The sequence below is a fragment of the Microtus pennsylvanicus genome, chromosome 7 (genome assembly GCF_037038515.1).
Source record: "Microtus pennsylvanicus isolate mMicPen1 chromosome 7, mMicPen1.hap1, whole genome shotgun sequence".
NCBI classification, from domain to species: domain Eukaryota; kingdom Metazoa; phylum Chordata; class Mammalia; order Rodentia; family Cricetidae; genus Microtus; species Microtus pennsylvanicus.
In genome coordinates this window covers 100,036,799-100,242,985 of record NC_134585.1, presented here as the reverse complement: position 1 = coordinate 100,242,985, position 206,187 = coordinate 100,036,799, and the positions used below count along the sequence as shown (strand labels likewise).

Genomic DNA, 206,187 nt, shown 5'->3' with positions numbered 1-206,187 from the left:
TGAACCCTGGTGAAAGCAGCAGAATCAGAAATTCAAGGGCAAATCTGAGACCAGCCTGGGATACATGAGACTGTCTTTAAAATGAGTGAGGGGGTAGATGTTTCAGGTCACCAAACTTTGGGGCTGTTTGTTTTGTTTCCGTGGCTGTAAGGAACTAATAGACAAGGTAAAGGAGAAAGTATACGGTCCAAGTGAATGTGTGCGTTACTGCAGCTTCTCTGGAAATTTCAAAATAAAAAGAGTAAATTTGATTGGATGTTTTATTCCTTCTATTTCCCTGCTGACAAGAAATGGAAACCAAACCAATGTCATGCATGGGACAGGAAACATCTTGACCTGATGAGTAATAATTTATTATACTTACTTTAAAAATAAAATTCAAAGAAAAATAAAAAATAAAAAAATAAAATTCATACATAGAAACCTTTGAGTCTTAACTGGAAGCTGTTGAGAGTGGGACAGACTTCCTAAGTAATTCCAGGATCTTACTTTGGATGGGCATGAAGGGCTGGGATTATTATTGTAAACTAGGTGTTGTTGTACACACCTGGGATTCTGGCAATTGTGATGGAGAGACAGATTGGTCCTGAGTTCAAGGCTGACCAATGTAACAAGGTAAAGCTAGCCATGGGCTACATGAGAGCCAATCCAAAAAAAGAAAAGTATTGTACAGTTACTCCAACTTTCATAACCTCTAAAAATCATACTTTAGCTATACTAAAGCTACTGGCCAGCTATTCAAAGCCATTTGAGTATCTACAACAGTGTCCATCAGCTTGTCTTAGCCTAGGGTTGAAGTATGTCTGTATGTTCCCAACACATAAAAATAATACAACTAGGGCAGTGGTGGTGCACACTTTGAATCCCAGCGCTCAGGAAGCAGAGGCAGGCAGATCTCTGAGTTTAAGGCCAGGTCTACAGAACAAGTTCCAGGACAGCTTGAACCGTTACACAGAGAAAAGAAATGCCACAACTAAAAAGACTAGAATGGGGGAGGAGGTGGGGGGTGCATGTGGAAGTGGTCACTGAATGGAAGCACACGGACAATTTGGTGAGAGTCAACGTGAACAAATCAAGTTTAGACCAGCAACAACAAAAGGAGCTCTGAAAGCAAAAGGAAGCATGGTGGGTGTTGAGGTGATCACTGAGAATGGACAAACCTCTGAAAAGCCTTACAGAACGGAGAACACGGTTGTGTAGGAAAAGAACCACAGTAAATATAGTGACACACATATGTTCGCCTTTCAGAAACAGAACTATAAACTGGGAGAAATTATTCCCCACAGAAGGTGCTGGGGAATGGAGTTGGACAGGCATGAGAGCTCAGCAGACTCCTCTGTGAACTATTTCTTTGCCTCACATATTTTAAACCTTTAAATCGGGTTAAATGGTTTGCATATTCAATAATAAAGGATTAAATTTACGAAACTGGATACAAAACTAGTGAACCTATTCTTATCACACTATTAACCTGAAGAGAAGACCTGACTTCCATTAGCTCCCCCCCCCCCACACACACAGGGTCTCATTGTAGACCTGGCTGGTTAGAACTAGTTCTAGGTCACACCAGAACTCACAAAGATCCTCCTGCCTCTATCTGAATCCTGAGATCAAAAGTGTGTGTTACCATGCCTGACCTTAACATTTACTTTTAAATACATCCTTTGAATATATATCTTTAGTTGACAGTGTTAGGATTCAGGCATTATGCTGGCCTGCCTGTCATCTGGCAGGATGTACCCTGCCTGTATCCTGGCCAACCCAGGGTCCTAGTTTGTATGCAGGTGCAAAGGTCCCTTTAAGAAACAAGCTTCGGCTGGGCGATGGTGGCGCACGCCTGGAGGCAGAGGCAGGTGGATCTCTGTGAGTTCGAGACCAGCCTGGTCTACAGAGCTAGTTCCAGGACAGGCTCCAAAGCCACAGGGAAACCCTGTCTCGAAAAACCAAAAAGAAAAAAGAAAAAAAGAAACAAGCTTCACCCACTCCTGGTGTCCGGCCACCCCCCCCCCCCACCTTTCCTCTGAAGGGGCAGGCAGGACTTTTCCTGCTTCTCTTTTCTCTTCCTTTCTACCATTGTCTCTACAGAGGCAGCTTTCTATCTGTCTGACTCTCTCTTTCTCTCTTCCCTTCCCGTTTTCTTTATCTCAATAAACTCCACACTCAAACTCTGTATGACATGTTTGTCTGTCTCTCACCCACATGGTCCTCACCCACCATGGGACCTGCCAAGGTCATTTTACAACAGACAGGCTACATTCTAATAATAAAAGTGCAAATACACTTTGAACTTCACAGAGAAGGTTTGTTATTGGAATACTGGTTTTGTAGCATTTAAACTCATAACAAGACATGAATATGTTAATATTAAGAGCCAAATTGTTTCATTTTAAGACGATAGTCAGATATAACTAAAAACAATGATTTAGCTGGGCGGTGGTGGAGCACACTTTTAATTCCAGCACTTGGAAGGGAGAGGCAGTTGGATCTCAGTGAGTTTGAGGCCAGCCAGGACTGTTACACTGAGAAACCCTGTCTCAGGAAAAAAGGAAAATATGATACTAAATTTTAGTACCTGTAATTCCAGCATTCAGGAGGCAGATGAAGAAGGAACACAAGTTTAAGGCCTACCTTAGTTGCTCAGAGAGCTCCAGGATACAATGTGTCTTTTCTAAAAATAAAGGCAAAAACCCCACCCATAAATTCAGTTGGAAACACTGATTGTAATGCATCATCTTAAAAAGATGAATTGAGCTGGGCGGTGGTGGCACACGCCTTTAATCCCAGCACTTGGGAGGCAGAGGCAGGCGGATCTCTGTGAGTTCGAGACCAGCCTGGTCTACAAGAGCTAGTTCCAGGACAGGCTCCAAAACCACAGAGAAACCCTGTCTCGAAAAACCAAAAAAAAAAAAAAAAAAAAAAAAAAAGATGAATTGGCCAGACGGTGGTGGCACATGCCTTTAATCCCAACACTAAGGAGGCAGAGGCAGGCACATCAGAATTAAAGGCCAGCCTGGTCTACAAAGCAAGTTCCAAACAGCCAGGACTGTTACATAGAGAAACTCTGTCTGTAAAAAACAAAAATAAACAAATAAAAAATAATTAAAAAAATAAACTAAAAACCAATTAATAAAAAGATGAACTGTAGCTGAATATGTGAGCTATGACTTTTGATCCCAGAACTCAGATACAGAGGTAGGTGTATCTCTGTGATTTCCAAGCCAACTTGGTCTACATAGCAAGTTCCAGTATAGCCAGGACTACATAGAGAGACCCAGTCTTTAAAAGAAACAAAAAAGTAAAATATTCTTGCCTAAGACATTAACCCTGAGCTAGTTTAGCCTATGACCTGGCTTCAAGCTAAAAAATAAAATAAAATATGAAAGAAACTAAGTCAATCAAAGGACATCCACACAGGAAGTATGAGAGTCTGAGAGTCTCCAAAAGTCCTGTCCTGGAGAAGGAGTAGACACTGGGGAACAGTGTTTTAGACTAAATAGCAAATACAAACTTCAACTGTATCCTTCAAAGCCAAAATCTGTAAAAAGCCATTTTTAAGGCACCTGGAACCATTGTGGTCTGAACTTGGTAAACTCTGAGTTTCCTTAAGTGTGATGAAGGAACTGAGGAGCAAGGAGAAGGCTATTTCGGGGGGATACACACAGAAACACTTAGGGGTATGTCCTGGCCGAGGCCAAGTTCTGAAAGCGGTTAGAAGTTACATTTGGGTGATATGTTAATCTTTCAACTTTTATTTCTGTTTCAAAATGAAAAGTTAGTTAAAACTTAATTTAAAAAGATGGGACTAGAGACCTGGCTCAGTGGTTAAAGGTACTTAGTTATTCCTGAGAAGACCCGAGTTTGGCTCCTTGCAGCCATATCTGCTTTTCTTTTTTTTTTTTTTTTCATTTTTTTTTCATTTTTTTTCATTTCAGCCATATCTGGTAGCCACTAGTAATCCGAACTTCATGGCATCCGACACACTCTTCTGGCCTCCACTGGTACCTCACATACAATTATGACTTTACATTATGTGTAGGTGTGTGTTTGCATGTGGCTACAAGAGCTGGTGGAAAACAGAGGCCTCAGATCCCCTGGGCTTCCTAATGTGAGTCCTCTGGAAGAGCAGTACATGTTCTTAACCACTGAGCTATCTCACCAGTCTAAGAAGAAATACTCTAGCACAGAAAGTAACATCTGAGTTTCAGTTACTGCTTTTCATGAGAACTTAGCAAAAATACCTTCATTCGTAAAATGCTGAGATTTTTATCCTTTCTTTGCTGTTAAAGTAGTCCATGTGTGGCTACATCAGAGTAGAAGTGGGGATGAATGTGGGTGTCACAACAGAAGCGATTACACTCAGGCAGAGAAGGTCCAAAGTAACAACTGAACCTCACTGGCAGCAAAGAAGTATTTATTTATTTATTTATTTTTGGTTTTTCAAGACAGCTTTTTTGTTGTTGTTGTTGTTGTATTGTTTTTGTTTCTGAAGACATGATTTCTCTGTAGCTTTGGAGCCTGTCCTGGAACTAGCTCTTGTAGACCAGGCTGGCCTGGACCTCACAGAGACCTGCCTGCCTCTGCCTCCCAAGTGCTGGGATTAAAGGCGTGTGCCACCACTGTCCAGCAACAAAGAAGTATTTTATTTCAAAGAAAATCCTTTGGGGCTGTGATCACTATGTAGTCAGAGAAATTCTAAGTACTCTGGCTAAAACAAAGAAAAGGAAACAGAATTACATGTGATACCAAGTTACCGGGAGATGAAGATGAGCAAGTCACTTCTGAAATATAAAAATAAGAAACTAATCCACAGATTAATCACACACAGGTAAAAAGGGAGAGCGGGGACTGGAGAAATGGTTCAGTGGTTAAGAGCACTAGCTGTTCTTCCTGTGGACCCCGGTTCAATTCCCAGCACCTATATGAGAGTCCGCAACCACCTGTAACTCCAGTTCCAGGGGATCCGATATCCTCACACCAATGTATGCTGAATAAAATAAATTAAAAAAACATAAGAAAAGAGAAGGGAAAGCGGAAATATAGGAAAATGCATATAGTTATTTATGAAAAGAATCTATTTCCCTTATCTATTAAACATAGGTAATAATGGATACAAAAAATTGACATGAGGAATTTATCATTTAAAAAGTCACTTAATAAAATACCAGTTTATACATTCCTTTGAATTTATAAAAATTTAAACATACAAATCACATTCCCAAACCGCAAAGAATCACTTTATGTAAATGAAGTACAGACATAGATCAATTTAGAGTCAAAATTATTTTAAAAAATATTGTTCCAAATCACAGCAAATTATGTTTTACAGGAAGAAAAAACAACAAACAGACATTTATAGACTGTTGTGAAAGTCTCAAACCTGAACCATAGTGCAGGTGTCACAAATCACTTAAACAAGTGCTATTCAGATACACTGATAGGATACTTAGTATCCGTTTGCTAAATAATGTATTTAAAGAGCAAATGTTGAAACAACCAAAAGGTAGAATTATAGTTATTCAATTTTTTTAAAAAAAATTCCAATTTCAAGTATGTATCTAAAGTTGTAAATTACAGAAATAGTCTCCAAAAAAGTCAGGTATTTATTTGGTAAAGCAAGGCACATAGGACCAGATTGTGGTAAAGGTGCATTTTCTTTGGCCCTATAACTACTTTAAATATCTTGGAGATTCTTGAGATGACTTTCAATATAATATAAACACTTTTTATAAATTCAATGTGAAGCTATATCTCTAGAAATTAAATATTTTTTACAATGAATGTTTAAATAGAATGAGTGATGCCAAAGCCATTCTTTAAAAACAAAAGAAAGCTCATATGGGACTAAGAGCACACACCTTAAATCCTCTCAGTTGGGAGGTAGAGGCAGACAGATCTTTGTGATTTCTAGGTCAGCCTAGTCTACATAGCAAGTTCCAGGTCAGCCAGGGCTACAGAGTAAGACCCTGCCACAAAAACAAAACAAACAAAACAAAACAAAACATCTCAGTTGAAAGACTGCATAAAGACATTTAAAGTCTACTAACTTGATTTGTAAGAATAGTCAGTGTTCAGTGCAGAATGTCAATTTTCTTTTGGAATTTCTTAATATATTCTGGTTTAAATATCAAACTGCCTTTTCTTTCTATGAAATTCTGTGGGATTCCATAGGAATTGAGGTAAACATTTAGGTTCTGCATTTTTAAACTATGTATTCTATTACAAAAGTAACTTACAACTGGAAAAGCATTCAGTAAAGAGCGCTATGCTGCACTCAAGGGCCTGCTGGTGCGTCAAGCTCTCTGCCTAACTTTAATGTGGGTCTCAGCTGGCACTCATTCTCCATAAATTCACACATTCCATATCAGTGAAAATAGCTGAGAAACAAGTACACCTTTAAAAGCATAAAATTTAAATAATCTGTTATTATAAAAGCATGACACAATCGCACTTTTGAATGTCATCAAAACAACCCACATTAAACAAAATTTCAGTATCAATATGTATGATACAATCTAGTCTACAAGCCATTTTTCCCTGTGTGATTATTTCCTTATAAAATTTTAAACTATATATTCAGCCCAATAACATTTTTAACTGACCAGAAAAGAACAATATAAATGATACCTAATAAAAATTTTCAGACACCTGAAATGTATTATTACTTTAACAACCTTGATACCCAGTAACTTATTTGTATTGTAGGGTTAAGACAGGGGTAGACTAGATCTAAGTAACCGTTAATTGTGAATCCACATTGTATTAGCACAGTTGCCCACTCAACACTTTAATGTGAACTGAACATGGATCTGTACTCATGAATTTTCTCTATTTGCAAGACCTAGGCTGCACTTAGTTGTAGGTCCTAGGACATAGCTTGAATGTTGTGGTATCTTACACCATGCTCAAAATGCAATTGTTCAATCTCTATAGGATGGTCACTGAAAAAACATAAACCTGGTATTACTCTGTTATTGCTGATGCAATGACTTTAAACACTCTGTAATTTCAAGTACTTTGAAAGTGAATGGAATTGGTCAGGCATGTACACTGTGGAGAGTACATCTGCACTAGCAAGATCAAACAGCCAGTCCAAGTTAGCCAAGGGTACCTTACAGTACTTAACAAAAGTACTTCTGAGTCAAACTCCATTTAACAAAATCTATTAGAACTACATAAAAAAATTGTCATCTCCTTATAGGTTTGTATCTATTAGAACAAACTTTTAGTATATATGTACAATATAAATGAAAAAATAAAGTAAAATACATTTTATATTCAATAGGTAATTCTGCATATAGTCAATAATTAAATAACTTATATTCCAAATATAGAATTATTATTTTCTCCCAGTTCATTTTACTATTTCTAATATATTCTCTCTTTTGAGTCATCTTATTAAATAACTCATAATTTGTATCCTCAACTCCAGTGTTAAAAAGAAACAAAATGTACTATTTTAGAGCAAACGGTTGCTCCTTCCCAGCAGCACTCATGGGGACAGAGTGAGGGAACTCAGAATCTTCCAAACACATGATCATGTTATTCCTAGGGATGGTGGGCTCTTAAGACATAAAAATTTCTAAATAGCCTTTGAACTTAAATTATAGTGCTACTTAAAATACTATAGCGAGGTGGGCAGGGTGACCCAGACCCTTAATCCCAGCACTTGGGAGACAGAGCTGCTGGTAGATCTCTGTGAGTCTGAGGCCAACCTGGTCTACATAATGAGACCCTGCCTTAAGTAACAACAACAACAGTAAAAATGACAGTAGGAGCCGGGCGGTGGTGGCGCACACCTTTAATCCCAGCACTCGGGAGGCAGAGGCAGGTGGATCTCTGTGAGTTCGAGACCAGCCTGGTCTACCAGAGCTAGTTCCAGGACAGGCTCGAGAGAAACCCTGTCTCGAAAAACAAAATACAAAAAAACAAAAAACAACAAAAAAAAATGACAGTAGGAAATGCCTGTAAGGAAGTCAGTTTGTTCTTGGTTCACTAATATGACTAATACTACTTTTTTGATTGTTGCTTCTGTCAATAGTGACAGAATGAAAGAAATTCCTACTGAAGAATAACAAGAAAATTCCCCATTTCAAAACTATATACAGTATATACTTCATAGTTCAGATTTCTCCACATGGGGATTGGGCAGTAATTGTTATTTTATTTTCAATTATTAAATGAGCATTTAATCCCTTTAAATTCATTAAAAATTTAACGGCAACACACACAAATTCAATTTAAGGTGATACTAAGAATTTCTCTTAAATATGGAAAAGAAATACAACTGGAAAATGATAGGTAAAACTTCATTAGTGTCAAAGTCACTGGCTACTCCAGCATATAAAGAACCAAACTGCATTCAGCTGTCTCAAAGCAATAAACGGTCTAAGATACAAAGGGAGAAATAGATTCTCTCTACACTAAATTTAAATATGAATCAAACCCAGACTACTACTTTATCAAGTTTTATGTAATTTAACAAATAACATTTAGCAATCATTTGCTTAGCAATCTTCTATGAATATAAAAATCCCAGATACATGAAAATGGTTTTAAATTATATTGTTTGTTCACAGCTTTATAGGCAGTTATAATTTTCTAACTTTGAATAGTCCATGTAATTTGATATATCTGTACAGAAAAAGTAAGATTAAAAACATGTGATAAGACTAAGTAGATCTACCTTGCAAACATTGGTTTTTGTATTTGTGTGCTCTTCCAAAGGCTGCACTGGACAGTTCTGCAGCAACCACAAGGGTGAAGTCGTTATGAGCTCAGACTTCAGGCCCCTCCCAGTATCCCTCTAACCCTACTCCCTGGACACACTTCCAAGTTTGGGTTTCCAGATGATGTACACATTTCATCCTGAAGCCTACACATTTTCAAATCATTTGAACAGTATGATCAGACTTAGCATGATGATATCTTCACAGAATCTGCTGAAGTCCTCTGTGCACGATTAATGTTGAGATTCCTAGGGCACCGTCGTGAAAAACCAGCTCAAGATAGTACATGATTATGCTTTAGTAGGATTTCCTGCAGGTTTGGGATCATAACCGTATAAGAAAGTAGCTGCTATTACAAGGATGGCTCCAAGGAAAAAGACACTATAAATAGGTTGAAGAAAAAGAAAAAGATCAAGTAAGATTAAAAGCAAATTAAGTTCTTTCTATATATGTAATATAAAAACAATTGCCATTTTGGAAAGAAATATATTTCAGTAACAGCAATAAATGTTGAGTACATTCTGTGTTCCAGGTGCTTGGCTAAGTACTTTGTACCTTTGGGGAAAGGGCTTTTAAAGGACTTGAAAAACTTGCCCAAAAGTCCCAAATATGTAGGAGGTAGGACGGAGTGCAGACGCAGGTTTTAAGCCTGCACTCTCATCCACTGCACTGAAAAGAGTGCAGTGCCTCACCTAATGTATATTCTGTATGGGATTCGTTCAGGAAGAAAACGCCCAGAGCTTAAAAAACAAAGAGTACAAGGAAAAGTTCATTCTTGTATACAAAACTTAGGTAAATTCAGTCCAGAATCCAAGGTAATAATAGCCAAAGCTCAGGACGAATATTTACAGGGTGTTTAACAAGAAGGAAATCAGAATCACGTTTTCCTCTTGATTCTATGTATGTAGAGATACAATCTACTTCATAGAAACTGGATATAACCCCCACTAGCAATCATAACTTGTTATATATACATTTTTTTAAGCTGCCAGAAGCATGGATTAGTTTTGGCTTTAAAATTTCTATTAATGGGGGGCAGGAGAGATGGCTCAGTGGTTAAGAGCACTGATTGCTCTTCCAGAGGACCAGGGTTCCATTCCCAGCACCCACAGGGCAGCTCACAATTGCTTATAACTTTAGTTCCAAGGGATCTGGAACTAAACATGTAGGCAAAAGATAATGTACATAAAATAAAAATAAAATAAAAAAGATTTCTATTAATGGTTCAAAGTCAAAAAAAGAAAAGAAAGAAAACCAAAAGGACAAGAGTCAGCATCGTTACCCTTCCTATAAAAACAGAAGCTTTCTTTTGCTCTATTTGTTAGAGTTTCACTATGTAGCCCAAGCTAGCCTCAAAGTTCCTATGTGCCAGGGTATTCCAACCAACAGCATCCTCCACACTCTTCCCATCCATTCTAGAAATGTGGCCCATGACTCCATGTATTTTTCCTTGACACCGTCATGGTAGACACTAGTCTCTCAGTCTATTCTCAGAACAATTTCCTTTCTGTTAACAAGTGTTTATTGACAATGCTTCGGGTCTACTGTCCAAGACTCCTCTAGAGTGAGCTACTCTAATGCTTATAGCATTGTGATTAATCACTACACTGTTTGAATATTTGTTACTCTTTGTTGTTTATAAATAGAAAACCTATCATAATATGATTATTTCAATGATTTGAGCCCCTTCTTTAATGAGTTGTATACATACTTCTGTTGACACTCCTAATTTGTCTTGTGTTTGGTTTTCTAGTCACTGTGACTTTCTTGAACATAACCACCTCATTCATATGTTTCTTTTTTCCAGAATCCAAAAGAGTGATTGCAGGCATAGAGTGGCCATTTATTAAACTTTTGGAAAATTATATAAATAATTAAACCTAAATGGAATCATGGTAATACTAACAACAAAATAAGACATACAGGAAAGAGTAAGAATAAAAAGAAAAAAAATAAATAGAAAAGAGTATTTACCTGGTTGGCACAAAATCTTGCAACCAAAAATAGGATATAATTGTTGACAATATTATGGATAAGGAGGTCGCAAATCCTTTTAAAATATTATCTGCATACTTAATGACAGCAGCTATTACAAGGCCTCCAAGTGCCTGTAAAAGTTTTAAGAGAATAATTTTTAAATGAACATAAAACTGCTTTTCACAACAATTTCATTTCTCGGGGAAGGTTTAAGGCTTGTTCTATAAATCTAATTATATCGTAGCAAATGATTCATATGAACATAAAAACAACAGACTCACAGTTTTGTTTCTTTTTTTAAAATTTTATTTATTATGTATTCAGTGTTCTGCCTGCATGTATCCCTGCAGGCCAGAAGAGGGCACCACATCTCATTACAGATGGCTGTGAGCACATGTGGTTGATGGGAACTGAACTCAGGACCTTTGGAAGAGCAGGCAAAGCCCTTAACCAATGAGCCCTCTCTCCAGCCCCCAGTTTTGTTTCATAGTCCTCAACGTAACCATCAAATAGAATTCGGTCGGTTACAGAAAGTCTATTTCCACCAAATTCAGTAGCTAAACACTCGCCTGGACAGCTGAAGGACAAGTGCGCACGAGGTTTACGTCTGCATAAAAACCCTTTTTACTATCTTTCCAGCAGTCTTCTCTTTGCCTTCTTAATTTTCTCTCCATTCTATTTTTGTTTGTTTTGTTTTTGTTTTTCGAGACAGGGTTTCTCTGTGAAACAGTCCTGGCTGTCCTGGAAATCAGTGTAGACCAGGCTGGCCTTGAACTCGACAGAGGTCCCCCTACCTCTGCTTCCTGAATATTGGAATTAAAGGCCTGCACCACCACTGCCCAGCTTCTCTCCCGTTCTAATCTACCTCTTATTGCTGTCAAGGTGTACAGTTTGGTTTGTTTTTTTGCAGTGCTGGAGACTGAACCCCCAACCTATCACATGGTAGGTAAATTCTCTACCACTGAGCTATCCCCATAGCATATAAAGAACCTTCTACCAAATCATTCTCAAATTCTAGATTGTGACCACCTACAAATGGGAGATGGGAGAAGCTGGAGAGATGGCTGGGTTAAGGGTGCTTGCTGTTCTTGAAGAAGATCTGGGTCTAGTTCCCAGCACCCATATCAGGCAGTTTACAACCATCTGTAACTCCAGTTCCAGAGGTTCTGACGCCTCTTCTGACCACTGCATGCATTACATGTACCTAATGGACAACATACACTCAGGTACACACAAGACATAAAATTAAACAAGTTTTTTTTAAAAAAAAACTTAATAAGTAACAGGTAGCTCAGTAGTAAAGTACTTGCCTAGAAGGTATGAGGGCACTGGGTTCAATACAAGCTACATACACACACACACACACATTGGTTTTTTTCGAGATAGGGCTTTTCTGTGTAACAGTCCTGGCTATTCTGGGACTTACTTGGTAAACCAGGCTGGCCTCAAACTCACAGAACTCCGCCTGCCTCTACCTCCCTAGTGCTGGGATTAAAGGCATGTGCCATCACTGCCTGGTGCTAAATATATATATTTTTTAAACTTAAAAAAAAACAACCTCTTATCCTTTAGTCCTCTTTTAAAGGGCAGGTTCCTCGTAACTGGATTAAAAACATCACATATAAGTTCTCTATGCTTACCATACCTCCACTTTCAATTTTCTCTAAATTTTTCTTCTGTATCATTTATTTCTTTTATAAAAATGAAAACACCCTTTTTACTTTTTTTTTTTTTTAGACTGGGTTTCTCTGTGTAGCCCTGGCTGTCTTGGAATTCTAGACAAGGCTGGACCTGAACTCACAGAGATCCACTTGCCTCTGCTTCCTGAGTGCTGTGATTAAAGGCATGTGCCACCTCCATCGCCCCATTTCCTACCTTTGAAACAGCACTACCCTTTGACCCTTCTCTACTTTCCAGGTCTAGAAAAGTAGGCATTGAGGAAAACAAGTTCTCCCTTCATTTTTATATTTTCCAGAATGTCAAGATGTACTTTGGGAGATGAAATTATTCAACTCCTAAACAAAGTCATATTCACACTGAAGATAGTTGGCAAAAACGTTCTAACATGTAAATACGAAATGAAGTTTATGAACTTTCACAATTATCTCAAGCAGCATCTTCCATCTTTAAAGGACTGACCACAGTTTTTCTATGGAATGATAATTGCAGCAGAAAAATTCAAAGTTATATTTACTCTTAGTTTTGACTATCCTGGAGTTTGCTATGTAGACCAGGCTGGCCTTGAACTCACAGATGTCTGCCTCCAGGGTGCTGGGATTAAAAGTGCCCACCACTATGCCACATAACTATTTAATTATTAAACTTAACATTTTCATGGAGCTTCAAAGATGACTCAGAGATTAAGAGCCCTGGTTGCTCTTCCAGAGGACATGTGTTTGGCTACCAGCACTCACTTCAGTGGCACACAACCATTTGAAACTCTAGTTCCAGGGGATCTGACACCTCTCTTCCCTACACTCCCTTTTAGTTGTTTAATTTACATTGATTCTTATTTTATTTTTTTAAAAAAGAAAACAAACTGTCTTTTCATTTTACATACCAATCCCAGTTCCCACTCCCTCTCCTCTTCTCATTCCTTCCACCTTCCCTCCTCCATCTACTTCTCAGAGAGGATAAGGCACAATGCTTTGGGGAAGGTTCAAGGCCCTCCTTACTACACCTAGGCTGAGCAAGGTATCCATCCAAACAGAATGGATTTTCAAAAAGCCAGTACAAGTAGTAGGAATAAATCCTGGTGCCACTGTCAGTGGCCCCACAGTCTTCCTCGGCCATGCAACTGTCACCCACATTTAGAGGGTCTAGTTTCTGACCGCTCTTTTAACTAGCATGGGCATAAAACACATTTGGTGAATATACATACATGTAGACAACACACTGATACACATAAAAGTAAATAAATCTAAAAGTGACAACAACAACACTAATATTTGCATTTCATGGCACTGAACTTAAATACCATGGAGTTTTATTCATGACCTCTTTTGAAAATCAGCTTCCATGAGGGCATTAAGAACAGTTATATTTTAACTTCTCTGAACAAAGCAGATATGATGAAAATAGGAAGGACCTTCCTTACCCCTTAAATACCAACACTAGTACCCACTTTAATTCTCTGTCCTGAAGCAATATTCAGTAGCATTAAATAAAAGACATATGCTTGCCAGGCATGGTGGCGCACCCCTTTAATCCCAGCACTTGGGAGGCAGAGGCAGGCAGATCTCTGTGAGTTCGAGGCTAGCCTGGTCTACAAGAGCTAGTTCCAGAACAGGCCCCAAAGCCACAGAGAAACCCTGTCTCGAAAAACAAAAAACAAAACAACAACAACAACAAAAGACATATGCTTTACCTGCAGAACAACAACTATCCACGTCAGTTGATTATATCCCTGGAAAAATCCATTCTTGGATACCAATTCTCCATCATAAATGTATACACCCATTAATCCAAATATACTTCCAAAGAAACCTAAAAGAAAGTAAAGCAAAGGTCATATGGCAGGTTTTCTGAAGAAATTTCTTCCTGTTGACAGTCCTGCTCCTCCCCCTGCTCCAGTTGGCAGGTTACTGGTTTGCATCCTAGGCTGACCTGAGGCTCAGCAGGCAGCATAAACTCTTGCTCCTTTTGCCTCAGTCTCCCAGGTACTGGGGTAAAACTTAAGTATTTCTTTTTGATGAAATTTGAATTTTCTTTTTATTTTTTCAAGACAGGGTTTCTCTGTGTAGCCCTGGCTGTCTTGAAACTAGCTCTCTAGACCAGGCTGCCCTCAAACTCTGAGATCTGCCTGCCTCTGCCTCCTAAGTGCTGGGATTAAAGGCATGCGCCACCACCACCTGGCAAATTTGAATACTTTAAAAATATTTCACTCAATCAGGCAGAGGCAGGCCTATCTCTTTGAGTTCGAGGCCAGCCTGGTCTAAAGAGCTAGTTCCAAGACAGCCAGGGCTACACAGAGAAACCCTGTCTTGAAAAAACAAAAGAAAAAAATTCAGTTGATTTATATATAAACAAAAAATATACATATTACTATATGATGACTACAAAACAAATACATAAGCAATGAGACATAAGACTATTTTAAAAAATAATTTAACAGCCTTACAGCATTAGATTGCTGATTCATTCAAATATTCGTAAAATGCCTGCTTTTAGCATTTCATTGTATCTTTTTTCTAAAATTTATTTACTATGTATATAGTATTCTGGGATATATGCCTACATTCCTATACAAGGCACCAAACCTCATTATAGACGGTTGTGAGCTACCATGTGGTTGCTGGGAATTGAACTCTGGACCTCTGGAAGAGCAGCCAGTGATCTTAACCTCTGAGCCATCTCCCCAGCCCCCATTTCATTGTATCTTGACTTTTCCCATTGCTATGACCACATTTTTATGAGACAATGCACAATGCATAATTATATATGTGAAAGCTCATACATAAGTTTTAATGAATGAAGCAATGAATACGAGTTATGAAAGAGGACATAAAGCTAAATGTTTTTCTAGCTCTAATTTTGTCATAGATTAATTTGTTTGTTTTATTTTGGTAGTGGGTAAGTGCATAACTACATAAAAATATACTTGAGAGCTGGAGAGATGGCTCAGTGCTTAAGAGCACTGGCTGCTCTTTCTGAGGACCTGGGTTCAATTCCCAGCACCCACATGGTGGCTCACAAACTGTCAGTAACTCCAGTTCTAGGGCTTCTGAACCCTCCCATAGACAGTCATGCAGGCAAACACCAATGAACACAAAATAAAAATAAATTATATATTTACATAATATACACTTGACAGTAAAAGTGTAAAATCCAATGTGAAGCACCACAGCTTCTGTTCCAAATACCTACTCTACTTTAACTGTGAGTTCACTGAGTTGCGTAGTCTTTGGCCTACTTTCCATGTGTGATGTTATTTGCAACTATTTTTTGAAATAATAAACTTTATTGTTAAGATATCCTTAAAATACAATACTTGTTACCTAATACTCCGGTCTAAAAACTGGTCAAAGCCAGCATCAGGTTCTGTACTTACTATTAAGTCTCACTGATAAAGAAAACTGGCTCAGTGAAATTCAGACCCTAAGATTTCTGGAGCACTGTTGGCCTATGGAAACCTACAAGGACCACATTTTACAGTACAGCTGTAGAAGAGGATACGGGTGATGGTTTTTACAAGCTCTAAACTTTTTTTTCTTGAGACAGGGTTTCTCTGTAGCTTTGGATCCTGTCCTGGAACTAGCTCTTGTAAACCAGGCTGGCTTCAAACTCACAGAGATTCGCCTACCACTGCCTTCCAAGTGCTGGAATTAAAGGCATGTGCCACCACCGCCCTGCAGCTCTAATCTTTTAATGTGTCTCATTTTGAGTATAAAATTAAGCATGGCATGTGACTTTAAAAGTATGCCCAAAGGCATTTTAAATTTTAATTTATAAAATTAAAATTTCACAAATACTAAACCAACAAAGTACTTGTTGGAGCTCAAAAGCCCCCCAAGATTCCACGTGTCAAAGAATTGTTTTTTTCTTTTTTTCTCCCTATTAGGTCATTGGAGGCATACCCATGAACAGGATTGTGGGTCCCTAGTCTCTTCCCCTCTATCTTTGTTTCTAGGCCACCATGAAATATATAGCTTATTCTGTCTTGCACATCCTGATATAATGTCCTGCCTTGCCACAGACCCAAAGTCAATGGACCAACAGCTGGAAGTCCCCAAATTTTAAGACAAAGCAAACTTTATCTCTTTATAAACTGACCTATCTTCGGTATTTGTTACGGTGACAGAAAGTTGTCTAACAGCATACAAGGATATGTATTACGTCAGTATATATAAATAGACGTACTACATTCTTATAGTGGCTATATAGTCTACTGTCTAATAATATTATCAGATATGTATGTAACACTTGTTCCAAATGCTTTATGGACACTAACACTACAAGTCTCTAAAGGAGACACTTGTAAGCTCATCTTATTGATGAAGAAACTTGCCCAGGCTCACACAAGAGAATGGACTCAATAGTTGTTGAATTCAGGCAGTGTGGCTCTGGATCTTCTTTTACTTCACATTTTCTATCTTCCAAAGCACAACCTCAACTATGCTATCTAACCAAAATGATTATTCATTCAACCAGTTTTTCTGTTTGTTTGTTACATTTGTAACCATTGCTAAAAGTAATTGCTTTGGCATCTATGTTTTTTTATATAGGATAAATTCTTATTCAAACATCTTAGAAGGCACAGGTAAGGTTTTTGTTTTCTACTTGTTGGCTGACATTTATTTGTCAGTCTTTCTTTATTGAAATATTACAGTTTCAAATTTTTATTTTATGATCCTGACTTACAAATATTCTTTCTAAACCCAGTTTGGCTTACCATTTTTTTCATGAGTGTTGTGCTATCATAGCAAAATAAAGAATAAGATATCAAAAAACACCCTAATGTAAATTCTGACATGTCTTTCATCAAACAATTCAACACACTTTAAGGCAACCCAGAGACCTTGACTACTTCTTTTCTTTTTGCAGATGTATATGACTACATATATAGTACGCATATATAAGATACTTACTCTAAATATATGAATTCTTGGATTTAACCCTCATAGCAACATATGAGGGAGGTATGAAAACTAAGAGCTACATTTTACAGACGAGAAAAATGAAGCACAAGAAGCTGAGTAACTTTCTGGAGGGCACATGGATAACTGCTGAACTCCAGATTTGAGCACTGTAACTTCAGAACCAAGGCTTTTAACCACTCTTTATGAAATGACAAATCAAACTGCTTGATATTTTCAAGCCTGTGAATTTGTCTTTTGGACAAGCAGAACAATTAAATTTTGCTTTAAAAGTATTTACATTTGGGCTGGAGAGGTGGCTCAGCAGTTAAGATCATTGCCGACTCTTCCAAAGGTCCTGAGTTCAGTTCCTAGCAACCACATTGTGGCTCACAACCATATGTAATGAGGTCTGCTGCCCTCTTCTGGCCTGCAGGCATACACACAGACAGAATATTGTACACATAATAAATAAATAAATATTTTTTTTTAAAGATTTTATTTATTTATTATGTATACAACAGTCTGCCTCCATGTATGTCTGCAGGCCAGACGAGGGTGCCAGATCTCATTACAGATGGTTGTGAGCCACCATGTGGTTGCTGGGAATTGAACTCAGGTCCTCTAGAAGGTCAGTGCTCTTAACCGCTGAGCCATCTCTCTTAACCGCTGAGCCATCTCTCCAGCCCATAAATATTTTTTTTTAAAAAAAAGAAAATTCAAGGTTTAGCCGGGCAGTGGTAGCGCACGTCTTTAATCCCATCACTTGGGAAGCAGAGACAGGCAGATCTCTGTGAGTTTGAGGCCAGCCTGCTCTACAAGAGCTAGTTCCAGGACAGGCTTCAAAGCTACAGAGAAATCCTGTCCCGAAAAACCAAATAAATAAATAAATAAATAAATAAAAATAAAAAAACTTACATTCAATGTTATCAGAGGAGAGATAGCTTTCTAAAATAGTCTAGAAATTGTGACAAAATTAAGTTTGGGGTTTTTATGACCATATTTACTTGAAAATGACTGGAATTATGTATGGACTTTACTCAAACTTGGAAGTGTTGACGTGAAATCCTAGGCTATTAAAAAGCACAACTTACTGTATAGGACTTAGAGAGGCCTATATATCTAAGATCAAGAGACATGGTATTTCTGTTAAGTTGGGTGTTTACTTCTCAAATGCCCAAACTTTGGGGTGACAAAGAAAAGAGACATACAATAGAACATTCTGATGTACAAATAAGCCACTCTTATATATACAATTTTATATGTAGCTATCCAAGATATAAACCAGGATAATATTAATGTCCAAATCCTTACTCAAGAATTTAATAACAGTATCATAAATAATTTAAGCATATGTTCAAAGGGAATTACTACAATAAAGGAAGTTTTTTGGTTTAGTTGATTGGGTTTTTTTTCTTCTTCTAAGTTATTTACCATCACTTAAGAAAAAGGTTACAGTAAAAAGTCAAAACATTACACCGAAATAAAACATCATGTGATGTCTTTAAAAGAGATGAAAATCATTTCATGTCCAACACCTTCCATTTTAGGAGTAAAATATGTAAGTTATTTGTAGTGTCTTCACAAAGGAAGAAGCAGTAAGGATAAACACACCAGGACTCCAAAACTGAGGGCAGGAGCAAGCTACACCCTGAGAATCAACCTACTTTTCCATATTACAAGGAAGCCATTGATTTCAAATACAATTCTCTAAGGGCAAGGCCATGACCAGTTTTTTGTAACAACAGCACCTTTGCATTCAGAGCCCATGCACTTAAAGACTTAGGGAAATCTACAAATGTAAGAACATAAATCTTTGTCCAGTTTCTTTTTAAGATAGGGTCTCCTTATGTAACCTGCTTGGTTTCAAACTCATGCTGATACTGCCTCAGCCTCCTGAGAGCTGGGATTAGAGGTGTGCAGCACCAAACATGACTGATGTAGTTATTTAGAAATACATATCAGAATAACACCAGTAGCCTAGACAATGAGATTGACAATTAATAAATGGGATCGTCTGAAACTAAAAAGCGTCTGTAAGGTAAAAGACACTGCCAGTAAAACAAAACGGTAGCCTACTGAATGAGGAAAGATCTTCACCAACCCCACATCAGACAGAGGGCTGATCTCCAAAATATATAAAGAACTCAAGAAACTAGATATTAAAATACCAAATGATCCAATTTAAAAAATGGGGTACAGATTTAAAGAGAATTCTCAATAAAGAATCTCAAATGGCCAAGAAAACAACTGTTCAGCATCCTTAACCATCAGGGAAATGCAAATCAAAACAAGTCTGAGATATCATCTTATACCTGTCAGAATGGTTAGGATCAAAACCACTAATGGCAGCCTATGTTGGAGAGGATGTGAAGCAAGAGGAACACTCTTTCAAAGCTGGTGGAAGTGCAAACTTGCACAGTCACTTTGGAAATCATTATAGCACTTTCTTAGAAAATTGAGACTCAATCTACCTCAAGATCCAGCTATACCAATCTTGGGTATATACCCAAAGGCTGCTCAATCATGCCACAAGGACACTTACTCAACTATATTCATAGCAGTATTATTTGTAATAGCCAGAACGTGGAAACAACCTAGACGCCACTCAACTAAAGAATGGATAAAAAAATGTGATACATTTACAAAATGGAGTATTACTCAGCTATACAAGACAATGACCTCATGAAATTTGTAGGCAAATGGATAGAACTATAAACAATCATACTGCATGAGATAACTCAGACCCAGAAGACAAACATGGTATGTATCCGCTCATACATGGATATTAAGTATAAAGTAAAGGATAGCCAGACTATTATTCATAGCTCCAGGGAGGATAAATAACAAGGAAGACCCAAAGAGGGAGGCATGGACTTCCCTGGGAATGGGAAATGGAAAAGATCTCTTGGGCAAACTAGGGGTAGCGTGGAGAAGGGGGGGTGTTGCAACACAAAAGATTGGGCTGGGCAGCTTGGGGGAGGGATGGAAAGAAAGATTAATGAAAGAAATGTCTTGATAGGGGGCCATTTCTGGGTTAGGGAGAAACCTGGTGCCAGGGAAACTCATAGGAATCCACAAGGATTATTACCTCAGCTTAGACCCCTAGCAATAGTGGAGAGGGTGCCTGAACTGGCCTTCTCCTGTAATCAGATTGATGATTACCCTAATTGTCAGCAGAGAACCTTCATCCAATAACTGATGTAAGCAGATGCAGAGATTCCCAGCCAAGCACTGGGCAGAGGTCCAGGAATCCTGTTGAAGCGAGGGAGGAGGGATTGTGAGAGTTGGAGGGATAAAGGGGGGTCAAGGTCATGATGGGAGAACCCACAGAGACAGCTGACCTGAGCTCCTGGGAGTTCATCAACTCTAGACCAACAGCTAGGGAGCCTGTATGGGACCTGGCCTCTGCATATGTATGACAGTTGTGTAGCTTGGTCTGTTTGTTGGGCTCCAAGCAGTGGGATCAGTACCTGTCCCTGGCATTTGAACTGGCTTTTGGGAAACTATTCCCCATGCTAGGGTGCCTCACCCAGCCTTGATGCAGGAGAGGATCTTGATCCTGCCTCAACTTGGTGTGCCATGCTTTGTTGATGCCCATGGGAGTCCTACCCTTTTCTGTATGGAGATGAGAAGTGGAGGGGGTGGGTAAATGGGGAGGGAGGGAAAGGAAGAGAGGAGGTAGGGAAAACTGTGGTCAGTATGAAAAATAAATGAATAATTAATCAATAATAAATACATATTAGAAAGCCTTGTTTGTTTGTTTGTTTTTCGAGACAGGATTTCTCTGTAGCTTTAGTGCCTGTCCTGGAACCAGCTCTTGTAGATCAGGATGGCCTCAAACTCACAGAGATCCATCAACCTCTACTTCCCAAGTGCTGGAATTAAAGGTGCACGCCACCACCGCCCAGTTTACATATTATTAGAAAGTCTTTAAAACTTACCAAGTTGAATGTTTCTTATCCATACTGATTGTTTTGTTTCTTTTAAGATTTTCTCAAAGTAAACTCCAGCAAAGCCACTTGAAAAACATGCTGTGAGAACTGCCATGAGGCCTACAAACTGCGAGCCCGTTGAAATTTCCTTAGAATTCACCTCTTGAGAATCCGAAGGCCACTGAATAAAAATAAAAACAACACTAAAGAGGGCAGTGACATTGCAGCCAAGATTGACAACCTGAGTCCAAGCTTCCCGATCTACATGGTGGATGGAGAGAACCAACTCTCACGAGTTGTCCCCTGACTTCCACAAGTACACCATGGTGCTGCACCAGCAAAAGCACTTACAATGGAAGAGGATAGCTAAATCAGGCACAGTAGAAAGAAAGCTTGGTAGGGAGGGAACCAAAAACTCCGCAAGGAAAATACAGTCCATCAGAAAATGAAAGACTGTAAAGTTACTACACCAGGCCTGGTACCCACATGATCTTGATGTTAATGACACGGTATATTAATTGACATCTTTTAACTACTGCTACCCATTCTCTGTGGGTACCTACTGTCTTTTTCAAACTAGCCCCTTTCTATTTTCATATCATTTTATAAATCTAGATTTTTCCTTCTCTCTCTTTTTTCTTTTTTGGATTTTCACGACTGAGTTTCTCTACATATCCTTGAGTGTCCTCAAACTCACTCTGTAGCCCACACTGGCCTCAAATTCAGGGATCCATCTGCTTCTGCCTCCCTAGTACCAGGGTTAAAGGTGTGCACCACCAGGCACAGCCCTTAATCTAGATTTTTTTCAAATTTAAAAATACATTATTTGAGTCTACCCTAATTTGTTTAATATAATAATCTCCAGTTCTACACTTTCCAATAAATGACACAATTTCCTTCTTTATGGATAAAATAAAACTCCAAAAAAGGTTTTTTTTTTCCTTTTCATCGTTACCAGAGACTTTTCAATGTTAAACAAATTTGGGAGAGGTGGGGGTGGGGGAGTATACTACATGGTCCAGGCTAGCTTTAACTCACAGCAATCCTGCCTCAGCTCCCAAGTGACGGGATTATAGGTATGGGTTACCACACAGGCTTAAACACCTTTTTAAAAATTGTTTATTTGAGGGGGAGGGGAAACAGGAGAAGGGGAAAGAGGGGGGACTGGGGTTGGTGTATAAATGAAAAGTAAATGTTTTTATTAAAAAAATGGAAAAAGTATTTATTTTCATTTTTATGTACATTGGCATTTTGCCAGCGTATGTGACTGTGTAATGTTTTTGGGTGCCCTGGAACTATAGTCACAGACAGTTATGAGCCACCATGTGGGTGTTGAGAATTGAACCCAGGTCCTATGGAAGAGCAGTCAGTGCTCTTAATCACTGAGCCATCTCTCCAGTCCCCTTAAAACCTTTTAACAATGAAAGATTCACTTCCCACTCAGTTATCCTTTACTGCAACAACATGACACTAATGGACTAATGCCTTGACTCTTGAGACCGTCTCCTTTCTCCCTGGCTCTCTCTATGTAACCACCCAGTATGCTTTCTATGAGGATAGAAACACTCTAGGTCTCTACTAATAGTGTAGCTGCTATCTCATGTGACTCCCAAGCACACATAAACACATACAAAATAAAAAAGGAATACAAAAGTTGGGAACAATGACTCCATGAAGAAAAAGAATAGGGAATCATTAGAAAGCTCTGAGAGTTAGGAAAACAGTATCAATAAAGACAGTAGATGCTAAAGGGATCAGAGGATCACCAATGATCTCAGATGTTCCACTGTTCTTATAAAACCTAAGCTTCTTTCTTTCATATGCTGGGTTTTTTGTTTGTTTTGCTTTGTTTTGTTTTTGAAACAGAGTTTCATTGTGTCAAGTCTTATTTTCTTGGATTTTTTCCTTCATTTTTCTTTTTCTCTCTCTTTTCAAACGTTCTGGTTCATACCTACAATCCCAGCACTCTCCCGGCTGAAAGAGAAGGTGGTGAGCTCAATGCTATATGGTGAGACCTTCTTGGGGTCGGGGGTGGGGGGTGGGGAAGGGGGGAGCTGGAGAGATAGCACAGCTGTTAAGAGCACTTGTTCCTTGGTTCCCAACATCCACATTTCAGCTCACAACTATTTGTAACTCCAGTTCCAGGGGATCGGACACATTCTTCTCACTTTCATGGCCTCCTGAATTCACACAGTATAAACTCATGCAGGCTTACACACATACATACAAAGTTAATAAAAAAATCTAAAAAAAAAAAAATCTAAAGTCTAAAAGATGGAGATCTATATCTTTAGAACTAGCTCAGCAGTTAAGAGTGTGTGCTGTGTAATAACAAGGACCACAGTTCAGGTCTATGCATCCCGGGCATACCTATAAACCCAGCTCAGAAGTAGGCAGAAATAGGAAAATCACTAGGGCTTGTTGGCTTCCACCCAACCCATGAAAAGGTTAGGGAGAGACTTTGCCTTAAAGCAACTGGCAGAAAGTGATAGAGGACACCCAATGCCCTCCTCTGGCCTATATACAAATATGTGTATACCCACAGACACATGCAAACAAATTTAAAAATAATAAAAATAAAAGCTAGGCATGGTGGCACATGCCTGTAATCTCAACACTCAGAAGGCAGTCAGCAGAGTTACCAGAGTTTGAGGACAGAGTCATCTGCAGAGGAAATTCCAGACCAGCCAGGGTTACAAAACACAACTATGTGTGTGTTTGTGTGGTGCTGAGGACCAAGGCGAGCCCCCGTCAGTAAAGCTATGCTGCAGCCCAACTGTTCAGTTCTTTACTATGAAAAATTCATTCGCACATTTATTTATTTATGCCACATACTCTCAATGCAGTATTTGCTTACAGGAAGCCATAAAAAAAAATCTGTCAGCATTTACTTGCTCAACAAGTAATAGAACCATATTCTTTTTTTTTTTTTTTTTTTTTTTGGTTTTTCGAGACAGGGTTTCTCTGTGGTTTTGGAGCCTGTCCTGGAACTAGCTCTTGTAGACCAGGCTGGTCTCGAACTCATAGAGATCCGCCTGCCTCTGCCTCCCGAGTGCTGGGATTAAAGGCGTGCGCCACCACTGCCCGGCTAATAGAACCATATTCTCTATGCAAAATACGCCAAGTTTTCAAGCTGTGATAGAAATGAAAAGCATACTTATCTTGAATAGTTACCTGCACAAAAGCAACTCCTGCCATCAGGATTACTAGGGAAAGCCACTGGTACACGCCTAATTTTTTACCAAGCATAGACACAGAAAATAACGCTGTTGTAAGTATTTTCAACTGATATGTAACCTAAAAGAGAAAACAGCAGTATTATTAATGCTTGCAGGGGTTTTTTGTTTGTTTTTAAAAAAGACTATTAGAAATGTATCTTAGATACCTGATAAGTGGCTGCATCTAGGTTTGACAGTGCCACATAGAGTAAATTATTCTGAAGAGTATATATCCCTGATGGAATAGCAAGCTTAAGGGTGTCCATGGGTTTATTGAGAATTTCATCATGCAGCACTCGATTCAGAGTTCTCACACTACACTCTAGAATACAAAATGGGGAAAATATCAGTAAAGTAGCTCTGAAGAAGTCATAAGCTCCTTCTTTATAGGCCTCCGTTTTTTATTTTAAAACCAGAAAATTGGGGACAGGAAATGGGCTCAGCAATCAAGAGAAAGTATTGCTCTCGCAGAGGACCAAAGTTTGAATCTGAGTACCAAGACTAGGTGGCTTAAAGATACCTGTAACTCCAGCTTCAAGAAGATCCATCCAGCACTTCTGACCTTTGGGAACACCTGCACTACGGCACAAAGACAAACACAGACAAACACATTCCTAAGCTCTAGTATAACAGGTATTGTTCCACCAGGTCCAGCTTTCCACAATGTTAGGGATGGAACTGAAGACTTCACTAATGCCAAGCAACTAAACTAGGAAGTATGACCTAAGCTGCTTCTCCAGCCCTGGAATTCACCTTGGTGTACTACAAACCTCGTCACGCTTCAGCTCACAAAGAGCTGGTTTCAGCACATCTAGCCACAATGCAACCATTCATGTTAAAGGTCTCCTGCGCTCCAGTGTTAATGCAGTAGGCACTTGTAATATCTAGACCTTAGCAAGAAAAGCTAACTTCCCTGCAGTCTTGCTATGCTGTCATGGTTTTCTTATTTTTTAAATTTTTTTTATTTATTATGTATACAGTGTTCTGTCTGCATATATGCCTACTCACCGTAAGAGGCCACCAGATCTCATTACAGATTGTTGTGAGCCACCATGTGGTTGCTGGGAATTGAACTCAGGATCTCAGGAAGAGCAGTCAGTGTTCTTAACCTCTGAGCCATCTCTCCAGCCCCTGTCATGGTTTTCTGCCTGCTGGTAGCTTCTTCATAGCCTGCTTTTATTGACTGCATCTTCTGAATCTGGCCTCTGAGTGCTGGGAAAGAGCCAGGGCTGTTTTACAGTCTTCTTATCCTCTAGTGTACATATTATCTAGTCTCATCCTTAGCTTTATAGGTATCTCCAACTTAATATGAATCCAAAAGAAATCATTTGATTTGTCTCCAAATCTATCTTCTCTGCATATTTTACTGTTATACCTACATGCACAGCAGTTTAATCTAAAAATCATTCTTAAAACTGTGTTTGCCCTCTTTCCTGACCTTCATATATATATATATGTGTATATATATATATATATATATATATATATATATATATATATATACATAAAACCAAGTCATGTTAAATGTTCAGCATTACTAGCAATTAGAGACGTGCAAGTCAAAACCACAATGAAACACCTCTTCATACCTACTAGAATGGCTATAAAGAAGGGTAGGCAGGGACTGGAGCACAACTCAGAGGACAGGCATTTGCCTGGTATACATGAGGCTGTAGGTTTGAACACACACACACACACACACACACACACACACACACACACACAGAAAGAGTATAATAGGAAGAAAGAAGTGGTGTAAAAATGAGAAGTTCATACAATGCCAGCAAAAAATATAAAATGGAGGCCGGCAAGATGAACCAGTAGGTAGGTAAGGGAGCTTGCTGCCAAGCTTGACAACCTGAGTTCAAGCTGCAGGATCCACATGATAGAAGGAGAGAATGAAGTCCTACATGTGGTAGTCCTCTGGCCTCCACACTTGCACAATGGCACAAACTCACACACACACCCTCACAATAAATAAAGAACGAAAAAATTAATAAAATAAAATAGAATGGTACAGATACTGTGGGAAAAGTTTAATAATTCCTTAAAAAGATTTTTAGGAAGATGACTCTACGGGTAATGGTACCTGCTACCAAACCTAATGACCTGCATTCAATCCCTGGGATAGTCAAACAAAACAGATTCCCACAAGTTGTCCTTTGACCTACATACAGATGCCATGGTACATGCACACCCACCACATACATACATGCAGTACATTTCTTTTAAAAGATAAATGAAGAACAACCAGATGACAATGACCCAGCAATTCTGCTTTGGGGAAGGGAGGGTAAATATCTATCCCCCCAAAATGAAAGCAGAAACTCCAGATACTTGTATAGCTATTGTAGCATTAACCACTGTCCATCCCAACACGGTTCATGGTAGCCAAAAGGTATAAATAACTAGTGTCTATCAACATATGACTAAGAAAACAAAATGTGGTATATTATACAATGAAATAGTATAAAAAACAAAAATCTGACACATAAGCTTTGAAAATATGCCAGTGAATTAAGCCAGAAAAAGGAGAACACCATTATATAATCTACTTTATATGACATATCTAGAATAGATAAATTCAGAAGCAGAAAAGATGAATGCAGAATTACTATTTAATAGTCATAGACTTTCTACTCAGCATACTGTGAAAGTTTTGGAAATAGTGATAGTCATACAACATTGTTAATATAAAATGCATTGTTGCAATGGGAAAATGTCACATACACATAGACATACACATGTGTATGCACACACATTATTGCAGCTTAAAAATTAAAGTCAGGTAACGCACACCTATTAATCTAACACACAGAAGACTAAGAATGATGATCAAGAAATTGAGGCCAGCTTAAATAACATAACAAGGCACTGTCTCAAAAAAGAAAAAAATTCACAATTGAATCCCCCAAAAACCTGCCTGCAAAAGGCTAAGTTGAGGCTGGAATGTACCCCGAAGTGAGAGCAAGTGCTGAGCACATGCTCAGGACATGCAAAGCCCAACATTCAACCTCTACCACCAAAGAATAATTAACTGTACGGTTCATAAGTTATATCCCAATGAAACTCCTTTAAATGTACCAAATGAGTGACTCATTGTTTGATTAGTCAATGGAACTAGAAAAAGTCTTTAGTAAAAAATTATTGTAGGCTCTCTATAATTCAAAGAATTAGAGAACTTACTTTTTTTCAATTTAATAAACTATGACTGCAGTTGGATTCATATTCATAGCATTAACTAGGCATGGATCGTATTTCAGACTGAACAGGATGGCTTTGGTGCCAGGAGGTGGTGGTACATGTCTTTAATTCCAGCACTCAGGAGGCAGATGCAGGCAGATCTCTGTGAGTTAGAAGCCAGCCTGGTCTACAGAGCAAGTTCCTGAACAGCTAGAGCTACACAGAAAAACTCTATCCCCCGCCAAAAAACAAAAAAACAAAAAAACCCCACACACAAAACAAAAATAAAAACAAAACCAAAACAAACAAAAAACACTAGAATAGCTTTAGTACCAACCAAGTAAAATTGGTACTATTTCAATTTGTGTGTGTGTGTGTGTGTGTGTGTGTGTGTGTGTGCATGCATGAGTTGATGTTGCCTGTCTTCCTCAGTGACTCTTTTCCTTATTTCAGACATGGTCTCTCACCGAACTCAAGCTTGTCAATAGGTTCTTCAGCTCTTTCTATCTCTGTCTCCCAGTGCTGAAACTGCAAGCTCACACAGCCACACCTAGCTACTTATGTGGGGGCTGAAGATCCAAACTCAGGTCCTCACAATCACATGGCAAGCATTTTACCAGCTAAGCCCTCTTCTTGGGCCATGTGTTAATATTTTTTTTAATATTGAGACGTTTAGAGAATTTAAATAATGTCTGGAGAAATTAAATAATGCAAGAGATCAAATGTGTAGTTACAAATATATTCACAAATATATAAAAATTAAACTAATAAATTAAAAGCAAAGAAAACACCCTAGATACCTACTACTGTCTTTGTAGACTAAAAATATGCAAGCCATTATCTTCAAAAGTTCAGCCACAACCACTGCTGTAGACGACAGGTAACGAGGACCCTCCTCTTTTAAAGTCCTAGAATAACGCATTGTTAGAACCAAACTGGTAGTCTGAAACACCAAAATTCCCAAGGAAAGATACTTTAGGTTGGCAGACATTGTTTTCTCTTCATTTGTCTGAAAAACAAAATAAACAGGGCAAGTTAATCAGTATTCTGTATTTAAAATACAGAAACTACTATCCAACAAGAGATGGTGGTTCCAAACAAGATGATAGAAGCCTCCTCTAATCACAACAAAAAGCCTGGACCAAAGACAAAGGCACCTCCCAGAAAACTCAGGCTGAAAAAATACGGCAAGAGATGAGGCAGTATTGAATTCTTGGAGATTTTGGTTACCTCTGTTTTCTACCAAGTGCTACAGTGCCATATAATTAGGAACTGCCAACAGTGTAGAACAACAAACAGCTGAGGAAAACTCTGTTTCTCTAATCAAACGACTAAAGACAGTCATCCTAAAAACTGTTACCATTCCAGGTAAATACTGTATGAATTGTAGGGGAAAGCCTTGTTAACTACCAGCACCTGAACCAATGAGAACCGAGGTGGTGACTCCTCCCTTTCCCACTAGAATCTGCAGAGACTATGAGTCTCCCTGTTGGCCATTCCTGCCACATACAAAGTGAGTATCAGCAAACAGAATTTCCACTCTTCCCCCAAGCTGCAATGAATAAAAAAGATTTAAGTAGGAGTCAGAGTTTCATAATATACAAGTGTTCAAGATACAACTCAAAATGAATATATTCATTATCAAAATCTTTAAAGGTCTGGCCTCTAGAGTTTCCTCTCAGGGTTCAAAAGAAAGACACTACAGAAAGTGAAAGGACTAAAATCTGGGGTTAAAAACAAACAAACTCCTCACAACACATTCTTTCCAGCCATGTCTCTGTATTGCTCTCTTCCTTGTTCTCCTCTATTCTAGTTCTTCTGTCCTGTCTATAATTTCTTAGCTCTAATTCTGTCTCAATTCTAATTCCAATTATCTGCTACATTCTTCTTTCTCTTCCTCCTCCTCCTTTCTTCTTCTTTTCTTCTTCTTATCTCTGCTAATTTCTGGGATGCTTCTGCTCCAACTCCTGCTCCAACTTGTGTTCTGTTCTTTTTATTCTTACCCAGTTATAAAGACCCACAAAATCTTGCAGGCATTGAGTAACCAGGCAGCCCTTGGTCCATTAGCACTTTTGTCAAATGTTAGCAAGCTCAAAAACCTTTTAGATCTGAAGTTCACAGCATTTACTCTAAGCAGCTGAAACAAAGAGGAGACCCAAGCCTTTAAATGATCAGATCTGGGGCTTGATGTCTATCAGAAGCACCAGTGGAGGTTTGTCTTTCTCCAGGCTGTGGGGAGATGGTTAATTATTTTTCCCAAGAATAAGACACAAGCAGCAAATCTCCTGAACGAAAGTCATCAATAAACTGGGTTAAGGTAAGTGTGAGGAGTTAGGAATCTTTTAATGCAAGGTTACTTTTATTATTTCTTATCTAGTTTCGTTGCTTTCTTATCTACAAATGAGGTAAAATCAGGGCACGCTTATTTTTTCTCTCTGAGCAGCTAAGAATTAACAGTTTGGGGCATTTGGTAATTCTATGTCTGATGGAGGAAGGTCATTGGCTAATAAAGAAACTGCCTTGGCCCATTTTATTGGTTAGAACATAGGTGGGTGGAGTAAACAGAACAGAATGCTGGGAGGAAGAGGAAGTGAGCTCAGATTCGACAGCTCTGCTCTCTGGAGCAGAAGCGAAGCCATACTCCCCTCTCCTGGGCAGACGCCATGAAGCAAGCCGCCAGGTCAGACATGCTGAATCTTTCCCGGTTAAGACCGGTGCTACACAGTTTATTAGAGATGGGTTGATCGGGATATCAGAATTAGCCAGTAAGGGCTGGAGCTAATGGGCCAAGCAGTGTTTAAAAGAATACAATTTGTGTGTTGTTATTTCTGGTGTAAAGCTAGCTGTGCAGGAGCCAGGCAGGACAAAAAGCAGGCCCGCAGCTCCTACAACATATGTCCTTGAATATCTGGAAATGTCTTAAATGGAATACTTTTGCCTGGACCATAAACACTGACCAAATGCCTGCCAATAAAGATAACTGCAGAAAGGCAGATCTCTAAATTTACACTGAAGAAAAGAACAGAGACCTGGTAGTGGGAAGCAGGTTTCTTGATTGTGTGACTGTTTTCACACATAGCTAGGGGATATAATCAGTATACCCCAAATGCATTGGAGAAATTGTGCCCAGTAAATGATCAAATAGTGCTTAACTGTGGGAGATAAATTCCAATTTGTAACAAAAGGAGTTAAGCTACAGTGAGAAACCTATAGCAAGAAACAGCCTCTTTATTCACAAGATGATAATTCCAACACGCATTGCATCTTGGCCTAACCTCCAGAGCCCTTGGCTTTGATGGGTAGACCTTGTGAAAGGAGGCTGATTAATTACTGAGTAATTCTGTGGCTCGTGGCAATTGTTCAAAAATCAAGACAAACCTTAACTTGGTTAAATGGCAACAATCAACAGATGACACAAAAAATAACCCAGATATTGGTGTCACTAGAATTTTAAGGAAGTTACCATAAAAATACAGCAACAAAATACTCAGGAGAACAGGCACTGCACCTTGCCTGAGTGGCACAATAGAGCCAGCCACAAAGTAGTGAGCATGGGAGAGATGTCCCCATTACTCATCTGTCGTGTGGCAGCTTATGGAGATGAGATGCCCTCATCATCACCTGAGGTAGGTGGGAAAGCTGGCCCTGAGGTCATAAGAATGTATGAGCTGTCCGTGTTCCCTACCAACTGCAACACTTGGGAAAGCAGGCCCTGCACCTCACCTGGACAACACAATAATCCTGTTGGTGGAGATGTGGTTGAGCCAGCCCCAAAGTTGCGAGAGCAACGCCTGAGGTAGGTAGGAGAGCTGACCCTTAGGTCATAAGAGCAGTTACTGGGTGGTGGTGGTGCATGCCTTTAATCTCAGCACTTGGGAGGCAGAGGCAGGCAGATTTCTGAGTTCAAGACCAGCCTGGTCTACAAGAGCTAGTTCCAGGACAGGCTCCAAAGCTACAGAGAAACCCTGTCTCGAAAAACCAAAAAATAAAATAAAGAGCAGGAGAACTGTCCCTGCCCCTCATCAACTGTAACACTCAGGAGAATGGCTCCTATGCCATGCTTAGGTAACACAGTAGAGCTGGCTCTGAAGGGGTAGGTGTGAGAACCAACCCTGAGGACGTGAAAGAGGGAGAACTGGCCCTACCCCTTGCTAATCACTGCAAGAGGTGAACTAGCCAGGGCAGTGCTGCAGAGCCCACCCTGGTGGTGAGGATAAGGGAGAGCTAATGGGCTGACCAACCCTGCAACTACCCAGAACCAGGGTTATAAATTGACCCACACCAACATCCGCCCATCTGAGATCTACTGGAGCATGTGAAGAGACCAGACCTGCAGACCCAAGGCTGCAGGATCTCCACAACACAGGGTAACAACAGGATAACCAAGAAGAGTTCCAGTAAGGACCCAGCATCGATAGTGTAGCAGAAACCAGAGGCTTCGAACCAGACCAATGACTCTTTGCAATGAACACTTGCAAGTAAAGATATATGGATAAAAGAGTTTACTGTGTGATTCATTGTGTCACACTTCAGCTTGCATGACAATATTCAATTTTCTTTTTCTTTATTTCTTTTTCCTCTTAGATATTAGTTTATTTTATTTTGGGAATAAGGTTGCAAGGGCAGAGGGTGGATATGAAGGGACAGGGAAATAAATGTGATGGAGATGAATAATGTGAAAGACACAAAGAATAAAAAATATAGTAACAAGAAATTATTAAACTTTTAAAAATAATATTAAAGTCATAAAGACAAAAAATAGAATAGCTTTCATGCACTTTTACCCAGGTTCCCTAATAACAACAGCCACGGTCCTTCTACTCCAATATGTCAACATTGCTCCAAGAGACTTTTACTAGTACTATCATTATTTCTTTTAAATATGATTTGGGTAACGCCAGGAATTGAACCTACACCTTCACACATATGGAGATTGCTATCTTTCTCTAAGCAACAATCCAGTCCCAATAGACTCACCTTAAATGTAAAACCAGAAATATGTTGAAAAGTAAAAGGACTAGGCCGTCATAGTCCTTTGATACCTAGAGTCCCAGCTATTTGAGAGACGAAGCTAGGGAGATCACTTAAGACCAGTCTGGGCAACTTAGTGAAGTCCAGTCTCACAAAAAAGGAAAAAGAAAGGGATTCGTTGAAGGGAAGAAAGAGGAGTAGGAAAGAGAGATGGGCAGGAAGGAAAAAGATACCAGGAGAAATCTATGACAAAAATGGACTTATATTAATATCAAGCAAAAGTTTACATAAAAATTATTCCTAGACTGGAAGAATATTTCATAGTAATAAAAGAGTGAAGTATTTACCTAAATTGTTCTATTATTAATAAAAATTTGGGAGTTAAACAATGGAGTACAAACCTGATAGATCAAGAAAGCAACAGAGGAACGACTAGCTGACTTTCTTTCTCCACCTTCCGAGATTGAAAAGGCTGCAAATCTCTCCAAATTTCCCCCTATCTCTTCCTGTGCCTCTCTATCTGGGCCAGCCAAAATCTCTAAGGCTAATTCTGGTTAGGTAGTTGTGGACTCCACCCTTGATTCAAGGTTTAACTTCATTAACTGTCTTGGAGCATCACTGTGCAATCAAACATCCCACAACAAAAGGGTCAATAGACCAACAAGTTATAGCCATTATAAAGGTATATGTACCCCATTATGGTAGCTTCAAAGACATAAAACAAAATGAACAGAAATAAAAAATAGATAAATCCAGTCATAACTAAAAATATTTAACTACTTTTCTAAAAAAAATGAGAAAAAAAATCAGTAAAGATCTAGAAGGCTTCAACAATTCTATAAACCACCATAACTACAGAACACATGGAGACAGTTCACTCAGATCTTCCAACAAACATAGGCATAGTTGTTGCCAGTGTTTTGCACCCAAGGTCTTCTTATACCTTTTGCCTCAGATTGATCTAAAGATATAATTCCAAATAAAATCCGCATAGCCTTCTGTGGTGAACCAAACAAGAATGGCACCCATAGGTTCATGTATTTAAATGTTTAATCAGCAGGGAGTAGCACTATTTAAGAAGGATTAGGAGGTGTGGCCTTGTTAGAGGAAGTGTCACTGGAGGAGGGCTTTGAGGTTTCAAAAGGCCAAGCCAGGCTCAGTGTCACCTGCCCCCCTCCATTAGCATGTGGCTCTCAACTACTCCAGCACCAGGCCTGCCCACAAGCTTCATGCTCCCTGCCATGATGATCATGAGCTAAACCTCTGAAACTGTAAGCAAGCCCTCCAATTAAATGCTTTCTCTTATAAGAGTTGTCTTGATCATAGTGTCTCTTCACAGCATAGAACAATGACTAAGATACCTTCTTCTTTACTAGAAACTAGAAAGCTGATTTCTTTCTTTTTTTCTTCTTTTCTTTTTTGGTAATACTTTTTAAGTTGTCAGTTTCAGGACCTGACTTTTTTGCTCGGGATTGTCTCAAAGTCTTGGATTCAAGTGACTCTCCTGCCTTAGCCTTTGAAGCAAATGGAGCCACAAGTCATATGCTGCCAAGATGCACATGCATATATGAAGGACTGGGCAATGAAAACAATTTGGAAAGAGCAAGTTGAGGGAGTTAAATAGAATCCTGAGCTTTCATACTTAATTAGAAAGCTACAGAAAAGTGCCATCATAAGACAGAAGTACAGAGCAATGGAGTACAGTCCAGAATGCTGGAATCAAAGGCATGAACAATCATGCCAGACAGAAACCTATTCTTCTTTGGGGTGGGGCTGGAGGAGTAGGAGGTTCGAGAGAGGGTTTCTCTGTTTAACAGTCCTGGCTATCCTGGAACTCTCTTTGTAGACCAGGCTGGCCTTGAACTCAGAGATCTGCCTGTCTCTGCCTTTAAAGGTGTGTGCCACCACTGCTCGGCTCAGAAACCTATCTTTAAAAAGATTAACATTTATTTTGCCTGCATATATGTATTGCACCACGTGTGTGCCTGGTGCCCATGAAGCTCAGAAAAGGGAGTGCAATCCCCAGCAACTGCAATTAGTTGGCTGTGAGCTATCATGTGAGTGCTGGGAACTGAACCCAGGTCTTTTGCAATAGTAATATTTTTGGACAACCGAGCTATCTTTCTAGCCCCTTAAAAATGCTGTCATTATTATTTTATGTGTATGGGTGTTTGCCTGCATGTGCGTCTGTATGCCATATTCGTGAAGTACCTACACCATCCAGAAGAAAGCAGTGGATCCTCTGGAACTGGAGTCACAAACTGTTGTAAGCTACTACATGGGTGCTTAGACTAGAACCCAGGTCCTCTCAAGAGCTGCCAGTGCTCTTAACCAATGAGCCATCTCTCCAGCTCTGAGAAAACTATTCTTGAAGGCAAAAGTGCTGTTTACAAAATTTGGCAATTGGGGCTGGAGAGATGGCTCAGAGGTTAAGAGCACTGACTGCTCTTCCAGAGGTCCTGAGTTCAATTCCCAGCAACCACATGGTGGTTCACAGCCATCTATAATGAGATCTGGTGTCCTCTTCTGGCATACAAGCATACATAGAAGGAATGCTGTATATATAATAAATAAATAAATCTTTAAAAAAAAATTTGGCAATTCAAACCCACTTCTAAATAAACTCCAAACATGAACAAATGCCACATTATAAGCATAAAATTTTAATAATGAAAAACATGTTTACCACTAAATATACATACATAAATCACTAGAGATATTATCATAAATATTTTATTTGAATTTCAGAGACAAAACTTAATATAATTCTTTGCTATACAAATGAATCACCTTGCAGGAACAAATACAGAGACTTCTTTATTAACCCCTCTGCCTCACTTCTGTAAATCCTTAATAGCAAAAAAAAAAAGTCCTAATTTGCAATGCAAAGATAGCATGATGTAGGTCATTCATACTTAAAAACAACATCTACTTTAACCTCCTCATGTTAAAAGTGAAAAATAAATAAATATGTATATTTATGTATATATACACCTATGTGTATCAATAATTATTTATATATTGGGCTTATATCCAGAATATATATTATGTAATTTATAAAGAGAATTGTCATAATGTAGAAAAAAAGACAAAAATCAATTTAAAAATTGTCAAAAGATATTTCACCAATAATAAAGACAAATGAACCAATAAAGAATAGATGTCTGGCTTCGCAGACATTAAAGAAATAAAAAGTAAAGCCACAATAAGCTATACTTATTAAACTGCCAACACTTGGGGAGTGGAAAGTAACTGGACAGCATTTTAGAAGTGGGTCATGCTTTATAAACTATCTAAGATGACTGGTTTTCATTTTAAAAATGAGTAAAATAGGCCGGGCGGTGGTGGCGCACGCCTTTAATCCCAGCACTTGGGAGGCAGAGGCAGGCAGATCTCTGTGAGTTCGAGACCAGCCTGGTCTACAAGAGCTAGTTCCAGGACAGGCTCCAAAACCACAGAGAAACCCTGACTCAAAAAAGAAAAAAAAATGAGTAAAATAATGAAGTATGAAAATTTGTTCATGGTCACATAATTAGATATTAGAGAAACCAGCTCATGTAATTAATAGCCTTCTTGGTTCATAGTACACACTACGGTAAAATGCTAGTGCACGATGGTGCTTTTCTCTCTACAAAGAAAGAAAGTTGCCAGCCACCACAGAAAATGTCTAAGAGTGATTTCAAATATGTTCAAAGAAGTCAGTTAGTACTTATTCTGTGCTACCAAGAATATTACTACACGGATTTTAACAACTATGTTCCCATTTATTAGCAAATGAAAATGTAAAAGGTTCAGTTTCTGGCCAGGCATGGTAGTACACATGCAAGTAATCCCAGCACTTGGGGGTAAGTGGCAGGAGATCACCACAAATTGAAGACCAGCTGGTTTGCATAGAGTTCCAGGCCACCCAGGGACACAGTTAAATACTGTCTCAATAAACAAAGAAGTTTCCAAGTCAGTATGTACTTTCATAATTTTACTTTTCCATTCCCAAACATCTGTGTACACACTCTCAAATGCAGGGCTTAGGCGTGTTTCAGTCTGTCCCTTTTAAACCACAGTGACGTGATGGAAATCATGTAGCTCCTACCTCTCAAATCCTTCCTGTCCTCTGGGCAGTAAATGTTTCTAGTTTGGTTAGGCTCTTTTAGAACTCCCCTTCGTTTTTGTTTGGACTGATCAAATTCAGGTCCTGACATACCAGGTCAGATCCAAGCCCTCATCAATAAATCTTGCACTTGCTTATCAATTGTCATATTTCATCTGAATAGCTGAGTACATTTAATATTTATAAAGTTGAGTTTATTACTTCTAAATCTCTTGAAGGAAAATATGCATTACTGGTCTAAATTCCATTCATTTAGATTCAATGAGTTCAGATGGTGGCTTGACCAGAACTTTCTTTTTGAACAGAATTTTCTTTTTGAACAAACATTTTGAACAAAAATTTATTGACATATTTCAAACTCAAAGAGATTCTCAGTAATTATTATTTAATAGTCTTCAGTGGGGGGAAATGGAAGCCTAGAGACACAGCTAAGTGGCACAAGCACTTGCCTAGCGTGTTTACATGAGGCCTTAGGTTTGATTCAGAGGAGTGAAAAAAAAAGAAAAAGAAAGAAAAAAAATCAATAGATTACATGCTTACACAATGTTGTCAAAAATGTAATAAACTCATGACATGGTAGCATATATCCCAGCATCCAGGAGGCTGAGGCAGGAAGATCAAATATAAGGACTGTCTAGGCTACACAGCAAGATGTTATTCCAAAAAAAAAAAACAAAACAAAACAAAACCCAACATACACTCTAAAAGACCAAGTATTAAAAATATGCTGAAATTTTCTTTCTATTGTAAAAACAAAAACTTGATTTTAGATTAGTACAATATAATAGTCTACTAAAAATCAGAACACAACAGATTACGCATGAAGACACAAGCGCGGTGAGTGGTACATGCCTACAACCTCAGCACTCCAGAATCTGAGGCAGGAGAATGGCTGCACAGTGAGCTGGAGGCCAGTATGGGCTGTAAAGAAAAACCATGCCTTATAACACACAAGCGCATGTATACATAGGGTTATGCAAATCTAAGTTCACATCAGCTACTAGCCCAAAACAACTACTGATGGAAAAGCAGACCTTTAAGGCTTTCCTAAATAAATGAACAGAAAAAGCAAAGACATTTGAAAATGTTAAGCTCAGTCACTATTTTTTTGTTCACCATCTTCCATGTAGATAAACCTGTATTGTGTACTAATGACAAAATTCATCACAGCTCATGAGTTATCTAACACTGGATTTATATCTCTTCTAGCTGACTCAAGAGTATAAATAGGAGTGAAATTTTGCAAATATAAGAGTTAGGAGCACTTGCTGCTATTGGAAAGGACTGTGGTTCCGTTTCCAACACTCACATGGCAGTTCACAATGCCAGTTTCAGAGGATCTGCTTCTCTCTTCGGCACCCTCAGACAGCAGGCACACACATGGTATACACACATACATGCAGGCAAACACTCATACATATTAAAATAGAAATATTTTAAGTATATATGGTATGCAAAAAAATACAAGTAATTCTGCTCTTGAAATACATAATAACTGGGGAAAATACAAAAAAAATGTTCTTATAAGAGAAGGAAATGAAGTAATTAATGATACTGAAATGATCAACTTTGATTCTATAACTGAAAAGTATGTTATTATAGCTCAATTTTAGGAGGGTTATTGCTGTTGTTTTATTATTATTTGCGTTTTTCGAGCCAGGGTTTCTGTGTAGCCCTGGTTGTCCTGGAACCTGATATATAGATCAGACTCAGGCTAGTCTCAAACTCAACCTGCCTCTGCCTCCCAAGTGCTGGGATTAAAACAGCACACCAACATGCCTTAATTTACTTTTTATTATTTTTAAGTATATGTATGTGTTTGTGAGTAGTGCAGGTACCCACAGAAGCCAGAGGCACCAGATTCCCCTGGGGCTGAAGTTACAGGTAAGGTTTGAACAACCTTTGTGGGTGCTCGGAATTGAACTCTGGTCCTCAGGAAAAACAGTCTATGCTCTTAAAGGCTAAGCCATCTCTCTATTCCCTGTTGTTTTCAGACAGGTCTCACCATATAGACTAGGCTGACCTCTAACTTGAAGCAATCCTCTGCTTCTGTTGGGATTACAGATGTACGTCCTGTGCTGATTTATGCTTAGATACATAAAAGGTCAATAACCCCCTTTTTTAAAGTAACATGGGGCTGATCGGTGGTAGTACTCTCCTTTAACCCCTTTGCTTTCCTGGTCTCCGCGGGAACGGTGGTTCTGTAAGTCTATTTCTCCATTAAAGCTGTATATATATTTTTACAATCTGTCTGCATTCGTTTACGCCGTTACACCAAACAAAACTTGGTTTTGCTATGCTGTATCCTGAACCTAAGTCCTTGCACATGCTAGTCAAGAATCTTCCACTAAGCCACATCCTCAGTAGACATTTTGGCCTACAAGTTCCTAGTATATTCTAAATTAAACAGCTTTTCACTGTTTCTCACTGCCCTTTCTTCCCCCAAGGTGTTCCGTGTCTGTTTAAACAAGACACTATCACTGGTGTGAGTTACAGGTCTGTCAATTTTTAACTTGTTCTTTCATAGACTACAGAGTTTTCATTATTATATTCAAGCAAAATTGCAATCAAATATTTCTTTAGCTATACAAATACAAAACCTATTTCATGCCAACTTACAGATAAAACTTATTCAGCATCCAGTGATACGGAAAACAATGTGGCCTAACAACAGAAGCTTTCCCCTTGCATTGTGTGGCCATGCATCAGTGAACTAACTCCACACGCTCCCTGTACTATCTCCTGCCCTGCACTATTCTGCATTGTCACTTTGCCCCTTGCTCATTCCCCCGCACTAAAGACAAGGGTTAAAGGAACCCTCCAAAGAACAGAACATAATGGAAAAGCCAGGTAGTACCAAGACACACCAACTACTATGAAAAATTCAAAACTAAGGAGACAAGAATTTAAAAACATAAACAAGTCTCAACCGTCCAGACTGGAATAAGCCATCAGATATGTAAGTCACACTTAGTATGGTCAGACACTGTCATTAGCACTGAGTACACAGTAAAAATCAAAACATTCTAAACTATGTTTCTGCATGGGCCTTATTCGTTACCAGGGAAGATACACCCAAACAATTCAAGATACAGGAGAAGGGAGGGAAGAAGAGAGAGAGGGAGAAAGGGGAAGAGAGGAAAGAAATGAAAACTATATATGAACTGCTACAGCAGGAAAAGGAAATATAGGGTAAAAATGAAAGAGAGAGAAGCTATGTCAACTTAGATAAGCTCCAAAGATCCCCCCAAAGCCTTTCTGTATGCAGTCGTGTTATAACCAGGTAAGAGGTAGGTGTGAATTAAGAGACTTTAACTGAAGACTGCCAAGGTTAATGTAGAGAGAATTAGGGAGATGGTTGGATGGGTAGTGTTTACCACTAAGCCTGACAACCTGAGTTCAACCCCTGGAACTTCACATCATGAAAAGGGAGAATCAGCTCCTGACAGCTGTCCTGACTTCCACATATGTGCCACACTAAATAAACACAAAACAAATAACTAATTTAAAGTTGTTTAACCTAGTACCAGCAGGTTCCAGTGTCTCCTCACTCTTCCTTGCTCTAGGTCAGCCCTTCTTCCCACTGGGCAGCAGTGGCCTCAGCCTCCATCAGACTCTAAGCCTCCTTGCAAAGGTGGCAGTGCTCCATAAATTTTTCACCAGCTTTAGTCATGTTCCTACTCTGATGGCAGGATTGCAGACATGTGACTTTCTAGAGTTCTTTGGAAACTCTGACTTGTCCAGCCTACACCTGTGTTACCATGGCCACTTAGCAGGTTTGAAATTCTCTTCTTCTTTCACCTATATTTTCCTTGTTACTATTCTAAATGTCCTACCCCATAACACTGAAGGATTCTCTTTTCCCAACCAAGCCCTAGCTGGTACAGTAATTGAGAACAAATGTGGCCTTAACTCTTCCTCAGAAGTACAAGAATCATAATGACAGGAATCTGGAATTACTTTTCCCATCTGACCAGGTTAACAGGAATGGAGATGCTGGTAGTTTGTCACGCAGAGGGAAAAGTTCGCTACATCTTCCATTACAGAAGCTGCATGATGAAGGTCTGGCTAACCAACCACTGTACTGGCAACAGGAGCACAAGAGCTTTCAGTGGTAGCTTCTAAGTAGCTACAAAACTTGGAGATAATAAAACTGGGCCCCAAATTCACAGCCCAAGAGCCAGACAGAATCAGAAAACTTCTACCACTGTCCTGGAACAAAACCATGCTTCATTTAGCAAACGTGGCATTTCTAAAAAGAAAATTCAGTCTGGTCCTATGGGAGGCTGAAATAAAGGCAGATTGAATTTAAAACCTTACAGATCTCAGGGTCCTATATTCTGCATACTTTTATAAACTCTGTATTTCAGTCATCCGAACTTTTACTAGGCTGACTACCCCCAATACCACATTCTGGTCTCTGGAACCTACATTTGTTTCATTACCGGGAGAAAGTTATGGAAAGAGTACCCTTTTTATGGTCAAATGCAAGTGAAATTAACACTCTTGAAGCTAGGATGATGGGTCAAGCCTATAATCCCAACAACTGGGAAGTGGTGCGGGGCATCAGGAAGAGTTCAAGGTCTTCTTTGCTATGGAGTGCATTTGAGACCAGTCTGGAATGCATGAGACCCTTGTCTCAAGAAACAAATCAAAAAAAAAATTAAGAAATTAGCAATATTAAGATAGGCCAAGTGTGTATACTTGTATCCCAGCATTTGGCAGACAGGCAAGAGATCACTTCAAGTTCAAGGCCAGCCTAGTCTATTTTCACTCTGGAAGACTTGTTTCAGGCCTCCCAGAGCTTCAGAGTGAGACCCATCAACTCCAAAAAAGTGGACATAAGAGAATAATACACAAGGATCTAGTACACAGCACAGTGAATAATATTGTTTCTTTTTTAAAAATGTTCAAAACTACCTTATTTTTAGCAGAGTAGCATCTTAAACATGTTTACAGGATTCTACTAGATATTCAATATTGTTACTCTTCCTTTTACGGTTAAGAGGCCGAGAGAAAAATAGACAACAAAATTGTTACATGGACAAAGACTGCTTCACTCTTTCCCTACAAGCCAAGGTCAGGAAAATGCAGCAGTTCAGTGTAAAGGGAGAACACAGGAGGAAATGGAAGGTTCTGCAAAGCCCAAGCCCTGCAACCAGCATGCCATTCAGCAATACCTTTACGTCTGGACCCAGGGATGGCGCTGCCCTACAGGACTGACATGAACTGCTACGCAAATGACTGCATGTTTTCCATGAGCTCACAAGTCAAAGATGGATTTCCCATCCAGTGGCCAGAGGCAATGGGATCGTTCTGTGGATGGCAGGCTACACACAGAAGCTTGTTCTTAGCTCTCTTCCCTGTTGCAGTAATGCAAAATTTTATTTTATTTTTTCAGATTAAAAAAAAAACAGTAAAAAATGCCTGGCAGTGGTGGCACAGAGCCTTTAATTCCAGCAGTGGCAGGGGGAATCTATGTGAGTTCGAGTCCAGCCTGGTCTACTGAGTGAGATCCAGAATAGTCAGGGATACACAGAGAAATCCTGTCTCAAAGAAAACAGACAAGTTAAGAGTTCTGTCCTGCAGCACTGCTCCCTCCTGCTTCCCCACTGCAGCGGCACCTGGTGACAGTTTACAGTTCTTTTTTTTTTTTTTTTTTTTTTTTTTTTGGTTTTTCGAGAAAGGGTTTCTCTGTGGTTTTGGAGCCTGTCCTGGAACTAGCTCTTGTAGACCAGGCTGGTCTCGAACTCACAGAGATCCGCCTGCCTCTGCCTCCCGAGTGCTGGGATTAAAGGCGTGCGCCACCTTCGCCCGGCCAGTTTACAGTTCTTAGCCTCTACGCTAACTGATGACTCGGGTAGTTCACCACCACTAGCTTACATGTGCCTGCTTCTCCCTCTCTGTGAGGGAGACAGAATGTCCAGATGGAGAACAGTAAAGGGGGCATGAACTTTAGATGCAGCAATGAAAGGGGTTTTTGTTTGTTTTTTTTAGTAAATTTTTATTTTATGTATGTGTATGTACTTGAATGTATGTCAGTGTACCATGTGAATGCAGGAGCCTGTGGAGGTCAGAAGAGGCATCAGGTCCCAGGTAACTCAACTTTCTGACAGTTTTGACCTGTCATGAGAGTGGTAAAAACCAAACCTGGATCCTCCACAAAAGCATCAAGTGCTCTAAACCACTGAGTCATCTCTCCAGGCAGTCTTTGTCAAAGTGCCATTGAGAGAGTCCCACAACTTACTGTGCTATCTAATGAAAGAGAAGACAGTCACGGACAATTGTTAGGGTGAGGATGAGTCCAGTCCCCAGATTTCCTGCCCATCCAGTATGTGTACATACTTCTGCCCTGCTATCAATTTAAAAAGTCTCCCGAGACAGAGAAATCAGTCTGGGGATCCATAGAAAACACAGTTCTCTGCTTATATTTTTTTTCTTTGAAAAATTTGCTGAAAATAACCCTCAAGGATAGCACCCCTCCAAATACACACAAATTATCACCAGTACAATGATGAGTATGTTAATTAAATCATTCCCTGATATACATAAAATCATTATGCTATATACCCTGTATAGACAATTTCTATTTGTTAATATAATTCAGTAAAAACAAAATGCATTTTTAAATGAAAAAAATAGTTGAAACAGTGATGCATGGCTATAATTTACTCAGTCGACGGAGGCAAGAAGTTTATAAGATCAAAGATAGACTACAGTGAGATCTTAGGCCAAGCAGACAATAAGAAGGAATAGGAGATTTGAAGGTGCTAGTCTTCAGAAATGGAATCCTGCAGACACAAGCCAAGGAATGCTGGCAGCCACCAGCAACTGAAGAGGCAAAGAATGCACACTTGCCTAGGGCCACTGGAGGGAGCAAAGTCCTGCCAACATTGACTGGATTTCAGGCCTCTGGGAAGGGAATGAACTCTTGTCTTAAATTACCAAACTGTGTGTTAATTTTTACAGCAGCCACAGAAAAATTCATGTAGGAATTTAAACCTGATATTTTTAAAAACCAATTAACTTTTCAATCAAATTAAGAAGAAAGTTCTTAATGTTAGGGAAGCTGGTAAGAATTAAGTTTGGGGAATGTGTGTGCGTGTGCATGCAGTATAATTTAGTGTTAAAATGTGTGCTTACCATGAATAAGGCTCTGGGTTTGATCCACGTCACAAAAATGCATATAGACATGCATACAGATGTACAGAAAACAAGTAAATTTCAGTACCTAAAAGGAACTGATCCAGCTAGGGTGATGGCATCCGCACACCTTTTATCCTAGCACTCAGAAGGCAGAGACAGGCAGAGCTCTTTGAATTCAAGGCCAGCCTAATCTACACAGTGAGTTCCAGGACAGCCGTGGGTACTAAGAGAGAGACACTGTCTTAAAAAACAAATAAACAAAACCCCACAAAAAAAACAAAAATAGGGGAAGTAGAAAAAGAGAAGATCTCCTGAGTAAATTGAGAGCACGGGGACCTTGGGAGAGGGTTGTAGGGGAGGGGAGAAGCAAAGATGGGAGCAGAGAAAAATGTAGAACTCCATAAAAATCAATAAAAAAAATGCGTTAAAACTTTTTTTTTAAAAAAAGACAGAGGCAGGAGGATCTCTGTGAATCTGAGACCTGCCTGATCTACATATGGAGTTCCAAGACAGTCAGAACTAAATAGTCCCTGTCTCAAAAAATAAAATAAAATAAAAATGAATCAGTCAGTTATCAGGAAAATTGGGGTACATAGATTCTCTGCATTTCATATTGGTTCAATAAACACTTTAAAGAAATGCAGACTTTGTGGTGCACCAATACATCCTGCCACTATGATGAGCAAGAAAGGGAAGCTGAGCAGTTCAAATGCTGTGGATAGTGGCAGAACTGGAGACTGCAGCTCAGTGAGGAACAGGCTGAGGCAAGTGCCCTGTGCTGCAGGCCACATCTTGTCTATGTCTAGGTCCTCCATGGTCCTACAGCAGCCAGGATCTGTATGGATGCTCTTGGTCCATATTACCACCAAAAGTCGTGCAAAAGCCTATGGTCTGTGCTGTCACCTGAAGCCATGCTGATGTCCAAGGGCCCTGCTGTGTCCTTGCTGGCCCTCAACACAGCCACAGCAGAACTGATCCCACCCCTCTCTAGCTACCAAAGGTGGTACCCTCAGTGGCATGGGCCAAGGAGAGCTGGCCCCAATGGCATGGACTTTGGAGAGCTGACCCTGGTGGCCTGGGTTTGGGAGAAGTGGCTGAACCATAACCACAGGATCTCCATGACTGGGGCGACAGCAGGATAGCTGAGAGGAGTGTCAGTGAGGGTCCAGTATTGATGGCATAGCAGAAGCCACCTGAACCAGACCATTGCGATGAACATTTGCAAGCAAAGCTGTTTGTGTAAAATGGTATACTGTATGACACACCACAGCGCCTAATGCCACTAGACAAACAAATATGTGATGGACACATGGGAAAGAAGGAGGAGCAAAGTGGTACACACACGGCGGAACTGGAGACAAGTGAGATGCTTTTTTTTTTCAATTTCAGTTTTAATTTTTTTATTTCATTTTGTGGGGTTACAAGGGTGGAGGGCAGACATGGAAGGACTAGGAAATGAGTGGGATCAGGGTACATGTGAAATTCCCAAAGAATCAATAAAAAAAAAAATTGTTAAAAAAAAAACAAGTCTGGTGGTAGTGGTGGTGCACATCTTTAATCCCAGCATTCTGGAGGCTGAGACAGGTAGATCTCTGTGAGTTGAAGGCTAGCCTGGTCTACGGAGTAAGTTTCAGGACAGCCAAGGCTATACAACTACACACACAAAAAACCAAAACCCTAACTTGAAAAATAAAAAGAAAAAAGAAAGAGAGAGAGAGAGAGAGAGGGAGGGAAGGAGGGAGGGAGGGAGGGAGGGAGGGAGGAAGGAAGGAAGGAAGGAAGGAAGGAAGGAAGGAAGGAAGGAAGGAAGGAAGAAAGGAAGGAGCTTAGTATGGTGACACATGCCTTTGGAGGCAGAGGCAGGTGGATCTCGGTGAGTTCGAGGCCAGCCTGATCTACAAAGTGAATTCCAGGAGAGTTAGAGCTGTTATACAAAGAAACCCTGTCTTGAAAAAAACAAAACAAAATAAAATTATTCATTTCCATAGGATCAGAGAAACTTTACCAATGTTACAAAGTGATTCTTTACCACTTATTCTATTTTTTTTAGTCACACTAGAGATATTACCCAGAACCTCACCATGCTCAGCAAACACCCTCACGCTCTACTGTACCAATCAATTTGTTTAACTGGCCACTATCAAAATGCAAGACACCACGCAGATGCTCTACCAGTCTCAGAGGCTTAGACGTACTATAATCTGATATGCTTAAACTCATCCTAACATACCCTCCATTCAGCAGGTGGCTTAAGAAAACATACATTTACCCACATCCCTTCCTTATTTGTAAAGTCCAACTGACACCTTACCAAACAGAGCTACACTGCTCCTCATAACCCGGTCCTACCTAAATTTCCTGTCATAAACTACTGCCTATCTCAAACTATTCATTCCTTTGTGTACTTTTTGAACAAATATTTGTCTTTTTAAAAAGCCTTCCTGGAAGACTTAGGAAACGTCACGAAGAGATGATAGTATCTGAGTCCTGTAATTATAGACGTACAAGCAAAGAAGGGAGTGTTTCTCTCTTCCCTCTCCTTGGTAGTCCTGGGAGCTACTTTAAGCTGAGCACATGCTCTACCACTGGACTATCCCCCAGTCCTCCAGCACACCTAGCGCTTGCCCCTGCCCTCTTGTCTTACAAGAGCACTCGTGAATTTTATCCAGCACACATTATGCCAGTGACTTCTGAAACTAGAAAATAATCAGTTTCTCTAGTTGTCTACCCAGAATGGTTCATCAACCACACAGGTTAGAAGATACATCTCGCTGGGTGGTGGTGGCACACGCCTTTAATCTCGGCACTGGGAGGCAGAGGCAGTGAGTTCTCTGTGAGTTCAAGGCCAGCCTGGTCTACAAGAGCTAGTTTCAGGACAGGCTCCAAAGCCACAGAGAAATCCTGTCTCAAAAAAAAAAAACCAAATGAAAAACCACCAAAAAAAAAAAAAAAAGATACATCACATCTCAAATGGAAACAAAGCAGAAAGATTAAGGTAAGTGACCATGTATCTGTCCTAGGTTGGGCAACATGATAGAAATTTTCTTAGTGTTGTATTCCCTGACTCCCTCATCAGCAGCCCCTGTCACATTAGGCATTTGCTCAGTGTTAAGATTTATCAAAGGCCTAGACAATATCCTTAGTTCTGAAATCCTCCATAAAGAATCACCTCTTTGTGAATTAAGTCTTCCTTAAGAGCTCTGGAACAGCCGGGCGGTGGTGGCGCACGCCTTTAATCCCAGGACTCGGGAGGCAGAAGCAGGCGGATCTCTGTGAGTTCGAGACCAGCCTGGTCTACAAGAGCTAGTTCCAGGACAGGCTCCAAAACCACAGAGAAACCCTGTCTCAAAAATCCAAAAAAAAAAAAAAAAAAAAAAAAAAAAAGAGCTCTGGAACATTCAGAGTTCAGGATGGTAACAAGTCTTCCTACACACAGAAGACAAAGGTTCTCACTTTTTCTAATAACTACAACTTCAGCATCTATAACATGTCAGATTTCTTGCTAGTCACTACACACCGATTTGTTTATTTAAATATAATTTAATTTGAAAAGAAGGTGTCATTTCTTTTTCACTTTAAGAAAGTGAGATTAGGGGGCTGGAGAGATGGCTCAGTGACTAAGAAACTGACCGCTCCTCCTTAGGACTCAAGTTCAATTCCTAGTCCACACATGGCAGCAGCTCACACTGTCAGTAACTCTAACTCCAAGGGATCCAAAGACCTCTTTTGGCCTCAGAGAGCATTGGATACAAGTGGTGCACAGACATAAATGCAGGTAAAACTTAGGTACATGAAGTGCTAAAATAATAATACTATTAGTAATAATACTAATAAAAATTCCAGTTACAGGAGATCTGATGCCCTTTCCTGGCTTCTGCATACAAGTGGTACAGAGGCACATCTAGGCAAAACATCCATATGCACAAAATAAAAATACCCACTGAGCTATCTCACTGGCTCCAGAAAAAAATCTTATCCAACTTTTAAGGAGAAAAAAACAGAGTAGATATAAAGTCATATGTAAATCTTTTTTGTGGAATGAACTTGCTTCTTAGGCTTTTATCTGACCTAAAGTTTCAATTTTAGATTAACTCTAATTAATTTCTACCGCATTGCCGAATCTAGAAGACAGTCACTTATCTTCATTTTTTTTTTCTCTTTTCTTTTTTTTTTTCAGTTTGGTTTGGTTTGTTTTCATTTGAAATAGTAGCTTCTATGTGGTTGATAAATAGTTCTGGGCAAACAACTATAGAAGCTGCTTAATATTCTAGCTTCAAAAGTCACTGCCATAAATACCAACAGCAAAACACATTTTAAAATGATGACTAAAAATATATAACAGGGTTGGAGAGATGGTCCAGGTTTTAAGAGCATTGACTGCTTTTTCAGAGGACCAGGGCTCAATTCCTACCACTGGTGGTATACAACCATCTGTAATTCCAGTCCCAGAAGATCCAGAACCTTCTTCTGGCCTCTGAGGGTACTATATGCACATGGTACACATACATACATTCAAGCAAAACACATATAGAAAACAAATGTTTAAAAACAGCTTTTAAAAAATAAATTTTAAAATTATAATATATACACACACGTATACATACATATATAAACATATATATGTTTGTGTGTATAAACATAGCAGGCCTAGTGCAAAAGTGTGCTCTGAATGATATACAACCCTATACCCATCCCTGACAAGTCTAAAAAAAAAAGAAAGAATACACACACCACTCTTTCATTATTGGAGAATTATACTCTTCCATTAATGGAGATAATTACGTTGAATAGATTTAGAATACACTTGCTGTTTTTAGAACTGAAATCTAATACCAAGCAACCAATTCACATTGATCTGAACTTTGGGGGAAAACCCATGAAGTTATTTAATGTCAAGTAGGAATTCACCTTTCAAAAATTTTCAAGAAAATAAGCTATTACTGAATCATAACATGAGGCTTTTAACATAAATTATTTCCATTGATTCTTTTACCTGTCCACATTAACTCAGGATTTAAATTCTTTAAAAGGCACATGTTTAAATACATATTATATCCATTTCAAACACAAATGAAGTCGGACCTAGAGCAAATTACTTGGCCTGTGTGATCTTCAATATCCACCTATAAAATGGAACAATAATCACCCTGCTTTAGAGATAATTAGGATCCAATGGAAGACTGCCACAAGTTAGAGGCTATCCTGGGATACTTATTAAGTTTCAGGCCAGCCCGAGGACTATGATGTGAACAACCCTATCTCAAACTAAACAAATAAAACATAAAAACATACAACGTGCGCTGGATAAAGTAACTTTTTAAAAAGAACGAAAGGATCGCTTTGATTTGAGTCACACAAGGGTTTAAATTTTGAAGGGTTTTTAATGACTGCCTAAATTATTTAAAAATCTATTATGGGCTAGGGGTATTTCTTAATAGGAAAGCACTTACCTAGCACGCAGTATGCCCTACGTTCCATCTGCAGGACCACTAAATAAAGAAATGGTCGCTGAGTATTTCCCAGAGAAGTGCCAGAGAACGGCATTAAATTTCCGGCTTTAAAAAGCGATTACAAAGAACTGAAGTTACAGCTCAGCGATATGAAAGCTTGCCCAATATTCCCACGGGGTTCACCTCGCCTTGCCCCGCCCCGCCCCGCATCACATACCAACACCGGGGAGAGAGAGGACGGGTCTGAGAGGGCGCGTACGCCTGCGCGTGCAATCAGGACAGGGGTTGTGAGGCAGACAGGCTAAAAGCTACAAGTTCCCTTTGGAAGTTATTAGAATCTGGAAGAGGCCAGAAAATAGAGGCAACCACAGTAGGGGGGAAAAATAAAGGAAAGGAAGTTAGTCAGAAATGTAAACTAGAATTCATTTGAAAGGAAACAACTTGAGTTAGTAGCAATGGCATTAAGACGCCCACGTGAGAAACACCCAAACATCACCTGCAACTACCAAACGAAGTGCCTATACAGACTCAACTCTGGTGTTTAAATGTTACATTTAATAGAATATAAGAAGGGACACGCTCCTCAAAAGAAACAAAATATAAGTGGCTTGTTACAGAAAGATCCATTACTACATTTAATACCCCTTAATTCATTTGAACGAGCAGAAACTGGTTGGCTTAAGTTGAAACCGTGTGTACACACACACACACACACACACACACACACACACACACACCCTCTCAGACACCAATCGCCCTCGCTCGAACCTTAAGTTGAAACCGTGTACACACACACACACACACACACACACACACACACACACACACACACACAGCCTCTCAGACACCAATCGCCCTCGCTCGAACCTTACCACGGGCACCCTTTCCATCTTCTGAAGTCCCTGCAGCTTCTTGAGCACCGTGTCCTCGCCGGGCAGACCCATCCCTACCGCAGGTGCGGAGGGGGCTCCAGCGAAGGCCACGGGAGGATTGGCCGCCATCCTGGCCCCCTGGGCACTTGGCCCGCCAGTCTGGAGCTTGCGGGCACATCGCCTGCCACACCCCTCTCCTCTGGACCTTTTCCTCCTCCACCCAGAACGTTCCAGCACGTCCGGGCCGGAGGTACAAGGCTCCCCTTCATCTGCTCCCTCTGAACGAGCGCAGCCGCTCTCGGCTGCGGTCCAGGTGGCCCAAGAACCTCAGCCGCCCCCCACGCCACATCAGCCCGCAGCCTCCAGCCTCGGCGCCCGCCACACCCCGCCAGAACCCTCCGCTCACCCGCCGTGCGGCTCGGCCAGCTGCTCGCACAGGAGCCCCGGACTCCGCGACGCCGGGCGCCCCAGGCTGCCGAGCCCGCCGGCTCCGCCGCGCCCGCTGACCCGCAGCGCCGCCGGCTCCCGCCGTCTCTGTCGCCGCAGCCGCCTCGGTGCGGCCCAGGCGTTTCCGGGTTCCCGCGGTCCCGTCCGCCAAAGGCTCCGGCTTCCGCCTCGGCCCCGGCAAACGCCGTTCCCGGCTCGGCTCGGGTGGCCCCAGCTTCGCGCTTTACTGGCCGCGTCCCTGAGGGGACCACACCGGGACAGCCCCGTGACAGCCTCACGGTCGCGGGACCGTAATAGGAAGGGTGACCCTGCCGACAGCCAGGCTGCAGAAAGTGGCAGGATGACCCGTAATTTAAGGAAGGGCAAAGTCCTTTGGGCCAAAGAACCCTGATAGAGAACAGGGAGGCGGATCTTGGCTCCTAAAAATGACCACCAGTGAGTTGAAAACAAGATTATCTCTGGTGCAGGTTACCAACCTTCGTCTAGGAACCTGCTTGTTTGGTTGGAAATGACCCCCTTCCCCCACTCGGACAGCTCTGGAGAGTCTCGGGAATCCAAAATGGGCTCAATGTCACTAAATAGGACAAAGGTGCAGACAGAGAGAGACCACCTTATGGGAGAGTCTTTTACTTATTCCTGTCTGCAAGGATCTCAAATACACTACTTTTTAAAACCTTCTAATATATTTCGAAAATCTTTCAACCACTGTAGCCTCTGCTGGCGGTGGGCAGGTTGAAATGTAATATTCTGGGTCCGGTTTGATCATCGGATATGGCAGATTTATTATCCCTTTCCTGTGAATACAATGCTCCTAGAATTAAGCTTATGCTTCTTCATATTGCAAATGATTAAAACCATGACTTAGGGGAGAACGGTTATGAAACAACCAAGAGAAAAATAAAATTAGATGACTTAGCATAGAATACCTCCCTTTAAATCTTCGTGTCATCCGGTCTTCAGAAAACTTCCGGATGATGGCATGCAAACTAGACTTTGGTATTTACTAGGTCTGAATCTAAAAGGCCCGCTAAGGTTCATCATCTGGTAAAGGCTGGTTGCCAACGAATGAGCTTCAGGCTGGGAAAAAGGGAGTGGATAGCGAAGGTTCTGGCCGGAGCCACTGATGTATTAAAAATTTGAAGGTATTATTAGGAAATAGAGTACATTGTGGAACAGGCCTGTTTGGAAGTGGGTCACTGACCTTGAGGGTGTATCTTACCCAGGCCTCTCCTCAGGGGCTCTCATTGTAGCCAGTTTGCTTTCTGGTAAATAGAGGCCACACCACCTACACCCCAACCAGAGACCCAGAAGCAACAGAACCAAGTGACCTTGAACCAAAACTCTGCAATCTTGAACCCAAATAGGCCTCCTTCCCAAGTTGTTTTCTCATGCCGCAGCAGCAAAAAGAAAGTAACTAATACAATATTTACCTTTTTTTTAAAAAAAAAAAAAAAAAAAGACAGGATCTCACATTATAGTTCAGGCTGGCCCCAGGCTGGCCTTGATCTTCTGGCAAGACCTGCCTCAGCCTTTCTGTGCTGGGACCACAAGCTTGAGCTATCACATCTGCTTTCTTTCCTTACCCCTTTCTCCTCCCCAACCCCCAAAACTACTGAAAATTGAGCCCAGGCTTTAGTACCTTATGTACTTTCCCATGGAACCTTTTCTCCATTTTTTTAAAAAAATAAACTTTATGTGCCTAGAATATGATAATTACAACTTGGCACTATTCTGAGCAGCATGTGTATATAGTATGTAAACAAATACCCAGAAAATAGTTGCTAGTCCATAAATGTGTGGTTATAAAGGAAAAGGAAAATTTAAAATATATTAGCAAGAAAAATATACCTTACAACATAAATTCTTTTCTGTTGTTATTTTATTTTGGTTTTGAAGAGAGGATCTTCTTTTGTAGCCCAGGCTGCCCTGAAACTCGCTATATAGCCCAGGTTGGCTACAAATATGTGATTCATTTTGACCTTGACCTCTTGAGTGCTGGAGTCCTGGGCAGATACCACCGTGCTCAGTGTCCCAAATACACTGGTCAGAAAAAAAAAAAAGATTTTTCCATTTTTTTCCCCAGGAAACTTTAAAGTGATTTTTTTTAAAAAAAAGCTAGAAGCACTTATAATGACGAAGCAGAGACATGTGCTTGGCTGCCTTGGAGGACATGGAGCTGAAAAATAACCTCAAGCAGTGTAAACAGTCCCGTCTACACCATAAATCCAAGGCATGAAGCAAAGTCAGGAGCCTGGTGTGGTACAAAAATGCAACCGTGGACCTAACTGCTCGAGAATCGGAGGCAAGAGGATAACTTGAGCCTAGGAGTTCAAGGCTAACCTGGGCAACTTTGCTTTAAAGATATGGGAGAAGCCAGGGTAGCTCAAAGAATGCTGGCTTAGCATGTATGAGGCCTAGGATCAATCCTCAGGACTGCAAAAAAAGAAAAAAAAATGACGATAGGAGGCCAGTGGTCTGCTTAGCTGTTCCTCTCTTCTTGCTTTAACTTTGGTGGTTGTGATAAACCCAGACAGTCATCCATTTCACTTAGCTTTTCCGACTTAATGGAGCACAGGTTTTCAAAGTATTCCCTTATAACGTTCTGAATTGCTTTGGTGTCTGTTGTGATGTTTCCGTGTTCATTCCTGAGTCTGTTAATTTGGAGCATGTCTTGCTTTCTAATTAAAAGAAAAGTAATACTTTCACTGGCCTTTCCTGGCTCCACAGTTTACAGTTCAGTCCATAACCTGCTTCCCTGTGTACAGAATGTGTTTGACCAATCCCGTCCCTCTCTTTGGGTCACACAAAGAATGGATGCCAGGCAGAAGGGCGCACACATGTAATACTGTAACAACCATCCTGGCAGCAACAAGGTTGTTCTAGAGGCACGTGTGCCCCTCCCTTTAGTGATTAGACTCCTCAAACAATGGTTCCCAAGATATTACAGTTTCCAGAAGAATCTCAGACTGGAAGAAAGAAAAAAAAAATGAAGGCTGGGGTCAGCCAGAAGAAGAACTTTCACCCAGTTCAAACAATTTGTCAAAACACCTTGCAGGAGACACTTGAGCCAGGGCAACGATGAGCCAATGATAGGCGTGACCACACTTTGACCAGAACCACTTAGTTATAAACAATTCTTACCTTCTATTTAAACTTAAGCTTCAGGGCTGAAGAGATGGCTCAGCAGTTAAGAGCACTGGCTGCTCTTCCAGAGGACCCGGTTTCAGTTCCTACTACCCACATGGCAGCTCACAACCGTCTCAACTCCAATTCCAACAACCCTCATGCAGACAAAACACCAAAGCACATAACAATAAAATAAATCATTTTAAACTTAAATTCATTTTAGACCCTGAATATGGGCTTTTGGGTGTTCAATGGATCTCTTTGATTGTTCCTCTTCGTAATGTGGTCATATCCGGGTATGGGACAACGTGCCTTTAGTTCCGGCACTGGAGAGGCCAAGGTAGGAAGAGCTCTGTGAGTTCAAGGCCAGCCTGATCTGCTTAGCGATTTCCAAGGGAGCCAGGACTAGAGAGACCCCAATAATAAATACATCGAACATACCTAATGTGGTTACATTGAATAAAACCTTCTACTACCTTTTACTGCTTCTTGTCCATTTAATTGACCTACCGAGGACAAGTGGTCTAGCCTAGCCTGTTAGGGGCTCCAGGGCCCAGGCTCTGCACAATGTCAGTAATGATTCTAATACTTACAGCGCTAAAGCAGGAAAACCCTTGTGAACTGAAGTCCAGCCTGGGTTATATAGAGAGTTGCAAAGGGCCAGACCCTGTCTGAAATAACAACAACAACAACAACCAGAAACTCAATATGTATTTCCTGAACTAAGCAGAGCTGAGCAGAAATGGTTGATGATGACATCAGAGATAAAGTGAGGACGCTTCAAAAGTTCACCAGAGCAAGTGTTAGCAGACCATGAGCTGCGAGTCTGTACACAGAGCTCGAGCACATAGTCAAACCCGAAGCTCTTCTGGCAGTAAGAATCCATTCACTCTTAACTGGTTGGCCCATTATCTTCTCTAACTTTTTACAGCAGCCTGAAAAAGTAAGCATTAGGACTTGGCACCCCACAGAAAGTGAACCCGGAGCTCACAGACATGAAATAAATTTCCACTTCCATATACACCGAAGGGACAGGCTGGAACTCAAATACTCATTTGTCTCAGGAAGTCCATACATTTTTTTTTAAATGCTAGGGATTAAACCCAGGCCTTCTGCATTTGTCAAGCAAGAGTTTTATCACTGAGCTACACCATGAATGGCTAAAGAAGAAAGAAACTTTAAAAAAAACTTTTAAAAAATTACATTTGCTGGGCAGTGATGGTGTACGTCTTAAATCCTAACACTTGGGAGGCAGAGGTGGGCGGATCTCTGTGAGTTCGAGACCAGCCTGGTCTACAAGAGCTAGGTCCAGGACAGGCTTCAAAACTACAGAGAAACCCTGTCTCAAAAAAACCAAACAAAAAAAGAAAAGAAGATACATTTATAATGCAGGAATTTCAAAATGGGACGGAAGAGAAATGAACACAAAATAAAGAGGAGATGGCAGAAGCAAAAGTAGGGATAGAGATGAGAAGTGTTAGTGAATAATCAGAAGAAAGAAAAAGAGCAGTTTGGTACACTGGGCCAGGAGACTAGCTTTGGTTTCCCTGTTATCTGATCTCTGTGTATGTTCCGGTGTACGTGCGTGTATCTTTGGCCTACATGTGTGTCTGTGCTCCACCTGCATGCTGTGCATAAAACAGGTCAGAAGGCGGTGTCAGATCCCTGGAATAGAGCAGTTGTAAACTGCATGAGAGTTCCAAGAACTGAAGCTGGGAACGCTGAAAGAGCAGCCAGCGTTCTTAGCCGCTGAGCCATTTCTCCAGTACCCTTCATCTGACCTGAAAAGGAAAACTATTGAACACTGAAGACACAAATAACAACAAGAAATAACTTTAAGGATAGCTAGGGTCAAACAAATTAGACATTTCTGGGATATTTGACTGAAAATGTCAGAAAAAAATATAGAATATCTAGTTATATTTGATTTCCACATAAACAGCAATTGTTTGGTTATATGATATTTGGGCTATACTTAGACTAAAAAATTCATTATCAGAAAATTCTAATTTAGGTTGGTTACAAGGCATATACCTAAAATTTAGGCATGCACCTTAAGATCACCCTTGACTACATACTGGGTCTGAGGCCAGTCTGAGCTACACAAGAACATGTGTCCAAAAAGAAAAGAAAATGGGTTAGACATGATGACATACACCTTTAATCCCAGCACCCATTCAGAAGAAAGAAGCATGTGGATCTCTGTGAGTTCCAAACCAGCCTGGTGTGGATGGAGTTTTAGATCAACCAGGACTAGCCAGTGAGATACTGTCTCAAAACAAAAATAAATAAATTCACTACTTATATATGAAAACACTGTAAAGAAACTCACTCCTTTGTAAACTAGTTTTTGAAAAAGTAATATTCTAATTTCAGTGCCCTACACATCCAAGTACAACAACCATGGATGGATCACATGCCACAGGAACTAAGACCAGATCAAACAGTAGTTAGTATAGTTGACACTGCAAGCATATGTATACACATAATCCAGAACTTTTAGATACTGAACCACTGCTGGTGGCTTCTAGATTTCAATGACTGATTATGTGATTATGTCAGAAGTTAGAAAACCTACTGGAAGAAAAAGAAAAGACAGAGCTATGGTAGAGTCTTAGTGTTTCCATGGCTGTGAAACGATCTTATAAAGGAAAACATTTAATCAAGGTGATGGCTTACAATTTCAGAGGTCTAGTTCATTGTCATCATGGCAAGGAGCATGGCGGCATGCAGGCAGACATGTTACTGGAGAAGGAGATAAGAGTTCTACATCCGGATCCAAAGGCAACAGGAAGTAGTCTGTCTCACTGGGCAGTATTTTAAACATATGAGACCTCTAAGCCCACCTCCCCAATGATTCGCTTCCTTTAACGAGACCACACCTTCTCCAGCAAGGCCACACCTTCTCTAGCAAGGCCACACCTTCTCCAGCAAGGCCACACCTTCTCCAGCAAGGCCACACCTTCTCCAGCAAGGCCACACCTTCTCCAGCAAGGCCACACCTTCTCTAGCAAGGCCACACACCTCCTAAAAGTGCCAATCCCTTTGAGGGCATTTTCTTTCAAACTACCAAAAATGGTATCTATTCTATAAAGACTTTTATTCAAAATAAATTATAGGAAGAGGGAAGAGAGAGAGAGAACATAGTTCAGTGCTTAGAGAATCGGGTGGCTAGCCATCCCTTTAACACATATTTTGTTTTATAGTATTATAGCTTCTAAAGCTATTTAACAGGAATTACAGGTCAAGAGCAAGAAAAACCAGTTTTGTCTTGTTTATTCCTTCAAGGTGTCAAGTGAGTTGAATCTGGCTTGTTCTGGGTAGTTCTTCAAGAGAAAGAACCCATTAGTAAATAAGACTTCAAAGAGCTGCACTATTGTCTACTGCTATACAGTTTTCTTTAAAAGAATTTTAAATATGGGAGCGGGGAAGAAGTTATATATGGGAGCAGGGAAGAAGTTATCCTAACCAAGGGAGCCATTTTAGGGCTGGCTAGAGTCTTGGCTCTAGAGGGGTTCTCAGGTGTCCAAGGGGATTTCCCCAATTAGGTCCGTGGGCAGCAGAGGAGAGGGTGCCTGTACTGCCCTTCTCCCATAGACACACTGACGAATATCTTGAATATCACCATAGATCCTTTATCTGGCGAGGGATGGAGACAGAGACAGAGACCCACATTGGAACACTGGACTGAGCTCCCAAAGCCCAGATGAAGAGCAGAAGGAAGGAGAGCATAAGCAAGGAAGTCAGGACCGCAAGACGGTGGGACTGATCTAATGGGAGCTCACCAAGGCCGGCTGGACTGGGTCTGAACGAGCACGTGGTCAAACCGGACTCTCTGAATGTGGCTGACAATGAGGGTGGACTGAGAAGCCAATGATAATGACACTGGATTTTGATTCTACTGCGTGTACTGGCTTTGTGGGAGCCTAGCCTGTTTGGATGCACACCTTCCTAGACCTGGATGGAGGGGGGGCGGGGCTTGGACTTCCCACAAGGCAGGGCACCCTGACTTCTCTTAGGACTGGAGAGCAAGGGGGAGGGGGAGGGGAAGGAGTGAGAGGGAAAGGGAGGATGGGAGGAGGTGGAAATATTAAATAAATAAATTTTAAAAATTAATAAAAAATGAAAAAAAGAATTTTAATTAGGTTACTTTCATATCAATGCACAGCATGTAGTCAGGTGAGCCTTTGACGCTTGAGTTGGCTCTGTTAGCATTTTGAAATGAATTTGATTTTTATTGCTTCCTCTGCCCAGAAAGGCTGCTCCAGAAAAGCGGCTTCCGCTTGTTTGGGTTCTGCTGGTGTTGGCGCTGCTCTTTCAGGTCCTGTGTTATAATACACTTGATCTAGGTTAGCGTACCAGGGGACCCTCTCCTGGGAGGAGGTAGCTCCCTGCCCTTGCAGATTCAGGACCTGAAGAAATTCTCCTGCATTTCTGGTGATCAACCATTGGGACTGTTGACTCTGATCAAAATTTCCTTATCACCTGATACATACTCTAAAGTCCTTTGAGAGTCAAGAAATTGCTTTTTATCTCAAAGTCAAAGTTAAATATAAATCAAAACACTAGGAAAAAAATATGTGAGTTACCCGAACAGAGTGACCAGCAATTCCTTCCTTTATGTAACAGTAACCAGAACAGAGTGACCCCAGTTCCCTTTGCAGACACTGAGAGACAGGTGTAATATACTCATTCTGCTGAAGCTTGCAGGGGGGCTTCTTAAGCCTCTGATTCGGTTGGAAGCTGTGACTCTGGGCAGACTGCCCTTCTATTCAGCTAATCCTAACATACACTTGCAGATGAAGTTCATTTGTGCAAGGATTATGCTGTTCACCAAATATCCCCACAGTTCTGTGGCTGTCCTCTGAAAGCCTGGGACCATTGCTACTGGCCAGGAGCTACAGAGGTCTCAGATGGACTTGCCTGAAACCTGGGCTTGGGATTACCAGGTTCTTGTCACTATCAAGCGAAGACCAGAGATGAGACAGTGGAAGGAAGTGGGAGGAACATTAATTCAGAGTGAAAATGCACACTTACTGGGTGAGTAGAACTTTGCCTAGGATTCCTGGGCAGCGTGTACAGTCATTCTTGAATATGAGCTGACCTTTACACTGGGCCAAGCCCAAAGTTTCCTAAAACATCAATAACCTCTGCTCACCTTCTGTACAATACTTCTTTTCTTTCCCCATGAATACTCAATGACTGCACCCAATTGCTTTCTTATAAGGCAGCTGAAGTTCTGCATAAGGTCTAGCCTCTCTTTCAGTTTACTGAAAAAAAAAAGTAATGGATTTATTTAGTCTATGTAGAAGAGTTTTGACTGTGTCTTAGTTAGGGTTGTTAGGGCTTCTATTGCTGTGAAGAGACACCATGACTGTGAAGATGTGTTGCTGTTACTGGTGTAATAAAAAGCTGAAGGGCCAACAGCTCCTCAGGAGAGACGGGGGGAATTCCAGGCAGAGAGAGACTATTGGGAAGAAAAGGATGGAGTTATCAGCTGGTCTGGGAGGAAACAGGATGGACAGTATGGACAGAAGAGCTAACGAGTCACATGCTAGAACAAACTTATGAAATTAACAGATGCCTTTTAACCTGCTCAAACATAAAAAAGCATTTTTAATCAATTTATGGACATTTCACATTCCATACTTCTGCTAATATAGATATATATATATATATATATATATATATATGTCATCTTTAAAAGATGACGTCAGTAAAGACAAGCAACCTAAGTGATTCCGCCTCTCAGACTGCCTCTGTTGCAGTTTTCTCAAAATTCTGCATCCAGAGCAAGTTCAAAGCTGCTGGCCAAGATGGTCCAGCTTCACAGGCTATCCAACCAAGATAAGCTCTACAATTTCCCATCAAACAGAAACTAAAGAAAGATAATACAGCTAACTCTCCCAGGACTTGACCATCATCCCAATTTTCTTAGGGTCCTCTAAAGATACCATCATCCCCAGACACCAGGAAGCAGTCTAGGAAACATGACATGCACGGTCCAAAGAGGTAGGGTGGATGGTTTTTGGTAATTCAGTGGGTTATGAATGTTTGTCATTGTTTAGGGGAGTTGGCTATAAGTTGTTATTGGCTATGGTCAAGAAAAAAGTTGAACAAAGGAAATTAGATTCAGGGATCTCTTTCTGAAGGGAAAAAGGGAGATATAGAAATAATGGGATAAAATGGTGGATTGTTGAGTCTATTTTTGAACTAAAAACAACTACGAGTTTCAAATATTTTACATTGGTATGGATTTTTGAATGCTGATACAAATTTAAGGTTAGTTTTGTTTATACTGTTTATATGTTTTTACTCTTGTTTAAGGTATTGTACCTATGCATCTCACTTAACAATGTAATGTAAATTTATTATCCTTGAAAGCTACTTTGGATAATAAAGAAATACAGGTTAGTAGTTAGTCATCTGTAACAATCAAACTTATAGTCATGTTAGGTATGTTTTCAAGGTCAAACAGAGACATTTTATTTTTTATTGTTTTATTATGTTATACATTTTTCTCTGTTCCCCTACTTTTCTCCCCTTCAACCTTCTCCTGCAACCCAAATGCTCCCAATCTACTCAATAAATCTTGCCTTTTTCTCCTTCTTACGTAGATCCATGTATGTTAGAAACATATTTTAAATAAATAGATGGTCTTCAAACACTTAAGAGACCTACAGAGTATGACATTTAAGATATTTTAATAACATAAGACTTTTTATGGCAGTGAGATATATCTGCTCCTGGAAGCACCAATTTACTTTAAAAAGGGATGACGGACATCAAAGAACCTCCATATGGAGCTTGTTTTCTTTTTGGCAAAGTTAACCACTGGGCAGGAAACTTCCCTTAACTATACTGATGACTGGGTAGACAATAAGATATTTTCTCTGAATTTGCTAAATAAGATAGACTGATATTGTAAATGTAATTCTTACCTTATAATTGTTTTTTATTATATATAGTTTTACTATATTAGAATTAAAACTTTCCCTTTTTACTTAGACAAAAGGGGGAAATGTTGTGGGATATTTGTATACTGTAAAGATATATTGCTGTGATTGGTGTAAAAAAAAGCAGAATAGTCAATAGCTGGGCAGGAGAGATAGGTGGGACTTCAGGGCAGAGAGAGAATGCTGTGAAAAAGAAAAGTAGAGTAGCCAGCCAGATGTGGAGGAAACAGGAGATGAGATGGGTAATACAGAGAGATGAGGTAATGAGTTATGTAACAGAAAGTAGATTAATTTAAGTTATAAGAACTAATTAGGAACAAACCTAAGCTAAGGCTCAGCTTTCATAATTAATAAGTCTCCCTGTTGCCATTTGTAAGCTGGTGGCCCAAAGAAAAATACTGTACATATGTGAGGTTGTAGATTGAATCTAGGTCCTATATATGCTAGGAAAGTACTCTAATACTGTGGTAAATCTCCAACACTGAATTTTTAAAAAATTAGGGTGCTGGGCTGGAGAGATGGCTCAGTGGTTAAGAGCATTGCCTGCTCTTCCAAAGGTCATGAGTTCAATTCCCAGCAACCACATGGTGGCTCACAACCATCTGTAATGGGGTCTGGTGCCCTCTTCTGGCCAGCAGGCATACACACAGACAGAATATTGTATACATAATAAATAAATAAATATTTAAAAAAAATTAGGGCGCTGAAGAGATGGCCCAATGGTTAAGAGCACTGGCGGCTCTTCCAGAGGACCAGGGCCCAATTCCCAGAACCCACATGGCAGCTCAAACCTGTCTGTCTCTCTAGTTCCAGGGCTTTTGATATTCACACACATACATACAGGCAAAATACCAATGATCATAAAAATAAAATATGTATAAAAGATTAAATTTTTTTATTATAGAGTTACATAAGTGATGTGGGATTCCCCCTCTGTATGGTGTGAATACCATTGGTTAATGAATAAAGAAACTGTCTTGGCCTCCTAAAGGGTAGAGTAGAGCTAGGTGAGGAAAAGAAAACTGAATGCTGGGAGAAGGAAGGCAGAGTGAGAGAGAAGCCATGTAGCTCAGCCAGAGACAGATGCTAGAACTTTACCCAGTAAGCCACAGCCTTGTGGCAATACACAGATTAATGGAGATGGGTTAAGATATGAGTTAGCTAGAAATACATTTAAGCTATTGGCCAAACAGTATTGCAAATAATATGGTTTCTGTGTGATTATTTCGGGGCTGATCAGCTGGGAACAAACAAGGGGCTTCCTACTACACATAAGGACTGTTAGGATTCCAGCATTATGCTGACCCCAGCCCGCATCAGCTGGCAGCCTACCAGCATTCAGCCCAGGTGCCCTCCGACACTACATCATGTATTGCGTGGCTGCATGTGGGTCTGCTCAAGCTCCTCAACTTTTTGTTTGTTTGTTTTTTCCTGACAGTCTCTGTAGTTTTGGAGCCTGTTCTGGAACTCCTGTGTAGACCAGGCTGTCTTTGAACTTACAAAGATCTGCCTGCCTCTGCTTCCCGAGTGCTGGGATTAAAGGCGTGCGCCACCACGGCCCAGCTATTTAAGTAAGCTTACACCTGTCTGTTGGGCCCTTCACTTTCTCCTCCCAGTCAAACCAGTCAAACTTGTTTGTTTGAGCTCTGTGGTTCATTGCTCTGCAGCCAAACTTCAATGACATTTTCATACAAGTGTTTAATGTACTTTGAGCATTTTCCCCCATACCCAGTTTTCCCTTTCCCATTAATTCCCTGTAATTCGCAGACTGTTTCGTTTCTATTTTCCTGCCATCACTACATGTAAAATATCTTAAAATTTGTTCTTAAATTTTGAGATAGAGTATCTCTAAGTTGCCTAAGCTGGTCTTGAACTTGCCATGTGACTCAGGCAGACCTTGGACCTTGAACCCTTTAATGTGATACAGAGAGGTTATACACTTGGGTCTGCTAATGAATGTTGCCATTTTTGTGACTTTGGGGCGCATATTACTGTAGAAGTTTGAGATATACATCTATATGTTCTGTTAGTTTGCTAAAGACACTTTGTATTATAGTCACATTATATACTCCCTCATTGTCTCTGGATACCAATCACAATATATTTGAGTAAGACCCTTTGTAAGAAAAGCATGGTAGAGAGGAACATTTTTAAGCAAGATATACAGGAGAGTAATCCTGAGCTAAAGTAAAACGTACCTTTGTTTCATAATGAAGAGGAAGATGTAGGAAAAGCCCTGTGTGGACTTAGACAGCTGCAGAAGATTCATAGGAAAGGAATTTCTTTTTAAAGTTGACTCTAGTTTGATGGTTTTATTCATAATGTTAGGGGTTTTGACATCCACTATTATACCGATGCAAAACTGGGATTGATTTTTCTATCTGTTTAAAGTACAAAACCTTGTTTTGGCCAGGTGTGGTGGTGGACGCCTTTAATCCTAGCACTTAAGAGACAGAGGGAGGTGGGTCTCTATGAGTTTGAGGCCAGCCTGGTCTACGTAGGGAGTTCCAGACCAACCTAAACTACATAGTGAGAGGGTGTCTAAAAAGAATAATAAATGCATAAATCATTTTAAAATCCCTTTAGAGTCTTTGCCTGCATTAAGAAGAGGTTTGGGGGCTGGAGAGATGGCTCAGAGGTTAAGAGCATTGCCTGCTCTTCCAAAGGTCCTGAGTTCAATTCCCAGCAACCACATGGTGGCTCACAACCATCTGAAATGAGATCTGATGCCCTTTTCTGGCCTGCAGGCATACACATAAGACAGAATATTATATGCATAATATATAAATAAATATTTAAAAAAAAGAAGAGGTTTGGTCTAAATAATCTCTCTGCAGGACAAAGTTCCTGTATATAGCTTCCTGGACTAATGTTGACTTTTTCATGCCCTTGATTATTTGAAGAGAAAACGCCTTCCCACTTTGGAAAGAACAAAGGTTCTTTACAGTCATTGTGCCCTCTGTGTACTTTCTAAATCTTTTATTGTCATTTGGTTGAACAGGTAGCCAAGTATTTTTTTTTCCTAGTAGCCCATTGCTGACTGATTCATGTGTTCAGGCTGCCTGGCGGCTTTTGACATCCGGCTCTCCTTCCCAACAGCAAATCTTGTATCACACAAGGTTGGCAATTAAAACTGAGTTTTCAGAAGGCACCTGAAAATACCAAAGACATTCTTTCTTATTAAAAAAAATAGTTACTAAGAGCTGGGCGGTGGTGGCACACGCCTTTAATCCCTGCACTTGGGAGGCAGAGGCAGGAGGATCTCTGTGAGTTCGAGGCCATCCTGGTCTACAAAGGGAGTTCCAGGACAGGCTCCAAAGCTACAGAGAAACCCTGTCTCGAAAAACCAAAAAAAAAGCAAAAAAAAAATAGTTACTAAAACCATTAGGTTTATTAAATGTGCTACTATTGGTTGCATTTATGTCAAGTCAGAAGAGGGACTTGATTTAGGCTATTACAATGCTACTAATATAAAAAATTCAGACATGTTATTCTCTACAAGTTACTAGAGATTTGTTAATATCTTATCCATCCCTGAAATATTTTTATTTTTCAGAATCCCAGTGTCACCACTGCTTGATACAAAAACAAAATGGGGGAGGGGTGGGAGCAGAGAAATGTCTCAGCAGTTAAAAGCACTTACTACTCTTGCAAAAACCCTGGGATTTGGCCTTTAGCTTCCACACTGAATGGCTTACAACTACCTATAACTCTAACTCTAGGGGACTCAGTGCTCTCTGGCCGCTTTGGCTACTGTATATATATATATATATGTGTGTGGCACAAATAAACTCATGTGGATACATATACATATACATGAAAAAAAATTAAGAAAACAAAATAGCAATATGGGCCAAAATTTCGATATCCTTCCTTTAGTTCTGAGAACCAAATCAGGGTTCCATATGCTAAGTAAGTACTTTACCACTGAGATCTGTCTGTCTGTCTACTCATCCACCTACTTATCCATCCATTCACCTATCAGTCAGTTCAAGGGGCCTGATTTTGTATTAAGAACACGCTCTGCTCTGAGCTACACTCCATCCCCAGTAATTTTATTAAATTGGCCTCAACTTTCTTTAATTTAAATCAATCAAATGCTTACCTAATATTCAAGTTAGCTTCCTTTCTTTTCTTCTCCTCCTCCTCAGTATCTCTGCACCCATAAAACAGCAACTCACTGTTCAATTGTAGGCAAAATAAGCTACCGCATAATATCCCCTCCAGTGATTAGCAAACATCCGGAAGGAGAGGACAGAAATCATTCAAGAGTCAGAGAAAGGGGTGGAGTGCTGCAGCAGGCTGTCATTTAGCTTTTCTACATGACAGACCTCAGCAAAACAATCTTCCTACAGTCACTCAGTGTTTACCAAGACCAGAAGAATCTGAATAAAGGCAAGGACAGAGAATACATACACTACTTTTATGGTTTTGTGTATTTTTTAAATGTTTGTTTTATTGTTTAAGATAGGGTTTCTCTGTGTAGCTCTGGCTGTCATGAAACTCACTCTGTAAACCAGGCTGGCCTCGAACTCAGAGATCGCATGCCTCTGCCTCCCGGATACTGGGACTAAAGATGTGTGCCACCACCACCTGACCTGCCTGTGGCTTATACTGAGCCCATAATCATGTTTGTTTTGACACTAGGTTGTACATTGAGTCCAAATTTATATTAATTATGTACTATATTTAGAATCTAAAATAGGACCCATATGGGTGAGATTTTAGTGAATTCAAATGAATGCAACCTTCTATAATCATCCGCGACTTTATAAGTATATCCCATAACCAATTAATTTCCTCAGCAATCTGGACCTGTATGAGTCATCCTTGATCTGCTGGCACTATAATGAATGTGTCTTCTACATTTCTCTGGGAAAGTCACACATCAGATCCTGCTTCATGTACCCCGCTGGCCAGCTGGAAGCAGCCATATTGTTTGGCTTGGTTGGTTCCTCCCATTTTCTCATAGCACATAAAATGATACCATAGGACAGATGGGCAGTGAAGACCCAAAGCTGGCTAGCTAGGTTAACTTGTTCTGAGACAATCCACTATTTGGACTTCCATATGTTGTTGAGAATGACCACAAATTCCTGGGCTTACGTGGTCCACATGCTTTAGACTCCCAAGTAGCTGGGACTATAGGAGAGTATCTCTACACCTAACTGAACAAAGTATTTTGACCGCAAAATAACTTTAAGATTCTCTAAAAGTTTCCCTGGAAAATCTCAAAGGATTTGTTTGTTCTCCTTATCATTATGTTATTTAGGCTCATTTGAAAGATTGTCAAATGAATGATGTTTACCATTCTTTATATAATTGATGGGTGTATGTTATTTATAGAAATGTGACAAGGAGTGTAAAAAGTTCCCAAAAATCTGACATCTGAGTCTAACATTACTGATCATAGTGTTAATGATCCTGAAACACCGGGTAACAGACATAAGCGGGTTCCCTTATCAATCTATTATGATGGACTCTCGTCAGATTTTTATCCATCATTGTTTTAAGTCTTTGGTCACCTGAACACAGTGAATTTGTTTTACAATTTTCATCCCCCCCAAACTCCTGCAAGTACCTAGAACCCCAAGGGCTTCCTTTGCAAGCGATTTCTGGAAAAGTTTCTGGAAAGAACAGCCTTCATAGACTCTAAGAACCAGACCTTTGAGCTACTTAAGATTTTCAAAAATTCCAGTGGAGGTAAGTGATGTGGGATTCCCCTCTGTATGCTGTGAATACCACTGGTTAATAAAGATCAGCTTTGGGCCTAATGGAGCACAGAATAGGGCAAGGTGGGCATTCCAAGCAGACAGAGGAGGAAAGAAGGCAGAGTCAGGGAGACACCATGTAGTTGCTGCAGAAGACAGACCCCCGGAACCTTGCCAGTAAACCAAGAGCCTTGTGATAAAACATAAAATAATAGAAATGAGTTAATTTAAGATGCAAGAGCTAGCTAGGAATACGCTAGAGTCATTGGCCAAACAGCATTGCAAATAATATACTTTCTGTGTGATTACTTCAGGTCTGGGCAGCCAGGAAAACAACAAGCAGTAACCACTTACAGGTAAGAATTGAGTCAGAACTATTAAACCAGGAACAAGCAGAGCAAGAACACAAGAATCTGTGATGTAAGAAAAAGGATTGTGGTGCCCATGCTTTTTGGTTTGCAGTGTCACTATCCTCGTTTCTGGACATTATGAAATCCTTTCCTCTTTTCCCCATCAGTTTCTCAGTTTCTTTTCTGCTGGTATGCCAGAACATCTGAGGCTCAGTAAATATTATTATTATTATTATTATTATTATTTTGGTTTCTTTTGAGACAGGATTTCTTTGATATAGTCCTGCTGTCCTGAACTTGCTCTGTAGATGAAGCTGACCCAGGACCCAAACATTAACTGCCTTTTTCTGCCTCTCAAGTGCCTGGATTAAATGCATGCACCACCCTTGAGGGTCAAGGTTCAGCTCTAGGCTGAGTAAATGATAAACAACAGAGATTTAACATAGCTCACTCTTCCAGAGACGGGAAAGTCCAAGACAGATGGGCTGCCATGGTGACAGCCTCCTCCAAATCAAGGTTCTTTAAGAGAAACAGAAGCAACTGGACTTGATGGCATATGGCTTCAATCCCAGCACTTGGGAGGCAGAGACAGAGGATCTCTGAGTTTGAGGTCAGCCTGGTTTATAGAGCGAGTTCCAGGACAGCCAGGGCTGTCTCAAACAAATAAATAAAAGAGAGAGAGAAGCAATGGTCTCATGGGAGAGGGTTTATTGTGTGAACTGGCTCACATGATCATGCCCCCCAACATGTTATTTGTGTCTGGAGAGACACAGAAGTGACTGACCTGGCTGAGCCCAAGTCTGTAAGCCTCAGAAGGAAGGAAGTTGCTGCTGCTGTGTAGCACCTGCAGTCCTGAAACTCTGTTACAAGCTGGCCTCAAACCTCTGTATATCTGCCTGCCTATAGGTCTGCTCTGTAATCCAATTACTGTGATTAAATGCATGTGCCGCCACAGTCCTGTTTACAACTGTGTTATTGGTAAATCCTGATATGAACACACACACACACACACACACACACACACACACACCCTTGATGTGAATCTGCTTTTACAGTTCTTTTTAGAAAAAATACATTTTGCTAGAAAAGGCATGGTTTGAAGCCTGTCCTGGAACTAGCTCTTGTAGACCAGGCTGGTCTCGAACTCAGAGATCCTCCTGCTTCTGCCTCCCGAGTGCTGGGATTAAAGGTGTGCGCCACCACTGCCCGGCCCGATTGTTAGATTCCTAAACCCCATTTTTCAGAAACGTGTGTGTGTGTGTGTATGTGTGTGTGTGTGTGTTTACTCTTTGGGGGCCTGCCATCCAGCTGCCAAATAAATACACAGAGAGTTATTCTTACTTACGAATGCCTGTCCTTAGCTTGACTTGTTTCTAGACAGGTATTCTAATTTGAATTATTCTGCTTATCTTTGTTTAGCTTCTGGGCTTTTTTTAAAAAATCATTCTTTAGTTTATATACCTTTCCTTCCTTCTTACTCTGTGGCTGGCTCTTGGCATCCTCCTCTCATTCTTGATCCTCGCTGTTATTTATTTATTTTTTTTTAAGATTTATTTATTTATTATGTATACAACATTCTGCCTCCATGTATGCCCACACACCAGAGGAGGGCGCCATATCTCATTACAGATGGTTGTGAGCCACCATGACCTCTAGAAGAGCGGACAGTGCTCTTAACCACTGAGCCATCTCTCCAGCCCCCTCGCTGTTATTTTTTGAGCTTCACTTTCTCCTCCTATTTATTTTCTCTGCCTGGCAGCCCCGTCTAGTCCTCTCCTTCCTAGCTATTACCCATTCAGATCTTTGTTAGACCAATCAAGTGTTTAGGCAGGCACAGTAACACAGCTTTACAGAGTTAAACAAATGCAACAGAAAAGAATGCAGCACATCCTTGCATCATTACACAAATGTTCCACAACATCTGTGAAATATGGATCTCAGCTGTCTCCAGTACCACATCTGCCTGCATGCCACCATAGGACTGAACCTCTGGAAATGTAAGCCACCCCAATTAAATGTTTTTCCTTTATAAGAGTTGCTGGTGTCCCTTCACAGCAATAGAACACAAAGACAGACATCTCTTCACATTAAGTATAAATTGATATGAAGATAACTTTTTTATATCTTGAGTTTTTTTTTTTTTTATTTTTCATTTTTTCAAGACAGAGTTTCTCTGTGCAACAGCCCTGACTGTCCTGGAACTAGCTCTGTAAAACCAGGCTGGCCTTGAACTCACAGTGCTGGGATTGAAGGCGTGTGCCACCACTACCCAGCCTTTTATCTTGTTTGATAAAGCTTGATACCATTCTTCCACGAAAGAAGGACCACGCTTATAGACCTCTCTTTGACAGTGGTGCTAAGCTTTAAAAACAGGACCTCGGGACTGGAGAAATGGCTCCAGAGCTCAGTTCCCCTCTAAGTCGGGTGGTTTACAATAACTTCTAACTCCAGCTCTAGACAATCCAACGCCCTCTTCTGTCCTTCACTGGCTACTGCATCTACACAAACAAATCCATACTCAGACACAACTTAAAAAATAAAAGTAAAGGCTGGAGACAAGGCTCAGGAGTTAAATGCACTGGCTGCTCTTCCAGAGGACCCGAGTTCGACTTTCAGGACTCACATGGCAGCTCACAACTGTCTGCAGCTCCAGGTCCAGGGTATCTGATGCCTGCTTCTGGCCTCTGAGGGTACCAGACATGCACACGGTGCACAGACATCCAGGGAAGGCAAAACACTTATACATAGACTAGAATAATACTTTTTTTTTTAAAAGAAGTTTTTTTTTTTAAAAGAACACTTGAAACACACACAGGGCTTTACGCACTCTGGGCAAAAGCTCTAGCAGTGAGCCACATCCTTTGTCCAAGTCACAGTCCTGAAAGATTCTGCAGCACATGTGCCCTGACTACCCAAGGGATTGCAAGATTGGTCACAAATAAAATGTAAACAATTGCACTCCTTTTCAGCTAGAGGGAGATGAAGCAGGCATGATCCATCAAAATGCTTATACATCTTACAGTCCTGAGGGCAGAGCTGGCCTTTCTGCATCACCGAGGTAAACATTCTGCAAGCAGGGAAGTACCTCCCTTCTGTTTGCTTGGCTTCTTACTCCATAAATTTAAAGGCAATTGTAGTCTTGTCTTTGTGACAAGAATTCCGTTCTCATGTACTTTTTAATAGACATTCTTATCCAAAGAGACCTAAATAAGCTTAGAAAATTTTTCTATATACTATTGCTTAATTTAATAATCTACTAATTTTTTTCATTGTCAGAACTTTAGCATTATGGTTGAAATACAGGTAGTTTTATTTTGGGGTTTTGTTCTTTCTTGTTTACGTGTGTGCGTGTGTGTGTGTGCTTGTGTGTGTGTTAGGGTTCATGTCAACAGTTCCTGTAGTGAGAAAATATTGCTAGAGATAAGGGTGGGGGGAAGTGGAAAAAGGGAGTCAGGGAAGCAAAGAAGAAATCAATGACAGAAAAGCACAAACCCCATATTATCACAGCCAGGATGGAGGAAATGAGGTAACCCTTGCCCTGCGTGAAGAAGCCGAGGTGAATCAGACAGGCTGATTTCAACTACGTTCAAATTGTTCTAAGACAAACCATTTTTGGAGCACTCCTTTCACATTATGTCTATTAGAATTTAGCAGCATCTAGGCATAGCAGCACATGCCCACAATCCTAGCACTTGGAAGGCTAAGGCAGGAGGATTGTCATGGGTTCGAAGCCAGATTGGGCTACACAGTGAGTTCCAGAGTTTGGCCTTGTCCCAAAACAACAACAGGACAGTTCCCTACTTTCAAAGTATGTTAACTACCATAAATGGCTTAACCTGAACATTTGCAGAATTAAGTGTTATATTTGCTAGTGAACTTCCACAGAAAGAACTTGACTTATTATTATTATTATAGCACACCAACCATGAGATCTAACTCCTGGCTGAAATTGTCTAGTGCCAACTCTGAGCTCTGTGCTACCTCTTAGCTATTATGTTCCTTGTTGCCTCTGACTTTCCTGTCATCTCTGATACAATACTTCTATTTGCAAAGTTATCCATCAGAATAGGATCTAATGCTTTCCACCATCAGGGGCTGCTGATAACCCATGTGTACACGGTGGGAGGAAGCCAGAAGGCAAGCCACGGCTGGACCCATGAGCACACGGAGGGAGGAAGCCTGAAGGCTCGTATACCATACTGCAATCTTAAGGATCCATGAAAGAGTAATTCTGGTTTGTACATTAGGGACTGAATTTTGCCCCAAAAATTCATTAGTTGTGTGACTTAGGGTAATATTTTCATTAGAAAGTATATTTAATACCTGTAATACAAACAGTCAGTCACGTAGTAGGAACTTTATATGTCTGTTGAATCTTAATTTCTTTTTCTGATCAACCCGTTTAGTATTAAGATGAACCAAAACTATCACAGAAGTCTTTAACATAAACACTAGGAAGAACCGGAAGTATAGGAGAAAAAGAGCATAGACAGTCAAGTCCTTAGGTTATAAGATTAATATACTGTACATGTTAGTACTGATCCAATTTGTTTATGGGATGCATGCAATTTTACTAAAAATGTTAATAATTTTGGGACTGGAAAAACACTTAAGAAAAAGAAACAATGACAAGTATGGAACAAGGGTTTGAAAACAGAGTAGGGGACTGGCGAGAGAAGGTGGTGGGAAAAGGTTTTAGCAAATACCAAAACACAGAAACAAAAACCTGGAGTTGGAACACTTGGTTCAGTGGTGGAGCACTTTCCAGCAAGCACAAGGCCCAGGGTTCCATCACCAGAATGGGGTGGAAGGAGGGCAGAGGCTGGGAGTGAGTGGACAAGGACGGCTGCAAGGGTGAGTGTAGGTCCGGAACTCCAACAAGCACGATCTAGAGGCGGATGCTACAATTAAAGAGGAATTGAATGTCTGCAGAAGAGATCAGCACAAATCACATTCAACATGTGATTTTGGAATATGGTAATTTGGGGGAGACTGAGCACCACACCTGATGCAGTGGTACCGGATGTGGCTTCAGGACATGCACAGGCCTAAGAGGAAACAGAAGCAAACTTGATTTACTGAGACACTAAACTTACAAGGGATAGATGGGATCACATGAAATCTGATTAAAGAAAATGTAAAAGCTTTGTAAGTTAGACACCCATCCCACCCAAAATAACGAAACCAAATATATTAGAAAAAAATATTAACTCTAATGGCAACGTGCCATTATTCCCTTATCATCCAGGACTGACAGAAACAGAAAATAAGGGCAAAAACCAACTATGCTGACTCTGAATTCACTAAACTGGTGCACAGAGGGTTTTAGTAAGTAAATGCAGCAAGGTTGACTAATCCATTTAGGATGACTTGGGAATTATAGATTCTTAGGTTAGCACTTTTAATTTAAAAATAAAGATACACAATCTGTAGTTTAGAAAAACGACGCAACACTAAGCAAGTCAAAGCCAGGATGGGACAGCTTTGGTTACTAGATGCTATTCTATGTGTTTATATTGCTATATAACTGAAAGTGGAAAATGCCTTTGGGTTTTTCAGAAAGTAAGTGTTCACGTCACATCCACTAGCTACTGTATAAAATGTAGATAAACTCACTGTATTCAAGATCTTTGAAAGGAGTGTAGCTGCTAACAGACTCACGGATACATCGAAAGCTTACTTCACTCCTAATCTTGACATGGCTACGCTAATAAATCTCCAAATGCTCCAACTCTCCCTCCTCTCTCTGTTCCCCTCACATCCTGGGTATCACTCACTGCCGAGGGGGAGTAGTAATTGGTAAATGATGGAGGAGCAGACAGAGTCCTTTATAAAAGACTTTTATTTTGTCACACAGACATATAAACACTTGCTCACAGACAGAGCATTTAAGACACAGTAGTAATGATTACTGCAGGTGACAACACTCATCAGAATGATAGGCTTCACGTCTCCTCAGTCATCTCTGAAGACTCACTAAGATGTCTCAACGTACTGGTTAAACTGAGAAGCTTACTTTTCATTGAGGAGAGTAAGACTGATTTGGATTAAGTGAGAACCCAAGGCACAGACCGTTTGTGAAATGTCAGATAAAACAACACTCTGCAGTGTCCCGCAGGGATGAAGCACTGTACCTTCTACAATTACCCTTCTATAGTCAAAAAGCAGCTTTTGAACTCCTGTGGCTGGGACAATGCAGAAGACACCTTCAGGGACTTTCAAATGGACCATGCCAAACACAGTGCTTTCTTTCACTAATAATCCTCAACAGGAGCACTGTACCCTAAACCTTTCTGAGTGGGTCGTGACCCTATTGTAGATAACTTAATATGGCTGTATTTTAAATCCTCTTTTTCCTCTCCCTCCCTCCTCTCCCTCTTCCCTGATGGTTTTGAGGATAGATCTCAGGGCTTTAACACATGCTAGGCAGGCACTCCGCCACTAAGCTTCATCTCTAGGCAATTTTCCCTCTGTAAAATTTTCATAAATATGCCCAGTAATTTCCATTTTGAAAATGTAAACTATCTCATAATGGAAATTGGAACCAGTTATGATTATAATTTTACAGAACTGTTTATGTCCTAATGCTCTTTCATATATCCAATTAATCTTTAATTTAATACAAATAGGTTATGTTAACTATAGTTAACTTTAATTTTATTATGTTAAAAACATAACTTATCAATGAAAAATAAAGCACATTTTGAAGCTCTGTGCTCTATTTATGAACACATACTGTAGGTGAAAACTCCTATCGTTCCACATTCTTAAAGCATTTATTAATGTGCACTGATTACATTATGCACACATTAAGAATGCTGTAACGAATGCCAGGCTATTAGTGAAGCGCCGTCTATGGAGTGTGCCAACACACAGCAGGACTGGAGAGCCCCTCTCCACTTCCACCCTTGCACAAACTGCAGATGGTGCTCTTCTCTTTTCCTCGTCCACTCTGAAGCACACTTTCTGAATGCAACAGCGGCAACCCTCTATGGGAAATGATCATTTTTTCTTTGATTCAAATCAAAAGAATGTAAAAAAAATATATAGTCTGGGGATGTAGCTCAGTTGGCAGAGTACTTATTTCATATAGCATAAGGCCCTGGGTGTTGTCTCCAGTACTGCACACACTAGCGGTGGTGGCATACATGGTACTCTTTAAGAAAAAGGTCAAAAAAAAAAAGAAAAAGAAAAACCACTAAGTTTTTTTGTTTGTTTTGGTTTCTGGTTTTTCAAGACAGGGTTTCTCTATGTAGCCCTAGCTATCCTGGAACTTGCTGTATGAGACCAGGTTGGCCTGGAACTCACAGAGATCTGTCTGCTTCTGCCTCCCAAGTGCTGGGATTAAAGGCGTGTGCCACCACTGCCTGGCTATGAATGAGATTTCTAAAATGAGTGGAGCTTATGTTTCATTATAACCTTGCAGTCAATGATGCCAAGTGTTCACACACTTAGTAAGTGTCCATGAGACACCTACAGATCATAGATGGTTTCAAGAACAGCAGCCATTGACCACGCTTGTGTCTCACAACTGAAAGGGCAGTACTGGCCATTCTCATTGGTGAGTTCCGGAAGTCCTTTCCACGGGGATCTGAAAAAGAAAAAGAAAGAAAGAAAAGCATTTTATGAGGCATAATTTAATGCATATGAGCAAAGTAGGCAAGTCCTGATGATTTTTGCTTTTTACTATAAAAGCAATCATTTTGTCATTTGTTACAAAATAAAATAATATTCTACAAGTATATATACAAAGAATTTAGATTAAAAACTATTCTTTGGTATATTCTATTTTGTGATTTAATACTAGCAAATACAAATGAATATTTCATCATTGCTATTTGTTTTTGTTTGTTTGTTTGAGCTAGGGTCTTGCTGTGTGACCCTCGTTGGCTGGGAACTTATGTAGCTGAGGCTGACCTTGAAATTGCTGTAATGCTCCTCTCTGCCTTCCAAGTGTTGGAAACAAAGATGTGTTTCACTAGGCCCAGCTGCATGATTAAAAATTTAAAAAACTACAATTCCAGAAAATCTATAAATATATATGTAATATCCTCTCAAGCCTAACTTTGATCTTGTTTGTGCTTTGAGATACGGTCTTATGTAGCTCATGTGGCTCTGAACTCACGCTCTCCCTGTTTTGTTTTGCCATGTGCTGAGATCACAGGCTGATGCCTCCATGCTGGCAATAATTTCAGTCTTTCAGAGTAAGTTCATGACTCACACTGCAAATATATAAGTGTATTATGTGTGAATTTGATAGAACTAGAAAACTAAAGGAAGTAATACAGAGACAGTGAGAGTTATAATTAGGAAAATGCCAATTAGTTCCTTATTCTACAGAATAACAAGCCAACCGATTAAATATTTACCTCTAATACTTAGTACTTTATGTACAGTACCTCAACACTGACAGCCACTCCACGAGATAAATGCTATACCTATCCCTACATGTACAGAGAGAAGAGGGATGGACAGACGTGACGTGACTAGTGACAGATCCCAGCAGCACTACACGGACTGTTAGTGCATCTCCTGATGCTCACGTGAGAGGCAGTGTAGGCCACTTACACATTTAGTCTAAGCACGCAGAAGGAGACACACTTATGTCTAGACGTAGAGAAATGCAGGTAGACTCTGGCTGAGTGTATGCCATCTCAGAAAAATACTCAGCACTGACACTGCTTAATTCACTAATCATCAGGAGAAAGAGTGTAACAAATACCACTTGAAATAACAGTCAAATACTAACTGATATTTTAAGGATAATGGAAACTATGACTTGAAAAATGAATCATCTCAAAAGGTCCAACCTGGATACTTCAAGTACTTTATGTATCCTAATCACATGCAAATTATCAGTTATCTTGAAAATTAAAGACTATTCTACAAGTACAGACCATAAAACATAATATCCTCAAATTAAAACCAAAATAGTTAAGGGAGGTAAAAATTACATGGTTGAATTAAGGTGCAGATGCACACAGCATGCAGAAGTGAATTCTGAGAAAGCCTTGTTTACCTGATATCTGATACACTGACTGGACATTAGTCATGCAATAACTTACCTCTCAAGATAAACATAATGTCTGGAAAGGACATTTTTAACCAAAACTACAGTCTTTGCAGCAGTCTCTGGGCCCATCAGTTTGGAAAAATACAACTTTGCACGAAGAAAATACCCAATAGGCCATAGCCACTCCTAAAGTATGATTTAAAAAGAAAGGAAAAAAGAATTGTGATATCTAAATTTATTTCAAAACCAATTTAAATTGAAAACTCTGAAAAGAGAAACAAAATTCTTACAGGTCCTTGGTGGTAATTGAAACCTTTAGCAAGATTGTAGTTGTCATTGTCTAAGGCATTATCATAAACTCCACAGTAAACCATATCACTGCAAAATGATTGGAATTTGAGGTCAGTAAGAGGTCAGGCATCATAGAGGAACATCAGAATTTCAACAGTAAAGGCAAGAAAAATAATCATCTTCTCTCCCAATCTATAGAGTGAGCCTGCTCAGTATTAGTACATTACTTAACACACAATTAGTACATATGAGCACAGAGGACTTTATAATGTGCTCAGGAAAGATTAGCAGAGAAGCCAAGTGTCCTTAAGCTTTCTTTCATATTTAGAGTCCGGATATTAACTTATTTACAGTTGAAGGTCATGATACTAGAGGAGGAAGTATACAAAGGGGGGGGGGAAGGAAAAGGAAGATAACAGCATATATGTGACGTGGGAACAGAGGGAGGGCTATAAGGTGGGAGGAAGAACAGGCGGCCAGGAAATGGGAGAGGGGCGTCACAGAAATATATATGAAAATGTCATAGTCACAGCTATTACTTTGTATGCTAATTTTAGAAAATTAATAAAAAATATTGCGGCATCTTGTCTTCAAAAAGCTAGTCTATTGTTTAACCATTTCACTAGGCTTCTAATATGTGAACATGTGTAACACTGGGTGGTGGTGGCACATAACTTTAATCCCAGCACTTGGAGGCAGAAGCAGGGATCTCTCTGAGTTCAAGGCCAGTCTGGTTTACAGAGCCAAGTTCCAGGACAGCCAGGACTATTACACAGAGAAACCCTGTCTCGAAACCGCACCCCCCCCAGAAGTGTATAACAATTAAAATACCCATACAGTTATTTGAATCAGTAAAACATCATTAAAGACAAGGTTTCACTGATTGTAGAGCAGAAAGCCATTTATTTATTTATGTAAATTATTTATCTTGTGGTGCCTATTGATCAAACCTAAGGCCTTATCTATGCTAGGCAAACATCCCACCACTTAGCTTCATCCTTAGTCCATGTAAGGTTATATTTTAAACTTCTCTATGAAGCTATTTTAAAACTTAAATTAGCATACTGTCAGATTATAAATAACAATTGAATATAGATACTGCTATAATATATAGAATTTATAACATAGTTATATACTGAACAGTGTTACAAACAAGGCCACTAGATGAGTTATGCATATTGAAATTTAATTAAATTGTAATTTTAAAATCCTGTTTAGTGATACAAAATGGCCACATGTGCCTTTAACATATCTTTTAGTTCTGATCAGCAGGTTTTCTGTTTGTTTTTTTTGGGGGGGAACAGGAGTTTGAAACAGGGTCTTACTGTGTGGTCCTGGCTGACCTGGAACTTTCTCAATAGACCAGGCTAGCTTTGAACTCACAGAGATCTTCCTGTATATGTACACCTGACAAGTTTTTAATCTGCTCTGAGTATGTAAGCATGCAGAAAATGACAAGTATTAGCATATAAAATGTTGCATATATCAGAATGAAATGAAGCCAAGCATGGTGGTATGTATCTAATTCTGGAACTTGGGAGGTTGAGACAGGAGAGTCAGTAATTCAAGGTTGGCTTCAAAAGAGCCTGGCATGGTGGCACACACCTTTAATTCCAGCACCTGGGAGGTAGAGGCAAGTAGAGCTTGTGAGTTCAAGGCCAGGCTGGTCTGCAAAGTGAGTTCTAGAACAGCCAAGGCTGTTACACAGAGAAACCCTAGCTCGTAAAACAGAAAAACAAACAAACAAACAAAATCAAAAATAAAAGACCAAAAAAAATGAAATCAGTATATAGAAAGGTGGGTACAATGGTGCACACCTTTAATCCCGCACTCGTTATGCAGAGGCAGGCAGATCTCTGAGTTCCAGGTCAGCCTAGACCACATAGTGGAAATCAGTATATAGTAAAGTAGAAAACCCAGGATCAGCTGTTGAGCGCCCTGGCAAGTGTGTGTGTGTGTATGTGTGTGTTTGTGTGTGCGCGCGCATGTATGTGTGTGTGTGTGTGTGTGTGTGTGTGTGTGTGTGTATGTGTGTGTTTGTGTGTGTGTGCGCAGGCGCACAAGACCCAACAAAACACCAAACTCCCAAAACTGAGAAAGGCCATTAGAAATTTAATTTATAAAATTAAAGACATTTGCACATGCAAATTGTAAAATAAAAACAAAGTTATTTACTAATTTAAGTAAAAAGAATGGTGTAATTATACAGGAAGACTGCCAGTAAAGAACACAATTAAGCTCTCTCCTGAGCAAATGAACAGATAATGCACAGTATCTAAAACAGCACAGCATCCAGTTCAGCAGGATGAAGAACTGCCAGCAAAGAAACACAGAGACTGTCTCTGAGGGCCTGGAGAGACGGCCCAGCAGTTTCTTACAGAAGGCCCGGGTTCAATGCCAGCATTCACATGGTGGTCACAACTATCTGTAACTCCAGTTCCAGGGTATTTCCACACCCTTATACCAGACATGAACGTGGCACATAGACACACAGACATAGATAAAGGCAAAACACTCATACACATTGAAAAAAAAAAAGATGGCCTTTAGTTGTGGGGCGTGGTGCTGGGGACATAACCCAGGGTCTTGTTGGGGCAAGGACATGCTCTACCACTGAGCTACAAACTCCCAGCAGCTCTCCCCTGCCCAGGACAGGCTCTCCTGTAGCCAGGCTGGCCTCAACTAGTCAGACAGTAAAAGATGACCTTGAACTCCAACTCTCCTGGTTCAGCCTTTTAGGTGCCGGGTACAGGCATGTGCCATCATGCTGGCCATTTATAAAATTATTTATTTTTGTCATCTTGGGAATTGAACTTGTGGAACTTTTTAGTGAGAGTGGGTGCTGGGGCCCTCCTACACGCTAGGTTAATGTCTGCCAGTGACCTACATCCCTATGAAGTTGGTTTTTATTTTTTCTCTTTGTTTCTTCTTTCTAGATAAACTTGCTTTTGTTCCCTTTTAGACAAACTTAGGTAGCTGGAACTCATGTGCCAAACTGGCCGGGAATAATCAGCAATCTTCCTGCTAAAGCCTCCAAGCGCTGGTGTCATGGTACTGAGCTTCCATCCTCAGGCTTGAGTCTGTTGTTTTGTTTCTGAGACAGGGCCTGGCTAGCGGTCCAGACTGACTTTGAACCTGTGATCACCCTGCTTCAGATTCCCCAGTCCTAGGACTCAGACGTGAGGCACCAAGTCTTAGTCTTTCACACAAATTCTCCTAGATTTGCGACTATATGGACACAAAATGTACAAAAATGAGTAGAAATGACTTGAGTAATAGAGAAGATGTGAATGCTGCTTGGGTCTTGGACAAAGGGATTTAGAGAAACTTCTTTTTCTTTATACACTGTTGGTACTTTTCAACATCCACAATAATCATGTATTACTTTTATAGTCAGAAAAGAAATAAAAACTATTCATGACATTAGTTTCATGTTTTTTAACTTTTAAGTTAATTAGTGTATATAGGAGAAACCACACACACAATAAAGTGGCAAATGTTTTCAGAAGTTTGAATGCAATTTTTGAGAAGTTATTTGTAAGCAAGTACAGAATGGCTAATGCTAATCTATGTGGATTAAAGACAATATCAACAACTTTCTTAATACTTATGTTCCAACTTACTCTGGATCTAAAGTTTTCATGCCAAGGGGACCAAGCAATTTTTTTTCTGCAATTTCCAAAGCTTTCCAAGCTTTTTCAGCAGTAAACAGTTCAGGGGCCTAATGAAGAAGGTAAAACAAGCAAAGAAAAAAACCAAGCATTTTAATATCACAGAAAAATAAGCTCTTACCTAGATATGTTAAGTATAAACTTTGAAAAGAAAGAAAAAATTAAGGCTATGGTGTGGTCAGAATTTGAGAGTGCATACCCAAAATTCTCACCCCATGAGGCTGAGCCCGAACTGCCTTTGTCAGCCTGAGAAGCTGGGAAAGCTCAGAGTGACCATTCCCTCGGGGCACGCAAGAAGGAGTAACCAGATCCAAGAGCTAACCATAGCTCCCAGAAAGGCAGGGCTCACCTTGACACATCACTTTATTTCTAGACTTGCAGAAGCACCCTGTAAGAGTACTTGAACTGCTGGCAGTGGTGGTGCACGCTTTTAATCCCAGCACTTGGGAGGCAGAGGCAGGCGGATCTCTGTGAGTTCGAGACCAGCCTGGTCCACAGAGTGAGTTCTAGGACAACAAAGCTGTTACATAGAGAAACCTGTCTAGAAAAATTGAAGAAAAAAAGAAAAAAACCTTAAACCTTTTCCCCTCTCTTGGCCATAATGAATTCAGAACTTGTACTCCAACAGTGGAAGTACTTTCCTGTGTTATGCGGAAGGGGAAAACATTTTGCATCCACTTTAATAGTAAAATGACGTGAAAAATGAATCAAAGCTACCTCTGTGCAAGCTTGCACTTCCATACCACGATACTTAGTAATATTCTGCTTAGCAATCCTTTTGACAAAGTCACACACCTAGGGAAGCATGGATAAACACAAAGCTTTCCTAGTCTACTGATCTTCAGGGTTCATCTTTAGACTGAGATTTAACAACAAAACAGTCAAGAATTCTTAGCTAGGTGGATGGAAAGATGGCTCAGTAGTTAAGAGACCTTCTAAAGGACACAAGTTTGATTACCAGCACCCACATGGTTAACTCAAAACAGTCTGTCATGCTAGGTGTGGGGGATCTGATGCCCTCTTCTGGCCTCTAGGGGTACTGCATGTACATGGTGCACAGATATACACGTGGGCAAAACACCCCCTACACAAAATAAAAAATAATTAAATAAATTACTATGATAATTTATATTAACAATACTATATAATACCAAATACATAAGTAAATAATTTAAAACATTCTTATCTAAATAGAACTAATTAGAGAAAAATGCAAAGGAGACCAAAAGTGAACATAAGCTGCCTGTGCACAACTTTCCAACTGGTGCACCTGGGAGCTGCTTGTGGCACCTGCTTGTGTAGTACGAACGCCCACAGCCTTCAGGGGGAATGTGTGAGGGCTGAGGCTAACGGAAGCAGCCCAAGTCATCCAGTGTGTGGCACAGGTAGCAAGTACTGTCCTATACACAAACACTAGGAAACACTTGGTTTCTCATCACCCATTGTTTTCTATTTTTGACACTAAATGTTATAGATTAGAGATAATATGCCTACTTAATTCCTGAAACTATATAAAATTATCCAGAAAGCAATAACTTTTCATGGTTAAGGGGAGCTGAAAACCAAACAGGAAAAAAAATCCCATAGTATAGGTATGATAACATTTTTGAAATTTGAAAGTAACACATGGCTTACCACGACCATTGCTATGGTAAAATTAGGCCTGAGCTGATAGTCACACCAAGGACTTGACGCTCCATAGCTATCCTTGTAGATGCCACGCTTGTGAACCAGATTCGGATGCTTCTCATTAGGATCTGAAGGGTCTTCAGAAACATGGAACAGCTTTTCAAAGTTGTTCTGTATTTTTCTGTTCCACTCATCATATGAAACTGTTACAATTTTTCCTGAAAAGTAATAAGACATGACAATTGTAGACATTAAGAATATCCCAAGTAGACCAACCTACCCCTGGACCCAGCAATACCACTCTTGGGAATATACCCAAGAGAGGCCCTATCATACAACAAAAGTATATGCTCTACTATGTTCATAGCAGCATTGTTTGTAATAGCCAGAACCTGGAAACAACCTAGATGCCCTTCAATGGAAGAATGGATGAAGAAAGTATGGAATATACACATATTAGAGTACTACTAAGCAGTAAAAAACAAGGACTTCTTGAATTTTGCATACAAATGGATGGAAATAGAAAACACTATCCTGAGTGAGGTAAGCCAGACCCAAAAAGAGGAACATGGGATGTACTCACTCATATTTGGTTTCTAGCCATAAACAAAGGACATTGAGCCTATAATTAGTGATCCTAGAGAAGCTAAATAAGGAGAACCCAAAGAAAAACATATAGGTATCCTCCTGATTATTAACCTTCATCAGGCGATGAAAGGAGACAGAGACAGAGACCCACATTGGAGTACGGGACAGAAATCTCAAGGTCCAAATCAGGAGCAGAAGGAGAGAGAGTACGAGCATGGAACTCAGGACCGCGAGGGGTGCACCCACACACTGAGACAATGGGGATGTTCTATCGGGAACTCACCAAGGCCAGCTGGCCTGGGTCTGAAAAAACCTGGGATAAAACAGGACTCGCTGAACATAGCGGACAATGAGGACTACTGAGAACTCAAGAACAATGGCAGTGGGTTTTTGATCCTACTGCACGTACTGGCTTTGGGGGAGCCTAGGCAATTTGGATGCTCACCTTACTAGACTTGGATGGAGGTGGGTGGTCCTTGGACTTCCCACAGGGCAGGGAACCCTGATAGCTCTATGGGCTGACAAGGGAGGGGAACTTGATTGGGGGAGGGGGAGGGAAATGGGAGGTGGTGGCAGGGAAGAGAAGAAATCTTTAATAAATAAATAAACGGAAAAAAAATCAATTGACAAAAAAAAAGAATATCCCAAGTACTATTGCTAAAACCTCATATTTAGCTTACTTGTGAAACACATTATTTATGTTTTGGAAAATGTGGCTACTTTGGATGAAAGTATAAGTTCAAAGACCAGCTGCCTCTCCTAAAAAGAATGTAAAGGGCCCAGGAATAACTTTATATTCATCACACGTTGAACATTTCACATACATTGAATTAAAAATACAATTGGCTTTACCTAATTCTTTTTACTTTTTACAAAGTTTAAAGTTGTGTGGGTAGCTCAAACATTATTCCTATTGTATAGAAATTGTTCCAGAAAAAAATGTAATGATTTCCAGCTGTTCAGAGAATGTAACTTGCTCACAAAGTTAGGGAAGAGAGACGCACAATGAGGCCAGCATGATGCTGCCTTCCTCTGTCAGTTCAGGGGTGCTGTGGGAATGTCGTTAGTAACCAACTTCATCATAATTTCCACATCGGTAAATTAATGACTTTTCTTGCTTCTTAAAATTTTGGGTCTTCAGTCCGATGATGGAAACAAAGGTTAGTACCTTGGTGCTCCTTGTAAAACAGGCCACCTTACCGTGCCTTCTCACGCTGACTTCATGGTAAGGGAAAATATTTTTCTTGGACAATTCCAGCAACCAACGAACAGCAGACTTGCACATGCCAACAATTTCCACAGCAGATCCATCTCTAAAATTAAAAAGATTTATTCTCTATGTTGAACTTATTTAAGCATTATTTAAAGGGCATTCAGTAAGTAATTTTGGGTTGGGGATGTAACTCAGTGGTAGAAGTTCGGATTAGGAAATGTCTTAGCCAGGGCTGGTGAGATGGCTCAGCAGGTGAAGGCCCCTGGTGCCAAGTCTGATGACCTGAGAACCACATGGCGGGAAGAGCAAACTGACTTCCGCAAGTGGTCCTCTGACCTCCATGCGTGTGCTGTGGCATGAACACACACATGTGCTTCCTCCACTCCACAAATAATTGTAACAATTTCTTTAAAGAATTATTTTTGTGATTTATTTAACTTTATTTTAAGTGCATTGGTGTAAAGGTGTCAGATTCCCTGAAACTGGATTTACAGATAGTCAGGAGCTGCCATGTGGGTGCTGGAAATTGAAGCCAGGTCCTCTGGAAGAGCCATCTCTCCAGCCCTCTAACTTTTTTTTTTAATTTAAAGAAAATGTCTTAACCATTAAGATGATGAATTATAAAATGTTTGAAATTCTTGCAGAGGTGCAAAATCCAGATCTCCTGGAGGAGACCAGGTCACTCTACTTGATGACTTAGCCCAAGACAGCTGCTAATCTGTATAATGGGGAAAGGAAGGGAGGAGCTGAGGAGGAAATGAAGAGAAGGATCTGGAATGATGCGGAGACTGTGGTGAGTAACAAAAGATTCCGTGAGTAAGTGTGTATGCAAAAAGAACTGGAATCACAAGAGCATCACTGCTGGAGCATCCAAAATGAACTCTACCTCGGGGTGGCTGGGATTCCTCTGTTCCTAGCTTGGTCGCTTTCTCCCATCTTATCCATCCACGTGCCACAGTTGAAGCGATTCCCTCCATAGACAAATCCCGTTTCTTCATCAACCCCTATAGTTATATTGAAACCTAAAAAAAGCAAAACAAACACGTATAAAATAGTCATGATGGCACAGGTTTGTAACCCGGGCACTCAGGAGGCAGAGGCAGGGGTGTCTGAACACGGCCATGACACGTGGTGAACAGTGCCGTGGGGAGCTGTGACAGAGGCTCCAGGAGAAAGGCAGAGCCTGTTACCTCAGTGCCTCTTGTTCTCTGGTTGTTCTGGACGTGATTTTGTGCTTCTCATGACAAACATGTACATTCAGTGTACAAGACAGGCTTATTCTTGTTGGATGTCAGAACATAGCTACAGAACCCAGTCTGGTGAAAGGACATGCTGAGTGCTGTCCCCAGTGTGCTCTGAATCTGCATATGGCCTCTGCTTTGCTTTCGTGCTTCCCCAGATATAATCAATAGAATGTGCCAGGAAATGGTGTTTAAACTGGTCTGTCCTGAGAAAGTTCTGAAAAAGGGCAGCTCTGCTCATTCTTAGTAGGAGCTTACTGATGGTTGTTTACATATTTTTTTTAACTCAAACCTTCCTCTGATCATTGCTTTCTTTGTTACATTTGTGTATAAAAGCACACTGAAACTGAAATAAGGTGTCTACAGTGTTACACTGTAGTCCACCCCATTCTTTCAGGTCCTCGGATCCCAAGTTAAACAGAAGAGTTCTGCACAGGTCAACGGAAGTCGACACAGGAGAATCACACGTTTGAAGCTGGCTTATACAGTGAGCTTGAGGCTAGGTAATGAGACTACACAATGAGACTCTTTAAAAACAAAACAAGCAAAACAAAAACCTGAAAGAAACTAAAAATCATTAAGTTTTATAATAATAAATACATGTAAATTTTATTTCTCCTTCAAGAAAACACACGTATACATGATGTTCATTCTAAAGTACTGCTTACATTAGCAAAATCATAAGTTACTACTCAGTGGAGGGACAGCTTAGCATATGTACACGAGGAAATCATAAGTCATCACTTGGTGGAGGGATGGCTTAGCGTGTGTACACTAGGAAATGCTCTGCCCTTTAAATAAAAAACAGAATGTATATGGAACAAACAGATGAGTTCCTAAGACAAAATGGTTTAGGGAAGAAGTTACAAAAGGTTACATATAAAAAAAAACTTTTTAAAATTAGGTATAGTGGCACATGCCTTTAATCTCAGCACTCAGGAGGTAGAGGCAGGCAGATCTCTGTGAGTTTCAAGACCATCCTGGTCTACATAGTGAGTTCCAGGACAGTCAGGACTACACAGAGAACTTATCTGAAAAAGAAACAATCAATCAAACAAACAAACAAAACCCAAAACTAAACCAACCAACCAACCACACAAAACAAAAAAGGCAATATAGTAAAATATTAATATATTTCATTTCAATGCCCAATGCAAAGGAAAAATTATTTTGTTTACTTAAAGTTGAAATGTTTCACAACAACAACAACAACAAAACCCTAAAACGTCTTAGACATACCATAAAACATTCTTTGGAATCTTGTTTCCATTGACTTCTCTTAGAGAAGGATAAAATTGTATCAGGGATTGTTACCAAATAGCTTGGATAAATATTTGTGTATTACTACTATACATAATAAATCACCATGAGTGAGGCTAGTCTGGTCTACATAGCAACTTTTAGGCCAGCTAAGGCTTCATAGCAAGATCCTATCTTGATCAGTCAAAAAAGTTACATACTGAGTATTCAATTTTATTTAATATTTTCAAAGCTAGGGATATGGCACAGACTTTTAATCCCAGCACTCAGGAGGCTGAGGCAGATAATCACCGTGAGTTCAGGACTAGCCTGGTCTACATGTGAGTCCCAAGACACCCAGAGCTACATAGAGAGACCAGTCCAAAACAATAAACAAACAATGAGTTTATAAATATGTTCAAAATAATGACAGTGTAGGGAGGCAGAGATTAGTAGTAAGACCCAGGTGGACAGGGAAAAATGTTTGTGATGATGGATTAGGTCTGCATCTTTATATGTTAGTGGCTTCAGGAACACACAGCCCAACATGAGTTAATATGAGAACTGGTGGAAATGAATGAGGTCTACAGTCTAGTTAGTAGCATCATACCACATTTCTTGATTCTGATTGGTTACCTCAGTTATATTAAGACTGGGGGAAGGGTCTGCTGTACCCTATCTATCATTTTTACAACTTTTTATCAATCTGCAATTCTTTTAAAATTACAAAGTAAATATACACCAAAGTCATCAAAACCATTCCCAAAGTGAGAAGGGACGAGGGGAAATGAGATAATCAGCCTTGTACTGGCTGGCCTTAGGGCCAATGAGTTAAGAGAGTGTAACTACTTTAAGTTGATATACAAATACAGCACTGTAGAGGTGCTGGGGCCAGCCTGGTCTACACAGAGGCAACCATGGGTGATATTCTTCCTTTGCCACCAGCAGCTCTGAGAAGCCAACTTTCCATTCCTTCATTTTGTAATAATTAAGAGTAATGTAACATATTCTTTTACTTAAAAAACTGATTCAGGTATTTCTATCTGTACAGTGCATGCATGTGTCCCCCTGTGTATACTAGTGCACACACACACACACACACACACACACACACACACACACACGCGCACGCGCGCACAAGTGTGTGCAGGCCCAAGGTTGATGTCAAATCTTCCTTGCTTCCTCTTCTACCTTTGTACAGTCAGGGTCTCTCAATCAGACCAAGCTCCCCAGTGTGAGATGGTCTCTGGAGCCGCCTTACTTGTTCGGAGATACTGCGCCTCTGCCTTCGGGGGCTGGAATTATCAGGCTCACCTGACTTTTACATAGGGTCTAGAGATCTGAACTCCAGTTCTTTCACTTGTTCTCCATGCATTTTAACCGCTGAACCATCATCTCTCAAGTCCAATGTAATTCATTACTAATGTTTTCAGGAGTTAAGTAGGAATAACATTGGTAAAGACATCATTATAATGGCTGGCATATAACAACTCACAGAACTATAATTTTTTTCTTCCTTCTTCTGTTTGATTATTTATTTATTTTGCTTTGTGAGGGGGTTTCTCTCTATAACCCTGGCTGATCTGGAACTCACTCTGTAGCTCTGCCTTCTGAGTGCTGGGACTATAGACCTGTGTGCATCACCACGCTGGGCTTCCTGTTTACATTTTTGAGATAAGGTTTCACAGTGAAGCTCAGGATAGCCTTGAACTCAGGACAGTCAAGCCTCTACCTCCTGTGCTCCATGACAGGCATGTGCTTACCTGGCAGAAAAAAACTATACTAACATTGTGATTATAAACTATAACACCAGGCACTGGAGAGATGGCCCAGCAGTTACGAATACTTGTTGCTCTTGTGGAGGACCCGGATTCCACGGCCAGTGGTTCCCTACCTCCAGTTCTAGGGGCTCTGATGCTCTCTTCTGACCTCTGCAGGCAGCAGGCATGTACATGGCACATACACTTGCAGGTAAAAACTCACACACACATACATAAAATAAATTATAAAAGCCAATATTATCTTGAAAATTGGCTGACAAAAGATATAAACCTTGATTTTTTTTTTTTAGCTTGGAGAGATCAGAAATAGCACCGTTAAGTCTTAACTATGGGGTGGGTTACATACCCTCGTCCTTCATGTTCCGATCTATCTGGGGGCCGGCGTTCCTCTCCCGGAACTGAAGGCCCTGCATGTGCCTTTGCATAGCTTCCTGTATCACTTCAAACAATGGCTGATCCTGTTGGAGAGAGCAAGAATGCGTCCTCTGTTAGAAATGGATTCGACTCTTATTTTCCCCTAAGTCCAAACTCTAGTAATATATATGCATTACTAGATAAATACTCCCCTTGGGGAGGAAGTAGGAAGCAGGTGGGGCTGGGAAAGCAGCAGCTCCTGTGCTCCCAGGCTGTCTGTGTTTAACCAGGGAGCAAGTCTAATCTCTGTGACCTCTCACGGTGTCAACACTAAATAAAGATTCATATTCAACTTTTTTTTGATAATTGAATCCTTATGACTTGGATTCTTAATATTTTACATTAAAAATAAAGTCACATTTCATTAAAAATTATTTTAAGAAATGCTCTTTACCAGTGTACCAGCAGGCAAAGGTGCAGAATCGTCCGTGGGATACATTCTAGAAACTGGACATTTGAGGATGTCTAGACCATTTGGAACCATCTTACAATAGTCCTGAATACACTGCAGCCACCACCATACGGCATCCCGACAGTTGTACCTGGCGTAAGTTCCTTCACCCAGGAGGTTAGGAATGAGGCCATGCCTCAGGGTACCAGCAAATGCTAAAATAATATTCCTAAGACAACAGAAATAAATAGATCACTTGAGATGAAAACACTTATAAAATTGAAGGGAAAAAACAGTCTCTTTTCCAAGGGTCTGGGGGACGCCCAAGCTCCCAGAGCAGTTTTTCTCTCTAGTCATCTTTGGAGTCAGCTCCCAGTTGCGAATTTATAAAGCCATAGTTTTAGCTTCTATTTTAAAAATGATGTATTTATTTTTGTTACCTGTGTATGAGTGTTTACCTGTGTGTGCATATGTGTACCACATGTGTATGGAGCCCATGGGGGCGAGAAGTGTGATGGATCCCTGGAACTGGAATTACAGAAGGTTGTGAGCTACCATGTGGGTGCTGGGAACTGAATTCTTCAAGAGCAGTGAGTGCCATTAGTCACTGAGCCATGTCTCTAGCCCCCAATTTCTGTGTTTGAAGTCTATGTTATTTTCATATAGAAGTAATCCTCTAATATGCAGTTTATTACTTTAAATAGTAGGTATCAAGAACAAAGTAAATACATAAGAAAACAAATGGACAGAAACTGGCCTTAAAACTATAATTCATCCCAACACACAGGAGGTACAAGTCGGAAGAGCTCTGTGAGTCCCAGGTCATCTGGCCTACAGGCTGAGTTATGGGCTATTTAGGGCTACATGGTAAGGGCCTGCTTTAAAACAAAGAAACAAATCAAAGAAAACTCAAAACAACAACAGCAGATGCCAACTATTACCCACATTAATAACTGATAGATGGCGGTTTATCTTCTATGGTATTATTCCAGTACAAATGAGAACTTGGCTTGCGAGATGGATGCACTCTAGGGACAGTTTGTATCTACATGTGAGGTCTGGCTAGCAAAGGTCACTGAAGAAGGCTAGGCCTCATTATGTCTCAGTTTAACACTTATCCCTCTCCTCACCTCTTGTTTTGTTTTTTGAGACAGGATTTTTCTGTGTGGCCCTGGTTGTCTTGGAACTCATTCTATAGACCAGGCTGGCCTCCAACTCAGAGATCCACCTTCTTCTGTCTCCCCAGTGCTGGGATTAAAGGCCTGTGCTACCACCACCTGGCTAATACTTATCTTTCAATAGTGCCATAGGAAGCTTTTATTCTAGTTTTGTTTATAGGCCACACAAAAAGTGGTGGACCATAGGATGACAATGTATGGCTTAGATGGCCGAATGCAAAACTAAGAGACAGAAATCTGTAACGGCACAGAGAGTGATGACTGAGGGGCCGCTACAGCAAAGTAAAAAGCCCCCAACCGTCACGGAGTGTAGGGTAAAATAAAGCTGAATCAAATGGGCTTTAATTCAATGAGTTATGCCACATGTATGTGAACACAAAAGCACAAAGACCTTGGGAAGGGCATCCTGTGACGATGGAGGCAGAGGTTTGTATGTATCAAGTTAAGGGATGCTTATAATCTCTAGCAACCAACAGGAGCTAAGAAAGAAGAAACTGATCCCAGAAAAAATCAATTGTGCTGTACCATGTTGATATATGTCAGTATCTATAACTATGAGAGAACAAATTTCTATTGTTGCAAACAACTCAGTTTGGGTAAATTTTTATGGAAGCTGTAGCAATCCACTTCCAGAAAGGCCTTGTGGGTAAATCGAGATTCTACTGATGGCAGAGATTTTTGGGTCCTGTAACTGCATCCATCATCTAGCAGAGTACGGTGAGTATGCCGACCATCCCACGTACAGCACAGAGGGAGGATGCCATTGTCAGCTGGGGATATGAACAGCATCAGAAGTTCTCCACGCCACAGGCAAAAGCCTTTGCCACTGTGTTTTGCTGAATTCTGATTCTTTATACCTAACTCCTAAGCCATTATTTAGGGGATCTAATAGGTAAGTAAACAGCCCTCCAAATTAAATTTACAAAAATTTTATTAATTTATGTGTATGGTATTTTGCTTGCATGTATGCCAGTCTTCCTGGTGCAATGCTAGCTGAGGCCAGAGGTGACAGATCCCCTAAAAACGGAGTTACAGATGGTTGTAAGCTGCCATGTGTTTGCTAAGAATCAAACACGGATCCTCTTAAGTACTGAACCATCTCTCCAGTTTCCCCAATTTTTAAAAGTATGATTATTATATTATTAGTGTGTGTGCATATCTGTGCTGCAGAATATGTGCTGAGGTCTGAGAACAACTTTGTAAAGTCATTTATTTACCTTTATGTGGGTTCCAGGAACTGAAGTCAGGTCACCAAGCTTGCATGGCCAGTACCTTTACACATCAAGCACCTTGCCCCACTAAGCCATCTTGCTAGCTTCCCAATTTATTGTTTGTTTGTTTGTTTTGAGACAGCATCTCATTAAGTATTTCTGGTTGACCTGAAACTGTCTATGAATACTACTAAGCTGGCTTTGAACTCATAAGAGATCTACCTGCCTCTGCCTCCCTTGTGCTGGTATTAAAGGTGTGTGCCACCATATCCAGCTAACAATACTTTCTTATGAAGAGAGAAAATGGTTCTAATTTTTTTTTTTAGATAAATTCACTGAAGAAGATCTGACCTATCATGGAATCTAGTGACAAGAATATGAAGTAGGACTTTCAAATCTGGAGCCTGTGAGATAGCTCAGTGGGTAAAGGTGCTTGCTGCCAAGCCTAACACTGAACTGGGTTTCTGGAACCCACATGGAGGAAGGAGAGAAAAACTCCAGCAACCTGTCTTCTGAACTCCACATGTGCACCATGGCATGCCTGTGATTGCACACATATAAACACACACAAAATAAAAAGTAAAACACCTAAGGAAAACATACTTTTCAAACGTTGACAGTAGATGGGTAAGAGGGAACATGGAGCCACAAACTGCATGCGGTTTGCAGAGGCTCTTACCGGGCTTCTAAGTAGCGTCCAGTGACCAGCAGCATCCCCCGGAGTGCAATGAAAGTATCCCGCCCCCAGCAGCGGAAGAGACCAGAAGAGAAGTGGGGCAAGCCTGGCGAAAGACAACAGAGTCATGTGTCAATCAGAGCATTATGTTTGATCCCATCTACTCCATCAACACAGACTTTAGGTTTACAGAAAAGAGCAAATTAGAAGGAGCCCATGAACCTTCCAAAATCCTCAACAATGAAATATATGTCTGCACTTAACGTCAGCTTTATGGGATGAGGTTTTATGGTCATATCAGAGTCTAAAGGGCACCTGTGACCCAAAGGAGATTAAAGGCATTGTTCAGCAAGAGTTCTACAATTTAGTTACATCCATGCCCTGAGAACCAGAAGTAGAGGGGGGTTGTTAGCTGAACAGGTTTTAATTTGTCTTTTAAATTAAAAGCTTAAAATTAGAGATCAAATATTTAACATATGAAATGACAGTATAATTAAACACATACTTTAAAAGATTCTGCCCTGATTCTAAGGGCAATAAATAAATCTAAATATAAAATTATTAGTTCAATGTATTTAATTAAATGTTTATTAATTTATTTACAGTGAAAGTTTATCACCAAATTTCACATTATTTCATAACAGATTGATAGTGCTATACTTATCTCACACAATATATATGTATATAGCTATATATAACTAGATATATAAGCTAGATATATAGCATATATGCTATATGACTATATATAGTTATACACATAATATATACAGCATATGGTTATATAATAGTTATATATAATATATAGCATTGATATCACAAAGTCTGAGCCAATGAAATACCTGAGCCAATGACAATGAAAGCTTAAACTTAGCCAAGAGAATCACACAGATATTACTACTTCGCTATATTTTATATATTTCAGTTTAATTTCAAAAGCTGTAAACTTTACACTTCACTTTATCAAAACCCCCAAGAAGCAATGGGCCTCAACTACCTGATATTTTTTAAAACACACTGGAAGTTTATTACATGAAGAGGCTTCCTTTGGGCACACCTTATTTCCACAGATGTTTTAAACCAAGTTGCAGGAGACGGTGTCAGTAGATATGGCTAAAAGTACTTGACAAACAAGGAAGATGTAATTTAAAAAAAATCATTTAACATGTTTTGTAACTACAATGTTGGTTTACTTTTAAGAATTAGGAAAGAAACACACAGAAACAGTACTTAATTAAAGATATTTAAAATGACAAGAACTGGAATTTAACAGATACCTGCAAAAGAAAGGATTACTCAACCACCACGAAAACACATGTGAGTTCTTACTAGTTAGTTATCATGAGCAAGCAGCTATTAAGTGAGCAATTTACTGAACAGTAGCATGAAAACCATTTTTCCATGCATTCTCCTTGTTGAGCACTGCGGGCTTTTACATTTAGCTGCCTCACGTCCTTACCTGCAGCCAATGAGACACAGCACTGCTCCTTCTCCATTGTGATCTCATTTAGCCTGTAGGGCACATCCAGGAGCGAGGGAGAAAGAAGAGGCAGACAAGGGCACTTTCCCACTCCACACATCTGGACGGAACCCAGTGAAAGGTGCTTCACGAAGGTAGAACCGTTCTGGACAAAGCTGTGAGCAAGCAGCAAGGTCATCTCAGAAACACTACCTTTCTAGCAATCTTATTTCACATCCTTTCGCCCACTGATTCTTCTACAGAAATGTGTAAAATGGTAAAAATAATTTTATGTATATCATTTAACAAGTTAATGAACGCATGCTATAATTTTATTTTTTACATATCCTCTCTTACAGGCTCTGTAGACCAGATTTAAACCCCACCCCTATCCTGCCACTCCCAGCTGGGGACTAGACCCAAGGCCTTATGCTTGCTAGGCAAATGATGCTCTTCTGAGCTAGACACCCAAACATCCCCACCCATTTTTAAAACTGTATTACTGTGTTTGTGTCCACGGTGTATGTATGTGTTTGTGTGTAGGGTGCTTATCTTGTGTGCATGAAGCCCTGAGTTTGATCCTCAGTGCCTTATACACTGGATGCAGACCCATAATCCCAGCATTTGGAAGCGGAGGCTGGAGGATAAGAAGCGTAAGATCATACTTGCCTCCACAGTGTGTTTCAAGTCTTCAATACAGGAGACCCTCTCTCAAAACAAAACAAACCCCACCGAGACTCCACATTTGGTTTTGCATGTTCCGGACTAAAGTATGCTAACACACTTACAGTCCAGCTAAAAAATTTCTCAGCTCTGAGTCTGTAATATGACAGCTCCTTAGCTTTTGGTCTTTTAAAATCAAGTACAAAATTACTCTCTCTGTATAGTTTCCACAGAAATATGCCTGTTTACTCAAGCTTTGTTGGGGATACCTTGACATCTGCTTCCATGCTACATCCAGCAGAGTGGTATATGCGCCAATTAAAATAGCATCAAAGTAACAGGGGATAAGGTATCGTGGGATCTGCTTCAGGTAGAAGAACATAGCCTGCAACCATTTACCAACCTGTTAAAGAAATAATGTTAAAGGTTAATTTGTTGTGTTTACAGGCTAGGTATATTTTAAGAGCTGAATCTACACATGCAACTTTGCCAGCCAGTAACCTACTGATGACCACTCTTTAAAACTGAAAGAAATCAAGAAAGGAAAATGGTTCAAGGAAACTTAATATTATCTGTAACAGGGTAGTATATAATTCTTAATGGTCCCTCACTTGTTTGGACTAGAATATCATTCTACTTACTTCAGCAATATGTCCTGATCGTGAAATAAGCCGGCCACTAACATAGTCAATCATCCAATCTCCAGATCTCAAATTTTCACAGAACGGATGCCCCAAGTCATTCTTTGGTCTTATTTCTGCCAACACGGACATTAATCCTGAAAATTCAGACATTATTACACTGTTGGCCAAGTCAAAATGTTCCCATTGCTTACTTGTGGCCAGTCTCTGATGATTTGGAGTGAACACAAACCCAGGCAGACATAACGGCTACGTCCACAATGGCACTGTATAGCTCTAGCTGACCTGGGACTCACTATGTAGACCAAACAGGCAATGAATTCACAGAGATCCACCTACATCTGCCTCCCAAGAACTAAAACTACAACCATGCACTAGAGACGGCTCAGTGGTTAAGACTACTTGATGCTCTTGCACAAGATCTGGGTTCAGTTCCCAGCATCCACATGACAAAAATCACTGTAAATTCAATTCTATGGGATTGATACCTAGTGCTCACATGGCCACATGGCAAAAATTCACTTCTAGGGGATCTAATACCTTCTTCTGCCTTTTGCAGGCACATGTATGCATACATATATGCAAGCAAAAGACTCACACTCTTAAACTAATCTAAAAGTTAAATATAAAATTTTAATCTAAAAATTAAAATGTATTATGACATGACTGGTTATATTATTCATATTTTATTGAGGCAGAAATTGGGGTTCAGAAATGTTATGCTACTCACTAGTGGTCAATCAACCAGGAGCCAAGAGTTAGGTGTTGATAGTCTAGGTGTATACTCTTACTTCTATAAAGGCGACCACTACAGAAAAAGAACATAGCTTTATCATTATGCCTACCTTGAAGACCTGCATACTTAAGGGATGACCAGTTTGGTATGTCATAACAGCCTCCACCATCTTCTTGTTCTTCTGATTCACATCGGTAAAGTACCTGATTTAGCTCAGCCAAAGTCAATTTAGAGGCAATACTAAGAATTAGAAAATAAAGGAGATTAATAAATATACTGATAGTTCATTTACTATAAAATAAAAGCAAAAGAAAATCTGTACTATAAATATTAAATACATCATTCTAGTTCCTATTCTGCTGATGATATAATAAAACATTCTGACCAAAACCAACTAGGAGTAATGTGGTGACTTGAATAAGAAGGGCCTCATTAGGTATTTGAATAGGTCATCAAGAAGTGGCATGACTCAGAAGGATTAGAAGCTATGGACTTGTTGGGGAGGTATAACCTTGTTAGAGGAAGTATGTCACTGGGGGTGGGCTTTAGGGTTTCAGAGCTTAAGCCAGGCCCAGTGGTTCTCTCTCTTTCTCCGACCTGTGGATCTCCATGTAGAGCTCACAGTTAGTTCTACAGCACCAGGTCTGCCTGTGTGCTGCCACGTTCACCACCATAATGACAGTGAGATAAACTTCAGAAACTATAAGCAAGCCCCCAAATAAATGTTTTCCTTTATAAGAGTTGTTGTGGTCATGGTGTCTCTTCACATCAATGGAACATTGACTAAGACAATAGTTGAAATTGCATTTTTAAAGTCTTCTTAGTTGCCCAGGTAATTTCATTTATACAACCAGCATTTTTTGTGAATACATATATTCTTTTTTTTTCCTTTTTTTTTATTAATTTATTTATTTATTAAAGATTTCTGTCTCTTCCCCGCCACCGCCTCCCATTTCCCTCCCCCTCCCCCAATTAAGTCTCCCCCCAGCCCGAAAAGCAATCAGGGTTCCCTGTCCTGTGGGAAGTCCAAGGAACCCCCACCTCCATCCAGGTCTAGTAAGGTGAGCATCCAAACTGCCTAGGCTCCCACAAAGCCAGTGCGTGCAGTAGGATCAGAAACCCATTGCCATTGTTCTTGAGTTCTCAGTAGTCCTCATTGTCCGCTGAATACATATATTCTTGAATGTACTCCCTTTTCTCTTGTTTTGTTCTATCTCAAGTGAGAAAACTGTTGTGCCCTCTTCCCAGATGTTAGTTTGCAGAATGGATTAAAACTTCAAATCCAGAGGAAAGACATATAAGAATGAAAAGGTGCACGTGTGTGCACACACACACATGATAAAGTCACAGACCGAAACGCTAACAGTGGCTGGGGCTGGCATTAACAGCCTGCAGACCACACCTTTGAGTAGCAAGGAGAGAAAGCACGTTTAAACCTGCCCAGATCGGGCCAGGGGTAGCTCACCATCCTGTTAAAGTGGTAAATCTACAAAATAAGGAATACTTACGAAGCGAAGGGGATTTTTAATATAGGATCTGAGTTGCCAACAGCAAGGCTTCCAGATTTAAAGTGAGGGCTGAACTGGGTCAGGTGATTTCGAAGAATTCCGACAGCGACTTGAGCGTGTGGATCAAGACTAACTCTGAATAAAGTTGATAAGAAACAGGTAGTTTTCAGTTTTTTAAACTTAACAAGGTATGCTATTTTCTCTAGATTTTTTTAAAAAATGTGTCTGTGTGTACAAATTGCATGTGTGCAGGTGCCCAGAGAGAGCAGAACACATTGGTTCCTCTGTACCGGGAGTTATGGGTGGTTGGGAGCCACCTGACACGGGAACTGGAAACTGAACATGTGTCCCCTACAGTATCAGCAAGCACTCTTTACCACTGAGCCATCTCTCCAGACCCCCAAAACTATTTCCAATATAAGTAGAGTCAACAGTTTGAACTCTAATGAACATACCTGAATATGATAACACTTCCTGGAGATAGATTTTCAAATTCTATTTCCTGAATATATTCATTGGGACCCTTTGTGGCAACTCCAGCTTGTCTGACAATTTTACTTTCATGAAGCTTGGGAAAAAAATACAGGAAATCCACTTACTAATTTAAATTTTTTAAAAATATTAACCACAGTAAAAAACCAGAACCCCAATACCTGGATATGCTCTTTAAGTTCCACTGTCATATTTGGCATTCCATTGATTGAATTCTCATCTTTTCTATAAGGTTTTGTATTCCTCTCAATAGTTCTAGCTTCAAGAACTACTTCTTCAATTTTGCCTAGGAAAATGTAAACATTTTAATAAAAACTATTCTAATGCACATGCAAAATTTAAGGTTAGTAGAGACTCTTTAAAGATCAAATACTCACAGAACAAACGATGATATTACAATTTAGTGAACTGGAAAATGGAAATGTTTTGAGAATGCCCAAGATAAACACAAAACCCAAGGCAGCACTGTACAGTGCCTATGGAGCTGGGAGTATAGGTCAGTGGTACAATGTATGCTCGGCACAAGGGATACCCTGGGTTTAGCACCCAATACCCAAAAATACTAAATAAACAAAACAAAAACAAAGAACATTACCAAAGACCTGACCAGACTAAACATAAATTTATGAAGTTAAAGTAGGTAGTGAATATTTAACCCTAAAATTCTTTAGGTTGATAACTTTTGTTTTGGTTTACTGAGACAGGGTTTGACTTTGTAGCCCTGGCTGTCCTGGAACTCACTCTGTAGACCAGGCTGGCCTCTAACTCACAGAGATCCATCTGCTTCTGCCTCCTGAGGGCTGGGATTAAAGGTAATGTACCACTACCACCTGGCTAGGTTGAAAAGCCATGGATATTTAGAAACTAGCAAGAAATAAAGAAGGTGGGCTGGGCATGGATGTGTATATCTATAATCCTAGCAACTTGGGAGGCTGAGACAGAACAGCACCTGTAAGTCCAGGGCTAGCCTGGTAGGCTTTAGGCTCTCCTGTATGACTACGGTCCTATACATACACACACACACACACGGTTTTTTTTGAGACTCTTCAATTAACAAGCAGTTGCTACTTGTGTAGGAGTATGCTGTGTTATACTATACTATCTAAAATAGTAAGGAGTGAAATGTAGACATTTAGCAAAAAAAAAATCAACTAACAATAAGGGAGGATCTTAGGGCCATATAACTGTCAAAGAGAGACAGACTATATTTTTAGAGGTAGGACTACAGTACTTAAAGGTTATAAATAATTCTATGTAGGTGGGTAAGAAGACTACATGGAGAATAGTGAAAATATCTACTTGGTAAATGCCAGATAGACAGAAGGCTAGGACAGAGGATGGGTTGTGAGCAGACTTAATATTTGCCTTTTAAACATGCACACATATGTATATATGCATATGTAGTACGTGTATAAGTTATAATACGTAAAAATAGAAACACAGACATGTTATCCACAGTATAAGGAAACACATGTATATATACACATATATGTGTTAATGTTCGGGAATATTTTTCTCCAGGTTGTGTTCCATGCAGTGAAAAGTGTCCCCATCTAAGTTCTTTTCTTAACCAGGTTTATGTCAGTGAGTCATATATGACACATAAAGACAATGTACTAGTGGAACTTCATGCTATAACTCCACCAGTGCTTGCTTTCGGTTACCAGGGATGCACATCTGGGGCACTTCTTTGCTGTAAAATGAAGTCTTGGGATTCCTAAAAGCAGTCCTGGACACAGCGACAACCGACTGATGGCTGCTCGGCGAGTGCCTTGTTACCGCCACTATGTCTTCATCCACCTGGTCCACATACACCTACGCATTGGAGAGAAACTGCCTTAGAGCCCATCTGGACACAAGCGCTCAGGTCAGAAGGTCTTCCTTTGAAATGGCACGTCCAGAGAGAGAGCTCGAAAATCCCACTTCTTACTTGGATGAAACCCTTGGCTCCCAGCTCTTGATGGAGTCTATTGATGGCACCTCTGGCTGCAATAATCCCACTCTGGACATTAACATCTCCTGCATTTGATGGGGACGCCCCAGGATTCCACTTAGTGTAAAATCTCTCTTCTGCGACCACTGAAATCTGAAGAGAGGCCAAGCTCGGTTACACACATCTTGATTACAATTAAGTGTGGATAAAAATGACCGGTGTCGCTGCTCATGTGGGTTAAACACACCTGATGAGGCACGAGCTCATCATAGCCTCGTGTGCTTCCACTAGCACAACACGCCATGGAGACAATCGTGGTACTTGGAAGAGCATCGTAGGCTGACCGGTGCTGGAAAAGAAGAAAGCAAAAGTTCACGTTCTTTCAAATGTACAGCCACACAAATTCTCCATTAGCACAGCGAAGCAAAAGAACAAGGACAGATACATTCTGTAAGACACATTTTTGTTTCAAAACAACAACAAACTTTAAAATCAAGGTATTTCAATCAATTAAAAAGTATGTGGATATTACTGTCATCAAGCATCAGCTAAATATTAAAACATTTAGCAAGTAAGTCAGCATAAGAAACAGGTGGATGCTTACCACAATCGGGCACTCATTATCGTGGGTAATGTCCATGAACAGGGCATGCGCAATAGCTGGCATCAAAGGCCTCAGACAGGGCTGAACAAAGGATCCAACAGGCTCCCCTCCATATCGGTAAACTAATCTGCCTTCTTCATGGCTGTTATATGCACTCATTGCCTCTGCAGAGCAGCACGGAGCAGTTTAGCAATCCCAGTCACTTATAAATGTCCAAGAGGAGGTTAGATTTCTGATCATGACTGACATTCAAGGCATATCAACACTATCAAAAGTAAGAGCTAAAGGGTTAAGCAAATGTCACCAAGTCCAAGTAACCAATACTTAGCTACAATTTAACTGGAGAATCAACTTGAATAGAAAAAAATGGGATGCTGATTATATTAAATCTATGGGAAAATATCTAAAAAATGTATCATATAGCAGGTAAAACAGATTAGTGTATTTTCAAAATATACAAATATAGCTCTGGTTTTGAGTAATTACCACACCTCTCTCTCTCTGACTCACCCTTTCAAACTGATTAATTAATTTTGTGGCCATGCTTTGTGTGCACAGGTGCCATGTGGGTTCAGGAGAACTTTCAGGAGCCTGTTCTCTCCCACCATGTGGGTTCAGGGGAACTTTCAGGAGCCTGTTCTCTCCCACCATGTGGGTTCAGGGGAACTTTCAGGAGCCTGTTCTCTCCCACCATGTGGGTTCAGGGGAACTTTCAGGAGCCTGTTCTCTCCCACCATGTGGGTTCAGGGGAACTTTCAGGAGCCTGTTCTCTCCCACCATGTGGGTTCAGGGGAACTTTCAGGAGCCTGTTCTCTCCCACCATGTGGGTTCAGGGGAACTTTCAGGAGCCTGTTCTCTCCCACCATGTGGGTTCAGGGGAACTTTCAGGAGCCTGTTCTCTCCCACCATGTGGGTTCAGGAGAACTTTCAGGAGCCTGTTCTCTCCCACCATGTGGGTTCAGGGGAACTTTCAGGAGCCTGTTCTCTCCCACCATGTGGGTTCAGGAGAACTTTCAGGAGCCTGTTCTCTCCCACCATGTGGGTTCAGGGGAACTTTCAGGAGCCTGTTCTCTCCCACCATGTGGGTTCAGGGGAACTTTCAGGAGCCTGTTCTCTCCCACCATGTGGGTTCAGGAGAACTTTCAGGAGCCTGTTCTCTCCCACCATGTGGGTTCTGGAGAACTTTCAGGAGCCTGTTCTCTCCCACCATGTGGGTTCGGGGACTGAACGCAGGTCACCTGGCTTGGGGGCAAGCACCTTTACTCACTGAGTCATCTCACCAGCTTTCTTTCCTTTATTTTTTGAGACAGGATCTCAAAAATCATATTCTATGCTAGCCTGGAACCTATGTAGCCCAGGCTGGCCTTAAACATGTGGTCCTCTTGCCTCAGCCTCTTAAGTGGTGAGATAACAGGTGTTAAGCCATCACACCTGGCCTCACTGGTCTTTCTATTTGAAATGAAGTATCTCAATACAAACCAGACAATTTAACTGTTAAAGGAGACTCAGTTATATCAGGTATTGCATATAAAGCTGTTACATTAAACAAAATGTAATCCTGATCGATTTAAACAAAAGCAAAGCATCTCAGACCAGAAATGGACTTCGGTGGGCCTACCTCTTATTAAGGAGCTGATGCCCAGTCTAGTTACAAAGATGTTGTCCAGCTCCTCGCTTCCTGTGAACAGCTCAGCCACTACATAAAGATTGGGTTGTAATTTTCTAGCAGCATCCAGCATGTACTGCAAAAAGCATAGTCACAAATGAAAAAGAAAGAAGAGAGCAAGATGGAGAGGGAAGGAGGGGACAAGACTAGGTGTACGTTTGACATAAGACAGGAACAAAGCATGAGAAATGCAAAAGGAAGTGCCAGATAAAGTTTGATGCACACACATAAGACAGCAAGAGAGTGATTAGCACACATGGGGACAAGGTTTACAGAGAACAACAGTAAAAAAGAGGATTAGGTTTTGCAGACATAGAGAAAGAGGGGAAGGAAAAAGAAAAAAGGAAGATGTTAGTGTCATTAAAAATACAGGCACTGCAATTCTGCCAGTCATTCCCTGTTTTTTTTTTAATTTGTTTTTAATACTTTTAATAATATTATTAATCTCTGGGTGGCTAAATAAGTCAGAACTGATTATTCTATCTGATGGTGAATTATATAGAAAAGGTTAAATTAAACTATCCTGTAGATGACAACAAAGGTCAGCAACTTACCACTTCTACACGAGTGTGTGTGTGTGTGTGTGTGTGTGATGCATATGTAACATTAGTGCAGAGAAGCAGATAGTAATAGTGGTCAATAAATAAACTGTTACCAATTTCTTCTTGAAGGTAAAATACCTGCAATTTTATCAGCTAAGAAGTAGAATCCTAGAGGACTTCACCATTTAAAATTAAATTTGCTATTATAACATTATAGCAATGTTACAAATATGGTTTGGTTTTGTTTGTTTTGTTTTTTCTGTTGCTAAAAGCACAGCTGAAAAAGGCTCTCTGCTTAATTTTCAGAAGTAAATAATCTTCCACCAGCCTGGCAAATTCCTTCAAATTAAAACCATATGAAATTTCTCTCTCTTTCTCTGTCTCTCTCTCTTACTCCCATCTCTCTCTCTCTCTTTCTCTCTCTCACTCACACTTACACACACACACACACACACACACACACATACACACACACACGGAGCATGTGAACTATATAAGTTAAACTTTTTTTTTCCTGGTTTTTGGAGACAGGGCTTCTCTGTGGCTTTGGAACCTGTTCTGGAACTCACTCTGTAGACCAGGCTGGCCTTGAACTCACAGACAGCTCCCTGTCTCTGCCTCCCAAGTGCTGGAATTAAAGGCATGCACCACCACCGCCTTGCAGATAATGTTTCTTATATTAGCATTTTCTTTTTATTTTTTTGAGACAGGGTCTCTCTTTGTAGCCCTGGATGTCCTGAAACTCATTCTGTAAATGAGGTTGGGTCTCAAAATCACAGAAATGACCTGCCTCTGCCTTCAAGTGCTGGGACTAAAGGCACTAGACATTAAATCGGGTTTATAAGCACATATTTTCATGAACCGTCACTTTAAAAACTATCAAAGAAAAAGATGCATGCAGTTAAGCAAATACTGGCATTGCTCAAAAGTCCAAAAAAACAGATTATAGCTAGCTCACATTTAGGTTTCTAAGGGTGATGACTCAAACTAGCTTTAATATGCCACAGTGTTAGTGTTTAAATTCCATTATAAGGGCTAGAGGTATAGCTCAGTATAGAACAGAGCACAGTCCTAAAATGTGCAAAGCCCCAAGTACCCCAAAATGAAAATACAAGCCAAAGTTGAATAATCACTCTAATGGGCAATATGCTATTCAGCTTTACATTGGCTAATAATATATATTAGATATATAATAATATTGGAATAACCCAAAAGACATCTTAACATTTTACATATTGCCAATAAAGTTATTATGCATATTATTACATAAAATTGTGATCTTTTTTTAAATTTAAAAGCTAACTTATTAAAACATTTTATAGTCTAGTATTCTATAACAGTTACATCAAAAGACTGTTAGAGGCTACGCAAGGGAGGCAGAAGCAGGTGGATCTCTGAGTTCGAGACCAGCCTGATCTACAGAATGAGTTCCAGGACAACTAGGGCTACACAGTGAAATCCTGTCTCAAAAATCAAAACCGAAAACAGGTTGTTAGAATTAGATAAGCTGTCATTGTGCCAAATACACTACTAAATCGAAGCAGTGTACAACCAGCAGGCTAGACCTACGAGGCAGGAACTTCAGGAAGCGACCAGACGACACTGCGTTTCTTTCAAGGCAATGGAGTTGTTCGTACCTCAGCCACGTGCAGAGGAGTGGAGTGGCAGTTGTCAAGACGCACTCCCTGGAAATAAGTGGCAGTTATCTCAGTGTACTTCTTCATGTGCGCCCACAGATAGGGACAGTCCTCTGGTTTATTCCCATAGCGCAATTTAACACTGTCACCCCAGCAAATAAGTTCTCTCCTTAAATAAACGTCTGAACCTGTTAAAGGAGAACAATTGCCTTCAGTGATGCAAGAAACTGGATGGTAACAATTACCTCCAGGGAACGAGGCTGTTTTCAAACTGCTGTTTCTTCCATAAATGATATTATGGCTAAATTTTAAACTTAATAATGATTTTATCTTATGTGCATAAGTGTTTTGCCTGCATGTATGTCTGTGTACCATGTATGTGCTTGGTGCTCTCAGAGGCCAGAGGAGGATGGTTGATCCCCTGGACCTGGAGTTACAGATGGTTATGAGTCTCCAGGTAAATGTTGGGAATTGAACCCAGGTCCTCTGGAAGAGCAGCCAGTGCTCTAAATGCTGAGTCACTTCTCCAGCCTCCTGGATAAGGTTACATCTAAAACAAAATATAGTTCAGAAACAGAGCACTTATGTGTGTAAAAGCCACTGGGCTGAACTCCCAACACTTAGGGGGAAAAAAGTAAAATGGCCTACGAGGAAGTTTTAAAATATCAATTTTAACATAACTATTCCAGAGGACCTAGTTCAACTCCCAGCACCCACATGGAGGCTCACAGCAATCTACAAATTCAATCCCAGGGTACCTGATGGCCTCTGTGGGTACTGCAAGCATGTAGTACACATACATACCTGTAGGTAAGACATCCATACATATTAAAAAAACCAACAGAATATTCTGCTCAAATTGAAGCCTATGTAGACTAACATATGAAATAAGCACACAATAGCTATTTAGTTTGAGAAGATGAGAGGTGGGGGTGAAGGAGGCAGGTTCTCTCTCAAATTGATGCATTTCTGATACCTCTAGCCAAACAGTTTAAAAACCATGAACCTATTGTTAAAAACAAACAAACAAAAGCAATAAAACAGACCCCAGTTTGAGCCTTCCACAAGCTCTTGTTTCCTATCTATAGAGAAGTGAAAAGTCAGGGACCTGGCTCAGCAAAATTGCGAAGGGGATCATCGCCCATCACCCATCCATTGTGCGCCATCAGGAAGCAAGCTTTATCTGGGTGGTGGATCATGGATTCTTCTGTGGATAAGACCATTTCTTCAAAGGGGAAGGTAAAATACCTAGGAGGACAGAATTAAAAGAAGGTGTACACAAAGAAACTCTCTGAAAAGAATGAGAAGTAGCAACATTAAAAATTTAAAGAATTAGGGGGCTGGAGAGATGGCTCAGTGGTTAAGAGCATTGCCTGCTCTTCCAAAGGTCCTGAGTTCAATTCCCGGCAACCACATGGTGGCTCACAACCATCTGTAATGAGGTCTGGTGCCCTCTTCTGGCCTGCAGACATACATGCAGACAGAATATTGTATACATAATAAATAAATATTTAAAAAAAAATTTAAAGAATTAAAAATAGAAGTTTAAGGAATAACTAACATTAATCTTTGCAACGTCATAGAATTATGAAGCCACTGAGGCTTTCCTACCCTCTAGCTGTCCGACATATGCTATGTGTTACTAATGTTATTTTGCATGTGAGCTTTTGCCTGAATGCACTAAGTGCACTGTGTCTATGTTTGATGCCCGTGGAGGCCGGAGGACAATGCACCCCCAGGAACTGGAGTTACAGATGGTTCTGCCATGCAGAAGCTGGGAACTGAACCCAGGTCCTCTGCAAGAGCAGCAAGTGCTCTTTACCTGCTGGGCCATCTCTCTAGCCCGATGCTATGTGTTTTTATGTAAGGAGCCAGGCGCTTGCTCTCTCCACCTCACACTGAACTGAGTACTGCTAAGTGCTCTTCGTAGAGCGCATCTCCAAAAGTCCATGCGGTGGAGCCTTACCTCCTGCCCCTCCCCACCTGTTCTTTCGACACAGTTTTACTTTGCAGCACAGGCTGACCCTGAGCTTGAACTTCCCCTATCTCTGCTTCCATACTGCTGGGATTACAGACATGTGCCACCACACCAGGTGTGGAGCCTTAACTCCCTAAAGTAGTGGTGTCGGGAGATGAAGCTGAGTGACAGGTGTCCTGGTTATGGGCAGGACTCCTTGTGGGTGGATTAAAGCTTTCTCTTCTGGGTGAGCTCTTCCTCCTGGGGAATTGCGTGTTTATGATAATGGTGGACTTCCAGACCACCTCATGTTTCCTGTCTTCTATTTGCACTCACTTGCCAGGCATTTTTCTGGCATGAACGGAGAGATCCCAAAGCCGTGGCCAGAAGAGAAGCCGATACTGGTTCCATGTTCTCAGACGTTCTGGTCTGTGGACCCTTATCCAAATTAAATTCTATTTCTCTATAAACTACCCAGTCTTGGGCATTACGTCTTAGCAAAAGAAAATAGACTGACAATAAATATGCAGTCCTCCAGAAATATCAGCGTAAATACATGTAATCTGGTTCAAACTGGTGATAGGTTTTCTAATTAAAGAAAAACAATATGAATGAGTATTAAGCCTATTTCTGAATCAAAACTTGTACTTCGATATAATGTATCGAAGAAAAAGAAACATTTAAGTTAAGTTGAAAAGTTAAATGTTCTCAGCCTTTAATTATCATCAAGAAGACATTTTAAGAAACAGATGAATACCTGGTAACCAAAGGATGTTTCCTAGTGACGGGTCCTAGTTTAGGGCCATGGCCAGCCAGTCGTTCATAAAACACGTTTCCCAAAAGACAATTAACTGCCTAGAAAACATTGGATTATGTTACAATGCCAATGAAAACAGCAGGGCCTCAGATTCAAAGAAAAGCAGAGACCCAAAACTAGGTGAACCTGCTCCTGATGACAGCTGGTGAGGCGGTGCTTCTCGGAGTTCAACTCCTCCAGTCTCCTGCGGAACCAACCGCAGCACTCCTCGATGGCGGCCGGCCCATTGCTAGCACAGAGAGAGCAAAACAAATGTTAGTGCTTGCAGAAAGCCCAGGCTTAAACATTTCCCAGCCAGTGTGACAGAAATCTTAAATACCCTCGTCAGGATCTGAGCCATGACTGAGGAGCTTTGCCAGCTGTAAGAAGTCTGACTTACACAGAGAACGGAGGAAAAGGTCAGGTGCTGAGATTGTCACAACATGGCAGGTTACTTCATTTCGTTTTTAAAAACATTTTCACATTTGTCCATTTAGTATGGAGGGGCTGTGTGCGTGTGGGGTGCATGTGTGTTGTGTGGTCAAAGGACAACTTTCCAGAGCGGTTTTCTTCTATTATGTGGTTGCTGAGCATCAATTTCAACTCATCAGCAAGTGCCCTTACCTACTGAGTCGTCTCATCAATCCCTAACTTTATTTCATTTTATATGATGGCTTTAATAACCAATATCAGTATTTGTGAGTAGCATGACAGGGCAAATACAACATACTCATGCGGTATGAAAGTGGCCAGTGCGATGTTCATATCAACAGAACAGCCGAGCCGTCGGTATTCAGGGTCCTGGATGATTTTCAGATGTTCCTTTGGATCAGACTTAGCTACTCTCCTGTTTTCTGAAATAAATAAATAATAGTATTTTTAAAAGCAAACAATGATAGAATAACTGCCACTTTTTCAGAATATAACTATTCCACAGAAAATAAAACAAAAAGTTAACAAGCATCTTTCCTCCCTCCTTTCTCCTCCTACTTACTTACTCCCCCCATACACAGTGAAGGGACATAAAAAGAACAACTCTTCGAAGAGAGAAGCACAGAACTCCTTAGTTCAGCTTCACTGTTCACCACCAAATCCTTATGCCTTTAAAAGTCTCTAGCACACGCTGGCTAAATGAATGTTCTAATGAATGAATGGTGAAAACCCTGCAAGTAATCTATCAAAAGCAAACGAAATACATTCAAAGCCACGCACTGCCTAGCAGGTGCTAAAAGGAGCAGTTAAACAAAATAATAAATTCATACTGTCAATGAAAAAATAAGACATATAGTTTAGTTTATGGTCTTATTTGTATGTACTAAATAGATATTAACACAAGACATGAATACACATTATATAGAAAGTTATATGAAACTACAGATAAATTCTGGTTTTTCTTGGAAAATAATTAGAAAGAAACTACTAGTTAGTAATTTTAAGATTTGAGAAAGAGAAAATTAGTATCTATTTATGTAATGTGCTTCTCCCTTCCTAGTGCTAAGATTGAAGGCATGCACCACTATGCCAAGAAAAATTGGAGTTTTGTAGTATAAAGAAACCACAAATACTATATATAAAGATTTAATATATATATATACAATATATGAAGATTTAATAATTATGCTAACTAGAGAGAAAGAGTCATCCCTTTAAGAGTAACCTTAAAGGTCCTAAGAAGCAACAGGGACAACCTAGTTTAAAGCCTTTACCTTGGGTGAGAAGTCTCCTAAATTGCTCAACTGCTTTGTGAACGTCTACCTGGAAAAACTCCCAGAGCTGAATCCTTGGGAAAATGTCCTCCCAGACTATTTTCCGAATGCACTGAAAAATTTCAATGTTAAGAACAACATAAAATGACCACATTTCTTTCTCCATACTAAACCAAATTAACACATGTTTGCTTATATATATAATTTGCTCTTTGGAAGTTGGTGGGGTGGTCTTCTACATGCACTTACATCCATGTGTTGATCATTCTCGATCACAGCAGGGACTCCTTTTTCCCTGTACTTCCCATCTGCCACATCACAGGAGAAATGCCAAAATGCTCTGTCTAGGACCCAGGCCGGTTTCAAGTGTGGAGAATTCACAAGATTATAAGCAGCTTCTGGATGTTCCTGGATCCACTTACTATTAGTAGCTTAAAGAAAACGGAAGAAGACATCTCGTAGTCAGACTGAACTTTATGATCACCATTAGTTATTTTATACATAATAATTTTTCATTTATTTAGTAATTAACTTATTTACTCGGTGTTTATTTGTACCTACAAAGAATAAACACTTGGATGAAGACAGGATACCTTAGGAAACACAGCTCAGATAATAAAACTTTAAGCAAGGCCTGGTGGCTTATATTTATTCATTTAGTGATTTTTCGAGACAGGGTTCCTCTGTGTCACCCTGCCTGGAACTTGCTCTGCAGACCAGGCTGGACTTGAACTCACACAGATCTACCTGCCTCTTGATTTCGCATGCTGGGGTTAAGGGTATGTGCCACCACTGCCCAGCATGAATAATTTTTTTAAATCAAACTTTGTTTGCCATTACTATTAGAGACTATTACCAATAGTGATGTAATATATATATATATATATATGTATATATATATATAACATATATTTGTTACATATATATATCTTCATACTTTCTATGACTAGTTAGGAAAGACTATGGAACAGCTAGAGAGGCTACACTATCCAGAATTTCCATTGTTGACATATGTAAATCAGTGGTTTCCAGACTTTGCATCCTGCTGTGTGCACAGTGGATCCTTGTAAGGCACATGGGGTTAAAGCGCAAGGCCATGGCCTGGCAAGCTGCTCTGACAGGCATGGGACAAACATCTCCTTAGAGGATTGCTGTCAGGAAAACAACACATCTATTTGGGAACTTAAACAGTCTAACTTCACTCTTTTTAGTACTTTAGATGTCAAAGTGCACTCTTTAATCATGTAAAAGATTTAACTTTTGAGTATTTATCAATATTTTTCTCTTCAATAATGAAGAATGCTGTTGGTATATTGGGTTTCTGGTAATAGCCTCATAATACAGCCCTTTTGGTCTGCAACTCAATTTGTAGCCCAGGCTTGTCTTGAACTCATAGTAACCCCCTACCTCCGCCTCCCTGGAGCTGGGATTACTGGCATACCCTTCACGTTCAGCATTATATTTTTAAGTGTGTGGTGGAGAACAAGGGTTCCTGCTGTACTGAATCCCCTTGTCAGTCTGAAAAGTATTTATAACCAGGTGGAAACACGCCTTATGTCCCTCACGTTCACTCGCCTACTTTTACAAGCATCATATGCAAAGTACTTCCGTGTTGACTACATGCTCACCTAACACCGCTTGTTCTGAAAGTAAAAAGGCCTTATTCTATAAAGTGGTTTTTAAAATCAAAGGCCTCTCAACTCTCTTTTTAATCTTTAGAATGAATGTTATATAAGGGCTGGGGACATGCTAAAGTAGTAGATAGCTTGCTTTGTTTAGTGTTTACAAGGTCCAGAGTTGAATTCCTCACACTGCAACATGCTACTACTAAAAATAATAATGTAAACTGAAAATATTAATAAATAAAATAATAAGAATTTAATATTCACGCTGAAACACTGAATCTCATACCGGTATGATTGTAGACAACGTCTGTAATACAAAGAATATTCCACTCCTTTTTCAGTTTATCTACTAGCTGCCCAACATCATTCCAGGAGTATCTTTTATGAGGTCTTGAAAAGTCAGGATTTAATTCTAACTGGTCAGCAAGGGAGTAGCATGACCTGGAAAGTCCGAGAGTCTGCAGTGGGGTGAAGTGAATCATGTTGTAACCTACAAGTAAGAAAACAGGGACCCCTGCATGAGAAGGCAACCAGATCAGCCTGGAGCTAAGCACGGTGCACACCTGAGCTTTCTTGGCTACTTATCAACAGCGAGACAAATGTGCCAGTAGAAAAGGAGCCGATGACTTGGGTTCCCATTCTAGCTGGAACACAAAAGATTGTTAGCAAATCTACCCAAGGCTTTCAGGCTATCACTGTCCCCATCTATGAGAAGTGGGTTATGACATGATCTGCTTAGTAACCATCACCACAGTCTAAGCTTTAACAGGTTCAACAGTAATTGCTGGCAGAACAAAGCTGCATGAACAAAGTATCCTACACAAGTGTAATACTTTAAGTGTTCTGTGGGACTTGCATTGATCACAGTTATGTCACTGAAACTTTCAGTCCCTTCTTTATAGTATATTTAGCTCGAAACTAGAATGTTAGTGCTAGTCTTACTTTACTTAAGAGGAACATACAATCTAGTTTCATTTTACTTTTGGCATGACCAGCAGCATTTGTCTTTTTTATGGAAAATGGATAATCAATATTGGCTAATTAAAATTATATATAATAACTTATTTTCCTTCATCTCAACAGCCTTTTTACTAGCTTTCATGTGCCCCATAAAATCTTAAAAATGATAATCATTTTACTTCATGACCAAGTGCCGCCCTTTGCTAACTTGACCCACAGAACCTGACATCTGGAGAAGCTGTGGATTTTATTTTTCTCACTACATCAGTAAGCAAGATTAGAAGGAGAAGGAACGCCTTTGAGACTTGCATCGTAGCAACTATGTCTAGTTTTAAAAAGACAAAGAAAGCAAACTGAACGCTACCTGACTCCTTTGCAACTCTTAGTCGGCTTTCCCACTCATCAAAGGGTCCTAAACACTTTGCTAAAAATGTCTGGAGAGTAACACAGTCCAAGGGTAACACGTGATTGTCAGCTCCAACACGTAAAACAGGATCCACGACTATGTAACCTCCTCCACTTTTCTCATTTCTAAGGGAAAATAAACCAAAACAGTTCTAATTAGTTGGAGGGAAAAATCATTAATTCAGTTTGATTCCATCTGGAAGGTTAATTCCCCATTTAAACCCTTGCCTTTCTCTGCCTCCCTCCCTCCCTCCCTCCCTCCCTCCCTCCCTCCCTCCCTCCCTTCCTCCCTCCCTCCCTCGTCCCATCCCGGGTCTCATGTAGCCTAGGCTGTCTCAAACTTACTATGCAGTGGAGGAAGACCCTGAACTCCAGATCTTCCTGGAGTTTACTTCTAAGTATATAAAGGTATTTTCCCAGGGGCTGGAGAGATGGCTCAGTGGTTAAGAGCACTGGCTGCTCTTCCAGAGGACTGGAGTTCAATTCCCAGCACCCACAGGGCAGCTCACAGCTGTCTGTTATTCCAGTTCTGGTGTACCATAAGCCTTCACACAGACATGCATGTAAGCAAAACACCACTGCACATAAAATAAAAATAAATGGATCGTTTTTTAAAAAAGTCATTGGCAAGGTGGCAATAAAACATATATAATAGGCATTTTCTTTTCTTTCTTTTTTAATTATGTATTTGTGTCTGTCAGTGTGTCCACTTGAGTGAATATGCCTATAGAGGCCAGAAGAGGGTGATGGATCTCCTGGAGCTGGAGTTACAGGAGGTTATGAGCCATCTGATGTAAAGGTTGGAAACAAAACTTGGGTTCTCAATGAGAGCAGTTCAAGCTCTTGACCACTGAGCCATCTTTCCAGCCCCAGAACACGTATTTCCTATCTTTCTCAACTACTAGTGAAATCCACAGAAAAGAATATGACATCCAGTAACACTGACTTATCAGAAAATAAATACACTAATGTCTATCAGCAACAATATCATTCAAATAAATAGTATCCTCTAGACTGATGGCAGAAGAGCTTGGAGTTTAACTACACACAACTTGAATCTGCAATAGGCTATACAGTCACCTCATCAAAACTGAAGAATCACAGCTTAATCACATCTCATGAAAGCACTGTAGTTAGGCAGGTGACATACGCTTTTAATCCCAGCACTTGGGAGGCATAGGCAGGCAAATCTCTGAGTTTGAGGCCAGCCTGGTCTACAGAGCTAGTTCCAGGACAATCTGAGAAATACAGAAAAACCCTGTCTCAAAAAAACAAAAAAGTAAAGCAACCAAACAAAAAACTCCGTAAAAACTGCACCACCATGGCTTCCCACAGTAACAGTTACAGTCAGATAACTTAAGTTATAGAGCACATTAACTCCTGGCTTACCCTTGAAGAAAGTAGTACTGAAAAGATCCAGACTGCAGCAGGTGAAGTTTACAGTATTTATCGGAATCATCTTCTCTTTCTGTTGGGTTTTCCCAGTCCAAGGATCGGAATTTTTCTCGATTAAATGGTTCTCCAGGAAATGGGTAATTTGTATACACAGTAACAGCTTTCCCCTGTAAAGTCGGGCCTAATCGGAACTGTAGTTCAAACCCTAAACAAAAGCATTTGAATAGATCACTTTAATAAACTCACTGAAGGATTTAGTATTCAAGCAGGTGTTTTACTGAAAACATTATAAAAACTTATGGATTTTCAAATATACTTAAGATAAGCTGTCATCCCTAATGTTACTTGTGGAATACTTGGCATTTGATTTAGCTGAACTTTGTATTTTAGCATACAGAATATGCACCCAGAGCCACCTCCTTCGTAGCATCCTCTCTTCCTTTCCTCTGATCTGATTTCTAGTCATATATTGTGATTGCACAGGTTCTTACCTGGCATGTGACCCTAATCCCTCCGCCACCCCACTTTGAACCCTACCTGTCACCCCTCAATCAATACCTAGAGGTGGGTATCTGAGTAGAGATCTCTGCTATTTCATAGACCATAGTGAAAAAAGTCAGTATCTATGCCAGAGAATGGGATTGTATGCAAAACTTGGGAGATGTCACAGACAGCTCTCCTGCTGCACAGAGCAGCCGAGTAGACTGCAGTCTCAGCCAGTATCCTGGAAGCACTGCAATGAGTCTCTTAGACCCGCTCAAACAAGTAGTGTGCCAATGAAGGTCTAACAACAGTCCTTAGGATTGGGAAGTACTAGCTTGTAGTATTTGTTGACTTCCTTACAGAACAACCCCACCATGAATGATCTAACATTACCAAACACATCAGGGAGCTCAGATCTGGAAAAAGACGTGTGCAGCTGGTGCTTGTGAGCCAGCATATTTGCCAGCAATGCACGGCTGCCTATATCTCATGATTATTAAAACTTTGTGAATCCCAGAAGCCAAGATATGCCCACGTTCACCAAAGTTAGGCTGTTTCAAGACTTCCATTTTGTATTACAGGTATTTTGTTATAAGGGGGAAAACCACATACATTATAGTTAAAATTACACTTAACTCAAGAAAAAGTTTAGGTTGGTTTATAGTAGACTTTAAAAAATTATTTCTTTTATTTTGAGATTATAATTATTTAATTTAGTCCTTCCTTTTCCTCCCTTCAATATACCCCTTCTGGCTCTCTTTCAAATGAATGACCTTTTTTCATTGTTGTTACATACGTATACATACAATACATATATACATATTCCTAAAAACATAGACACAACCTGTCCAGTGTTGGCAGCACAGCACAAAGGTCCTTGAGCCCAAAGATCTCCAGATAAACCATCAATGTTAAGCATACACATTGTCTTTCCAATGGAAAAGATTAAAAACCTGTTCTTCCATTCAGGAAGCTGAGAGCTGGAAGTGATTAACAGTCTAGTGATCTGTGTTATCTGTTGAGTCAGGCCATATCAAGCCCCTACAACTAGGACCGGAGGTGGCTATTAATCCAAATGGCCCTTGTAGCCAGAGGCTCCCCCAAGCTCCCACAACCAGGACCATAGGTGGCTAATAGCCCAAATGACCTCTACATTATCTACTGAGACCAGGCCAGACCCTTGGGTTTTAAGCTAGTACAGGTAGCCTATCTCTAGACTCCATCTTCTTGGAGGACATGACATGTACCCCAAGTTGAATTTCAATGTAATTATGCTCCTTTGTGCATCGGGGATTGTGTTACACCAGAAAACTTTTTTTTTTCAAATTGTACTGGGCTAAAATATATTGGGAGTAAACTGCCTGTTATTAGACTCCCCAAAGTCTGATCTAGGTTGATAGAGTCAATCTGCACTGGGTTTCTCTTATCTCTTCACATGGTTTGTTTCTCTGTCTGACACTTTAACTGGCTGATGCCCAGTTTGCTATTCAGAATTCTGGGAAGGAGGAAGTCCATTCCTCTGCAGTTCTGACCAGCCACAGAAGAAGCAAGATGTGACTACCTCGCTGAAAAAGGTACTGTGGCTAACACAGACAAGAGTAACACGTTATAAGAGTTAATACAAAGCCTGAGCTAATGGGCCAATCAGTTTATAGTTAATGTAGACCTCTGTGTGGTTTCTTTGGGACTTAATGATTGCAGGAACCGGGCAGGACAGAAAACCTCATACAACAAATGCTGCTCTGTAGACAGCCAAAGACCTACAACTACTGCCCCCAACAAAACTATGGAGACTACTGGACCCTAAAGTAACCCATCCAGGTAATGGGTCTCTGTCAATTTAATCGATACATAGATCATTTCTGAACACAAACAGAGGAGGAATAATGGAGGGTGGGGAGGCAGAAGAGGGAATGAAAGGAGAGGAAGGAGGGGAAACTTAAGTTGTAATGTAAAATAAATAAATAAATAACCTGAGCATGGGAGTGCATGTCTGTAATCCCAGCAATGGAGACAAAGGGCTCCTTGGGGCTCCCTGGCAACCTAGCCTGGCCTTAATGGCAACCCCAGTGCCATCCTAAAGAATAACACCCGAGATTAATCTTGGCCTTCATGTGAATATAAATACCCGCACATAAATGTGTACCTGCACACATGTGGACATGCATACACACATACATACGTATACATACAAATATTCTGAATAAAAGTAGTGCAAATTCATAAGTCTCTATGCCCCATTTAGGCCACAATTTCAATATCTTCTATTGTATCTGGTTTGCTAGATCAGTGAGCTTTGATGCTAATTTGTTTTGGGCTACTATTAACTGCACTCACTTAAGATGGAGCACTTAGCTGCTAAACCTGCAGCTCTGACAGCTCCCACAGCCAATCCCCACCCTTCGATGATTCCCCCAGGCTGCCCTGAGTGGCAGTGATCCTTTATGTCTGCTGCTCTACTGCCGCCATCACAGCTCTGGCCCCGGAAACAAAGCAATCGAAAAGATTGATGCCTGTTTTAAAAGAAACTCTACTATGGATAACATGCTATCAAACTGCATCTTTTGAAATCCCTCTAGAAAAAAGGTCTGGCTGAAACATAGGATACAGGGACAAATATAAAATACATAGCGTAATACTAGGACAAGGGGGGTAAACAAACAGATTACAAAATGATTCTGATAGTTTTTACATATTCCTATAATTTTACTTGAAAAATAACGAAAATTAAAGTTGTATGAACACTGAGATAGATTTAAAAATAACTGCATGAAGGATTGAAACATAACTGGTGTAATCCTAGGACTCAGAGGCTGAGGCAAGAAGATCACAACTTCAAGACCAACCTGGGTACATAGGGAATTCAAAGCTAGCCTAGGCCACACTGGCCCAAACACAAAAGCGCTGTGTGCACGTGTGCACACCTATGAGCCCAGCGTTCAGTAGGCAAAAGGAGAATGATCACCAGAAAGGCAAGGCCTGCCTAGTCAATGTAGCAGGTTCCAGGCTGGCCAGGGCTAAAAAATGTCATTGGAAAAACAGAACAAAAGAAAATAAAAACTCCATCTCATAGCATGACCCGTCTCAATCAATAAATGAAGTAATACTGTCTGATGTTCAGAATTAGAAATATCTACATTTTCTAAGACTAATTAAATTTACCACCAGGAAAAGCAGCAACATCTGGAAGATGTACAAATATCAGAGATATTGCTGATAAACAACTTGTCTTTTAAGTTTATACAAATATTGCTTTAGTAATTACACAATGATACAGAGAAACTGTAGTACAAAGGTTAAAACTCACCTAACCTCTCTCAAACAGTATTTGGAGCAATGGATTATCAAGAAACTTGAGAAAGAAAAGAAGCATTCTTCAAATACGAATATTTATTTGTATGTAGTATTCATGTATATTGTTCTTACGGATTATGTAAATTATGAAACACCAAAATGAAAGTAAGGTTGCTGGAGCATTTTCAGTCCCCAGCACCAACATGGTGGTTATAACCATCCTTTACTCCAGTTCTAGGGGACCTGGCACCTCTTTTGGCCTCACTGGGGACCAGGCAAGCACAAAGTACACATACAAACATGCAGGCAAAACACTCATACATATAAAGCAGACACTATCAAGAAAACAGTATGCCTGAATATTTTTTATTTTTTAAAAGTTCACTATTTTTTAAAGATTTATTTTAAATTATTTTATGTAATTCCCCTGCATATATATTTGTACATTATATGCATTTTTAGTGCCTTTAGAGGTCAGAAGAAGGCACTGGAACCTTGGAACTGGAATTACAGATGGCTATCTGTGGTCTTGTGTGTGCTGGGAATTGAACCTGGATCTTCTAAAAGAGTACCAAGTGCTCTTAACCACTGAGATACCTCTCCAGCCTGTTTTTCTTTTTCTTTCTTTTTTCTTTTTGGTTTTTCAAGACAGGGTTTCTCTGTGTAGTTCTGGCTGCCCAGGAATTCACTTTGTAGACCAGGCTGGCCTTGAACTCACAGAGATCCACCTGCCTCCTCCTCTTGAGTGCTGGGACTAAAGGCGTGTGCCATCACGCCCAGCTGCCCCATTTTGAACGTACGTATACATGTATGTGGATATACACACATATGGGTACAGGGGTCGCTGGAGTTACAAGCAGCTGTGAGCCACCGAAAGCGGGTGCTGGGGACCAAAGTTGGGTCTTTTGTGTGAGTAGGAAACACTCTTCACCTCAGGCATCTCTCCAGCCCCCTAAAGTTCACTAACTTTTTTAAGTCTTAATTTAATATTTTGTAATAAGGTAATTAAATATGAAAAATTCAGTTTATTCCGATAATTAGCTTTAATAGCCTCAAATATTTAAAAGAAAAATACATATGAAGATATCCAAATATGAATAAAAAAGAGTTCTTTTGGTTATATGTACTAAACTATGACCTTAATCTTGAATCCCATTCATCTATTATGTAGACTGTTGCTGAAATATGGCTAGTAAATGTCTATTTTTCTTGACATTTAGCAATTATTTTTATAAGCTAATCTATATTTACACATTAATTGGAAAACCAACTGAAATTTTATTTAGAATAGTAGAAACATATTAGAAAACTTATAAAGGTGACAGGTATTCACTTATATAGATAAAATAATGCAATAACAAAAGGATTTCTAGAGTAAAAATCAGAACACATTGCAATAACAAGGGAAACTGCATTCTAGCACAACATGTTCCTACAAATAAAGTTTTATTGGAACATAAGCACATCTATGGCTGCTTTCCTGCTGCAGCACCAGAGTTGATTAGCTACAACAGAAAGTGGAGAGCCACAGAGCACGAAACCTTTCACACTCGCCAACTGTCTGCTCCACAGCTTCATTTTATTCAAAAATGAAAGAATGAGTTCTCATGTACGTTTACCTCAAAGGGTCAAACAAAGATTTATTTGTTTTTATGATGGTATTTTCTAAGTTTCACATGATGGAAGGCTGATCACCACTTCTAAAAAGGATAAATCTCAAATTTCGAACATTTACACTTCATCTACAAGTCAGTCAGTTTCGGTCTCCCCTCCACCCCCCCTTCCCTCTGTGTCTTACTACACAGGCCAGGGCAGACCTAGACCTCATTGAGATCCACCTGCCTCTGCCTCCTAAGTGCTGGGACTAAAGGTGCATGCCACCATACCTGGCTAAGTTTGGCAATTTCTAAGTAAAAGATGTCTGTGGTTATTTTTACTCCTGTTACTAAATTTTGGAAAAAGAAATTTCTGATTTTTAATTTAATTTACTTTTTTGTGGGGTTAAGAATGGCGTCTAAGGTCTAATGCATGCTATATAGTTGCTCTACTACGAAGCCACAACCTAATCTGTATGATTTAAGACAATATGGCTTGTCTACCTAGTTCAGATATAGGTGGATTTCAAGGCAAAACACAACAACAAATAAAGGAGGTTGGGCTGTGAGCCTCCATTAGACTACAACCTCTACCTTTTCCAAGGATGTCTTTTTTTTTTTTATTTATCTGATGAATTTAGAGCATCAGTACCAATTCCTATGTTACCAAACTCTTCAAAGAAAGAAAGATGCTATATTTTCTTTCTTTATCCCAGTAAAGGATTAGTAAATATTCCCAAAGCACAAAGCCACTGCTAAGTCAAATTGCTGAAACTGAACCGGTTCCTGACAGTCCATGAAATACCTCTGCTAAAATTAGCTTAGGTCACAGCAGTACATGGTGTGGCTATCTTGTTCATGTTAACACTAAGAACGCTTGGACTGGCCATAGCCCTCTGGTAAGTAGCTAGCTAGGAAGACAAGACATTAAATTACTACTGTAAACAAAAATTCCCAATAGGGGCTGGGTAGATTTCAATCAAGAAACCTTTGGGGACTGGAAAGTTGACTCAGCAGGTAAAAGCATTTGTGGCACTTGCAGGTGGTCTGGATTCGGCTTCCAGCACCTGTATCAGGCAGCTCACAATCGCCTCTAATTCCAGTTCTAGGGAATCCAATACCCTCTGGCCTTTGGGGGCACATGAATGCATATGGTAAACGTAGACTCATGCTGGCAAGCAAATATATAAAATAAGTAATAAATAAATCATTTTTAAGGAAACCCTTGTAAATGAACATTGTATTTTATTTTATATTTATTTTATTGTTTTTGAGACATGGTTTCTCTGTGTGGCCCTGGCGGAGGTGGAACTTAACTCTGTAGATCAGGCTGACCTCGAACTCAGAGATCCACCTGGCTCTGCCTCCTAAGTGCTAGGATTAAAGGTGTGCACCACCATGCTTAGCTGAACATTTATTAAAAAAACAAACAAAAAATAGTAACAATTAGGCTCATAGGTTAGCCCTGTAAGAGTTCTTGACACCCAGGCTTGACAAACCCGAGTTCCCTCATGGAATACTGTGGAAGGTAAGAACCAATTCCTGAAAACCTTCTTCTGATCTCCATACATTTTCATGGCATGAGCAAAAGATGGAAGAATTAATTTCAGGTCTGAGGAATACCAATTTTGTTCATTTTCTGATACACTATGAGACAAGGAAAATAGAAAAGACTATAATTTGATTAGAATAGACAATTTACTTGACTTTTACTTGAATTTGAAGGATCTATAGAGATGTCAGTGTTGAAAATTATAACTGGCGCTTAGGATGAAAAAATAAACACAGAGAAGGGATTGGGGACCAGTCAAGGATGAAAGACCAAATATCACCAGGTTTCTCCTTTACCCTTGTCACCAACTTCTGTGAGTTTTAACTTTTCTTATTGTCTCTGTTTTCAACTCTGATATCATTAAATTCTTATCTTTAATCTTGTACGTCTGTTCATTTGTTTCCTTTCTTTCTCTTTCTTTCTTGTGTGCAATGTATATGCAGGTGTATGCACCTGTGAGTATTGCTGATATAAACTCATGCCGTAAGTTGATGCTGGGTGTCTTCCTTTATTCTTCTTTGCCTTATTTTTTAAGATTAAAAAATTAAAGATTATTTTTATTTTGTGTATATATGTACGAGTGCCCACATGCATGTGTGTGCACCATGTGTATGTGCGGTGCCCACAGAAGCTAGGAGAGGGTGTCAGATACCCTGGCACTAGAGTTACAGGAGGTTGTGAGCCACCATGTAGGTGTAAAAGCAGCAACTGCTGAGATATCTCTCAAGTCATAGCCATCTTACTTTTTGAGAAGGGTCTCTCACTGAACATGGAGCTCACTGATTGGTCAGAATGGCTGGCCAACAGGTCCCTAGACCACCTGTCTCAGTACCCCTAGTGCTGGGGTTACAGGTGCATGCCACTAAAGCCAACTTTAATGGAGCATGGAGATCTTCCTTGTACTTGTCCAGCAGGCACTTTATCCACTGAGCTACAGCCCAGTTGCAATTCTCTAAGGAGGAGAGGGGGCAGAGTTTCACTGTGTAGCTCTGGCTGGCCTGGAAATCTATGTAGACCAGGCTGGCCTAGACCTCACAGAGGTCCACTTGCCTTTGCCTCAGCATGTAGACAGGGTGGACAGGATTTTTATTTTTTTATTTTTTATTATTTATTTATTTATTTATTATGTATACAATATTCTGTCTGTGTGCATGTCTGCAGGCCAGAAGAGGGAACCACACCTCTTTACAGATGGTTGTGAGCCACCCTGTGGTTGCCAGGAATTGAACTCAGGACCCTTGGAAGAGCAGGCAATGCTCTTAACCACTGAGCCATCTCTCCAGCCCCCGGACAGGATTTTTAAAAAAGGGTCTTCTCCAACAATGAGGACCCTAAGAGAAATATACATAGATCTAATCTACATGGGAAGTAGAAAAAGACAAAGATCTCCTGAGTAAATTGGGAGCATGAGGACCTTGGGGGAGGGCTGAAGGGGAAAAGGGAGAAGTAGGGAGGGGAGCAGAGAAAAATGTAGAGCTCAATAAAAATCAATTAAAAATAAATTTAAAAAGTCTTCTCAATTATTTCTTGTCCCAGTGTTCTCTCTAATCAATGCTTCTTTCACATTATAAATTGCCTTCTAAAATAATATGATCACACCGCTATCACAAAAAATGGATGGATTTATTGGTTTCATCTAGTGTTACGGAGTGACATTAGTCTTAATAAGCCCTTCAATTTGTCTCTTCAAGCAGTTTAGCTGAATTTCCAGCTTGGGCTAGTTTTCACTGGGGTTCAGCAAGCATTTATTAAGTGGTGCACATAGTGCTCAGACTGTAATACTATCCCAGCCTCACAAAGCTCAGCCTCCAGCTGGGTACTGTACCACCACCAAGCTTCAGACGCTTCATTGGTCAATTAGCTGATCAGTGAACAAACCACAGAGAAAGCAAAAATTTAGAGGAAGCCTTCGCTAAGGTGGTAGCATTTTAACTGAACGCTGAATACACAGAATGACAGTAAAAGGACAACATGCACAGAGGGGTCTGGCAGGAGTAAACATGCAAACACTGGTGTGAGGAAGGCCACTCGAGACGGAAGGAAGAGGAAAGTTAGAAAGATTCAGACACTGAGGGCAGGGAACAGCGAGATTCAGTCTTGGCAAGAGAAAAGTGCAGAACCATTCAGAATGCCTTGGAAGTCAGGCAGGGATTTTAGAATCAGGTACACAAAAGTCAAAAGGGAAGAGCCTGGATAAAAAGATGACTTGGGCTCTCTCTCATTTGGTTAGATGGAAGAGACAAACAGAGAGATATCACAAAGGAATTTCAGACTTTAAGGAGAGATGACAGTTAAAGAGGAGACATTAAGATGTTTGAGAGTCTAGCCTGGGAAAAGCTGAAGAGAGAGACATCACTGGGGTTTGCTAAAGGGGGTGACTTAGGACACATGGGAGGAAACTGACAGAACTACCCTATGACAAATCTACTGGATAGTCATAACAAAGCTAACTAAACTCCAGGGAGTGGACGGCTAAGCAGAAAGACCAATACCTTGTTGCTTAGGGCTGTATCACTAAAAAACTAGGAATTACTAATTTACAGTCTTAAAACCGAATGCCAGAGGAGAGCAACAGCAACCATATCTTTACAAGGATATGAGTAAATGTGCTCAACATCTGTTTGTTAGCAGCCGAACAAAGGCAAAGCTACTTCTCAACATTGTCATTATACTTGATTCAAAAGCTTCCAGGAAGAAAGGGAAACTCCAGGCCTTTGTTTCAATGAGAGTCCTCAGCAGAGAGGCAAGAGATGAGGCCGTGAGAATGCAAAACTTTTTGATGGTAGAAGAAAAAAGAAAACCTAGCAGACACTGGCAATTAATTGAAATGTGGAAGGAAGAGAGCCTAATGGGAGCCACCAATCTGATGGGAATGCTGAAGATGGGGGAGGAAAGCCAAAACCAAGAAAAGTGCAGACTCAGGAGAGCCAAAATTGAAGCCAGGACTCGGTGACCTAAAACCCCGAACAGATTTGGAAGAAGAGGGCCATTCGGCATCAAGGGAACACAGCTTTCAAAAATTCAACTTTTAAAACACTAAAGAAAAAACTTCTTCCAGATGCTTGTCAATATTTGTTTAATACATCCACTGGAGGGCTGATTTTGTCTTGATACATTAAAAACTTTCTACTTGCATCTCACAAGTTATATTTATAAATTATAAGTGAGATGTATTCAGTACTGAAAGTAAAGTTATCTGTCAGTTTGTTTTATAGAACTGTAATTGGATCTTTGATCTTTTATTTGTATCTTTTGGTCATGCTGGGGTCCGAACCCGAAGACCTTGCTTGTATTAGGCAAGCACTTTACCACTGAGCTATATCCCTGGCTCAAACACGGTTACCATCACCTGGCCAATTTCCCACTTTTTTATTTGGCCTTATCTTCTCCTTGCTTGAGAGGCTTCTGATAATGCAAGGAATAGCTACTGTACTATACTTATACTATACAGTACTATACTGTACTCTGTTTTACCAATACTTAGGTTCAATAGAGGAGAAAAGTGCACTCTAAAAAGCAACACTACAGATTATATACAAAGCTAAATTACATATGATTGAATAAGCTATATCCGTAAGTGCTATTACAAATAGCATGTTCAATCTTCTGATTGCATATGTAGTTTCTTCCTTCTCTCCTGGGACTGAATCCAGTTCTCGCAGACTAGGCAAAGGTTCTGCCCCAAGTCACTTTCCATGCTCTGTAGTTTCTTCATTAGGTGGTAGTTGGCAACCAAGTGAACTGAGCTATCATTGTTCTAACAAGAAATATCTATTCTTAACCACCATAAACCTTCATTAGTCGCCAGTAATGTGGAACACAGTATCTTGGCACAAATCAAGCTAAATCTAGGAAATTTAAGTTGTGTGTGTGTGTGTTCATACAGAGGATTTAATCTGAGCCTCATCTATGCTAAGTATGCATTCTACCACTGAGCTTACCCACCACCCCCAGTCCCTAACTTTAAGTTAAAAAAAAGTAATAGACCGTCAATGCAATAAAAGATATAAGAGAGCTGATCAAACAACTTGTGACTGACCTTGCTCAAGTCTGAAGAGGGTCTTCTCTAGCTTTTCCATTTCATTCATTAGTAAAATTCGAATCTGTCTACTGTGTTCCATTTTGGCTGCCGGAGGATTTGAAGTCTTCCCGTAGAATTAAAAGGACCCCAAAGTGGAATGAGTTACCCCTATAAAACAAAAGGTAATTATGAAAAGAAAATACGAGCTAAAACTCTCTAGAGTTGACAGTGGCACTTACATGTCCTAGATAGATTTAAAGCCTAGAAGAGCAATGAGAAAGAATGAAATCTTGTCCGTAAAATCCAAGAAGGGAGAAGTTTCTTCTCTCTTGGAGCAGAATAAGAAAGCCTGAAGCAAAAATGTCGATTCTTACAGTCAAAACAGGACAGACCAAAAAAAAAAAAAAAAAAAAAAAGCTAAAGCATTCTCAGGGAAAAGCAACTCATCTGGGAAAGCCTGGAATTCAGGAGTAAAAATTCCGTCCCGAGTCCAAGGGCCCAGAAAACTCCAAATGGCACTGCAGCCTCCAAGAGATCAGGCTGCTCAGGGAACAGGTGGAAGGGCAAAGGGTTCCCAAATTCGGGTCTGAAGCCACCAATGGGGAGGTGATTAGAGAAGGAAGCAGTTGCTGCCCCGGGAATAGCTGTGACGGCATTCGATGTACAGAGAGGCTATAGATAGAAAGAATGCGCGTCCACAGCCGGACGCATTCCAGGCACTTACGAGCGGGACAGACGTGCGGCGTCGGGAGCGGGAGCCGGGCGCAGCGGGAACGCCGGGCCGAGCGGCAGCCCGGGGAGGGCAGGGAGCCTTGAAGGGCACGGGGAGGGACACCGGGACCCCAGCCAGGTGACAGTGACAGGCCGGGGACAGCTGAGACTCCGCCCAGCGCGGCCGGAGGACGAGCTCAGGGGGGCGTGGTCCTGCCTCCCCCCACTTCCGGGAGTCTTCACTCCCGCTAGCGCAGACCGCTGGTCTCGCGAGAGGTGGGCGCAGCGGTGGGGGGCGGGGTTTGAGGGGGTCAGGGTCTTGGGGACAGGGTCCTTGTATGGTCTTCAAAGCCCATGTTGCATCATCACTGTTCCTTTCCAGGAAAAGTGAATTAAAGAGCAAAGATAAGCGGAGACAATGTTTAGGGAAGTTCTCTCTGTCAAGAAATTGCAAGTTAGGAAAAAACAATTTCTTAAGATATTGTACAAGTCATTAACTTCTTTGCAAGCCTAATTCCTAAAATGTCATTGGCAACCCCCCGCTTCCCCACCACGCACATACCGCAAAAATAAAATATGTGAAATGTTTTGGAAAATAATGTATGTCCTGTAACTAGTAAATATCAACTACAATACTGAAGAGATAGCTGATACTCTTCCAAGTCCTTCGAATGCGTGAGGTTCACTGGGATGGTTGGCTTTAATGTTATTTAATGTTAATTTGCCACAGACTAGTAGGAGCTGCCTCCATCGGATTGACCTATGGGCGTGCCTGTGGAGGCATTTCTTTGTTCTATGATTGCTGCTGCAGGTAAATGGGCGGTGCCACCCCTGGGCAAATGGTCCTGGGTTCTATAACAGGCTGAGCAAACCATTGATTTAAAAGTAAGGAAACCGAGGCTCCAAAGGTTAAGTAACTTGCTTAAGGTCACTTAATGTACAGTGGAGCGAATGTGATTTGCAGTGCATTCTTGGTGATTTCTGTTCAGCAAACCATTTATCTGAGGGCACTGACATTATTTCCGTGGCTTGGTATCTATAAAGACCTGACAAGTTGAAAGAGGGAGTTTGCTTTCTAGCTTGTAAGGACATTCGTTTTTTCTAGGCGGCATCTCAGGATTTCCCCTGCAGGAAATCTGTCTGCTCTGTTCCTCTCCCGTGTGTGGATTTATGATGCTCCTTTAGGTCTCTTCCCTCCTGGGGTCTTAGGAAGAGTGGAGGCCAGAGCGTGCCTCTGTGAACAGACTACAAACTCTTGCTTGACTATAAAAACTATAAATCCCCCACTCCAAGGCTGCCAATAGGCTGAGCAACACAGTGGCTCTTTTTATGGGGAGGGTTGATTGGTGAGAGCACGTGACCCAGCTACCATGTTGCTGCATGTTGGTTTCACATATATACATGAAAACTTAGGTTGATATACATATATATCCCCGACTACCCTATCTGAAATAAGGAATGGCCCCACATTCTCTGACTTTTCATCTGGTACAAACTCACCAGACTGTCCTATGGCCAGCTTGTTTTGCCCTCCCCAGACCATCGACCCGTCTTCTCCAGGACTCCAAAACTAGCCTTTCCCATTGCCTTGCCTCCAGCAAAACTCTCACAGTAGTGCCCAAATCACAAATACATGAAAGAAGTAAAGTAGATCGAGGACGTCATTTTTTAAAGAAGTTAGTTCTTCTAATGAAAATGCTAGATTTTTTCAAGATTTGGGAACTCAATTTTTGGAGGCTTCATAATGTGAAATAAAGAGAGTGATTAACGACAGACAGCTCCTTTGCTGTGTGCTATGTTCTGTGAAAACTGTCTGTCTAGCTGTATTCATTTCTGCAAGAGGCTTTGAGGCAGGTATTGTCTGGATGGCAAAATTATACAAATATTTATAATGCTTAGGTATAAGTGAATATCCTATTTTAAGGGTGTGTGTGTGTGTGTATTGGTAAGTGTTCTATTGGTATGAAGAGACAGGATAACATGGCAACTCTTTTTTGTTTGTTTGTTCTTTGGTTGGTTGGTTTTTTGAGACAGGGTTTGTTATAGCTTTGGAGCCTCTCTGGAACTAGCTCTCATAGACCAGGTTGGCCTCGAACTCACAAAGATCTGCCTGCCTCTGCCTCCCGAGTGCTGGGATTAAAGGCATGCGCCACCACCCAGCCCATGGCAACTCTTATACAGAAATATATTTAATTGGGGCTGGCTTACAGTTTCAGAGGTTTAGTCCATTGTCATCATGACAGGGAGCATGACAGAGTGCAGGCAGGCACAGTGCTGCATGAAGAGAGAGCCACTGAACCTTACTTGGGTTACTGAAACACTCAAAGCCCCCTAGTTACATACTTCCTCCAATAAGGTCACACCATTCTTGTTAGTGTCTTGATAGACCACGCAATCTCTCTCAGGTAGTGCCACTTCCTGATGACCAAGCATTCAAATACATGAGTCTATGGAGGCCATTCTTATTCAAGCTACCATAACAGTATATTTTCCTGATGTATGTGTTTGGATGTGTGTGCACAAGGTGTCTATTCTATCACGATCTAACTTATTCCCTTGAGACAGGGTCTCTCACCAAAACTGAAGCTAGGTTAGCAGCCAAATCTCCTCTGTCTCTACCACCCACAGCACTGGGATTATTAAGTATATGACTGACCTCACCTAACTTCTAATGAGGGTGCTGGGGATTTGAACTCAGGTCTTCATTCTCGTACAGCAAGCACTGGTACTACTGGGCCATCTCTGCAGCCCTAAGATGTGTGTTTTATTCTTAAAAACATCTCTTAAGGTCTGGAAGACAGCACAGTTGCTAAAATGCTTGCTACATACGCATGAAGATCACAATGGTGCTTGCTTGCTTGTGTCCAGTGCTAAGGAGACAGAAATAAGAGACCACTAGGACTTGCTGGCCAAGGAGCCAAGCTTAATCAGTGAGCCCCAGGCTCTGTTAAAAGTCCCTGTCTCAAAACAGAAGATAGAAGTTCCTAGGCTAGGCATGGTGGCAGGCAGATCTCTGTGAGCTCAATGCCAGCCTGATCTACACAGTGAATTCCAGGCTGGCCAGGCTACACAGTGAGAGAGTCTTTCTAAAAGAAAAAGACAAAAGCCAGAAAGCTCCCAAGGAATGAGACCTGAGGTGATGGCTGGTATCACATGCATGTGTGTTTACCCACATACACACACAAGAACTTCTGATTGCCTTTAGTTTTTCCAACTACAGATCAGAAAACATGTCATTTGAGCCTTATCGGCTTTGAAGCTAATTCTCATCATACTTGAATGATCTCTTTATCTCTGCCTCTTTGAAACAATTGATCTTCTCTTTCTATGACACCCCCCTCCCCAAGAAAGGTGTCTGCACACAGAGCGGAGTCTCATACGAACATGAATGTGCTGGGCTTTCTACAGGATTTGCATCACAGCGAGATGCCTGTCCAGCCCTGCTTCTTAGCTGTGCAGTTGGCACAAGCTAATGATGTCTGCAGCTGATAACTTCCTTATTCTTCTTTCTTGGCTTTAGCAGAGCATAAAGTTGACCACCCAGCGTGTGCCTCAGCGTTCTCTGATATCCTGGTTTCACTGTGAGCTCTCTGTGCATCTAGGTCTTCTCTGTTGCATAAGCTTGCGCTGGAATCAGCTCCCTGGTGCCATGATAGAGTGGGATGATTAGTTTTAAACTGTAGACTTGACAAAATCTATAATCACCTGGGAAAGAATTCTCAGCAAGGAATTGTCTGAGATAGGTTGACAGGTGGGCAGGTCTGTTGGGGTACAAGTTGTGTTTATGCTAACTGATGTAGGGAGACCCAGACTAAAAGTGGGAAGTACCATTCCTTGGGTTTGGGTTTGGGTGCTGGGCTGTGTAAAAAAGGAGAGTGAGCTGAGCCCCCACACGCATTCCTTCCTTCTCTGCCTGCTCTTGACCGTGGACGTGACTAACTGACTCAAGCTCCTGCAGCCTCGGTTTCCCGGTTGTGATGGACTGTAATTGTGAACTACAACAAACCCCTTCCTCCCCCAAGGTGTTTTTGTTAGGGCATTTTAATCACAGCACCAGAAAAGCACTAAGACACAGCTCCCTAAATCGTGTGCAGGAGATGAAAAACTGGTCCTCCTTGTAACTGATTTCTGTGATTTATCTCTTTAAATTTTTTGTTTTCTTTTTTAAAAACAGTCTTTTTTTATTTTACCTATTTTCCCAGTTTCCTCTCCCTCCCCTCTTCCTGCTCCTTCCACCTTCCCTCCACCCCACCTGTCTGCTCCCCAGAGAGGGTAGGGCCTCCCATGGGGAGTCAACAAAGTTTGTCAAATCACATTGAGTCAGGCCCTCCCTGCCCCCTAGGCTGAGCAAGGTATCACTCCCTAGGGAATGGGCTTCAAATGCTAGTTTATGCATTAGGGATAAATCCTGGTCCTACTGCCAGTGTCCCCACAAACTGCCCAAGCCACACAGCTGTCACCCACATTCGGAGGGATCTTTTCTTTTGGATCCACCACCTCCATTGCTGTGCTTACTACTGCACACTACTCAAGTGCACTAAGTTTGAGACACTCAGCAGAACCAAAGACCTGAAATTCTAATCCATAAACAATAACGTTCAGTCTCCTTCTGTTAAACACCTGGTGAAGCTATGGCTGGCATAATGCTAACCATAAGCCTTTACTAAATGTTCCAAAGCGGCACCTTTCTTAATTATCTTGGTTAGTTTTAAATTAATCTTCCCAACTATGACTTGGAGATGAATTAATAACTAATTTTGCCGGTTCCTTTGCCAAGGTCAGAAGGACGGAAACAGGTCACCAAACAAAGCTACGGCAGTGGCAGAATTTGTACATCAGGTTTCCTGACATAAACATTTGTCTCTTACTCAGATTGAGACTGACAGGAGAAAGGATCTTTTCTCATGACAGGCTAGTATGTAGCAAGCACTCAGTCTCCTGGGAATGAATCCAACAGCAGCAGCAGTGTCTGCTCTGGCCCTTCCTCCCCTCTCTTCATCCCAAGAGAGTGCATGCATCAAACTCAGTAAGCTTCATGGTTAACTTACTGGAAAATATAAATATGAAATTGAGTTCTATGAATAATGCAAAAGTGAGCAGTTATATCATGTGGCTTCAGAGTGTTAAAAGATTTACAATTGATTGTAAGAGGACTGTACTTTTTCTTTTCACCATATCATTATTGATTGCTTACTCCTTTCAAAGCAATATAACTTCTGAATTATTCAAGCCTTAACAGCCATGTTGATAAACTGTGAGTAGATGGGAAATAGAATATAAAGCCAGAGCTAGCATAAAGGTATTTTGATTATCTTCCCAAAATAGGTGTTTGTTTTATACAGATCACCATATACTATATTATATGAAAATAAAATTAGATGAAGTATAATCTATTAGTGATACACCTGCTATGTGATTCGATGGCCAGAATAAGCTAACTCACCAGAGCATTTGTCAGGGATTTTCACTCCCTGTCAAGTAAACTCAGGAAAGGTCAGTGGTGTGACCACAAAGGCCAATCTATTTTAACTGCGGGAGGTTTAAAAAAAGCCCTCGTCTCAATTTACTGTGACAGTGAGAGTCACTTTCCTGCTTACACAGTAGCAAAGGGGTGGTAGCTGCTAAATGCAACAGAGTAGAAAATCAGCAAAACGTGAAATTAGGTTAATCTGTGCCTGGGATAGTTTATTCCATGAACCTGGGTTACACGCCCTGTCTAGGTATATTACTGCTCATTGGTTGCATGAAAAAAAGTACTAGGAAGGTTTTGCTTTCTCTTTTAGGTGTTTTATTGGAAAGATTGTAGAGTTCCAAGCGCAATGAAGTTATGTTTGTGTATATATAAATGTGTATATTTTTATGCTTATATCCATAGATTTGTGCTGCTCCCACTTGGTTCAGAGAAGCATCTTTTAGCAGTGTGTTCAAGCAGAGATGCGTTACTGTTGAAAGTGCTGAGAATAAAGAGTCTGAGTGCTCCAGTGTAGATGGAACGTCTGTATCAACCATCACCCGAAGACCCAGGGAAAATGATGGAAGAGGAGATAGAAAGGACGCAAGAGGCGGCATGCTGTGAAAGTCTGTCCTCTGGACACGATGCGCTGTTACACACCTAAACTCACAGCCTGTGGGTACTATAGAAGACCCGAATGAGACCAAAGCAGTTTAAAATTCTAGCATGGAGAGGAAAGGGCCCCCAAAACCCCACCTCAGCTGAGGAGATAATGGCAGCGGATGGCTGCTATGGGAGAGAAAAATCACTTCCTCTCAGGAATGTGGCCACTTGTAGGTTCCGCATTCCTGGTGGATGACCCCACACACATGCACGTATGGGCAGCAACAACTGGACTCAGTGGGCTAAAAAATTTAAAAAGGTGTTGGAGATATGGCTCAGTGGCTAAGAGCATTTGTTGTTCTTACAGAGGAGCTGAGTTCCCAGCAACCACACGATGGCTCACAACCATCACCAACCCTAGTCTTTGGGGAGCCCAATGCCCTCTTCTGGTCTCCTTGGCCACCATGCATGCACATGGTGCACATATATGCATACACACAAGCAAAACACTCATACATAGAATAAATAAATCTAAATATAAAGAAATTTAGGCATTTTTCTCATGTCTAGTGAGGAAAATGAGGTGGGGGATTCCTAGGAGCAGATGAGGGGGAAGACTTGGGGGGATGATATGATCAAGATATATTATATACATGTATAAAAAATCAAAGACTAAATAAAAGTAGAAAGCATTTTTGGAGAAAAAGTAGAATAAAATCTAAAATTAGAGGCATGCTATAGTTCTGTTGTGTTTAAAATTTTTTATTTCTTTATTTTTTCAGTGTATCAATGTTTTGCTTATATGTATGTATATGTGGCATGTGTATGCCAAGCACCCACAGAGGTCAGAGGAGGGCATCAAATACCCTAGCACTGGAGTTACAAATGGTTGTGAATGACCATACAGGTTCTCGAACCAAGCCCAGGTCTGCCAGAACAATGTATGTTCTTAATCACTGAGCCATCTCTCCACATCCCACCCCTCCATTGTGTTATGTCTTAACAGAAACGTTGAAATCATAGTGCCAGAGAACTTTGTCATATTCATAGTTCTATCTTTAAAAGGAGGAGTGGAGTAAATAGAACACCGGGTACAGAAAGACAATGCCCAAAACCACCAGGACACTAAGTGTACAGATAAGTCACTCTGATGGCCCAATTTTGTATCAACACAATGATTTCTCACTATGTAGCCCCAGCTGGGCTGGAATTCACTATGTAGATCAGGCTGGCCTCGTGAGTGAGTGCTGATATTGAAGATGTACACCACCACACCCAGCCCAAGACGAATGACTTTAAATACAGAATGCAGAAACGGAAGCTCAGCACCAGGGGCGGAATGCACAGAACTTACTCCTATTTCAAAAATTGAAGGCATTTCTGCTATATGTAGAGGGGATAATACTACATTTCAGAAAGATTGGGGGGGGGGAGGTGGGGGCTGTTGGGCAACTTAATTCATGAAATACCTAACTAAGGGACAGAAACAAACAAACAAAACAAAAAGAAAAGAAAGAAAATTCTGGCATGTCTCCACTCATCAAGACAAGGAGGCATGGGGAAGGCCTTCTGGCCTATGAGACTTCCAGCAAGTCCCCCTTTCCTGTAGAATTTGCAGAAGTCCCAGAGCCTTGGATGACAGCTCTGAGTCCCAGTTGAGCGTGGGCACTGCGTCTTCTATCCCATAACCCTCCCATGAGGAGCACATCTTCAACCACAGAACGGGCAGTGTGAGAAGCTTCAGGAGGCTTTTCAAGGCATCCCCTCTCTTGTTACATGGCAACAAGGGCCCTGCTCTTTACTCTTAAAGCAATAACCCAAGAGAAAGGTGCTGGCGTATACTTGTGACTCCAGGACCTGAAAGTATGTGTGCACAGGTGTGTGCACGTGAGTGCAGTTGTCCATGGATGCTGGAGGATGGCATCAGATTCCCTGAAGGTGGGGTTACAGGCAGTTGGGAAACACCTAATCTGAGAGCTGTGAACTGAACTTGGGACCTCTGGAAGACACATATGCTCTTAGTCACTGAACCAGCTCTCTCTAGACCCACAAATGCCTTATGCTTCATTTGGTGTCCTTATTAGATATCAAGTAGTTACCCTAGTTCTTGGGGTTTGAAAGATATAATGGGGTGCTGACAGTTATTTGATTTCTCTTGACTTGGGAACGTCTTGGGAGATGTTCCTATTTAAGCAGTTTATTCATCCACTAAATTAAAGCTGTGATCGTAGTGATAATATTTGGTACTTGAACAGAAATTCAGAGAGTTCCCAAGTTTTGTGATATCTGTGGTTTAATTATCACTACAATCTTTAAAAAAAGACAAAATATTTCTCTATTGCATGCTACAGGCCTAAAGTACCAAGTGACTAGTCACTAGTAAAGGGGAACTAGAAATCAGAGTTCGTACACTTCTGGCGTGATCACAAAGGTATTATGGAAATACATAGAGCAGAGGGTAATTTGTTGACTAAACCAGCATAGCGTCAGAGACAGTACAGACTCCACCAAGGCTGTCGTCACACACAGGCAAGGCTTCCCTCTGGTATAGCGATTCTAGTCCTAAGTTTCATTTGTAGACAATGCTGTCCTCTTTGCTTTCAGGTTCGCCATTAGACTACAGGTAGCAGATACAAATAAATAGCATTTAGAGCGAAGAGGCTGGGAAAGGGTTACATTACTGGCTTTCCTGCCAAGACCTCAGAAGTCAGGGGTTCTTTGCTACTCTGCAAACTTAGTTGCAAAGTTGGAATACAAATTAGGACTGAAGTAGTTGCTCAGTTTACAAGACGGGGAAATGTGAGAACACAGGCACGGAGTCTGGGGAGAAGACTTGCTCCTTGATAGGCCTGTGAATGCTACCCAAGCAGGATACATGGGGGAAACAAGCTTCTTCTAGATTTCTTAATGCATTTAAGGCTCTTACTGGCAGGGTTCTGTGCTGATATTTCATTTGTATTTTAATAAGTAAAGCTTGCCTGAAGACCAGAATGCAAAACAGCCACACTAGTCAGCCATACAGGTCAGGCAATGATGGCACACACCTTTAATCCCAGCAGCCACACTAGTTAGCCAGAAAGGGTGGGCAGTGGTGGTGCACACCTTTAATTCCAGCACTAGCGAGGAATATAAGGTGTAATGAGACAGGAACTTGCTCTCTTTTAGTCTAAAGATTTCATAGAGGTAAGAGCTTTCTACTGGTTTGGCTGCTTTGCCAGGTTGAACCCTAGTATCTATCTCTGGGTTTTTATTATTTGTGCTACAGGGCTCAGGATGTTGATCAAATGTCTCTAGTCTTCCTTGATGGACAGGTCACAAGTGAGCAGAGAGCAAGAAACACCCTGTTGGTAGCTAGGTACATGGCTTCCAAAGCCTGAGCTTTATCTGAGACTTTAGCAGTTCTGCTCACGTAAGCCCACAGATTTACAGCTGTGGAATTTCCGTGTTAAACACATGCCACTGAACTTTATGATAATCCCACGTGTGTTTATATGGCATGTCCCCGGGCGAGCACACACTGGGACTATATAAGAAGCAGCGCAGGCATCCTCTTGGCTGGCTTATGTTGATGGTCATTTGCTAAACGTAACAATCAGTTTAATGACTGATGAGTAATGCTTTATTTCTCCCACTTCCTCACCTCGGTGCATCTACACAGTTCATAGCAGAACGCAGAGAGTTTTCCCTGGGTTCTCAGGTGCTTCGGTAAGCTGGGAGTTACCAGGTCTTTGTTACTCAAAGTGTCATCTCATCGGGGGGCCCAGCAGCACTGGTGCTACTTGGAAGCTTGATAAGAATGCAGAGCCCCTTGGGGGCTGGAGAGATGGCTTAGTGGTTAAGAGCATTGCCTGCTCTTCCAAAGGTCCTGAGTTCAATTCCCAGCAACCACATGGTGGCTCACAACCATCTGTAAAGCGTCTGGCACCCTCATCTGGCCTTCAGGCATACAGACAGAATATTGTATACATAATAAATAAATAAATATTTAAAAAAAAAAAAGAATGCAGAGCCCCAGGGCTGGAGCAGACAGAATATTGTAAACATAATAAATAAATAAATATTTAAAAAAAAAAGAATTCAGAGCCCCAGGGCTGGAGTGATGGCTCAGTTGTTCTGCTCTTCCAGAGGACCTGGTTTCAATTCCTAACAGCCACATGGCAGCTCACAGCTGTCTGTAAACCCCCTGTTCTAGAGGACCCAACACCTTCACACAGACATCCATGCAGACAAAATACCAATATACATTTGCAGAATCCCGGGCCTGGTGCTACACTAGCTGAGTCAAAATCTATTTTAACAACATCTTCAGCCAGTTGTGGTGCACGCCTTCAAGCCCAGCACTCACTCGGGGACAGAGATGGGCCATCTCTGTGAGTTTGAGGCCAGCCTGGTCTACAGAGTGAGTTTCAGGACAGCGAGGGTTGTTCCACAGAGCAAGAAGAAAACAAGCGAACAAGACAAACAAACAAAAACCATCTTTGGATGATTTATAAACCGCTCCCGTGTGAGTGACACTAGGCATGCCGTTACACCTTCAACCTGCGTGTGCTCACACCTTCATTTTTTAAAATTGCACCTATTTGTTTACTTCTCCGTGTGTATGTGAGGGTGGTGATGTGGCGCGGTCTATGTGTGGAGGTCAGAGGACGATTTGCACAAGGCTGTTCTTTTCTTCCTTGTGTGCCCCAGGTATCAAATTCCTGTTTCCACACTTGGTGGCAAGACTGCCACCTGCCGAGTCACCTTGCTGAGCCTCGTGTTTTCATACTTAGGGAACTCAACTTGTTACTTTTCTGACACATGCTAAACGTTTTACAAGTTGAATGACGTTTGAAAACATTCTAAAAGTTATCACTTTGTGTACTTTACTCCGTCCCTCTGAGTACTATGCCTCTGCCTTTTAAATCCCTCACATTTCCCACGCTTCCCTTCAAGGATTTTTGCTTTACTTTGTTTTTTTTGAGACAGGGTCTCACTCTATATCCCGGGCTGGAGATCGCTATGTAGGTTACATCTTAAAACTTGCAGCCAAAAATGTTTGGTTGGTGGGAATACAGCCTGACCTTAGCTTTCAGGGGTGGCACTTGCTCCCTGGCCATCCTGAAGGATTTTTCCCACCCACCCTACCCCCTTCAATAGCACTTGTCTGTCAAGTTTCTGCCGACTGCTGAATTCCATCAGAAAAAAATGTGCTGTCCCTAATTTCGATATTTTGGTTTTTGGTAGGATCATGGTACTTTGCACATGAAGAAAATAGCTAGTGTGTGGCTGCCACTGTTAAGCTCAGTTTTTGTTGTTGGATGTTTCACACACATAGAGATTCTGAACCTTAGACATGTCCTCCCCGTGGCTGTGTTTCGGGGTTTTAGCCCTGGACTTTCCCATTTTACTCTATAAACGCAAACCACTTAAACCAAAACTCTTCCTTCACTCCTTCCTTTTGAGTTCTTTGTTTCTTGAGACACAGACTTGAGTCCAGGCTGGTCTGAAAACCCCTACTTAGCTCAGACTGGTCTCCAACTTGCCATCTTTTGTCTCCTTCCTCAAACTGTTGGGGCTGTAGGCTGCACTTGGCAAGGGAAAGAAAATAGTTTTTAAAAAACATTTGTCAATCTGCTTTATTACTTTAAAATTTTCATTTGTTGTTTTTAACGCGTTGGGGTACACATCACTCTGTACATGTAGGAGACGGAGGGTGACACCGTTTGTCTTCTTTCACTTCACCTTTCCCCCCTCTACTTTTATCAGCTCTGTTATATATGGGACTTAAAAAAAGAAACTGTATGGAACACATTGCCATCTTAAAATTTAGGTATTTCTGTATGCATTGTTTTGGCTTATACAACCAAAATCTCACTGAGAAATATGCTCTAGGAAAGAAACTTAAGTTCTTTGGGGCGATAAGTACCAACAGCACCATGGCTTGCTTCCTAAGACCCCTCCCACTCTGAAACCATATCCTCTGTTTCTTCATTTGCTCTATAGACCACACAGGATGGGTGAAGCAAGAGAGGAATTTGCTGAAATACACTTGGAACAAGTTAGCTGCCTGCTGAAGCAGAATAAGGTGGAAAAGATCACTTATTAGATACCGGTTTATTGATCTACTTAGTAATTTACTTAAGACACTGCCTGTGCTGCCTGTTAGTCAGGCATGACTTCTACCTGGAACAGGATGACCTAGAAAACTAGCTAAAACAGTGGCCCATTGCCCTTAACAACCTGCTGAGTACTGTGAGCCTCTGTACAATCTTGTTCGCCTACCCCAGATGGTTTGAAGTATAAGATTGTGGGAATAAAAGATTCCCATAATACCATTCACAGAATGTCCTGTGAGATCTTACATCCAGCTCCTTTTCTCAAAGGGATCCCGGGGGCTAATTCTTGGCTATCAGAGCCAAGGGGTCATCTGGAATCGAGAATCACCACACAACGGATGGGAGGCGCTGCTGCTGAGCTCAGCTTCCTGTGAAACCGACGATGTCATTTCTCTGTCATACAGGAACGACAATGGTCCTGGGCGCTCTCTCTCATCTCTAGGCTACCAGTTAGCTTCCAGCCACCTCCTCTAAGTAACTAGCACAGAAATCCAGCCAAAGATCCAAGCCGTTACGATTGCCGTCACACTTGCCCTGCAGTTAACAGTCAGGTATGAGCTGCCATGTGGGTGCTAGGAATTGAACCCGGATCCTCCGGAAAAGCAGTTAATACTCTTAGCCACTGAGCCATCTCTCCGGTCCCATACTTTGTTACTTAAGTAGATCATTAAAAATCCATTTTTGATGGGTTTAAAGGAATTGGGGGGGGGCTATTTCTAGCAACACTTTCATTCTCGTCTCCCATTGTGAGAACAGAGATTTACTTTTGATACTGAAAATAAGACTGGAAAACGGAAACAGCTAAATCCCGCCTCATTCTTGTTCTAATGGTAATAGTGACCCACAGGCAAGTAAACTTTTCAATTAACTAAGCATAAAAAAATATCAATATGAAGGACATATATATATATATATACCTGTTCAAATTTCTCTTAAGGGAACAGACACAAGGATAGTTGGAGACAACTAATATAGACGAATAGATATAGACCTCTGTACAAATCTGTCATGCAGCACCCTTACCGGGGAGACTAGCAGTCTATTTTTAACCATCCCGTTGGCAGACTCCAGCGGACAGCTGTATTAGGTGGACAGGGGCTGCCTGTGCATACGGAAGAACACGGTGTTAATGCCGTTATTTTTAGTTGTGAAATCTTCCTTTTAGCCCTAATGTTAGATACACACAAATACACAGACAGACAGACACACACATAGAGACAGGGAGAGAGAAAGAGAGACCATGTGCAAGATCCTAGATTTAATCCCCAGCACCCACGTTTGAAGAACACGCTCTTAAAGCTTGGGTGGAGGCAGCTGCTGCTCGTGCTCTCCGGCACCCAGCCCTGCGATCTACAAGTTTACATGGGCAGCAAGTCTGCCACCTTCCCAGAAAGCCTCCTTGCACTTGCCCAGGAATCCTGTTTTGTCTTTTACTGCCAACACTCCCGAGCAAGTGGGTGGGGTGGGTGAATGGTCAGCCTGCTTTCAGCCTGTCTTGTTTAAAAGCTCTCACTCAAGGGAAAGTATATTGCATATCTATCTATGTATCTAAATCTGTGTGTCTGTATATCTATGTATGTATGTATGCATATGTGTGTATCTGTGTGTGTGTGTATGCATGTGTGTGTATCTGTGTGTGTGTGTGTGTATGTATGCATGTGTGTGTATGTATGTATCCATCTATCCCTCCTCGGTGTGTTTCTCTCTCTCCCTCACCTATGTCTATAGTTTATTTGTGGGTAAGTCCTGCCTTAAGTCTTTCAAGGCAGCTGCCATACCAGCAGTGGTTGCACCTGAGTGCACACACTCTCTCTTCCCTGGTATTACTCTTGGTGAAGATGGGACTGTTGATGCTGAGCCCAGCTACAAGCCCGTTGCTTGTCTCATTTCTCCCTCAGCCACTTTTCCTAGAGTGAAATGTCTACCAAATCTCTCCAGGAGGGCAGGCTCTGTTTAGACTCGGCAGTCCGTTAGTTCATCAACTTTTTTTTTTTTTTTTTTTTTGGTTTTTTCGAGACAAGGTTTCTCTGTGGTTTTGGAGCCTGTCCTGGAACTAGCTCTTGTAGACCAGGCTGGTCTCGAACTCACAGAGATCCGCCTGCCTCTGCCTCCCAAGTGCTGGGATTACAGGCGTGCGCCACCACCGCCCGGCAGTTCATCAACTTTTTGTTGCCAACCCCTAACCCATGTGGATCGGATTCCAGTAGCCAAAGCCTCCACAGCCCTGAAGAGTGCGTGTTTGTGCCTATGTGGGCCAGATTGAGCCAGATGCCTTTACATAGTGCTTTACCATTGCGTTTTCTTGGCTCAGTTCTGGGCCTCAGTGCCAGGATTGGGTCCCTTCTTCATGCTTCCGTGATGACTTTATCTAAGAAAACGGAAGACTTTTACTGTGCCTGACCAAAACCCGTCCGAGTGCCCTATCTCCAGATCTGAGAAGAAAGGAGAAGCAAGCGTATCTGCACTTTTGACACTAATATAAAGGATGCTATTACCCTCAAAGTTTGCGTTTGATAGCCTCACAACTGAGTTACAGAAGAAACTGCAGGGGAAGAAAGGTTACAGCTATCTATAGTCAATCGTAGTAGCTGATAGGCCATGGGCCGGACATGCCAGGTAGGGTATTAGTTTTCTCTTTCATAGGTCTCAAGTTTCCTAAGCAACCTTCTTCTTCCTCCATCTATATGAAGAGGACAGGCTGACCTTGTGAAGGGAACAGCAAATCCGCACAAGTTCTTCACAGGCAAGGCTGTGCTGATCTTAATTGATTTTGCCAAACAATGTCAAAAATCCAGGAATAAAACTGGCCCTGGTGGCCCATGCCTTTAATCCCAGCACCTGGGAGGCAGAGAAAGGAGATCTCTATGGGTTTGAAGCCAACTTAAGCTACACAAAGTGAGTTTCAGGACAGCCAGAGCTGCAGTGAGACCCTGTCTCAGCAAATAGAAACAAAAACAAAATAAACAAGATTGTCTGTGGCTTCCCCTTATTCTGGAATCCCAGAGTGGTCCAAATAACGCTAACAAGAGTAAAATGAGGTAACCTCACGGTAGAGGGTTAGCCGGATAAAGCTAGAACCAGTTTGGGGGGTGGGAATTGAGTGACCTGGATACCCTTGCTGTCCCCAGATGATATCCTGTTTGGTTTGAAAGATCTGTACTGTCCGTTTTTAAAATATAATCTGTTTAAACCTTTCTCCCCAAATCCATGTTCAGCAAACTTACCCTTAAATAATTCCAGTACTTTCTGTGTAAAGGGACCTTTCTCTTAGAGTTCTCTTTCTGATGCTGAAGATGAACTTTTCTAAGGTGCCCCTCCCCCACCCCCATAGAGGTCAGGGGACAGAGCTGGTTGATCTCGTAGGTAAGTTCAGTATAACAGGATTCCAGGTATCATAGGAGGGCTAGTGAGGCTTTTTCTTTCTTTCTTATTGTCCCATAATTCTGTATAAAGTCCAGAAGAATTTAGTTTTCTATATCCTGAAGAGAGATACCGTCTAGGCCTCCTCCCTGCTTGCCAGTGTTTGGGGAAGCTCAGAGAGTCATGGGTTTTGTCAAAATCAAGTCATGCGGGAGCATAATTTGCTTTGGGAGGAGTGCCGAGTTGTGTATGTGTGTGCGTGTGTCCCTGCAGTTAAAGGTGTGCTTACCTAGGAGACCTAATAGGAGAGACTGCTAAGCCTGTGAGCAGGAGAGGACGGTGTTGTTTTCAGATGGTTGCAGGCTGAGCTTCAGGACACATAGGTTCCCTTGTGGCTGTCAAGGCAGTATGACAATAGAATTTGGGGGAGAGATGCCATGTGCCCCTTGGAGTTTGGACCAAAAACAGAAACCAGTGCCTATTTGGGGACTAGAAATTTCTGAAGAAAATTTAATCCAAGGTATCAACCAGATGAGGTCCCTCTGACCTCTGTGGAGCAGCCTAGAAAATGACCAGTCTCCAGTTCAGCAGCAGAAGGGGGATTTGAAGAGAGAAGTCTCTGGAAGCAAAATGGTTCCCAAGAAAAGGGTTGGGATCATTGACGTGTAGATTTGGTGAAAACGTGTTTGGGAAGGAGGATTCGAAGACAACACAGCCACCCACGTTCAACATCTACTTCAAGACACTTCTTCTCACAAAGACTTCATTCCCTACTCTCTTCCATGCTATTCTTTTTGTTTATTTGTTTTTTGCATTGCACTCTATTTTATAGGGAATTTACTTTCTAATTATTTTCTGTTGTTATTGGCCTTGAACCTTGGCTGGAAGGTCATCTACAGCAGGAATCGTTTTTCCTTCTGTAGTTCTCCCACAGCCTTGCAATAATCTCATCAAATGGGCATTTTATTCAATAGCCATTTAGAGTCCACAGGGAATATAGTTCCATATTTGCACAATGGTTTTAGTGCATTTTTAAAAAGATTCATCTAGGGGCTGGAGAGATGGCTCAGTGGTTAGGAGCATTGCCTTCTCTTCCAAAGGTCCTGAGTTCAATTCCCGGCAACCACATGGTGGCTCACAACCATCTGTAATGAGGTCTGGTGCCCTCTTCTGGCCTGCAGACATACACACAGACAGAATATTGTATACATAATAAATGAATATTTTAAAAAAGATTCATCTATGTAAGTATATGGGTGCTTTAATCTGCATGCATGTCTGCACACCAGAAGAGGGCATTGTAATTCATGAAGCTACAGTTACAGATGCCACATGGGTGCTATTGAACCCAGGCGTTCTCCTCTGGAAGAGCAGCCAGTGCACTTAACCACTGGGCCACCTTTCCGACCTTTTAAACACATTTTTAATCAGCTACATACTTCAAAGGAAATTGTGACCACTATTGGAGAAGAAGAAAAGAATCTTAACTTACTTAACTTACTCAGTTAAGTAAGTTAACCTGAACAAGAGCCAAAGTATTTAATACATTACAATTACTATAGAGAAATCCTGAGTTTGTCATAATCTGATAAACAAGATATTTGGGGGCTGGTACTGGCAATCAGTTAATAGAATGCTTTCCTGGCAGGTAAAAGGTCCTGAGTTTATCCTCCCAGTACTGCATGAACCACGTGTGGGAACACATGCCTATATAATCCCAGTATGTGGAAGGTGGAAGCGGGAGGCCCCTGAGCTGCACAGTGAGTTCGAGGCTGGCCTGGGTTTAAAATGGCATGAAAATAAATAATTAAATAAATAAACAAAACTCCAAATATTTTCAGCCTTAATTTTACTACAATTTTAATTTAATTATTACAGATATAATCAACCTGATGAAATGAGAAGGTTTTGGGAACTGGTTTCACAGGAAGCTGAGGGAACATTTCATCAAATGTTGTTTCTCTCTTCCTTGCTAACTCTAATCTGAGCAGTTGTCAAGCTCTGGGGTTCTGTGTCTGAAATGATCCGAATAATCTGGTCACCTCAAATGTCTCATTTATAGAACCTGGGTGGCAGGCTCCTTCACACGCTCTTCCCTCCCTTCATTTCCTTCACCTGCTAATGCAGTAAGGATAACCTTAGGGCACCACGTGGTCACATTCAGGAATGAAAACAAGTCATTTTCCCTTTGAGGACCTAGAGCAAGCTCAACTTTAAATTCCTCTCTTCTCTCCCCGTAGCTTCAATCTGTCTGCCATTTGTACGTACAGCTCTTTAGCCTGTTGTTGGTCACTCATGAAGGGCTTTGTTCTGCATTTACTGAACAACACAGAGCACATAACACGAGAAAGGCCTGAGGCTTCCTTACAGATGTCTTTGACAGAGTTTCGCAAGGGAAGAGGTCACCTTACTGACGAAACCAACCCAGAAGCTCTCAGCACTGCAAACACACAGTGTCAAGCTTCATCCATGTTGTTTGCAAAATTTATGGTGGATATTTCTTTTAAGGTTGCTTTCAACTTATTTGCTATTTTTGGCAAATGATTACCACAGCAAATATATATCCATCTCCATACATACATCCATGATTTTTGGATCAGGGACATGAAAGAGTATGTGACTTAAGACTAAAGCTAAGAAGGGCTAAAGAGATAACTAGGAAGTTAAAAGTGTTTTGTTTTTTTTTCTGAAGCGGGCCTGGGTTCAATTCCCAGTATCCACATGACAGCAACCATCTGTAACTCCAGTTCCATGAGAACTGGCACTCTCTGTGGGTCTACATGGGCACCAGACACATGCTGCGCGCGCGCGCACACACACACACACACACACACACACACACACACAAATTATTCATGCATGTAACATAAAATCAGAAATTTAAAAATAGATTAAAGTCATCATTTAACTTAGACTGTAAAAGTTGATTGCAGGCACAATTCAAGGTGGGTATTTTGTTCTCTCAAAGGCAGGTTAAACTCAAATAGGCCAAGTACATAGCAGGTTAAAGTCTGCAGTCTTGAATGATCTCAGGGCATCTTATTAACTTTGGTGGCACGATCTAGAAAATACCTTTTTATTTTTAAAATGCAAGAGATACTTTCATAAAAATATATCACTACAGTTTCCCTTGTTTCTGTTCATGCCATTCTGACAAAATGCCGTGTACCTTAGCGTTCCGAGGCCTGGCAAGTCCACGATCAAGGTTCCTGGAGATTCGATGTCTAGTGAGGGTATTTTAGACGATGCCTTTCTCACTGAATCTTCACATGGTGGAAGGCGGCAAGTTTCTGAAGCTTCCTGTATAAGAACACTAATTCAGGACCACCTCTGATCGAATCTGGCTTTCCACCACACCGACTGTGATACAGGCGAGACTTAGACGCCTGGGGCTGTTAGTACCGTAGCACTGAAGTCTTAAGTCCCTGTTTCAGGGGGTCTCATTGCTCCTCTCCAGGACCTCTACTGTCACTCTAGGAGTTGTGAAGGATACAGCCTTTGTTCTTTGTAGGTAACATACCAGGAACAGTGCTTTGAGAGTGGAGGAGGAGAAACACCTCCTTCCCCATTCAAGGATCAGACAGAGGAAACGCCGAGTCGCCATAAAAGGAAACAAAGTTGTTCTCACTTAGAGGAAGGTGCTGGAAATGCCTGGAGTTTTCTGGTCTCTGCTGCCACCATGTGGCCCTTTACACTTGTTGACTTCAAATTCGGGTTTTCGTGATAAGGCTGGTCCTGTGCCCAAAGAAAGAATAGAATAAGTACAAAGACTTGAAAGCTTGTTTTTAGCGCCCGTCGGCCTCAGTTTGTCTCCTCAATAGCCCTAGGGTCCTCGTGGTTTCGGGCTCACAAGTTTCCTCCCCACGGAGGAAGTCCTGAAGCAGGACTAAATTCATGCTTTGAATTTTTGAAGAACCAGCTTGAGGCACAGAAACCCCCCCAATACTTCCCCCCCACATTAACCCTGACCTCTAATACTCATAGCTATGCAAGCCCTTTTTCTCTTTACTTAGAATGTAGATGGTACCTGTGCCCCTTTTGCCATCAGAGGATGGGTTGTCATTTCTATGATTGTATTATGTGGTATATGTGGTCTTTCTTTTTTCTTTCTTTCTTTCCTTTTTCTTTTTGATTTTTCGAGACAGGGTTTCTCTGTAGCTTTGGAGCCTGTCCTGGAACTAACTCTTGTAGACCAGGCTGACCTCTAACTCACAGAGATCCGCCTGCCCTGCCTCCTGCGTGCTGGGATTAAAGGTGTGTGCCACCACCACCCGGCTCTCAGCCTGCTTTCTTATACACTGCAGGACCTTTGCCCACCAGTGATACTGCCCACAGTGATCTGGGTCCTCCCATATCAGTTATTAACCAAGAAAATGCCCTGTAGATATGTGTTCAGGACAGTCTGGTGGAGGCAGTTCCTCAGTTGAGGTTCCCTCTTCCCAGATGATCCCAGTTTGTGTCAAGTTGACCAAGAACTAACCAGCATGGAATGTTTTTTGAAAATAAATATGATGAACAAATAGCTATTTGGTTTAGAACTGCTCCTGGCCTCCCATTCTGGTACTGAATCAGCTTGCTGAGCTGGCTCCTTTAGGGCAAGTCCTCTGTCAGGAGGTCCCCTGCCCCTTCTAGAGTCCTGAGAGGTCTGCACACGTGATTTACCAGCTAAGTTTAGACAGGCTGAAGTCTAGTCCAGCGGTTGGCTAGACTTAACCTCAACCTCCTCAGATTTTGTCAGCAGCTTGCCAGATGTGCTATATCATTGCAGCTGTCGCTACCATGACCAACAGATGTGCTATATCATTGCAGCTGTCACCATAACTGACAGATGTGCTATATCATTGCAGCTGTCGCTACCATGACCGACAGATGTGCTATATCATTGCAGCTGTCACCATAACTGACAGATGTGCTATATCATTGCAGCTGTCACCATAACTGACAGATGTGCTATATCATTGCAGCTGTCGCTACCATGACCGACAGATGTGCTATATCATTGCAGCTGTCACCATTACTGACAGATGTGCTATATCATTGCAGCTGTCGCTACCATGACCGACAGATGTGCTATATCATTGCAGCTGTCGCTACCATGACCGACAGATGTGCTATATCATTGCAGCTGTCACCATTACTGACAGATGTGTTATATCATTGCAGCTGTCACCATTACTGACAGATGTGCTATATCATTGCAGCTGTCGCTACCATGACCGACAGATGTGCTATATCATTGCAGCTGTCGCTACCATGACCGACAGATGTGCTATATCATTGCAGCTGTCGCTACCATGACCGACAGATGTGCTATATCATTGCAGCTGTCACCATTACTGACAGATGTGCTATATCATTGCAGCTGTCACTACCATGACTGACAGTGGACTGCATTCTTCATTTTCAAAAGATGCTTCAGGCTTGGGAAGAGATTAGTGGTGGAGTGTTTGTACATTATGTGAGAAGCTCTAGGCTTGCACTGCCAATGAGAACATCCTCTATGTACCTGGTTGTGTCCAGGACTTGACCGCAGCTCGGGGTTCTGTGAAGGGCTCACCCACACACCTTTCGTTTGCATCTTTCCGTCTGTCCTAGTGGCTGCACCTAAAATTTCTCTGCCTATCGTGTGCTTTCAGGAATGCTTCCCCTACTGTTCTTGTGAAAAAACTATTGATTGGCTTTTTGGTATTTGGGAGCTAGGGGTTGGGCTGTTTTTTTTTTTTTAAACAGTTATCTGCTCAAGGTAAAGCTGGTTTAATGATAAACTTTGTTCTTTCACAATGTGACCTGTTAGACTTTCCATGGCCTTATTCTTTAAATTGCAACCGGCTCCTTAATCCTTCCAGAGTTACAGGATGCTTATAATACAAAGAAGGAAACCAAGAGAAAATGAAACAATGGTTCCTGAGGAAATAGATAATTCACAGAGCAGCAAAATATAAAACCAAACCTCCTTAAACTCACAAAAATTAAAGAAACTAAGTCAATGGTGGTGGTACACGCCTTTAATCCCAGCACTCGGGAGGCAGAGGTAGGCAGATCTCTGTGAGTTCAAGGCCAGCCTGGACTACAATAGCTAGTTCGAGGACAGGCTCCAAAGTTACAGAAAAACCCTGTCTTGAAAAACCAAAATAAAGAAAGAAACGATTGAATTCATAAACAGAGATATTAAGTAGCAGGCTATGAGGGATGTCACAATGCATCTATAAAATGAGGACAGGCAACTAAAATCTTCAGAAATAACTCTTTAAAAACACATTCTAAATTGATCTGATATATAGCATAAAATCAGCAGACAAAAAAAAACCTAAATGGATTCTAAGCTATTCATAGAAACAGCTATCTGTTGTCTGGGTAATTGAATGGAGTGTGCGTTTCTTCATTTACAAAAATGGCCAGTGAGATCACATAGAAGAAAATAGAGAGTATAGCAAGGACCTTTAAAATGTGTCCAAAGGTTATATATATATATATATATATATATATATATATATATATATATATATTAAGAGAAGTGGAGCTGAGTGGTGGTGGTGCACACCTTAATCCCAGCACTTGGGAGGCAGAAGCAGGTGGATATCTGTGAGTTCAAGAACAACCTAGTCTACAGAGTTAGTTCCAAGACAGCCAGAACTACACAGAGAAATCTTGTCTTGAAAAACAAATAAGCAAACAAACAAAGAAACTAGAGAGAGATGGAAATCACCATCAGAAGAACCAAAGAAGCCAGGAATGTTGGTGCACCCTTTTAATCAAAGCACTCTGGAGGTAGAAGCAGGCCATTCTCTTTGAGTTCAAGGCCAGCCTGGCTCATGTATGGAGTTTCAGGACTACACGGGGCAGTAGCTGGATTGTATGTATAAGATGCAAACTTCAGGGGCTGGAGAGGTGGCTCTGTGTTTGAGGGTACATACTGTAGGCAGGAGGTGCACAGGCAGAAAGTATGTCAGATGTATGTTGTCCCTCATTGTATAAAGGTGGGAACTATGTAGCTTTGTGAGTTTTGCCTTTATAAGCACCTAACTAATGGAATCACATTTCTCTGAGAATCCTGGGTAGGGACCAGGCCAGTGTCCATCATCCTGGCCAGTACTCAATAAAGTTTGGTTCAAATTTATTGTTGTTGTGGTGGTCTTATTCTCGACTGGCTGGATTAACAGTTGGAGAACAACTGTGCCAAAGATTTTGGAATGTCCCCTTTAGAATAGAATGAAAGTACATCTGACCGAGTAAAGTGTCTTTGACTGGTTTTGGTAGTACATCCAAATCTGGCACTCGGGAGGCTGGTGGAGATAGAGCTGCTTTACACAGCGAGTTCCAGGCCAGCCAGAACCACAAAATGAGACCCTATTGCCTCAGACCACAGAATTGTGTCATGGGAGCTCTGCGAGTACTTCAGAGGTCAACCCCTCAGAGCTGTGTACCTCGTGGAGGTCACTCGTCATTTATCAAGGCGATAAGGAATATTTGTCACCAGAGACGCGTATCTCATCAACCTTATGTGCAAGATGATAAGAAATAGCTCCCTCTGCTGTCCCCATTGCAGATTCCTCGTGTGAAGAGCTCTTTCCCTCACATCACAGCTTGGAGATTCTTCCCACAGCACTAGAGTGTGTTAATTGTTTACTGGGCACAATTTCCCTGATGCATTGGTATATTGGGTGACTTTTCCCAGCGATGCATGATTCTGGCAAGAAAATAATCACAGTCAACACCCTTCCTCTCTCAACCAGGTCTTTGGATAGACTTAGACATCTGCGCTTCTACAACTATCTTCCTTGGCAGACAGTTGGTCAGTGTTGGTGTCCGGGCAAAACAGACCTCTATTGAGACATTCACAGATGCCCAAGGACAAGAATTACGGCATATCTGAAGCTGTCAAGCCACAGCTCTCAGAGAGATAGAGAAAAAGAGCAAGATAGGATTCACTCTGTCAGCAGGGAGGAAAGTGCCCTCCCAAGCTAACCTCGCATTAACCTTAAAGCACGCCGATCCTTTGCTTGTCAGTCTGCTGACTAAATGACCTGTGTCTCAAAGCTTATCTCACTGCACCCTCTGGTCACAGGCTTCCTTTTGTAACCTTTGACCTTTATGTTGCCATGGCAACGGCTCTGCCTTTATTGCTCAGCCTTAGCCTAGGTATGTGCTTCGGACCAATGAGAGGAATATTTGTAACTCCTTTTGCTTCAAGCCTCCAGAGGAAGAGAGATTTTGGAAAAAAACTAGAATAGAAGAAGAAGCTGGAAGAAGAAGCAAGGAGGAGTTAGAAGCAGAACAGGATTATTAGATTAGAAACAGAACAACGAAGAGCACATGAATAAGGAGAACATGTGTGTGAGAAGATTCTTTTTCTAGAGCCGTCAGACTCCAGTTCATGCACTTATTGGAGCATCATTTTCTGAGCCCCAAGCGAAGACTTGGAAGGCCGGACCTTGAAAGCTTTAATACCCTGCATTTTTAAAAAATGGATCTTTGAGTTGTTTGTGGTGGTACACACTTAAAATTCTACTCTTTGAGAGGTAGAGGTAAGAGGATCACAGCAAGTTCAAGGCTAGCCTGGTCTATGTAGCAAGCTATTGGCAAGCCAGGGTTCCTGGTGAGACTGCTTCAAAATAAATAAGAGAAAACCAAAAAACACTAGTACCTAACAGGATTGTCATCTATGAATTCCTTCTTAAGGAGAGAGTGCTGGCTGTCAAGAACAGTGTCCGTATGCCTAGATAACCTAATCTGGCAGACAAGAAATACCCAACCTTTTTGTAGCAAAGCCATACAGTCTATTACATATCATGCTTCATGAAGGGACAGTTTTTCTGGAGACATCTCTACTGGTACCTTCCCAAGGAGGGCATCCAGTATCTCAGAGATTGCGTCCACCCGAGACCACACACCTGTTGCCCTGTATATCGGCCATCCTGAGACTGTAGGTCCTAGTCCAAATGTCGAGAGGGTGAGCGACCTGCAAGGTTTAAAAGAGGGGAGGTGGACGGACACCCACAGAAGGAGCTCTGTATGCCTGAGTGCTGAGGCTGGGGCTGACTTAGCAATGAATTCTAGTTCAGAAGCACCTGTGGTCCTAGAAATGGTCGGCCACCACAGTGAAGGTGGAGAAGAATGTTTCATGTTGAATAAACTTAAAAGAAAAGCAAGAAAATGTAAACATCATAACAAGGTCTTGAGAAAAACACTTTCTGAGTTTCTGACGATTCATCACATTTTCCTGTTGACCAGGATGGTGGTCTGAATGATCTGCCACCCACAGTATCTAAGCATTTGTGTATTTGGTCTCCAGTTGGTGGCCCTGCTTGAGCAGGGTTAGGATGTGTGGTCTTGCTGGCGGAAGTGTGTCACTGGAGGTAGGCTTTGAGATCTTAAAGCCTTGGACCATTCCCAATGGCACCTCTCTGCTTCATGCTTGCAATTGAAGATGTGAGCTGTCTCCATCTCCTGCTGGCTCCATGCCTGCTTGCTGCCATGCCTCCCTCGTGTGGTGGGGAACTTTTATCCCCCTCAAATTGAAACCCAAATAAACACTTCCTTCCATGAGCTGCCTTGGCCATGGTCTTTAATAACAGCCACAGAATTGTAACTAAGAAATGCAGGATTAGGGGCTGGCGAGATGGCTCAGTGGTTAAGAGCATTGCCTGCTCTTCCAAAGGTCCTGAGTTCAATTCCCATCAACCACATAGTGGCTCACAACCATCTGTAATGAGGTCTGGTGCCTGCTTCTGGCTTGCAGACATACACACAGACAAAATATTGTATACATAATAAAGAAATAAATAATTTAAAAAAGAAAAAAAGAAATGCAGGATTAAGAGAGATAGCTCTGGTTAATGTTGCTTTCTTTGCTCTTAAGATAGGTAAAGTTGTCAGTAAGTCAGATACAAAATTTACCCAGTGCTCTCTTCTAGAGTGTTGTCATCAAGATATTTTTTCTTTTAAATTATGATGATTTTAATAATAATCCTAAAGTAGGTGGTGGTGGCACTCACCTTTAATCCCAGGACTCTGGAGGCAGAGGCAGATGGATCTCTGTGAGTTTGAGGCCAGCCTGGTCTACAGAATGAGTTCCAGTATAAACTTCAAAGCTACACAAAGAAACCCTGTATCAAAAAAAAAATCATATAAGTCCCCCCCCCCAATCTCTGGGCAGTACTATAAAACACAGTAAAGGTGACCAAGAGTGTTAATTGCACATCTTTTTGGCAAGACCTTCAGTGAGAACAAAGGTTCTCCAAAAGTTTCCACATAATTATACATTGTAGCCCCTCTTGTCTTTACTGAGGGGTGAGTTGAGAAAGGAAAGTAAAGGAATTGGCATCAATTCAGATTACAGGATACACATAGGAAGGACCCAGAAATATGTCGTTCCTTTCTGCCAATATCTGGACCAACATCTCATTGGTCTGGAGATGACAGACAGCCCAGCACTCAGTTACTGTGCATCTTTCCAAAGCCTAGATAACTGGTGTGGCCAGTCATCAGCTCTGCTATTGGCTGATGGGAGGTAAAAGACTGGAACAAGGGTGAGTGACGAAAGGAGAGGCAAGACTGGGTCAGGATCAGAACAGGGAACTAGAGCACAAAACCTGTTGGCTTTTAGCGGGTTAGAAGTCAAGAAATCATAACATGAGACCAGTAGGAGTCCAAGATAAAACCGGCGGGCAGAGTGGCAGAGCAAAGGATCAAGCTGGAATTGTCAGGCTAAGGAACCCTTCCACCTCCTTCTTCTGTGAATCACGTGTGTTGATGTGGCCCCTGCGTCAGAGTCTTGTGTTGCTTTTGTGATTCCTTCTGGGAGTGTTCCTTACCTGTCTTACGGGCTGTTCAACAACCAGGATGTCATTCACCGATCTTTCTACTTTCTCTTGTCCTTTGTGAAGCGCTCTTCATCATGCTTGCAAACTTGGGGATTAGGGAGATGGCAGTGTGAAACACAAGGCTTCTTTCTATGAGTCATCACAATGCTCTGTATCTGTCTGGTTACTTATCTAGCTACATAGCCATCAATGTCCATATGTATATATGTTTGGTAAGGGATATTTTGTTTTATCATTCATTCATGAGGCAATAAGTATTTATTTATTTTTTTTTTTTTGCTGCTGATTAAGAGAAGGACATAGGGTTTCTTTAACCCATATCTTTTCATTTACACATTTATGAAATATTTGTTACAACAAAGAGTTAAAAGTTTGCTGTACACTGACATTGTTGTCAGTATAAAAAAACAAAGGCAAAATAAAGGTTTTAGGGAATAACAGGCAGGCATATAAAACAAAGAGAAAACGACATTTTAAATTACTTAGTTATTTGTTATGTGCGCCACAGCACCCAGGTAGAGACCTGAGGACGGCTTTCAGGAGTTGGCCTCTCCTTCTGCAATGCGGGTCTCAAGAGTCAAATTTAGGTTGTGAGGCCTAGCAGCAAACGCCTTTGCCCTCTGAGGCGTCTCACAGGGACAAGGAGATGACCTCTGAAGTGAACTCTGACTCATGGGTTTGGCAGTTTTCAGTGTGGGAGTCGGGATTGGAGAAGTCATTCCAAGGAGGGGGAGCAGTGTGGACATAGGTGCGCATTCCTGGTGAGCTTATACGTTTGAACAATTTCAAGCAGTTTAGTTTGCCTAAAGACAGAGAGAAGCGGGAAAGAGAACAACTAAATGACCATGGAGAAAAGACAGCTCTAAAAATGGGCCTTGAACGACTGCAGGGATGCCCATCGGTTTGAAACCCACTAGACCTACATTTAAATAACGGCAGAGGAAGGGCATCCAAGCGTCTGACCCTGGTGAACCCTAGTTTTAGCTAACTTATTTATGCGGTGTGAAACTGTGTGTGCTCCTCGATTTCTATGTGGATTATGCGTGTGAGGGATGGAGTGTGGGGTTTAGGTTAGACAGAGTCAAGTCCAGGCGCTTACAATATCTTTGTACCTTCATTTACTGGGCCAGGCTTTTACACCCCACCCTGCCCCAGTAAGGCTGATTATCTCTGGCAGAAGATTCATTTTTTTTTCTTGAAGATATAAAATTTGATAGATTAAAATGAAAAATAGTGTCATAATGACTTCAGTGTAAGGGAGAGAAGAAAAACCAAGTAATGAACAGATGGAGAGACGAAGAAAGCATGGGCCCATAAGTCTGGCTGGTGAGTCGTTTTTATATGAAAGTCGGCAGAGGTGAATCAGCTGTACCTCAAAGCCAGAAACCGGAAAGGGGCAGTGGATAGGTGCAAATGATGCATGTGAGTCTTGATTACGCAAATCAAAAGTACAAGAATATGTGTATCTTTGCTGCTAGAGCAACACACGGACACTTTGATGGGTTCTAGTCTCTAAGATAACAGGTATGAAACCCCATGAATGTCCTGCAGTGTCTGGAAGTATTGCAGGCATCATTAAAAACAACAAAAAAAGACAACGATCTTAATTCTAGTTAATGTTGAGGCACACTCATGTAGCCCAGACTACAGTGTGGTGAATTTTTTTTTTTTTTTTTTCCGAGACAGGGTTTCTCTGTGGCTTTGAAGCCTGTCCTGGAACTAGCTCTTGTAGACCAGGCTGGCCTCAAACTCATAGAGATCTGCCTGCCTCTGCCTTCCAAGTGCTGGGATTAAATTCTAATTGGTCTTAATAATAAAAACCTGGAGTCATATATTAGGGTGTGAAAGCTGAAAGGTCAGAGAAGCAGAGCAGCCAGTCACTAGAGTTCTTACCTCTATGAAATCCTCAGACTGAAGGGTGAACTCCTGTCTCCTTCCACCTTATATTCCTCTCTCTGCCCAGCCTTATCACTTCCTGTCTTCATATCCCTAGTGCTGGGATTAAAGGTATATTCCTCCCAAGTGCTGACATCAAAGATGTGTGCCACCATTGCCTGGCCTCTGTGGGTAACTGGTAGCTAGCTCCACCCTCTAATCTTCAGGCAAGCTTTATTTGTTAGAGCACAAACAATCACTACACTATGGCATTTCATTTAGGCTAGTATTCAGTCAGTGCCCTCAAATGAGCATATTGAAGCTCTGTCTCTCTCTCTCTCTAGCCCTTTTTCTCGTTTTTCTACACTGCTATTTGCATGATTCTACTTTGAAAGCTAATTCCACTTGGTGACTCTGCAAGATCAAACTTAGAGCAAAGATCTTGACATTGGTTTTCTTCCAGTCCGCCCAGCTGTGGACAGAGGACATGAAATGACAACCTGTATTTCAGTGGGAGCTCCAGGATTCAAAGGTTCACGGAGCGAAGCTGAGGCTTGGTACATGTGGTATCATCAGAGCACCAGAAGGGGGCCCAGGAGAGGCTATGGGTGAAGGTGCAGCCCAAGTCTAGTTGAGACACCAGCATATTGAACTGAGAAAATGCCTCTGTTAGACAGGCCATGGGCAAATTTGTTGGGGGGTTTTCCTTATTAATGATTGGTGTTAGAGGGCCTACCCCTCTAACTGTGAGCAGTTCAACCCCTGGGTAGGTGCTCCTGGGTTGTAGAAAAAGCAGGTTGAGCAAGTCATAGAAAGCAAGCCAGTCAGTGGCAGTCCCCTGTGGTTTCTGCTTCAGTTCCCATCTCCAGGTTCCTGCCTTGAGTTCTCGCTCCATTTCCCAAGTTATCCACATCTCTACTTCTAACCCAATCTTTACGTATTCCTCACTCCTGCTGTTCTTGACTTTCTTGTTTGGCCTCTTTTAATTCACATTCCCTGGCTGGTGCTTTGATAAAAGCAGAATGGACTTGAACCCCTTGGTTTGATACTGTTGTCCTGTGAGGATCCCACATTTATATCTGCAGTTAAGGTTTATGCAAATAGATGCTTTGGGGGAAAAGCCTCTTGGTCTTGTATTCAAGGGAGGGACACAGAGGGTAGACGAAGCTCTGTCTTTTGGGGTTGAGGAGCAGGAATCACTGTCCATTCTGCCCATCAGTGAGACACAAGGTCTCCTCCTCCCCAAGCTTTCTGTCTAGGATTCCCTTCTTTCTAATTACTGGGAAATTCCTTCTTTTTCCTTCTTAGGGAAGGACTCACACAGCACTAGGACTTTTCTAGGCTCCCACACCCTTATACAGAAGTTGTTAAAACAAAGAAGCAACCATTGATGAATGTGTTGTTGCTTGTCCTGCTGACGGACTCTTGGGAGCAGAGAACTTATCTTACCTCTTTGCTTACCAGTAGTCAAATTTAAAATCCTACAACTTTGAAGGTTTACTTAATTGAGGGGGGGGGGAAGATTATTACGGAAATGGCTAAATGGGCTGCCAGAGCTTAAGTTATACCCGTTGCCTTGATTATGTAATGTTTTGTACTTAAAACAAACGACACTTGACTCAACTGATAAATCTATTCTTTCTTGCTCTTACTGTAATGATATGCAGTCTTTTCCCAGTACTGGAGACTACTTTACATCCTTATATATTCAAGACCCTCAGCATGAGATGGGTCATCTCAAAAATAAATGACCCCTTTCCCACAGTGCAAGAACCGTTAAGCAAAGTTCTGTGGTAAATCATACTATTCTTGCATTATTATATAATTGGGTAAGTAAAAACCAATTGAGATGATTAGATTTTAAATTTCATTTTACTTTATTTAATTTTTTGGTTTCTTTTTTTACATTCACTTTAGCAGATTTAATAATAATAGGACAGAAATTTTAGTGCAGTGTAACCCTAATTCAGAGGAAATAGAAGAGGCCACTGACTCTAATCACCAAGGTTTTTGACTTCGTGCCACGTCTACATGTCTACAGATAATCAACAGAGATCTTATTATCTTGGTTAAGCCAAGTCAACCCTCTAATATTTCCCTTTGGTCAGCAGTGCCATGCCTGCAGTATTTCATTATGAAATGTAATATTGCATGCCACTAAATTAAAAGGACAGAAAAAGAAAATAATACAATTAAAGGGGTTGAAAAATGTCAACTATGCTTTCATTATGGTTGATAATACCAGCCTTCAAATGAACTGAAATTCAAAGTGAGTTTGAGGAGGGGAAAAGCAAAACAAGAGGCTTCCTATCTTCCTACTACTTAATTAATGTAAGACCATGCATTTAATATCTGCTTTTTGTTTTGCTCCTAGAAATGAGAAGTAGAAGGAGTGCTGTAATCCCTGCGGTAGGGCTTGCTTCTGGGGGGTGTAACTTCCCACCCACTGGCGTAGATTCCCTGGCCTCATGTGCTGAGGAGTGTTCTGAAGCTATGCTTGAGTTCAGGAGTAGAAGACGGAGTATTTAGTGACTGCGTGGCTGTGGGGATGGCAGCTCACATATGTGTATATTGTCACTCTAACGGTAGCTAGTAAAGAGAGTGTCAGAAGCCAGTTCTCAAGACCACAGAAGTTCTCATGTGATGAAATAGTACACCATGAAATAATATACATAACCACCCTACTTATGTACACAAATTTTCTTATACAGACAAAGAGAGATTAGGAGGTTAAATGGCTTCACTGGCAGCCAGCTGTTAGTCAGCAAAGCTGGGATTTCAACCCAAATGAGACTGATTTCAGAAAGTCTGATCTTTTACTTGGCAGAGAAGTCATTTTTGTCTCTTTGTTACAGGGTCTTGCTGAATAACCCAGGATGGCCTCGTATTAACATGCTCTTTCCCTTAGTGTCTTGAGTGGACTACAGGCATATGCCTGGATTCACGAAGGAACTATTTTTAGTTTCAATTACTAGGAAAATTCCATGGGTATATCAGGGATTTTCCCAAGTTGGAAGACTAGGCTATTTTACTTAGCACAATGACCATAGGGTTAGTCACTGTGTAGCACAGGCCACAGGCTCCTCCTTTGTCTGGCAGAATAAAATGGATGTGGTGGTGTATTCCTGTGACCCCATCACAGGAATCAGGTGTCAGCGGCAGGAAGACTGGTGGAAGTTTCAGGCTATCCTTATCTGGATAGCAAGTTCCAGGCCAGCCAGGAGCAAATAGTAAGATCCTATCTCGAAAGCATCAATGAATTCAAACACAGACAAAAATGAAGAAGAAGGAAGAGGAGGAGGAGGAGAAGAAGAAGAAGAAACTGAAAAAGGAAAAAGGAAAACAAATGGCTAACTAATCTTCTATTGTCTGAACACACAGCATTTTATCTATCTGCTCTCTTAAATAAAAGTTTTATAGCATTTGATAAAAAAGACTCAGATTTGATATTTCTTACAAAAGAAAGTTTTAAATTGGAAGTCAAGTGATAATACATACATAGCTAGGCTTACGTGGCCAAGGTGTGGTCCTGCTTGCCACGGTCTGGCTTCCATTCTGTCCTGCAAGGCTACAAGCACAAGTTGTAAATCTCTCCTGGAGACAAGTTCCTTCTCTGGCTGTCCCCACCAGCCTTTTTCTTTTCCTTTGTAGAGTTTCCTGGGAGAGCTCTAATTTCTTGGGGTCCTTTGTCTCAGTAGTCTGATAGCCAAAGGAAGGGATATGAGACAGGCTGAGAGCTATAAAGGGGCCCTGAAGGTAGGTTAGGAAGAGCTGATTCTCTACCGTAGAGAACTTCCAGTGTCTTCGATTTCAGGCTCCACTGGCCATTTTAAATAAACCTGGCCTCTTTTGTAACAACTGATAAGCAGCTGAAGAAGAAACTGGCTGTGGAGGTGAACAACTGGGGTGGCTGATAAGAAGAATTTAGCTGTGGACTTGGAGGGAAGTGATAGGCCTGGGAAGGGTGTCTTTGGAAAAGGCTAGCCTCATCATTCAGCTCACCCAGCAACTTCCAGTCTTCACTGCGTAAGACTGTGGTAAGTTATCGGAAGTGTTATTCGTTTTCATAGACTTTTTAGCATACTGTTGGCCTGCAAAGCAAACACGGCCTGTCTGATCACAGATGTGTGGATAGCTAAGCCACTGCCTTGCAGTAACCAGTCTCTCAGGTTGGAATGAAAACATCTAAGGGGACATTTGTACTCTTCCCTTTGGTGATCAAACTATTGAAATGGAATATCTCCAGGTATATCCTGCTGGGAGCTGAGACAGTTGAAGCTGGGGGGGGGAGGGCTCCAGAGGAGGAATTTGTCTCCCAGAGAAAGGTTGAGAACTTTCTTTTCATATGACTTTGCCAGAGAGATCCTGAGCTGAGACCTTGGTGGGTCTGGGACCACACCTTGACCAGCTGCCTCTTTGAACCCTATCCTTTTATCCTACAGGAAAGGCAGACTGGTGTGTGTGTGTGTGTGTGTGTGTGTGTGTGTGTGTGTGTGTGTGTGTATGTGTGCACGTGTGGCCAGATCTCTTTGTTCCTCTTCCCTAGGTAGTCAAATACATTAAATAAATCTTTCCTTTTGCTTTTCATTATTAGCTTGTCTTTTAAAATTTACTTATGGAGAATGGCTGTCTTGTTGCGGGAGGAGTGTGGCTTGTTGGGGCACGGATTGGACCCCAAGCCTGTGGCCCTGTACTGAAAATCAGCTGACCTAGAAAGTTTTAATGTTCCAAGCTGCTTTAGGTTGGAAAACAGGATCTGGACTCTCATCTTATTTAAAGCCTCTCTTAATCTCCTGGGGCGGCTGCTGTGGGGGTGGGGATGGGGCTGGGGAGGGGTAGATTGTTGATCGTTACTAGTTCTTGCTAGACAGTTTAGAGGTGGGTGTTCTTCTCTACCTCTTCTCTCTTCAAATGGATTTAGAGAATTTACTGGTGTTGGGCAATGGGTATCCACAGGTCAAAGCATGCCTCGTGATCTTTCTCCAAGTCCGCACAGGTTAGTCAAGGTTGGGAAGCGACGTGCTTAACATTTTCAAATACAGTTCTTTTCCTTAGCCCTGAACATTTTCTTTTGCAAAATAATGCAAGACACAGACTAAAGGCTTAAGAGGAAAGTGAACGAAACAAATCCCATGCATTTCAGGTAGCACTTTACGAAGTAAAAGAATTCTGTCACATCTTTTATACTTTGTGCACTCTGATTCCTTTAGAACCTTTTGTAGGTGATTGAATAGTTTGTGGGGCGCTGCGGGAGTTAAAAAAAAAAGGTGTGTGTGTGTGTGTGTGTGTGTGTGTAGGCCAAAACCAGGTGTGGTGGTGCAGGCCTAACCTAGGATTAAACTAGAGGCATAGGCAAGCGGATTTCTGGGAGTTCGAGGCCAGCCTGGTCTACAGAACGAGTTTTAGGACAGCCAGGGCTACACAGAGAAACCCTGTCTCAAACAAAACAAAAGGAAAACAAAACGAAAACAAAGCAAATGGGGGGGGTAGCTCTGTAAATTCTCATGGTAAATTTGAATTCCATATTCAACCAATCATTAACACACACACACACACACACACACACACACACACACACACACACACACAGCTATTAGCGTGTCTCATACTGCAAAATGAAATTCCAGTGAGAGTGGGTATTCTATTGTTTTTTGAATCTGGCTACCTTGCTTAGACACAAGTAGGTGCCTTTTGTCTTAAGCATTATAGGCAACAGGTGTGCATTCAAAGACATTTGTAGAGAAACACAGACAAAAAAGTGATATTTCCTCAGGGCAACAATTACTAGTGAGTAAAAACCTAAAGAGTATTTTAGAAACAGAACCTTTTAGTTTCAAATACGTAGTCCTAAAAGCCGTCCTTGCTTGGAAATCAGGTTGTGCAGCTTGGCAACCAGGCAGCCTGCCTTCCCAGTGAACTGGCTCCGCCCAGCTGCTGCTCCGCGGTACCGGCTGGAACCGAGGCGGAAGTCGGTCAGGCTGCCTCTGCCCAAGGTAAGAGTCCCTCTCTGTTTAGTTTTCGCTGTCAAGACTCTTGGCAAAGCTTATAAAAATCGAAGCCAGCTGGGCGACAGCGGCGAGCGTTGGCAGCTGCGCCGACAGGGGCAGTCAGGAGGCGGGATGGGGGCTGCGCTCGCCAGCAGGGTTTTCTTGATCTCCCTGAAGATTTAGGCTCGTAAGCCTCGTGACTTTGAGTGACGAACCCTAATCCCAAGAAAGGGGTAGTTGCAAGGACAGGCAAGTAGGCCTGCAAAGTACTGACTTTATTTGTGCACCATAAGAAAAATTGAACAACAGCAACTTGGTTTTTACATTTAACTCCAATGTCATAATTGTCCACGTGAACGTTTCTCTCTTTTTCTCTTTCCTTCTCTCCTCTCTCTCTCCCCTTTTTGCTTTTGTCATGACGCCTAAGGTCAAAGGGAAATTTTCAACTACTGAATTGGTATGTGGAATTTTTTGTAACACAGCTAAACTTTGAACTTTCAGTTCAAAGTCTTCCTTTCCTGAATTAAGAGAAGGAAAAAGAGAGAGTCTATTACACTTCGTTAATACAGAGGTGTGATTTATCTGTTGGTTTCTTGGTATCAAAGCTAGAATTTGCAGAGGAAGTTTTGTTCAGCAAAGTTTTAGTAGTCAATTAGTAGGCAGACGTTTCTTTTTGCTCTGCCTTCAGTGGCATGCCTTTCTGCTCAGGGAATGTCAGACTCTTTTGAAATTCAATTTACGAAAGCATTGGGGCATGTCTTTTTTGTTGCTACCTGTCAGTCACCAATTGTGGCAGGAAAATCATGTTACAAGTTTTATAGTAATATTTCTAAGAGGAGGACACTTATATCAGTTGGCATAGTTAGGCAAGATTCCAAAGAAATAAGGTGTTTTAAATGGAGACCTGACTTATGGTCTCATTCAATAGCCCGGACTGGCCTGGAACTTTCCATGGACCAGGCTGGCCTTGAACTCACAGATATCCACTAGCCTCTGGAGTGCTGGGATTAAAGGCGTGGGCCGCTGCTGCACACTTAGGGGGTAGATCTGATCAAAGAATTATATCCATGCGTGAAATTCTCAATAAAGAAGGGAGGCTCTGGGTATAGCTGGTCTGTTTCCCACCAGTATAGCCTTGGCTGAGTTTATGACATTGACTTCTGGCAGCAGATTCCAAGCTGAGCTCTGCTCTCATTGAGGAGTATTGAAGTCAAAGAGCTTTTGTTTATGTCTACTGTATCAACTGGGGTATTTGTCATATTAGAAATTCAAACTGGAATTCGGTATGGTGGCTTACCCCTGTAATCCTAATACCTGGAAGGCCAAGGCAGGAGGATTGCCTTGAGTTTGAGGCCAGTCTGGGCTACACAGTAAGTTCGAGGCCAGTGTAGGTTACAGAGTGAGACCCTGTCTCAAAGAAACAAAAAAGGAAGTCAAACTGAAATTTAAAACAGTGATGCACATTAGCATAAGTAACATTTTAATGACAGATATGAACAATACTTACCTAGAACAATAAAATAGCCGTTTTAGATTTTGAAAGAAAAAAAAGATTTATTACATATATTAATTCACATAGATGTGAGTGTGTGTTTGTCTATATGTCTGTTTCTCTCTGTCATCTGTCTGTATCTGAGAAAGGGCATTAAAGAGAGGAAATGCCCTCTACTTCCCGTTCTGTGATTCTAAGGGTAAATGACCACCGTTAAGAACTGTTAGAAGCATTGCATAGTGCTTTTTTCCTTCTCTTTTTCCTTTTATGCTCATTTGTGTACGTTTTGGTACACTATGTAGCATTTTGCAGTTTCCTTAAGTTTTTACTTCTCAGTGTGGCATTAATGTGCCTTTACTTTGTGTGTGTGTGTGCTTTCTTTTTGAGACGGGGTTTCTCTGTGTAGCTCTGGCTGTCTTGGAACTCTATCTGTAGACCAGGCTGGCTTCAAACTCAGAGATCTGCCTGCCTCTTCCTTCTGAGTGCTGGGTGAAGGCATGCGCCACAACTGCCCTGTTCATTCTTTTACTTAAATGTTTTAGGAATTTTGCGAGTTGAGTTAATCCTCGTGAAACACTTAATAATTAGTTGTTGTCTTTGTCTTCAGAAACTATTTCATTCTTCTCTTGCTTTTGAGACAGAATCTCATGCGTCACACAGCCTAGACTGGCCTGAAATTTGCTGTGAAGCTGAGGGTGCCCTTGAACTCCCGATGGTCCCACCTCTGTCTCCTGTGTGCTGTCTTTCCTGCCTTCTTCTGTGTTCCTTCTAGAACTTGGTAGATAGTAGTCCATAGTTTAGCTATAACACAGTTTATTTTTGCAAGCTTTTAAATTATCTTATTTTTTTAAATATTTATTTATTAAGCATACAATGTACTGCTGGCAAGGAAGACACCAGGTCTCATTATAGATGGTTGTGAGCCACCATGTGGTTGCTGGGAATTGAACTCGGGACCTCTGGAAGAGCAGCCAGTGCTCTTACCCTCTGAGCCATCTCTCCAGCCGCCAAATTATCTTATTTTTTATTTTTTTATTTTTTGGAGCCTGGTTTCTCTATATAACAGCTCTGCCTGTCCAGGAACTCACTTTGTAGATCAGGCTGGCCTCGAATTTAAAGAGATTAACGTGCCTCTGTCTCGTGATTGCTGGGATTAAAGGCGTGTGTCACTACTTCCCTTCCCTTACATTATCTTTAAGCTTTGCTATTTTAAATTTTCCTTGACTAACTGTCTGAGTGTTTTTTCCTATAGGATGAATTTGTAGAAGTGGATGTCTTGGCAGAGGTTAACCTTATTTTTAGCTTACTAGGGCACTGTGAAATTTCTTTTGAAAGCATTGTGACAGTTTACTCTCTGTACTCTGCATGAGTGCTCGGTTCTTTTTTAAAATTTGATTATTTTATTATTATTATTTTTAAAATTGATTTTTATTGAGCTTTACATTTTTCTCTGCTCCCCTCCCTACCTCTCCCTTTCCCCCTTCAGCCCTCCCCCAAGGTCCCCATGCTCCCAATTTACTCAGGAGATTTTGTCTTTTTCTACTTCCCAAGTAGATTAGATCTATGTATATCTCTCTTAGTGTCCTCATTGTTGTCTAGGTTCTCTGTTATTGTGGTTTGTAGGCTGGTTTTCTTTGCTTTATGTTTAAAAACCACCTATGAGTGAGTACATGTGTTAGTTGTCTTTCTGTGTCTGCGTTACCTCTCTCAAAATAATGTTTTCTGACTTTATCCATTTGCCTGCAAAATTCAAGCTGTCTTTTTTTTCTGCTATGTAGTACTTCTTGTGTAAATGTACCACATTTTCCTTATCCATTCTTTGGTTGAGGGGCATTTAGGTTCTGGCTATGACAAACAAAGCTGCTATGAACATAGTTGAGCATATGTCCTTGTGGCACGACTGAGCATCTTTGGATATATACCCAAAAGTGGTATTACTGGGTCTTGAGGAAGGTTGTTTCCTAATTTTCTGAGAAGTCGCCACACTGACATCCAAAGGGGTTGTACCAGCTTGCATTCCCACCAGCAGTGCAGAAGTGTTCCCCACAACCTCTCGAGCATAAATTGCCCTCAGATCTTGGCCATTCTTACAGTTGTAAGATGGAATCTCAGAGTTGTTTTGATTTGCATTTCTCTGATGACTAAGAATGTTGAACATTTCCTCAAGTGTCTTTCAGCCATTTTAGATTCCTCTGTTGAGAGTTCTCTGTTTAGGTCTGTACTCTATTTTTTTTAATTGGATTATGTGTTCTTTTGGTGTCCAATTTCTTGAGTTCTTTGTATAATTTGGAGATCAGACCTCTGTCTGATGTCGGGTTAGTGAAGATCTTTTCCCATTCTGTAGGCTGTCATTTTGTCTTGTTGACAGTGTCCTTTGCTTTACAGAAGCTTTTCAGTTTCAGGAGGTCCCATTTATTAATTGTTTCTCTCAGAGTCTGTGCTGCTGGGTTATATTTAGGAAGTGGTCTCTTGTGCCAATTAGTTCAAGCATATTTCCCACTTTCTCTTATAAGGTTCAGTGTGGTTGGCTTTATGTTGAGGTCTTTGATCCATTTGGGCTTGAGTTTCGTGCATCCATTTTCATTCTTATACATGTTGAAATCCAGTTATGCCAGCACCACTTGTTAAATATGCTTTCTTTTTTCCAATTGATATTTTTTGCTTCTTTGTCAAAAATCGGGTGTTCGAAGATGTGTGGATTGATATCTGGGTCTTCTATTTGGTTCCAAGTGTTCAGTTCTTTATATCCTTGGTAATACTGAGATTTATTAGTCTTGTGCATTTTATTATTTATTTATTTTTTGTACTTTTGTTTAATTGAGACAGGGTTTCTCTGTGTATCCCTGATTGTCCAGGAACTCTAGAACAGGTTGGACTTGAACTCAATCTGCCTCTGTCTTCTGAGTGCTGGGATTGAAGGTCAGTGTGCACGTGTGTGTGTGTGTGTTTGCGTGTGTGTGTGTGTGTGTATGTGTGTGTGTGTTTGCGTGTGTGTGTAAGCAAGTGTATGGAGAGTTTTGTCTATATCTTTATGCTATAAACGTATATGTGCTTTTTTTTTTTTTTTGGTTTTCAAGACAGTGTTTCTCTTTGTAACAGGTCTGGCTGTCCTGGACTCACTCTGTAGACCAGGCTGGCCTTGAACTTGGAGAGATCTGCCTGCGTTTGCCTCCCTAGTGCTGGGATCAAAAGTATGCACCTCCATGCCCATCTGTACATAAACATTTTAACCCTCCTTCCCTTTCCACCATGTTGATCCCAAGGATTGAGCTCAGGTCATCAGGCTTGGTGACATGAACCTTAACCCACTGAGTCATCTATAGGTCCTATATATGTGCATGTGTGTATATGTGTGTGTATAAACACACATACACATACATATATTAAGTAGGAAATTGATGAGAAAACAAGAGGTTCCAGTTAGGAGACAGAGCATAAATAGAAAAAACAAGATCTAGTACATGTTACGTTGACAGTATAGTGTAGCATAGAGAAAAATGTCCTCGAAATTTGAACTAAGCTAAAAAGTATGAAACACAATATGGCTTATACTGGCACCCTTAATGATTTCTGAGTAGGTAATAAATGGGGAAAGAGGAGACTGATGGAAATTGCTCTTTAGGAGACCATCTGGTGGGGTGAAGTGAAGTTAGGGTGGTTTGATGGCTATTCTTGGTTGGCAGCTTGGCTGTATCTGGAATGAACTATAATCCAGAAATCTTGATGCTGGCTTCCTAGATCTAGATCTGGAGGCAGGATGACACCTGCCTTTGATCAAGATCTTGAGGTGGAAAGACACCTTTGTTCTGGACCACACCTTCTGCCTGAAGCCTATATAAGGACAATGGAAGAAAGAAGCGCTTGTTCTTTGCCTGCTTGCCCTTGCCTTGCCAACACGTATATTCCTCCACTGGCATTGGAGCCTACTTGTTCCAGATTCAGGCATATATAGAAGACCAGCTGAGACACCCAACCTTGTGGGACAGTAGTATTCTTGGGCTTTCCATTCACAGATGATAGTTATTGTTGGGTTAGTTGGACTGCAGCCTGGGAGTCATTTCAATACATTTCATATATACATATATATTCACACACATACATACATGGACACACACACACACACATATATATATATTCACACACATACATACGGACACATATATATATTCACACACACATGCTCATCCCACAAGTTCTGTGCCTCTAGAGGACCCTGACTAAGACAGATGGAGCGAGTATAGGAGCAAGAGTTCTTCATTAGCTTGGGATGAAAGAGAGGGCGTTAGAGGAAACAGCGGACAGAGGCAGCAGCGGCAGGAAACAGATGGCAGAGGAAGATGGAAAGGGCTGGGCAGTGGTGGTGGGCTCTGCACAGCACGGGTGACAGACCTGGTACGCGTGTGTGGTATCCCATTCTGAGATGTCAACAGGCCATAAGCAGACACAAGAACCAGGCCGGAGGAAAAAGTGTGCATCTCATTCAGCAAGTTGAACTTACTGCCACTCACATGAACAGTTGAGTCACAGGATGGCAGATGTGGGTTTAGAACAGTGGAAAGGTTATGAAACATCCCAGACGGCATGGGGGTGATGAGCCAGTGAGAAACTGGGTGAGAAATGGGAAGATGGTGGCCAAGGGTGAAAGTCACAGGGATGGATAGATGGAGGTGGGGAGATGGCTCAGTGGGTAAAGGACTTGCTGCGGAAGTCTGAGGACAGTTACGTAAATGCACTGTGGTGCTCTGCCTGTAATCCCAGGGCTTAGGAGGCAGCGGATGAGACCCCTGGAGCCAGCTAGCTAGTCAAATTGGTGAGCTCTGGTTCAAACAAGAGACTCTGCTTCAATACATAAGGGAGCAATTGACTAGGAAGACATATATCTGCACATAGATGTGATCTACAAACATTTGTATACACACATGCACAGTAAACACACAGACACTCAGGCACACATAGTCGGAGAGAGAGGAGGGAGTTGGCTTGTGAGGAGGGGGAGAGAGCACTAGAGAAACAGAAACTCACGGGAATGGCTATCTTCATGTAAAAGGCAGGTTTAATTTGAGACAAAAGTCATGTAGTAGAACCTGGTTTTACAATGTTGCTGAAGATAGCCTAGAACTTCTGGCCCACCTGGCCCTGTATCCTGAGTCCTGGGATTACAGATGTATGTGCTCCATCATACGTAGTTTTGTGCAGTGATGTGGATGGAGACACAGGGCTTCCTATGCGATAGGCAAGCACTCTTTTTTTTTCTGTTTTTATTATTATTATTTTTTAATTTATTTATTTATTAAAGATTTCTGTCTCTTCCCCGCCACCGCCTCCCATTTCCCTCCCCCTCCCCCCAGTCAAGTCCCCCTCCCTCGTCAGCCCAAAGAGCAATCAGGGTTCCCTGCCCTGTGGGAAGTCCAAGGACCACCCACCTCTATCCAGGTCTAGTAAGGTGAGCATCCAAACTGCCTAGGCTCCCACAAAGCCAGTACGTGCAGTAGGATCAAAAACCCATTAGGCAAGCACTCTTATCAATTGAGCTACGTATGTGGCCCCTAATATGCTTACGAAGACTATTTGTGACATTTGACTTTTGTTCTGCTTAGATTGTTCTTCACTTGTCCCCTAAAGCTTATTTTCACCTCTTCTTTTCTTTCTGAAAGTAAGCTCAGAAAGTATGACAGCCATTTTCTCACCTCTCATTTTCCATGACTTTGGTGTCTGAATCAGGTCCTTACTGTACATATTTGTGTCATTTTTACCTCCCCCCCGCTTCCTGCTGTGAAAAAGTGTGGAACTTTTTAAAAAAAATTAAAAAAAAAATCTTGGCAAGCAGAAATCCTTGACCCAGTTTTTGACTTCCCTATCATTTGAGATTCAGCTATCGCAGTCAATTTATTCCTTGGTATGGAAGTTTTCTAGGAAGGTGAAGTTACTAGAACAAAGGAGAGACAGAGTTTCTGAAAGATTTTAGAAGGTTTAATCAGAAGTCTGGCAAATCCCAGCTGTTAAGCACTGCGGTGTCTGGAAGAAATGAGTGTAAATGCTGATCCAGAAATTAAGGGTGATGGCACATAATGGCGACCAGGTTTACCAATGTTTTAAAAGATTCATTTTTACTTTTAATGATGTGTGTGTTTCTGTGTGTGTGCATGTGAATGCTGGCAGAAGCCAGAAGCGTCAGGTCATCGTGGAACTGGAGTTACAGGCAGTTGTGAGCTGTCTGATTTGGGTTTTGAGTTTTAGGGATTCAACTCAGGTCCTCTGCAAGAGCAGTATGACCTCTTAATCACTGAGCCATTTCTCAGCTGCTTCTTCTCTCTCTGTCTTCTCTCTCTCTCTTCTTTCTCTCTCTTTCTCTTCATAAGACAGGGTTTCTCTTTGTTGCCGTGGCTGTCCTGGAACTCACTCTTTAGAGCAGGCTGGCCTCGAGCTCAGAGACTTACCTGCGTCTGCCTCCTGAGTGCTGGACTAAAGGTGTGCACCACGACCATCCCACTTGTCCCCACCCCCCCCGCCCCACCCTCCTGAGACAGGTTTGTCTGCCTCAGCCTCTGGAGTGGGGATTAGAGGTGTGCACCACCACTGCTGGGCTTCCTGTAGATTATTTATGGACACTTTTCCCTCCAAGCACTGAACTAGTTGTTCTACATCCTTTCTTCTTTATAGATCCTATGGGGAATCTCTGCATTGTTCCTCAGATTCCTAAAGTGACTGAGCAGTTTGAATTAAGCAAGACTGTTGTCTTCCTTAGCGTTTCTATTGTTTCAATAAACACCATGACCAAAAGTAATGGGGAGGAAAGAGTTTATTTCAGTTGACCCTTTCACATCACAGTTCAAACCAAGAATCTGCAGGCAGGAACTGAAGCAGAAGCCGTGGATGAAGGGATGCTGCTTCTATGTGAACAATTGTCACAATGAATTCCCTACTCATGTTGTTCATGGTGAAATCTATTTACCTAAGAAGTTAATGGTGATACTTTGTACTCATTCCAAAAGAGTACCCATATAATGGGAGACTCAAAAAAAAAAAAAAAAACCAAAGAAAGAAAAAGAAAAAAGGAAGGGTGTGGTGTGGTGGTTTGAAAGAAAATGGTCCCCAAAGGGAGTGGCACTATTAAGAGGTGTGGCTTTGTTGGAGTGGGTGTGACCTTATTGGAGGAAGTGTGTCACAGTGGAGGTAGACTTTGAGAGCTCATATATGCTTAAGCCACACCCAGTGTCTCAGGTTGCTTCCTGTTGCCTGCAAGATGTAGAACCCTCAGTTCCTTCTCCAGCACCATGTCTGCCTGCACTCTGCCATGTTGATAATGGACTGAACCTCTGAAACTGTAAGCTGCCCAACTAAATGTTTTCTTTTATAAAAGTTGCCATGGTCATGGTGTCTTCACAGCAATAGAAACTGAAGCTAAGACAAAGGGGTTCGAGAGATGTCTCAGCTCAGTGGTTAGGAGCACTGGCGGCTCTTGCAGGGGACTCAGATTTGATTCCCAGCACGCACAGGGTGGCTCACAACAGTTTGCAATTCCAGTTCCAAAGGGTCCAAAGCCCTGGCACTGCACGAATGTGGTGTACAGATGAACATGCAGATAAAACACCCAAGTGAAGAAGGAAGTGATTGTTTTCGTGCTAGAATGTAGTGGATTGAAACTGTGTAGGCTTTATCTGGGCAGTGGTCAGTGCACATCTTTAATTCCAGCACTTGGGAGGTAGAAGTGATCTGATCGCTGTGAGTGAGTTTGAGGCCTGCCTGGTCTACAGAGTGAGTTCCAGAACAGCCCTGAAGTGTAGCACAAGCTACAGAGAAACTGTCTTAAATGCTGCCCCCTCCCCCAACCAAACTGAAACAAACAAACAACAAAAAAATCTTGAAGGCTTTCAAGTACTTTAAGGATAGTAATGGTTTAGATTGATAGATAATAAATAGATGATAGATAGATAGATAGATAGACAGACAGACAGATACTCAGTCCATAACTTCTGTGACTCTAGAGAACCCTGATTAATACAGGAGTCAGCTGATGTGGGTGTTGGGAAGCGAACCCTGGTCCTTTAAAAGAACAAGTACCCTTAGCCACAGAGCATGTCTCCAGCCCCTTGCTTTTTTTTTTTTTAAAAACATGATTCTTTCTTCCTAGTTAAGAGAGGCTGTTGCCGTGTGGACCAGCTAGGGATATATAGTTTGTAGACCTTGAATGCAGCATGACAGCACTTGATTATTCATTTGTGGGCTTAATCAATCAACTTTTTGTTTTCTTACGGAGATGTCGGTTGGGGGCAAGGATTGCGCGTGCTATCTTGGCAAGGTTTCTACCACTGACCACACCCCATACTTTTCAAAAAACTTAAAACTTAGTAGTGTGTATGTGTGTGCACGTGCACACATGTGCGCACACACGGGCAGAGGTCAGAGGACATCTCTTGGGACTTGGTTCTCTACTTCGACGTTTGCATGGAATTCAGGGATCAAATTCAGGTAGTCAGACTGGCTGGCAAATGCTTTTACCCACTGAGCTATGGCACGGGTCCTGCTATATATATATATATTTTTTAATGAACGACACATAACTCTATTTACTTGTTTTAATACCTTGGGCCAAGACCACTTAAATTGTGACCTCCACCTTCTTCTGTGCCTCTTGCTTGGTTGTGAAGGCAAGCCAGTCTCTTACAACACTGACTCTTCCCTTGGGCACATGGGATAACGAAAATGCTTGAGGCTGGAGTCAGAGAGATTCTATGTCGTCAACTTGCTTTCACCTTGGGTTCTGGAAACAGTACAAACTCGCAGGGCAGGTGAGGACAATAATTGGATGGTGAAATGGTATCCTGGAGTAGGGCAATCATTTTAGGGGAACCAGATTGCTCCCCTCCAGCAGTGACAGCAGTGACGGGTCATTGGATAAGAGCTGACATTATGGCTAGTCAGACCTCTCTTGTACCTCTTGCTCACTGCCCCAATTCTTCAGATCACTGAACCCCTCTGTTGTTTATCTTCCCTGTGGAAGAATTGGATTGAGTCCTTTGTCTCTGATTTTTGCTATTACATATCTCTCCAATTGGAGTTTTGGGATGGGTGGCTGAGCCCACCTGTTGGGGTACCTGGTGCTGGAGGATTTCTCCCTAAAATTATAGTAACAGGTTTCCTCCTAACAGAAGGCTTTAGAAGCCAGGATTTACTTGAAAAATCTCCAACTGCTTTGCCTAAGGACCAGTGACATTTGTTAATATTCTGCTTCCTTGGGTCATGCTTTTCTTCTAAGTCTGCATAGAAGCGTTATGCTTCTCATGCTTTTTCTGAAGGTCATGATTGGTTGCACATATCACTTTTACAGAGGAGAATTCTATATAACTGATGTTAGACGGAAGGTAGGTGAGCACAGGACTCCTGGGCCCCATGCTGTTCTACTTGGTAGCTCCTGAGATAGAATGTGTATCTTCCAGAACAGATGCTGGTTTCTGACCACATCCGTGACATAGAAAGTTCCATTTCTGTGGAGAATGAGCTGCAGCCTGTCCACAGAGTTAAACATAGTGCCATGTAACATGACCCTGCCCAGCTATTTCTAGTCCCCTGGCGTACTGTGGATCTGGGCTAGAGGAGGATGGGGTTGGGATAGAGTGGCTGCTTTTCTAACACACAGCTGAAAAGGGGAAGTCAAGAAGAGGTTTATGTGACATTTAGCTGACAGTCATTTCTTAATTCAGAAATGTCTGGGGTTCCAGGTTTTTCTGGACATTGTTCTCTATATTGCAGATTAGATGATACACCTGCTGTTACAGTTAGTTTAATAGGAAGTTGGGAGAAATTTGTTCAGATAATGATTGTTGAATCCAGAAGAGATAAAGGAAGGTGGTTGGGTGCACCTTTAATCCCAGCAGAGGCAGAGGCAGGCAGATTTCTGTGGGTTTGAGGCCAGCCTGGTCTACAGAGCTAGTTCCAGGACAGCCAGGGCTCTGGAGAAACCCTGTCTCGAAAACAAACAAAAATCCAGAAGAGACATTCCTCTAAGCTTCTCAGGGTGAGGTGAGGTGAGGTGTTTTTATTGAACCAGGTTACTGTTTTTTCATCGTATCCTTTTTTTTTTTTTTTTTTTTTTTTTTTACTTTAGAGACAGACCACACTGTAGTTCTGGCTGGTCTGGAACTTTCTATGTAGACAGTCTTGTGCCAATCTCAAAGAGATCTCCTGCCTCTGTTCCTGATTCTGGCACCACAGCTGGTTTTGTCATATTCATAAAATCGCTCATTAGCTTTCCTCTTGGACGTTGGGTTATATTTTCATCTTGTTAAAATAAAAGAACTCATTTTTATTTTCAGGTTGGGAAGTAGAATCTTGGTGAAGTCCTACAGTTGGCGTTTTTGATAAAACTGAGATTTAGATCACATACTACACTCTTTTTATTATGTAGCTCAAGAATTTGGAGAACCAAGCATTGAAAGCAAGTAATTATGTAGGATTCCTGCCCTGTGTTATTAAAGCTGCCATATTGTGTTTTCATTATGTCTGCAGGTGACGTACTCTTCATCTCCATTTGAACATGGCAGCTCCTGAGTTTACCATCCGTGCCCTTGTGTCTGCGTTGCTCATTTGCTCTGTGGCTGGTTACCCCAACGGAAAGGTAGCAATGGCGTGCGGTGGGATGGCCCCCCAACATGGCCACAGCCCACAGCCGGAGCCTGTTCACCAAATCACATTGAGTCAGACGAAGTTCAAACCTGGAGACCAGATCCAAGGTACTAGTGCTGGGAATAAAGACTTGCATTTTGAGTTTGAGTCTTTTTCTACTCGTTGAGTTTTTTCTATGGCTGGAATCAAACAATTTCACTATAACCTAGTCAGTTGACTTATCATGGAATTATCTACTTTCATTGTTTTGTTTACTACAGATGTCTGTATTATGTCAGTGGCATCTATTCCTTATTAAGAACAAGGTCTAAAGTAAGTTTTTATTTTATTTATTTATTTATTTATTTTGGATTTTTTGAGGCAGGGTTTCTCTGTAGCTTTTGGTTCCTGTCCTGGAACTAGCTCTTGTAGACCAGGCTGACCTCGAACTCACAGAGATCTGCCTGCCTCTGCCTCCCGAGTGCTGGGATTAAAGGCGTGCGCCACCACTGCCCGGCTAAAGTAAGTTTTTAAAATGATTTATTTAACTTTATTTAATGTGAAGCTGTGTGAAGGTGTCAGATCCCCCGGAACTGGATCTTCAGACAGTTGTAAGCTGCCATGTGGTTGCTGGGAATTGAACCCCCGGTCCTCTGGAAGAGCAGTCAAGAGTTCTTAACCACTGAGCCATCTCTCCAGCCCAAATAAGTTTTTTTAAGATACCAAAGAATTTATTTGTTTTATTATATTAATGTTACATTCACTGTGTTGTATCTTGAACACTATTAACTCAGTGGAATAGGAAAAAATATAATTTTATATTGTTTTACTTCCTCCCATTTTAAAAAGGAGTGCAATCTCTTATGTGTCCCTGATTCTTCTGGCAAAACGTAGGTTGAGTGTTAAGGTTTATCTGTAGCCAGGTGTGGTGGTGCGTGCCATCATCCGAGCACTCTGGGGACTGAGGAAGGATCAGGGTAGGAGACAGTTTGGACTATTTAGCAAGACTCTGTTTCAGAAAAACAAAGCAAAAAGTACGTCTGTGATGACATTTGAATTTCCTGTGTTTTGCAATTATAGAATTACATAATGCTAATAGGAAAATGTTTTTGTTGTTTGAGATAGGTTTTTTTTTTTTTTTTACTGTCCTGGCTGTCCTGGGACTAGCTCTGTAGACCAGACTGGCCTTGAACTCAGAGAGCCGCCTGCCTCTGCCTCCCGAGTGCTCGGATGAAAGGTGTGTGCCACTACAGCCCAGCTTGTTAATAGGAGTTCTTAACAAAAAGGATGCATGAAGAAATAAACGTTGAACACTCTGTGTGCTTTAGATATCTCTTAGAATTTTACTCTGCGACAACAGAGTACTAAAGATAATCAGATTTTAGTAAAGAAACATGTTCTTACTTTCTTCGAGAATATTTTAAATTAATGTTTTCTATAGACTTACCTAGTCATCGTCCATGCTTTTACCCTCTTGTAGAACAGCTACTAATATCTTAAGGTGCCAGGCCTAAAGACCCAGGTCTATAATTCCAGATACTCAGTAGGCTGAGACAAGATGATTGCAAATTCAAGGCCAACCTGTGTTACAGAATGAATTCAAGGCTGGCCTGGGTGACTTATTGAAACTCTGTTTCAAAATAAAAACTAAAAGACGGTTGAAGACATAGTTCCATAATGGAGTGTTTGCCTAGTGTGTGCAAGGTCCTACGTGTAGTGAGTGCTGCAGAATAAATAACCCACCTACCCAAAACAAAAAAAAATCAGCCTCCTAAAACATGGCATGCATGCTCCAGGGAGCATGATTTAGATGTTCTTCTACTGGGTGATTTCTGTCCTGTGTGTTTTGCAGAGATACATCAGATTCTAACTAACTTCTAAACGCTTTTCCCTGGACTATTACTAAATCTTTTACCCTAACCTGTCTTTTTATATGTTGCCCAGTTACTTTATCAGGGCCAAAATTTAAAGGCTTTCTCTTGGAAGCTCGTGATGCCGAGGATCTGAGTGGCCCTCCTGTTGGCTCCTTCACACTGATTGACAGTGAAGTGTCACAGCTTCTGACTTGTGAAGATGTCCAGGTTTGTGTGGGGTTTGAAGTTCATTTCTACTGGTTCCTCTGGGCTGCTTTTAACCGAGAGTGGTGACTAGGTCAATGGCGGCATCGCCATGTGTAGCAGGCATTCGAACAGATTTACAGGCATCAGACCTGGCCACTGGTTTACTTAGTGGCAGTATCTGGGAATGGGAGGGTCATAGCTTGAAGAGTTTATAATTGGTGATGTTTATATTACAATGGCAAATACTGACTTAAAATGTAAGACAATTACAAGCCTTTTACCCCAGCACTCGGGAGACAGGGGCAGGCGGATCTATGAGTTTGAGGTCAGCCTGATCTACAGAGCTAGTTCCCAGACAGCCAGGGTTACACAGAAAAACTTTGTCTCAAACAAACAAGTGAACAAACAAAAAATTGAAGGCAATTTTGTGTGTGTGTGTGTGTGTGTGTGTGTGTGTGGAGGAGGAGGAGGAACAGTAGGGGCATGCCGTCATATGTGTATGGAGGTCAGAAGAGAACTTAGTGGAATCAGTTTTTTCCCTCCATCTTTACATGTGCTCTGCCAACCAAACTCAAGTGTCAGACTTTGCCATTGGACACCAAGTACCTTTATCTGCTGAGCTGTCTTACTGACTTTTAAAGAATTTCAGTGATGAAGAGACAGTTTTAGGATGGAATAGGGATGTACGGTTTGACATCCATTCATTCACTCAATCATCCAATAGACACCATGTCTGGAGCTCTCCTGAGTGCCAGAGATATGGCAACAAACAAAACTTGCTTCTTTTCCTCCAAAAACTCAAGCCCTTTTTTGTTTGTTTGTTGTTTGTTTTTGAGACAGGGTTTCTCTGTGTTGCTTTGGAGCCTGTCCTGGAACTAGTTCTTGTAGACCAGGCTGGCTTTGAACTCACAGAGATCCGCCTGCCTCTGCTGGGATTAAAGGCGTGCACCACCACTGCGTGGCGAAAAACTCAGACTCTTATACAGAGGAGAGAGCCCATGGATGCAGGATAGCTGGCACAATGGCATGGCACGTGCACTTAGGACAGATTCATACATAGGTTCGAGTGAAAACTTAGGTTAGTGTGCATACAGAGTCTGTGGGAATTGTAGCAGGGGGAAGCCATAATCGGAGCAGGTGAATTCTAAGTAAGACTTTGAAGAATGTATAGGCGTTTGCCAGGTGAAAGAAATGGAAACAGGACTGTTCAAAAGTAAGAACTGCTCAAATAGGATAGGTGTTTGAAGTTATGAATTTTTTTAGGGGATATTTTGTATTTTATTCATATCTATTAATGAAAGGAATATAAATTTAAAGTGTAAAATAAGACAAAGAACAACCTTCAAATAATATTAACACACCCAATATTCATGGTTTCCTTCCGTATTTAAATTTCTGATGACTCTAATTTCTAACAGCTGATAAATGTGACTGATAACACATTGTCAACGAGTGGGTATGAGTTTACTGAGGTCCTGGTCTTGCTCTCTATAGAATAGTCTTCCTTCAAATGCTCCGATCATACAGCAATCATTTCTTTTGTCAGTGAGTGCATCCTGACCATGCCGAGCTGTCTGGTGATGGGATGGTTGTTCTTTCCTGTTTTATTTCAGGGTGTAGCTGTGAGTCATACGTCTTCATCCAAGAAGACCGAAATCAAAGTCTACTGGAACGCTCCACGCAGTGCCCCAAACCACGTACGATTTCTGTGAGTACGAGAGCGCACGTCTCTGAAACCACTGTGGATAAGCCTGAAACCATGATGAGGTGTACTGCTTTGCCCTGGACCATTCACTCATGTAGGAGAGCTTTAGCAGTCACAGCTTACAGACAAAAGAGTTATCTTGCTTCTTTCCTTTGTTGTTACTTGAGACAGCATCTTGCTATCCAGCATTGACTGCTAGGAACTCCCTGTGTAGAAGAGGCTGGCCTTGAACTTGTAGCAGTCCTTCTGCTCCTGCTTCTGACTCCCAGATGGACCTGGCTTTTTTTTTCTTTCACCTCCTTTCTTCCAAAGCAAACTTGTAGCACATAGCCCAGGACTTTGCACTGTACTTTTTTTTTTTTTTAATAAGCCTCCTCCTGCTCTATCCTCCCACGTGCTTGGTTTACAGGCATGCACCGCCAAGCCTGGCAGGACTTGGTACTTGAGGGGCATTTACTAGACATCACTAGACATTGTCGAGCGAGCAAAGTGTTACACTGCTTTAGGACTCCTAAGAGCCATCAATTAGTACTTGAGTATGTGTGTACAGAGTAATACTTTCTGTTTTAGTATGAGAGTCTAGATAAGACAGGCCCGAAAGTAGGGCGGCTTCCTTGGCAGCACTATAGCTTATCAGAAAGTAAATCTCTGCATGCCTCTTGGAATCCCTCCAAGTGGGTGGAACCAGAATTACAATGGCATCCTTTTCCTATTCATCTGCACAAAGCGGAATGGAATATCATGAGCCGTGTCTTGATTCCCGAGTGGTGTTCCAGATATATGCCTATCTTACAGGAGGGAATCTCCTCTGGGCGTGTTTCTTTTCTGCTTAGCTTTGTCCGCAGACCCCTGGCACACTGGAAAACTGCTTTGCCCCCGTGTGTCAGCTGCTGAGGTGGACCTCAGTGAGCGCTTAGGTTTTGGCAACCCCTGTGGAGCTTTGGTCAGAGATCACGTCTTACACATGCCCTTTGGAGGGGCGTGACTAGTGTGCACTGTGGGTTGACCACGAGTGTGCTCTCGGCAGGGAACAGAAACCTATGTGGTTGAGTCGTGCCGTCCAGCATGCACTGCTGTTAATAGAAGAACAGACAGTGGATAGGAAAAGAGGGAGCGAGGGAGAGAGTGACAAAGCCCATCTAGTAATGGGTGGAGGACAGTCATATGAGATTGGCTCCACACATGGGTGTTCGTTGTCCCCTCTCTTCGCACTTTTTTTTCACCTAAAGTTTTGATTTGCATCTGATGGGCCACTGCTGGGGTTTTGCCTAATTCCACTGGTACTCTTATTTCAGGGCCACGGTTGTTGAGAAATATAAAATCTACTGGGTGAAGATTCCCAGTCATGTCCTTTCGCAACCAAATGCTCCTCCCTTTACGACGCCTGCAGCGACAGCACAACCTTTGACAGCGTCACCTTCTGTCTCCCACTTAACCAAGTCGGTGAGTAGCCTCTCCGTGCCTTCACCAAATGCAGTCTAGAGTGGCTATCCAGGCAGCTGGTCCTGTGGGCGGCATTAGCTGTCCTGCGCTGTGGGAGGGAGTTTTGGGGTGCTCTGTAAAGTCTGAAGGAAGTCTTCAGAGCAACATTCTGATTTATAGGTTTGAGTAAAGGACATAAAAGAGTCTCCTTTCAGATATAGTTGCTACACTCACAGGCAATTTTGCAAACGAGGAGTATGTGTTCCTTTTGGAAATGAAGCCAATAAAGCCTCCCGCCCCCTTCCCTTCCCTTCCCTTCCCTTCCCTTCCCTTCCCTTCCCTTCCCTTCCCTTCCCTTCCCTTCTCTTCTCTTCTCTTCCTTTTCTCCAGTCTTCCTTTCTGCGAATACCAAGCATAGACGGGATTCAGTTACATGTAGACACGATTTGGAGGGGAGCCTTGAAGTGGTGTATAATACAGATTTTATCCTATTCAGATTAGAGTGTTGGGGAACTCAGTGGGCTATGGCGGCATCTGCCCAGAATCCCAGCAGTCAGGAGGCAGAAGCAGGAGGATCGCTGCACATTTGAGACCAAGCTGGGTTATGGGGTAAATTCTAGGTTCGTCTGAACCAGGTAGTAAGATTATTTCAACCCCTTCCCCTCAGCAAACAAACGGATGAAGTAAACACCGTAGGAAGTTTGAGGTTAGCCTGAGCTACAGGAGCTTCTGCTCTCTATGTCTGTCCCCACCTCCTGCACCCGAACAGAACCTGGAAATTCAGTATGCCAAGTCCCAGGAAAAAGAATCGCTTGTAAAACCTGTCAGCTGCAATTCCACTTAGGCTGTCTGATTCAAAAGAGCGACGATGGATAAAGAGATTTGGAAAGGGTAATGCACACTAGAAACCTTAGGAAGGTGTGCGCCAGAGAAAATTTGGATGCATTAGACTGCATGTTGCAGAAGTGCATACGTAGGATAGAAAGGTGTCAGGGCGTTGCCATAGTGGAAAACACATGCTTGTGCCTAAATGGTGACTTAGCTGCCTTCAGTGGGTCTTCAGAGGAAATTATTCCTGTTTCGGCTTCACTTAAGGATGAGAAAGAGTCACGTGCTGCTCTTTATGGCCAAGAAAAGGCATCAAACTAACGAATACATGCCTTGACCTGTGCCTTGTGCCACACAGATAGGAGGTAAACTCTAGGTCAGGGCTTCTCAGCCTTCCTAATGCTGTGACCCTTTAATACAGGTCCTCATGTTGTGGTGACCCCCCCCCCCCACCGTAAAATCATTTGTGTTGTTACTTCATAACTGTAGTTTTGCTACCATAAATATCTGTGTTTTCTGGTGGTCTTTGGGGTTGTGACCCACAGGTTGAGAAACAGTCACCCCCCTTTCTTTTTATCTGTATATATCTCTGCTTTCACCAAATAAGGGACTGGAGAGGTGGCTCAGCAGTCAAGAGCACTTGTTGCTCTTCTAGAGGACCCAAGTTTAGTTCCAAATCCCACATCAGGCTGATCACAGCTGCCTGTAGGTCCAGCTGCAGAGGCTCTGGTGCCCTCTTCTGGCCTCCTTGGACCCCGAGCATACATTCACACAGACACATACGTACATATAAAACTAGAAATGACTAAATAAACCATTTCGTTTACATAATAGTTGTCTTCTTCGGCACCCTTCTCTTCCACGGGTTTAAACACCTCCGTGGGTGTTGTATTTGATCACATTTTAATGCATGGCACACTTTGGTTTGACTGTACATTATTGAAGAGGTTATTATCTCTATTAGCTCCCACTTCACTCTTAATACTCACTTAAAAACTGCTCTGAGTGAGTGAATGGCTTGGACATCACCTTCGGAATAGAAAATATTGCCCTTTGTGCTGTCAATAAAAGGGATCTATTCTTTGAAATTTTACCATGCTTCTGTGCCAAGGTGATAATCTCTAATTATAGGGAGATTCATTCAGAGCCCTGGCACTTTTAGGGTTAAAAGATACCTCTTCATCTCTTTTGGATTGCCAAAGTAAAGAGACTCTTAGAGAACAGGATCTTGGACAGGTGGAATAGATCATCTCTGGAAAACTAGAGGGTACCTGGTAGGCAAGATTGTCAGTGTGGTGTTATTCCCAGGAAACTTCTCAAAATTTACAGGGAACCTTGCTCCTCCTGGTCTTGGATGATGCGAAGTCTTTTTTATATTAAATGAACAGAAGCACTCTTGTACTACCTCAGACTGACTAGTATAGTTTTCCAAATGGTAATCAAAACTAAGTACATTTAAAGATCCCCAGCTGAGAAAGCTCTGATTATTTCTGATTTGTCGTGCGTCCTCTGCTTCCTGTTTGGAAGGTGTTCTTGTTGCTGCCCATACCTGAAGGTAATGACTGTCCAGTCCTTGGTTGTGAACGGCTTGTTTCATAATTAAGACCTTTCCCTCCTTGTCATTTTTCCTAGTTCAGTGCTTCCGAGTGTGGGAGCAAGAAGTTCTGTGTTCGGAGTCCTTTGAACTGTGACCCAGAGACCGAGCCTGCCTGCTTCTTCTTGTCCTTCACCAGAGATGACCAGTCGGTGATGGTCGAAATAAGTGGTCCCAGTGAAGGCTACTTGTCGTTTGCGTTGTCCCATGACCAGTGGATGGTTTGTATCTATTGCTTGCCTGTGGGAAGACAGCAGGAGGTTAGCATCAACAGAAGATTAGCTGCGCCTTCCAGCTCTAAGGGTAGCATGGGAAAGGAAAGCACTAAGGAGAGCTCTGAATCTCAGTGGCTGGTTCCTGATTTCAACAGGTGGGCAGTGATTTCTTAGAGCAGGTCAGCAGGGAAGACCATTTGCCATCTTATGTCCTTGTCTCTTGGTGCAAAAGCAGGAACCACAGGCCAGAGAAATGTCTGCATAAAACGCCATGTTTGTAATGCCTTTCAGACTATTGTTCGCGCAGGCGCTGGAACTAAAGCTGGTGCCTCTCCTGCTGGTGCCCCTGTCCTACTGCCATCAGCCAGTTTCCCACCCATGCATGCCACGTGTGTGCAGGCGTTCTGACTGCTCCTTTGCCTGATGTGTGAGGCAACCTCTTTTTCCTGATTCTTTCTCTTCCTGGGAGGGGACTGCTGGCTAGATTTAGGGATTCTGTAGGTGGCAGCCTTGTGCTGCTGGGGAAAAGCAGAATGCTACAGAAGGGTCCAGTTCCACCAGGGAGAAGAAAGAGGACCCTCTTCGTAGAGGCTTGGCAGTGAGCAGAGTGGATGCCCACCGGTGTGACTTCCTCGTTAAGGGAAGGCAAAGTCTTTGGAGACTTTTCTTCATGTCAGGGTTTAAACTTGACATCTATCCCCCCACCTTTTTAGGGGACCATAGCTCAAAATAACCAAACAAAATCAAGCAAAGCAGAACTCTGACATGGCTGTGAAAGACGAGCCAAGATTTATTCCGAAATGCACGCCACCCAAGTTGTTGGCATTGGCATAGGAGGATCAGGAGTTCGAGGTCATGGCAGATTTGAGGCCAGCAGCCTGGGCTTGTGAAGCCCCCACCTCAAAACACATAGCATCATAGTGACAAAGCAACCCGTTACCTCATGCACTTTCAAGAGGAAGAGAGCTTCAACCTTTTCTCTGCAGAGTTACTTTTCTGGGAAGCCTTATACATCTTGATGCTGTGATTGTGCAAAATATTCCCCCTGCTTTCTCTCTGTAATTACCGTCAGACCTGCAGCTTATTCTTTTGGGGGTTCTCAGTACGAGCGAAATGAATCAAATTTGGTGCCTGAGGTGAATAATGAGGTTGAGATCAGAGTCAAATGTGACTCTAAAGCAATAAGGAAAGGCTTGTTGTGTGAACGGGATGGAATTGGCTGTGAGGCAAATGCGGAAGAGGAGCCCAGATAGGATTAAAAGACCTTGTTGTCCGAACACATAATTTCCTTAAGGTGGATCTCTGGGGCACTGCGTTCATTTACATATGTCAGTTATGTATGATTAGATGTGACATATTACATCATATTTATTTGTCATTGAAAAATAAAAAAAACCAACTTGTTTCTGAAACTGTAGAGCTCAAATTCGTGCTGTAATGTAATAGCACCATTTCCTCCTATTGGCCACAGTGAATGAGAAAGAGGGGAGGGTTTCATTGTTGAGTGTGATGGCGGATGTCCTACAGGTAGGTTGTTAGTTCTTGTAAATTGTAGGCAAGATGGCACAAAAGCGTTTATCTCTAATTTGAGATATTTTAATCTCCCTTAGAAATCTTACCTATTTCTCTTATAGTGCTCATCAAAAGTGTTTATAAAAAGACTTAATTACGCAGGTGCAGTTGGTTTACAGAGAGATCCTGCTTAATGATTAGAATCAGTTATACACCTGGTTGCCTAAATTGGCGGAAGTGGATCATCTTCAGGATATACTTTAAAAGTGGTTATTTCTATTTAAGGTTGTTATTTTCAAAACTTTAGTGTATTTTTATGAACTTTTTTTTTTTTTTTTGAGACAGGGTCTCACTATGTACCCTTGGCTAGCTTGGAACTCTGTAGACCAGACTGGCCTCAAAACTCCCATAGATCGGCCTGCCTCTGTCTCTTGTGTACTGGGATTAAAGGCGTGCGCCACCACATTCAGGGTCCTGTTATTTTTGACTATATAATAAGTTGAGATACTGAAGATGCTTGATATTTTAAATGCTGATTGGATAACAACCTAATTTCTACCTAAAAAAATAGTGGCTCATAAATTGACGGCAATTGCTTTCATCACAAAAATTGGAAAGTATAATTTTCCAAATTTTTGCTAATAGTGACTTGCTTATTTTTACATTTTGGTCTTCTCTGTCTGTGATTTTTTTTTATGATATCAAGTCTAATAAGCAAACATATTACTAGCTTCTATTCCCATTTCCCTCTTAAGTAGAAAACAGAGTCAATTTCTTGAACTATACACTCATAACACGGCTGCTTCTGTGATCCTCCGAAGTGTGGGGATATCTTATCACACACCGAGCAAGCGGTTGATTTTGCAGCAGGCATTCAACCTTGAGATAGTGTCAGGTCCCCTAGGTTGAGCACTCAGCCCCCAGGACTGCCCAGCCTCCTGCTGTGATTTTGGCTTTAGGGATGACAAACCAAGTGTGTGCATGTCTACGCGGCGCAGCGTGCATGCAGAAGTCAGGGGACAACTTTGGAGAGCCATCTTCCTCCCTCTACCTTTCTGTGGGCTCTGGGAACGGAACCCAGGTCACCAGCCTTGCTCTACCAGCGTCTTTATCTTCCGAGCCATCTTTCAGCTCCTAGACTAATGGATTCTTCTGGCCCATTGCATGGCAGGTTATTGATGGAGTCTCTTTAGCTGCCTTCTGGCCCCTCTTGGCTTCTCAATCCATTTTTAGTGTGTCTTAGTGTGCCCTGGTGTCACAAGATGCTTTCCGCTCATACTTCATCATTCCTCAAAATAGCCTGTTGCTTCTGAGCAGGAATAATTCAGAGAAGTTAAGATTTGAATGCTAATATATTACCAGATGCTCATCTGTCTGTGGATTGATTTTGAGGGGCGTATTCAGGATAGGCAAGTACTCGGTACTGCTGAGCTACCCACATCTGCCCTCCCTTGTACTTTTTTTTTTTTTTGATTTTTTGAGACAGGGTTTCTCCATAGCTTTTGGTTCCTGTCCTGGAACTAGCTCTTGTAGACCAGGCTGGCCTCGAACTCACAGAGATCCACCTGCCTCTGCTTCCCGAGTGCTGGGATTAAAGGCATGCGCCACCACCGCCCGGCTCCCTTGTACTTTTTACAAGCGTTTTTTTTTTTTATATACTTTCTTACTTGGAGTGTGTGTCGCTTTGCAACATACAAATGTGTGAGTTTGTTCCTCCTTCCGACATGTGGGTCCTGCGAACCACACTTAGGTCGTCAGGATTGGCAGTGAGTGCCTTTCCCTCCTGAGCTGTCTCACCAACCTTCCCATGGCCTCCAACAATGTGCTTTAATTCTGTTCACAGCATCGTCACCGTCTCTGATGTGACTTGTACCTCTACCTGGCCTTCCTGTGTTGCTCCTGAACCCTTCCTTAGTCTTCCTGTCTCCATAATCACCCCTCTGAATTTCCTGTATTGTGTGCTTCCATGCTTCAGACATGGATTTCTGGAACTTCGGTGTTTATAAACAGTGGCATCTTCTCTTACCCTTCATTTAGGAGGTGAAGATTGAGTTACCTGTTCCCATTCTCTCCTGTGCTGTCTTCTCTGATAGTCAGGATGCCTCTCTGTTCTTGTTAGTACTGTACCTCTAATCAGGTTGCTGCTAAGTCAGCTGCTTTGACTGTGTTGTTGTTATTATTTTTTTATGTGCACTGATTTGCAGGTGCATTTGGAGGTCTGAGGTTGAAGACAGAAATCGTTCTCAATTGCTCTCCACCTCATGTTTTAAGATAAGGTCTCTCACTAAATCTGATGTTCTCACTGTTTCATGTAGACTGGGCTCCTCCTGTCTTATCCCCCACAGCACCTGGGTTACAGGTGTACATTGCCATGCCTGGCTTTTTATGTGGATACTTTTGTTGTTGTTGTTGTTGTTGTTGTTGTTGTTACCGTGTTGGCTTTAGGGATCAAATCCAGGTAATTAAACTTGGCATTGGGTACTTTTATCCACTAAGCCATTTCATTGCTTCTCGCCCATCTCTTTAAACAAATTATTTATTTTTGTTTTTATGTACTTACATCATTTCCATTCTCCCCTTTCCTATGTAACTCCCATCTCCTGTTCTCTTTCAAATTCATAGCCTCTTTATTTGTTGTTATATACTCTAGTTCCATCTGGTACATCTGCAACAGAACTTCTGCACCTAAGACTTAGAGATCAGTGTAGAAGAGGGGATGGGAAGGCTGTAAGAGCCAGAGGAATGGGGAGTTCGTTGTGAGACTTTGTCTCTTAGAAATGTTAGAAGCTCTGCCCGCAAAGTCTCACCTATGTGGCTGCCTAAATATTACCTGAACAAGGACAGCACTAATAGATACACTAACATGGATGGGGAGAGCTCAGTAGCCCTCAGCCCTAGAAGAGGAGTTACTCTCTGATAGTGAGAGAAATAGTCTTCCCCAGAGTAGAGCAAACCAATTGGTTGTCTAATATCAGATGGTCATCCCTGAAAAAAAATGATTAGGGGCTCCTTAAAATAATGCCCTTGTTTTTCAGGGTGACGACGATGCTTACCTGTGTATCCGCGAAGATCAGACAGTGTATATACAGCCTTCCTATTTGACAGGGCGAAGTTATCCTGTGATGGAATCCAGGGTGAGTGTGAACATGCTGGGAACACACTTGGTTGGTCCTCCTTCCTGCTATGTGGCTGCCACCTATGTGACTGTGTGTGTGTGGCCAGCCCCTCAGTTAACCTCGCCCAGACAAGGGCCCGGCAGTGGCATTCTTCTCTGAATTATCTCCAAGAAACATTCCATACTTAAAAAAGTACAAGGCGAAGTTCTTTGTCAGGAAACAATCAGTTATTGCTTACGTCACTTAAATTCTTTTCATTACATCTTGTCGAAAGTACAAGGCGAAGTTCTTTGTCAGGAAACAATCAGTTATGGCTTACGTCACTTAAATTCTTTTCATTACATCTTGTCGAAAAGTATTTTGTGGCTTATTGACATGATCAGCCCCTTCCCCAAAGCTTATAGGACAGTTTTATAAGATGAGGCTTGAGAGAAGGGTGCCCCATGGTTCAGTCCCCAGAACTGCAGAAACTGGGCTTGGAGGCATATGCCAGTGATGCTTTCACTCTATGGGTGGAGCTCCAGGGTCAAAGGTCAAGATCAGCACCACCACCACCACCACCACCCTAACCCATGATATCCACGCCTTTAATCTCAGCACTCAGGGAGGCAGGTGGATCTCTGTGAGTTTGAGGCTAGCCTGGCCTACAGAGTGAGGTTCAGGATAGCCAGAGCTGTTACACAGAGAAACCCTGTCTTGAAAAACCAAACTAAAAAAACAAAACAAAAAAAAAAAAGAAGAAGAAAGAAAAGAAAAAAAAAAGGTTCGAGAGGCCTGGAGAGGTAGCTCAGCCATTATGAGCACTCACTGCTCTTGCAGAGGATCCCGGTTATGATCCCAGCACCCATGTGGTGGTTCACAACTTTCTGTAGCTCTAGTTCCAGGGAATCCAATGTCCTCTTCTGACATCTGTGGGCACCAGGCATTCGCATACCTATATGCAGGTTAAACACTCATACACATAGAGGAACATAAGTAAATCCTAAAGGGTATGGATAGTTTTAAGATCACTATTCGTTACGTAGAGAGTTCAAGGCTAGCCTGAACTACACCTTCTCCCAAAAACAGTCAATCAAACAAACAGCTAAACTTCTGTTAGTTACAGAAGTGGTTCATGGCTAGTGGGAAGGAAGAACCCATGTAAGCCCTGGTGCCCAGGTGGCTGCCTTGCTTCCCTCTTGCTGGCACCTGTGCCAATGAGGAGTATTATTATTGTTTTCTAGGAAAGTTGACAAGCAAATGTGCTATGAAGGCACAGTGGCCCTTCCTTAATGTCACAGTGAATGAAGTGTGGCTGGGCAGTGGCTTTCCTCCATGATACCACTGCTACCGTGCCCAGCTTTCCTGAGGTCAACTTCCTCAGAAGCCTGGAACTCTTGCCTGGATGCCTGCTGCCTGCTGGCTTCCAGGGCATTCTTCAGTGTTTCTGTTGGTGTGCTGGGTTAGCACATCTGCTAGATTTTCCAGCCTGGGTGGAGGAACTGGGGAGATCCGGCTCAGAGTGAAAAATAACGTTTGCCAAGTGACATAAAGATAAACTGGAATAATTAAAAAAAAAACCCTTGGTGTTCTTTGATGGGGAAAACTAAGGAAGGACACTGAAGATAAAACGTGCTCCTCCAACCTCAGAGAAAGGAAATGGAGCAGGCCAGGGTTTTGAGCATATCTTGCTTTTAGCGAATTTTTGAAAAGAGCTGAGAAGCTCTTATGTTGTAGGGGACCCTCGAGGATATGGCCTGGAGGCTGGTGGATGGTGTCATACAGTGTTCATTCAGAAGAAACATCACCCTTCCTGGGGTTAAGAACAGATTTGTGTTAAACGAAAGCTACTACATCTTCCTAGCAGAAGGAGCCGCTCACGACGGTAAGCACTCGGGTTAAATCTATCTTTGCACCTTGTTTTTCTCTCTTCCTTTTCCCTCTCCTTTGTAGATACCACTACAGTTGCCCATTTAAAGGTGTGGAAGGGGTGCTCCTTGGATTTTAAGTTAAGCGTCTGGCTGTGTTTCATACAGAGAATGTCAGTCAGGTTACAAGGCAGCATGGCTTATGATTTCAATGGCTCCTGCCTTGTGCAATGGATTTGAACCAGAACTGTAAGCGCCTTGTAAGATGTATGTCTTTGGGCTTTGCTCCACTTTCCTAGGAACAGTGCCTTTTGGATTGTTGTAAGAAATACCAGCTCTGGTGGGACAGTCTGTGTAAGCTGGATCTGGTCTCCCTGGACATGAGCTTCTCCAGGGGGTGCAGTAAGAGCCCAGGCAGCCATTCAGACTAGCAGGGGTTGCATCTGGTTGCTCTGCTGCGGTCATTTCCTATCATGCACCTTCCTGTATGGAAGTAAAATGGGTACCCTGTGGTCCCAGTGTACTTTAGGAATCTGAATCTTTAGTTTTAGTTTTCTTTGGTTGGTTGTTTTGTTTTGAGGCAGAGTCTCGCTATATAGCCCTGAGTGGCCTCCATGAAACTTTTTGTAGATCAGTCTAGCCTTGAACTCATAGAGATCCATCCATTTCTGTCTGTCAAGGGCTGGGATTAAAAGCATGCACCGCCACAAAGAGCCTCATCTTCATTTTCGTAAACAGTGTCTTCAGTAGCAGCAGCTTTGCCATCTTGTTTATTTCTAACATTGTTTGTGACTTCTGTGGTTTGAGTCACCAAACACTTAATTGAGTCTATTGATATTTCCTTCCTGATTTTCTAGACTACTGATTTAGTTTGGCTCTCTGTTGCTCTGACCAAAAGCACCCACAGGGGACAAAAGGTTCTGTTTGACAGGTTACTGTCCATCTTCAAAAGGAGCCAAGGTGGGAGCTTGAGGCAGGAACTGAGGCAAAGATTGGGGAGGAACACTGCTTCCTCTGCCTTGCTCAGCTTCTTATATATCCCAGACTGCCAGCCTAGGGATGGCACTGCTCATGGTGGCCTGGGCCCTGCCACATCAACCATCAAGCAAGAAAATGACTCATAGACATGTCCAAAGACCAATCAGATGGTGGCAATTCCTCAGCTGAGATTCCTGGTGACAACAGCTTGTAGCAAGTTGATAAAAACTAACCAGTGTGGTTACATCTTGTTGTTTTAACTAAACCACAAATTAAATGGTCACCTCAATACTTGATCTTTACTTTGATTGCATCCAAGTGTTTTGAGGTGTTTTTAGTGTTAGCATCTCTAAAAAGGCCTTTGGTTTTAGTTTTGATTTCCTGTTTAAACCAATAGCTTACACAATAGTTTCAGTGCTGGAGAGATGGATGGCTTAGTATCGAGAGCAGTCCTGCTCTTCCAGAGGACCTGGGTTCAATTCCCAGCACCGACATGGCAGCTCACAACTGTCTATAACTCCAGTTCCAGGGGATCTGACACTCTCACATCAATGTACATAGGAAAAAGAATAAATTATTTAAAAAATAGTGCTGTATCTGGCTGGATCATCTTTCCTCTTTTTATTTTTTTCATTTTGTTATACAGATAGTATAACCTATATCCTTCACAGATTTTTAAAAATTTAGTTATTTCAATTATTATTATTATTATTAGTGTGTATGCAGGTATACCCATGGTGATCTTGTGGCAGTCAGGGGAGAACTTTGCTGAGTCAGTTTTCTCCTCCAGGGCACCAGGTTTGCACTGCCAAGTTCTTTTACCTGCTACAACAGCTCACAAGCCCCATCCTTTTGAAATGTCTGTGACCTAGTCTGTTGCCTGATATCTAGCATTTGTTTTCAATAAAAGTTTATGGATCATTAAGTTTCTTAACTATTTTTGTACTTAAATACTTTTCTAAAAATATGTTTGCATATTCTGTAATTTATTCTGTTCTAGTGATGGATGTTTAGTTTACATTTTCTTTTTAAGTAACATAAAAACGTTGTTATGAATATTCTTGTGCCTATATTTTTGGCTCAAAATTACTCTGCAGAAGAGGAGAAAGAAAGGTAGTAAGAGTCTTCCATGACGTCAAGGAAGCAGCAAGCAGCATCCTCCAGACACAATAGGGCCGATGTGCGTATGAACTCACCGAGCCAGTGATAGCATGCACAGGACTTGCCCATGTTCAAACCAGACAAAACCCCAGCAAGGAGAAGGGGAAATGGACATGGAGTCCTGTTTCTAACCACAAAGCTATTTGCAATTCATACCTTCTGGGAAAGGGAAGATAGATTTTCTCCAATACAGTGTTACTGGGCACATCAATCAGATGCTAGGGTTTAAAGAGTTATTTTACCTGTGTAGTAGGGGACACATATATGCACATATTTGGAATAATTCCTTCTTTTCCTGCTTTGATTTTATGTGCAACAAATAGTAATAAAAGACACAAATAAGGCCATCCATGGTGGTGTATGCCTTTAATCCCAGCACTAAGGAGGTGGCGGCAGGGCAGGGGCAAGTGGATCTCTATGAGTTCAAGACTAGCCCTTGAACATAGTGAGACCCACTTGCAAAAAACAAAACAAACTAAAACCCCCCAAAAACATGAAAGAAAGGAAAAAAGGGGGAAAAGATAATAATTTTTTTTTCAGTTTAAAAGTAATTGTTTTCACTTTCTTTTCTGTTATTTCACGTGTATGGGTATTTTTCTTGCATGTGTGTCTTAGAGGTTAGAAGAGGATGTCAGGTTCCCAGGTCCTCTGCAAGAGTAAGTGCCCTTAAACACTGAGCCAATTCTCCAGCTCTTCCCTCCATTTCTTATTCGAGACTATGATCTGTTCCTCAGACCCAGTCCGAACTGACCATCTGGCAAATTCTATTTCATCAGAATGCTTTTCCTTGTCTGTTCGTTGTCTTTCTAGGCCCAGTGTCTGTTAGCATGTCCGAGGATTTCAGAATGCAGGCGTGGTTAGAGGGTTGTAGCTTTAGAATGTACCTGCCACTGTGCGAGAATTACACTGAGTTTTCAGTAACGTCATCAGCCGTTATTTTGACATTGTTTGATCTGTTAACTGCACACGCTGGTTCTTCTCGCTTTAACTCTTCCGTTCCCAGTCCTCGTTTAGATTCACCTGGTGGTTAGCTAAATTACTTCCTTGATTTTCAGGAAAGCCACGTGTTCTCGAAAATATATCTTTATGTTGCTTTTACCTGTGAATGTCAACTCTTCCTATCTGATTGTTTTTCATTACTGTAAAACATTTCCTTTATGTTCTGTGTCCGCCTCTCAGGCCGAATTTTTAGGCACTCTCAGCAACCTTTGATAACGTACGAAAAATACGATGTGACAGGCACTCCAAAGAACGTAGGAGGATCCCACTCTTCATCCCTTTTAAAGGCACATGGTGAGTGAACAGAACAGCGTTGTTACATTTTATGGGATACACTAACCAACGAGCTGGCATTGGCTGGATCAGGAACGAGGGGGAGGGGGCAGGAGTCAAGGAGTCACTTAGCAAATTGGCATGATTCTTCTATCTTTTTTTTTTTTTTTTTGGTTTTTCTGAAATAGGGTTTTCCTGTAGTTTTAGAGCCTGTCTTGGACCTAGCTCTTGTAGACCAGGCTGGCCTCCAACTCACTGAGATCCACCTGCCTCAGCCTTCCAAATGCTGGGATTAAAGGCATGTGCCACCATTGCCTGGTGATTCTTTTATCTTTAAACAACGTTTTCAGGCAGATTGTCCCTCTGAATGTTTGTCAATTTTTATTAAAAGTGAGAAAGAGATCTAATTCAGTGGTCTGAACCCCGACCCATTAAAATCAACAGTGGAAAAATTTTAAACTCATCCAGGTTGAGTATTACTGGATTAATTAAGTTAATGCTTTTGAATCCTTGATTTTTGTCTTTTTTAATTAAAATAAATGCTAATTAGAAAGCAGTGTGTGGTTTTGGTTGTTTAGTAGTTTCTTTCTTGTGTTAGTATTTCAGCACAGGAAGTACGCGGTGCAGTGCTTAGATATTTGGATAAGTGGGAGAGTGTTGGCTTGGACCAAAGGCTCTCCTGTGCTTTGGGTCTACCAATGAAAGTTGATTCTACTTGCCGAGTGCACCGGCTCATGATGAAAAGAGAGGATTGAAAAGCAGGGCAGCCGTGCAAACTGTACCATTACAACATGTAGTCCCTTGACATTCTCCAGAGTTCTCTTCACAGAGGTGGCTTTCCACGACTGTCACCGCAGCTCACCTTGAAAGCCACTTTCCCATCTTCAGCTGGATTCTGCTCCCGCTGCACCTCCAGTTGGGCAGGAATTAGATCCAGAAGTCATGTGTCCTTTTGTCCATCCTTTGTTGTTTAGAGTAAGACTACTGGAGAAGAAAGCTGCAGGCGGGACTGTCAGAAAGAAGGTCAAGAACACAGTTGCTGTGGCCAAGCTATTTGAGCGCTCTGTGCCTTTGTTTCCCCATCAGTCAGCTGGGGACAATATAAATACCCATGAACAGTGGCAAAGACCATTTGACTAATATGTGTAAAACATTTGGTGTACCTCATACCTGCTAGGGTATCTTGTGGACTGTTAGCATCAGCAGTGGAGGTATAATAAGAACTATGATATATTGTGGGTTTTTTTTTGTGGGGGAGGGAATTATTTTTTCTATCTCTTGAATGTAGTTTGCTGGTTGTTTATATTTTCTGCAGCAGCTTACTCTGTGATGTGAGTGACTGTACCTTTCCCTCCCGTAGGTGCCTTAATGTCTGTGGCATGGATGACCACAGTTAGCATAGGAGTACTGGTTGCCCGGTTCTTCAGATCTGTGTGGTCCAAAGCCTTCTTCTTTGGTGAAGCAGCTTGGTTTCAGGTTAGTAATAGAAAAGGCTTAAAACTATTTATTTCCATGGTATTCAAACACTGTGACGTGAAGTCTGTGTGTGTGTGTGTGTGTGTGTGTGTGTGCGCACGCGCTCATGTGCGTGAGCACACATAGATGTGTGGGCATGTGTGTGTGAGGACAACTTTTGGGAGTCAGTTTTCTTCCACCGTATGGGTGCTGGGATCGCTCAGGTTGTCAGGTTACACAGCAAATCCATTTACTTACTGATCCATCTCACTGGCCCATGTGTTTTTTTTTTTCCCTTTTCTCAATTACAGCTATTTCAGGTCTTAGATCCATTCCCCTCCCCCCAGTTTCCTAAGCACCTAAGAACTAATGTAAGATTCTTTACAGAGTCTGGTTTCTTGATGAGTGGGCTGGATTGGAGAACATGTTAGGGTCAAATGATCCTTCCTTACCCTTAGGTTTGTAGTGGGAGAAGCTGAGAGGGATTAGCTCACTGCTCTAGGTCAGTTTGAGTCAAGGAGGTCTGGAAAGCTGAGGAAGGAAATGCTGGTGCTCGCCGCATGTCTGTCCTCTGCTTGGTGAGCCCCTGAGAGCTGGAATCTCCCTATTTAACAGTCAAGAGCATCTGATGATGTGTGGGATAAGAAACAGGAAGTGCTCTTTTCCATGCTGAGCCATCCTGTGGATGGGGAGTTGGGGTTCTACAGAACACGGTGAGGGTCAACAACCAGGAAGGCTGGCCAGCCTTATCTTCATGGGCAGGAGACTGTGGGTATTCGCACATGTACTGAGCCATCAGTCAGGGTGTGGCATGACATTGCACACACCTGTGTCTAAGAAAAAGGGAGGAGTCCTGACCTCATCAGAGCACACCCTTCACTTCTCCTGGCCATAGAAACAGCTCTTGAGGTTCCTCTTATTTTAACCTCATTTCTCTTCTTAGTTGACAGGGTTGCCTATTTTATTTATTCTCTTTAAGAATACTTTCTAAAAATTATTGTATTATTACTTTTTGTGTGTGTGTGGGTGTTTTGCTTGCATGTAAGTCTGTATTTCATGTATGCCTGGTGCCTGAAAAGGCCGGAAGAGAGTGTTTGGGTCCCTTGAAACTGGAGTTATAGATAGTTGTGAGGAACTGTGTGGGTGCTGGGAATTGAACCTGGGTCCTCTGCAAAAGCAGCCGGTGCTCTTAACCACTAAGCCATCTCTCCAGTCCTTATTGATTCGATTTTTTTTTTGCTATGTGCCCATTCTGTCCATCCCTGCCTGTGAGCTCTCATGCCTATTTCTTTCTCCTCCAACCTGCACTGTAGATTTCCCAGTTAGAAGACCATGCTCTTTATCAGTCCAACTCCTCTATTGCCTTTATTCTTTGAAATGTATGTATGCATGCATGTATGCATATGTGTGTGTGGGGGAGGATATGTATGCATTCATGTGGTCACTCATGATGTGATGTGGGAGTGTGTGTACCTTAGTGAGCTTGTGTCGAGGTCAAAGGACAGTTTTGTGGCATCGATTCTCTCTTTACAAAGCAGTGGGCTTTGTGTGTGAGGTCTCCATTCCGGCTGCTGTGAGGAGACAGCCTACCAGGAACTGAATTCACATCGTCAGGCTTGTTCACCAAGTGCCTCTACCCACTGAGCCAACTTGTCCATCCTTCCGCTGTTCCTAAACATACACTGTTGATATGTGGATATGTTAGTGACAGTCACACATCGACAGAAACTTCTAGGGTCTACTCTGTATCATGTAGAGTAACCTTGTCCTGGAATAAATTCTGGCTTACACCAGCTGTCCGATACATAACAATGCCCATTTCATTCTTAATATTTTCTTGATTTTCCACAAAGAATTATACGTTCCATATAACGTTCATTTATTGTCTCTGATTATACTATAAGCCCTGCAGGATGCAGTGTTTTGCATCTTCTTGCTGTCCTTCTGCACATGGCATAGCACTCTGCATGGTGACAGAGCTTCATCCATGCCTGTGGAAGAAAATGAAGGCCTTGGCAAGTAAGCGTGTTTTGTGTGTGGTATCCGTTTCTGCCGTAGGGAGCAGGCGAAGCTTTAGTGAGCCCCTCTGAGTGAGGAGATGGCAGTGCAGAGTTTTCTTTAGTTTAATGGCCTATGACATTTTATTTTGATTGTTTTGATGTAAGCGGGATGTATGGCTTCAGTGAATCTCCCATGAGTGCCCTGCTGTGATACCAGATGTCTTTTATGAAGTGAGCCGTCTTCTCACCCTGCCGTCTCCCCTTGCAGGTGCACCGGATGCTCATGCTCGCCACATCTGTGCTCACCTGCGTTGCTTTTGTTCTGCCTTTTGTGTACAGAGGAGGCTGGAGTCGGGTGAGGATGCCTTCAGCAGCAGGTTTCCCTATAAATCTGTTTTGATGTCAAGGCAGATTGCTGCTTTATTCTCAGAGGTGGATAATGAGACATTTCTGTGTGCATCCTATTTTCCTGTTTTTGAGTTATCTGATGACTTCACCTGGTTGGGGATTGGGACAGAAGGGAGACTGTGAATATAGATCGCTTGGTACTGGTATATTTTTAGGCTGTATTACATCTCATGCATTCCTTTAGTGAGTGTGTATTCCTTCTAGAATGTTGAGAAATTGAAGTATGAAGTCTAAAATTTATTATTTATGTATGCATTAATTTTTGAGTTAGGGTTTCTTCCTCCCTCCCTCCCTCCCTCCCTCCCTCCCTCCCTCCCTCCCTCTCCCTTCCTTCCTTCTTTCCTTCTTTCCTTCCTTCTTTCTTTCTTTCTTTCTTTCTTTCTTTCTTTCTTTCTTTCTTTCTTTCTTTCTTTCTTTTTGAGATAGGGTTTCTATGGCTGTCTTGAAACTTACTCTGTAGACCAGGTTGGCTTTGAACTGAGAGATCCGCCTGCATCTGCCTCCTGAGTGCTGGAATTAAAGGCGTGAGCTACCACAGTCAAGCTATTTTTGTTATTTTAATGATGTGTATGGGAATTTGTGAGGATCTGGGTAACTCCAGCACCAGAGGCAAGCATAGTGGTTGTGAGCTGCCCGATGTGGGTGCTGGGAACTCCTAACTGCTGAGCCATCTTTGCAGCCCAAGGGTGATGTCTAAGAAACAGGATCAATTGAAGTGGCTTTTTCTTACAGTTATCATTAAGTCAACAGAGAATTGCATCTCTACTGTATGATCAGTCTTGCTATATATATATCAAGTTTTTAAAAATTAATTAAGATATAATAATTATATTACATCCCCCTTCCTTTTCTTTCTTTCCTTTAACCCTTCCCATGTCTCCTCCCTCCAACTCTTCACATTTTCCCCTCCCTCCTCAAATTGGTGGCCTCTTTTTCTATGATTATCAGTTTTTTTCTTTCTCTCTCTCCACAAACATGAGTGTGTAACTATAACCTGCTGTGACCATTTATTGTTGCTGCGTATATATGACCTCAGGGTTGACCCTTTGTATTGGTTACCAATTAGGGGCCTCAACCCTGGGTGAGACTAATTCTCCCTCTCTCAGCTGTCATGAGTTGCCTGTGGCTCTTTATCTAGGGGTGGGGCTTTGTGACAGTTCCCTCTTCTGTGCTAGCATGCTTATTGTGTGGTGGTGCTCAAATCTCAGGCTAAGGGTATTTCTGTGTCGTTTCTAGGACACACGGCCTCCCAGCAGACTTCCTGGTGCTCTGGCTCTTGCAGTCATTCCATGCACAATGTATATGGTTTTTAAACTTGGTTTAACCTGACAGGAAAGACTGACTATTAACGATGCCCTTTTCAGCGTGCAGGGTACCACCCATACCTCGGCTGTACAGTGATGACTTTGGCTGTCCTTCAGCCTCTGCTAGCAACCTTCAGACCACCTTTACATGACCCAAGGTACAGACAGCTCTTCCTTATACACACCCTTCGTGTGTGCGTCACTAGATGGGCAACTACTTTCTTTTCAAGGTAGAAGCACTTTGCATTTGTAGCTCACAGTGATTGACTGTATTTACATTTAAGGACTTTAAAATGGGTTTCAGATACCTAGTTCCCTGGCAATAGGGAAATTGCATGCTTCTTATTCTCTTGGGGATAAATTGCTATTCCATCACTTTAAAGACTACCGACTGGCTCTTTATTTTGGTAGGAGGCAGGTGTTTAACTGGACTCACTGGAGTGTGGGGACGGCGGCTAGAATAATAGCAGGTAAGTGAGCACGGTGCCACTTACTCATATATAATTGTCGGTTGTTTACACCGAAGGTTGTAATTTGGCTTAAATGATTTTAGATGCATTAGTAATTGGAGTAATTGGTTGTTGAGGAGAAATCAGCCCGAAACATTGAAATCCAGAAAGTAATTTCTACAAGGAACTATTTAAGTCATTATTTAAAGCTAAAGTTTAAAAAAAAATGGCTTTAAAACTTTAAAACTCAGCCCTTTCTTTCCCATTTCCTCACATTTCCTTTGCAAGCAAATGAGACTATGATGATGGCCAAACACTCAGGCAGGGTAAGCGAGGGTCCCGGGGTGAGGAGGATGAAGTGCTCTGGTACAAGTCTGCCGGCTCCAGGCCATTTCTCTGCTGCCTGGACTTGGAGGGCTGATGGTCCCCAGAGGGCAGCTGGAATTACCTGACAAAGCCTTTCATTTCAGTACTGGGGAATCAGTACCCAGGGCCTCATCGCTGGAAGGCAAGCACACTACCACTGAGCTATGTCCTCAGGCCTTTTTAATCATTTTTTTTTTTTGAGACTAGGACTTACCAGTTTGTCAAGTCTAATCTTGACCTTGCTCTAGCTCAGGCAGTCCTTGAGCTTGTGACCTCCCTGCCTCAGCGCCCCCCCCCCCCCCGCAACCTCCCCCTCGACATCAAATATCTTCTGTTGATTCCAAGGGAGCCACCTCTCACCTATATATATATATTCTATTGCTTGTAGGATTAAGTGCAGGACGGGAAGGGCAACAGTCATTTCTTCATTTCTCCCTCTTTGCTTCATTGCAGAATCACATTTCTGGAAATGTTAGGCACCTTTGTTGTTGTTATTGGTGTTGGGTATTGAAGCCAGAGCTTTATGCCTGCTGGCTAGTCCTCTACCCCTGAGCTACCTCCCTGGTTCGTGGGTGCTTTCTTAACAGTGGTTAGATCATCATTTCCTATTTTGTCTTATGTCGTCTTACACTAAGGAAGGCCAGATTCTCTCAGCCCTAAAGATTATTCTTTTCATAAATGTTTAATGTATTCTAATTAATCTGTAATGCATCAATTATTCTTTTCACTGGGCACTGTATTTGAGCACTGCCCCCTCTTTGTCTACATAGTGGCAGCAATGTTCCTAGGAATGGATTTACCGGGGCTGAATCTCCCCAGTCCACAGAAGACCTATGCCATGATGGGGTTTGTGGTCTGGCACATCGGGACCGAGGTGCTTCTGGAGATACATGCTTATCGGCTCTCTCGAAAAGGTAACCTGCTTGGAAAAGCTCTACTGTGGGCTGGAGGGATGGTGCAGGGTACGTGCTTGCCACTGCAAGCATCAGGATCTGAGTTCAAATCTCCAGCAGCCACATGAAAAACCGGGCATGGTCATGTGTGTCTGTAACCCTAGTGCTGTGCAGGAATGGAGACAGGAGGATGGCTGGGATTTGCTGGCTGCCAGCCTCACCCCAAGTTCAGGGAGAGATGTTGACTGAAGGAAATAAGGCAGAGAGTCTCCATGTGTGCTTGCACATGGCTCATGTGCAAACACATGCATGCACATACACATATGTGCACGCCCACCCCACCCCACCCAGGTACAGAAAGTTTGCAACACTTAGTAGCTTGAAAAGCAGAAAATTGGGGTGTTTTAGGATTCAGGTTTTATCTTATTCTTTTGACAACCAGTTGACTTGTGTATCACCGTTGTTCTTGACAGTGGAGATACTGGACGATGATAGAATTCAGATCCTCCAGTCACTAACTGTCGCCGAAGCAGAGGTGAGCTTCTCCTCTCTTGTTGATTGACACAAACCTTAATGATGGTGCTTTCTGCTAAATCTCAGTTTTTATTTCAGGGTCATGTTTTTAAGAAGGCGGTGTTGGCGATTTACATATGTGGGAATGTGACTTTCCTCATGGTATTCTTATCTGCAATCAACCAAGTATGAGCAAGTGAAGACTGTTTTTTTCTTGTTTGTTTGTTTGTTTTTTGATGGGCCTGGGTCATAATTATCAAAACAAGGAGACCGGGGCTCACGTTGACTACCTGGAATATGTTTTAATTTGGAAGACCCATGGGCACTGTGAGAGAAGATTTCTGAAGTCTGGTCTATGCAGATTCTATCCAGCTAGGCCGTTCAGCCTGTGCACTGATGTCAGTCCAGTCTTTTTGTGTGTTCTTCTGCACCTTAAAAGGAACACTGTACTCGAGGTGACATGACTGTCGATTTGAAACACACACCAGATTTGAAACAGTAAACTGGAATGATTAGCAAATGAAGATAATTATCTCAGGCAAAGGATCAATGGGATTGTGTCTTTGGGAATGAGACAGGTTTTGTGTAGCCCAGTCTGGCTTCCAGTTGGCTGTGTAACCAAGGGTAACCCTGAACCTATATTCCTGCCTTGGCTTCTGGGTGTGGGATTATAGGTGTGTGCCACTATATCTGGTCTTAAGGGGACTGTAACTTTCATGGCAGCGCTACTGTGGGTACTGAAAAGAAAGCATGGTGTTGACTAGTTTGTTCAGAGATCTTAGATTTTTAAAATTTGTTGCTACGCTTTGTTGTTTTTATGAGCACACACACACACCAAACAAAGTAAACCTACAAGAACAAAACGTTTCCAGTCCAAGGTGGGGATGTTTTCTTTGCTGTGTGTGTTCCATCCCTCCTGGTTAAAGGCGGAGGTGTGGTTGATTTATATCTCAGTGTACATTTCACTAGCTTTTCATTATATTATGAATATGAAATTTCCTTTGTTAGCAGTGAGATACAGTAGGCATCTTCTGCTTAGAGATACCATTTCTTTTTTCATCCGTGGAGCTGAAACGGCATTTTGTTTGGTTTCAGCTCTAAGATTAGTCCTTCTGGGAGAGAGAGATCAAATCATGGATTTCACATTTGCGAAAACTCAGCCTTGTGAGCGTGTCCGGCAGGTGTTCTCGTCTCTGGTGAAGATGAAATAATAAGGATGGGTTCCTTCCGAACCTCCCTGGTGCTCTAGGAATTCAGCACTGGCAGAGCTGTTTTCCTTTCTCCTCATTTCTCTCAGTGTTTGCTATGAGGCCTTATAGCCAGTGGGTGGCGCTGTGATACCGGAGGACTCATTTGTTCAGACCACTTTAATCACTTTGGTTTTTTTCCTTTTTTTTTTTTTTTTAATATGGGGCTATTTTCTTACACGCTACGGCAACTTTTTTTTCTTTTCTTTTTGGGTTGGGGAAATAGGTGCGAGAAACTTAAATTAGTGACTGGTGCTATTACATTCTGACTTAATTTTTTAAATTATTTTTAGTGACTGATATTTTCTTTCATATTCCTCCAACCCTGTAGCAAATGAAGATAATTTCCTTGGGCAAGGGAAACAAGCAAAATTGGACACTTAAAATAAAATAATTGGGAAGGTATATTTTATTTCTTTGGACATTCTTTCTGATTATTATAAAATTTCTGCTTGGCCCCAGAACGCTATTTTTATCTCTGAGTAATGGATGACCTCAGCATCATATTTTTTATTTCTAACAAATAAAGTGAATTTTTTTCTTTTCATTTTTCCTTTACATAGATCTTAGTTAAAAAATAGCCTAGGAGACCAGCCTGGTCTACAGAGCTAGTTCCAGGACAGGCTCCAAAGCCACAGAGAAACCCTGCCTCGAAAAACCAAAAAAAAAAAAAAAAAAAAATAGCCTAGGGTTCAGGCCAGAATTTTATGTGTTCATGTTCAGTGAGTTCTGTGCTACAGTTTACACTATCTCCTGAGAATGTTTTTATTTCAAGAGAAAAAGGGCTGGAGAGGTAGTTCAGTTGTGCGATGCTTGAGCAGTGTATATGAGTCTTGGGTCCGTCCTAGCACTGGAGGAGCAGACATTCTCAGTAACAATTTAAATCTGTATGAAGAAATTTTCTTCCCGTTTTCCATTATAAGCTGCTGAAGGCCAAAACAGCTCTCTTAATAAGTCATATTCAATATCTGACAAGAAAAAATTCTTCTTGGGATAGGTGAAGTTTGCTTAGGTTATTTTTTCAGATAGGTGAGCTTTTTGCATTTCAAGTGCTGAGGCCAATGTAATATAGCCTCTTAAAAGAAATATTTTTATTAATTCATTCTTTACTCCTTCCAGATCTACCACTATTTTCCTACCTCCAGACTGTGTGTATGTGTGTGTGTGTGTGTGTGTGTGTGTGTGTGTGTGTGTGTGTATATATATATATATATATATATATATATATATATATATATATAATATAATTCGACTCTAATTGTGCTGTCTATATTACTCCTGGATCTGAGGCCACCCACTGGGGAACAAGGTTTATCATAAGCCACACCCATAAAGAAACTGGCTCCCTCCCACCATAGGTCCTCAGGGATGGGGCTCGTGGACCTCTTCCCACTTGTGCTAGAGTGCAGATTGGCTTGATCTTGTATGGGTGCTGTGCAGACAAACGTGAGTTCACGAGTGGATTGGTGCTGCCAACTCCTGAAGACACTGTTTGTACCCTGCTCCTTCTTCTTGTGGGAAGGAGATCTGTTCCTCTGTAGACATCTGTGCCACTTAATCCCAGCATGCCTGTTATTTCCCTTAGGGACACATTCCAACTCTTTGGCTCCCTGTGCTCTGTCTCCACAAACTACAAATGCTACTTCTTGCCCCTCAATTTTTCTTCTTGTGTCTGTAATAAACAATATGGGTAGTTAAATATATATATCTTTTGATAAGAACAATTGCTAAGTTAAATGATTTTCTGTGTTGGGCATATTGTCAAAAACAGTAAGATCATGTTTTCTTTTTTTTTTTTTCTTCTTTTTTTGGTTTTTCAAGACAGGGTTTCTCTGTAGCTTTGGAGGCTGTCCTGGAACAAGTTCATGTAGACCAGGCTGGCCTCGAACTCTCAGAGATCCGTCTGCCTCTGCCTCCCGAGTGCTGGGATTAAAAGTGTGCGCCACCACTGCCCGGTGAGATCATGTTTTCTTAAAGAAGAGAGGTTCTGTAAAATGGGGATCAGTATGTGTTTAACAAAACCAACAGCATGGACTAGGAAACCATGGTTAGGGTAGCATGTGTAAACTAAGTCTGGGTTTGTTTCCATCTGTTTCCTGTGTGAGGTGATGAAGCCAGGGCACAGGTGGTCTGTAACTTGTTAGTGAGTGTGTGAGCCACTTTCGTGTTGGCCCTTCTCAGTGTGTGTTGGGCTTTGGAGCTGTAGGCCAGGTGATACCTCACCCTTCCAAATCCGGCTCCAGCCCGGGAGGCTGTGGGAAGGATAACACAGCAGATGCCGACCAGGAAGCCATGGGGGCTTGTGTGGCTCTTGGCTGAAAGTCTATTTATCTATGTATTCTAGTGAAGTAAGGGGAAACAGAGAACAAAGGCCCTTGTTCAAGATAATCCATTATTAATGGAACTGGAGCAACGATTCTTTTAAGTTCTTTATAAACCGGATCAGCCTTCTCACAGCTCCCTTCCTTCTTCCTTCCTGGTCTAACCCTTGCCACACTCACTGCTGTGCCCACAGCCTTGTACTCTCCCAGCGCAGTGCCTTTCTGTTCTCGTCCTAGCCAGAATCAGTAGATTTATGTTTTACTCAAGTTCTTTCCTCTCCTTGGTGCCTTGTACCATTCCCCCTTGTCCTGACCGTCTTTGTGAGTGGATGGTGGGATGGGAGGCAGATGCTGCTGTGAATTAGAAAGGGCCAGGGGCTCAGAGGCCTGAGTAGCCACATTTGTTTCTGAGTTCCGTGCTCATGGCAAATTCATTTGTCTTCCATGAGTCCTCTTTGTCATCTTCAAAAATCTATCTCACTAGCCAGGCAGTGGTGGCGCACACCTTTAATCCCAGCACTCGGGAGGCAGAGGGAGGCGGATCTCTGTGAGTTCGAGGCCAGCCTGGGCTACAAGAACTAGTTTCAGGACATGCTCCAAAGCTACAGAGAAACCCTGCCTCGATAAAAAAAAAAAAAAAACAAAATAAAACAAAACAAAACAAAACAAAAAAAACACCCCCCAAAAACGATCTCACTAAACTTGGTGAGGACTGAACAAAACTATGCCAAAGGTGTTTGCCTTGTACATGTTGGTGGTAAGGTCTTTGCCACTTGATTACAGTGCTAAACTTTAATAATGTTTGCATATTAAATGTGTATTTTTTATTATAAGAATATGTATGATGCTCATCTTGAAAACATTGAGCCAAATGAAATGATATAAAGGACAGTTGATTCTGTTGTGGGACCCAGCAGGATCAAATGTGTGGAGAACCAGGGTAGAATTCAGGTCAGTGGGTTGGGAGTGGGTAGCTAGGGGATGGGAGTTGTTATTTAACAAGTGCGAAGTTTATGTCTGGGGAATGGGTAGTGATGATTGTACAACTTTCTGAATGTATTTAATGCACTGAACTCTGCCTCAAACGTGGTTGAAATGGGAATAAACACATGGAAACTGAGAAGAATGTTCATTGTGGCACTGTTCATGTCAAATGACGGATGGTACACCCTACATGCCCATCGACAGATTGGCGAATACGCAGGCAGAGGAGCACTGTCCAGCCAGCCAAAGGAATAAGGTGCTGATTCCCGCTGTAATGTGATGGATCCTTTGAAATACGCTAAGTGAGCGAAGCCAGAGACACAGGTTAACTACTGCATGGTTCCATGTATATGGAATATTCAGAACAGCTAACTCAACAGAAGAGTATTGACGCTTGCTGGGGGCTAAGTAGAGGCAGAGAGTGGGAGGGAACTCCTTAGTGGTTGTAAACTTCTATTTTCATCTGACAAAATGTCTTGGCGCTTGATAGAGGCACGAGATGAATGCTGAGGATCGTCCATTTTAAGACGGCTAAATTTTGTGCTGTTTGCGTTTTCCTTCAGTATTAGTGTGGCCCTGGCATTTATAACGTTGGGTGACAAAGATCCAGAGGTTATGCTGGTCATAAACGTAGTTCCAGGTTAATCTCTTATTTTGCTGTCAGAGAAGTTAATGCGATTATAGAGTACCCAGCCTTTGAACTCTGCTTTTGGGGTGGGAAAGGTCTAAAAGAATACACTAGAAAATTTGTCTTTTTCATATGATAGTGTATTCACACATAAAGCCAATTTTACTGAGCTCTCCTTCTCTGTGGACCTTAATAACCTTTTAGCTTTTCACTCAGGCCCTGAAACTGATGATCGGAATAAACTTCCTCAAACCACAGGTTCTAAACAACTGACGTTCTCTGACACTATTTTCTGATGTTCAAAGAATAATGTTCTGGGTAAGGCCCTGCCCAGCCCTCACAAACAGACAAACAACTCTTGTAAACATGGAAACTGTTAGTTTCCAGAGTAAACAAATATAGTAAGGTTCTGGTGGGGAATGTGCACTCAGAGGGGGAAAAATCTCTGTTTTGGAGCCAGGCTTCTATCACTTTTGTTTGGCTTCTATCACTTCCAGACAGTGGCAATCAGCGTGCTGTGGAGTGTCAGGAACCCAGCAGAAAACTAGCAGCTTTTCTGGTCTAGAAACCTGGAAACTCAGCATGGAAAGCAGCAACCCAAGGATAGGTTGAGATGATTCGGTGGAAAAACGTTTTGGGGGAGGGAGACCCTAATTGCTGTCTGCTTGAATGCCCTATTATACTTGGAGGTGAATGACTGGACACTTTTCCCTGTGATGCAGGACAGGAAAAAGAACATCTGGTCTCTCCACTTTGTACTGTGTAGTTGAGGCTGAAGCTGAAGCACACGGGGGCTAAAGTCTCTTATGGAAATAGACCTAAGAGAGCCACTAACCCCCCAACTGTGACATCCAGAAAGCCAATGCACAGAAATCAACAGCATCTCTCCACATTAGTCATGACCATGAGATCTGAAAAATCCAGTTCCCATCAAAATAGCATCAAAAAACCTAATACTTTAACAGAAGAAATGCAAGACTACATGGAAAGCTAGAAAGTACTGCTGAAAGTGATCAGAGAGAATCTAATAGAGTGGAAATAGATGTTGTGTTTTTGGATCAGAAAACAGTAATGTAGCAAGATTTCCATGTAGCTCCACAGAATCAACACAGTCATGGCCAGGCTGCCAGCTGTTTCTTTTTGTAGAAATTGGTAAATCTTATCCTAATCTTCCTTTTAAAAATACTTTAAATAATCAGGTGATGGTGGTGCATGCCTTTAATCCCAGCACTTGGAGGCAGAGGCAAGTAGACCTCTGTGAGTTTGAGGCCAGTTTGGTCTACAGAGCAAGTTCCAGGACAGGTTCCAAAACTAAACAAAGAAACCCTGTCTTAAAAAACTGAAAAAATATTACTTTAAATATGTATATAAGTATGTTGGTGTGCAAATGTGGATACCCTCCCATTGAATCCCCCTGGAATTGGAGTTACAGGTTGTGAACTATGTGATGTGGATGCTGGTAATCAAACTCTGGTCCTCTGGAAGGGTAATAAGCACTCTTAATCACTGAACCATCTCTCCAGCCCCTTACCCTAAACTGCCTATGCAAATAGAAAGGACCTTGAATAATCAAAGAGCTAAGAAAAAAGGACAGGGATAGAGAACATACACTTCCTAATATTGGAACCTGTGAAACCATAATAATCCAGGCAGCATGATCTTGGCACAAGGATAGGTATTTTTTAACTAAACACAATGTATGCTCAGAAGTAGAGCTTCACATTTATGGTCATCCAAAAACTTACTGTATGGTGGGTGTTTTCCTGCATGTATGTCTGTGTACCATTTACATACCTGGTACTGGGCAGAAGATTAGATTCCCTAGATCTGGAGTTAGAGGAAGTTGTTGCCTTCCATGTGGGTGCTTGGAATTGACCCAGGTCCTTTGTAATAGAAGCCACTTCTCTTAACTGCTGCCCTCTCTAGCTCATATAAGCATTTTTAGAAGGTGCCAAGGTAATCCGAAGGAAGATTGTGTGCTTAGAAAGCCATGTCCGTATGCAGCAGGATGACTTTAGACCTTTGCCTCACTCTAGAGACAAAGATTCATTCAAATTTGATCATAGACCTTAGATGAAAACATAAAACTAATTTCCCTGACTTTGAATTAGACATGAATTTCTTAGATATAACATCAATAGCATAAAAGATGAAAGAAGAAAAAACTGAAATAGAATTTTTTTCTCTGCTTCAAATGACATTATCAAGACTCTAAAGACCTGGTAGGCATGGTGGTTCATGCCTGGAATTCCAGTATTTGGGAGGTACAAGTACAAGTATCACTTTGAGTTCCAGGCCAGCCTGGTTACATAGTATGACATAGTAACATAAGATTACTATTGCTGTGATGAAACACCGTGACCAAAATCAGGTTGGGTAGGAAAGAGTTGATTTGACTAATGCTTCCACATCATAGTCCATCACTGAAGGAAGTCAAGACAAAACTTTAGCATGGCTGGAACCTGGAGGCAGAGTTGATACAGAGGCCATGGAGGGGTGCTGCTTACTGAGTTGCTCCACATGGCCTGTTCTTTTAAAAAGAGCTCAGACTGTACTTTTAAACAGAACCCAACCCAGGGTTTGTACCACCTACAACAGGTTGGGCTTTTACAGAATATTCCCTTACACTGTGTGAAGGTGTGTCACTGTGATTAGTTAAACAAAGAGCTGAATGGTCACTAGGCAACAAGAGGTTAGATGGGAGAAGAAGAAAGGTGCATGAGCAGTACGGAGAGAAGAGGCAATGAGCCATGTGACAGAATTAGAATAAATGAGTTAATTTAAGTTATAAAAGCTAGTGGGGCAAACCTAAGCTAAGGCCAAGCTTTCATAATTCATAAGCTCCGTGTCTATTTTGTTTGAGCTGGCTGTCCAAAGAAAAATCTGTCTAAACATGGCATCCAGCATGGGGGCTTGACACTGCAAACAGAGGGCCTGAGAAAGCTAAGAAAAGTTCTGGACAAGGAGCTGGATGTGGCTTTCTAGTCCTGCAGTCTCTAGATGGGTGGGTGCTTGGTACACAGAGGTACAGCCACTGGCCGCTGCCTGTGAACTGGAGTCAGCCGCCAATGCCATGTGCCAGCAACATGTACCAGTGCTATCTGCTATCCTAAGTTGCAGGGCAGCTCACATGGTAGTTTAAGATTTGTCTCACACAATTAGACCACTGCTGGCACTTAGTAAAGCCACATTCAGACACAGAAAATCTCTAAAAATGTACAATATGTTTAAAAATGTGCTTAGATGCTGAAGAAAAGAAATAAAATGGGCATGGATGGTCATAGAAAAATAGTTTAAAAATAATAAAGTAGATAAAGTCTTTGAAGAGAGTAAAGTAGTATAAAAAGGCTACATAAAGATAGGAAATACATAGGGCATATGGATCCTGTATGGCAGGTACTTTGTTGACTTGGAATTTTTTAAATTCTAATGAACAGAGAATGATAGCTGATGAGAGACATTGGATTGTGGAAGAGACTGCTGAATTAAACCAGCATATATACTTTAGGGATGCCTTGGCTTCAGAATGGAAGTTGGGAAATGCGTTGCATTGGGGGAGAGGTTATACTTTTGTTTCCAGAGGAAACGAAATGCTTTGGATTCCTTCAAAGTTAATTGAGATCATATTTGACTTGGAGAGACCTCCTGAAGATATTGGCTACAGACATGAGGGAAAAAGCTGAAAAAGACTGCAAGACAGGTGATGTATAAGCTGATCCCTCAACATGGGAACAGCCTTGAGACTGGAGGAGACATGATAAATCTTGTTGGCTACAGAATCCTCGTGACTTACTGTTACATGCCATCCTTCCATATGAATTGATAGCAATTTATATTACAGTTTGGTTATGCAGTCCAAATGGACTTATAAAGTTGACAGATGCTTTTTACTTGCTGAAAGATAGATTAAAAAATTATCTTTAGGGCTGGAGAGATGGCTCAGTGGTTAAGAGCATTGCCTTCTCTTCCAAAGTTCCTGAGTTCAATTCCCAGCAACCACATGGTGGCTCACAACCATCTATCTGTAATGAGATCTGGTGTCTTCTTCTGGCCTGCAGACATATACACAGACAGAATATTGTATGCATAATAAATAAATAAAAGAAAAGAATAAAAAAATCATCTTTACCTGACTTCTATATACTGCTCATTTCATACTTGTATTGATACAGATATGTATGTTACCTTTAAATATCTGTGAGTTTTCAAGAAAAAAAGGATCAAACAGCAATAAAGACAAGTAATCCAGATGATTCAGCCTCTCAGAATGCCTCTGTTACAGTTTCCTCAAAATTCTGCATCCAGAACAACTTCAAAACTGCTAGCTGAGGTGGTCTAGCCTCACAGACTATCCAGTCAGAACTTCAAATAAGCCTTGCACTTTTCCATCACATCAAGACTGAACAGCAGCTAGCTCTTCCAAGACATGACTATTACCCAATTTTCTCAGGGTCCCTTAAAGATGCCATCATCCCCAGACAATAGAAAGCAGTCTAGAGAACATGATTCTCTCATTTCCAAGAGTTGGGGTGGGTGGTATTTTGTCATTTGGTGGGTTATGGAGGTTTGCCATCATTTAAGGGGATTGGTTACAAGCTGTTATTGGTCATGGACATGGAAGAAAATAAGCAAAGAAATTAGATTCAGGGATCTCATTCTGAAAAGAAAAAGGCAAGATACAGAAATGATAGGATAAAAGGGTAGATTATTGAATCTTCTTTTAAACTAAACAAGCAACTACTATTCCCAAATATTTTTACATTGATGTGGATTTTTTATATTGATACAAATTTAAGGTTATTTTTGTTATACTGTATTATGTTTCCATTTCTTGTTTAAGGTATTGTACTATGTGGCTCATTTTAAAAAATTAACATAAAGATCTACTCCTTGAAAACTACTTAGGATAATAAGTAAATATAGGTTAGTAGTTAGTCTCTATAACAATCAAATTTATAGTCATATTAGGCATATTTTCAAGGTCAATCAGAGACATATTTTAAATAGATGGTCTTCAAATACTTCAGAGACCTACAAAATATGGCATTTTAATGTTTTAATAGCATAGGGCTTTCCATGACAGTGATATGTATCTGCTTCTGGAATCACCAATTTTCTCCAAAAGAGGATGATAGACATTAAAAAAAAACCCTCCATATGGAGTTTGCTTTCAAGTGTGGCAAAGTTGGCCACTGGGCAAAGAAACTGCCCTTGCTTCAATTGCTGACAGCATGCTGTCCAAATTGGATAAACAAGACACAAAAGAAGTCAACTGCTGAACTTTACCATAACAAGGTGGAGCAGTCCTTCAAAATTCCTGCTTCACAGAAAAGTCTGTCAGGTATTCTAGACCTATAGGCCAAAGATGGATGCCCTAACATTGCAGAGGAATGCTGGGTGACTGTCCAGGCAGCCAGGTGTCTCTGTCATTTCATAGTTTTGGAAGTTGCTTGTTCTGCACTTTCTGTTTACTCAGTTAATATTATATCTTTCTTGGGTCTCTGATAGAGTTGAAGATGAGATCATTATAGTTATATATTTTTTGTTACCAAATTCAAAAAAGAAAGTCACAAAAGTGGTATAAAATGTATAAGTTTGAGAGACATAAAAACTTAAATTGTTTATCTAGAAAAATTCAAGATGTCATTGTTTTTTACCAATGAGTAGAACTCTAATGTGTATATGTGCCACACCTTCTTTATCCATTCTTCCATTGAGGGGCACCGAGGTTGTTTACAAATAACCGAGGCTATTACAAATAGTGCCCACTGTGATGATAATGGACTAAACCTCTGAACTGTAAGCCAACCCCACTTAAGTATTTTTCTTTATAAGAGTTGCCACAGTCATGGTGTCTCTTTATAGCAATAGAAACCCTAACTCAGGTCTTAATTGAATGCCTCTTGGAAAAAACAACCTTAGTCTCTCTTATTTTTAAAATTTATTTTATTT

General features: G+C 41.4%; 3 protein-coding genes across 8 annotated transcripts; 1 reads left to right on the top strand and 2 right to left on the bottom strand.

The window, feature by feature from the left end:
* Window positions 1-5,123: 5,123 nt before the first annotated feature.
* On the bottom strand, window positions 5,124-50,948 carry Slc35a3 (solute carrier family 35 member A3). Of its 4 annotated transcripts, none has more exons than XM_075981517.1 (8): window positions 50,568-50,948; window positions 28,419-28,623; window positions 24,599-24,753; window positions 24,388-24,510; window positions 21,223-21,394; window positions 14,071-14,189; window positions 10,701-10,834; window positions 5,124-9,107 (listed from the first exon to the last, which is right to left on the bottom strand). In XM_075981517.1, the coding sequence occupies exons 2-8, from the start codon at window positions 28,603-28,605 to the stop codon at window positions 9,017-9,019; spliced, it is 981 nt and encodes a 326-aa protein (XP_075837632.1). In that variant the 5' UTR covers window positions 28,606-28,623; window positions 50,568-50,948; the 3' UTR covers window positions 5,124-9,016. The 4 variants fall into 4 exon arrangements, with proteins under 4 accessions (XP_075837632.1, XP_075837631.1, XP_075837633.1 ...); XM_075981516.1 differs by lacking the exon at window positions 50,568-50,948 and adding an exon at window positions 50,162-50,311; XM_075981518.1 differs by lacking the exon at window positions 50,568-50,948 and adding an exon at window positions 49,290-49,417.
* A 21,627-nt stretch (window positions 50,949-72,575) lies between these two features.
* Window positions 72,576-142,446, bottom strand: Agl (amylo-alpha-1,6-glucosidase and 4-alpha-glucanotransferase). Of its 3 annotated transcripts, none has more exons than XM_075981515.1 (34): window positions 142,348-142,446; window positions 122,973-123,122; window positions 112,004-112,214; window positions 110,574-110,740; window positions 109,536-109,739; window positions 107,874-108,055; window positions 107,625-107,736; window positions 106,649-106,772; window positions 106,066-106,168; window positions 105,880-105,977; window positions 104,274-104,413; window positions 103,166-103,353; window positions 100,939-101,062; window positions 99,321-99,484; window positions 98,964-99,065; window positions 98,714-98,869; window positions 98,448-98,598; window positions 96,945-97,069; window positions 96,747-96,859; window positions 96,292-96,426; window positions 94,893-95,023; window positions 94,048-94,184; window positions 93,676-93,809; window positions 92,744-92,919; window positions 91,291-91,393; window positions 88,226-88,451; window positions 87,764-87,875; window positions 84,043-84,178; window positions 83,144-83,256; window positions 81,362-81,573; window positions 79,679-79,776; window positions 76,055-76,142; window positions 75,817-75,950; window positions 72,576-74,342 (listed from the first exon to the last, which is right to left on the bottom strand). In XM_075981515.1, exons 2-34 carry the CDS (start codon window positions 123,052-123,054, stop codon window positions 74,225-74,227), a joined length of 4,599 nt encoding a protein of 1,532 aa, XP_075837630.1. In that variant the 5' UTR covers window positions 123,055-123,122; window positions 142,348-142,446; the 3' UTR covers window positions 72,576-74,224. The 3 variants fall into 3 exon arrangements, with proteins under 3 accessions (XP_075837630.1, XP_075837628.1, XP_075837629.1); XM_075981513.1 differs by lacking the exon at window positions 142,348-142,446 and adding an exon at window positions 123,679-123,896; XM_075981514.1 differs by lacking the exon at window positions 142,348-142,446 and adding an exon at window positions 123,194-123,297.
* A 15,333-nt stretch (window positions 142,447-157,779) lies between these two features.
* Window positions 157,780-196,955, top strand: Frrs1 (ferric chelate reductase 1). Its single transcript, XM_075981512.1, has 16 exons — window positions 157,780-157,869; window positions 169,862-170,085; window positions 171,902-172,038; window positions 173,631-173,725; window positions 175,018-175,165; window positions 177,605-177,787; window positions 182,329-182,427; window positions 184,126-184,273; window positions 187,575-187,688; window positions 189,028-189,143; window positions 191,391-191,477; window positions 192,895-192,992; window positions 193,246-193,304; window positions 194,420-194,563; window positions 195,016-195,077; window positions 195,155-196,955. The coding sequence occupies exons 2-16, from the start codon at window positions 169,890-169,892 to the stop codon at window positions 195,245-195,247; spliced, it is 1,779 nt and encodes a 592-aa protein (XP_075837627.1). The 5' UTR covers window positions 157,780-157,869; window positions 169,862-169,889; the 3' UTR covers window positions 195,248-196,955.
* Window positions 196,956-206,187: the final 9,232 nt, after the last annotated feature.

What these genes read in the sequence shown, in the direction of transcription:
- Slc35a3 (XM_075981516.1), bottom strand. Translation starts at nt 50,290, where the DNA reads ATGGCGGCCAATCCTCCCGTGGCCTTCGCTGGAGCCCCCTCCGCACCT. An exon ending in TAGATGCAGCCACTTATCAG is followed by an intron (nt 24,511 to 24,598) that starts GTATCTAAGATA and finishes TTTCTCTTTTAG; the next exon opens with GTTACATATCAGTTGAAAAT. An exon ending in CAGGAGTTGCTTTTGTGCAG is followed by an intron (nt 21,395 to 24,387) that starts GTAACTATTCAA and finishes ATTTTTATTCAG; the next exon opens with TGGCCTTCGGATTCTCAAGA.
- Agl (XM_075981515.1), bottom strand. Translation starts at nt 123,054, where the DNA reads ATGGAACACAGTAGACAGATTCGAATTTTACTAATGAATGAAATGGAA. An exon ending in CTGTGTCTCATTGGCTGCAG is followed by an intron (nt 91,394 to 92,743) that starts GTAAGGACGTGA and finishes GTCTTTCGCCAG; the next exon opens with GCTTGCCCCACTTCTCTTCT. An exon ending in TCAATTACCACCAAGGACCT is followed by an intron (nt 75,951 to 76,054) that starts GTAAGAATTTTG and finishes ATCATACTTTAG; the next exon opens with GAGTGGCTATGGCCTATTGG.
- Frrs1 (XM_075981512.1), top strand. Translation starts at nt 169,890, where the DNA reads ATGGCAGCTCCTGAGTTTACCATCCGTGCCCTTGTGTCTGCGTTGCTC. An exon ending in CCAAACCACGTACGATTTCT is followed by an intron (nt 173,726 to 175,017) that starts GTGAGTACGAGA and finishes CTCTTATTTCAG; the next exon opens with GGCCACGGTTGTTGAGAAAT. An exon ending in ACAGAGGAGGCTGGAGTCGG is followed by an intron (nt 191,478 to 192,894) that starts GTGAGGATGCCT and finishes TGCCCTTTTCAG; the next exon opens with CGTGCAGGGTACCACCCATA.